This window comes from Podarcis tiliguerta (genome assembly GCF_965153285.1).
Source record: "Podarcis tiliguerta genome assembly, chromosome: 13".
Classification (NCBI taxonomy): Eukaryota; Metazoa; Chordata; class Lepidosauria; order Squamata; family Lacertidae; genus Podarcis; species Podarcis tiliguerta.
The window spans coordinates 2109235-2397592 of NC_139546.1; the positions used below are offsets into that span (position 1 = coordinate 2109235).

At 43.7% G+C, this 288358-nt stretch overlaps 2 protein-coding genes and 4 long non-coding RNA genes across 44 annotated transcripts in view; 4 read left to right on the top strand and 2 right to left on the bottom strand.

Moving 5' to 3' along the window:
* Nucleotides 1–7713: 7713 nt before the first annotated feature.
* Nucleotides 7714–140464, bottom strand: EPB41L4B (erythrocyte membrane protein band 4.1 like 4B). 6 transcript variants are annotated; one of them, XM_083407635.1, is made up of 26 exons: nucleotides 140070–140450; nucleotides 101396–101500; nucleotides 98640–98682; nucleotides 97054–97132; nucleotides 93342–93386; nucleotides 89308–89360; nucleotides 86650–86770; nucleotides 85717–85804; nucleotides 85458–85546; nucleotides 85188–85257; nucleotides 84862–85031; nucleotides 83769–83878; nucleotides 82527–82557; nucleotides 81728–81761; nucleotides 80483–80550; nucleotides 68372–68559; nucleotides 65673–65779; nucleotides 51056–51184; nucleotides 47647–47714; nucleotides 42445–42549; nucleotides 31980–32100; nucleotides 29846–29923; nucleotides 29030–29083; nucleotides 18825–18893; nucleotides 12744–12910; nucleotides 7714–9374 (listed from the first exon to the last, which is right to left on the bottom strand). In XM_083407635.1, the coding sequence occupies exons 1-26, from the start codon at nucleotides 140307–140309 to the stop codon at nucleotides 9305–9307; spliced, it is 2502 nt and encodes an 833-aa protein (XP_083263761.1). In that variant the 5' UTR covers nucleotides 140310–140450; the 3' UTR covers nucleotides 7714–9304. The 6 variants fall into 6 exon arrangements, with proteins under 6 accessions (XP_083263761.1, XP_083263762.1, XP_083263763.1 ...); XM_083407636.1 differs by lacking the exon at nucleotides 29030–29083; XM_083407637.1 differs by lacking the exon at nucleotides 18825–18893.
* Nucleotides 103542–111440, top strand: LOC310661679. Of its 2 annotated transcripts, XR_014504050.1 has the most exons (3): nucleotides 103565–103682; nucleotides 109439–109591; nucleotides 111082–111440. It is a non-coding gene; the product is annotated as an uncharacterized lncRNA (long non-coding RNA). The 2 variants fall into 2 exon arrangements; XR_014504049.1 differs by lacking the exon at nucleotides 109439–109591 and having other exon boundaries at nucleotides 103542–103682.
* LOC310661701 lies at nucleotides 124050–125841 on the top strand. Its single transcript, XR_014504080.1, has 2 exons — nucleotides 124050–124198; nucleotides 125248–125841. It is a non-coding gene; the product is annotated as an uncharacterized lncRNA (long non-coding RNA).
* A 39167-nt stretch (nucleotides 140465–179631) lies between the features above and the next one.
* LOC310661709 lies at nucleotides 179632–185527 on the top strand. The gene is made up of 3 exons (XR_014504089.1): nucleotides 179632–179720; nucleotides 180852–181597; nucleotides 184532–185527. It is a non-coding gene; the product is annotated as an uncharacterized lncRNA (long non-coding RNA).
* Nucleotides 185528–199801: 14274 nt separating this feature from the next.
* Nucleotides 199802–288358, bottom strand: part of PTPN3 (protein tyrosine phosphatase non-receptor type 3) — a 94995-nt gene continuing 6438 nt past the window's right edge. Inside the window, exons 1-27 of one of the 33 annotated variants that reach the window (XR_014503950.1) lie at nucleotides 263255–263420; nucleotides 248771–248925; nucleotides 243120–243227; nucleotides 242988–243030; nucleotides 240560–240638; nucleotides 239369–239413; nucleotides 238066–238118; nucleotides 233645–233765; nucleotides 232608–232695; nucleotides 231581–231669; nucleotides 229338–229401; nucleotides 223522–223691; nucleotides 221680–221814; nucleotides 220823–220999; nucleotides 218166–218189; nucleotides 217387–217561; nucleotides 216764–216841; nucleotides 212876–212932; nucleotides 212247–212403; nucleotides 211384–211547; nucleotides 210295–210385; nucleotides 208237–208298; nucleotides 207754–207900; nucleotides 207086–207283; nucleotides 204594–206664; nucleotides 202386–202521; nucleotides 199802–201742 (exon numbers count right to left, since the gene is read on the bottom strand). Coding sequence is in view for 32 of the 33 variants with exons in the window: in XM_083407550.1 (XP_083263676.1) it covers nucleotides 201665–201742; nucleotides 202386–202521; nucleotides 204594–204739; nucleotides 207155–207283; nucleotides 207754–207900; nucleotides 208237–208298; nucleotides 210295–210385; nucleotides 211384–211547; nucleotides 212247–212403; nucleotides 212876–212932; nucleotides 216764–216841; nucleotides 217387–217561; nucleotides 218166–218192; nucleotides 220823–220999; nucleotides 221680–221814; nucleotides 223522–223691; nucleotides 229338–229401; nucleotides 231581–231669; nucleotides 232608–232695; nucleotides 233645–233765; nucleotides 238066–238118; nucleotides 239369–239413; nucleotides 240560–240638; nucleotides 242988–243030; nucleotides 243120–243227; nucleotides 248771–248925 (2774 nt within the window). In the remaining variant the exon portion in view is untranslated. Of the gene's footprint in view, nucleotides 201743–202385; nucleotides 202522–204593; nucleotides 206665–207085; nucleotides 207284–207753; nucleotides 207901–208236; nucleotides 208299–210294; nucleotides 210386–211383; nucleotides 211548–212246; nucleotides 212404–212875; nucleotides 212933–216763; nucleotides 216842–217386; nucleotides 217562–218165; nucleotides 218193–220822; nucleotides 221000–221679; nucleotides 221815–223521; nucleotides 223692–229337; nucleotides 229402–231580; nucleotides 231670–232607; nucleotides 232696–233644; nucleotides 234874–236669; nucleotides 237935–238065; nucleotides 238119–239368; nucleotides 239414–240559; nucleotides 240639–242987; nucleotides 243031–243119; nucleotides 243228–244365; nucleotides 244447–248770; nucleotides 248926–263254; nucleotides 263584–269105; nucleotides 269224–288358 lie in introns of those variants that run through there. The other 32 variants (XM_083407578.1, XM_083407555.1, XM_083407580.1 and 29 more) reach the window with 32 other exon arrangements.
* Nucleotides 244546–284019, top strand: LOC310661678. Its single transcript, XR_014504048.1, has 6 exons — nucleotides 244546–244848; nucleotides 248255–248466; nucleotides 261461–261646; nucleotides 268489–268587; nucleotides 281329–283242; nucleotides 283432–284019. It is a non-coding gene; the product is annotated as an uncharacterized lncRNA (long non-coding RNA).

Sequence of the window (288358 nt, forward strand, 5' to 3'; positions counted from 1 at the left end):
GGTGCTGCCTAGAGAGGCATCTCAAACTGGCACATTGACTCCCCTGCCACCGCTGCCAGGCTGTATTGAGGACCATCCTGGCAACGGCCACCTCCCCAAGAAAGTAATAAGTTATGACTTCGGTGCCCAAATGTGCTTATATACCTGAAAGGAGTCAAGGCAAAGCAATCACAGATTCTCATCAGCGGAATGAATCTGAGCCTACAAAAGAAATTCCAATTTTCCTGTGCCAATCCTTGCTTAAACTGATAGTGCCAGATCAGTTTCCATCACATAATGATTTATCCTCCAGTTTTTGTCTTGATAGAAGAAAAAAAAAGCTATTCATTAGTGCATTTATTGTTTAGCTTAAATTGTTAGGAGAGTCAGATTCCAAAATCTATAGACGCTGCCTGGCTATATGGTGGTGTAGTGGTTAAGAGCGGTAGTCTCGTAATCTGGGGAACCAGGTTCGCATCTCCGCTCCTCCACCTGCAGCTGCTGGGTGACCTTGGGCCAGTCACACTTCTCTGAAGTCTCTCAGCCCCACTCACCTCACAGAGTGTTTGTTGTGGGGGAGGAAGGGAAAGGAGAATGTTAGCTGCTTTGGGACTCCTTCGGGTAGTGATAAAGCGGGATATCAAATCCAAACTCTTCTTCTTCTTCTTCTATATGAGGAGGTTGCATAAAGAGGTGTCCCTGGGTTCCATACCTGCAGGTCTTTCTGATTGTGCAGCACTGTGAAATGGCATATTAAGAAGTTCTTGAATTTGCCAGGAGAGGACCAGTATCTTATTTTATTTCCAAAAACCTAAAAAGCAGGCCAATTTGCTTTTGCTTACCACATCTCCTTAGGGCAGGGCTCAAAACCAACACACACACGAGCCCTGGGCATGCCTAAACCTCAGTTTCAAATCCTAGTTAATAGCAAATCTTGGAAAACCAAGATCCAGGGCTCATCTACACTTCTGCTTGTCCTTCTGCTTTCCCCCAGGGAAATGTCTCTTTATTGCAAATGTCTGTCGGTTTTATAAAGATTGATGTTTGCTCCAATTCACCAGTAAAGAGTGAGTTTCCCGGGGAAAGTGGCAGGGCAAACAGAGAACTCCTCAGACCTGTGGAAAACCTCTTGGCCCCCTGCTTTCAAGGCACAGAAGAAGTGAAGTGTGGTGAGCTCAAAGTTCAAGTGTTTTTTGCACTCTTCCCAATTCACCATTTTAAAAATAGGGATATGTGTTGTAAGTTCTTGAAAAAACAAAAACAAAATTGACTTCTGCTATGTGTTTCCCCAGTGTGATGCCGTGATGCCAAAATGTTTCTTTTTGGTAGCCCCTATAGAGGCAACTAAATATATACAATTGGCAGGCTTGGCCACTTCCGCCTTGACACTTTGGTCATACCCACTTTGACACGCAGCTTTCAGAAGATTTCCCACAGGTCAATGCAGCCCTCAGCCCGAGTCAAAAGGGTGTGCCATGTGTGGACTAGCTTTTGGCCTACTCAGAGATCAGGTCATAAATGCACTGTGTGCTTATACTATCTGGCTACTGCAGTGCACTTTGAATGAAAGCAGAGCATTGTAGGGAGGATATCTTAACGATGTTCTGTGATAACACTCCAGTTGTGCTGTGTCCTGCAGAGTTTAAAGACCCCTGCAAAACAAAACCCCCAAATCACCACCACCAGTGATTGCATTGGGCAAAGTGCATAGCAGGGGCTGCATTGGAGCAGAGACACTCTCTCTACACTGGCTTTGCTTCAGTTTGCCTGGGTGGCATAGCGGGGGGGGGGGGGGGGAGAGAGGGAGAGAGAGAGAGAGAGAGAGAGAGAGAGAGAGCAGTGGCAAAGCTGGGGTTGTGTAGGTCTACCAGTGGGAGTGTTACATTGGTTGCCACTGTCAAGAGGGTGCCTCCATAACCCCCGCCCAATGGTCTGCTGTAGAGTATTGCTTTCCTGTATTGCTAGAATGTTGCTTTCCTGTATTGCCTTCCTGTTGAATTCTTAGAGATCCTGCGTAGGTGGTATTTCTGCACATTCCCTTCCTAAGTTGGTACACATTGGTACACATTGCACATGGTGCACATTGTGTATTTCAGATTGTTTTATTGCCAGCCCCACCACATTCTTTTTTAAAAAGCAGTTCCCCTTCTCCTTGGAGCATTTTGTGTCAGAGTAACCCAGGAGACTCCATGTCCCTGCCCCTAAGTAGAGGGGGCTTTGGGGCCTGACCTGGATCCTAGTGTGGAGGGGGGTAGGTGGGCTTCCAATTTGAATCAGGCCCCCCAGCAATTTGCATAGGGTGAAAAAGCCATTTTCATAAATATGTCTTTAAATGTCACCTTTTGGATTTCATTATGCTGTTGTTAGATACCAAAACATGTTTCATGTTCTTAACTATATTTATAGTTTGATGTTCTCCCATCTTATTTCTCGCATTATCTTTGACAACAGCTGTCCTGGATCTCTGCTGACATGATATAATGAGATATTTTAAACCTCACAAGATTCATTACTGCTCTCTTATTCTAGTGAAATATCAAAGGAATTGAAGCTTTGACATTTGCTTCCATCTGATATGTGGCATCAACTAGACAAGTCACCTTTAATGCAATCTACAAGATTACTCATTTGGCTTTTGTTGCAAATGATAAGTTTTTGAAAAATTCCTATGACTAACACATTATGTGCACTTTCAAGGTCCATTGAGGAGGCTTAGCATCCACAGCTTTAACAAAGAATTTAAGGAACCTCTTTTAGAAGTTTAGAAATAGTTTATAGCTCATTCAGCCTAGTCTTCAAGGCACCCAATGAGCAGCAATTCTGGCAGAAGTTGTTTGAAAACTGAAGCAGTGTATTTTGAAGGGAAACTTATCAGATTGGACTTGCTTACCACCTGTTGCATTCCTTTCTCTGGAAGATCCAAGAAAGACGTTTAAGGGATTTAAGAAGAAGGAACTTGGTTAAGATAGATTTGGTAATACTGCTTGCTAACGTGACAAGATGAACATATAATAGAAATATCCTTGGAGCATCAAAGTGGAAAATTCAAACCTGACCCTGAACTCAAGTGTCTTGATGGATTGCAGAAATGTGTTGCTTAGGAAATGCTGATGTAGATTAAACTTCAGACAGTTCATTGTTTAAGAGTAACTTCAAGAGAAAAGAAAGGAATATTTCTGAACTTCAAACAGGTTAAGATTATAATCAGGGAAGAGACATGAAAATGAAGCAAATATTGATCTTAGGTTAATTCAGAACCTGAAACCTGAAGTTGTCCCCACCAGCTGTCTAGCTACAACATTTTGCACCAGCTGGAGCTTCCAGACTAAGCCCAAACGTAGCCCCACATAGAGCACATTATGATATTCAGGTCTTGAGGTTACCAGTGCCTGACTACTGTGGCCAGACTACCCCATCCAAGAACGGCCATAGCTGGCCTACCAGCTGTGGCTGGTAAGAGGTCTCCTGGTCACGGAGGCTGCCTCCAGCAACAAAGATGGACCCGGAAGCAACTATGAGCCTATTCTTTCAGAAGGGACTGCAAGCCCATCCAAAATATGCAACTGACCAATCTTCCAGAAGCTGTGAGGTTGAAATCCCTGACATGAAAACAAATCACTATGAGATTGTTCTTTAATTTTCAGTTCTTTTATTGCAGGCATGAATACAGGAACAGGTAAACAGTTCAGCCACAAAAAGCCTCCCTCAAGGCATGGTTCACTAACATATGCCATAGCGTGCTGCTTCTGTTCCAGGCTGCTGATCAGTTGGTCCCATGCTGGTGTAAGTTGCCTGGCTCTGCAGCGGAATCTCCCCGAGATGTCTCCCTTCTCAAAACATTCTGGGATTCATTAACAGCACTCAAAATTACAAAAACACACATTAGGGGCTGATCATGCATGCAAAACAACAGATCAGTCCCAATATACTTATTGCAAACTCCTTGAGCATCAGGACATTTTAAAAAAAGGAAACAGCAATATTCCACTGTATAAGTATAAACTCTCTGTTAACCAGGGGAAATAGCAAGAAATATATGAAAATGAGCCTCCAAAAACAAAAAAAATATATTTGGCTGGCACATTTAACTTTGTTTTGTTGGTCACATGTAGCTGGGAGGACAATTTCTCTTAACATAAAATTTAAAACAGAAATCTACTGCCAGAATAATAAGTTTAAAACTTACATGGAGCATATCCTGATGCTGATTTAGAACTTTGCACAAGGTTTACAAAGGCAGTGTCTGTTCATTTCATGAGATCCAATGCTAGAGGCACAAATACAAGATGGGTGACACCTGGCTTGAGAGCAGTACATGTGAAAAGGATCTAGGAGTCTTGGTTGACCATAAACTTGACATGAGCCAACAGTGTAACGCGGCAGCTAAAAAAGCCAATGCAATTCTGGGCTGCATCAATAGGAGTATAGCATCTAGATCAAGGGAAGTAATAGTGCCACTGTATTCTGCTCTGATCAGACCTCACCTGGAGTACTGTGTCCAGTTCTGGGCACCACAGTTCAAGAAGGACACTGACAAACTGGAACGTGTCCAGAGGAGGGCAACCAAAATGGTCAAAGGCCTGGAAACGATGCCTTATGAGGAACGGCTAAGGGAGCTGGGCATGTTTAGCCTGGAGAAGAGGAGGTTAAGGGGTGATATGATAGCCATGTTCAAATATATCAAAGGATGTCACATAGAGGAGGGAGAAAGGTTGTTTTCTGCTGCTCCAGAGAAGTGGACACGGAGCAATGGATCCAAACTACAAGAAAGAAGATTCCACCTAAACATTAGGAAGAACTTCCTGACAGTAAGAGCTGTTTGACAGTGGAATTTGCTGCCAAGGAGTGTGGTGGAGTCTCCTTCTTTGGAGGTCTTTAAGCAGAGGCTTGACAACCATATGTCAGGAGTGCTCTGATGGCGTTTCCTGCTTGGCAGGGGGTTGGTCTCGATGGCCCTTGTGGTCTCTTCCAACTCTATGATTCTATGATTCTAGACCATACAGGGAAAATTACAGTCCTTTGGCTCCCAGTGAAAATTGGAGAATCCTTTTTACATTGTTTCTCTTGTTGCAACTTTTTAAACAATTCAAGAAGGTTTACCCCAATTAAGCAAATTCATTAGGGTCTGCCAGTAAAATATTGGGAATATTTTATTTACATAAAAAACACCCCACACCACCACCTCAAAAACCCCTACCCTGGAATAATAGATTGATCTCATTGCCTGGGATAAGCAGTTATGAAAAAGCCCTTCTTGGTTGAATGAGCATCTTATGACTCATGGCTCATGCAAATATGGATCGGCGTTCAATTATCTATCATGGGTATAGGATGCTGTGATTTGCAGAACAGTGCACCCATTGCCTTGGGACTACTGCAAGTAGCTCTGAATAGTGGTAAGAATATTGGCAAACACCAGACAATAGAAAATCTGACTATGATATAATATGCTTCCTGTGGGAGGAAAAGAAGCAAACGGAGGTGCATTGTACTGTGATTCCCATCCCAGAAACCTGTGGATGTGCCTGAAACTCTCCAAGATATGAAAGATAAACAAGCTAACACAAGTCAGATTGTGGGAAGGGAAAATAAACATGACTTAACAGGAAAATACTGTCCACAATATTTCTAGACTCAAAAAGTCTCCCACAATGAAACAAGTGGAAATGCAATTCTTTAAAAAGAAACTGAACATGGATTTCCAAGTCCTGAGCGTACTTCCAAACAGGCTATATTCAGCCCTGATAAAACTGAACTTGGGCTGCTATAGAGGCCTCAGGGAGTGCAAATTTGCAATAGCTTCCACCAGAGCTGCTAACTGCAGTCCATTCCAAATGGGCAAGTCTCACCTGGCTCATCGGCACGACTCTTTTGCCAGCCCCAAAGCAAGTTCTCCTTGGTGATTCTCAAAGAACGAGCTTTATGACTTGTGATGTATGCAATCAGTCAGTGAGGCATCTGATATGACATTTGATCAATGGGAGCCTCTGTTAGTAACTCAAAACACTCTCAACTACATGCAGAATTAAGCCTGCTTGGGTGATAAGGAGTTTCTAGTCTCTAAAAGACTGGAAATGAAAATTTCCCAGTCACTTGTTCATCTCTTTCAGAGCATGTGTAAAAAGATGCGTAATGATAATGTTTTATCAAAACTTCCGTTCTGCAATTTCAGACAGAAAAGTGATTATATACAAGGAGCACAGTGCTTTGGCGGAAAGTCAAATATTTAGCATCTATCAGAAAGGTGTCACTATTGTAATGTTCATTCAGTCTTGGTATCTGCCAGGTAAATGTAGCTGTCATCCACTAGGCCTTTACCCCTGGGTCATTCCAGATCAAGGGAGCCAGCATTTTTACCTTATGTCATTCAATTTTCTGCATAATTTGTACACTTGTTGAATGATCAAAACTAAGTTTAAATCTGAAATTTTAGCTTTTTATCTCATCCTGTTTGTGATTTACGAGGGTTTGAAATTTCAAAAATTGACCATTTTGAACTACAGAAAAACCTTAAAAGCTCAGACCAGCATTGAGATACGACAAAACTAAAAACACCAATCACTTCAGAACCTCACAGGCTTTAGTATGATATATCACAAGATGGACTTTAAAATTTAAATTTAAGTTACAAAATTTTAAACAGTGATAAAAAAATTAATATGATTAACCATTTTAAAAAAGATTGCTTTCATTATTTAATATTTCTAAGATCTACCTGCAAAACTTCAACTTGGGATCTCAACAGGATCATATTGGAAAAAATGCTTTGTACATACATGTCTGCCTCATTGGGTTCTATATAGGATAAATGGGTCTTCATGCAGTAAAATATAACAGAAGAAACAAGACTTCAAACTATAATATCAGTTACTTCAGGCATTTCTTTAGAAAGTTATGCAATTAAAAGGTATCTGAAATGCTAGTCAGGCTTTTCTTTTGAAAATCTGTTCCAAAGTAGAGTGATAGAATTACTGCTTTGAAAGAATTATTGTTAGTACTTCATTTCATGAACATTAAAACAAAATTCATATAAAACAAAATTATGCCCCAATAAGGCAGACATGTATGTACAAAATATTTTTTCCAGTGTGATCCTATTGAGATCCCAATATGAAATTTCACAGGTAGATCTTAGAAATATTAAATAATCAATACAATCTTTTTGAATTTCTTAAATCATATTAATTTTTAATCACTTTTTAAAATTTAAAATTTCGTAATTTAAATTTTAAAGTAAGTCCATCTTGTGACAAATTATATTAAAGCCCGTGAGGTTCTAAAGAGATTGGTGTTTTTAGTTTTGACGTATCTCAATGCTGCTCTGAGCTTTTAAGGTTTTTGTGTAGGCCAAAATGGTCAATTTTTTGAAATTTCAAACCCTCATAACTCACAAATGGGATGAGATAAAAAAGCTAAAAAAAATAGATTTAAACTTATTTTTGATCATTCAACAAGTGCAAAAATTATTAAGAAAATTGGATGACATGAGGGGGAAAAGTTGGATCACTTGATATGGAATGACTCCCCCCCTCTCTATTGTGTGCTTTTGTGTAGGAGGAGTAATGCCTATTTAACAGAGTTCAGAAATACAGCAGTTTAATATCGTAAGTGGCAACACCTATTTAATACAGTTCAGGCATACAGGAGTTTAGGAGACGCTTTACATTATTGGTGCCTATTTTGAAATTTATTCAGGTGCCATAAATCACAGAAGCCCTCCCAACACTTACGCCATTTTATCACAAGTTCTTCATCAGTAGATTTTCAAAAGATATTCAGTTTTCACTCCTTACCCTAGTGTGAAAGACCTGAACCTGTTCTGCTTATCGGCTATCACCAAGGTTTGGGTAACCCGGTGCTTGTTGGACCGCCAGAATAATTGTTGATGTTAAGAGTACCAAGAAAAAGGGTTATATCTGTAACAGAAAAACAGAGTTACCAGACCATATAAAGCAAAAATTTCTCTAACTGATGACTAACGGTAGTTTCAGAATTGAACTACACTTTTAGGCACTGCTTAAAATTGGGAAGACAAAGTTTTCTAAGAAACTTGACCTTTAATAGTGTATGTTCTTTAAGGCCTTAATATTCACCAGCACTTACATACATGCTTAACTTATATGCATGTAAGAATTTCAAATGTGGTTTTCCATGGTATGTCATGTAATTTCAGAGGAAAGCCTTTCCTTGCCCTCTGCTGTACATTGTAAAGGCCTTTGGCTATGCACAATAAATTGATTGAAGTTGAAATTCGCATGCAGAAGTTTGCAGATTAGAATTTCACTTAAAAATCTAATTTTCGATTTTATTTGGTATGATAACATGGGGATCAATGGAAGCAAACTGGAATAACTGAAAATTGTATTATTTTAATATAAAATTGAATTAACAAGGTTTTTATTTCCTGAAAGCGTAGGTGGGTTTGTGCATTTCCTCCTTGTGTGATATTGAAGTTTGGAATTTTAAAAAAGCAGCTTTTATTTTTCTATGGAGACTAACAGTCCTAGGGTAAGATGGAATCACAACTCCTCCCCACCCTTCCCCTGCCACCATGTAGAAGAAGTATTCTATAACAAACAGCCATTATTTGTTTAAAAAACAAAGCAAATGAACAACAGTAGACTGCTGCAATTTTCAGATCTACAAAATGACCTTTTGTATACGCTATCAAAATATTCTGCATAATATTTATCCCTGTGCAGTTATTAACATATATACAGAATATTGTTTCTTAATAGAAAGCAATATACATATAGGAGAAATCTAGGAGAAAAAGAACACCGTGTGTGTGTGTGTGTGTGTGTGTGTATTCCTCAGTGTTCCTCTTCATTCCAGATTTACCAAAAATTCGCCTCAACTCGATTTTGTAGTTTTCAAAAATCGTAACATTCAGCAGAAATAAAAGACAGACAGAATCATAGGCTGGGCTCTGAAGAGAGGCTGAGGTTCAGGGAGGGGCTGGTCCCAGTCCGTTTGAGTTCCCTCTTACAAACCGCTCTTGAAACTACTCTCTGTTTGAAAAGCTGTTTGCCATGCGGAAGAGAGAGGGGCTGCTGTCTGAGGTAAAATACTGAATTCTAAACCCCTTTTTCACGGGGTGTAGAACCACTAGTTTCATGGTTCTTTGGATCCTCGCCAGAGTAAGAAATATACAAAGATAGTCCTTGAATTAACTCTTTTAGCCAACTGATTAATCCAGGATTGTAATATATCATATTGTAATGATACATTATGTTGCGCACACACACAAGCAAAGGAATGTAAACAGACAGAAGGCACGAAAAGGCCCCAATCCATTCTCTGAACGAGACAGAAGTGAGAAGTTTCATAATTCTGTCATCAGCAGTCTTTTCATCAACTTTTCTCGCTCAAGTTCCCGCCTTAGAGTCTCAGCACTGTGGAATGAATGAACACACAAAGCAGTTATGGGCAGAAGATGCTGCAGATTTCTGTTAAAATAATTAACATTCCAGTAACACCAACCATAGAGAAAGGTTGCTTTTTGATCAAGTAAAACATCTTGAAAATATTCCACTGCGTAAGAAGAAATGTGACTCACATTGTGAGTTTAGTAACAAATACACGCCCAATCAAATCTCTTTCAGCAGCTTCTTTCCCCTGAGGTCGCTAATGATCTACTGAGCTAGAGTAAGCCTAGAGCATAAACTAATAGGGTTGTATTCAGTGGGAACTTTGTGCATAGGTCTTCAAGTGCTGCTTACCCCATTTTGGATGGGTGACAACTGCAGCTTCTTGCAGTCCTACACCATCCCTGGGCAGCCAGATCATGCAGGGCCAGATGTTAATCCCCCCCACAGCTGGCTGCATTGCATTATGGGATTGCATGTCAAATCTCTTGGTTCAAATGACCCCTAGTAGGCAGAGCCTCCCTGGTGGGCCATGAGTTAGACGTTCTCACTTGGCTCCCTCAGTGACAATAAAAGCCGATCACGTCAGTGACCCTCAGCACGGTCAGCAGCACGGTCAGCAGAAGCCTAACCCACCCCCGGTTAGGCTACAGTGCTTTTGTTTAACCATCTTTTGCTTTCTAGGTCATTGTCAGTTGTATTAAGTCTAACCATATTTATTTTACAGGTAGGTTCTAACAATGTTTTCTTTCTTGTACTGCCTGACCTTGCTATGGTTACCAATGGTTGCCATATTTGGAGCTGAGAAGCCATTTTCCTGCAAACAGATAGACTCCGTTTGCAGGTTTTGCCTTCCCCATAGCAAAATGTCACATAGCAAAATGGGTGAACTGGTGCATCGCCCTGAGTGGAGCCTGCAACATACTTGGGGTGCCCCATTAAAGGGGTCTTGGTGGAAGTCTCTGCCCAGTAGCCAAGTGTGGGGCAGACAGGTCATAGAGCTTCCAGCGGCAGCCTGAGTGCTGCAAGCCTTTCCAATAATATACAGATTGATCTGGTTTCTGATCAATAGTATGCCCCACTTCCTTATGACTGTGCCTGTAGTGTGAAGGAAATCTATATGCAGGGGGACTTTCTAGTTCACTTTATGGCCTATTAGACTCTTGGAATTTAATTTTTGCTAGAGTTTGCATGTGGAAGGGTTGGTATGAACAGAGGAGAGCAAGAAGAGAGAGGCAGAGATGTGTTATCATTGAGGAGGAAATGGCAGTGGAGAAACCTATGAAACAGAGGTAAAAACAAGCTAAGGTGGGTCAGAGAAGCAAAGAAACAGAAAAGGGTTGAAGGACTCAACAAGGAAACAAGGTGGGTATGACAATATGAGGGAATTGAGAAAGAATTGTCCAGAAAAGGACTAGCTAGCTAGTCACTCCTCCGAGGAAGAAAGCAGACAAAGGCTTCTGGGGTCAATTACCTCACTGGCGGAACAAAGAATAGGAATGCAGTGGTACCTCGGGTTAAGTACTTAATTCGTTCTGGAGGTCCGTACTTAACCTGAAACTGTTCTTAACCTGAAGCACCACTTTAGCTAATGGGGCCTCCCACTGCTGCTGGAGCATGATTTCTGTTCTCATCCTGAAGCAAGGTTCTTAACCTGAAGCACTATTTCTAGGTTAGCGGAGTCTGTAACCTGAAGCGTATGTAACCTGAAGCGTATGTAACCTGAAGCGTATGTAGCCCGAGGTACCACTGTACATAGAAAGTGCAACAAAGGGTTTTCTATGATGAGATGGAGCCACTTGGGAAAGTGATGCTAAGATGGGGAATTAGCAGGGGCTCCTTGGGCACAGACTGGCACGCCCATCTCTTTCAGTCCTGGAAAGCATCAGCTGCTGAGGAAGAGAAATCTGGATCAGGAACGGCTTGACCATTTGCTACCACACCATTTTCTCTTCTCTGCAGCTGCTGTTTGGCCTTCCACAGAAATGTTTGTGTACCATTATGAAGACACAACTTTTCCTTAACAAGGCAAATAGTAGCTGTTGGGTTGGCAGCAACTTTCATTAGAAAAATTGGGTGGGAGTGGAAGGTTAAGCTACCCTCCCTGTTTGCCATAGGCCCAATCTAGAGCAGTCCTTCTGCAGATGCAATGCACCCATCGTCCTATCATCTTTTAAACATGAGGCCATTTTTGGATGCCAGTGTGCAGGCAAGTGTGAAAGGCTCACCACTAGCTATCCCTGGAGAAACCTTGGGGCTCTGAGGACCCCGAGACCCGCAATGAGGCAAGTCTCATAGCTATCTATTCACTTGGGGTCCCCCCCCATATAACCCCTGACAATCTACCTCTGCAACAGGGCCACCCTTGGCAGGAAAAGAACAAGATTCCTCCCCCCTGATGTTCACAATACTTCACAAATAATATAAGGCTACTTCTAGAAAATGACACAGAAGAAGGGATGACATATATCTAGCTAGTGCAGTTCCAAGTACTTGGCATAAGTTACCATACACTGTGGAGATAAGGATATTGTGCCAGGCGGGTCACAGAAAAGTAAATGAGGTGGCAAGAATTCTGGAAGGATAAGAGGCAGCGGGTGAGAAAAGGTGTAGTTTGAGGGGGAGAGAGACCTTCAGTGCCTCAGGTGATGGGAATTGGGCAAGCAAACATCTCAGGTAGGGATTATATCTGGATAGAAGAGATGGGGCATTTTAAAAGTTAGAATGAGAAATATCAGCAGGAGAGCACTGAGACAGATCAGAAATCCATATAAGGATTTAAGGAGGGTTAGAGGAGAAACAAGAAAGGTGTGGCACTAAATTGCAGGTAGAACTGAGTGGACCAAGGTGAGAAGATGGAAGAAAAGAGAGGCAAAGATTTCAATAGTTTGAGAGTCATTTAGAATGCAAATCAAAGAGGCTTCACCAAGACAGAGAAGAAGGGCTGTGCTTTTGTGTAATTTTGTAAAGGGATAAGTTAATATGGGAAAGTGTGGCAGGTGTGGGCATTTTGAAGGGTTACTGCTACAGTAAACACTGATTAATACCCATTTGTATGGAAGAAATCAAGATTTTCATTGACATGGAAACACTCCCCTGATTTAACATCTTCACACTATCCCTTATCAGGTTTCTCAGCCGACAGGTTGTCATAGCAACTTAAATATAATTAAGCATGAACATTCTGAAGAAGAGACAATGGCTGATGAGGGCTTGAGCATGTGGGAAGCCCAGGCAAAACAGCAGCGCCTTCCCTCTTCCTTCCCTGCCCCCAGGCTCTTGCTTTGCTTCCTCGACCCACATCTGAAAACTGGCCCCATGAGACACGCTTATTGACTGGTGAAAGACTTCAGAAAGAAAGCTACGTAATACTTCCGTGGAATGGTTGAACAGTACCTGTCTGCCAGAGAAATTGGTTTGTGAGATGAATAGATGGTCTGCACCGTTGGTGTCGGAAAGGTTCCCACCAGAGACTTTGTCACAGATGTTGGGGCAACTGGTGATAACATCTTTGGAGATGACTGTACTACACAGCATTGTTGCTTGTTGTCTATGTATTCTGCCTACAAATGAACATAAAAGAAAAAAGAGGTTTGTTGTATCTTTCCCTCTTCCCATTTCATCCACACATTTGATATCAGCAATGGTCTTTTAAAAATGGGCGCAGCTAGATGTCAAAAGGCCATTGAGCCAAAAAACTATGATCATAATGATTGTGATGAAGAGGACCATCCAGATTTTTAGGCAAAGGTTCCTTAGCATAGTGCACTTGTTGAGGATAAAATTCAAGTTCATTAGTTTTTACAAACCTCTACAGAGTTCTAAGTATAAAGTCTCTCCTAAATTCTGTAATAATTTCTGATACTTTTAACTGACAATTTGGTCAGGCTTAAAACTGATTTCCCCAAACCACCTGCTACAATGAACCTTAGGAGAAAGATGCTATGGGTGATAGTCAACTACCCTGTTTTACTCAGAGTAGACCCATTGAAATGACTGACATGAGCAAGAGAGGCCCATTGATTTCAATAGATCTACTCTGAGTGAAACATAGTTGACTACCACACCCTATATGAACATGTAGAATTTGAAATTTTAGACTAGTAATAAACAGTGTTATTTATGGTACGACGTTGGGAATGTATGGGGGCAGCATTGGGGGGCCTGGAACTCAGGGTGTGCATGACTGGGCATCTGCTGAGGGTCCATACAACGGTGGTGCGGAAAAAGAGCAGACGCTGCTGCTGCTGCTTCCTTGCTCATTGTCACTCTGCCTGGCAGTGGAGCAAGTGGAAACAGCAATGAGGAAGAGGAGCAGCAGCAACTGGCGATAATGGCAGTGGAGAGGGAGACTTGCCGAGAGAGAAGGGCCCTTGGCAGGTGCCTGACCCCAAAGCCTTCTAAACCCTGGATCCAGCAATGGTGCCACTTTTAAGAGCCAGCACCTTGGGGGTAGGGGGAGGGTGTTCAAAGGGGCGATGTGGAGGCGTTCTTGCAGATGGCACACCCAGGTGACAGCAGCTGAGCTGCAAGCCCAATGGCAGCTTTCCACACCCTTGACGTGCTCAAGGAGCTCCTGCTGTTTTATCTGAACAAGGCCAGGATATTCTCTCTGCTCTTCACACCTTATTCCAAAGTATATCAAATGCTGAAGTTGGCCAATGTCAAAGGAGAGGGAAATCTGAAATTGTGGGGCACATGCACAAAGACATATATGCATGCATGGCCAAGCAACCCTTTTGCTCCCAAGGGCACATTGGGTGGTGGGGACTCAGCACTCACAGATGTATGCAGTACAGACATATAAAAGCACACGCCTGCTCACCCTCGCAGACACACACACACAGAGAGAGAGGGAAACAAAGGCAGGTGTGCAATGGGCAGGGATACTTTGTGCCTTCCCTGACGACTGGTGCTGGGAAGAGTTGAGGAGTGTGCTGATCCTACCAGCAATCCCATCGCGTATCTCCCCTACTCCTCAGCTGATTGGTGCTGGCCATTGCACTTCTCTCAGCCTGTTTGGTGGGCTGAGGAGAGCATGGTTGCAATGAGAAGGAAGACACAAGGAGAGAGTCATTCCCATGTAACTTCCTAATCATGTAAATCACGTTCCCACAGTCAGCCCTGTAGGGTTCAGCTGCCTTGCTGTAATGAGAAGTGAGAAACTGATGATGCAGTTCTGGATACTTACTGATCTGACAGTGATTACAATAAATGTACAGTAATTGCAATTGATGAATGTTTCAGAAAAGCCAGCAACCAGTAACTGTTAAAAAAAACCCATCCCAGATTGTTTTGGTTTTTTTAGTGATCATCTGTGCAATCCCACATATGTGTGCTGTGCAAGGAAGATTGTTTGCAGATTTCTAGAGCTAGGTTAGCATTTTGACCGGAAACCCAGCTCCATGCATATGCTCAAGGGGGGTGGGGCATGGTTCCTGTCTTCCTGCTCAGTTCCTAACAGACTGTAGCCCTGGCTATATATGCAAACACAGAGCAAAAGCAGGACAACAACACCACCTGCAGCAGGAAAGGAGGGCTTCCAACCGGATGAGCATTACTTACCACAAGCCCACCCAGCTGGGCTACAGAGTTCCCAATCAGGCTCTCTTGATGATGTCTGTTGGACAGCAAGCAGGTGCAGTTTGGAGGGAACAGCCTCCTGGGCCAAACTGGGACGTATGCCAAGTCTAATTTGGCCCATTGGCCAGAAGCTCTCCATCCCCGGGTTTGAAGTTCTAGCCATGGAGTCTGAATTTATTTATTTATTACACAGTCACAGTCTAAATATGGAATGTAGGAGGGTAGCAGACTGTCAAAGCAGTCTTTACCAAGTGCCATGAAGGCTGCTCCTGGGATTGCCAGGGTGCAGAAATATACAATGTTTGATTCAACACTTCTGAAAACATAAGATATGCTGCCTTTATCTGTCCCCACCCTTAGGTGAAACACACAGGTTCCTTGGTAGGTGGGAAACAGATGCAAAGAGGAACTGTGCAGTTTTTATATTAATAAAGCTGGGCATTAATTTTAGGTGATGTGTTGGATTAAAAAAGGTCAGTGGAAGCCAAATTGGAAGCCAACCTAGATAGCTTTGCCTAGTGGCCGAAGGAAATGCTCCCTTGGATAATCAAGTTCCATCATAAGATAGAACAAGATACTCTTTCTCCATTTTGGGATCCTGCTGTTGAACAACTAAACTCAGTATCCAAGTCCCACCAAAAAACAAAGCTATACCTCTTACAGCATCATATAAAGAGACTCAGCAGAGGAAAATGTAAGTACCATGTTACAGACTGTAAAACAACTACATGGTGTTGTGGAAGAAATCAAGGGCAAACACACAATGGCATTCATACGCGATGTCTCAGACACATTACTCTCACATTACTGCTTACCAGTGTGCTCCCACTACTAGTTTCGGAAGCTGCATTGACACCATGTTAGCCACAGTCCATAGCGATCCTGTCGTTTCATGACAAATACTGTTGTGTGGTGCATTTCCCCCCAAAATCAGCCACAGTTCAGGTAGAAAACTCAAACCACATCCCTTTCATATTTAAGAATGGTGTGATCATTTGAGACAGCCATCATGCATGTGCAGATAAGTGCGCGCACACAGCCGGCAGCTTTGTGAATGGAAATTCAAGGTGGGCTGTTGCAGAGCCCCCCCTGCCCCCTCTACAACACTCTGGAAATGTGTCTTGAAATGCGGCAGTGGGAAACTATTTTGCTGTGTTTTAAGCTCCTAATGTGAACATGCCCTCCGTGTCCTATAGTGTTCTCATTATAATCCTTGAGGCCAGAGCTGATCTAGGCAGATTAAGAGATAAAGCAGGAGAAGAAACCAGGGTGTGTTTTTGCCACCAGAAAGCAGAAACACCTGAAAAAGAACTATTTAATTTGGAAAACTGAGCAGCAGAAACATCTAAACAGACAAAGAAGAAGTCAAGGTTATAACAGATGAGTCCACATATGAAGTATACTATAGGATGGAGGGGGGCATCTACAAGCTGCATAACATAACAAGCAGCCAGGTATTGACTTCAGCACAAAGGACAAGATTATTCTAGCAGATGGAAAATCATAATCACAGAGATTATGTTGCAACACACCATCAAAGCAGACAGATCAGATTTTCATGAAATATGTCTTATTTGTCCCAGGCTAAGAGGGAAACCCTCTGTGAGGGAAATGCCTTGTTAGCAACTGTCTCATAGTGTCCTCGCTCCAATATAACTGGACTCAAAGGTGTGCGTTACTTGTTGGATCAGTGCCTTAGCTTGCTTAGGCAGGCTGTTAAGACTCTTGATCCTTTTTGCCTATGTACCATCACGGGTGCAGCCAGGATTTATTGGGGGGGGCATTATCCTGGGGGGCAGAACTGAGTTATCTGTGATGGAATTGGTCAGTTAGTTAAGATGGGGGGGGGACAACTGCCCCCTGGCTACCATACTGATTTCAGCATTAAGTATTTTGGCGGGAACTATACTCTGAGTTCCTCACGCTCCAGTCAGAGTCAGGACAGCTGCCACCAATCTTTCAGTATAATCACTAAAAAAAATGCCCTCCCTAGTTAGGTGCTTTTGCCTCCATCATTATTAATTTTCAGGATGAACTTGTAAACAGCCTTGGCAGCTGAAGAAAAAGTGACCGAGATGCAGTGGAAAAGGTGATATAGAGAATAATCCATGTGAAATTGCAACGGTCAGTAATTAAAGATAAAAAGGTAAACTGATTGGGCTGGAGTTGCCTCCAATAGTCCACCATCCTAGAAGCAAGGGAGAAAGACCTAATCAACGCCTGCCTAGTTTGAGCTCTGAGAATGCAGCCACTGTGGGAGTGCAGGAACCACCTTGAGCATAGCTGAGCATAGCTTGGGCTTCCCACCAAAGTGTTAGCCTAGCTCTATGAAGTTCTGGTGGCATCATATGCAGCCACAGAGATAATATGTGAAACTGCTCAGAGGCCATGAAGAAGAACGAGAGGAAGAGCTGTTCCTCTCTTTATAAACCCAGTTCTTAAAGGAATATAAGATGAACATAGAAGAAAAAACTCATGCTGATTTTTTTTAAAAATTTGCTCTTTAAGAACAACAATGTTATAAAAGAAAAAGAAAAAACCACAACAGCTTTTTGTATAAGCCAAAAATGAGACACTTTAAATAAAGAAGCATTGAAAGGATATATACACATATTGGCAACCAAATGTGACTAAGCATAAGAGCAAAACATTCAGACTGAGAAGCTGAATTGCAGGATCTGTCCATCCTTTAAGTACAGTTATTTTTAGCAGGGGTTATAAAGTGCTGTTGAACATAGAACAATTTGGGTGTTAAGAAAACTGAAAGAGAAAGTCCCCAGTACTGGACTTCATGTATAATATATTATCAGATATGTATACATACCATCATACATAATGGTATATGTTTGCCATTCAAAGTTGCTTAAAATAAAGCTGGGTTGAAATAGAAGGTACAAAATCCCAACCTTCACCTGTGTGCAGTGATTTTTCACACCCCTTTGAAAAAGCAGGTGGAATCCAGCTGACATCCAGCCAGGCCTAACTGATTGGCTGGGGCCAAATGTAGATCACGTGCCCATTGAGATGTGCATCCAAATCATATTCATTCATTTGATTTGATTTTTATAATTTCTGTCCTGCCACATGAAACGTAATTAAAAACAGCACTATTACAGAAAAAGGAACCAAGATAAAACACAGAGCAGCAATATGAGCCAGGTTTAAGCTTTGCTTGAAAATACAACAGTGAGAAGCCTTGTGTGATTTAAACGGTCTTTCTCTAGTGCCAGAAAGACACCAGGAAGGCATTTCAAAACTGAGAAGCCACAACTGAAAAAGCCCTTTCACATGTTCACAACCATCTGATGTCTAGACTGAAGTCACATGTGTGTGTGTGTGTGTGTGTGTGTGTGTGTGTGTGTGTGTGAAATGAAGCTCAGAAAGGCCTGGGAAACAAGGTTTTTAGCCAGTGGGCTTATGTGGGAGATGTCAGTTCTTAAGGTAGTCTGGTTCCAAGCTGTTTAACGCATCTGAGGGCGCAGTGCAGATGAATCCCATACTCAGATCCAAATACAAATGCCATTTTGTGCTGCTAGTTGTGCCCCAACTAGCCATGCAAAACTGCATGAGGTTTGAGCTAGATAAGTGTGAAAGTCTTGCTAGGGGGGACAAAACCACCCCCTCACGGCATCGGCCCAGATGTTTCAGCACAGTACTGCCATAAACTGAAGAAAAGAACATGGTGCAGTTATTAGAAATGGCTAAAGTTGTGGAGATGTTGCCCCTTACATTGGATAAGATGGGATTGCACCTCTATGCTACAGAATCGCACGTGTGTATCTGTATCTTTCTTCATGGCTGCAGACTGTTGACGGAGCAGGAAGCTTCTCTGGCAACAACGGCCATAGTCATGTTAATGTTAAATGCAGTTTTTCAGTTGCATTTTCTACTTACAGAAAACTGTGGTAGTGTTGGAAAAGGGTCGAAAAAGGGTTTGGATGTAGCAGCAGGGAATGCCTTTATCTTTAAGGAAGATAAAGAGAAAGATGTTACTTTCAGAACACACAAACAAAATGAAGCGAAGCGCTGCAAGCTCCAGCATTATGTCCGACATACCAGAATGGTTTATAACAGCACACAAATTAACTCTCGCACCCTGACACACATGCAAAAGCTAATGGTGGGGATTCAAAGGTTCACAGAAAGAGAAGGTGGACTGCTTTTATTCATGCAACCTGTTTGAGAATCACTCCTTGAAGTACACATTATATACGCCACAATTGTAAACAGTTTTGATCTGCTCAAGAATAATAACAATGTTTTAACATACCAGGAAGGTCTGCAAATCCCGTCATGCTACAAACCTGTTTTCACTTATTTTAGTTAGGGGAAAAAGAGTGCAGAAGGCAGGTTCTCATAATGCTAGAACTCCTGGACATCCAATGAAGCTGATTCTTGGGAGGTTCGGGGTGGATAAAAGGAAAGCACTTATCCACACAGCACATAGTTAAACTATGGAACTCACTTCCACAACAGGCAGTGATGACCACCAACCTAGATGGCTATAAAAATGGATTAGATAAATTCATGGAGGAGGAGAGGGCTCTCGATGGCTCCCAGCCCCAGGGGCCAGACTCTGCCTCTGAATCCCAGCTGCTAGAAACCACACTAGGAGACAGTTGCTCTTGTGCTCGTGTTCTGCTTGCAGGTTTCCCACAGCTTCTGGTTGGTCATTGTGAGAACAGGATGCTGGACTAGGCCCTGCAGGTCGTCTTCTTCTATTCTTATGAGTCAGACCTGGAATGGTCCCTTCTCATAAGAGGAAAAGTGAGGGAAAGACTTACAATTGCACATATCTAGCATTTACCATTGTGGTGTTACAAATACAGTCCTGTTTTGTACTGTAACAAATGACTTCAACCTCAGCCAAACTATAAGATTTATATATCAAAGCTCCTTGACCAGAACATGCAGGATTGAGTCTAAGAGCCATAAATCCAGGAAAAGGATGCAGTTGGCAGATTTATACATGAACTCCACCCTCAGCTGAAAATACAGGTTAACACAAGAAAAAGTGACTCAACACTTTGCTTCAAAGATGGAGAACCTGAGCCCTCCAGATAGCATTGGACTCCAACTCCCACCAACCCCAGTTGCCATGGCCAATGGTCAGGGAAGATGAGAATTCTATTCGATCAAAATTTGGAGGGAAGCAGGTTTACATGGCAATTTTGTTTGCCATGAGAACACTGTTGCTATCCCAGTGTTTCCTCAAGTATATAATCTCTGTGCAAGTGCTTAAACAACTCTGATTGGAATGAGGTTCCTAGGTGTATACACAAAAAGACTTTATCAACATAAATGGTTATTCAGGCTTTGCATGTTTGCTGAAGGAAACAAGTGTGTCCCTGCCCACAGCAAACATAAAGATCTTGTGAAAGCAGTTTTTTGTTTTTTGTTTTTACATTAAGTTAAGTACTGTGAGAGGCCGTTCTTAATATTCAGCCTAACTTCAACTCAATGCCAACACTTCTTTGGGCACACAGAGATGCCCCTACATTGGTGCAGATCACCTATTGGGATTGAGAAGGATATTAAATAGGGGTGGGCATCAACCATTTCAATGCTTCAGGGGGGAAAGCAAGATTCAGCTCAAAGCACTTTGGAGGTTGTTCAATTCAGCTGATGTGGAAACAAACCTTTGTTTCTTCCCCATTAACTATTATGGGAAAATAAAAAAATGACTTATTGCCAGAACTGGATCAGATTTGCAAGCATATTAGTGCCTCCTGAGTGGATATCTACCAAATTACAAATAGGTCCATGGGGTTTTGGTGGGGTTTTTTTGCAGTGGGCACCTTTATATTTATGACTTAAAAGGAACTGTCCTATAACTTTTAATTGTTTAGCAAAATTGCATAGAATTTGCAGGTATCTGCCAAATGTCAAATGAACAGTAGTACTGCTTTCTTGGTAAGGGCAGCCTTTCTGTTTCGAAGTGGTTTAAAAAGGATTCACTTAATCCTTAGTCCTAGAAAGTTAATGGCAAGATTTGAATCAGGAACTCATTGGTTCATAGCTTTGGGGGGGGGTTCTTTGCCACTTTTTGATCTTTACACCACCTTTTTAATTGCACCCCATGTGAGTTAGCAGTAGTCGGAATCTCATGGAACAGAAGCTCTCTGACACTTTCACTGCTTTAGTAAAGGGATTTGAAAATCAGTGCCTGTAGTTTAACTAAACGTGGTCTTTGAAGAAATAAACATACTAAGTAGAAAGTGAATTCAATGAGTTCCTAATTCAAATCTTGCCATTAACTTGATTTTTGAATCTGCAGATAATCCACACATTTTCTTTGTCGTTCTTTTGAAAGGACAATTTAATTGCAATACATACAATACCTTATTTCTATTGTAACCACCATCTTTTAAGCTGATTTATGAGTGGAGGCATTCTGAGGGAGCAGACACTGGGAAGTGAGCACACACTCTGAACAAAAAGGGAAAAACAAGCACCCAATGAACCCTCCCTCCAACAGCCTCTTTACCAGCCCTACTCCACAAGAGGTAGCCCCACCTGAGATGCCACTCTTGCAAGGCATTCCTCCAACCTTTCCGCACAGTGGCCGTCTTTTCAGATCAGGTGAAATATTATTCAGATCAGAGTGAGCTAACCTCCCAGATGCTTGCCTCATCCAATCTGTTCCTTCTCCTCTAAGGATTCACCCTCCCCTGCTGAGATGGGCATCAGGTGCACTAGGCGAAGGGAAGCAGCTAAGCCGTTAATTCATGCAGAGACCACTCACTTTGATCAAGCGAACCACTGATGCGGACATGACATCAGTGATGGAAACCAGGGGAACTGTACTGCAATTATTTTTAACAGATCACATAGCCCAAGACACAGCAATAAATAGCAAAACCCAGCTGTACACATATACAGTCATCCCTCACAGCTGAAATTTCTATGAAGTCAGATGATTGAAGCTTAAATTGCTGGTTTTTGACTGACTTTAGAATAAGGATTGTGGAGGTGCAAGAATAACTTTAAAAAGTTAAGGTCTTGTGGGGGAAGGGGAAGTGGCTAAGAGTGTATTTATTAATGTGTCAGGTGTGAGGTTGTTACCACTCTGAACAATGCTTTGGAAAGCATTTCAATATCCACAGCCTGTTGCAAGTGACACCCAGGTTTCCTGAAAGATTGCAATCTCCCTTTATGAATCTTTCTAGGTGCCAAGATCTTCAGGTGAGAACCTTATCTCGGTCCCATCAGCGTCAGAGGCAGTGTTAATGGTGACACAGAGAGAGAGCCTTTTCTGGGGCTGCTCCCAGATTGTGGAATTGCCTCCCAAGAGAGATTACACTGGCTTTCTTAGGACTTTCCTATTCAGAAAGGCCTTTGAAAATCCACTGGGCTCCCATCACGGCAACTGCTGTTTTCATGCTGCTTCTAATGTGTTCTGTTATATTTTGACCTGTTGTTATTATAACTGTATTTTTAAAATGTTGTAAGCTGCCTTGAGTTCCAACTTTGGAGAAAGGTGGGATATAAGTACATTAATTAAGTAATTAATTAATTAATTAATTACTGTAGCTTTTGTGATTTCTCACTGTTCAGGAAAATGGGGAACATGTGCAACCATATGTATAACCCATTCTCAGGTTTTAATAGACTTATTGTTTCTGTTTTTTGTCTTGATGAAAATTATGTTTTATATTTATGATTTTTGTCCTACAAAATTGTAACAGTGAGAAAACAGGCAGCATATACTGGATGCACAGTCATTGTTTCTCCACCACAGTAGGAGCAAAAGTGCAGTTTGGCCTCTTATTCAAAACTTCTGCCTCCTAGAAAATTTTACTAGGAGTCAGAAATTCATCAGCATTTCTCGTGCCTTTTTTATCAATAAGAAATTAACTTCCACTAATATTTTTCATTGTTGGATGAATTAGTAATGCAGCAGCTGTGGTGCTGGTGCAAGGAGTCATTTCAGAGTCTAGGCAACAGGCTAGCATAACCCAACTACCATATTTTGTCTGAGAAATGCACATGCTGGAAAGAAAACCTATCATCATTTAGTGGACTCCTAAGTACAATGACCGACCGCTCCCCGCATAAAAACGGGGGGCGCCCTTTGCGTGGACGCGCGCAGCCCCTGGATCTGGAGCGGCTCCATCAGCATAGGCTTGACTTTGCCTTCCCTCAGGTGGGATACCTGGAGGTCTCCGCCTACCTCAGTCAGTTGTCCCCACCTGGGGGAAGCGTTGCCAAGGAGACCGGGCCAGGTAGGGGAGGGACTACCTGCCCACACAATAGAGGGAGGGAATCCTCACTTGGCTCCAGAGCTTCTCCCACCCTACCCACCCTCAGTTAATGTCTTCTTTTGCAGGTTAACTTTTCTTCACAGGCTTTGCAGGTTAACTTTTCTTCACAGGTATGCGGGTGCTGCTACGTTAAGGTCGCTGTTAAAGGGCCGGAAAGGAATTCCCCTGCATTGGCAGGTTTTGCCTTTCCCCTAGCAAAACGTCACAACTTTGGCAGTATCAGGCCTTGGGCGGAAACCTTTAGTCCATCTTCCTCTTTGCGGCGGCAATACCAGGGTTCCCCATTAAAGGGGTTTCTGAAGGGAGGCTTTGACCGTACGCCGAAAGGTCGTCATTGCTCTCCCCTGCGGCGGCGGCGTAACGGGGGTGGCTATCTCTGCTTGAACATATGTTCTCCAGAGCCGGCCCATCCCCCACACAAACACTGGATAACCCTGATGCTCCCTAGGTCCCCGGCTGGGGACTGGGGAGGGAGAACGCCCAATGCCTGAGCCAAGGTCTACCCACATTTGAAATTTAATAAAGTTGTGGCCAATTTAATCCCATAGCACGTTGTCTTGGGTCGTTATTCCACATGACGGGGGGGACCGCTCGGGATCTGGGGGACTCCGCCTGTCCACGCAATTATAACTACCGTAATTACAATCAGGAAATGAGAAATCATGGTTACCATGGGTGAGAAAAGAGGATTGCATCTATACTGTATATAAACAGAGCTGGATATTAGGTATTTAACACACATGTGAATGCATATTTAAAAGCACATTGGACTCCATATCCCATTTAGAGCAATACAGTGCAGACAGACTGTATCTTCTCTTGGATGTATACAGTGGTAACCTTGGTGTATGAACTTAATCCGTTCCTGAAGTCCGTTCTTAAACCAAACCCATTTTTAAACCAAAGTGCACCTTCTCTAATGAGGCCTCCCGCCACCGGTGCCCTTCCACCATTCGGCTTCCATTCATAGACCGAGGTAAAGTTCACAAACCGGAACACTACTTCCAGTTTTGCGGAGTTCATAAACCTAATAGTTCGTAAACAGGACTGTTTCTAAACCGAGGTGCCACTGTAGTTAGCGTTGCATAGAATCTGTATTATCTTTATATCCATGGCTTCCAACCCAACTAGTAATATGTTTCCATAACCTTGTTTACACAAGGAGTTCCTTAGCTGGATAACAACAATTATCTTTAATTTTTGCAATGTCAGTGAATGCAAATTAGCAGTGATTCATTTTGCTAGACTTACCATCATTTCCCAAATAATATGCATTTTTTCATTCTTCCATATTATACTTTTCACCACATCATACTGGTTTATCAAGAGAATGGAACTTGCTGTTCTCTGAAGAAAACATGACTGCATACTTTCGATAGGAGCATTATCTCATCCTATTTTCACACATGGGGGGAGCAGACACACACTTACATTTCTAGAGACAAAGCCACAATAAATGTTCATGGCAATCATTATATAAGTTAGTGCAGTGTGTGCTGTTTCCTGTGCGTTTCCTGATTCTTAAGGAGCTGAGGGGGTTTTCCATGTAATATGCAATGCCATATGCAATGGCACAGATATCCATCAGGTATAGAGCAACAAGCAGCTTTTATAAACTAGAAACCAGAGCTCTAAATCTACAATGGAAAAAAATCCACATTCTGAGACACTGATGTGCATTGATTGTTTTGCTATTAGCCATACAGAATCTAATTAAGAAGCTGCAATTTTAAAGAATGCTTCATCAGTGTGAGGCACTTCACAGAAACTCCATAGAAAAGATGAAGAAATCTGCCATGACACAAATGAAGCGAGTGAGAATGAGCCTCTATGTTCCAATAGTTTTGCTCCCTCCAGTATGATCCTTTATGATACAGTGGAAGCTTTTATTGAAAAGGGCTGGTAAGGTCAAATTGCCTATTATGCATGGATGATGGAATTAGTGTCTGCAGAAAGAGATGGAGAAACAAAGGAATGCATTAGACAAACTGTTTGCAAGGTCAAGAAAGCATTCCGTCCATATAATTATACAGTGATGGACCAATACGATGATGCTACAGTCAGCAGATGTCACTGAAGGGTTGCTTGCTTGCTTTTTTCTAATGAATTTTATGGGAATGAGGAACTTCAGAGTGGTTGATCTCCTTCCTTACCTTTAATCCCACAGATCATATGGCAGAAAAATGTTTGTTGCCAAGTACACTCTCAACAGGGAGCTGTAATCAGTCATTGCTGAGTGTACCTGTATGATGGACTTGTTTCAAAACGTGTTTCCCTCAGGAGCCGGCTGCATGTTACGCACCACTGGGCACAGAAAAGCTTCCTTTTGCTTTTGACTTTTTTAAAAAGGAAAAGCAGCTTCAGAGGGATCAGTTTAGCAGATGGGGAGGCAAACTAAGGCCTGGGGGCCAGATCCGGCCCAATCGCCTTCTCAATCGGCCTGTGGACGGTCCGGGAATCAGCGTGTTTTTACATGAGTAGAATGTGTGCTTTTATTTAAAATGCATCTCTAGGTTATTTGTGGGGCATAGGAATTTCTTCATTCCCCCCCCCCCAAAAAAAATTATAGTCCAGCTCCCCACAAGGTCTGATGGACACTGGACCGGCCCCCTGCTGAAAAGGTTTGCTGACCCCTGGTTTAGCATGAAGAAATGGTGAGGTAGCAATTGGCCCTTTCTGCATCCAAGTGTTTCTGTTCCCCAAACTGTATCCTCAAGCTTTTCTAGGAAAAGCTATGGTAACGGGGATTTAACTTGTGCATTTTGTACATGCATACAGGCGGTCCCAGGTTACTTTGGGAGGAAGGGTACGCTATAAATTGATGAATGAAGTGGATTGAATCTAAAAGGCCCTTGATTAAACAGCCTTGGCCCAGTATACTCTCCATTCCCATCACTCAGCCTAGACACTGGGGTCTTCCTCTGAGGGTCTTCTGCTAGTTCCCTCATTGCGAGAAGTCAAGTTACAGGGAACCAGGCAGAGGGCCTTCTTGGCAGTGGCACCCTCCCTGTGGAGCACCCTTGCATCAGATGTCAAGGAGATGAAGAATTACGTAACTTTTAGAAAACACCTGAAGGCAGCCCTGTATTGGGAGGTTTTTAATGCTTGATGCTTTTATTATGTTTTTAGATATGCTGTAAGCCACCCAGAGTGGCTGGGAAAACCAAGCCAGGCAGGTGGGGTATAAATAATAAAAAATATTATTATTATTATTATTATTATTATTATTATTATTATTATTAGGCTCCACATATAGAAGGGCTGCTTCTGACTTAGCAAAAGAGCACTATATGATAAAATGGACCAACTCTGACTTCCATTTCTGTTCTGCACCAGGAATGGACGACTCCCTCAACATTGCAGGGAAACACAGACGGAAATTAAGAGAATGATGGGGGTAAAAATATCATTTGGTATTTGAATAACTGTATTAATTGGGAATGAACTGGTATTGTTACAATTGGGCTATTATTGGATTAATGTTGGAAAACTAATAAAAATGTATTTGGCTCTAAAAAAAGAGGACCAACTCTAAAGTTGGAGTTAGATTTGTCCTAGTTCTTCTGTAAGAGTCTGCAAAATTAGCATGAATGCAATTTGTGCAATGCAATTGCATTTTGAAGTCTGGGGCTTTGCAAAGGCAGGGCTTGCAGCTCAGCTGTGGCTCTGGGGTTATTTGCACTCCCTCGCTTGCATCACTGAGGTAGTTTGTATTTATATACAGTGGTGCCTCGCAAGACGGAAAACCCGCTAGACGAAAGGGTTTTCCATTTTGGAGGTGCTTCGCAAAATGAATTTGCTATGGGCTTGCTTCGCAAGACGAAAATGTCTTGCGATTCCTGGGGGTTTTTTTCCGCTCCTCACCCCCTTTTTCTAAGGCACTAAGCTGCTAATAGCCTTTTAGCAGCTAATCCGCTAATCCCTTAAGCCTTTAATAGCCGCTAATAGCCGCTAAACCGCTAATAGCGCTAATCCGCTAATGGGCTTGCTTCGCAAGACGAAAAAACCGCTAGACGAAGAGACTCACGGAACGGATTCTTTTCGTCTTGCGAGGCACCACTGTATATATACTATATAATCAAGACAGGCAAAGGGAGATAATGATTTATTTATTTTTAAACCAACTGTTTTTAAAGCTGTTGTGGAAAAAATGTGTGTGTTTGTGTGGGGGTGAAACAAGTGGATTTCCTTTTCGGAGTTACCTCCTTCAGGCACCTCCCTGAACTCAGAAGCATTAAACAATTATCACCCAGTGGTGCTTGAAAGGCATGCTTGGAAAATACTAGTTATCTGCATCCATTTTAGTACAGCTTCAGGCCTGGTTATAGCATGAAAACTGTCTTGGTTGACCTGGCTGGTGACATTTGTTGGGAGAGACAAGGGAGGGACTGAACCCCTGCTCAGTCTTCTTGACTGCTAAGTGGTTTTCAGTACTGTTAACCAATGTAGATTTCAGGAGAAACTCAGAGAGGTGGGGATTAGGGGCACTGTACTTCGCTAGTTCTCCTCATAATTCCAGTGCCATTTCCAAGAAAGTAATATTGGTGGGCCACTGAACAGCATTCTGTCTTGTCCTCTATGCTCTTTAACATCTATCTGAAACTGCTATGAGTTGTCATCAGGAGATCTGGAACAAGATGCCATCAATATATGAATGCAATTCAGCTCTCTCTCTCTCTCTATTCCATCAGAATCAGGTGAAAGGTTCAGGTACTAGAATGCTTGGAGATGGTGATGGACTGGCTGGATGTGCAGCAATAAAGTGAAAATGAAACTTGGAAAGAGCATTACGTGTTCTTGTTCTCAAGTGTGGGAGCTATACCAGGTTCACCAGCTAGGGCCCTTCTCTGAGATGAATTGGCCACTGTAAGCCATACTGCAGTCACTTCCAGATCAGTCTGTTGCAATGCACTCGACATGGGACTGCCCTTGAAGGCAATTAATAAATTTCAAATGATCCGAAAGGGAGCAGCCAGATTACTGGCTGGGATTCCATTTATCATCCTTATTTTAAAACAGCTGCACCAGCTGCCAATTCCTTCCTTCCTTCCTTCCTTCCTTCCTTCCTTCCTTCCTTCCTTCCTTCTTTCCTTCCAGCATTGGTGGTCTGTTTCATGGATCAGCATGGGATGCATGGTTACTCCTCTTACAACACCAGCATCGTTTCCCAGCACCCATGTAGCCAAGGAGGCTCCTCCTGCTTTGGGCCCTACAGTCTGGTCTGCACACAATGGGGAAATTAAGAGAAAATTAACCCAAGTTAGCGAGTGTTGGGCCCCTTAGGCTTAAACTCAAGCACACTTACTGCTGGATAACCTTGGTTCTTGTGAAATTAGGTATACACTGCCTGTGATTGATATTACAAACCTCTTGAATGTAGAGAGATTTTTTTTTTAAAAAAGGCAGTTATCTGGTGAAAGCTTTAAAGAAAACTAAGAGAGGGTGGTGGTTAAAGTGGAGTTGTAATCATCGGGGCTCTCCCTGCCCCGCACACCAACTCCTCCAAGCGCCTACTCATGCTGCCTCCTCTTATCCCAATTTCCATCCTCCACAGCCTTGCAAATGCCATGCCATATCCCCTTATCTGTCCCTTTGTCTGCATTGCTTTGCTTGCATCCTTAGTGTAAGCGTGGATGGTACAAACTATGGGCGGGGGGGAAGGGTCAGGCAAATGTTGAGTGGAATGTACACGGCTCCTTTTATTATTTGCTCACGAAGTCAAAGTCACTGACTCTCAAAAATGAAACTTGCAGTATTTTGGAACAAGGAACAAGGAACACCGGTCCATGAAATTAATAGGCATTCCAAAAGAGCTGCTTGCAAATACAGACATACCAGAATTGCGTAGTGCAATGCACAGCCTGATGGTATCCCACAGAGGAAATGATTCTAAGTTTAAAAAAAAAGCAGACATTAACAAGGTGGCAATTACTACTTGGTCTGGTTGTGAACATGGAGATGGAGCCTGCAAAGATGAAGACATGGTCAAAAGTTGTAGTTTATGGCATTTGTTTTATGAACACTCACTCTTGGCAACATTCTTAATAGCCCAAGATTCTGTCACAGGCCTAAAATAAGACAATATATTTGCGTACCAATTAAATGTGTGACTCCTTCTTACTTGAAAAATAAATCAAAAAGCAATTGCCTTCAGGGTGTGCATGTGTGTGAGCAAAATCATGAATGCTGTCCACAAAATTATTTTTCCCTGTGGAGTGGTTTCAGTGGAAGCCCCAGCCCCTCCCCCTCCCCAGAAGCTATTTTCTCCAGGAGAGAATCTACCATTGGCAACAGGACTGTGGGCAAAGGCAAGTACAAACTTTAAAATTCAGAACAACTGTAGTGTCCTGTTACAAAAAAAATCAAGAAGTAAATGCATACAAAAATCATATCAGATCACTAGAACGATACAATTTCCTCCTGGCTTGACAGTATACAAGCATTTGTCAGCAGTTTCTTAAGCTGGTTTCAAATAAATAGATCAGGAATCTCTACAGATTTAGTCTAATTTATGAAAGCCAGAATCACAACAGAACTAAGATTGTGTTCTGAATTATTACAACATAAGCACTGTAGCTTTTTCTCGTGCAGATTTAAGAAATTCTCTGAGACATACGGTAACTTCCAGGGGTGCAAAATGAAATCATTTACCATCGGCGTGGCTTCAGTGAAATCCATGAGCAGGTCTCCAGGTGCCAAGGCAAAGCTCCCGCCAGGATCTGCAGGGCTCTGAAGCACAGTGAAAATTCAGGAAGTGTGAATGGAGTTGAAGTGTAAAAAATAATAATTTCATTTGAGAAGATGAACTGCAGGAAAGCTAAATTCTATATTCACTAGCAGTGTCAGAACCACAACAATAACTGTAAGAGACGCAGTGCATTTCTCAAGTCTTCTTTGGCCTCCCAATTCAGGCGCAAAATAAAGCCTAGCTCAGCCACCACAGTCCTCCTTATCCCTGACCCATGCAGTACAGTGGGGCTCTGGGGTCTTGTGTTAACCCCCATCCAAAGATTTCAGTGCTCTGCCTGCTCTTGCACATGTTGTGGAATAGCTTCCTTTTTAAATACTGTTTTAAAATATTTATTTTCATGGCACAGAAGATAAATTTCGAGAAAACAGTTGTTACAACAGTAAACAACAAATAACTTGTCCAGATGAAATTACAGACTTCTGTCTTGCCATGTGTTAAAGTTTCATTGGATTACTCTAAGAGATCATGCCACATTTCCCCATGAGTGCTGGGTGGATTCCTGCCACTGCCTGAAGAATTTATGTATTCAGTAAACATTTGCCATATAAGAGGAATATGGATCGTGTTTGCCCTTTGCTGCTCTCACCTGGCATGTTAGTTTCTCAGCCAGTGCTATTGACTGTACTCTTGTTATACCAACACCTGTTTTCCAACATCTGGCTGTCTCTGTATGAGCAGCAGTCATTACAAAGGCTAAGAGGTCATCTTTAGGATAATCAGGAGCAGGCAGGATCCTAAGCCCAAGTAGTGCTAGTGCAGGGGACATTTCCATGGTTTTCTTGTATATTCAGCTTATTTCTTTGAAGGGTTTGATGATGTCTCAACACCACCACATATGGAAATATGCACCTTTGACTGCGCATCCCCTCCAACAATTGGGACTGACTTCCTTGCATATTTGGGACAGCCTCACCAGTGTATAATGCCATTATGCAGTAGTTTTAATGAGGCTTCCCTTATTTTTGCAGAAACTATTTGCACATCTAGGTCCATTTCCCATGGCATTTTTGTGAACAATGTTGCCATATTCTATCCCAAGTTTCTGAGTACTTCCACTTCATCCATCAGTCCCTCCCTGTCAGTGAGGACCAGGTCCAAGATAGATGATCCCCTTGTTGCTTCTTTCAACTTCTAGAAAAATGAAATTGTTAGCGAGGCAATGGGGAATTTATCAGACGCTGCAGAGCTTCAGTTGCAACAAATATCGGGGAAATTGAAGTCTCCTATGACTGCTATATCTCTCTTTTTTGAATGTTTGGTAATCTGCATTAGGAAGGCATCATTCAAGTCTTCAGTCTATAGCAGAGCCCCACAGTAAGGTCACTCTTCTTTCTCTCTCCTACAATTTTTACCTATATTTTCTCAATCTGCTTTTCCATTTTCCAGGTCAAGGATTTCTTCACAAGTGTACACATCCTTTACATATAATGCTACCCCCCCTTCCTGTTTGGCCTATTCCTTTTGAACAGGTTATACCCCTCCCTCAATCCCTACATTTTAGTCATGGGTTCCATCCCACCAAGGTTCACTAATGCCTATCAGGTCATATTTGCCACCCTGAATTAAAAGCTCCAATTCATCTTGCTTGTTCCCCATACTCTATGCATTTGTGTAGAGACAACTAAAACCATGAGTTGTTCCCTCCAGCTGCTTCCTTCTTGTAGTTTCTTTACTTTAGTAGGTTTCTGGAGCACCACCTCAGCTTTTCGTGCATCAATGAAGCTATTATCCCCAGTACCAGGTATTTGTCTTTTGTCTGTAATGTTGTTTCTCTCCCTCTCAAAATCTAGTTTAAAGCTCTCCTGATCAGGCTTGTGAGACTCTTAGCTAGTCAAGTTGAACATGGGACAGAAAGTTGAACTTGCAGGGACTCCTTGGCATTTCAGGCTTGGATTAGCAGAGGGGAGATTTTCAATAACAGCAAGGAATGTGAACCAAATATGCTTCTCGAAGGCAACCATGAATTTATGAGTTGCACCCTTGCCTGCTGCTGAGCCCACATTTTAACCCACCCTTCCAGTTATCTGTATGTACCTTTGCACACGAAGAAAAATGTCCCTCCGAGTTTGTTCTCTGTGACACAGGAGATGCTGATGAGTGTGATGGCGATGCCCCAACCGCTGCTGCAAGCGCTGGAGGAAGGTCATCTTCATCACTGGGTTGTTAAAAGTACAAGAAACTTTGCTCACTACAATATTTTTAAGTACTCATTTTCATGGGGAGGATAACCTAGAAAGCATTTTCAAAATGTCTACCACTTGTTTCTGCTCGCCTCTTCAGTTCTGCTATATTTTCATTTGTGTTTTCTGAAAAGTGTGCCACATACACACACTAGTTGCTGGTACAGGAGTCTCCTAATGCACATACAAAGTTGTACATATAGGGAGGATGGATGCTGAGGGTGCTCCGACCAGGGCCAAACGAAGGCATCGTGACACCCAGGGCAGGGCGTTGCTACATAGGGCGCATGTGTGGTGTCGCTACATACGACACATGCGCCGTACGCAGCGATGCCGCACATGCGCTGTACATAGCAATTTGCCGGTGGCACCGCTCCAGTGGCTGTAGCAGTGACATGTGGCTGTAGCAGTGACAGAGGGATCCCACCACCGTCCATATGACGCTCAAGCTGCCCCGGCGGCAAACCGTGATGTGCAGTGCATGTGCAGCACCGTTACGTACAGCACACGTGTGTGACACTGCACATGCGCTGTACATACTGGTTAGCTGCCAGCGCCGGGATCCTCTGCTCGTGGCTGCAACCGTGAACAGAGGATCCTCCACATGCGGCTGCAGCGGCACAATGGCTGCTCGTGTCGCAGCAGCGGAGTGAACCTGTTAGGATTCTTGCTCCGTGTTTGCAGTCATGGGATTGTTGTCTATCACATGGCGGTGTATGTTTTCATTCCACAGTGCGGGAAGTGACGGAGACAGGATGTTTTGTACTACTGTGTTCTGGAATATGGGACTATTGTCCTTTGTTCATTCTCTCTTTGCTGTTTGATGAGAAAGAGGAAGGAGCTAAGGCAGAATGCTCCGAGTGTATTATATGTAAATAAATGTCGATTAGCCAAAATGCTGTGCTACTGAGTTCTGTTATGCAAACTGTGAATACTCTGCGGATCCCTAAGTGTGCTGATGCCTCTTGGTATCAGTTGCTGTGATGTTTGGGCTGAAGAAAGCTTTTGAAGGAGGGAGGGAACATGCCAGTTGGGCATATGTCTCTGCCAGAGTCCCACACAAGAGTAGGACAATCCTAACAGAGCCCCCGCAGGATGCCTTCTTGTCACACCCCCCACCCCAGACCTGGCACCCAGGGCGGACCACTCTGCCCCCCCCCCCTTGCGATGCCACTGGCTCCGAGTGCTGCATTAGAAAGCATCTACAAACCACAAAACCTTTGAAAAAGCATTTTGTTCAAGAGATTATATCAAATGACAATATAAAACAGTAAAGCTTCCATATTGGTTGGAATTTGTTTTGTATTTAAAGCTCCACTTACCATTAACATATCTGTAGATTACTGTATATATTTATGGGTGACAAAAATTGAGGTGCTTCCTTTCTGATTCTCACCAAATGCGTTAATTATACAGCTATAAAATCACTTCAAATGGTTTGGGGAAACCCCTCCCACTCCACCCTTCCTTGCCAAGATAAGCTCCCTGTCTCCCACCAACCCCCCCCCCCTTCGCACACACCTTGAATGCATTAATCTTGCCACATACAAAGCCACTCCTAGCTGTGTCTGGTGAGTCTCAGTCTCCAGTAAAAACCAGGTTTCAGGGGCACCAAGAGCTGCTGCTGCCAGGGGGAGTATTCTGTGGTTCACGTTGAAGAGGCTGGAGAATCGCTGGCTGCTCCTTCCTTTCAGGGCCAAGAGCAGCTACAAGCGCAGCTCCTGGCTGCCTTCCTTACCCCTCCTCGGAGCGCACAATAACCCATGACAACACCCTCTTTCCTAGCTTATTATAAAACAAAAAGACTATTTTCTGTGTTAATTAGATGCTATATTAATGCAAATGGACAGGTTTTAGTTCCTTGACCTTGTTAATCTTTATTTTGCACCAAGGCTGCTGACATTCTTTTAAACTTTCCCCTTCACGCGCAGCAGGAATAATTTGGCTTTCTCCCCGCTCTTGCTAGGTAAATTTGTTTCCTTGTCCTCATTTGTATGGAAGTGGAATTTTCTCATGTGGTTTTGCCAGTTGAGTAAATATTCTCAGTCACTTGAAAATAACAACTGCAGGTTGGAGCAGAAATTTAGTTTCACACATTCTGGCTGCAAGGCTGGAGCACCAGACATTTGCCCAATTAACTTCCTTTAAAAGAGAATCACCTGCATTTTAACTATTTAAAGGCTTTTTTAAAAAAAATGAGGGCATGACCACTGTTTCTTGTATAGAAAACTCTTGTCATGTTCAATAGGTGTGAACGAAGCTTCAAAAACGTGCATGTTAACACTTAGATCTGCATTCTGCCACTTGTTTTTGTCTAATTTTAACTTATATTGCAATATGTTCCTTTTCATACTCACTAGAGAAATGTGATTATAACAAATGGCTAGTGAAAATAGTTGTGATGAGCACAAGCAAAGTGATTGGCAATTCCAGAATCATTTTCATCGCAGTTTAAAACAAAGCCAACCTAGGAGCCCAACTCCTAGGGGCCGATGGGTCTTCATCTCCCAGTAAAACATTTGAGGGGGCTGGGGCCCCAAATTTGATGGGCATTGCCATTCAAATAGAGTTCATGCACTGCGTCATGCGATTATTATGTGGGGTGGGGCTCACCTGCCTCCCCCCCCCCAATATTTTATTCAAGCTGGCACCCCTGAAGCCATCATCAGTCTGGAGACTAGTTGCACAGTTTTCTGGATTCTTAATAATATATTGAGGCAAACAGTATTACAGTATTTTTGGCTCTATAAGACGCACCAGACCACAAGATGCACCTAATTTTTGGAGGAGGAAAACAAGAATAAAAAATACTCTGAATCTCAGAAGCCAGAACAGCAAGAGGGATTGCTGCGCAGTGAAAGAAGCAATCCCTCTTGCTGTTCTGGTTTCTGGGATAGCTGCGCAGCCTGCATTCGCTCCATAAGACGCGCACACATTTCCCCTTACTTTTTAGGAGGGAAAAGGTGAGTCTTATAGAGCAAAAAATATGGTACTTCCTTCCATTTTTCATTTTGTAATTTTTTTTAGCAACAAACCATAATAGAATTTCAATGCATTACAAACATTCAAATGCTCCATGTCAAGCCTTCATCCAAAATAAAACAGTACATACTGAAGTGTGTGTAAGTGGAGACATAACTTTAAACCAATAAACACATTGTGTCAATATAACTAGCTTGTGTTATCGTTACATTCAATCTGTTGATGTACCACAAATATATCCTTAACTAAAACCAAAAATGCTGAATGTGTTTCTGTTGCTACTACAATGAATTGTGTTGTTCTAAATGTAATGCATGTTCTCTTGGCATGCAATAAATACTCTAATTTTTAGAGATAAGTCAAAAGTCCAGCAACTGGAGGAACGTGTAGCTACGCTCCAAAGAATTAGAGAGCTGGAGCTCTTCTTGGAAGCAACAGAGCACACCGTCTCCACCAAGGAGGAGACAGGGGACTCCCCTGAGAAGGAGGCTAGTTCACCAACACAGGAGCCCGATATGTGGAGAAACGTGACTCAAAGAAGTAGGAGGCCCAGGGTTCGCTCTGATTGTCTAGAAATACACAATCGCTTTGAGGTCCTCTCCCCTAGCATGGAAGACGAAGAGCAGACTCCATTTGAGAATCTCTCCCTCATTACAGTCGATCACGTATATGAAGATGAGCAGCAAAGTCAGTCCTCAGGGAATGTGCAGGCGACCTTGGAACGGACCGCTCACGGAAGAACCCTGACCAAACCTAAGAGAAGGCGTGTAGTGGTGATAGGGGATTCCTTACTGAGGGGAACAGAAGCAGTGATCTGTGGGCCTGACAAGATGTCTCGGGAAGTGTGCTGTCTCCCCGGGGCTAAGATCCAAGATGTAACTGAACGACTGCAAGGAATCATAAAACCCACTGACAAATACCCCTTCCTCTTGGTTCATGTGGGAACCAATGACACTGCAAGCAATAGCCTCCAGAAGATCAAAAGAGACTACGAGGCTCTGGGCAGGAAATTGAAGCAATTAAATGCACAAATCGTCATCTCATCTGTCCTCCCAGTTGAACGACGTGGCCCAGGGAGAGAGAGGAAAATAGTGGAAGTAAACAGCTGGCTTCGCAAATGGTGTAAACAGGAACGGTTTGGATTCTTAGATCACGGACTGCAGTTTCTTGAGGATGGACTTCTGGCAAGCGATGGGCTGCACCTCACAACGGTTGGGAGGAATGTTTTTGCCAAAAAACTAAGAAACCTCATCAGGAGGGCTTTAAACTGACTAATGTGGGGGAGGGAGACAGTGCTCCTGAAGGTAGGAGTCTATTAATTGATGAAGATGATCATCCAAATGTCATAGACCAAATGGAGCAAGCAGCAAGCAGACCTAGTGGTGGGAGGAAAAAATCCTTAAATAAGAGACACGGGGGAATGACTAATGGACTTCAATGTCTGTACACTAATGCACAAAGCATGGGAAATAAACAAGATGAGCTTGAGCTCTTGGTACAGCAAACTAAATATGACATAATAGGCATCACTGAAACCTGGTGGGATAAGTCCCACGATTGGAATGTAAAAATGGAGGGATACAATCTATTTCAGAGAAACAGACCAGACAAGAAAGGAGGAGGAGTGGCGTTATATGTCAGGGATGTGTATACCTGTGAAGAGATCCAAGATTTAGAACCTCAAAGCCAAAGTGAGAGCATTTGGGTCAAAATTAAGGGAGAGAAGAATAATAGTGACCTCATTGTGGGAGTTTACTATAGATCCCCAAGCCAAACGGAGGACATAGATGATGCCTTCCTGGAACAGATGGCCAAGCATGCAAAAGGAAGGGAGATAGTAGTAATGGGGGACTTCAATTACCCAGATATTTGTTGGATGTCAAACTCAGCCAAGAGCATAAGGTCAAACAGATTCCTCACTGGCCTTGCAGACAACTTCATTGTCCAGAAAGTGGGAGAAGCAACAAGAGGAACAGCCATTTTAGATCTGGTCCTAACCAATGTCGATGACCTGGTTAATGGGGTAGAAGTGGAAGGATCATTAGGCGCAAGTGATCATGCTCTTCTGAAGTTTACTATACAACGGAAAGGAGCAGCCAAGCATACTAGGACTCAATTTCTTGACTTTAAGAAAGCCGACTTCATAAAACTTAGGGAAGTGCTGGGTGAGATCCCATGGACAGTAATACTAAAAGGAAAGGGAGTTCATGATGGCTGGGAGTTTGTTAAGAGGGAGATAGTAAAAGCACAACTTCAGGCAATACCAATGAGACGGAAACATGGAAGGTGCCTAAAGAAGCCAGGGTGGCTATCTAAAGAACTTTTAACTGAGTTAAGATTAAAAAAGGATGTGTACAAAAAATGGAAAAGGGGGGAAACCACCAAAGAGGAATTCAAACAAATAGCCAGCACGTGTAGACACAAAGTCAGAAAAGCTAAAGCACAGAATGAACTCAGGCTTGCTAGAGAGGTTAAAAGCAACAAAAAAGGCTTCTATGGGTATGTTCGTAGCAAAAGGAAGAACAAAGAAACAGTGGGGTCACTCAGAGGAGAAGATGGTGAAATGCAAACAGGGGACACAGAAAGGGCTGAACTCCTCAATGCCTTCTTTGCCTCAGTCTTCTCCGATAAAGAAAACAATGCCCGACCTGAAGAATTTGGAGCAAATGATTCATTAGAGGAAACACAGCCCAGAATAACTAAGGAGATAGTACAAGAATACTTGGCTAGTTTAGATGTATTCAAGTCTCCAGGGCCAGATGAACTGCATCCAAGAGTATTAAAAGAACTGGCAGATGTGATCTCAGAACCACTGGCAGTCATCTTTGAGAATTCCTGGAGAACAGGCGAAGTCCCGGCAGACTGGAGGAGGGCAAATGTTGTCCCTATTTTCAAAAAGGGGAAAAGAGAGGACCCAAATAATTACCGCCCAGTCAGTCTAACATCAATACCAGGGAAGATTCTGGAGCAGATCATTAAGCAAACAATCTGTGAGCACCTCGAAAGGAATGCTGTGATCACCAATAGTCAGCATGGATTTCTGAAAAATAAGTCATGTCAGACTAACCTGATCTCATTTTTTGACAGAATTACAAGCCTGGTAGATGAAGGGAACGCAGTGGATGTAGTCTACCTTGATTTCAGCAAGGCATTTGACAAGGTGCCCCATGATATTCTTGTAAAGAAGCTGGTAAAATGCGGTCTTGACTATGCTACCACTCAGTGGATTTGTAACTGGCTGACTGACCGGACCCAAAGGGTGCTCATCAATGGTTCCTCTTCATCCTGGAGAAGAGTGACTAGTGGGGTGCCACCGGGTTCTGTCTTGGGCCCGGTCTTATTCAACATCTTTATCAACGACTTGGATGATGGACTCAAGGGCATCCTGATCAAATTTGCAGATGACACCAAACTGGGAGGGGTGGCTAACACCCCAGAAGACAGGATCACACTTCAAAACGACCTTGACAGATTAGAGAACTGGGCCAAAACAAACAAGATGAATTTTAACAGGGAGAAATGTAAAGTATTGCACTTGGGCAAAAAAAATGAGAGGCACAAATACAAGATGGGTGACACCTGGCTTGAGAGCAGTACATGTGAAAAGGATCTAGGAGTCTTGGTTGACCACAAACTTAACATGAGCCAACAGTGTGACGCGGCAGCTAAAAAAGCCAATGCAATTCTGGGCTGCATCAATAGGAGTATAGCATCTAGATCAAGGGAAGTTATAGTGCCACTGTATTCTGCTCTGGTCAGACCTCACCTGGAGTACTGTGTCCAGTTCTGGGCACCACAGTTCAAGAAGGACACTGACAAACTAGAACGTGTACAGAGGAGGGCAACCAAAATGGTCAAAGGCCTGGAAACAATGCCTTATGAGGATCGGCTAAGGGAGCTGGGCATGTTTAGCCTGGAGAAGAGGAGGTTAAGGGGTGATATGATAGCCATGTTCAAATATATAAAAGGATGTCACATAGAGGAGGGAGAAAGGTTGTTTTCTGCTGCTCCAGAGAAGCGGACACGGAGCAATGGATACAAACTACAAGAAAGAAGATTCCACCTAAACATTAGGAAGAACTTCCTGACAGTAAGAGCTGTTCGACAGTGGAATTTGCTGCCAAGGAGTGTGGTGGAGTCTCCTTCTTTGGAGGTCTTTAAGCAGAGGCTTGACAACCATATGTCAGGAGTGCTCTGATGGTGTTTCCTGCTTGGCAGGGGGTTGGACTCGATGGCCCTTGTGGTCTCTTCCAACTCTATGATTCTATGATTCTATGATTCTATGAAATTCCTCAGAAGACATATTTTTTGAGATGTTTCTTTTCCTCCCTCCTCCTCCCTACTAAAAAGCCAATAAACATCTCCAAATATTCTCCACCATTCTCCCTCTCTGCCCCGCGATGCCCTGGCATGACACTAGTAGGCTGGAGCTACATTGATCTTATAAACCTTATTAAACATAACGTTCTATAACGTTTAATGGCAGTTTCCCTTTGCAGTGCCCTCTGGTGTCACATTTTAATAACACATTTTAAGTTATAAGCATTTTAAGTTATAAACTTAGATCTGATCTAGGTCTGAGGTATTATGGAGGATGCACAATGGAGGCCAGGTTGCCCAGCCAACAAAATAGACAGTTACACCAAAAAATAAAAATAAAATAAAATAGCCTTGGGGGGGGAGGGGGATGAAGCTGCACCCTGGTTGCTGCTCTTGGGGAGCCCCACTGGGAGAAACTGTTGCAGAATGTGGCTGAAATGTTCCCTCCCATTTTTTCAACGCACAAACGGAGCAGTGAATGTTGGAGGCCAGTTGTGCACAGCTGTAACATTAATTTCACTGGAATATTCGCAATGAAACTTAGTCTATTTAATCACCATTCACAGCACTCAATTTATTCAATGATTCTCAGCTCTCTACATTCTCTAGTCTTGCTCCTAGACCATAACTGCCAACATTTCCCCCTTTTTTTAAGGAAAATGCCCTTATTCTGAATAGGATAATAGGTAAAGGTAAAGGTAAAGGGACCTGTGACCATTAGGTCCAGTCGTGGCCGACTTTGGGGTTGTGGTGCTCATCTCGCTTTATTGGCCGAGGGAGCTGGCGTACAGCTTCTGGGTCATGTGGCCAGCATGACTAAGCCAATTCTGGCCAACCAGAGCAGCGCACGGAAACGCCGTTTACCTATTGATCTACTTGGACTTTGACGTGCTTTCGAACTGCTAGGTGGGCAGGAGCAGGGACCAAACAACGGGAGCTCACCCCATCGCGGGGATTCGAACCACCAATCTTCAGATCGGCAAGTCCTAGGCTCTGTGGTTTAGACCACAGCGCCACCCGCGTCCCCAACTGGCAGTAGTAATCAGGAATAATAATGAGCAGGGGGCTGTGGCAATGGCAATGGCAGGGCATCATGAGCCAAAAGTGCAAGCTAAGAGTTTGTTTGAATTTAGGGTTTTTGAAGCAGTTAGTAGATGTAATATGAGGGGTTACTCAGGTTGCAAAGCTAATTTGACAGTTTCGGTTGCATTCAGAAAACCTTGTCTACATACAGAACTGGGGGGGGGGGGGCTGCTTAAAAACCAGGAAGAGCCACAGAAAATTCACCCAGTCTGCATGTTATCATATATAATGGGGGCGAACATAATCCAGTGTGTGTGTGAGCTGCAGTTGTGCACTTCCTTTCCGCTAGAGGCCTGTCCTGATTTGTTTTGTTCACCTTATCTATTTGTGACTTGCTAAAGTTTGCCAAGATCTTTCAGTCTGCTTCTCTCACTTCTGCTGAAAGGGCCAAAAACAGATGTGACAAGTCACACACTGAACTGTTTCTGGTTACTTTATTAGTAGACTTTGATTCCACCTTTACTCCCCATGGAAAGTCCTCAAGGAAGCTTGCATGAGTCTTTCCCCATCATCTTCACAACAATGCTGAGGTGCAGAAGAGGTGGAGAGAAGGGCTTGGCCCAAGGCTATTCCGTAGGCTTCAGAGCTGAGCAGGGATTTGAAGGCTGGCTTCACTGTTCCACTCTTTTAAGTCTGCACTCTCTTTCAAACTGGACCACTTGTGAAACAACCTCAGTGCAAAAAGACTCCTCTAATTTTATCCACTTTTTTATTCCTCTTCCTCTTCCTCTTTGTTTTCTTCATGGTCTCACTTTTCTCCTCCCTCTTCAGTCACTTCTCCCCAGAGGCAAAGCAGCATCCCAATGCTCCTCACTGCTAGGTGTTTCCTGAGCTGGCCTGGCCTGTCACCTGAGGCAAAACAGGAATGGCCGCCTCCTTTCCTCTCTCCCTCCCCTGCTGCCCCCACTACCACTTCCACAATCATAGAATTATAGAGGTGGAAGTGAACCTGAGGACTATCCAGTCCAAGGACGTCCAGCTCCCAATACACGGTGATCTACTCACAGTATAAAAAAACTGGCAGTGATCTACCCCTAGTTGTTGAGCTTTTTTAGGAAGGAGATTGCTGAGGGGCCAGAAATCAGCCAGGATCTACTACCAGGAATCTACCAGGAACACCCTGCGATCTACCAGTGGATCACGATCTACCTGTTGGACATGCCAGATTCTAGTTCAACCCCCTGCAATGCTTTGAGGACTGTGAGTTTGGCAAGAGCCAGGGCATGGCAAGGGCAGAAGTAGGGGGGGGGCTGGGGGTGGCCCTGGCTCTTGCCAAACTCAGTGGGAGCTGGAGGAGCACTTCCTCAAAGCATTGCTGCCCGGCTTCTTCATCTGTGGAAAACGGGTTAGTTATGCCACCTGCCGGGACACCTCCTTTTCTGCTTCAGAAGTGGTTGGGTGGGCAGGGTGCCACCTCTTCACCCCGTCACAGGGGAGCTGGCTCTGTTTCTGAGGGAAAGGCCTGATGGGGGTGGGGTCTAAGGGTGGATGGATTGGGAGAAGAATGGGAGAGGTGGGGAGGCATGTCTCTGTGAAAGGAGAGAGAAAGAGGAAGAGGAGTGGCAGAGAGATGAGGGACAGCTCTCCACATTCACTCTCTGACCCCAAAATGACTTTCCACGCGTCAACCGTTGTCACTGCAACATCATCATTGTGTGTGTGATCAATATTGTGTGATCTCCATAATCAGGACCAGCAGGACATTGCTGACTTCGCATGGCAAGCCTGAAGTTGTCTGGGGGGTGGGGGAAGCAGCACTGACGAGACTCTAAATTTTGTATTATGCCACATCCCAAGGCTGCCATTTTGTGACTGGCACCCACAGCATTCAAAATGTGCCCACTGAACCGAAAGGTTGGCAACTCCTGAAATAGACCCATAGGGAAAACAAATCTGAAACAGTGTAGAGCAGCCATAATTGGAATTATACTCACAAGCTGTACTGCCTCATCAGTTTCCTCACCCGTGGCGCTTTAACTTCCTGCTTCTCAGGTACACTGCTTGTCTGCGTTGTCTCCGGCCATAAAGGGGCTAGATTTCTAAATGAAGAAGAAGAAAGAAATGAAAAAAATAAGAAAAGACAAAGTTAGGACTTCTGGGAGAAGATATCGTTGTTCGATATCTTAGGTAGGTAGGTAGGTAGATACATATCTCAAGTGTTTGTTTGTTTGTTTGTTTGTCTTTGTGTGTGTGTGTGTGTGTGTGTGTGTGCGTGTGTGCATACACACCCACACCCTACTATGATTTTATTTAATTGTATGAATTGTTTTCATGAATTTGTTGTTGTTTGCTTTATATGCTGTTGTGTTTGCTGTTATAGATTGCAATGTTTGCTGTTTTTTAATGCTATTGTGAATATTGTGAGCTGGTTTGAGCTCAACATCTGTTGCTGGAAAAATGGAATACAAATACAGTCATACCTCGGGATAAATACTCTTCAGGTTGAGCGCTTTCGGGTTGCGCTCCGCAGTGACCCGGAAGTAACGGAGCACATTACTTCTGGGTTTTGCCACTCGCGCATGCGCAGACAGTCAAAATGATGTCACGTGCATGCGTAGAAGCGGTGAAACGCGACCTGCACTCGCACAGGCGTGCTGTCGCGTTTTGCGTTCCGTTCAGGATGCGAACAGGGCTCCGGAACAGATCCCGTTTGCATCCCAAGGTACCACTGTATTAAATCAACTCAAATCAGCTACCAAAGATTATCTCTTTTTCTTTCTACACTCCACAGACCCCCCCCCCTCTCTTCCCAAGAGCAGCTTTTTCTCCTGCATCCTAGACCACAGGTGCTCTTCTACCTCTCTTTCTGCCCAAGCGCCTTCCAAAAGCCCACAGCTTGGGAAGCTAATCTCTCACTCCCAAAACTCAAAGAAAAACCCATGCAGACACACCCCATATTCAAGGAAGCTCCAGGGATTCCCATCACTACCACTTCCACTAGGCAGACCTATGGTCAGAGGAAAGCCATCTCCACCACTTCTCCTTCCTGTATAAAATACTTCATCTGGGCACTGAACTGCTTGCCTCTGCTCCTGCCATCTCCACCGTGCGGAGGGGCAGGTCTAGGCTTTGCTGCTGCTTCTCTGCCCCACCCAATACTGTAAACATATTAGTTAATATCCTAGAAGCCATTTCCTGGGAAATCAACCTGGAGCAAAGGAATTTAAGTTACAAGAGAGGAGATTTCAACTCAACGTGTAAAAGAAATTCCTGATCAAGTGAGCAACTAGAGGACCTTTGAGGTGCCTTCTAACACCAGTTTTTATGTAGTTTTAGTAACCAGTTATCAAAGCATTTCAAGTTTGTTTGTTTTTTTTAAATGTCATCTAGCTATTTAGTTTCATGTTCAGTATTACTCCTAGGGTTGCCATCTGTTCTGGATTATACAGGATTGTCCCATATTTCAATGTAAAATGCTACGTCCTGTATTTCATGTCTTCTCTCTGCCAAGTTCGGAATCCTCTCCAAATACATGTGTTTGAAAGAGTGTGTGAAAGGTCAGGTATTTAAGCTCTGGGTAGCCAAGCAAAGACAGATTTGGAAATTCATGTGTGTGTTGTGTATGACAAATTCTAGAGGGGCCGTCCTGTTAGGCTGCAATAGATTGTAACGGATTGCTATGAAGTCACTTCAGCACCAAATGAAAACAACCCCCCACCCCACCCCCACTGCCATGCCCTGTCCTGTATTTTGCCAGAACAAATGTGGCAGCCCTACCCCAACCCACAAAGGAACACACAAACTAAGACACAGAGTTATGGAGACATGTTATGGAGAAAAGCAAAATACAGATAAACATAACAGAGAAGTCTAATTTAATCTCGCTATGGTCCAATATATATTCCAAGCTAAATATGTCAGAAGTGCACCTTCTTCTAGATTCATTAAGTTGTTTTTCGAAGCTTTTGCAACAGAAATTTCTATTCTGCATGTGACGGACCTACTCTAATTACACATTAAATACACTAATTTCGTCAAGTTGCATTTTCTTCTAAATGTAAAAACAGCGGTAGAATATATTTAGATCATAGTTCCATTTATATTTCACAGACCATTAAAAATGTGTAAGATTCTGCACTGCTAATGAATTTCAAAAGCTCATCCCAGCATTTGGGGGAATTTTCCAGGTCTGTCTGACAGGGATAGCACATTCAAACAAGTTCATTTAAAGAGAACTCTGAGCTGTCTCTGCATCAGATGTTCAACATACTGGGGTAACTGAACAGGAATAATCATTATATTGTTGGGAGTAAAGCAGCAGTGCTTGTTGTATCTTACCTGATAATAGACAGAAAGGCAACCTATTCCTCCTCTACTGATTTCTTCTTCAGCGACTACTTGTTGATATGTAGATTGGTTTTTCTCATGGAAAATGCTAATGAAGCAGCACAAGCAAGACTTGACTTATTTATTTATTTATTTAATCGATTGAGTGATTGATTGATTGATTAATTGATTGATATACCACCCTTCATAATACAATCTTAGGGCAGTTCACAGACTAATAAGTAGTAGTAGTTTGAGGAAATGGCCTCATGGGCCAGTTTAGACCCCTTAGTGGACCAAGAATGGCCTGTTGTCCAGGGTTTCCCTACCTCTGGGTTAAAACATTTTTAATGAATAATGATAGATACCATCAGTGGATAAAAGCTGACTATGCTGAGCCAACAGTTTGTTTTAAAAAGAATATTGCAAGCACATGTTTAAACATTTGGCATTCCACACAGCCCAGATGGCTTTCGTGTGCGTTCCACGAAAGTAGTGGCTCAACAAATGTACCACATGACAAGTGATATTAAAAACAATGACAGTCAGGAAAATCAAAACAGGCTGATGGAAATGCGAAGCAGCAAATGTTTCCTTTCTTCAACTTCACAGGTTTTGGAGCACATTTCAATCCACACATACACACACTGGCAGAGGATTTTGTCGCACTCAACTGATACGGCAAGGCTCCAGCAGGCATTGGTCAATTATCATGATTTATGTATTTGTTCCATTTGAATTTCTGATTCTCCCAGGAGCCAAAAAAGTGGCATTGTAATTTTATGAATTCTCGTATATTCCACCCTTTCTCCAAGGGTTTTTGGGCAATATATATGGTTCTTCTTTTTATTCTCTGTGGTAGATTATGTTGGCAGGGAGTGACTGGCCTAAGACAATCCAGAAAGCTTTCTGGCAGAGGAGAGATCTGAATCCAGATCTCTACCACCTCAATCGTCACAATAACCCTGCAAAATAAATTAGTCTGACAGAGATTACGTCAGTAACTCAACAAAGTTAACAAAGGCTATTCAAAGGCTATTTTGCAACTCAGTGTGGATTTTAACCTGTTGCTATCCAAACCTAACATTCTACCAGCCAGTGTACCAAGAATCAAGTTGGCTGGTTGTAATGTTATGAATTTGTGGGTGACAGACCGTCCCATAAATTCCTGGGTCTAGTGTGTGTTGGAGTTTAATCAATGCTTGGAGTATTACAATAGGCTGCCAGATGCTGAATTTAGCAGTGTCAATTTACAGGCCAAACCAGTTTTTCTGTGTTCAGGAAATCACTTGGGAGAAAAGCCATCATCATGGAGAACAAAAGGAAGGTAATGAGTGATTAGCAAAGCAGATAGCAAAGAGGTGTGAGCACCTCCTTCAGAGAGATAGCGAGCAGAGAAAAGGGGTCTGTCTGTTAAATGCAAGGGGCTGTGCAGAGGGCTGAGGGTCAGGGCTGATTTCTGCTGCATCCAAGACTGTGGCCATGGGAGAAGCAATGCTAGAAGCCCCTCCACCACAGGCTCAGGTTATATAGGTGTGTGTAAATAAACCATATATCACAAAGGCAGTCTCCACTGTGCCTTACAAGCCCTGGAATCTCTTACCACTAAGAGACTGGGGAGGCATGGAAAAGTATATTACACTCCTCCCCCCAAAATGGTCCCACATGTATCTCAAATGGGGAGCAGGAAACTGGCGGTGGAAGTGAAGCCCTTAGAAGGACCCTCTTTGTACATTGTGAAGAAAGTGGTTTTAACTATATGTACTCTAAGAATTATTATGTTGGATATGGCCCCAACTATCACAAAAAAGCAACCATTTTCTCATTCCAGCATCAATCTGTTCTCTTTATGGCACCTAGTCTGTGCCAGATTTTAGCTCTGCCAGATTCTTGTTTTGCCAGAGCTTCATTTACAAGACTCAAATCTGTCTGGAAATCCTATTTCTCCATTTCTACTTCATCAGTCCAATATGAAATAAGGTGAAGTACAATGAAGATGGGGCAGTTTCTCCACATAAAGCCATTCTCTCCCCACCCCTCGACATAAATAGGAAGCATTCCAACTATGCATTAATTGACAGCTTCAGTTTCTGAAGCAGCTGTTTTTGATTAGGCACTGAAAACATTCCAGTTCTATTGTAGCTAATTCTAAAATAGTAATAAGCTAATTCCATAAAAGTGACAGTGACCTGAGGACACAAATTTAGATAAATTTGGTTTGGACCACTGATTCTTCCAAGCTAGACCTCTCTGCCCTGGGCAGTTACCGGTAATTAGGGATAGGGGACACACACACACACACACACACACACGAATTAGATTATATTTACAGGGAGGAGATACCAAACACTAACACTGGATAGCCTTGAAAACTGGCATGCAGACTGAAGGTGTAAATAGGTGAATAAACCATATTTCTTAAAGCCAGACAGTCTCCGCCGTGTCTTCTGTTCTCCAAAGGGACGCAGACCCCATGGACTCTTGCCACCACTTGGCAGAGAGAGGGGCAGGCTTGTAACAAGAGGGACTTTTGTAACAATATTCAAGGTTTACATATTGGACCCTAACAAGAGAGATTTCCACCATTTATTTATTTTTTCAAACTGTAGCCCTAAACAATAGGAATACCCCCCTTCTCTCTGTGTGTTTGAAAACTTGGGGACGATGGGAAATTAGTTTGCATACCCCTACAGTGGAAGATTCCTGCCCTTTGTGAAGAACTTGCTTTTGGGGGGAGAGGGAGCATCTAGGACATGAGTGGTTGCAACTATCAACTAGATTTGTATCCTTGACAAGCATGTACTGCATTCTTTGACGATTCCAATAACTTTCATTAATAATCTCAACCCTGCAAATAAGAATCCACAGACCTGACATTAGAGTCCTGCAGGCTGGAAGCATTAGGAGGATTTGTCAAAGAAGTTTCTTCTTTTCCAACCTGTTGAAAAAATAACTCTACTTTAGTACAGTGCATAGTAATTTGGTATAGTACATAGATTCAGCATACAAATACATTTGGCAGTGAGTGCTTACTTTTGAATCAAGGCTAACACTGTAAAGGTCTTCTCCTGTACTTTCCATTGAGAATATTTTGTAAATGAATCACCAGAAATCACAATTGTGTTGTTTAACAAGAACTGGGGGCTTCTCTGAACCAGGATCCTAGAGGTGGGATGCTGGAAGCAAACATGCCACAGCAAAACTCCGGCTCATGCAAGATCCATTGCATTCCATCCACCTTTATTTGCAGTGGGAGTTTTGCATTACATTTGAACACAGATATAATAAACTAGGATCAAACAATGATTTCGTAGAAAAACCCCAATCATGCAAATTCATTACAAAACTTTCAGATAGTTGCTGCTGTGCTTGTTTTAAATATCAGTCTTTAGCAAGGTGCTCTGCCTCCCCCCTCGCTTATCATGCAATAAGCAGATCCATCACAAATGACGGCAACCATAGATCTGCACTCATTTCATCTTGACCACTACGTTTTGGGGAGAAAACACGTCTGCATTCAAGGAGTCTACTGCATTAATTTTGTTTGCCAAGAATACAGGGTGACTTTGGGCAGGAGAAGCCTATAAATATGCACATAAATACATACATGGAGATTCTGTTTATTCATTCATTTATTTTGGACCACAGCTATTCAGAAGATCAAACTGGGGCCCTTTGCTGCTATCCTTAGAAATGCTTTCAAGTATAAATAACACAGGACTGTCACCTGGGGGGAAAACATTCTCATGAAAACTCATGAAGCAATTCGTATTTGTTTGTTTGTTTGTTTGTTTGGCTGTGGTACTTTAGAGAAGCCAGCTGACTTCTTCTGTTGACCCTAGAAGCTCCTCACTAACCTTGGCGGAGAGAGAGTCAATTCTGTAAGAAGAAATACTGATCCTGATATTCTAATGCCTTGGCGGAGCGAGGGGGGACTTCCCATCTAGAAGACTATCCCATTCTCCACCTAAAGTGCTCATATCCTTCTCTGTTCTGAGAGGGGAAATGTCTAACTCTCCCCACAATTATGGAGCAGAGAACTGACACAGTTCACCTCTAATAGGGTTCAAGAAAACCCTTTATAGTGTAGTTTTACAAGACCAGTTTCTGAAAAAGAGGGGGAACAGAAATAGCTCTTCCCAGTGCTTTTTTTCCTTAAAAAATGTTTAGGGGGACTCTTATTTTGACTCAAGAAAATCACCATTTTATAGTTCAAATTGGGAAAAATAAATACAGTAAATGGACAAAAGTACAAAGATTCACAAAATGTTTAGGGGTCTGTGTCCCCCTGCGTCTCTTCAGAAAAAAAAGCACTGGCTCTTCCTCTAGGCCTTCTATCAAGAAGACAAACTTCCCTATAATGTGGAAGCAACAGGCTTTTCAGCTGGGAGATTGAGATCTGGGACTATTGAGGCCTTTCGAGACAAGCATAGGTGTCAGGGGTTCAGGAGCAGAGTCACAGGAGAGGGAGGAAGTGGAGAGCGAGGGGGAGGAGTCGGAAGGAAATGTCAGCGAAGACAGCAGTCCGAGGTCTCTGAGTCTCTCCAGTGACTCGGAAGATTCACAGAAAGGGGCCCCCATAGTCAGGGCAAGGGGAGTGCCCAGGGGGGCACCTCGGGAAGAAGGGGCCAGAGGGGACTCAGAGAGTAGCAGCTGGAAATCCGGACCAGCGTCCCCCCCAGAGCGCAGTAGGGGGGAGGAGTCCCAGGCATCGGGATCAGGGGACGCGCGGGAAGCGGGAGAACAGGAGGCAGGAGTGACCACACCCCCGTCGGGGAGCGAGGAAACGGTCATCAGGAAAGTTAAACGCACGCGCGCGCCAAGTTCAAATGTACAGGAGGGCGGCAAGGTGGGCAGCCCGGGTAGGGAGCCAGGTCCTAAAGCCCGCCGAAGAGAGGGGGAGGAGTCAGAGGGGTCAACGTCTGCCTCAGAAGAGTCCAGGAGGGAGGAGACCCCGGGGGGTAGTAGGACCCAGAGGAAGAGAGAGAGAAGGAAGAGGTGGAGTAAGATTAGAGTCTTAAACTGGTGCGCAGGGGGCGGAGACTCAGACGGAGCTTCGCCGGTCTAGAGTCCAGATGTAGGGCTGGGGCGCTGAGGTTTTGAAATGGAATCTATTCTTCAATAAAGACTTTGATACTTTACTACCGGCTAGCGTTGGTCCTTGGTGAGCTGGGACCCGGAGCCAGCCCTGACAATAGGCAACACTGTGCCTGAGGAAAGTCAATAGAGACCATATCTTGGAGGCCACATTTTTCCTTCTTCGCTGAACACCATCAACCTCCAGCTGATCTCAAGCTGTGCACTCAGCTGCAAAAGCTGCCCCGATTCATATCTTGCAGTTGCAAACCCCCCCCCCCCCCAAATCAGTTAAAGGGCCTGGGTTGAGAAGAGAAGCAATATAAACTTCTACCTTGCAGAAAAGAGTGGCCCCTCAGAAGATGTAAATGGACTTTCCCTGATATAAGCTCTCTTGGTATTTTGGATAAATCTATCTTTGCCCCATAGGCGTCAGCCTTATTATAATTGGATTGGTTTTAATCCTATATTTTGCCAAAGTGATTTATCTTTCATCTGAAATCTGTGCCAAGGTGAAAGAGGGAGAATGAAATAAATCACAGACCAAATCTTTGAAGGCACACCTATTCTTTTCCTTGCTATTAAAGAAAAACAATGTAAATGTTGCTATTATTAGGCAACTGCAGTCATGAAAATTGCATCATCCCAAATTATTTGTAACTATGGTAGACTAAGTCCTTAGGCACAGTTGACTATTTCTAACAAATTGCTTCTTTTTGGTCTCGGCATCTGTGTCTGGGCAGGAATTGTTTGTGCTAGAAATTCAGGCAATGGGGACCAAGGTAAGAAAATAAATCCAGACACTAAATGACTTCAGAAAGTATAGGCTAACCACACGGGCTGGAAATGCCTCCAAAGAAACAATTTTACTTTACAGTAAAAGAACTCCCAACACAAAGTAAAAGGCAGTTTCTTCAGCCCACCTCCACCAGTGCTGGAGTTGGTAAGGTTGGAAATGCTGGTTTTGTGTATGCGCACCCACCCACCCCCCTTTGCACATGTGTGTGTGTGAGAGAAGGTATGTCTGAGTGCTTGACTACATGTAAACGTTTGCACATGCAGTGAGTGTGTATGCTATGTATGTGTGCTGAATGTGCAGTGAATGTGTGTGTGTGGCCTGTATGTGTAGTGCATGAGCATGGATACACACGTGCGTAAGCCACAAGAGAACATTTAAAGGGGAGGCAGACATGGCATACCCACCTGAGGACCCACACGAAAAGCCGCTTCCACCTGAGCCTTCAGGATGTTGCATTTAAAGTGGTCAGGTACTGCGGAAGGTGACACGGGAGGAGGATGAAGGCTCTTCTCTGAAGTTTTGCTATCTTCACCCTGTCATCCACACAAGAGGACACACGGCTGAGCAGGAAACATACTGATCTGAGAGAGATGTCTCTTCACCCTACAACCTCTGTTATGTGAAATAAACAGTGCTGTCCTAAACAAATTAGGAGGATACAGGAGACTCTCAACGTATGTAGGGGTTACATTCTAGGGATAGCATGTGAAACCAAAACTGTGTATAGTCAAATCACTTTGGGTTCAATGGTGGGTGGGATTGCCAAAGACTTTTTTCTCAGATGCCTGCCCCCCCCCACACTTTTTAAATTGTGAACTGTGTAAAGCTGAATATGCACAAGTTAAATGCACATCAGTTGTGAGTTACCTGTGTAGATTTATTAATAACTTCTTTATTAAAAAACCAGTGATCTACTAAAGATGGTATCAATTGAATAAATGAAACAAATATTGAAACTGTTTTTTGTTTAGAAAAAGTTTAAGTTTATGGTGGGCATGGGGAGGAAGGAGAGGCGTGCGTTTGTTCTAGTGATAACAGAAAGGAGGGGACACAGAGGAGGTAACTGGCCAGGCCAGTTAAGGGGAAGAGGATTGAGACTCTCAAGGCGTCCTCCTTCTTCCAGCTCTCTCCATTTCCCGCAGTAACCTGAGAAGTTCTGCCAGGTTGCCCTCAGGTCATGTGGTGAACCAGTGCTGTTGCTAAATACCAAGTCTGCCTGTAATAAAACTGCAATTATTCATGATTTCATCTTGGAAGAGGAAGCCAACCTGGATTGCGTCACTGAGATTGAATCAATTCCAGATGTTTCCAAATCAGATCTCAGGACAGCACCAGCGCAGGACATAGTGGGATTCTGTCTTCCTTACCCAACCACACATCAAATCAGCACCTGGATCCCAACACTTCTACATAGTTTATGGCTCTTGTGGATTACTGTAACATGTTCTACGTGGGGCTGCCTTTGAAAAGTGCTCGGAAACTTCAGCTGCCCCAAGGAGCTGCAGCCAGATTGTTGACTGGGGCTGGTTATAGGGAGCAGACAACTCCCTTGCTACAACAACTCCACTGGCTACTGGTCTGTTTCTGGGCACAATCCAAAGTGCTGGCTACGACCTATAAAGCCCTACACAGCTTAGGTCCTGCCATCCTCCCAGGCAACCTTGAAACTCCCTCCCTAGAGAAGCTAGACTGGCCCCCTCCTTGTTGCCAATCTGCTAGCAGGTGGAAACCTTCTTCCAACAGGCTTTTGGGTGCATTCAATGTGGGGGACTGTTAATTTTTTTATGATTTCTTTTATATGTTTTAGCTGTTTTCATTTTATCTGTAAGCCGCCTTGAGTCCCTGTCAGGGGAAAAGGGAGGTATAAATATATAATAATCGTGGTAATAATAATAGGGACAGGTGGAGAATTCTGTTGGTGTACCCCATAACTTACTGCCCAACAACCTCCCTTTCTGAGCTGACAGAGGTGGTTGAGCTCCATCCCTGTGAGTGATTAGCAATGGAGCATATTAGCACACTTGCTATTACACTTTTCAGTGTGTGCACTGGAGGATGCTGTGCAGAGAGAAATTACACTAAATGCTAAAAAACTGAGCACATACCTTAGTTTCTAATTGGTTTTGCTAGGTCCACCATCTATGTAAGGTAGATCATAATATTTAGTCAGTGGAGAAAATGTCAAGAGGAAGGCCTATCCTTTTAATTAGTCAATTTTTCCATTATCCTGCTCTTGCAAGCAAATTTTCTATCAGACATATTGATCTGCAAGCAGGATACTACTGCCCACTAAAATGTCTTAAGAAACTTAATCTGCTGACTTGGGTGAGGCTGAACAGCTGCCGCCATCTGTACAACGTTGTAGCCTTAGTGTCCATATGAACACCAATCTTTGCCTGAAGAAGGAAAGACCTGGCGAACAACACAGTTTTTTAGTGATAGATACAGCTTTACATGGGTATGATGTTAGGATACAATCCAGTACTCCTTTACCTGGGAGTAAACCCATTGAATTCAATGGATTTAATTTCCTAACAGATGCATATAGGATTGCATTATCAATCAGCTAACAACATGCCTTTTTCCAGTGTTGTGAATTGATAACTTTAAAAATGGCTTGTTAATATGAATGTTCTTGTGAGTGTGCACAAATGCAGTCAAAGAACTAGTTTATGCATCATGTACTTTGTTTGACTCTCAACTGTGTGAACTGCCTCTACTAATATATTTTGTCTGAGTTGACATTGGGCAATATGAAAGTTATAGCTATGATAATTAATCTGTGATGGCCCCAGAATTTAATTGTGTGCACCTTTAGCTCAAGGAAATATTTATCACAGAGGAGGAGCTGTTACTAATGTGAAGATGACTGAAAACTTGTTTATTTTTATAGCACCATCACGTAGCATGGAAATGTACAGTACCTGGGGAGGGGCAAGATGGCGGCTGTAACAACTTCTCCTTCATGAACCCTCTGGATTACAAACCTTTTATAGCCTTTTATAGCCGTCTTTTTAGCTGTTTTTTTTAGCTGTTTTTATTAGACTTTTAAATCATTTTACCTCTGTTAGAAGTTTTAATCGTTTTACTTCTATGGTTGGCCAATATACGTATCAACAAGGATATTCAAACCTTCTGCTGATTAGTAACGCCGCCTTGAAGATTGGGTTACGCTGAGCAGTGGAGGAGGAGTAGCAGAGGAGTTGCGGCCATAAAAGATAAGTTCTCTTTTGTCTCCGTTTACCTCTACTTTGAACCTCCGTAGTCAGTGAGACAGCGACAAATGGGTCATGGCAAGCGACCAAGATCTGCTGAGAAAGGTTGTTCACCTCCAAGAGCAAAGCAGTCAAAGCTTGAATCTCCCCCACCATCTACTAACAATAACAGCAAAACGGAGCAAGTAACTGTTTCTGCGGTTGAAACATACAACCGCTTCTGGCCTCTGTATGATCAAGGAGAGTTGGAAAAGCTAGCTGATTCAGCGGGGGATGGAAGCCATAGGGAAGCCCTCCCCCCTGACACCTTAATTACCCCTCCGTCACTGAAACGGGAAGCATTAGGGCAAACAGCCCATGATTTAGTACCTGATCAAATACAACTGGTAATCAGGACTTTAAGCTTCATTTTCAAGGAATTGGAGGGGATTTCTTTGTCATTGAACAAACTTTCACGGGCCCTTCTGGCTCATCTACCTTCCTCAACTGAGCTATCTAATTTGCATCAACCTCCTGTGCAGCTTGTAAGTGCCTTAAAGAGACAACTTGACCAGAAATCTCTCCTTAAGGACCTAAGAGGCAGGCTGCCACTGCTCCAAAGGAATAAGCAATCTTTGATTTTTCAACCTAACAAAATATGTTTATCCATTTTTTCCCGTGATGCCCCCAGTCTTAGGTGGAATAACCTGAGGATGGCTAAAGGGTACCTTCGTGATTTGTTAAATATTCCTTTTTTCCAGATAGATCTTATATCTGTAGCACCCCTAAACGCCACGCCCTGGCCAAGGAAATTTATGCTCTCCTTCCAGTCTGCAAGGATCCCACATCTTCTTGCAAGACAAAAAGATCGACTGGCACCCTGGGAGATTGTAACAACAAGAGTCTTTAAGGACATGAGTGTTAAACCTCTTTTTGCCAACATCTCAACTGGCAATGAGCGCTCATTCCCTTCTTCTGTTCCTATAATAACGGGAAAAACACCTAGCCGGGTATCCCCTGTTCCACCTGCGACCCCAAGTGCCCATCTAGTTACGTTGAGGAATGATCCAACTGCAAGCGGAGATTGGAATATCCCTGAAGAGAGAAATCTTATCTCCTCTTATGGAAAACTCCCTTCAGAAGAACAGCAGGCTATTCTCGATAGATTGGATCTACTCAAACAAAGACTTCTATCGCAAGGGGACCCCTCTATACCGATGAGAGAGGAGAGCAGGCGCTCCACGTCCCACATGGTGTCTCCATCAAATGCCCTGACAATTTCTCAACCTGTTACCTTGTTACCCCCTACTGATCTGAATCAGCAGTCACCTGTTGACCTACAACACCATTCTACCGTGGAGGAAGTCGATAAACTCAATACTCCCATCTCAGTCCTTATGCCCAATCAAAATATGGAAGTTGATGACTCCTTTGCCTCAATGCCTGAGCTAGAATCTACCCTGCCTGAAGATCACCAGGAAATGACTATACATGCACCATCCTCACGTTCATGTCCTTTAATACATCTGCGTGATAATTCCTCCCCATCTGCGCAGCAACTACAAGTGATGGCTGGAACACCTCTTAGCGCTACCCTGGTTAAGACTGATAATTCTGACGGATCTACTAGTGTAGCCCATCAAAGACTTGTTACTACTCACCTCAATGAACAGCATCCGACCTCACCAACTTTGCCTAATTCTTCCTTCCCGGCAAAGCCCTTCCTGCCCGTTAATGTTACCAAATCATCGATACAATTAACACGGAAGAAGACCTTATCCGCACAAACTAAAATTACCGATTTCCTTATGGGTCCTCGTTCTACCTCCAAGAACCCATTAAACAACTCAAAGTGACAATTACCGGGACAGCACAAGGACTCGACATTATCAATACTTAGCTGGAACATTGCTGGTTGGAGAACCAAAAAATCAGACCCCGAATTCAGGAAGTACATAAATTCATTTAAAATCATTCTATTCCAAGAAACATGGGATGAGGAAGAAATTACCATAGACGGCTTTGATCTTCTAACACTTCCGGCCTCCCCTTCTTTGAAAGGTGGTCGCCCCAAAGGGGGCCTTTTGATTGGGATTTCACTCCAACTTCGCGCCAAATTCACTCTGGTACGGGCTTCCCCGCCTTTTGCTCTATCTGGACTGATCACAGAAGGGAAGTCCTCATTACTAATTACTAATGTTTATCTCCCCCCCGAAGGCTCAGCGCCTGATCTTGATTGGAGATGGGAATCATTTGAAAATCACCTACTGTCATGTCATACTAAATGCCCTAACTCGTACTCCTTAATTGGGGGAGACTTTAATGCTCGTATTGCCACAAATTGGGACTTACTAACCAAGTCCAAATGGTGGACTCCCCCATGTTTGGACAATTTTGACTTGGAACATGCCAGAATTAGAACTTCAAAGGACAACAGAGTAAACAAAGCAGGAGTGACCCTTTACCAAATGGCCATTCGCCTGAATCTAGTATTTTTGAACGGCACCTTCCCCCCCGATATACCGGGGGAGTTCACTCACCTGGGACTAACATCTAACAGTGTTATCGATTACCTCTTGATCTCCGCAAATCTGGCCGTCAATGTACTTTCCTTCCAAGTTGAAAACCAACATTTCAGTGATCACCTCCCAATAGTGACCACTCTGTCATTGTTCCGGTGCCAGAATGACAATAAACACTCAGTCCTTCTGGAAACCTCATCATCGATCAAAATAAGAGGGATCAAATGGTCGGAGGCTGTGGCCCAAAAATATCAGGTTTTCTTCCATAGGGAAATCAACGCCTACTTACCTCAAATAACTACTGATTTACAAGATTCCAATTCGGTCTTGAAACTTTTTAACCTTCTTATAACAGACCTTACCACTTTTTTTACATCACCTCCTCAAAAGGTGAAAGTGGCGCATTGCAGTGCTGGGGCCCCCTGGTTTAACATCTCTTGCAAACAAGCAAGATCCCTTCTTCGTTCCATCTATAATGAATACAAAAACTCTAATGCTCAGGCTCTACCATCTTCCTATTTACAAGCCAAAAGAGCATACAAACAGACTTTAAAGCTGGCCAAACGCGAGTGGTATCAAAAACGTTGGCGAGCCTTGATTGCGGCCTCGAGATCCCGCAGACCACAGGAATTTTGGGCTCTGATAAACAAAAGAGGAAGGAAGTACCCACTGACGATTATCCCTGCGCCCACATGGGAACAATTCCTGAGTAAATATTTCTCCTTGGCAGAGGAATCCAACTCATCCACGGAACTACGAGCCGACCATCTACCTTTGTGGCCCTCCACTGACCCGGACCTGATAATGGACTTGATATTAGATCTGAAAACGGGCAAAGCCCCCGGGCCGGATTTAGTCCCTGCTGAGGTTATTGTTGCGCAACCAAGGTGGTGGGCTGAAATTCTGGCCAAAGTTTTTGATGCAATTAATTCTACGGGGCTTATCCCTAGGTCATGGAAGGAGGCCGTGATCGTGCCAGTCCATAAAAAGGGTCCCCCTGCTGACCCGGAGAACTATCGGAACATCAACCTTTTGTCTATCATCGGGAAAATTTATGCAAAATTTTTGCTGTCCAAGCTGTCCCATTGGGCAAACGACTCAAATTTGATTGGCCATGAGCAAGCGGGCTTTAGGAACAATTACTCGACCTCTGACCATATGGTAATCATGTATCATCTTGCCAGAAAATATTCTGCCCCGAGTCGGGGGCGCCTATGTGTCGCTTTTATAGACCTAAAGGCTGCCTTCGACAGTATCCCAAGAAATTGCCTATGGAAGAAATTAGAGAGATGGGGCATAGATAGAAGGCTGTTATGGCTTATAACCCAATTACACCATGGGTCGTCGGCTAGAGTGAGACTCACACCGGCGGGAAACCTATCCAACGAGGTCCCAATAAATAGAGGTGTGCGCCAAGGCTGCATTTTGGCCCCACTCCTCTTCAACCTGTTTATTAGCGATATGAAGCTCTCTCTGAACGAGTCTCAAGCCAACATTCATGCCCCCCGCCTAGCTGATTTTCGCTGCCCTTTGCTCCTATATGCCGACGATGCAGCGATCCTTTCCTACTCTAGAGTTGGTTTATGCAGAGCTCTAAAGATTTTTGCGGCTTATTGCAAACTTAACCATCTGACAATTAATCATGGGAAATCTAAAGTCCTGGTCTTTTCCAGGTCTCGGAAAACTTACAGCTGGAAGTTAGATGGAGTCCAATTAGAACAGGTTTTCAAATTTAAATACCTGGGAGTCTTTTTTCATTACAATCTAAGCTGGAAGCCACAGATACAGTATTTACTAAACAAAGGGAAAACAATACTTAATACTCTACTCCAATTTCTTGCGGCCGACGGAGCCTCTCACATCCCTTCTGCATTGAAGGTATACCACGCAAAAGTGGTTTCCACCCTCTGTTATGCTGCCCCGCTCTGGGCCCCAGGGTCCAATCTAACATCACTGGGGACATTGCAGAATCAGTTTCTCCGTCGCCTTCTGAAACTCCCCATGTGTGTGAGCAACGCAGCCATACGTCTGGAGTTAAGGATTGCATCATTGGAGACTGTCATCTGGAAGCGAGTCTTTGGCTATTGGCTGTCCAGCTGGCATAGGCTTCCCGACCATTACCTTTTTCAGTGCCTCTGGCGAGACGTCTTTGTCAATCCGTGGGTAGGAAAAATCCATACCAAACTTCTGAGCATCGGAATTTCCCCAGCGGACTCCTTAAAGATGAACTTACGCTCAGCCAAAAGCCTTATTGAGCAAAGATTAGCGGACATTGAAAATCAACACAACCTCGCCAGGGGTGGGGGTGTCTGCTCCCCCAGGTATCACGGAATAACCCCACCACTTGGCCTTCCATCATACATGTCATCTCTTTCATCAGTACCACACCGACGTGCATTTATTCGTGCAAGGTTCAATGTCTTTCCATCGAACCTGCTGAACCACAGATTTTCCAATGGTTTGGTGTCTCCGCTATGCGTGTGTGACGGGGAAACTGTTGAATCTCTTTCACATATAATGTTCAACTGTCCCCTACATAGCATAGCCAGGGCTAAATTCCTGGGTCCTGCTTTACTGCGCTTGGTTGGCAGGCCTGCTGAGTCACACGCCGCACTGCTTTTGCAGGATACAGATCCTTCTGTAACTCTGCAGGTGGCGAGATTTCTGAATGCGGTTATCTCACACTCAAAAACCACCAAACAACAACAACAACATCAAAACTAATTGGACTGTTATGATGAGAGTGCATGTCGGAGTTCGACTTCAGTTTTCCTTTTCTGTGATCCGTCCCTTGGAGCTCTCCTGGCCCTAAGCTGTCACTTGGCTCTGCTCAATGACCCATCCTTGCATCGTGGTGTTCACCTTCTGTGGTCGGATATATCTGTTTTTATGTCCCTGTGTTTTTATGTTTGTACATATTTTATGGGCTAATAGCCGTAAAATAAAACAAATAAAAATAAACACATCAAATCAGCACCTGGATCCCAACACTTCTACATAGTTTATGGCTCTTGTGGATTACTGTAACATGTTCTACGTGGGGCTGCCTTTGAAAAGTGCTCGGAAACTTCAGCTGCCCCAAGGAGCTGCAGCCAGATTGTTGACTGGGGCTGGTTATAGGGAGCAGACAACTCCCTTGCTACAACAACTCCACTGGCTACTGGTCTGTTTCTGGGCACAATCCAAAGTGCTGGCTACGACCTATAAAGCCCTACACAGCTTAGGTCCTGCCATCCTCCCAGGCAACCTTGAAACTCCCTCCCTAGAGAAGCTAGACTGGCCCCCTCCTTGTTGCCAATCTGCTAGCAGGTGGAAACCTTCTTCCAACAGGCTTTTGGGTGCATTCAATGTGGGGGACTGTTAATTTTTTTATGATTTCTTTTATATGTTTTAGCTGTTTTCATTTTATCTGTAAGCCGCCTTGAGTCCCTGTCAGGGGAAAAGGGAGGTATAAATATATAATAATCGTGGTAATAATAATAGGGACAGGTGGAGAATTCTGTTGGTGTACCCCATAACTTACTGCCCAACAACCTCCCTTTCTGAGCTGACAGAGGTGGTTGAGCTCCATCCCTGTGAGTGATTAGCAATGGAGCATATTAGCACACTTGCTATTACACTTTTCAGTGTGTGCACTGGAGGATGCTGTGCAGAGAGAAATTACACTAAATGCTAAAAAACTGAGCACATACCTTAGTTTCTAATTGGTTTTGCTAGGTCCACCATCTATGTAAGGTAGATCATAATATTTAGTCAGTGGAGAAAATGTCAAGAGGAAGGCCTATCCTTTTAATTAGTCAATTTTTCCATTATCCTGCTCTTGCAAGCAAATTTTCTATCAGACATATTGATCTGCAAGCAGGATACTACTGCCCACTAAAATGTCTTAAGAAACTTAATCTGCTGACTTGGGTGAGGCTGAACAGCTGCCGCCATCTGTACAACGTTGTAGCCTTAGTGTCCATATGAACACCAATCTTTGCCTGAAGAAGGAAAGACCTGGCGAACAACACAGTTTTTTAGTGATAGATACAGCTTTACATGGGTATGATGTTAGGATACAATCCAGTACTCCTTTACCTGGGAGTAAACCCATTGAATTCAATGGATTTAATTTCCTAACAGATGCATATAGGATTGCATTATCAATCAGCTAACAACATGCCTTTTTCCAGTGTTGTGAATTGATAACTTTAAAAATGGCTTGTTAATATGAATGTTCTTGTGAGTGTGCACAAATGCAGTCAAAGAACTAGTTTATGCATCATGTACTTTGTTTGACTCTCAACTGTGTGAACTGCCTCTACTAATATATTTTGTCTGAGTTGACATTGGGCAATATGAAAGTTATAGCTATGATAATTAATCTGTGATGGCCCCAGAATTTAATTGTGTGCACCTTTAGCTCAAGGAAATATTTATCACAGAGGAGGAGCTGTTACTAATGTGAAGATGACTGAAAACTTGTTTATTTTTATAGCACCATCACGTAGCATGGAAATGTACAGTAATGTAAGCAAAAAGAAAGAAAAGAAAATGAAGCTAGATTTCCCCCCAGTAATTTACCATCTACATTTTGTAAGGGAAAGGGAAACCACAGTGGAGGGGGGGGGGTAGCAAGAGCACCTGGCAGCACACGGGGAGGGCAAGGGTAAAAGGAGATCTTTGAAGAATATTTCAGTTAGTCCTGAGGGTCAATGTTGCATCCAGCCTTTAGAGAAAACCGGTTACCTTCAAATATCATAAAACATCCCACAGTAGCTCCATGTTCAATTAGGGATAAACCAATTTATGTAACCTCAAAATACTGAAGTAATGTGGGGGGAACAAATGTGCTGGACTCTTGCTTACAGGGACTCATCCAGGAATAAATATAATATTGCATTCACCATCTACACTGTGAATTCCCCAAACCACAGATAATATTTCACTCTGCTGTACTACTTAGCAACATACATTGTTGCTGTATCTTCTTTTTTCGATAACCTGACAAGTATGAGTTTTTCCAGAGTGGCATGATAATTTTTCTGAGTCAGGTACGATTATGTCCCGACTCCTCAAAGATGAATCTGATGACTCCGCTTCTTGGAGATGGTTCTGTCCCTGCTCTGTGGCAGTCCCCACCCCATCCCTAACCATTGGCCATGCTGGCTGGGGCTGATGGGAGTTGGAATCTAACAACATAGTGGGGCACATGTTCCTCTCTGTTGCTCAACACAGATTTTCTCCTCAACTGCTCTTTCTAACTATGACTGCACCAATACTCCACTCTGCCTCAGACCGTCTAACTGTCCCTATTCCAATGCTCTACCTACCGCCACAGTCCCTTCCTTAAGATAGAACAGCTGGCTCTTCCTTCCTGAATTTTGTCACATTGGTACTCCTTCCCCCAAAAGGGATCCAAAAGCAACAAGGCCATCACAGCTCCGTGTCTAACGTGGCACTGTCACCAGATATCAATAGATGAAATCATGTGAGTCAACACCGCCAACCAAATATCGCTTCATGAAGGATGATATCACTGAAGGCAGATGAGGGCAATTTGAATAAATAAGTGATAATTTTCACAAGAGGTGTTGAGAAATGCTGAAGGGGCAATGACTCCTTTTGGCACAGCCAAAACGTTCAAAGCAAGCCATGGGCTGTTTCGTCTAGCTTATTTGCATTATATGTCCCATCAAAGGCTTTGGTCCTTGTTTTTCATGGTGAAGGGAGATGCCCTTTGCTGTAGACCCATAGCATTGCTTCAGATTAGTCATGCTTCTAAGGCAGGCACAGGCAAACTCCAGCCCTCCAGATGTTTGGGGCTACAGTTGCCATCATCCCTGACCACTGGTCCTGTTAGCTAGGGATGATGGGAATTGTAGTTCCAAACATCTGGAGGGCTGGAGTCTGCCTATGCCTGTCCGAAGGCTACGAACTCAGTTTATATGGTTCTGACTAAGTCACCTCTTCACACCTTCTCTCTCATGATCATTAATGAAAACTATTTGATAGAGAAGAACCATCAGAATAATATTACTGTGCGTGTTTTTATTTTGGTTTATCTCATCTTGAAATCTAATTTATTATTATTAATGCAAAATAACCATGAGGTCAATGATTTGGATCCCAGTCATTATTCAGCAGTTGCTATAGCACCCTGAAAACAGGCCTCCACCACCTCTGTGCGTGCAGAGGTGCGTTTTGTCATCTTTATAAAGAGCAACAGGGTAGCAGATCTATTCCCCAAGAGAAATTTGTGTTCAGGAGGCTTGGGCACAGTCCTCACCCAGCATTTGCCACCTGAAGCAGCCAGTCACTCCTCCCTTTCTGTCTAAAGGCAGGGCTGGCACTGGATAGTTCAGTGGGTAGAACAGGGGACTCTTAATCTCAGGCTTGTGGGTTTGAGCCTCATGCTGGGCAAAAGATTCCTGCATGGCAAAGGGTTGGGCTAGATGACCCTGGTGGTCCCTTCCAACTCTATGATTCTATGAAATATATCTGTTTTAGACTGAGTCAAAGTCCCCCTTGACCTATTTTAAAGCCCCACACAGCATGAGTTCTGGATACATTCTAGAATGCCCAGTGCATTTTTCCTAAAAAAATGTTTAGGGGTACTCACATTTCCCTACTCATATTGAAATACTGCCCCTCAATGAGGCCAAACTCAGATTCACAAAATGTTTAGGGGTATGCGTACACCTGCGCCCCCCAGAAAAAGTACCGAGAATGCCTAGTGGAATTAGCCTTCCCCAATGCAACATTCTCCCACGTGGACTCCACCAGTTTCAGATCTTGCAGAAAGGCTTTTAGAAAAGGACCAGCACTATCTATGTCAAGATAGTCTTCTAAGAAAATTAAGCCTTTGGTGGTAGTACGTGTACTATATATATTCTTCTCTGTGGATGTTTGGGAACCTCTTAGGCTAGGAAAGTGGCATATCATCTTAAAAATAAAGACATAAACTAAGTCATTGCGGTTAAGAAGAGTTCAGCAACATCCTTGCAATTGGATGCTGTTAGAGCCAGAAAGGGGAAATGCAGGAATGATTAAATGGGGACTGGAGCCTGGACTATGTGGAATCTGGTACCAAGCTCTGCTGGAAGAGGGCTTTCTACACCTCTTCTCAGATTGCCACCAGCAATATTCATGCCTGAAGATAGAGGGGAAGAAGAACTAAGGGAAAAGATACTTGTATTCCTGTTTGGGATATTTCTCTTCACCTTGGAGATTAAATATTATCTCTGTGGTGTCAAGAAGAGTAACAGGCTTCTTTAATATCACTTGTGGTGCTTCATTTTCTCAGAGGCTGTCAACACCCCGATGTGAACTGCAGCCCAAGGGGGACAGTGGCATTTAATCAAGAGCCTTAAGATGGCTGTGCTTGACAGAGAGTTCTTCTGAATATTTCTTCATTCCCACAAGATGAGACCAGCTGTAGCAAGGAGAAATAACTTGAGCAGGACTGCTAGGTGTGGGGGGGGGGGACCTGTTACAGAAGCCAGCATTGTACTTTATTCTTAAAACATGCATTTAAGTCTATAAGCACATCAACTCATTTCAGGGGGATAGGTTTAAGGCTCCAAACAAGGGAGCTGCTATTTGATTTGAATTGAATTATAGAATCAAAAATGGTTTTAAAAGAGCAATTCTTAAAACTGGAAAGTGATTAATTATGTGAAATACAAAACAAATATTAACTTCAGTTCCAGAGTGTGGAGGATTACAAATCAGGGATGTGGGTTCACCTTGGAGCCCAAGGTGGCAGGATGGCTCTGAACTGGAGAGCAAAAAAGAGGACAGCCCAAGCCAGGGAAAGAGGCACACGGGCTGCTGCCACTGCGCCCACATCCCTCTTTCCTTGGCTCGGGCTGGCAGTGGCCAGGGCATGCAGAGCAGCCCCAACCCAAACCGTCTGAGCCCAAGCCATAAATAAATAAATACAAATTTAAAACCCCAAAACCTGGACATTTCCTTTAAGATGTAAAAATCCCCCCGGGTGGACATGTTGGCCCCCTAAAAGAGGACATGTCTAGAATTTCCCAGATGTATGGCAACCCTAGCTCTGAAGCATTGCAACCGAGGGAGTAGAGGGCTTCTAAGGTGTTTTTTCCTTACTGGGAAGCATTTCTGTAAGTTTCCCAAGCTCTCCATTAGCAGGAAATGCCACACAGAGACTTAGGGACAGACAGAGGAGCAGGGAAGCTAACTGTGTGCCTGACTGACAGCTCCTGCTGCCAATTGGGGAGTGAGGGCTCTCCTTTTACACCTCTATGGTGCCTTCAGTGCCCCCCCAGGGCTGGCTGGACTTCTAACAGATTCCCACTGGTGCCCCTCTAGCTAATCGATACAGATGGGAAATGCCTATCGCGTTCTTCCAAACATAGAGACCCCATAACAGCTTCCCAAGAGACTTCACCCCTCTTCAATTGTGTTTTTGATAATACTGTGTGTTGCCTCTTATATGCATATAATTAAAGCCAATTCCAATTATTATCTCTCTTTATCACAAGCAACACTATTTTTCTATAAAAAGAGGTGCCGGAGTTCACCACAAACATCTCCCTTACTTTCTTTGAATGGCAATGGCACCCCCCTGAGAGGGGCCAGAGCTGAGCTCCTGGTCACAAGAGAGATGGGCAGGCTCAGATCTCAAAGGTTCCCATTGAATTCCATAGGATAAAGCAAATGCCTTGAAATCTGGAATGCACCTGAGATTAAGCAAATCTGCCAGGGACCAGGGCTGTGTTCACACCACACATTTACTGTAAAATACATTTAACACACACAGATTCCTGGGAACCGTAGTTTGTTTGTTTTTCAATGATACAACCAATAAAGCATAAAATCAAAACAAAATGAACTTAGACTACAGATTGTAAATAAGATGAATTGAATATTAAGTTTGTTAAGGGTGCTGGAAATTGTAGCTCCGAGAGGAGTAAATAATTGCCAGGCTTCTTTGCGGAATACAATGTGTTCTAAATGTCTGGTGCGTATGCAGCTTACGTTCACTGGGGGGGGGGGAGGGGCTAGCTTCCTATTTGGATATTATTGAATAAACCTTTTTGCTTCCTCCCACATAAATTAATGGCTGCAATTTCTTCCCTGGGTTGGGGAATATAGTGCTAAACTTGAGAGTGACATTTCAGTGAGGGATAAAGGTGCCCAGGGTTATATGCAGTGCGCACATGCGCACAAGGAAGCTTCACAGATCCATTCCCTGGTCTCTACCTCTAGTCCATCCTTTGACACCCTGTGCATTCAAATCCCTGTCATTTTGCTAAGCAAAGAGTTCCCAGGCATATCTTCCTGAAATGTACCTTGTTCGTGCTGATGTGCAGAGCTGACCAAGGCCCTACTACTTTTGCAGCCTCCACCTCCATCTTCTTTAAACGGGGAGAAGCATCCTCATAATGCCGGGATACTCCTGGATGTCCAAAATGAGGAAAGAAAACAGCCTGAAAGCAAAGTACAAAAATCCTGCAAGGAAAACCACTATACAGATTTCCATGTCTTCTTTTGGTAGATGGTTTCTAAAGTTCAGCTCTTGTTCCCTTTCAGAGCTGCATCTGTTGCCAACCTAGCCAGGGGCGTTATTGCTGTTCCTGGGACTGGGGGATATAACCAGAGGATTCATCTCCTGGTCCTGGGGTCTGTGGCAGTCAGTGGTACCAGGACCCAGACAATGGTACTGTATCTAGGATCACCCTCTTTCTGGGCAAATCTACATTACAGAGTTGAATAAGTTTTACTGTTTAATTCTTAAAGCACAGTGGGCTAGTTCAGGTGTTTTGTACTAAACAATCCCCACCCTGCCCAGCACCACTTTGGAGCAATGGGCAAAACAGAAGGGCCCCTCCGCGACAGGCTCACTTCCTGGGGTTCTGCTACTGCAGAGGTTTCCAGAAAGATCTCATGGACCTTGCGCAAGCTCTCACCACTGCTACCACACAAACCCAGCAATAGGGATGGGTGGGACACACCACCCCATGGGATTCTGCCACCCAAGGCAGTTGCTTAACTCTGCCTCATGGCAGGCTGCCCTTAAAGTAAGCCTCTTGCGAGATATGATGTAATCCAAGGGTAGGCAAACTAAGGCCTGTGGGCCAGATGCGACCCAATTGCCTTCTCAATCCGGCCTGCGGACGCTCCGGGAATCAGCGGGTATCTACATGAGTAGAATGTGTGCTTTTATTTAAAATGCATCTCTGGGTTATTTGTGGGGCATAGAAATTCTTTCATTCCCCCCCCCCCCCAAAAAAATAAAGTCCGGCCCACCACATGGTCTGAGGGACGGTGGACCGGCCTACGGCTGAAAAAGGTTGCCACCCCTGACGTAATCCCTATAAACAGCACCATGGAAGTTTCAGTTTGTCCCCCATTCTCCCCTCCCCCCTGTTGTTAATTCAACACCCAGGTCCAACGCTGGAGTAGACTAGACAACGAATGCTGCCTCCCTGAAACACTTTTGTGCAGTCACATTGAAATTGCAACCATTCCGACTTCTTTAATTTTTAGAAAACTTGTATTAACAATAGATGAAAAATAAAATGCAGAGAACTCATGAACCCTATAAAAACTCTATCCATATAGTAAATCCTTTAAAGCAGCCAAATAAGCATCTAAGCATACAAAGAACAACTTCATATCCATATGAAAACATTGCACTTTAATTTTTGCGTTCAAGGATTTAACTGCAATTCAGTAATAGCCTGAAAATGAAGAAAACAAAAATAAACATATTCCCCCCCCACACCTCATGGCTTGCCCCCATTTTTCAAGTTTTTGTGGAATATCCAGGTTTTCCATATTTCTAGATTTTAAAAAATCTGAATAAGCATACTGTAGGCCACATGCCTATCCAATATAAAAAAAATCCTTTCAGTAGCACCTTAGAGACCAACTAAGTTGGTTATTGGTATGAGCTTTCGTGTGCATGTATGTGATGCACACGAAAGCTCATACCAATAACCAACTTAGTTAGTCTCTAAGGTGCTACTGGAATGATTTTTTTTATTTTGTTTCGACTATGGCAGACCAACACAGCTACCTACCTGTAACTATGCCTATCCAATGTATTTTGAAAATGGCAATGTCCATTAAGAATATATTAATTTTGAGGAGGTATTCAGAAAGAGATTGGAAGTAAAGTGCAAATAAAAGGGGAAGTATCACAATGCCTTTAATCTATGTTGAGGTTGCACAAGAACTTCTGAAGAGCCTTGATGGACCAGGGCAAAGGCCAATCTAGTCCAGTCCTCTGTTCTCACAATTTGTGAGCAGAACCCCAAGCATTTGGAACTCTGTGTACAGTTCCAGTCTGCATTGCTACCAATAATGAGGTGCTGGCCTGGGCTATTATGACAGGCTAATGTGATGGGTACTAACGTTTTTACAACAGAACACCGTAAAGCCAGGATCTTGAGCCAGTAAATATGAATCGAGCTCTTGAACCTCCCATTAGCCCACCCCTTTGACTGATTCAGTCAATCAAATCAATCTGGAGTGACAGTTCCCACATTTCAAAAACCTGTTTCCAGATCCATTAAGAAGAAAACGTGCACTGAAAATTTCCAAGGGGTACCACTGAGTCATTTACGAGTGTTAATTGGCTCTTGGAGAAGCTTTTATACACTTCTTCATGGGGGGTGGGGCTACGCGCTAAGAGCAGCAGCCAGATTTTACTGCAACCCACATTTTCATAAGCTCTACTTTCTTTAAAGGCAAGGCCCTGTGCAAAGCTTCAGTGAAATCCAAACTAGTTAATGTATAGCTTCCCTCACAAATGTATTTCCAGTACAGTTAAATTTGCTATATAAAAATATACAAAATGGTATTAGCAGTCTGAGTAGAACAAAATGATCTTCCTATGGTGTCTGTGACCAAAGGCACAAGCCCCACCAGCTTTTGGGGCTTATTGTCCCTTCCTGCTTGTCTCACTGCAATCTCAGGTTAGACAGTTCAGCCTTCCATTGCACCCCGTCATAATGCCGAGACGGAGTTAGTTGAACAGACTTACTGTTTGGGCTTTGCCTGCCAGCCACGCTGTCCTTGTTGTCAGGAGGAGCCAGTGCCCCATAGTTGGAGTGGTGGTGGTGGTGGAGGTGGTGGTGGTGGTGGGGTCTTCCAGGCATTTTTGTAGTCAATGGTGTTCCACCATTTTCCTCGATATTAAATGGGTGAAGCTCTGCGCTGTTCAAAGCATAGCTGTGAAACACAAGTGTGGGTCCAATGAGAGAATTAAAAAGTGATAACTATATTTGAGATGAAAAAACCAGCCTGCATATGTACTGCATTCATATCTTGCACTTTCTCTGAGTTCACTTTCTCCAGAACAGCACACTGAGCACTGAAATGTGGCATCACATCCCCAAATGGATGTATATAGACCTCTATAATAATAAAAAAACACCCTGGGAGATGTGCACCTTACTGGCTCTAAATCTCACTTACTTCCAGACATGTCCAGCAGATCCGGTAGATCACTGGACATCTGTGGTAGATCACTGGCTCCCCCCAAAGAAGCTCAACAACTTTGGCCCCCCTAAAAAAGCTAAACATCTTTGCCCTGCAGCCCCCCAAAACAGGGCTTTCCTCCTCCCTAAAAAAGCTCAACAACTTTTACCTGAACCCTTGAAAAGGGGGTAGATCACTGCCAGTTTTTAACTCTGTGAGTAGATTGCAGTCTCTTGGGAGCTGGCCTCCCTAGTAGCTTCAAGCCTTGTCCTTAAAGAGATGATGGACATTTGCGTAGTCTGCCCCCCTTCAGAGCACAAATGGTGGTCCAATGACTTAATGTACCTCCATGCAAAAAATAAAACAAATCCCTGCAAGCTAGTATTCTCAAAAGACAGGATCTAGCATGGTAATTTTCTATGTGTGGGAATCTCAGTAGACTGCAGTTGTTTGTTCTGGTGAAGCCCCAGTGCAAGATTTTGGATTCATGGGTTTATTTGATATTAGTCCTCTTGAGTACATATCTTTAGTTACTGTGGGCTGATTACTCCCCTAACATTTTATATTAAACTGTGTGAGACCCACTTAGGTTTTAAACTGAACAGGATAGTTTAAAAGCTCAATATTTTTTTGGGGGGGGGGAGCAAGGGTTGGAGGCCCAGCACCACTGACGCTACCCCTGACTCATTCTTACCCACAGAGGCTTTGGTTATGCCAGTCACACAATCTCCTGTTAAGGTGGCTCAGTCAAAATCACTGGCAAAAACGAGGGACAAAGGAACTGTTGTGACTCGCCTGGAGCTGTCTACAGTTACAGCTGTTCTGTGGGATGCACTGAAGGAAAAGCTGTTCCCAACCCAGAACTCAAAACGAACCACCATAAAATAGGAAGGAGCAGTCAGTGGGGTAGCGTGGGTAGCCAGCACCTAGGCAAGGAAAGCATGGCGCCCTCTAAGCAGCGCTGGCTTGTGGCATTGCCACCGACGCCAGACGTAGCTGCTGAGCAGCAGTGAGACATATGTGCACACCTCCTCATCTGGAGCACCTCCACCGCTGCAAGTCTCACCGCCCGCCTGCCTCTCCTGCCAGCTGGGGACGCTGTGCAGCCAAGGGATGCCAGGGCCTGTCCGCTCCCAACTACTGCTCAGTGTGCCACTCTGGTGAGGCAGGCGGGCAGGGTGTGGAGTACCTCGGCTCAGGGCCGCAGCTGCAGAGGCGGACCCCTAAAAATTTTGTGCTCAGGGCAATTGGCCCAGGAACCCACCCCCCATGCTACACCTCTGAGCAGAGTACATATTTATTTAAGCTCATTTCGGTCTGATTTCAGACCTAGCTTTGCCTTAAAGGTAAAGGACCCCTGACAGTTAAGTCCAATTGCGAACGACTCTGGGGTTGCAGCGCTCATCTCGCTTTACTGGCCAAGGAAGCTGACGTTTGTCCGCAGTTTTTCCGGTTCACATGTCCAGCATCACTAAGCCGCTTCTGGCGAAACCAGAGCAGCGCACAGAAACGCCGTTTACCTTCCCGCTGCAGTGGTACCTATTTATCTACTTGCACTGGTATGCTTTCTAACTGCTAGGTTGGCAGGAGCAGGGACCGAGCAACGGGAGCTCACCCTGTTGCAGGGATTTGAACCGCCAACCTTCCGATCGGCAAGCCCAAGAGGCTCAGTGGTTTAGACCACAGTATCACCCACGTCACTTTCGCTTTGCCTTAGTTGTGGGCAATGACTTTGCTCCGGAGAGAGCAAGGGAGGGATGTACATCGTCTTGAATATTACTCTGGCATCTGATACCAGCAGCCACTGTACCCTTCTGAAGTGCCTTGTGGGAGACATTCTATCAACAGCAGTCACTCTTTTCAGGTCGGTGTCAAGAGGTGGCGCCAGTTCTTTCCCATGGGATGCTGCAAGCTTCCCATTCTGTCTCCCATGTCTTTTGACGTGAAGCCCCTGAGAGTCGAGATGAGCTTTTTTGCAAGGTGTTTTCCTGAGCAAATAGATGATTTTTTTCACCCCCACCACTAGGAAAAGGAAGCCACGCCCCCCAAATTTCCTAGAAATATCTGCGACTTTGTGGGGGTTGCAAAATGGGAGCCAAGATGCGGCCATTACAGTTGCTGTTCTTCTTGTAGAGACAGGGAAATTTTAAGGGGAGAAGCTGTGCTGCTTTGCCTCTAATGGTGAATCCCACCGAGGAGAAACTGCTGGAGAACCTCTCTTCCCGCTGAAGAAATTAACTCATCCTCTGAATGGAGGAGCAATTTACGCACTGCTCTGTTTATGAGAGCTTTTTGTTTTTTTAATGGGCAGGAGGGCAGTATCACCAATTTATAGATGATACACACTTGTTTCTCTGCCCTTTCCCACTTTCCACTTGTAACCAGAGAAATAACTCCAACAGTTCTTTGTTTTTGTTTCTCTCTTCACGCCCATGGATAAGGGCCACACGACATAGACATATCCCTTTGTCTTCTCATTTTATTCATTCACAAAATAATTGACCAACCAGCAGCTATTCATTCTGACAGCTACCTGGTTCCTCACCCAATCAGAGGCACAGTAGTAGAAAGGTTATGAAACAGCGCCCCCAACAAGGACTACGCAGGTACTGCAGCTGTCAAGGCCAGCTCAGTTGAGGTTTGCAGAGGAACTTGGAGCGCCAGGGAAAGTGTGAACTATTCTGTATCTAAGTTTTAGTCTCTTTTTAGTAGGAATCTTTAGGAATTCATATAAAATCCCTCCTGTGGTGGATTTTCATCATTCCAACGTTGTTTTACTAAGGGGAAAGATGGCTATCAGAGGAGGGGCTGAAGATGAGGCCTAGGTCAGCCATAATCCCTGAAGTGTGTGGTCACATACTCAACAACCACACTGCATAGGCGAGAAGTCTCAGCATCCTGTCTCCGGAGAGCCAGACTCAAAACCTTTCAGAAACAATGTCCACTCGGCCTCAGTGTATTGGAGTACTGGTCAAGACACAGGGGGTTATTTGACTCGACATGGGGAGTAGGAGATCGTGAATATTTTCCTTTGCCTTAACAAGTACAGTGGCACCTCAGGTTACAAACGCTTTGGGTTACAAACACTTCGGGTTACAAACTCCACCAACCCAGAAGTAGGACCTCGGGTTGAGAACTTTTCCCCAGGGTGAGAATGGAACTTGCGTGGCAACAGCGCACTGGCAGCGGGAGGCCCCATTAGCTAAAGTGGTACCTCAGGTTAAGAACAGTTTCGGGTTAAGAAGGGACCTCCAGACCGAATCAAGTTCGTAACCCGAGGTACCACTGTAACAGGAATGTTGAGTATTTCTGATTGACATGGCATCAGTTTTCAGCCTGGATGCCACTCCTATTTTATGACATGCTTATGACATATATATGACTTTTCTAACAAGTTGTTATGGGTAATCTAGGGAAACTTTTAAAAAAGAGGAGCACCCATTGTTCGGGGCTTCTCTCTGCTTCTTCCATGTTGTAGTTTGAAGTCTTGTTGCAACAATAAAGATCAGGCCTCCTGGCCATTGTTTTGCTTCTATTTCTTGACCATCCAACCTAAGCCTGCAGAACTCGCTGCTGCACACTAAGGAGATGGAGGCTCTGAATAATGACTTGGGAGGATATTAAAACAGCTGTTTTTAATTATGTTGTTTAAATTTCTGTTCAACCTTTTTAAAACTAATATTCAAGGTAAAAGGGTTATTCTTCCAACCACTAAGGAAAAAAGAGGATGTGAGTACTTTTGAGTGGTATTTAGCAGTTTGAGTGTTTTGCTTAAAACTTGCAGGTGAACAGCAAATGTGGGTTGGTAAACCTTTTATGCTGTTCCAGACTTTCTATAACCATTTTTCATTGCTCATTTCAAGAAGCTCTGCATAAAGGTTTTTCTCCAGATTCTCAAAGTAGGTAGCTAACTTTTACTATTAAATGTTCAATTGTGTATTGAATACGGTTGAGTAGGTTTTCACTGTGCCATAAGTTCCAAGGAGGGGCTGTTTGGATCAGGCTGAAGGTTCGGGGCTCAAAGAGCTAGAGGCCAACAATCCCAGGGGTTGGGAGACTGGTTTCATCCAGACCCCACTAGCTAGACGTTCTATGGGGGAGATGTTGCGGTGGGAGAACCACATCCCAAAGGAGGAGTCACGGGGCTGTCATCTAGCCAGCCCAAACCAGCTTCCTCGGAACTGGCTTCTGCACTGCTGGAGTAGCCACTCCCTTCCATTCCTACTGGCCAGCCTTGCCTACAGGAGGCACCAGGTGCCAAGCCTGACGCCAAGCCAGAGCTGTCTCCTCCTGTCAGAGAGATGCCAGCGCTGCTGTGAACACAAGGCTCAGGTCCAGCCCACCTGAAGGTGTTCCCCCGTCCAAAGACATGCCCCGCTTACCATGCTAAAGCCATGCCCACCCCTGTCCTTAACAGCAGGCATCCTAGGTGTGCCAACCATTGAAGGAACATCTTAGCCTGCTGCGTTAACCTCTTGCCTTGCTTATGTACCATACTGATTTGAGTGTTCAAGTTTTGGGCAGGAACTGTAATCTGAATATGAGTTCTTCATCCAGAAGAGGGCAAGACAGTTTGGATAGAATTGGGTGCCGTTTTGAATCAAGATGGTGAACTGAACCTTTCAAAACTGCACTGATTTTTGCTTTCTTAGAATCCTGAGTGGTTCCAGGTACAAGGCTGCTAGTAAATTATGTAAGGAAGGTTTATACAATATAATAATTTTATAGCTGAGGTCTATTACATTTACAGATTCTGCTCCATTACTATTTGTAAATTTCTTCATAAACGGTTCTCAGCTTTTGCATTCTTTTCTGTGGTAACTAAAGTGATAACACATTATGATTGGAATGGTCATTAGGTATAATAGATATCCAGTTGGAAACTTTGATCTCTTACACAAGGAAGTGTGATAGCAGTGAATAAATCAGTATTAGAAAGTATGGAAGATTGAAAGAACAATTGTTGTACATGCATTACTTTTGCAAATGGCTCAATTCATGGTTTTAAAAACAAAGTCTGAAAAGAAATAGCTGAAAAACAATAGCTAAAAATCATTTCAGTCCCTCTACTTAGGCATTTTTTAATCAACTACCTTAAACACGAACAGGATCTACCAAGTTATGGGAACAAAATTAAAGTGCAGTCCATCCAATGTGCATCTTTGCCACATTCATCTGCAAACTGATAAAGAAATTCTAACACAATGTTACCTACTTTTTGCTGCCATGCAAGGCTACGCATCCTCAGTCTTTATATGAAGGCATGAAAACCTCAAATGTATGTTGTGATAGAGAAGTATAGTATTGGCTTGTTTCACGCCTGTTATGAAACCCAAATGTTCTAAATTCATGATGCTTTGCTGCCCTTTCAATACTACGCTTCCAAATGAGGTTGTGCAGAATGGTAGCTTCTTGTGCTATCCCTGCGCAGTACGTGCTTTCAGGACATCCATTCTTCACATGAGCAACCACACAGGTGGACTCCACTCACTTTGAAGGGAAACGGGGGCTTTACAAGGAGATGCCAGAAACTTAACTGTGATACATCTCAGGTATTATACATGCAAAATCAATTTGTGCTGGAAGCTGTGTTTCTGGCATTGTGTGCCCTTAAAAATCTTAAAATGTTAACATGAACAAGGTGCGCGATGAAGCATTACACACCTTATCTGCCATGTTGGCCATGGAGCAAGAGGGAAAATGATTCTATGATTCCCCAGTACATTCAAGTTTCTAGTTCCCTCTGTGCCCACCCAGCCTTAGCAATAAAAAAAACACTCTGTAAAAGGACGGCTGGCATCCTGCAGGGGGAAAGACAACCCCGATTCCAGAGTGGCTGGGGAAACGCAGCCATATGGACGGAGTGTAAAAAATAAAATTATTCTTCTTGTTATTATGTGGCTCGGATTGTTGACAGGAACTGTGTTCATAGAATCATAGAATCATAGAATCATAGAGTTGGAAGAGACCACAAGGGCCATCGAGTCCAACCCCCTGCCAAGCAGGAAACACCATCAGAGCACTCCTGACATATGGTTGTCAAGCCTCTGCTTAAAGACCTCCAAAGAAGGAGACTCCACCACACTCCTTGGCAGCAAATTCCACTGTCGAACAGCTCTTACTGTCAGGAAGTTCTTCCTAATGTTTAGGTGGAATCTTCTTTCTTGTAGTTTGGATCCATTGCTCCGTGTCCGCTTCTCTGGAGCAGCAGAAAACAACCTTTCTCCCTCCTCCATGTGACATCCCTTCATATATTTGAACATGGCTATCATATCACCCCTTAACCTCCTCTTCTCCAGGCTAAACATGCCCAGCTCCCTTAGACGTTCCTCATAAGGCATCGTTTCCAGGCCTTTGACCATTTTGGTTGCCCTCCTCTGGACACGTTCCAGCTTGTCAGTGTCCTTCTTGAACTGTGGTGCCCAGAACTGGACACAGTACTCCAGGTGAGGTCTGACCAGAGCAGAATACAGTGGCACTATTACTTCCCTTGATCTAGATGCTATACTCCTATTGATGCAGCCCAGAATTGCATTGGCTTTTTTAGCTGCCGCGTCACACTGTTGGCTCATGTCAAGTTTGTGGTCAACCAAGACTCCTAGATCCTTTTCACATGTACTGCTCTCAAGCCAGGTGTCACCCATCTTGTATTTGTGCCTCTCATTTTTTTTTGCCCAAGTGCAATACTTTACATTTCTGCCTGTGTTGGGAGTCTCTCTCCCTCTCCATGGGGCTCTGGACTCTCTGCAACACAAAGCAGGCACGTCTGCTAAAGAAGTGAAGCAGGGGCTCAATAGGGACCCACTGAAGGGCAAAGTAGCAAACAGAAATCTGAATAATTTAAAAAGCTCTTGTCTATTATAGCTTCAAGAAGGTCTTATAAAACATGATTCCTATTGGTGGTGTGTGTGGGAGAGAGAGAATGAATCTACCAGTTGGCAAAAGAGTTGCAGAGCCAGGGCTGGTTCTTCTCACGGAGGTGGAAACAAGGCGCCTTGATGGCAGTACCCCTTGGACTGCAGCTGAACGCTCGTGGGATTGAATACTCCTTTGTACACATTGAAAACGGGCAAATGAAGCCGGGCTGAAACCCTTTCCCCTGGGATGCACGTGTAGGAGTTTTCCTCCGCTTGTACAGAGCCCTCTGACTGCAGTCTAATGTGGTAAAGCTCAGATACTGTTTACAATCTGAGAACTAGACCAGAGTTCTAGCCCAGGAGAACCACTCTTACCCCACTCTGGCGGAATGACAGCAGGCATGGCATTTGCTAGCAACACTGGACTGCAGGAAATGCACACTTCCCTGAGTGAAGCCTTTTGCATGCCATTTTCACAAAGACAGTTCCTATGCAATCCTTGAAAAAATCTTAAATTGAACACTCCCAATTGTGTGTGTTTTCTTTAGAAGACTGGACCTGTGTTTCCTGTTTGCTGAATGTATCTCCCAACCTATTTCCAAGCCACTTTGTGTGCATGTAGTAACCATAAGAACAATAACCCTGTTTTTTCTAAAAACTAAAATGTATAACAAATGCACTGTGGATGTATGCAGTCTTCCTAGTCTGAAGACTAAAAACATGTCCAGAATATAAAAAATGCGAAGACAACAGAAAATATTCATATTTATTTTTTTGTACTCAGCACATACAAAGATCAAAACAAATGTTATAGCATTTGTAAACGTACTTTAAATTAAAAAAATTAAACTATCATGTATTTGCTCTGAAGGAGAAGTAGACTTACCCTCATTTATAAAGTTAGATTCTGTAAAATCATATGAACAACACTAGCACTTTAAAATAACCCCCAAATAGCAAGATATTCCTTATTTCAATCAATTTCAAAAGATCACAGCTTGAAGACCAAATCAACAAGTGAACCAAAGCTGGCACTGTTATCTCCATATTCAAGAAAACCAAAACTATCACAAGTTTAGCCTGTCTTGTTTAAGGAACCTGAGTGTGTAGCTAAAGAATGTATATCCAGCTGTAGAAGCTGAACTTGTTTATCCATATCTCATGTCAAAACACATCGGTCTAAACTATCTTTTAGAACCAAAATCTTGGGATGCATTCAGACAGCTAATGTCCTTGCATGATGAGCTCAGGATTGGGTCTTAGGTGCTCATATAAACCCTCTCTCTGCTCCTCACATAACCCAAGGCAAAAATGAATGACTACAGACAGGAACTGTGGTTGGAATGGAATGTGTGAGCCTGGCATTCCTGAACACGTAGGCCAAATAAATTTGGGACAGAGAAGAAGTAGCACCAGAAGCATCACCAGGCTAAGGTGGTTTTTCTTTCATCTAAGAACACAAGTCTACTGAAAGACAGCACCACCAGTTATTAAGGCACCATCTTAACACCCGTTCATTACTTTATAAGCTGATCAATAAAATCCAAAGAGTCAGATGCGCTATATAAATATATATATATAAACTCTAGTGATTTTTGTATAATTGTTATCCTGGTGCAAAAACCTATTTGTTTCAGGGATAAACAGAATTTTTAAAAGCATTTCATTATTAGTCATCTGGATCCCTTTATCACTGGCCATTAAGTCATATTTAATAACTACAATTATATTGACTCCTGATTTCAGTATAACTCAAAAGAAAAAAAGCGAAAGACTATCATTGCTGGATTTTATTCATAAATGAAACCACAGAACAGCTGCAACTGTGTGTAAATGAAACAAAACAAAAATGCAAAGGCTACAGTAGTCAAAAAATAATGACAGTTTTATAAACTACCTGCAACATTCCAGAATTTTGGGCATATTTCTTAGCTTTTTCCAAAGTAATGGAACTACAGCTTGCAAGTCTTTGTCTACTACACCTTATGCTCTACGGATTATGACACAATTTTAAAAACTTATTTGGAATGCAATGAGTATGTGAGATGATGCATAAAGCGGTGAGAGATGGTTCTTTCTCAAAGGGTTGTCATGAGCTTATCCTGATACAACAGGCTCTGGATCCCAACTAAGTTCTTCTGGTTCTGGTCCTGAATATACCACAAATTGCTGTCCTCTCCATTTGGGGATTGTTTCCAACAGAGCCTGTCATCCTGATAGGGTGGCCTGAAGCATATGCAGAGTGATGGTGAATGAGAAGCAAAAAGGAAAAAGACAGTTATGAATGGCAAAATAAATGAGCTGATCACATACATGGAAAATGAGACAACAATGGGGGACTATATGGATGGAAAATATTAGCAGGGGGGAAACCCAAGTGGGGAATGAAGAACTGAAACCACAGATGGAGTACAATCCTCTAGAAGGTTCACCAAGTCCCACTTCAATGAATGGGAGAAACACACTGTCCATCTGTGCAATGCAGGCTGTGTAGAACTTTCCCCCTGGAGGATTATGTGCCGTGCTTTCCCCTGCATGTGTATGCATGGAATTGCAGACACAGACACTTGCAAAGTGGCATACGAGTGTTTATTCTGCCTCAAGTAGACCACTTAGAAGCTGTTCGCCAGGTTTATCTCAGAGATGTGCTCCATGAAGAAAAATGATGAAACAGCCCTAAGGAATTTCCAACACTTGAGAGCTGTTTTTGCACATTAATGTAAAAACAGGTTAGTTGTACACTGAAAATGTACTGAAATCATGTGCACTGCTCTATGTGGGCATTATGGGTAATGTGGAAATGCTACCTGAATGTGGGACTCCTTTTGGTTTTTATTACTTAATTCTATAAAAACATTAAGACATAACCCCCCCCCCATTTAGACAAAACACTAAAACATACAAAATCTAATTCACTACACAATACATTTCCACCAACACTTTTAGATCGGTAAAAGCTGAGAAGAATAGAGAAAAACAGAGGGCAGGGCACCCCCCCTTTTTTCCAGGGTTCATTTTTTATGAAACTTCCATTGTTTCCATTTCATACACCAGCTCCCCCCATTTCAGGTAGGACACCCTTACTTTCCACCAATGTGCCTCCTTTTTTGCCTCCACTGATGTTGGAGGTCTGATGGTGCTAAGACAAGGTTTCCACAATGGCCGGGGTGGGGGGCTCCCAAACTCAGACCTGCCTCCCTATTGTGTGACCTCTCCCTCCCCCCACGGAGAGAATGATCCAAAACATCCAATGGCCTGTGGGGTACCCTCCCAGAAACAGGAGAACTCTGCAGCCAAAATCCCATTTCATTTACACCAAGTTCATTTTGTATTTTTTGATGAACTCTAAAAGGCTGTAAGCGTACTCCAAGGCTGAAAATGTAGCTCTCTCAAATTGACCCATTTAAAGAAAAAAAATCAGTACTAGATTTTTTAAAAAAAAATCTGTCTTCCATAATTTATTTATATATACCATTGGTTCTTGTTTGTCCAGCCAATGGTAGTTTTAATGATATTCAATAAGACTAAGGAAGTTTCAGGCTCTCATTTTAATTGAAAAAATCTCATTAACCATCTTCTGAATTATTTGTGCCATCATTTCCCTTCTCCGATCCTAACTAGATAATAGATTGTCCATGCTGTTTAATTTTATGATAGTTTTCTCTATCAATAACTGTCTCAGAAAATCAGGATTCTTTTTAAATAAAAATGTCCCATTCTTTGATGGGCATAAAAATCTTTACTAGATCCAGCTTCAATTTTTATTTTATTTTTTAAAAAAACTTGTTTGTTTTTAAAATGATTATATGATTTTGACAGCAACTTTCTCTCCGCAATGTCGCTTCTCAAATTCTGATTTCTCACAAGCCATATTGCATTTTTTAAAATTTCTGGTTCTTCAAAAAGAGAGTTGATTCTGCTTTGAGGCCTCCCTTCCCCATTAATGCAGAGTTGGGGGGGGCTATTTCAGCCGGGGGGCAAAATTCCCTTCTGAGGGTCAAGTGCCAATGTTGGGTGGGGCCAGAGAAGCAAATTTTATATTTGCACAGTAAGCTGTTTACTGCACATACACTCACACAGCAGTCATTCCTCCAGTCAGGTAAATGAGGCATAGGCAGTGCTCAAGGATATTTTCCAGTGAGGCAAAAATGCTTGCAGTGTGAAGCCTCATCTGCCCCCCTGGGCCTGAGCAGCCACCCCCCCCCCCCGGCATTAATGTGTAGCAACCCATGCTATGTCCTCACGTTATGGACTTCTCCGCTCTTGGCATCCAAATAAGAAGGGTGATGAGAGGGTTGTGTTATGCACCATTCCCATATCACAGATTTCATAAAGTCCACCGATTTCTCTTTTTTTATTTTAGCTATCTGTAATTCTACAGGCTTGGGTAACCCCAAATATAGAGCCAAGTTTTGTTTCTGTGTTGCCATCTCCAAAATCACAGGTGCCTCTGTGAAAAATTCCTTCACATCCCCTCTTTCTCAAATAGCATTTCTTCCCCAGTATTCAAACTATATACATTATCTCTGCAATCCTTACCTTCAAGACAGGCTAGAATTACCAAGGTGCTGGTACTACAGATGATGGCTGAAAATGAGAACAGTGGTTTGCCTGTTCTCATACAGGGAGATCATAGATGAGCTGAGGATTTCCTGGCACTCTGCTCACATGCTTAGCCCCCAGGTGACACCAGATTAGGAGCAACATGTTGCACACACACAAACATACACATGGTCCTGTTTCCCAACTAGTGAGATCATTCCCCCCCCCCCCCGACTGAATAACTTTTACAACATCTGCACAGAGCAATCACTTACCTTAGATTTACAGGAGGATGTGAGTGCCAGTGTGATTGGCCGGGGTGCAGATTGGGGTGATACGGAGGCTGGAAATAAAATATGAACCTAGGTTACTGAAGAATTTGTAATCTCACTTCCACAGCAGCCTTTTAGGAAGGAAGGAAGGAAAGAAGGAAGGAACAAACGTACTGAAACTGCTTACACACTGGCAGAGAACTTTATAATTGCCTATAAGGCAAATATTGATTCCAATTCTGAGCAAAAACACATTCGAAAGTTTACTTTGACTTTTGAGGTTCCCCTTCACATGCAGCCTTTGCAACTTCAGAAGCGACCCAGGTGTGCCCTTGACTAGGAGTAAAGTAGGGAGTCCCGAGATCTGAGAATGAACTGTATCACTTCAGGCTCTGGGTGATCATGTTCTGAATGCAAAATAAATAAATAAAAGGCTTCCCTACAACTGGATATGGTAGTAGGGGAATTAGGCAAGACTATTTCTTTCTTCTGTGCTAGTTTTATATTTGCAGTGGTGGACAGGCATTTTTAACAAAGCGATTCCCTCTCCTGTAGTCTGAAATAGGACAGACATTCCGCCTCCTGACAGTTCCCTTATGCTGTATGTATCAATCCAGTCTGAAATAAACCTAATTCTTTGCTGAAAGTGACACCACTCTTATACCACACATTTCTGGGTCTAGAAGCATACTTCTGAATTGTTGCAATACTCTAAATGAGACACTGATACTACTTTTGTGGCTGGTCGGCCATCTATCTCACTAGGCTGCTGTGACCGTTTCTCACTTCTCTTTCTTCTGAGTACTTGAGTTTATGTACATCTGTTATGTATCGCCACTGCGTCCAAAATGGAACCACACAACTGGTACACTGACAGCATCCTCCAAGTGATTTTGATTTGTTTAAGCGTTTTCACACATTTCATAGGTGAAATCTTATAATCTCAGTTACTCATTGCTCTCTAATAAGTGTATGTGTACAATGCATAGATTTGAAACATAAATTTAATCTGAATCAAACTTTCTAATTTTATTTTTTAAAGAAATCCCCTTGAATGCCAGCTTTCAGATACAGCTTCACTTTTAGCCAACATACTTCACAAACATACAAATATATGAAAGGCACATGACATTAGCACATCGAAAATATTCACAAATGGTACGGCAAGCAAGCAAGTCACTTTGAACATGACACTGTTGGTGCTATAACTAAGGTAACAGAAAAATAAGAATTCAGTATTCCTCTTACCTGATAGTTATGGACTTCTTGGTTATTTTTAGTGCTAAAACAAAAATGGTATTGTTATTTTTTGCATAGTTCTCATAAAGTATAACACAGAAGCTTATCTTATTAATGAACAAGGCAAGCTAACGCAAGGGGGGGAAATGCCTTTAAGATCTTAGCAAGCAGGTTTGAATTATGTTTTAAGTAGTGTAGCTATTGGAATGGCAGCTCAAGAGACTGCAACTTGCGGAGGTGCTTTTGCAAAACATTGCCTGCATCTCCCCTCTTCAACCCCTCTCACGCAGCTGACCAACATGATGATGTGCTCCATTCTCCTTCCAACAGCATATTGCCGCCTGTGCCTCAATCTTGTGAAGTGAAACTTCTGAGGCAGATGGACCATCCGCAAACATTCCAGGTTTGCCTCAGCCAGTGGCTTTGGAAGACTGATTTATTACATTTATACCCCTCCAAGTATCCAAGGACAGTTTACAGCATAAACAATTCCCAACTGAATTCAGTTGCAATGGTTCAAATCAGTTTTGAATGTTGGGGAGGGAGGATTCAAACACTGGAGAAGAACGTGATCCTGCTGCCTGCTTCTGAACCACAAATCAAGTGCTCAGGAACATCATGCCTGTATTCTGAGTTCAGAGATGAGGAGCGTCACTGCTTGTAAAATGTTTTCTGTACCTATTCGGATCCCTTAATGGGACATATTAGGAGTTCCAGCACTAGAAGGTTTGCAGTACATTTATCTAGGGGCAGCTTGGATAGCAGATGCCAAACCAAATAATTCATGTGAAAGATGGATCACACTTACCAAATCTGGGGTGCTTTGAGAGTGTTGCTTGCTAAGAGAGGGCACAGAAAAGCAAGGGTAAACATCACTATTTTTGAAAAAAACCAAGCCTCTGTTTTTTATACAGGATAACATTCCAGCATTACATAAGGGGCAGCAAGCGACAGAAGGGGGAAGACGTGGGTCTGTCTGCCCTAAGTTTTCATGTACAGCCCCCATGGTCTCCTCTCCATCCAACTCCCACTCAAGAAAACAGGGTGGAGATGAATGAGGCACCTGCAACTGAACTCTCCTCTCTGTACTTCCCAACCTAGGCACATAAAGGAAGTTTAATGTACAGCCCACTTCTGTGGGTGAAAAGGAGATTCTGTGACTGAAGATTGTGCCAAAAAGCTAATGCAGCTATGCTTAGGGTCCACCTTCAAAAGACGCTGATGGTGTCCAGATGTCATGTTATGCCATAGGTTAGCACGACAAGAAAAAGCTGCAGAGAGCCTCTGACTTGTGTTCTGCCCTTCACTTGTATCCTCTGGTGAGACCACAAGAAGTTCAGAAGCTTTCACTTCCAACTTAGATTAATCACAACTTGTTGTGTCACTCAATCCAGACACAGCATGAATCTTAACTATGGTTCGTTTGAAACAAACGTCAAACCAGGGGTTATGAAGTTGACTTGTTTAAACAAGCCATAGCTAACATTACCCACAATTTAGGGTTCCAGTGTCATACTGAACTGTAGTTAATGGAAATTAGAACTGAAATCATCTGAGCTCTTCCTCGCAGGTGTGCGAGAAGAGGGGAGGAGAACAAGGCTTGCCGTGCCTTGCTCTCATCATGCTAAACTATGGTCTGTCTCAGGAGTGCTGCTTCTTCATAACTGTAGGTGTTGTCGACTTCTTTAAGGCCTCTGTTGTATTTGATGAACAACATACAGAGAAGTACCTTGCCTGAACTTGGGGCTTTTCAAGTGCTTCTGAGAAGCAATAAACCAGAAAAATAATGAGTGCGGGAAAGGAAACTGACAGAAACAAAACAAAATGAACAAAATGTAATTGGGAGGGGAGATTTAAGAACAAACTAGCAAACAGAAGCACTACAAAGTGGAAGGGGAACTTTGTTTTAGGACATCCCCTTGCATTCCTTCATGGTGTGATGAAACAAAGCTCTTATGGTATGTGAGATGCCATGGAGAAAATAAGCTCTAATTTTAGTTAAGCAATTTGCTTAATGAATATGGCACACAAGTTCGCTGCAAATTCTAACCTTTGAAAGTTGAATGCCTTCGGGATGGGTATCGCTTGCTGGGCCTCCTTTCAAAGGTACTGGCTCTGCGTAGTCTGGACCCGCGTGTTGCCTGGTATTCTGTTCGACCACTTAAAAAAATAAGAAGTAACAAAGACTTACAGCGCATTTCTATATAATCTACTTGGAAGCAAGTCCCAGCAAGTTCAACAATGTTTTCCTCCAGGTAAGAGGGCTTAAGTTTTCAGCCTTAGTTTACTTCACTAACAGCTCCCATCCTCAAAACACAAAACCTACACAGTCATATAAATGCTGTATGCAAAACCAAGACTTTAGCTTAGTACAGCTGTATTTTACATTTATTTGTGGCTTCAAAAATCATCTCTTTCCCCAAGAAAATTAAAGAAAACAAGGGCACTTCATAGCAATCAATATAGCTACAAGTCTGGCTATCACCCAGTTTCAGAAATCTTAAGTGGATAAATCACTGGAGTCTCAACTGACCAATTAATTCTGCATAAGCCTGCATATCATACTGTGAGTGACACCTGTCAAGGATACAGGTGCTGCTACACTAAAGGAACAACCTCATGAATGCAGAATGGACATCATGTGTCACTTGTAAAAGTACAAGTTCCACAGATAAAATGATTTGAATGGGCTCATATGGGGAAAGGCAACCTTAAGAAAACTGGACCCAAAACTGGCCATAACAATAGCAATAGCATGAACTTGGCCCAGTAACAAATTAGCACCCAGTGCAGATTTTTGAGTATAGGTGTATATATTGGGGGGGGGGTGCCTGTCCTGCAACCCTAAATTACCAGATTACAAAAACCTCATCCTCAAAAGAGTCCTCAGAATATGTGCAAAGAGCTGCCTTGCAAAGCAGAAGCGAAGCCAAGACCTCCAGGACCTCCGGAGGGTTTCCCTACTCGTGCTCACCCTCTCCAATTGCTAGAAGGAACCAGACACCATTCCTACTTATCCAAGACTGCCAATGTGTCTGGCAGGACAGAGACTCCTATTCAAACAAGCAAACAAACAAGCCAAATTTTTGTGACTTAGCAGCTTCTGTGGCCTTATTTGCAAGGGTGCATATGCAACTAGGTACCTGAATCGGAAGCGGGATCCCAGCCTGATAAAATCTGACCGGCTAGATTTACTGTTTGCAGGTGTGCGCAACCGAAAGAAGGCATGGTGCTCCACTGCACATTTCCAGAGATGCTTGCACGTTTTAGCATTGTCTAATCTGAAAACAAATGTGTGCTCTTGCTCTCTACCCTGAAAGACAAAAAATGGAAGCCTTGTAAGTTTTCATGCAATCAGCTTGCCAACCAATGTCACAGAAAGAAAGCTTGGACTGTCAATGTGCTGAATCTCTCAGGGTCAACTGCTGAACTCCTGGGACTCTGGATATTGCTAGGTTGGGTTCATTACCTGATCATCATCTTCGACCACCACAAGGGTCAGCTTGCTCTTTTTGAAGTCCATTTTTGTGATTTTAGGCCTGATCACATAGAAGACAGATGATGTAAACGGTTAATTCTCAAGAGAAACAAAACATTATGTAACATATTTATATATAAATGCTGTTTTATTATTATCATGCTAATCTGAAAGCTGGGGGGGTGTCAATCTCTCCGTTTTTTTAGGCGATGGAGAGAGATTAGTATTGAATAACAGTAAGTGTAAGTAGGAATTACTCACCAAAAAAACAAACCTATTTTGTTTGCCCCTTCAAAGATCAAGATCCCTGTTGGTGTCAACCCAAGAGCATAGTCACAACCATCTCTTCCCTACAAGCAAACAAATGATGTTCTATCAAACGCAAAAAATCATCTGCAAGACGTACATTCAGAAAGTGAAGCAGGTGAGAGAAGCTGCTTTTAAGCACAATGTCTTAGAGCCACACGGTGAACCTCTTTCCCACCCTCTGCATAAATAAATTGCAGGGAGAAGCTCTTACCTTAACTACATGCATATCCACCCCATACATTTCTAGCCATTTGGCTTTGTTCAAGTAGCACATTTCCGCCTGTGCAGGGCTCTTTCCCCTAGGAAAATGGAAGGGAGAAAAACAGTTCTTAATCAGAAGTATTGCTTCTTTCCTTCCACCAAGCCTTAGGGATTCAGTTTTGGGTTTATTCACACTTCCTCTGGTCCCAATGCTTTCCTTTGGGAGAAACTGCTCTTTAGCCCTCAGTCAGAGCAAATGGCAATTCTAGTATTTTTCCAGATTGACATTTGCTCTGATTTAGAGCTAAAGAGCAGGTTTTCCCTGGGAAAGGAGAGCAGCAAGGGGAGAAAGGCTTGGACTCGGGCCTAGAAAGTATGGGTCAAGCAGAAAACCATGGGTCAAGCAGACCCACGCTTTCTAGGCATGGGACAAGCGGAGGTGTGGACAAGCCCTTTGTATGTCTTACTACAGAGACCAGAAGCTGTGTATCTAGTGGGATGGAGCTGTGGCAATATCTTCCCATTTGCTGGGTGGGAGGTGGACGAAGCGGTGGGGAGATGAGTATGGGAACACTAGCACCAAATTGGCTTTGCCAGTGTGCCCGCACCACACTGACCTCCCCACCACCTTGTCCCTCTCCCTCGTGGCAGGGATGGCCCATCCCGTTTCACCACCTGAGGCAAAATGGGAAGGTGCCATCTTCACCAATGCCCCTCCGCCACAGCCTTGCTTATTGGGGTTGCACAGTTGAAGGCACTGGCGTGAACTTGCTGGAAGCAGAAACTGCAGCCGCTTCTGGTTTCTCCAGTGATAGTGGTGGGGCCAGTTCTGACAGAGAGCTCAATTCACTTCTTTGCTGGTCTCTCTCTTTCTCTTTCTCTTTCTCTCTCTCTCTCATCACATGCTAAATTGCAGATAAAATCAGGTATCTTCCCACCATACCTGAATTCTTTCCACTTCTGAAAGATTTCAAATTCCATTGCTTCAGTTTGATTAGGAGTAAATAGGAATTCTGAAACAAGTTCTGGAGTGTGTTCAGGGAGCTCACATTCGCCAAGCTCAGCTGTCAAAAGTTGGAAATTCCAAATAAGATATCACATCAAAGTAGATTATAAACACTACTATCTTTTCCAAGCTATGACGTTATTAGAAAACACCTCCGTTTAAGTTTTCCAGCTTAAACAAATTCAGAGCAAGAGAGCAATAAGCAACAGAGAAAGTTAGCATGTAGATATTCTGGTCTGTGGGAAAAGGTATTACTCAGATTCATAACACAAATTCACTGGGTACTCCTGGATTTATTATGAGTATTAAGAGCATATGTAAAATAAATAATTTCACTGGAAAAAAGCCATTAGATTAAGCGGAACAACCTCTTGCCCTAAGGGAACAACCTCTTGCCTCAAATGCTAAGGGAGGGAGCAGCTTTGCTCTCAGTCACCAGGCTCCCTGCTGCTCGTGCCCAGGAGCCAAGTCACACCAGCTGAGCATTCAACCTTGCACACACGAGTTGATTTGGATCCCACCCCCTTGTACGAAAGAGCTGTGTACCAAATGCACAGGTGCCAAGGGGCGCCCCTGCTGGGTGCTGTGCTGGGCGTGTCTGGGTGGCCTACTTTACGCATTTTTTGAATGCACGGATCTCTTTTCAAGAGGCGGGGAGAGAATGTAAAAGAGCAACTATGTGAAGAACATCACATTTTTCTCTTATTTGAACAACTGCATTTTATGAACAGATCATTTCTTAATTTCCTTGGTAGCAAGATTTATTCTTTATCCCAACAGTTATTGGCATTGTACAGTGAGGGGGGAAAGTATTTGATCCTTGCTATAAATTTGCCCATTTGCCCTCTGACGAAGAAATGACCAGTCCATAATTTTAAAGGTAGGTTTATTGTAGTTGTGAGAGACAGAATAACAACAGGAAAACCCCCAGAAACCCAGAAGACAAAAGTTAGAGATTGATGTGCAGTATAATGAGTGAAATAAGTATTTGATCCCTTTGCAAAAGATGACTTAGTACTTGGTGGCAAAACCCCTGTTGGCAATGACAGAGGTCAGGCGTTTCTTGCAGGTGGCCACCAGGTTTGCACACATCCCAGGAGGTATTTTGTCCCACTCCTCTTTGCAGATCCTCTCCAAGTCAGTAAGATTTCGAGGCTGATGTGTAGCTACTCGAACCTTCAGCTCCCTCCACAGATTTTGGATGGGATTAAGGTTTGGAGACTGGCTAGGCCACTCCAGGACCTTAATGTGCTTCTTCTTGAGCCACTCCTTTGTTGCCTTGGCCGTGTGTTTTGGGTCATTGTCATGCTGGAATACCCATCCTCGACCCATTTTCAATGCCCTGGCTGAGGGAAGGAGGTGCTCACCCAAGATTTGACGATACATGGTCCCGTCCTTCGTCCCTTCGATGCGGTGAAGGTGTCCCCTTAGCAGAAAAACACCCCCAAGCATAATATGTCCCCCTCCATGTTTGATGGTGGGGATGGTGTTCTTGGGGTTGTAGGCAGCATTCCTCCTCCTCCAAACATGGCGAGTTGAGTTGATGCCAAAGAGCTCAATTTTGGTCTCATCTGACCACAACACTTTCACCCAGTTCTCCTCTGGGTCATTCAGATGTGCATTGGCAAACTGCAGACGGGCCTGTACATGTGCTGTCTTGAGCAAGGGGACCTTGCGGGCTCTGCAAGATCTCAGTCTTTCACGGCGTAGTGTGTTACCAACTGTTTTCATGGTGACTATGGTCCCAGCTGCCCTGAGATCATCGACAAGTTCCCCCATGAAGTTCTGGACTGCTTCATCACCGTTCTCCTGATCATTGCAACTCCACAAGATGGGGTTTTCCTGTTGTTACTCTGTCTCTCACAGCTACAATAAACCTACCATTAAAGTTTCCCTATATTCTAAACAAAATGCTTGTTTAACCTGGAGGTAGGCTGTATGAATTGTGTATTGCTTTGTAATGATTTGTTGGGTCTCTGGACCGTAATAAAGATTAATGATGATGATGACCATTAAAGTTATGGACTGGTCATTTCTTCATCAGAGGGCAAATGGGCAAATTTAGCAGGGGATCAAATACTTTCCCCCCTCACTGTATATATATATATATTCTCCTCTCTTGTTTCCACTTAGCCAATTCAGATTATTTCAAATGAACAAATTTAAGTATTACAACCAAGCCATTTACTATTTCTGTGAAAGCATTATTTCATAGAAACATGGTTAGCGATTTGGGACAGGAACTGAAGCCTAACATACATACATACATACCTACATACATACATACATGAGTTTTAGCTGTCAGTCCCCTGTCAGCAATTAACGTGCAACTATGGGAGAGTTTTCACAGGCTGCAGAAGAGTTTCCATCAGACTTTCTGACAGGCAAAGGCTACTGGGAAAGAGAAAGACTGCCTTCTCTTGGAAGAACTATGGAGCCTATTACTCCCCCCCCCCCTTAAAGTTCAGTTCAAGTAAAGTTCAAACAGGCAGTATGTAGGTCTACTCTGTCTGTAGCAGTTCCAGGCACCACCATAGCTCTGACATGTGGCCTTTGGCGGCCATATGTGAATGAGCAACCAACACTGGGACATACCTTGGAGACACAAAGCAGCGAGTTCTACAGCTGTTTCATAAGGGCATTTCAATCTGTAAAGAAAGATACAAATATTTCAGTAAACAACAATAATCCCTCACAAAGAAGCCTTCCATCAATTGAACTCAACATTATTATTTATTAATTAAAATATTTCGTATTATTTCTCTTAAATGACATTCAAAGTGGCCAACTGCAAACGATTTGATACACAATCCAATTACAGTAGTTACAAGTGAAACCATTTTAAAAAACCTTTTATGAATTCTCCTGCAATGTTAAAACGCCATATCCATGAACTTCATATCCATGGAGTATGGAAATGCTTAAATAAATAATTTTTGGCTGGCCTTGGCTGTGGCTGCCAGAGCAAGCAACACCCCTGTCCCTTCCACTACCTTGTGAGGAGCTAACTCTATGCTTGGGTATTGCTACGTTGTGCACACAGAAAACTAGTATTCAAGGGGGCAAGTTTTTGGCCTTGCCATCTCCATAAGCTCATTTTCTATGCGCAGGAAACTGCTCTGTGTCAAGAATCATTTGGCCATATGAGCTCCCACTGACAGGATGAAGGGGTACAACTCAGAGATGGATTTACCACCCTTGTAGAGCCAAGCTTGGTTAAACAGCAGGCACAAGCCTTGCCATTTCCCCATTCTGCACGTGCCAGATCAGGCGTGAGGGTGACTTGCCAAGCCCACTTAATGGTCCCTGATTCATGTTTCCCTCTTATGGAAACAGAGCAAACTCCTATTACACCAGTTATTCAGACCTCCCCTGCCCCCACACCAAATAATTACATGCATAACAGTGCAACCACTGCCAAGCCTAATCTTAGCATGTAAGAGCTTCTCATGCCCTTTCAAAACGAAAGGTGAAATACTTACTATTAGCTGCAAATATAACATGTTATTTTATTTCCATGAGGAAGAAGGAAGTCGCTCAAAGGATTTTACGCACTCCATGTAACAATTAACCAATCAAAAAGGGTCCCTTTCAAAAGCTCGTGACGAAAGATAAACTTTCCCGCAAGGACTCTACAGAGAAAGGCTCTCTGTTGTTGACCAAGTCTGCAGTCCTTCGCACCTAGGGCTCATCCACACTTTCTAGTCACAGGTCCAAGCTTTCCACTGGCAAAACTGCATTTTGCCACTAAAACGGCAGAAAACCCAATTGCCATTTGCTCCAATTAAGTGGTAAAACGTGGGTTTTCCTGGGGAAAGCACTGGGACCAAAAAACAACAAAACCCCTCGGACACAGACCTGGAAAGCCTGGCCCTGTGCCTAGACACATGGAGCAAAGGAAAGTATGAATGAGCTCCTACAAGGGAGAAAGGTGCCTTGCAATCCTAAACATACTTCCCTAGGAGTAATTCCCACTGAATTCAGCAGGACTTGCTTCTGAATAGACTTGCTTAGGATTGCATGCAGGGCAGAATAGGAATAAATACACTCAGGATTGCTCTGCAAAACTCTCCACTTTTATCAGATACAGGTGGAAACCAGTTCCAACTTCCACCGGCTTTTTTTAAAGGTATCACTTCCTTTTCAAAAATACATTTTGGAGCAGAGACTTGTAGTAAAGGCTCCATTTGGGATGACATCTGCTATTCATGTTGAAGGTAACCCAGAGAGACAAAGTTTCACTTGCACTCTACAACTGCTTTCTCCTCCCTTGAACTGGTCTGTCAACTCAGATCTTCATCTGAGGCTCTTGCCAAGCTGCTACCTGCTTCCAACAGTTGGCAGGGGCACGGATTCCAGAAAGCATACCTTTCCTCTGGCAATGTCAAGGTTTGGGGAATCTTGTCCCTTCCCCGGTGGCAGCCAAAAAGCAGATAAACACGAAGAGTCCTTACCACGTGATTTATTCCGTATTCACACAGAGAAAGGAATGTAGTCCTTATTCTATAATGGCCTTGCTCCGAGTAAAGCCCAACCCCCTCCGTCTCTCTGTGTCATTCCTGTGCTGGCTAAGCTGAGCTTTCTGCCCTTGAGCTTTCTGCTCTACTACCCTCGATGCACGCCTGGTCCTGGGAGAGGGGGGCTCAGGAATGCTCTCCAAAGACACAGAGTCGGTCAGCTGTCTCTGCCCCAGTGTTTCTTCTTTCTGTTGTTCCTCTCCCAATATTTCCCACCTTCCCCCCTCTGCAGTCTCTGAACTATGTCCTTCTGCAAACCACAGTTCTAAATCTATACTGTCCTCCTGTTCTCGAGAGGGTTCAGGAGGAGGGGGTGGCCCCCCTGAGTCCAGCCCCTGACAGGCAATAGCCCTTCCCCAAGCAAACCAACAGCACCTTTTAGAGGCCAGAATAATTTGGTCCTGTTTGCTTAAGCATGTAATAGCAATTAATACTTACTGGCCATGACTGTTCTTTCCTTGCATTTCTTTTTTTGTATTTTGTTATGGTTTTCAAATTTATCTTAGTTATTGTTTGCATTTTTATATTTTATTAACTGTGTTTGCAAGCTGGCTTTTTTAGTGGAAAAATGAAAGTAAAAACATATTTCTATTATTATTAGATAGCCTTCATGATATAGTCTTTGTTATTGAAATAAAGCTCTCTCATCCATGCATCCAAACACAGACTCTGACCAAGAGGCTGATCCAGAAAGCCACAGTGGCCCTGGGGTGGACAAGCCACGTTCTGGTGGAAACGCATCAGTGGAAACCCAGAAGAAAGAATATGGAACTCAGCAAAGAGGACAGGCTTTTCCCTTGTAGAAGACGAAGCCTTAGTGTTACATCTGCTCAATAACCAAAGCTAATTCCCCCCTTCCACTCTTATTTCAAAGCTATTTTTGTCTTTGTATCAGAAAGGCACTCAGCCAATTTGGCTGCCAATAAATATTGCTGCAGACATTTCTGAGATCATGGTCTTTCCAACAAGAGGCCCTTGTCCAGGTTTGTTCATTGCCATACTTTTAAATGTTGTGAGGATCCTATGTCCTTTCAAAATGTGGGTTTTGGGGGTGGAGTTATTGGGTTGTTGTTTTCATTTTGATTATGTATTTTGTGGGTTTATATTTTGATTTTATTCTGTGAACCGCCCTGAGACCTCCAGGTATAGGGCAGTATATAAATTAAATTAATAACAATAACAAGTCCCAATATAAAGGTAAAAAAGATAAAGGACCCTTGGACAGTTAAGTCCAGTCAAAAGTGACTATGGGCTTGAGACTCTCATCTCGCTTTCAGGCCGAGGGGGCCGGCATTTGTCCACAGACAGCTTTCCAGATCATGTGGCCAGCAGGACTAAACTGCTTCTGGTGCAATGGGGCATCATGATGAAAACCAGATCACACCGAAATGCTGTTTACCTTCCTGCCGCAGCGGTTCCTATTTATCTACTTGTGCCAGCGTGCTTTCGAACTGCTAGGTTGGCAGGAGCTGGGACAGAGCAACGGGAGCTCACCCTGTCGTGGGGATTCGAACCGCCGACCTTCCGATCGGCAAGCCCAAGAAGCTCAGTGGTTTAGACCACAGCACCACCTGCTCCCCAATATGCAGAGCAGTGATGTGCAAACCTTCCTTTCATCTTAGCTCAGATCAGATTAGTGTCATCTGAGTGTGGGAAGGTACTTAACATAGACACATACAGACACACCAGAAGAGGAAGATGGAACACTTTTGTCTTCCGTTCCCATCACTCCAGGTCATTGGCCATGCTGGTTGAGAATGACAGAGTACAACAGCAGGTTTCTCACTCTTGTCAAGTGACTTGAAGTGTTTTTGCATAGGTGGGCAAACTCAGGGCTCCCAGATGTTGCTGGACTCAGACAGCCCATCTGTATGGACATCAGGGGTGATGGGCATTGGAGTGCAGCAACATCTGGAGGAACAAAGATTAGCCACTCTTATTTTATTACTTAATGAAAGGTTATGTCAGGTGATGATAGTGCTTTGAGTGATTAAGAATTTGAGTTCCCTCTTATTAGGTTTAAGCTTTCAATTGATACACTTTATTTGAGCATCTCCTCCTGAAAAACGGGACTCGGGTTCAAGAAATACGAAAAGAAAAATAGCAACGTACTTTCCCGAAAGAACATCTTGCCGCAGCTGTAAGACAAACAGGTACCTGGCAAAGACACAAGAAAAAGGAAAAAGATCAGTCATGTTTCCCAAGAGTTCCCCACCCTGTGAAACAATAAAACCCTTTTGGATCACAACTTTTTAAAAAGGTCCTAGCAACAGTTCTCATACCCACACCAAAAGCACTTCAAATAAAGCCAAATGTATTATTTCAGAGTAGTGTGTGAACTGCCTGCATTCCATGACTTCTGGAAGATCTGTATGTTCCATACAAGAACCAGAACCAGAACTTATTCCACTCATGGATGTTTCTTACTGACCTTGTTAGGTATGAATTAGTTTTAGGCCAAAAGAAAGCACCCCTTTCCTATTACTCCAGCAGATGTTGAGGAGATTCAGCAGCCTCCAGTATCCCCAAAGCTGTGAAGTCCAACTATAGAACCCCAGTTCACCATAATAGCACACAATTTATTTTATCATTTGACTAGTGAAAAGCCAGCCACTGTGACAGGTTATCTGCATGCAGAGAAAGTGACTCTGTACCGTATTTCAAGGGCCCAGGCTTTACACCCACCTTTCAGGTGTGTCCCAGATAGCAGTTTATTTACTTTGCTCCACAGAATTCAATGGCAGTCATTGGTGACAGAGACCACTCTTATTGGCAAAGCTCAAGGATGGAGAAGCTGTGGCTGTTAAGATATCATGGGTCTCCAACTCCCACCAGTCCCAGCCAGCATAGTCAATGGTTAAGGATGGTAGAAGTTGGAGTCTAACAACATCTGGAAGTTCCTCACCTCTCACTCCTCTGCTTTTTTTGGTCGTGCTACAGTGTGACAGAACGTTAGGAACTTGCATATACCTAAAGCTAAATGTTCATCAAATTTGACATAGCACTGCAGCTCTTTCCTCATTCCCACTCTGCCCTACTCATCCAACAATGAAGTTACTGGCTTGGTCAAAGGAAGAGTAAGGAAAGGCCTGCTATGCCAAATCTGGCCCTCCCTTCTCTTCCAGAAACCAAACATAGCCAGGCTCTGAGGAAGAAGTAAGAAATATTTACCCACACTCCTGAAAAAGAAGGTGCACATCAGGCGAAGGTGGGGAAAGAGGAGATTGCGTCCACCCACCTGCTGCACTGCCTGCTCACTTGCTGGGTCTCTGGGCGAGTGAATAGGGAGAGGTGGGTTTCTGTTTGGGCCACTTAGACTCTAGCTAGCTGGGCCTCAGAGAAGAGTGAACAACCAAGCCATGCCAGCTGCTGCTGCTACCCTTTCACAGGAGATGAGCCAGGGGCTTCACATTCCAGGTGAATCAAGAGGACAACTCTCAAACCCTGACAGCTTTTGCAGGAATAGGGGATGCTGGGTAAGGCAAGAGGTATCCAAGTTTTCTTATAAGGAACCAGAACCTAGGAGACATCTCAGTGTACTATAATGGAACTAGTGAGGAAAAAGGCAAGGCACAAGGAAACTAGGTAGGGAGAATGCTACTGTATCACCTTTTCCAACATGACCTGACCTGAAAATGCCACTCCTAGATGCTTCTCTCATGGTTTGGACTCCAGACCAGGGTGGGGTGGATTACCTGTCTTTGGAGAAGACAGACAGAAAACCCATCAGTCAGGTTATTTTCCTCTCTCGGGGAGATGAGAGCGAGTGTGTGATATGTACTAAAGCACCATCTGTTTAGAGAGGGACCCTTCCTATCTGACAAGCGTGATCCTTGCTCCCTGCCATGAGGCAACAGCACCATCCCATCCAAACCAACCTCTGACAAAATTAAGCCTCCAGTTTTAGAATTACAGAATGCAGGAAGGACAAGACATCACCTTGCATGTGTTTTCCAGAGACTATATAGGAAAGAATAAGTCAAAATCTTATAAGAAACTGGATACCAGCTGCTTTATAAGACTCTCTTGATACAGACAGTGACCCAGCATCCTTTAGCCGTGTGAAAGATAAGGAGATCTGAGAGCTGCCCTCCTTAGCTCTTGGCAGTGGCTAGTTATTCCCAGTGCCTACGTTTAATGAACATGGAGTCTAGTGTCACAGATAAACCAGGGAGAAAGAAGGTACTAGAATGAAGCTTAACCACAGTTGATATTCTGAAGATACAGTCACTTAAGCACAGATTTTTTTTAACCATTGCTAAATTCTGTCAATTTTCCATGAACATGGTCCCTACAGACACCAAACTCAATAAGAAGGCAAAAGATCCCGTACTTGGTGGCAGCTCGCTTAACACACATTTAGGCAAAAGCTGCACATAATGCTATTAAAAAGAACATTGTTAATAACAGGGTGGATTTGATTTAAATCATATTGATTTAAATCACAATTTAAATAATGATTTAAATCTCTAGTCAGTAAGACTTTATTTAAATCATTTTTTCCCAGAAAGATTCATTCTTGCTGGTATAATCTTAATATTTACAACCAGATGAAGGTTTCATTTTTGGAATAATAAATTTTCTAAGTAGTTTTTACAGTTATATCAAAAATTACTGATTTGGTTATACAATTAGAAATACATAATTATGAAATTAATGTGAGGTTTCATAACTTAACTGTTTATATTTGGACAACTTTTCTCCTGCACTTTATTGGAAGGAGAAAAATAATCATTTTCTTAATAACTATTTAAACAATTTATTTAACTAAAACAATAATATTACAGCATATGTATCCATGTTTGTTAACTGATGTGGTGAGAGGCTTTATTGTTTGGAGAATGTCAGGCCAGCCCTGGGAAGAAGGGCCTGGAACCAGTGAACTCTTCTTCATTGACCTGCAAGCACTTCAAGGACTTACAGATCCCAGTTCTTATTTCCACCCCTTTGGATTTGCTTCTGCATTCAGGTGCCCATTCTGTACAGTTGGGTGTGAGTGCAGTTGTTGGGACCCCGTGGGATTGGGAAGAGGCTGCCAGCCCTGAAGAGCCTTCAGCACTTGCCTCAAGTCTGAGGTGCACAGATATGCAACTGACTTGCACAATTATTACACAAAGATCCACAGACTTGTGGAATATTCTGCTCACAAGGCTGCACTTTCATTTCCACTGCTTCACACTCAGCTAATTCCACTCCAAACAATCCATTCACTGAACCTCTTGGAACTTAGCCTTTCAGAGGCAAGGGCTTGGTTCTGTGTATATAAATTTGCAAAGGAACAATGGGATTAAGGTTTTCTCCTCAACTCTGTATGTTTATTTTATAACATTTTTCCTGTGAAGAAAAGGCATGTTATCTCTGCAGACACAAATTCACACTTTTGAGAGCTGCAAAAACAACCATCTGTGATAATATCTTCTTGTTAGAAAAGCTGCCCCAAATAATCTTACAGAAACCTCTGGAAGAGCAAGACATTGTCAATGGATTAATGGAATTTGTTTACCCAAAAAACCACTACATATTAAACCTCATGCTACGTAATTAAAAACAAATCCTTATTTCCTGATGAATAGCCTTTGGACTATAATGTAACTTAAATAGAAAACTATCTTTAGAAATATTTTTCCTCCAAAAGCATTTTATTTTTAAAAATCCAATTTAAATTTTTAAAAATTCATTTTTTTCATCTTTTTTTAAAAAAAAAAACAACCAACAACAAACCATTGATTTTTATCCACCTGGTTCAGAAAACCAACCCCAAATTTATCTTCAACTCTACCTTCCTTTCCAGATGTTTGGGTTGCAACTCAAAATCACTTCCTACCTTGTGAATTCCTCATGGAGGTTGTTTGGCTCCGATGAATAGTATTTGATTCGAAAGTGCAACGTATATGGTGGCCCAACTAGATGAAGAAAGGTTTTTAAATGTTAAAAGCCAGAAGCCGTGCAGTAACTCATACAACACTCTATCACAACGAACGAAGGTATTTTGTGAAAGTGCTGAAGCCTTTGGCGTGAGCAGGGCTGATGTCACAAAGGCCCAGCAGTGATGCTGCCACAGACAGACTAGGCAGGAGAGGGGGGTCCAGGCAGCACCAGAGAAAAAGCAGAGCTCAACCAGATGTAATGGGGGCAGCTGTCTTTGGCTCATCGCAGATTTGCTGGGGGAGCCAAAAAGCTGCCTTAGTAGCGTTGGGAAGCAGCCCCTCTGATTCAGATCCACTCTGCCATTCCATTCACTAGTCATCCCAATCTGATCCATTAAATCTGAAGCTCCCTCTCTCTCCCTTCCTTGACTATAAATCGAAAAATTGCCTCTTCAAACGGAGTGGATTAAGCCTGGCAAATTTCAGGCCAATCCATTCAGTGGGGGTTTCTGCAGGAAAACTTTTATTTTAAAAAGTGGATTAAAATTGGAGATATGGTGAAATTTCAGGCGGCAGTACAGCACTTCTGCAAAAGTGGACTGCAAGTAAGTTGGGTTGCTACTATTACATCTTGTTTTATCTTAGGAAAAGGATAGGTGGAGTGGAGGAGGCAACAGCTTGAAGCAGGAAGGCCGAGGGCTGCTTATGAAAGGGCAACACTGAAGGCAGAATGGGCAGAGAAAGCAGGAAACGAACAATTGCGGACAGAATGGGCCCTGGGTGTAAGAGCTAAAGGAGAAGAAATATAGATCATGAACATCACTGGTTGAAATACACTTCAACTGGGAGACTTAGGTAGGTACTCTATCGTAAATGCTTTTATGGAAAATTTATGTCTGGTAATGTGCTCTAAAAAGCAGTGTAATTTTTTTTATTTAAGGGGCTCATCTAAGTGCACATTTACATTGCATATAAATTACTCTTCCGGTGTATATTCACTCCACTTCCACATTCAACTAACTATCAACAGAGCACAGAGACACAGGACATATCAAATGCTCAGTAAATAGGGAGTAAGAAGAGCAGAGGTGGACTAAAGGATGACTGCACTACAGAACTACCAGTCAATTGCTAGTCCAGGCACTTCTTATGATTTAAATTGAGAGTGCACACTCTAGGTGCTCAGATCAGCGAAGCCAATCAGAAGTTTGCATTCTTGCTTATCAGAAAGTGGTCTGAAAGCCCTTATCAAACTTAATTAAGAGCTCCTGGTGGACGGTGATCAAGTTCATACCTGCTTAGTTTCATCAGCTCTGCATTGTGGTCCCAGGTGGGGAACTACCAAATAGCATATCATTAATCTGATCAAGAGAAAACTACTGAAAGAGGCAGTAACGGGGGGGCAGGGGGGAGTGCTTAGGGATCTCACACAAACACCTTTCAACTAGTGAGCAACATGGCAAATAGTGGGCAACGTGAATCTGTAATTTGAAAAATATGAAATATTTAGCAATGACTCAAGATTTAGGTTCACCATACTTACTTTTGATTTGCTTCTTAATGGGTTTTGAATGGTCTAGCCAGTGCTAGGAAAAGAAAATTGTTGTTTTTTTAAAAAAAGGAAGGACTCTGCTCGTTTTTAATAGTTCAGAAAGAAACATACAAAGAATACCATGTTCAATAAGCATTTGCACCATTTCCATGTGCTGCTTCCACACCAAGCATTTGTGTGGAATAACTGCACTTTTTAAATGTGGCATATCCCCTGGATTTCTGACTTTTTACACCACAGAAAAATCTAATGTTTTTTTTGAAAGTCCAGAAAAATAGCACCATCTCCACAGTCCTTAGCAGTGCTTGTCTGTTTTTCTTGAGAGATGTGACTTTGGCTTTGGCTTCAGTCTGGAGCTGAACCTTATATGCCACAACTGTTAAGAGATGGAGGAGGCTCAATTTCCTCTTTTGAAAAGAAAAATAACCTTACGACACATGTGGATATGATAAGTGAGAGGTACTGGACTGCTTAGGTGGGGAAAGGATTTACAGGTTTCTCGGTGCAACTACTGATCACCCTCACGTCCCACTCTAAACCAGGGTGGGGAAGCCTATGGCCCTCTCCATGCTCTTGGACTGGAACTTCCACAAAGCCTGGCCACTGGCTACCTTGGCTGGGACTTATGTGAGCTGCAGCCCAGCTGCACTCTGGAGGGCTTAGAGCTGGAAGAGGGGGTGTTCAGAAGTTGTATTGAGAAACATGTAAAGCCTTCCCCTCAAAAACAGGAGAACTGAAAGGGAAATCTACCTTGGAAAAACTTCAAAAATGGGGAGACCGTTCACTGTTTGCATACTTGGCTGCAGTCCAGAGCTGCTTTGGTGCTGAGTGCCTGCCCCAGCTTCCCTTCCCTATACTAGCCCAATCCCCTGTGCCTCCCCAACCTCTGGACCAAGCAGAGTGAGGTTGCCTGATGGAGAAAAGCTCCATCCACATTGGAGAGGAAGAGCCCAAATGTTTTTGGTTGGTTTTGTGTGTTTTTTAATCCCCATTCTCATTGTGCAACGAGCTCCTCTTCAAATCTTAACAGATAATCTCACCAAAAAAGGGAAAATAAATATAAATACTGTAAAACCAAAAAAATGAAATATAGGTGTGTTTGCATTTATTTATTTTAAAAACTGAACACACAGAACACAGCACTAAAATAGCATAACAACAGGGAAACAATGAATTGAAGCAGCCACTTCAAATGTGGGGGGGGGGGACGCAATGTCCACTTTTAACACACACGGCTCCTTTAGAGGTGGAGGCGCTTTACAAGATCTCCTTTAAGATAATGCATACATTAATTCACCCAGGGGCCGAGGAGCACAACTATTTGCCGTTATTCTTTCAAAGAACACTGTCACTTCGGTTACCAAAAAATAAGCCATGGATAATTCAGGCAACTTCTGGCTTTAGCAAATCTCTATTGTGCCATCTCTACCAGATGATACAAATTGAATCCCAAGTGTTTTGGTTTCTTCCTCTGTAGAGTTGAAGCCTGATAATTAAAAATGTTATTGCATCTCAAGTAAATGACTTCTCTATTCAGAAAGAAGCTAGTATGGTATTTTGGAAGTGACAGTTTCAGATATTCTCAGATTACCCTCTAAGCACCAATTCTTCTAAACTGCCAGGACAATTTCCATTTGATACCGAGGGCAATTCAGTCTGCTAAAGAAACAGAGCTATTCTGTACTCAAAGCTAGTTTGTATGTGGGTGCAATTTCTCAGCCTTGAAGCCACAAAGACCCCAAAAGAGACAGGCCAGGGAAGCTTTAGGGTCTGCCAAAGCCATTACACTGCAAGGATTTCAGTTCACCCCTCCTATTTTGCCACACCTTTCCTTGACACAAAAGTGGTTCAACGTGCAAGAAGTTTGTGACACAAACAAGTGTTCCAAGTGTTCCTACTCGGAAATGGTTCTGTGATGAAGAGAGCTGTACTTTGTTTATCTACTGAAGATGTAGATTTACCCCAAGTCACATACGACTTCCTGGCAGACTTTGAAAGTGACAGATTCAAGCAGATTTTGAAGTGCCTCTGGTTGTGAGTGAAAAACCATCCCACATAACATAGCTCAGATTAGTCCTCAACCTCATTTCTATACCTTTTCCTTTGTAACATGCCTACCAAAAATCTCAGATGAAAGGGGAGCACACATTGGTGGAAAGATCCCTGGAAACCACCACACCAAACCAATCATCATACAGTTAAAGGGAGAAAGAGAGTGAGCCTCAGAGCACGAATCAGTCTTGCATATCTGCAGGAAAACATGCAAGCTCTGCTCAGGTGGGAAGAGGTGCTAGCAGCATTCATCACTTCCCCCACTAGGTGGAGGGTCCTGGAGAGCAAATCTGCAATGACACACTTTCTTTCTCATTTGAATCCCAACTCTTGGGCTTCATTCTTGTACTACATATTTGGCTTCTTACATCCCACTGGAGGCAATATGCAAAACACAGCCAATAAAGAATACCTTTCTATAGCATCCCACACCCTCTCTCAGTAGAATGCAGCCAGGATGTAAAAATGCTTCTCATACCTCTAAATGCAAGATGGCCTAAGAGCCAGAGCCAAGGACTGAAGACACACTAGCTTCCACAGAGCAATTCTGAAACTTGTGCCAGTTTTCTGACCTAGTCGGGAAACAATGGTCCACCTGGCACACAACATTATATAAACAAGGTCTTCCTTATCAGAGCTTTTAGTATATGCTTCTAGACACCATAATTACCATAAAACAAAGCTCATTTACATACCAAAATCTGGGATGTATCCATGAACTGAAGCCCAAAGTAATCCGTTTCCACAAGATCCAAATGGTACACAATCTGGTCAAATAAATCCTGCCCTTTTGCGTGTTTCTACAAGAAAGGATTACATAAAAAGGAGGAAATATAGTTACATGCATGTTTCATACAAACAATATTTATTTACTGACATCTGACAACTTCAACACAATATTGCGCTTTCAGCTAACAGAAAGGTAGTAAAGAAAAAGTAGAACAGCATGACAAACTCAAGCTAATACAGAAAATTAAAGCAAGTGGAAGCAGCAACTGCCTGTTCAAATAGGCAGTAAAAGCAAACTGCTCTGAGTTAAAGATGCTTACAGTAGCAGTTCTTAAATGCCGGGGGTGGGGTGGGGGGGTTGCCTAAATGGTGGCAACAAGGTCTGGGCTTCCTTGAAGTAGGTATTCCAAAGGCAAGGAGCCACCAAAGAAAATGGCATCCTCTCTGCTCGCTCCTCACTATATCTCAGAAGGCAAGGGCACCCCTCAAAAAGTGCCAGGCGATACTTTCAGGAAGTGGACAGATCAAAAGAGCAGAAGGCAGCCCAAGAAATATTTGGGTCCTAAGCCATGAACGTTAAGGCCAACACAGGCAAAGTAAGATTTCTTTGTCCAGTCCCTGTTTGTGACCTAGCTGGAGTGTTCTGGACTAACTGCAATTTCTGGACTCTCTTCAAAGGCAGCCCCACATAAAGTGCATTATTGCAGCAATCCAGTCTCAAGGTTACTGGCCCTCCTGATAGGAGTGGAAAATCACAAAAAAATGGTGTCTCCAGTCCCCAGCCCAAGAACTTATCCTGAAGCATACCAGGTATAAAAGCTACTGAGGGATCCAGTATAATCCACAATATGTCTTCCTCCTGGTATAGATGATCCACCAGAGCAATTGAAATGGTTTCAACAGGCATCTCCATCACAAGTCAAGTCAGGCTCTGCCACTTACTTGAATGAAACCACTTTCCGGTCTGTCCCTGAACCATGTTTTTTAAACATTCAAAATAAATGTTACAGTGCATTAGATCCTCTTACTGAATTGGGATTTCTCCCCAGAAAGCAGTAAGTGAACAGGTCAAAACTCTCACGGGTCTTTTGCTGCCTTACTTGCCACCTGCAAACCCCTGCAAAGGCTTTCTTGCTTAACTTACTGGTGTGAAAAATATCCAAGTCTTCTCCAGGAAGGGATGTTAGAAAACCAGCATATCAAGAGCATGCTTTGTTGACATCTGGTTTCCTGCATCAAGCAATTTAAATTTTATTTATTTTAAATATGAAGGAATATTCAAACACTTGAGCCCTCTAACTGTGTTCTAAAGCAGTACAGCCCACATAAAGATTCTCCCTCTCTCTCTCTTGCACACTCACCATACACTCATACAAAAGCCAGGGCATCTGAACAGGATGGCACAAATGGCAATTATGAAAAAGAATATGAAGAACACATTTTTAAGGTTAATAAAAGGACCAATTAAGTCACCATGTTTCAAGCTAGTCCCTATAAACAGGTCAGCTATCAAAGAACACCAAGTTCAAAGAAAAAATATTCACCAGCACATTCCCAGGAACAAAGGGAGAGGTTCTTCATTTTCAATAAATTCTAAATATATATAATTAGTAAAAGGTAAAGGGACCGCTGACCATTAGGTCCAGTCGTGGCCGACTCTGGGGTAGCGGCACTCATCTCGCTTTACTTACAGCTTCTGGGTCATGTGGCCATCTTGACCAAGCCACTTCTGGCGATCCAGAGCAGTGCACGGAAACACCGTTTACCTTTCTGCCAGAGCGGAACCTATTTATCTACCATATTTTTCGTTCTACAGGACGCACCCAACCATAGGGCGCAGAGTGGACTGGGAGAGTGGATCTGAATCAGAGGGGCTGCTTCCCAACGCTACTAAGGCAGATTTTTGGCTCCCCCAGCAAATCTGTGATGAGCCAAACACAGCTGCCCCCATTACACCTGGTTCAGCTCTCCTGTTTCTCTGGTGCTGCCTGGACCCCCCTCTCCTGCCTAGTCTGTCTGTGGCAGCATCACTGCTGGGCCTTTGTGACATCAGCCCTGCTCACGCCAAAGGCTTCAGCACTTTCACAAAATACCTTCGTTCGTTGTAATAGAGTATTGTATGAGTTACTGCCCGGCTTCTGGCTTTTAACTTTTAAAAACCTTTCTTCATCTAGTTGGGCCACCATATACATTGCACTTTCGAATCAAATACTATTCATCGGAGCCAAACAACCTCCATGAGGAATTCACAAGGTAGGAAGTGATTTTGAGTTGCAACCCAAACATCTGGAAAGGAGGGTAGAGTTGAAGATAAATTTGGGGTTGGTTTTCTGAACCAGGGTGGATAAAAATTAATGATAGGACCCTCATACATACGGGGCTGTCTCTCCTGGTATGCCCCACAGAGGACCTTAAGGTCCATAAATAACAACACTTTGGAGGCCCCGGGTTGCAAGGTGGTTAGATTGGTCTCAACTAGGGCCAGGGCTTTTTTGGCCGTGGCCCCGACTTGGTGGAACGCTCTGTCCCAAGAGACCAGGGGCCCTGCGGGACTTGACATCTTTCTGCAGGGCCTGCAAGATGGAGCTGTTCCGCCTGGCCTTTGCTTTGGACTCAGTCTGACCCTTATGTTTCCCTCCCGTTATGGTTGATTTATGGGCTACTATTAAAATGAGGCTGCATTTTAAATTGTGTTTTAACCCGTATTTTTATAAACTGGTTTGTTTGTTTCCCCCCCCCCATTATGTTTTATTGTAATTTTATTGGTTTTAGCCGCCCTGATGAGGGTGGGGTATAAATATATTATTATTATTATTATTATTATTATTATTATTATTATTATTTTGTAATCTGATTTTTAAAAAATTTAAATCAGATTTTTTAAAATAAAATGCTTTGGGAGGAAAAATCTTTCTAAAGATAGTTTTCTATTTACTGTAAATTTCGGCATATAAGGCGAGTTTTTAACCCCGAAAAAAGAGGTTAAAAAGTCGGGGGTCGCCTTTTACGCCGGATATCCGCCCCCGCCCCCCCTGCTGCAGCTGCGGCAGCTCCAAAGCAGCCGCAGCAGCGGCGGGCTCCACTCCGCACCGGGAGAGAGCAGCCTTTGGAAGCAGCAACAGGGGCTGCGGGCTGCGCTTCGCTCCGGGCAGCCTTCTCCCGGCGCGGAGCAGCCCAGTGTATTAGGCAACTGGGCTTATAAGACGAAACCCCAAACTGCAGCTGCCAATTTGGGGGGGGGGGTCATCTAATACACTGGAATCTACGGTAAGTTACATTATAGTCCAAAGGCTACTCATCAGGAAATAAGGATTTGATTTTAATTACGTAGCATGAGGTTTAATATGCAGTGGTTTTTTTGATAAATGAATTCCATTAATCCATTCACAATGTCATCCTCTTCCAGAGGCTTCTGTTTTTCTAACAAGATATTATCACAGATGGTTGTTTTTGCAGCTCTCAAAAGTGTGAATTTGTGTCTGCAAAGATAACATGCCTTTTCTTCACAGGAAAAATGTTATAAAATAAACATACAGAGTTGAGGAGAAAACCTTAATCCCATTGTTCCTTTGCAAATTTATATACACAGAACCAAGCCCTTGCCTCTGAAAGGCTAAGTTCCAAGAGGTTCAGTGAATAGATTGTTTGGAGGAATTGATCTGCCCAAGTAGCTAAGTGTGAAGCAGTGAAAATGAAAGTGCAGCCTTGTGAGCAGAATTTTCCACAAGTCTGTGGATCTTTCTGCAATAATTGTGCAAGTCACTTGCATATCTGTGCACCTCAGACCTGAGGCAAGTGCTGAAGGCTCTTCAGGGCTGGCAGCCTCTTCCCAATCCCACGGGGTCCCAACAACTGCACTCACACCCAACTGTACAGAATAGGCCCCTGAATGCAGAAGCAAATCCAAAGGGGCGGGGGGGGGCGGGGTGTGGAAATAAGAACTGGGATCTGTAAGTCCTTGAAGTGCTTGCAGGTCAACGAAGAAGAGTTCACTGCTCCCAGGCCCTTCTTCCCAGGGCTGGCCTGACATCCTCCAAACAAGAAAGCCTCTACCGGGAACTTCAGTCCTGCAGCAGGAATCCCCGAAGTTCTCCGCTCCAGTCCTTGGTTCCCCTTTTCCAGCTTTCCACCAGCCTGTTTCTCCTCGGCCTCCTCTTTCTGCAAGCCTCTTCCAGACTAGGCCTCCCAACTTTATCTTTCCTCCCCCCCCCCCTTCCAAAAGTACATCAGAAAAGTTGTCCTAATATAAACAGTTAACTTATGAAACCTCACAATCATTTCATAATTATTTGTCTATGTATTTCTTTTCCCCCAAATATTTATTGAATTTTATAACAATTAATGATACCAATCTCATTCATCATGTAATTTTCAATTATTCTCCCTCCCCTCCTCTGGACTTCCCTCAACTCCCCCTCTGCTGAGTTATTTAGTTTTATATATCGTATCCTGCTTTTCCTACACAAAAATAAAATCCCTTATCATTTCTTTAAAATATCTGTTACTCAAATGAACTTGTGAAAGTTTATTCAAATCCTGGCAGTGAATCCAGTCCTTTCTGCAAATAAACTGTAAATGGTTTCCAGACTCTTTTGAAGTCTTTTGTCCTTCCCTCGTAGCTGTTAGCTTAGCCAATTCTACATAGTTCATTAGCTTTTCTTGCCATTGTTCCTTTGATGGTATTTCTTCCATCTTCCAATATTGTGCAATCAAGATTCTGCTGTTGTAGAATACATAAATAATGTCCATTTTTCTTTTGATAGCGCTTGATTTGAGATACCTAACAAAAAGGCTTCAGGGTGTTTGACAAAATTCATTTTAAACGGGTTTTTTTCCAATTCATTGTATATCATTTCCCAATATTTTTAATCTATTTGCATAATAATAATAATTTATTATTTATACCCTGCCTATCTGGCTGAGTTTCCCCAGCCACTCTGGTTGGCATTCCCACCACATGTGATAAAATGTTCCTTCCTTTTCCTTACATCTCCAACATCTGTTATTTTCTTTCCTAAACATCTTTGCCATTTTCACTGGTATGATATACCATCTATACATCATTTTCATGTAATTCTCTCTTAATAGTATGCAATCTGTGAATTTTATATCAACTTTCCATAATTTTTCCCAACTTTCAAATTGGATGTTGTGTCCCACATCCTGAACCCATTTAATCATAACTGATTTTACCTCTTCATCTTTGGTTTCGCACTGTAATAAAATACTATATGCTTTTTTAAACAATTTAACATTCTCTTCCACTATTTCTTAATTGTGGAGATTGTATAACTAAACCCCTTTTTATTGTCTTCCTTTAAAAAATTCATTTAATTGCCTATGGTGTAACCAACTTTGTAGACAGTCTTTCAGCTCATCATACTCTTTTAGTTTGAGTTTACCTTCTTCTACTGTTAACAACTCTCTATATGTCAACCAGCTTACTTTTTTGGTTGACTTAAGTGAAAATGCTTCAGTGGGTGACAGCCTCCATGCTGTTTTCCGCTCTAACAGATCTTTATATTTTTCCCACACTCTTATTAATGGCTTTCTTATTATATGGTTTGAAAAGCCTTTATGTATTTCCCCTTTCCCATACCATAAATATGAGTATCTAAACTACTCTGAAAATTTATTATTTAAAAAATGAAACCTTATACCAGCAAGAATGAGTCTTTTTGTAGAAAATAATAATAAGTGATTAAAATCAAGTCTTACTGACTAGTTATTTAAATCAAATACACCCTGTTTCCACTGGCAGGGTAGTTCTTCCAACATTTGCAAATCGAAGCACTGGCATAGCCCCACCCACCTGTGCCTGGGGGGCTGGAGGTGCGCTTGCATGTGCTGTGCCATGGGGTAGAAGTGGGCAGGGTGTGCCGCCACCTCAGTGAATGGGAAGGGAGAATGCCCTTGTCTGGTCCTCTCACCGTTGGGCTAGGCAGGGCTGCCCAAGGTAAGTCTGAGGTCTAGTTTTGGACCAGGCAGTTTGCTCTGGGGAGCCGGGTTGGGGGGGGTGGCTGTGCACAGAGGGCGCCTGGAGGGGCCGCACAAAGTTTTCCCAAAAGCAACATGATCAGGAAGGTTCTCTGACGCGTTACATTTCCATGGGAAATTGTTCGTTGAATGTGTTTGTCTAGTAACAGTGAGGAAGAGTGAGTGACCTGCAGACTGAGTCCCTGAGGGCATCTGTCTCCTGGGCTCTGCCTGCCTTCTCTCCCCTCTTTTCCTGAGGCTCTTTGTGGCAAGAAGGCAGGGGCACTGGGGTAGCACCCCCTGCTTGTGCCATGGAGGCAGGGGGTCCCAAGTGGGCAAGGGACACCCGGCAGGGATGCAGCAGTTTGGGCACCCTGCAGCCCCAGTGCTGTCCTGGGTGCCCCCCTCCCCACCCTCCCTCCCTATGCTACTAAATCAAAGAAAAAATAAAATTACCACCACCACATGAAATAAAACCAGAGATAGAAGGATCATGAATTCATATGTTTGCCGCTTGCTGCCTTTTGATTTATTTATTTTACTTAAAAGGGGTGTATGGGGTGGGGGGAAGGGTAGTACCGATGGTGGGGGACATTTTGTGCTCTTTCTGGAGTAGTCTGTCCACCTTTGGGCTCTACTCTGCACTCAGTTCTCACGTGTGATTCCTAGAAGCTGTCAGCATATGACAGCGGCCACATCGCAGGAAATGACTTTGACTTGTCGGCTGACCAGGTGAGGGTAGCTGATGGGTCTCAAACCCTCTCCTGCATGCAGAGACAGGTTCTGGTGGATTGAGCAGCAGTGCCTTACAATCCCACCAACATAAGGAGGAAGTAGACCTCAGCTAGTTGGACTGGAGTTTAAAAACCAGCAGTGGACCACCTTCAAAGAACTATCCCTAATGTTAGCAGACACAGACCTAAAGAGGACCAGATCTTAAGCCATTGAGAATCTTTCAGTTCACCCACAGAGTCCTTCTTCCACACTGATTTCCAAGTAGCAAGTGGTCAGGAGTGGGGAATGTATCACATTGCAGTGGGTTGGAATAGATGACCCTTTTGGTCTCTTTCCAATTTTCTGATTCAAAGTTAATCCTATTTATATATGAACATATATATAAACAGAGAGGCATGAAAATTCATATTCATATTTTCAAATACCTCCCCCCCCCCCAAAAAAAAACCAATGTCAGTTGCTTCATTTAGAGTTATGAAATCTTTTTCGATTTGCATGTTTAATGAGTAACCACAACCTGGACTAGAGAACCCTGTTGAGCCTGTTATTCCACATAAAGCACAGATGACTGTAATGAATTTGCAATTTTAAAAGTGTAAGATTACTGCCTGATAAAGTTCAGAGTATGACTCACACTGTTGACTGACTTGGAGGACAAAAGGCATGTTTTCCAACATTATGTTGAGGGTTAACTTGGTTTTACAAAGCCTTGAGACGTTACAGAACTTGAACACCAGTAGCTTTGTGCATCTAACTCTTACTAAGTTATGTAAGAGAATGATTTTCTTAGATGAGTAATAAATTCTGAAGTATCTAAAAATCAGCTGGAGAGGAACTCACGCTTCTAGATTTCCCCTAAAACTAAGTGCATGATGGTGGGAAGAAAATATACCCCTTGTGCTTCTTGTAACTCTGCAAGAATTTTGTGGCTGTCGAGCCGTGCCCTCTGGGCCCTTCTCATTACTTACATGGTATTTGCTAATTTCTGTGGCATGCACAGATTTTCTCAAGTTTAATTAAAGTGTGCAGAGTAACGTGAACATATAATTCCAGATGTGGCTCCCAAGGACAACACATCCTACTGAACAAAATGCAATTTGGCATATTCAAAATACGTTGAAGCCCCCATGCATACTTTTAATTCCACAGGAGAATGAACACATAACTTCAGTTTTCAGCATGGCATTTCAACACCCCAAACCAAGAAGGTTTGTAATGAATATTCCACGCTTGTTACTGTTAACTAGGTACTTCTTGTTGTACAAGTTATAACTGGTACAAGGCTGCTTTTTTTCTAGGACGCTGAACTCTGCAGAGCTTGTGTTTCCTGTAAACAAGAGGAGTGAATCTCAATACCTGAGCCAGGCTGCCTTGCACTCAGGGAGTCCGCTTTCCCTCTGTTCTGCAGTCAGCCATGCAACCAGATCCAGCCACTTTACACATTCGGAAAGGTGATATAATTGTTGCATTTAGGATTGGTTTACAGGACTTACACTGGGCCTTTTCTGTCCATTTACTAACTAACTTTTTGGCCGCCTGCATTACATTGGCAGCAGTCATAGGAAGGAAACTTTTATTGGTAATTGGGGGGGGGGCTTTTCTGGGGGCCACTCTATTCTCTTCACAGCATTCTGTTGGCTCAAAGTTAACTGTGCTGAGGAGAGCCCAGGAACATGCCTTCATCCTATACAACCCCCACCCCCAAGAAATAAATGTTATATGCAAAGAAAGAATAGCATTTCACTTCAGAGCAGATAATTCAACTGTCAGTCTGTGAGTATTTAGAAAAGGATGCTGTGATCAACCCCCAGCATGGGTTTCTAAAAAAGAAGTAATGCCAGCAATATCATTTCTTTTTTTGATGGAATTACAAACTTGTTGGATCAGGGGATTGCTGTGGACATAGTGTATCTTGATTTCAGCAAGGCTTCTGACAAAGTCCCCCATGATATTCTCGCGAGGAAGCTGGTAAAATGTGGGTTGAATGAGGCAACAGGTGGATTTGTAGCAGGTTGACTGGAAAAAAGTGACCAGTGGGCTGCCTCAGGGCTCTGTCCTGGGCCCGTTGTCTTTATAAATGACTTGGATGAAGGAATTGAGGGGATGCTCATCCAATTTGCAGGTGACACCAAACTGGGAGGGGGAGCTAATTCAGTAGAAGACAGAATCAGAATTCAAAATGACCTTAGCAGATTGGAGAACTGGGCGCAAGCTAACAAAGTGAATTTCAATAGGGACAAATGCCAGGTTCTGCACTTAGGCAGGAAGAACCAGGTGCACAAATGGAGGATGGGGAACACCTGGCTTACTAGCAGTACATGTGGAAAGGATCCGGGGGTCTTGGTGCACCACAAGCTTAACATGAAAGTGTCCTTCCACCCAAGAAGGGGAACCTTCAGCCTCAACTTAATCTTTATTATTATGGACTTGAGGAGGTGGGTGATGAATTGGCAACTTATCACTGGCACTGGGGTGCTTCAGAAAAAGCCTTCATTAGAGGGTGTAAAGATATCAGAACTATTCACATGTGGTGGGAATGTTATAAAACGCAACCATTCTGGAAGACTGTTGTTAGTGACATAAGCTTGATTACAAACCACAACATTACTTACACCCCAACCTTGGTTCTGCTAACAGTGTTTAAGGTGATAGTGTTAATTTGACATACAAAGCACTAAGCACCTTCCTTTACATCGCCACTAGAATAGCTCAAAATAGGAAGTCCCCGGGGAGAGTCAGCTGGCACCTTCATTATCCACCTTTAGGAGCCAGGCCAAAACATTCCTCTTTAGGCCTTTGGCTGATTAACATCCTAGACTCTTTCAAATGTGTTAGTGTTAGTACATGCTATTAGGAAATGTGCATGTTTGGAATAAGAAATTGTAGCGTATATCAAAAGTTTAAGTTTGCTTTCTGCTAATTTACTTTATCTTTATTAAAGCCAATCAACTCTGCTACACAAACTTGTCGCAACAACAACAGAATTGACAAAAGTTAAAAATAGGTCTCAGGAAGGATGGATAAATGGATTCTGAATGGACAGCTGAATACCTGCAGTATATACCATCTGTTTCCTAGGCCAACTTGGAAGAGGACTGATGCCTGAGAATGAGGTACAAGGGACAGCTGCTTCACACAGCATGCAAAGTCATGTGTGCTTTGCCCCCGCATGTCTACATATAGCAAGGAGCCACAGCTTATCCCAGTCCTCTGTTCATTGCGCCTGTAAGGCGCACATAGCAAAACATGTTTGTTGCAAACTGCCTTTGGAGACAATAGTAAAAACACTACCAGTCTAAATTATAGCATCATGGTACACTGTAATCAGAACTTAAGAATCCCTTAGCTGGGTCAGAAACAAAGTCTATTTTGTCCAGGATTCTGTGTCTAACACTGGCCCCTGGAAGATCGCGAGCAGGGCATTGTTCTGGCTCCCACTTGAAGACACAGTACTCTTGGCTCCCTTTTCGCCAAATGCAATGGCTAAACAAAGATCAGGTTACAAGGTGTGCAAGTCAGCAGTTATATCAGTCCTAATGTTCATGGTTGGCATAACTAAGACATTGTCCCAACGCTTCGATTGCCCTGCAGCTCCCCTTTTGAAGAGCCCACTGGGGCAAGCAAACAGGCTTTCTGGAGAGTAGGCTGGAACGGCTTGTGCTGGCACAGCTAGCACCACATCCTTGGATATGGAGACAGAGTCTCACAGTTAATTCACTGTCTGTTCCGGCCTCAGCTGCCAATCCGGAGGCAATGGGAAACAGGGCTGAAGTCAAACCAGGGGGCTCCTCCTCAGCTCTTGGGATGTCCAATTGTACTGGGGATGAGACCTCCATTTGACAACCAACCTGGTCCCTCCCCAGTGTCAAGATCAGCACCTCCCAAGCCAATGGGCCCCTTCCCAGGATCCAATTCCACAGTCCTGTCCTGTTCCTTCTCCTCTTCTGACCAGCTCTGCCAAGAAGTCTCCATGTGGCTCATGAGACTGAACCTGGGACCTTTTACATGCACACGGTGTGCTTCTCTACTGAGTCGGAGCCTCAATGTACGCTGCAGTAACAGCAAGCCCTGCACTCCACCCATGACTAGGGCTGGATGGCATCTGGCCTTCAACATCACACTATAACACCCGCTAAACATTGCAGTAAACCAATATATCACGACGTCTGAAATATGGATGGAGCTGCCTCCCCGCTGGGCCCACCTCCTCCGTTGCAACACGCTTACGTTGTCAGGCGGGGCCAGCTCTGGGAGGAATTGGGCTTGGCTCTCTCTACCCCTTGGTCCCCCATGGCGGTGCCTCGTCCCCGCTCACCAGAGCCTGCCATGACCCAAACTCTTCACGTGTGGCTGAAGAGAGACAGTGGTCAGTATTGACCTGGCATATACCATCCACTGCCTTGACAGTCCAAGCTGTAAGGTGAAGTTCATGACTGAAAAGCTGTTTCTCAGAGGGTTGCCATGAGTGCTGTATCCCAGAGCATGCTGCCGCTGGGCCAAGGTGCTCCCTTGAGCCCCAAAGAAAGAGACACGCTCACTGGGGAAATGGTGAGGTTCATTCCGTGGTGGCGCTCTGCCCAGCATTGGTAGAGGGCGAGGGCAAACTCTGTGCCCAGGTTCTGTGGTTCATGGTTGTGCTCGCAGCCTCTGATGTTTGAGGAACCAAGCGACAGAAGGAGGGCAGTTCTGGAAAATGGCAGCATGACACAGGTTGGGGGGGGGACTGCCGACTTCCTGTTTTACCGCGGATCAAAGCGGGTGCGCACCTGAGCTACTCGGAGACGGAGCAGTCACTGAAGGTGGTCTTTTTGGGGCTACGCAAGGGCTACGCAACCCCGGGAAAGCTCAAGAGGGGATCTTGAGCCTCGAGAAACAGCAGTGGCATCAGAAAAAGAAATCTCTATCCCCTTTCGTATTTTACTATGAAAGGGTGGGGGTTCCTTAGACGCAAAAGAACCACCACTTCCCCCCAGTGAAAAGCCTCAGACCCGGAGTGATCTCAACAGCAGTAAAATTTCCTCAGGGAGGCTTCCCTGGTGCCTTCACTACATATCTTTAGGTGCTGGGCTAAAACTTTAACTATATGTGGCCTTTTGAAAGGGGGCAGAATGTTTTTAATGTACCTCCCCCCTCTTTATTTTAATGTATCTATCTGGCAGAATCCATCTGTCTGGTTGGTTGTGAGTCACTCTAGGTTACCCTTGGCAAAATAAAATGACTAACAAATTAAAATAATAATAATAATCTGGCCAATGGATGATATGGAAACTAGAAACGACATCCAAAGGCAGCCCTATTTAGGGAAGCTTTTAATGTTTGATGCATTACTGTATTTTAATGTCTTGGAAGCCGCCCAGAGTGGCTGGGGAAACCCAACTAGATGGGCAGGGTATAAATAAATTATTGTTGTTGTTGTTGTTGAAAAATACTCACCATAAATGTCAATGGTCTCAACTCACCAGTGAAACAACAAAGAGTCGAACTACTGCTCAAATGGGAAAACCTAAAATAATACGCCTACAGGAAACGCACTGTAAGAAGCAAATGGATAGAATTCATTGTCTCAAAGGCTTTGATGTCCAAATCTCATCTCCTAGCACATCAAAAGCAAGAGGTGTAGCGGTGCTGATTTCCAGCAGTCTGATTTTTACCCTCAAGGGAACTTTGACGGACAAGAGAGGCCACTCTGTCAAAGGCCCAAGGAAAGGCATCACACCAGCTATAGCCTCACTTTGCTCTCCGAACAAAGGACAGTTACAATTTCTCTGACTCAGTCTGCAAGAACTATCTGGATTCCAGGAAGGAATGGAGCTATTAGGAGGGGAATTAAATCTTGTATGAGATTCCCAACTGGACAGAACCGGTCCCACTGTAACCAAGTCACGTAAAACACCCTCAGCATTGGAAGACATGGAGAAAGCTCCAGCCAACTACTAAAGACTTTTCATTTTTTCAAGTTGTTACTCATCATACTCCTATTTTAATTTTGTCATGATTTCAACATCAGACTTTCAAATAATTGTTGAATCAAAGATTGGTTGTCGCACTGTTTCTGACCACGCTCCAGTGGGGGCCACCTTACATCTCCAAGAAAAACCCAAGTCATCATCTTGCTGGAGATTTCCTGCAATTCTCCTACCGAATAAGCTGGCAACAGACCACCTCTTTTCAGAAATAAATAACTACTTGGATACTAACACCACAGAGAGAATGCCTCTTGCAACAGTCTGGGAAGCTATGAAGGCATCATCAGGGAACCTGCATTAGTGAAGCGACAGCAATCAAAAGAAAGGCTGCCAAAGAATCAGATCACCTCCTGCTGGAAATAAGGCAGCTTGAACTAAAGCACATAAGAGGTGGCAGGAAGAAGACTTTAAGGATCTTGAATGCTAGGAGAGCAGAAGTCAGCCTTGGAAACATAAAAAAATCTCTACAAATTTGCTTTTCCTCAACCAAAAATATTATGAACATGGTGATAAGAAGTCTAAGATGCTTGCTAACCGTATTCAGAAAAGAATGAACATTAAGAGAGTAAACCAGCTAAGGGATAAGGCAGGTACCCTTAAATATGATGATAACAGTAAGTATATTATGTTTAGAGATTTTTATGCTTCCCTTTATGCTGATCCTATCACCTCCTTCCCAACAGTTACAGAATACAGTAGTACCTTGGTTCTCAAACTTAATCCGTTCCAGAAGTCCATTCCAAAACCAAAGCATTCTAAAACCAAGGCGTGCTTTCCCATAGAAAGTAATGCAAAATGGATTAATCCGTTCCAGACTTTAAAAACAACCCCTAAAACAGCAATTTAACATGAATTTTACTATCTAACGAGACCATTGATCCATAAAATGAAAGCAATAAACAATGTACTGCAGTCAAACAATCAATCAGCAACTGAACTGGGTTCCACACAGTCACAAAAACAAAACAAAAAAGGCACAAAAAGAAAAACGCAAAATAAATAGCAAAAATAGACGGACCTCAGCGTAACACTCAAAACAGAACTGTGGCACTCAAATCGGAAGCGTGGCACTCAAATCGGAAGTGTAACACTTAAAACGGAGCACATTCGGCTTCCAAAAAAAGGTTTGCAAACCGGAACACTTCTGGGTTTGCAGTGTTTGGGTTCTAAGTTGTTTGAGTACAAAGCCGTTTGAGAACCGAGGTACCACTGTATTTGGAAAGAATTGCATTACCTAAAGTAAATGACACCCACGGGGACTATTTAAACCAGCCTATAGATGAGGGAGCCACAGTAATAAAAAAACTGAAGGGGTATAAAGTTAAGACAGTTACACTGCAAACTTCTATAAGTGGTTCAGTGAGATTCTGATCCCAAGATTAACCTCTCTGTTTAATGATATTCTTTCAGGTGGTCAAGTACCAACCTCCTGGAAACACTCTAAAATAATAGTTATATAGGGTTGCCATATTTCGTATTTTTGGCAAAGTTTTGGGGCATTATTTATTTATTTATTTATTTATTTATTTATTTTGCCAAAGTTGTTGAGTTTTTTCCTCCCTGGACGTTTCAGCGTTTTCCACCCGGATGCTGCTTCCAGGGGCCAAATCCTGGCTATGTCCAGGAAATTCAGGACATATGCCAGCCCTAGATTATACCTAAGCCAGGGAAAAATCAAGATGCTAAAATCTTTACTGCAGGCCTCAACACGTTTATTTCTTCTTAGATCACGCTGGGTCCATACCCCAGAGACAGATCTGTGACCCAATTTTCCGTCTACGAAATGTTATCCATCCAAGCAAAAGCAAAAATTTACCACTAGCAGTCATATCAATAGATGCATATAAATCCTCTGATTGAGTCAACTGGCAATTCCTAGAAGGGTTGTTGCCAAAAATGAATATGGGGCTATATTTTATGAATTCTGTCATGAGACTATACAAAAACTCATACGCTCAGGTTAGGGTAACTGGTATAGACTCTGAAGCCTTCTCCACTGCAAGAGGGGTGGGGCAGGGATGCCCTCTGTCACCCCTCTTGTTTGCCCTCTCAGTTGAACCACTGGACCTCTCCATTAGAAACAATTTGGAGATAAAAGGAGTAGAAATTAAAAAATAAGTGCATAAAATAAGGCTTTTTGCAGATGATATAGCAAAAATAATGTTTTCTAACCCAAAAGATGCAATGCCTGTATTAATGAAAGAACTGGGCAATTATGGCGAAGTGGCTGGATTAAAAATCAACAAATCCAAATCAGAACTAATGTATATAGGCATTCCTTCACCATTCAAAATCAGACAGGTTTTAAAACCTGCCACAAGGTAATAAAATATTTGGGAGTGCAGATAACTAAAAATCAGCTCTAAGGAAAGCAAACTTCACATCAGTATTCCTACAGGTACGAGAAAGTCTTGAATATTGGAAAGATCTACGTTTATCATGGTTGGGAAGCACAGCTGCAGTAAAGATGGCTATCCTGCTGAAAAATTCATTTTTCTTTCAAGTGCTGCCGATTATGATTATACCTAAACAATTTAAAATTTGGCAGTGCTCAATAAACAAGTTTATTCAAGATGGGGGGGAAAGCACGACTAGGCTCCAGACTTATATATGGAAGGGTCCAAAATGGTGGGCTCAGAATCCCACATCTTCAAACTTATTACAACGCCTTCCAACCAAAGCATTTTATGTCACTGAACCACGGGCAAAAACGTAAACAATGTATAAATATAGACATTTCAGATCCAGTATATAGAGCCTATCCCTTTCTACCCTCCTCACTCACTAAAACCCATACGGTTGCGTACCCTGTCCTCTGCACCACATGTGTGGAAAGCAACATTTAAAAAACTGGCTCCCCCACTATCTCCCCTTATCCCTCTTTGCTTTCACCCATCTTTTAAAGAAGCAGGGCAATACTTAGATTGGAATGGTTGGGAACAGGTGGGCCTTTACAGATTAAAAGATTTTTATGCAAACAGTATCCCACTATGAAAGGAACAATTCATAGCTGCCATACGAAACCTTAAATGGTCATGGTACCATTTCAACCGGCTGTGAAGATTCCTGTTAAACCCAGACATTTCCACTCAAGCAAACAGGAAACTAACAGCAATGGAGCACATCTTTTTTAACTTCTCTCCACTTATAGCTTCCTCAATTTGTTGTTGTTGTTGTTTAGTCGTTCAGTCGTGTCCGACTCTTCGTGACCCCATGGACCAGAGCACGCCAGGCACTCCTGTCTTCCACTGCCACCCGCAGTTTGGTCAGATTAACTAACAGATTAAATAACACTGGAATTTGGCAATATTGTTCACAAAAATGCCATGAGAAATGGACCTAGATGTGCAAAAAATGGTCTAGTTTCTGCAAAAATAAGGGAAGCCTCATTAAAAAATTCTGCATAGTGGCATTATACACCGGTGAGGCTGTCCCAAATTTGTAAGGAAGTCAATCCCAATTGTTGGAGGGGATGCGCAGTCAAAGGTACATATTTCCGTATGTGGTGGTATTGTGACATCATCATCAAACCCTTCAGGAATGCTGTCTTCAAAGAAATAAGCTGAATATACAAGAAAACAACGGAAATGTCCCCTGCACTAGCACTACTTGGGCTTAGGATCCTGCCTGCTCCTGATTATCCTAAAGATGACCTCTTAGCCTTTCTATTGTCAGCTGCTCATATGGAGACAGCCAGATGTTGAAAAACTGGTGTTGTTATAACAAGAGTACAGTCAATAGCACTAGCTGAGAAACTAACATGCCAGGTGAGAGCAGCAAAGGGCAAACACAATCCATATTCCTCTTATATGGCAAATGTTTACTGAATCCACCCAGCACTCATGGGAAAATGTGGCATGATCTCTTAGAGTAATCAAATGAAACTTTAACACATGGCATAACAGAAGTCTGTAATTTCCTCAGGACAAGTTATTTGTTGTTTACTGTTGTAACAACTGTTTTCTCGAACTTTATCTTCTGTACCATGAAAATAAATAAAAACTGTATTTTTAGCAGCAGCAGCAGCAACAGGAGCAATAGTCTCCCACTGAGGAGAGCAGGGATCCGCACATGCAGTCCTCTCCATCACCTGGAGTCTTCCCACTTCGGAGTTTCGCTCTACTTACTTGTCCCAAAGTTTTGTTAGCTTATAATACAGAAAGGCTACAAGAGTTCAGGTAATTAGAACAGGCCCATGCGTTGGGGTGGGGGCCATAACCTGCCATTTATGCCGGATTGACTCTCTTTTACAAAAATAGGCACAGCAGTACAAAGAATTTAGTGAATTGCCTCTTTTGTACGCAACTGTCATCAGCTGCATTTCCAACATCAACGTAATCCTTTCATGTGTTAATGCTTAACATTCCATCTGGTTAAAACCAAATATCACTAAGGTAATATCAGTTTAGCCCAGTCTTTGACTACTGTTTTTGTGCCAAGATTACATGGTTTAACCTCTCAGCCAGCAGGCCCCAAATTGAACACTTTGTTCACATGGTTATAAAGGAGCCCTGAGTATTATTATGCAATTTCTTAACACTTGTTAAACCTTTTTCTTGTAGCAGCAATGAAAAGCAAATATTTTGTGTGACAACGAAGTAGGTTTTGAAGGAAATGAGCTTATTAAAAATACACCTTGCCTTAAATTCATGTAGTCATTCTGACATGGAGAAATGCTGATATGAACAGACTTTAGTACTGTAAATAAATAAAGAGGTTGTGCAATTGCTAATCTAGCTTGCAACAGCCCAAACATGCTAAAATGCAGCCGGCTGGGCCACAAGCTGGATGCATAGCTAAGCAACCATGTCATCTATTCACCACACGCCAAACTGCGCTGTGGGGGCTCACCAAACAGCTTGGAACCCGAGAACGAATCACAAGCAAGGCAATTTTGGGAGACAGGCTCTGCATCCAACTGGGCGGCTGTGTGATGCTTCTGGCATTCATGAGCAGGTCAAGAACTGAATCGGATCTAAGGGCCAGCTAGGAATGCAGCAGAAATATTCTGATGCAGATCACCTCCGGCTTCTTTGGGGAGATGATGATCCGCGTCTTCTGAAGCCAAACTGTCAGTCCACAGAGGCAGGTTGCTGAAGCCAAAACAAGAGTTTGCCTCTTCCTAAAATAAGTTTTGATGTGTTTGTTACATGGATTTCTGGGAATGATATTGCTAATGCAGGGATTAAATTATTTGGGCTGCAAGCAGCAACTCAAAGCAAGGAGTCTCCAGCACTGACAGCGGAAGCTTGGATGCGACATCATTCATCTCCAAGGCTGCCCAAGAACCATTCTGCCAGGTGTGGGCAGGGCCCCTTCTGTCACAACCGCCTTATCAAAGAAGTCAGGAAGTTGAACTAATTACATTAAGAGATATAAAATTGATGAAAGGCAGAGTTTTAGCTATCTTCAAAATAAGGGCTTACTAAAGGCTCTTTTTTTGCAAGTGCTGTGTGGAAGTATCAGAATTTACTTCTTGAGCTAAATGCTTTCACAAAAACATTTACAGCTTTCATATCACTGCATGTTAGCCTGGAGAACAAATCCCACATTTAAATCTGCCACCTGAAGTGATCTCCATAACACTTTCCCAACTGTCAAGCTGTTATTAGCCAACAGCATATATCCTGTTCTTCCAATTCCCGAACCTGTTTCTCTTACCCATCCTTGCATGGGAACATTTTGTTCCTCCACTGAAACTAGCTTATACATCAATGCAAACAAAGATGTGATAAATTCACAAACCAACTGTGTGAGCTCCCAAAAATGCAAAATGGCAGATTTCACAGCAAGCAAGCAGGTATCTCACACTGCTTTCAGTCAAATCACTGAATTGACTTGTCCCAGCTTGGAAAACTCACATTGGACTAATCTGGAATACCTTCTACTACATGTGTGAAGAAGATTGCAAAGAAGAAAAGAAAAGAAAAGAAAAGAAAAGAAAAGAAAAGAAAAGAAAAGAAAAGAAAAGGCCATTATAATTCTAAATAAACTTTTGGTTGGTTTTGTTCTCAACCAAAGGGTGTATATATCCTTACAACATACCAACATGCCCCCCACTCCCCATATAATGCAGATTCTGGTTCCACTTGCTTCCAGTCCGGATAATGGCCTTTATATCTCCTATTTATATTTATGAGTCAACGGTCCTGACAAAACACCTCAATCCTGTTGTACTCCTATTTTTTGTTGAAATGCCTGAACTCTCTGATCAGTTCTGAGTATTTTCCCCAGTAACTCCCTTTATTTGCCTCTGGGAAGTACTGGACACTTGTTACGACCCAAAATTGTGCATTTTTACTCCGCAGTTCCACTCTGTTCAGTGGACTTGTTTTCAAATCAGGCTGCGATCCTACACCTCATGGGTGGCTAACGTTTTATGGTCCGAGGGCTGCAGTCGCCCTTATTAGCTGCTGCATGCCAGTAGTGGCTGTGGGCGAAAGTGGCAGTGACCACCTCACACTCTCTCATGCACACACACACACACACACACAGTCCCCTCTCCTCAGCCAACCTCTGCAGATCAGAACAGGGGCGCATTGCCCCATCTCCACTCTTCAAATGATCCAAGTGAGGGGTGAGGAAGGGGCAATTGGCATCCCAATCAGGGCTCTGAGCTTTATCGCCCCAGGGCTGCGGTGTGTGAACTTTATTTTTGTTTCTGCCACTGCCACCAAAATTGGGGTGGGGGTGTCTGGAAGGCCAGAAAAAAATGCTGGCATGTGTGGATCAGGACCCCAAACTGGAGGCTCGCCACTCCTGCTATACCTACCTAAGTGGGCAAGATCACTCCCTGAAATCTTAGTATAACTGCAGGTATAGATGCCTTGTCGCTAAGCAGACTTACATAATTCTACTGTATAAATAGGAATGTGGACAAGGTCCACATTCATAAGAAAAGGAACACTTAAAAACAATAGGTGACATGTCCCTCACAAACAAATGCAGCATTTTTAAATGATGCCAAAATCAAAATGAGGAATTTGGAAGGTATGTGGTAATCTTCAGGCAGTTGTTCTAGTTATTTTTTAAGAGAAACCCTTTTAATATTTGCTTCAAGGCAGATGTATCTTGTTACAACAACTTAAAGGTCTTGGCTGCAACATCTCACAACCAGATGGTCCTCCTCTGATCACTGAAGATTAGAAGATTTAGGAGAGAAGTAAGTATGTCACCCTTTATACAACTAATTCAGAAAAAGAATTTGTCTGAAAATAACTTCAGAAAGCATTTTTAAGTCAAAATAAATCTTCCTAATCTTTATGAGAGAAATCAAGACAGCCTGTACAGACTCAGACATAGGAGATAAGGATTCAAATTAAGTTCAGGCATCAACTCTAGCAAATCATTGTATTACAGCCGCCGTTTCTTATCATTAAAACTATGCTGCCATTTAAAAAGTTTGCAAGGACGAGTAAGGAAAAGCCACTGTGCAGTCTGGACAGCAACTTCTGGACAGGGTGAGCTATAAATTGAAACGTATTCCAATTATATTTACAAATGCACATATTCAGAAGGAATGACATTGGTGCAACAACAACCACCTAAAGCAAGTTCTTTGGCCCTCAAGCAGAATGCAGAGTTGAAGGTCTAGATTCCAGTTCTAAGAGTGCCCAAAAAACATGCAGCTAAATGCACCAGAAAGAAAAAGTCAGTCCTGACATATATATATTGACATATATATATTGGCTTCCTTATTTTTCCCCCTGAAGATCTCTGAATGCCTAAACGATGGTCAACAATTGGCCACAAACCATGTTTTGACCTTCCTAGTCATGACTTCTAGTGTTATGTCGTGACCTTATATAGGTGGATAAAAATAAATGATTTTTAAAATATATATATATATTTCAAAAATCTTTTTTTATTATTGAAATCAGATTTTTTTAAAAATAAAATGCTTTTGGAGGAAAAATCTTTCTAAAGATAGTTTTCCATTTCGGTTACATTATAGTCCAAAGGCTATTCATCACGAAATAAGGATTTGTTTCTAATTACGTAGCATGAGGCTTTACATGCGGTGTTTAAATTTTTTGGTAAACGAATTCCATTAATCCATTCACAATGTCTTGCTCTTCCAGAGGCTTCTGTAAGATTATTTGGGGCAGTTTTTCTAATGAGAAGATATTATTACAGATGCTTGTTTTTGCAGCTCTCAAAAGTGTGAATTTGTCTCTGCAGAGATAACATGCCTTTTCTTCACAGGAAAAATATTATAAAACATACAGTATGGGTTTTTTGGGGGGGGAGGGTTGGTAGGGAAAATACTCATGTACTTAAAAAACCCCCACAAAATTCATTGCTGTTAAATATTTTGGTTACATTCAAAGCTACTATCTCCACTTCACTGCTCAACATACAAATCAGTGTTATATCATAATAACCTCTGACAGCAAAATGCAGAGTATAGAATGAAAGAATCTTTATTTATCTTGGCACAAACACAGAACATAAGCGCAAGGACTGGATAAACAGATAGCCAAGGTTATGTACGGTATATGCCACAAGTCATTTTTCAAGTGACATAATGGTGAAGAAACCCAATCAATTATTTTTTGGGGGGGGCAGTGTATTTCATTATTTTATTTTAATTATTTCTATGTGAATTTATATCTATGGCTGCAGGCAGAAATGCTTCTCAATCCCAGTTTCTGGAAATGCAGGAGAACAGAGCATTCTTGCACTTGGGTTTTGCGCACTGGCTTCCAACAGGCACCCAACTGGCGAGTGTCATGGCAAGATGCTCGACTAGATGGGCTACCGGCCTGATCCTTATGCTCTTATGTGATTCTAAGCTGTCATAAGCTGCCTTGAGTGATGCACAGCCACTAAAAGGGTATGACAGAAATGTATATATAAATAAGTAAAAAACAAACAAACACTGCATATGACTGGAGGAGTTGGAGAAAGCTGGTAACAGTATTTGCAATCTGCAGCTCAGAGCCCAGTGGCCACACACCCTTTCTTGCTGCAATGCCTCAAAATTAGGCAAAAGACATATCACCGCCAGCAGCATCACCTATGTGGTAACTGCTTGCCTCCCAAACACCAGCAATTGTGCCAGCGAGGGGTGGCAAACTCAGGGATCAAAAACATCGCAATAAGCAGAGTGGACCACAAATAATTTGCTCAAGTTCACAGGACTAAAAAGTAGAAACTTTATACAGTGGTACCTCGGGTTAAGAACTTAATTCGTTCCAGAGGTCCACTCTTAACCTGAAATTCTTCTTAACCTGAAACACCACTTTAGCTAATGGGGCCTCCTCCTGCCGCCGCGACGCCGGAGCACAATTTCTGTTCTCATCCTGAAGCAAAGTTCTTAACCTGAAGCACTATTTTTGGGTTAGTGGAGTCTGTAACCTGAAGCCTCTGTAACCTGAAGTGTATGTAACCCGAGATACCACTGTATAGCCTGCCACAAAAATACAAAGATGTGGAATGATGCTAAACTGGGCCAGGGCAATATATTTCCCAGAATCAGTATGGGGGGAGACTGCGATGGCAGCTTCACTCAGCGGTATATCTCTGGTGAAACCGTCCCTGCTTGAGTCCCTCTGTCTCCAGCTCCCAGCACACCGAAGGACAAACAAACTAGCCAGGAGCTGGAGGCAGAGGGACTCAAGCAGGGACGGTTTCACCAGCGGTATATCACACTCTGCCCTGGCTGTGTCAGGCTGCTGTCAGCAGCTCCCGGCTGGTTGCCCAGGAAAGTAGAAAGACAAGGCAATGTTTCTTACAGTCCTTTTTTATTTCAATCTTTACAAAGAGAGGCTATAGAACCCAGCCTCTTGGACAGTGGCGTTGTCCCGAATGAATCTCCACCCGCTTCTCTCCCACTTCCTCATTCGTCACCATCATCTCCTCTTCTACGGGTGCTGCTACGTGTCCTCTGTCTTTGAGCTATTTGCTCCCCTACTTTCAAGACTCACCAGGTTCTGGAGATGGAGGGTCTGGTATGCTTTCTAGTGACAACGTGTCAGCCAGCTGCTGCTCTGACTCTGCCTGCTCCTCCTCTCCCATTACAGTGGTACCTTGGTCCTCAAACAGCTTAGTCGTCAAACAACTTGGAACCCAAACGCCGCAAACCCGGAGGTAAGTGTTCCAGTTTGCAAACTTTTTTGGGAAGCCAAACGTGCTCCAATTTGAGCGCCACTTGCAGGCGGTTGTAACTGTCAGGGCAAGAGTAAAACAGCCCCACTCACCCACCCTGCTCACGCTGCCTGAGAAGTCAAGGCTTCCCCTCGTCGCCCTTTCGGGCGCCTCTGCCCTGCTTGCCGCGTCCTGCCAGGGCAAGGGAAGGATGCCTGGCGGTGCCTTGTCCCAGGCCAGCACCAGTGCTGAGTGTAATCTAAACTGTCTTCCTCTTCCTCCTCCTGGGGAGGCAGTCTCCAACATTCCTCCTCTGCCCAGTTCCTGACAGGCAGAGGGAGAAAAAAGCAGTTTTTCAGAGCCCCAACCCTCTACCGGCTCACATAAGCCAGCGGCTTCATTAAGCTGGTCCCCCTTCCCAGCTGAGAGAGCCCCAAACCTGCTCCTGCTTGCACATGAGTAGGAGTGGGATTGGAGTTGCAGCCTTGCTTGGAGCCCACCCCCTCGGTGGAAGGCAGCCAGGTGGTGTAGGGGCTCTTGGATGCTGCTGGGGGGGGTGTCTAGCACTCACTAGCAGCCTCCAGCAGCCCCTCTCCACAAGGCGCCTTCGCCCAGGAGGTTGGGCTGCGTCTTTCCTCCTGAGGTGAATGAACCCCCCTCCCCAGGAAAGAGGCAGCACACCAACACAGGCGAAGGCGAAGGCAGTCAAATGCACAGAGCCTGTCAGGCTCTGTGTGCTTGGCTACTGCCACCTGGTCCGTCATCGGGGAGTGGGAGGCGAGTGGACAAGGTAGCTCGCCCACCCCCCACATCAGCGAACGCGGAGGGAGTGTGGCCAAGGAGCCCCAAGGTCCTTGCTGCTCAAGCGCAAGCAGCAGGGAAATCAGGGCTGGCTCCGTTGGGGACAGGAGCTCTCCCGCCCCTAGTGGAGCCTGGCCAAAGAGCCCTGAGTCTCCTTCTGGTCATCCACAAGCCCTAAGGCCGACTGAGGCACCTGCCTTGGGCAGTGGCATCCAAGGGGCACCTCTGAGGGCATGCACCCCTCTCACCAGATCCTGCTGGAACCCAGAAGGGATGATGGCCGGTTCCCCCTAGAAAGCCTTCTCCAACCCCCGATTGTTCCTATTGCTGGACAACAGAAGCTCTTCAAGAGTCTTGGCAGCACTGACAGAGAGAACATTAATTTGGCAGAAGCTGAAGGTCCCTAGAAAAGATGGAAAAGAAGCATAACAATGACCTACGTCTTAAGTGGTAGAGTGACTGTTCTATTCTTTCTAAGAAAACAATGATATGCCATGGGTTAGTAACTACATCATCTGCAAGGGATTACTAGTCTATTGATTCAAAATATTATTTCATCAGTGCACAGGGCTGGAGAATGTCATCCTCTAACCTTGGGCAAGGTTCCATACAGAAAGGAGTTGAAGTCAAAGTATAGTTTCCATATTACATTCCAAAACATACACAGTAAAAGCCTTCAGTGTGAATATACAATTATTTAGATCACCTTGTTGCATGAGTCATGTACAGCAAAGCCATTAAAAATAAGATATACACTGTCAAAATCTTGCCAAAAAAATAGTAAACCGAGTCCGTATGCTACATGAAAATACACCATCAAAATATTAATAAAACTGATACAGGAATGCTGTCACGTGCATGTATGAATTAGGTAACAATTAAAGCTAAGCCAAATGGCGGCTTAGTCGATGCAAATGAATGGGTTTCCAGAGAGGAAATTTCCTCCTCTCTGGCTCTCTTGCTGCAGCACTGCACTGAACTCAGCTGCTGTTTAGGGTTAGGGTTAGGGTCATCTGAGCCCAGCCTTGTGGTGTGCTGTCCCCCAAACAAACCACAGGACAAACCTTGGTGACACCTTGTGGTTTGTCTGGAAGAAAGCTAAACCATGAGCCTGAGCTTAGACGATATGCTAAGCCAAACTGTGGCCCCGCACAGCAGCAGCAGCAGCAGGACCAGGAAGAAGCAAAGAGCCCACAGCCTTCCTTCTGGTAGCCTACAGCATATGTGCTCCTTGTGGATTGACTTAACATTACACGACTTCCAGTAAGAAACAGAAAAAGGAAAAAATGTTAACTTTCCCCTTGGAAGTTGTTCATTTATATGTTGCTTTCTTACCTGCCTGGATCTGATAGCATTAAAACTGACCAGTTAAAAAACAAGCAAACAAGCCAACCCCATTATAACAAGCATTATCCCTTAAGAATATTGATCAGAGAATGAGATACCTTGTTTTTACTTAATTTTATACCAAGTGGCTTTGTTACAAATAACAAAACTTTGTCTGATTCTCACCCAAGGATTTGAGAACTACAGATATTGTACAGATATTAATAATTATATGAAAGCAAAATAGTTAACAGCGGTCATTGGTAACAAGGCAACGCTGCGAATTAACCCAAAACATCCTGGCACTGGTTGGCTAATCAACACATGCAATAAAAATCTGTAATCTCATTTCAAACCAAAGGGGCCAACACTGAATTTCACCCGGGACTCTCTCTAGGCGGCTCCTGTTGCGCTGCCTTCTTGTTAAGGGTTCCACGGAGAAGTATCCTTATAAGGCCGCCATACACCCCCTTAAAAGGGAAGGGAGTCCAGCGTCAGAATTTTGTTTCTTGCCACAACTATAAGCTTAAGATACAAGGTTAGTAAGGGAGAGACACTTTGGCACCTGAGGCAAGCCACAAAATGGCACCAACACCCGCCAGGGAAGAAGCGGGGAATGGAGATCTACATCGGGAACAAGGCAGGAATGAAACCAACCTAACCTGATGGTTGAAATGGGGATCAAAGGCCATCGGGCAGGAGGAAGGATCCGCTCTCCATCACGCTGGGGGGGTGGGGTTGCAGAGCCCAGCAGACCCCAAAGAGCAGCCCCCGCACTTGCTTCCTAGGGGCGGGAGGAGACCAGCAGCACCTCCTATTCACCTAGAACAGGAGCAGCATTGGCAGGGCGGCAGAGGCCCCATCCTCCAGGGACCGTGGCCCAGGCCCATTTTTATCACGGCACTGGCAGCAGCAACAGCCAATACATTCCTTGGGAGCTGGATCTGCTGCTCCTGTGGATCCTGCCACCCGAGGCAGTTTCTTCACCTTGCAGGCCCTGAGGTTAGTCAGCCAATAATGTTCCTGCAAGTAACAGCACACTTTTGGGGGAGAAACACCCCTTTTGCTTCACTCTGACTGGCAAAGCAAGCAACCACCCCAATGCAGTTGGCGCCTCAGTGAAAACACTCAGCCAAAGTCAGCTAATTATAATATATATATATATATATATATATATATATATATATATATATATATATATATCTTATAATATATATATATATAAAACCAAATATATAAAAACTAAGAAAGTTGTCCATATGAAAATACCATGATCCATAGTTGACAAACTATGTATTAGAATCAACCAAAGTAATTGCAAAATAGTTAGCAAGCTTTCAGGTCCCAAACTGTGTTTCAGTGGCAGGGTACTGACATCCCAGGCTTGTATTCAGTAAACTGCATCATATATTTAGCAAATTCTAAAAGACTCACTTCACACATAAAAAATTAGGGCAGCAAAAAACTAGGAAACACCTGTCACCATATTTAAAAGGTACAAAATAAGATCCTGCTTACAAAGCACCTCCTAAGGATTTTAACATACTCAGCAGAAGCCTTTTAGGATGAAAACAGAGGAAGGAACAAGTATGGCAAAAATAAGGATAAAAGTTTGTTAAAAATTCAGCCAAATTTGCCAACTTTCACACACCTCAAATAGCCCTCTTACAAAGGCCGCCTTTCAACACCCTGAGGGAGAGAAAATGAAAGTAACTTGCTTTCTATTTGCACACCTAAGTCCTGGATGCTGAAGGGCAACTTCCTGAATCATGCAAACATTCCACACACTGCAAATAGCAACAAAAACCATGACAGATGAGCAGGTTTCTGCAGCCTGACGGTGCCTCCTGAGTTTCGCTGACTCCCGGAAAGCTGTCTTGCCTCATTTTAGCATATCTTTTTTTAATTTTAAGAGGAAGCAATTGCAACGTTTATTCATATCTGAAATGCAAAAGGTTCACTGAACTCTGAGGGCAAAGTTCATGGTTTGTAAACATGTTACAGAAAATACTTCCAACATGTTGAACCCACTCATACATATGTAGCACTGGAAATTGTAATGAATGGATTTTTAAAGAACTAAAGCTGCAAAATAACTAATTTGGTTGGGAGGCAAAATTTTAATTAGTAGGGCTGCAGTAAAATGCATTTTTTATTTTTTAAGCTACTTTGGTGCTGATGCTACTGTAATAGGGAATTAAAAAAGAAAGCATTCTACATCATTTATTGCAAATGGTGAGATTTAACATTACTGTTAGCTTCGCACTTCCTCCAAAATCTAAGAACCAGGTCTATACAGTAGTGAGGTATGAATATGCATATGTAAATTTAAACGAACTAACTGATTAAATGGTAAAATGACCAACCTAAATGTCTTTAACTGATGGTACAGCCTTGATTTTAACTCTTTGAAAATGTTGATTCAAGGTTCCCACATGAACAATGTTTCATTATGATGTCATCTTCCCATTACAACATAAAACTATCCAGAGTCTACTCTAGTGAAATGCCATTATGATTTAAAAAAGCAGTCGTTCTCTGAAATGCACTTTGCTGTTGTGAGACGAGAGAAGCATTATCATGAAATCTGAACAATAAAAGGGTCCTTTACTTATTTAAACCTGACAGTGTGCTCTAGAAGGTCCATGAAGCTAGTCTAATGCTAACCTAATGTTGCAATTTTCAGGCTATTGGTATGCTTATAAGCAGGCAGGCAGCGTCAGGACTGCAGCCAAAGAGCAACAGAATTTAAATTAAATTCTCTGGTGCTATAAGGAGTAGCCAAGATCCAAGCAGGGCAAATGAGTTTAAAATAAACTACTACCCTGGACTGAAAAGTTCAGCATCTACATGAAACAGTGGTTCCGCTCCTTCCTCCTGGGCCGTGTTCAGAAAGTGGTGTTGGGGGCTGAGTGTTCAGACCCCTGGGCTCTCACTTATGGGGTGCCTCAGGGTCCCGTCCTCTCCCCCATGCTTTTCAACATTTACATGCAGCCGCTGGGAGAGATCATCAGGAGGTTTGGGCTGGGTGTTCATCAGTATGCGGATGATACCCAGCTCTACCTCTCTTTTAAATCAGAACCAGTGAAGGCGGTGAATGTCTTGCATGAGTGTCTGGAGGCAGTTGGAGGATGGATGGCGGCTAACAGGTTGAGTTTGAATCCTGACAAGACAGAAGTATTGTTTTGGGGGGACAGGGGGCAGGCTGGTGTGAGGACTCCCTGGTCCTGAATGCAGTAACTGTGCCCCTGAAGGACCAAGTGCACAGCCTGAGAGTCATTTTGGACTCATAGCTGTCCATGGAGGTGCAGGTCAATTCTGTGTCCAGGGCAGTTGTTTACCAGCTCCATCTGCTACTTAGGTTGAGAGCCCACCTGCCTGCGGACTGTCTCACCAGAGTGGTGCATGCTCTAGTTATCTCCCGCTTGGACTACTACAATGCACTCTACGTGGGGCTACCTTTGAAGGTGACCCGGAAACTACAACTAATCCAGAATGCAGCAGCTAGACTGGTGACTGGGAGAAGCCATCAGGACCTTATAATACCAGTCCTAAAGGATCTTCACTGGCTCCCAGCACATTTCTGAGCACAATTCAATGTGTTGGTACTGACCTTTAAAGCCCTCAATGGCCTTGGCCCTGTATATACCCCCATCACTCAGCCCAGACACTGAGGTCCAGCTCTGAGGGTCTTCTGGCGGTTCCCTCACTGTGAGAAGTGAAGTTACAGGGAACCAAGCAGAGGGCCTTCTCGGCAGTGGCACCCTTCTTTGCAATGCCCTCCCATAAGATGTCGAGGAATAAAGAACTACACAACTTTTAGAAGACATTTGAAGGCAGCCCTGTATCGGGAAGTTATTAATGTGCAACGTTTTACTATGTTTTTATATGCACTGCAAGCCCCCCATAGCGTTGGGAAAACCCAGCCAGATAGGCAGGGTGACAAAACAACAACAGCAGCAACTGCAACAACAACAACGCAAAGTACAGGTGTTGGGGGGAACTTCTATCTGAGAGCCTGAAGAGGAATTCAGTCAGAGTTTACATCACTCGGCAAGATGGACAAACAGTCTGATCTGGTAAAGGCAGCTTCCCAGGCCTGAAAGGAGAAAAGCATTTTCACCAAAGCAGCAAATGGAACCAGTGGGTTACTAGCCTTAATGAAGAACCACTTTGCTGCTCTCTTCATGCAATCCAAACATCATAGGAATAAGCATATATTCTAAGTAACATATTTGCCTAATTGACCGCAACTGTGAAAAATTGTGAAGCATTATTTTTTGTAGATTTGGTGGATAACGTTGTTTGAGGAGGGGAAAGCCCCAGCCTTATTTTTAAAATTAGCTTTAGGGTGGATTAGCACAGCTTGTGACCTACATGTCAAATGCAGCCCTCAAGACACGCACGGTGGGCTGCCAGGAGCTTCTCCCGCCAGGCCTTTCAAACTATTCAGTTCCAGCTCAGTAATGAGGCTGAAAGGCAACACACACATTCAAAACTTTCCCTTTGGCAGCTCAGGTACTCAAGGAGATGAAGCATTTAATTCTACTGTCAGACACAATCCAATTTTGTTCATGCGAGAGTTTCCACTAGACCAAATTGATTTGGTATACTCAAAAGTTTGATAAGGGACACAGAGCTCTAAAGAAAAGAAGTATTATGTGGTAATGGGCATTTCAGAGCCACTGAAAGAAAAGCTTGCTACCCTCAACACTACAGCTGCTCCAATAAAGAGTATCCTGAGAACCTGGTTCAAGTTTCACCTCGTCTTTGAACTCACTAAGTAACTTGAAGCAAACCCTCTTCGAAGCCCTCAAGCCACACATAACCCTGTAATCAGTGTTAGAAACTCAGATATATAAGCTCAGTGAAAATGGCTCCTTAAACCAGGGTTACAGTCGCCAAAACAGAATGCCTAGTTGCCATTTTGGGGCCAGATGGCTCAAAAGTCGTATATTTCAATACGACTTTTTGGTGCTGTGATTCATTCTGATTGTGCAGATAAAATATCACAGATAGAATTCTATAGGGTGTGTTGCTAGTGTTTGAAAATAGTCAAGATCCAAGAACCCCAGGCAGGCACCTCCAGATGGCAGAGACGTCAGGTGCCATCCTATTGCCCAGGCATCTTCACTCTGTCACAAGGGCCAAGAGTCAGGTGAAAAAATGCACCTAGCAAATTTCAAATCCTAATTCTTACCTAATGAGATGGAAGCTGATTCATTGGGACAACCAGGGCTCACCTTACCAAGTGAAATGCCCAGAATTTTTTTTAAGTCCTCAAATCTCAAAGCCACACTCTTTCCTGTCCCACACCTCATCCAATAATTGATTTCAATGCAGAGTGTGCCCTGGCTACTTTTCTGTCAATCTCCCGTTCTATGGCTAATGAGCTCTCTGCACCACTCAGTTAATCTCAGTCCAAAACTATTCCCAGACCAGGGGGTCATGATCTGCCCATCTGTCTCTAAGCACCAAACCCAATTTTTATCTTACCAGAAGTACTAGCTATTTGTCCTGGATGTGTAATTTCCCCTCCTCACTGTTGTCACTATTTCAATCCAGATAATGCATCTAACAAGAACTAGTCTACTTTTCGGGTAGACCCACGGACTGGTCTGAGCATGCTCAGAGCTGTTTCTACATCTGCAAACAGCTCAAACTGCTAAGTATAAAATGCCAATGTTCAAATGTCCACTGTTTCTTTGCAAAGAGGAGGACAGGGAGAGTGCCAAAACAGGTGGAAAAGAAGACAACTTTTCTCCCAGCAGAGATGCTTTGTGTGCACCTCAGACTTGAGGCAATTGCTGAAGGCTCTTCAGGGCTGGCAGCCTCTTCCCAATCCCACGGGGTCCCAACAACTGCACTCACACCCAACTGTACAGAATAGGCACCTGAATGCAGAAGCAAATCCAAAGGGGTGGAAATAATAACTGGGATCTGTAAGTCCTTGAAGTGCTTGCAGGTCAACGAAGAAGAGTTCACTGCTTCCAGGCCCTTCTTCCCAGGGCTGGCCTGACATTCTCCAAACAAGAAAGCCTCTGCCGGGAACTTCAGTCCTGCAGCAGGAATCCCTGAAGTTCTCCTCTCCAGTCCTCGCTTCCCCTTTTCCAGCTTTCCACCAGCCTGTTTCTCCTCCGCCTCCTCTTTCTGCAAGCCTCTTCCAGACTAGGCCTACCAACTTTATCTTTCCTCCTCCCCTCTCTCCCCTCTAGAAAAAGAAGGATCAGCCTCTCCAAAGCCAGGGCTGCTGGGAAATATGGCCCCTATAAACAGCTAACTTATTAAACCTCACAATAATTTCATAATTATCTGTCTATGTATTTCTAATAGTATAACCAAATCAGTAATTTTTTATATACAGTAACTGTAAAAACTACTCTGAAAATTTGTTGTTCCAAAAAATGAAACCTTCATCTAGTTGTAAATATTAAGATTATACCAGCAAGAATGAGTTTTCTGTAAAAAAAAAAAATGATTTAAATCAAGTCTTACTGACTAGCGATTTAAATTGTGATTTAAATCAATTTGATTTAAATCAAATCCACCCTGGTGCTATTTGTAAAGCAGCAATGCTTAAGTGTCCACTTAAGTATCTATGCAAGAGAGAAAGATAGGGAGAAAACCAAAAGTTGGCCACCAGCCCACCATGAAGCTCTCAGTAGACCCACCAGGTTCCAGGGGACACTGACTGACCACTTCTTATAGAGTTAGTGCAAGGACTACAGGACGGTGTACTGAAGTTCTAGGCATTATTACCATGTTTCCCAGGTCTAGAATAGAGAAGCAGTATGAAGATGAGAGCCAACATTTTCATTCATGAGCTACACTCAAGTATTAACGGCCAGCGATGAGCCATTCCTAACACTTGTTTAAAATGAAATTATTTCAGACTTACACTAATTATTCTAAAAAAAGAAAGAAGACATTGTCAGATGGGTTTTAAAAAGAATTAAAGGAAGCTCATGGAAAAGGAGTGCATCAATAGCTATTAACTATGACACCTAAATGAAATCTCTGTATTTGGAGGCAGTACACCTCTGAATGGTGCAAGCTCAGGGCTGGCCACAATTATGAGTTAGACTCATAGAACTGTAGCGTTGGAAGGGACCCCAAGGATCATCTCGTCCAATCCTCTGCAATGCAGGAATCTCAACTAAAGCACCCACAACAGGGGACCATCCAGCCTCTGCTTACAAACCTCCAGTGAAGAAAAGTCCACAACCTCGAGGGAGACTGTTCCACCGTCTAACAGCTCTTTCAGTAGCAAAATAGCAAGATGGTGTTTGGATGTATTTCAAAATCATACTATATAATTAAGCCTGGATAGCTCAGTTGGTTAGACCATGGTGCTGCTAACACTCAAGGTTGCAGGTTCAATCCCTGTATGGACCAGCTGCATATTCTTGCATTGCAGGGGGGTGGACTAGATGATCCTCAGGGTCCCTTCCAACTCTACAGTTCTATGATTCTATGATTCTATGAATTCATTAACAGAAATGTGGGTTTTAAGAATATGTGGACATATCTTTATAAAGAAATCATAACAATGAAGTAGAGAAGCAAGCTTGTGTAGTATCAGTCTATATGACTTTTTAAAAATAGGATTTCTTTGTGGTTAGCTGCTCTTCATCAAAAGACTCACGTGAAGCTCCTCAAATGCTGTGAGGATGCAGTGCATTGGGGACGACATCCGAGGCGCAGCTGCCATTGATCCACCTTTATTCTGTCCCTCAAAGATTCCTGGTTCCCGCAATGCTGGGGGTTGGACCCCTCCCAACTCTACAATTCTGAATCCTGCCTTTATCGTCGGTTGCCTTCTCACACCCCACATTTCACTTCCTTATTACTTTCTGTTGCATTCAGCTTTAGTCCAGTGCAGTGGCTACATTAGACTTTTTTTGCGCTGGGGGGGGAGGAATCCCTTCACAGAATTAACAGGCAGACACCAAAAACTCCTCCCTCCTCCTGCTTCTGCTGTGTTAGTTGCTAGGTATGAACATTTCTCTTGAGCTGAAGGTGGGAAGTGTTGTCATGACTGCTGATGTCACAAAGGCTTTCCTCCTGAAACTACGGGAAACAATTGTGGGTTTGGGAGTAAGATGATTCAACAAGTTCCCTGAATATTTTTTCAGACTTGGAGTGCAATACTCATCGGAGTTTGCGGGTCTCTCTCATAGCTAGAGCAAGGGGCAGATTTGCAATTTTAATTTTTTGAGATAGAGAGCGGAAAGCTTTTAGCTGGCCCAGACACTGAGGCAGAGAGAAGGGTTGTGCTCCAAGTGCTCCTCTCACTTCTCACTACTCTCTAAAACAGTGAATCACATGGGATCAGGTCAACGGGAACTAATGGCTACATTTACACCCTCCTCGCCATAGGCAATCGCTCCACAGCAACAGATGAACGGACATTCGTGTCAGAATCTGTGTCGTTCGGCGTGGAACACCCTGAGGAGTTCTAGCTTCAAGAGGCTAGAGAGTGCATCACTCCATTTGGAAAGAAGAGAGAGCACTTTTGAAAAAGTGCACTGTAAAGACGTAAAAGCATAGGAAGAGAGCATGAAAGCATTGTGAGATCAAGGCTTGAAAAGCCTGATGAGGAAACTGCCTTTACATTAAAAGGCAAGCACAATTTCTAGTAGCCTTTTGAGGTTATGCACTTCAGAGAAGAGGGAAATAATAGGTTTTTTTATTTTTAAAAAATAGCTGCACAGTAAAATGAAATGCAAGAAAGTGGGCAAAAATAAAATCAATGGATATTTTGAGCAATTCATCTAAAAACAAAGGCCTGAAGCCAAGGATGCCTGCTTATTTCAAAGATCAGTCAATGAACTTCAACCTCGCCAACCTCTGAAGTTCCGGGTTCGTGCGCAATGGCTTGGCTGCCCTTTCTCGCTCTCTGGCCTTCCCCTCATGCCCTTAAACTCAATTCTTCCAGGGCCCTCATCTCTCATGTCTCTCGGACAGCCAGGGAACCCCTGCACCCTCCCCCCTTTCCCTAAGCTCCATCCATGGCAGGGAAAGGGGTCCTTTCCTGCCCCCCCCCTTCTTGCATTGGCTCTAGAGTGGATTACGCCTGCCAAACTGCAGACAGATAGGTCTGGGTGGGGCTGCAGCAGAAGTAAGTGGGGTTCACTTTCCTCCATGATCTGGAGTCGGGGCATGGACTTGTCACTGACTCTTTCTTACTCAAAAATAATAAAGAGGCAGCTGAGGAGTATTTTCTTGCCTGCACATTTTTAAAAAACACTTTGCGGCATCCCACTGGCTTTCCTTCCTAGCACTTGATTGTGTCCTCCAACAGGTCTCACAGGCCTTGCAGCATTACATGCTTGTGGTGTTGCCTGTGGAGTTCTGAAGAGTTCTGAGTTTTGTGTTGGTTAAAAAGAGCAACAATGAAATAGAGCTTGAACTTTTTTTTAAAAAAGGCTCAGTTCTTACAATGTCCGTGGATGTAGAGAAACAGTGATATGTATGAAAGCTTAGATTACAGAAAATAACAAAATTAACTGTGGCAGAGCAATATGAGGCTTTGTGGGAGCCCAGATGTTTGGGGGGGGTATAGACATTGTGCTTCAACCTGGAAGTGGGGGGGATTCCAAAATCACCCTGATTCTAGTGTTGCCATATGTCCAGAACTTCCTAGACAGTGAAAATAGTGTCCGGGGAAATTTGCAAAATGTCTAGGATTTTGAAGTTGATTGCTTAAAAAAAGCTCAGTAACTCTGAGATTCCTAAAAAAAAATCACAACTTTTTGTTTTCTGAATCTACTTCTTGAAATATGGTAACCCTATCTTGATTCATTTGGCCCAACCAAAGCTCAATACCTAACCCTACCTGATAAGAACACCACTATCAACCCTGGCACACATCCTGAACACTCAACACAATAACAGTTAAACACACATCGGACACACACAAATGCACATCCCCCCCACAAAGACAAAATTCACACAGTCACACTCAAATACAATCACACACAGCATCCTGTGATGGGACTAAAAACCTTCCACTCCACTGGATGTGAGCAGATAATGTGAGATTGCAGAGTAAAATTCTTCCTGATCCTTGTGTACATGGTTCAAACCTTCCTTCCTAGTACACCAAAAAGGGGAAGAAACTCCTCCCCTCCAGCTGATTAGAGCAAAGGATATTAGTAGTGGTGGGCCATTATTATTATTATTATTATTATTATTATTATTATTATTTCTTGATTAAATTTATATATTGCCCTTCATCCGAGGATCACAGGGTGGTATAGAGTATAAAACCACAAAAAATACATATTGTAATAACCAAACAATAACTTCTCACAAACTCACTTTAAAAGGCCATGGAATGCACAATCAGCCAAAGAAAAACAGAGAAACGGTTTTGCCTAGTGCCTAAAGGTGTATAATGAAGGTACCAGGTGAGCCTCCCTGGAAAGAGCATCCCACAAGCAGGGAGCCACTGCAGAAAAGGCCCCGTTCTCATGTTGCCACCCTCTGGACCTCGCATGGAGGAGACAGGCAAAAAAGGGCCTCAGATTCATATGGGGAGGGGTGGTTTATGGCATGCAGAAACCTGAGAAGTGGGGAGGGTGTGATCTGCAACCAGTGCATGTTGGTCACAGGGAGCGGGTGGGAGGGAGAAGAGCCTGGGAAGAGGAGGAGGAGGAGGATCAGGCCCACAGGACAAAGATTCCTCAGCATCGCTTTATGGCTTTTTGTATTCCTTTACCCATATTACTGTAGTTTTTGTTTGAAAATGATCTGATAGTTTTAATTTTGTTAACTGCCTTTGAAACCTTTATGGTGAGGGGTAGAACTTTTTAAAACAAACCAATGCAAGTTCCAAATCCTATAACCACAGACCCTCCAAGTGTCCCTATTTTCCAGCAACAATCTAGGTTTTACAGAAGCCGCCCCAGTTTCTGATTTGATCCCAGAATGGCCCTCCTTTCCTTAGGACATCCCTATTTCCATCAGAGAAATGTTGGAAGGTATGGAGTTATCTCCAAGCTAAGGAGATAAGTTGCCGAAAGTGGATGGGGGATTGGGGACTTGGCGAAGCCCACCTAACAATGTTTAGAAAAAATAAGGATAAGAATTTGTTTGTATTGTTTGTTTTTTCTGTTTGTGTTGTTTAGTTGTGTTATAAACTGAATAAAAAAATGGGGGGGACAAAGTAGGGGGGGGACAAAGTAGATAGGGGAAATTTTTATTATGGAATAATCTTTCATCAGGGACGCGGGTGGCACTGTGGGTAAAACCTCAGCACCTAGGACCTGCCGATCGAAAGGTCGGCGGTTCGAATCCCCGCGGCGGGGTGCGCTCCCGTCGTTCAGTCCCAGCGCCTGCCAACCTAGCAGTTCGAAAGCACCTCCGGGTGCAAGTAGATAAATAGGGACCGCTTACCAGCGGGAAGGTAAACGGCGTTTCCATGTGCTGCGCTGGCTCGCCAGAGCAGCTTTGTCACGCTGGCCACGTGACCCGGAAGTGTCTGCAGACAGCGCTGGCCCCCGGCCTATAGAGTAAGATGAGCGCACAACCCTAGAGTCTGTCAAGACTGGCCCGTACGGGCAGGGGTACCTTTACCTTTACCTTACTTTCATCAGAGAAACATTGGAGGGCGTGTAACCATACATCTGTTTTGCATTCCCTCTAGTAAATTATTTCTGGGCCCTCTGCCCCATAATCACTCCTTTGGGACCATTTGCCCTGCTTTAGAAGAACATATTGCCTCCTGAGTATCAGAACTAATCATGGCAGACCTATTTAAAATAACCAGCCTAGGAATCTAAGCACAAATACTATGATCAGAGCAGAAATACTATATGCAGCAGAACTAGCATCGTATGTGCTTTCAAGGTACTGATATTTAACACAGAAGTCTCACAATTTCTGGATATACAGACGCATCAGAAATCATATGAGAGATCTTTGTGTTAAAATCTCCATCAAACAGGTCACCTGCTTGTTCTGATATACAAATAAGTGACCTGCTGTATGGAGATTAAACACACAGATCTCTCACATGATTTCTGGAGTGTATTTTCATGCAAGACTAATGCCTATTACACTGGTAATCTGGTGTATTTGAGCACTGTCCAAACCACCTTAAACACACACACATATATTTACTCCAAGGTCATTATTAGTAAAATGCACAATCAGACTCTACACAAATTCATATGGAATTCTGATGATTTGGGGGTTTAAAAGAAGTTTCACCTTGCTTACATTCCATATTGCTTTAAAATCATATCATATCTGATTTGCATTTTATTTTATTTTTACTGAGAGCAAACAGTAGCTTATCCGGCCAATTCCATACTTTCAAAGCTACAGTTGCTCACATGTTTCTTTAAAAACAATATCCAGCACTTTAGAAATTCAACACATTGTAAAGGCAATTTCACAAGGAACCCAAGAAGCATAAAAACAGGGAGTGTGGGGAGCAACACCTGCAGGAAGCAGAAGCAACAATTTTGGACAGGGGGAGGGGAGGGGGCTTGTCTGACCCCCACCTGACACTCATCCCCGGAAAGGATTCTTCCTATAGGGAAGGCAGTGTGGTGCCTTGAAGCGAAGCAGCTGCAGAGAGGGCAATCCTCTGCTTAGAGCCAGGCCAATCACAGGTAACCAGGGACAGGCAGAACTGGTATTGTGAAAGCTCAAAAGGCTCTTGATCCAAGGGTCAGAAAACTCTCTTCCCTGGGGACAGGGGAGTAGCCAAGGGAGGACGGGGGGGGGGGCAGCTTTCCCCCCATTAAATCAAGTAAATCAATAAAAATACTTAACTGAGGTTCTGCCCCTCCCCACATATAAAGTCTGGCTATGCCCCTGCCAGGGGAAGAGGGTCATGACCACAACTTGTAGCAGAATTTCACCAGTGCCAGGAATTCATTAGTGCCAAGTGGGCAACGAAATGCGCCTGTCAAGTCAAAGATGAAAATGAAAGGAGGCCGGTCTCTCAGGTCCCACCTGCCTCAGGCAAGGCAAGGAGAAAACAAACAGGCACCCGCTCCCAGGGGCGCAGCCAGGGGGTTTCTCAGGAGGGGCAGGGAGGGCAGAACCTCAGTTTGCTATGTATTTTTGTTTTTTTAAATTGATTGGGGGGCAGCTACCCCCCCCCCGCCTCCCTTAGCCACGCCCAGGCAGCGCCACAGGTTTGTTCTCCCCCCCCCCCCGCCAGCCATAGGTGGCTCTGAGCCTCTCCTTGGGTGGGAGGAGGAAGTTTGCAAAATGCAGCTGCGGGCGGCTGTTCACACGAGTGGACCCGGGGAGGGAGCCCGCGCCGTCGGCTAAGGGGCCTGGAAACGGGGCTGGGCAAGTGGAAACACGCCGCGCGGTGGGAGCAACAGGTATCCCTCCGGGGATAAGGAGTCGGAGGGCGAGGGGAGGAGCCGTCGGTCCCCGGCGCGCCCCCCTCGTGTTTGCCAGCCTCGCCCGGGGAGGGAGGCGGGAGGAGGCCGCTGGCAGCCAGCGGGACCAAGGCGCTCGGCGAGCGAACGCTTTTCCGGCGCGCAAATTTTACGGAAAGGCGCCAGCCGCACGTCTGAATGCATACACGGGGGTACAAAAAAAAGCAAAGGAAGGCAACCGGTGCCATGTTTTAAAGACACTGCAATTTCACGTGGCGGAAGAAAGGCAAGCCCGGGGAGGGATGGTGACACGGGAGGGGGGGATCCTAGCGTGGGAGAGCTGACCGGGTCCCCCGAGGTCCCGCAGCCCCGGCCCGCCTTCCCCCGGCCCCACTCACCGGCAGCTCCACGCTGACCTCGGTGCCGTCGAGCAGCTGCACCCGACACTGCAGCGCCGCTCGGCCGCCCGTCGTCGCGGCCGCCTGGATGTGCGGAGGCGGCGGGGCTCCGGGCGCGGCCAGCGGGGCTCCGGCCGAGGCCGCCCGGGGCGCCCCGTCGCGCTCGTCTCCTTCGCCGGCCGCTCGCCCGTAGCGCTGCATCGACCGCCGGCCGAAGGTCCTGCGCAGGAACCGCAGCATGGCGCGCCTTCGCTCCGGGGGACGCGAGCGGCACTCCGGCTCCGAGCGGCCCGGCGCTACTGCGCGGACGGAGCTCCGCCGCCGCCGCCGCCCGCCGGGGAGCCAGGCAGGCAGGCAGGCAGGCAGCGGTGGGCTCGCCGCCGCCGCTGGGCGGGGTCCCCGTCTGCCGCCGCCTCCCTTCCTGCCGCAGACGGCGGCGGCTGCACAAAGGCGGCGGCAGCGGCGACCTGTGGCGGCGGCGCCGCCGTCGCTCTGGCTCGGCCAAAGGGGGCCGCGTCCCTCGCCCGAAGGCGCCCCCTCTGCGCCGCCGCCGCCGCCTCCTTCTCCGGGGCCGCCTTCCCTCCGGGGACGCCTCGCGGAAAGGGCGCCTGTGGCTCTACCTGCGCCGGGCGGGCCACCTGCTCCACCTGGCCTTACCTGGGCGGAGGAAGAGGGGTCGGAACAGCGGCCGAGATGCCTCGCTCCTCCCCGGAAAGCCGGCGAAGCCCTTCGGCGAGTCGGGGGCGCCCTCTCTGGCCCGCGCCGAGGCAGGCGAACGGCGGAGCAGCCTGCGGACGTTGGACACTTACTTCCGAGTAAGTTCTGGGCAAGGCCAAGCCAACGGGAAGGGGCCTGGCAACGCACGCTTGGATCTCGGCCTGAGCAACTGCTAGGATGGGAATGGTTGGTTGGTTTTCCAGTCTGTGCTCTTGTTTTCTTTGTCACAGGATTGCAGAGGTGGGAAGGGGTCCCCAAGGGTCATCCAGTCCAGCCCCTTGCAATGCAGAAATCTCAGCTATTGAGGAGAGCCCACAATTTCCCAAAGGAGCCCCTTTCACTGTTGAACATCAATGTATTTTGTGCTTTTATTTTGTAGGAACCGCCATTCCATCCATGATCTAGTGGAGATTCCTGCATTGCGGAGGGTTGGACTAGATGACCCTTGGGGTCCCTTCCAACTCTACCATTCTAGGATTACTATCACAAGAGCCCTGCTGGATCAAGCCAACTAGCAATCTCTTCTCCCAGGAGTCAACCAGATGCCAATGCGAAGCACACCGGCAGATACTGAACACCCGGCAGGCCCGCCCCCCCCCCCCCCCCCGCACAGAGCCCAGGGTGAGGCCAGTGGAAGGGAGTGCGAAACGAGGGTTTCTGTAAAGCACAGAACACACTGAGGCTGCACCCTTCATTGTTTCGTTTTCATTTCATTTTTAATTTGCATACCGCCTTTTCTATCTTGCTATATACAAAGCAGTTTACAAGCCGAAGAAACAATAATATACAGCAAAGGTCATACATCTTATAATAATCCAATCCAAATATCACAATAAATATATGACTTAAAATAAACAACATTATCAAATAAAGTAATATCTAATAACCCATTAGAATATAATTGTATACAAGAAAAAATGTCAACCTATCAGCAAATATTAGACAAAATTCACTCTCAACAATTGCAGTAACCGTTACTTAAATTATAAAATAAAGCAACAGCAAAATACATAAAATACCACAATACATAAAAAGCCATAATGATACTGTTGTCAATTAATGGTGCCCTTTCTTTAGGTGTTGGTGTCCTAGAGCAAAGCCAAACCCAGATGGAGGGCCTTCTTGCAGGACCAGGCATGCTGAGATGCATGTGTGAACAAAAAAGCTTTGCCCTGTCCAAGAAAGAAAGCAGTCTATGGCTCAAGTGTTGAGCTCTTCAGCACAGAAGGCATCCCTCTTAAGACAGTGTCTTCTATGGTATGCCATGCATCAAAGCAGCAAAGCACAACACAGATAAGGGCCAGTTGTAGGAGTCCAAGTGACTAGCACAAGCCGCAAGGAGCAGTTTAACTCAGACTCCAGTCATGTCCATGAATTTCAGCCCTTCCAGAGAAATGAAAGGTTGCCATCACTCCAATGGGGAAAAGTCAAGTTCTGCACTCTTATAGAATCATAGAATCATAGAATCATAGAGTTGGAAGAGACCACAAGGGCCATCGAGTCCAACCCCCTGCCAAGCAGGAAACACCATCAGAGCACTCCTGACATATGGTTGTCAAGCCTCTGCTTAAAGACCTCCAAAGAAGGAGACTCCACCACACTCCTTGGCAGCAAATTCCACTGTCGAACAGCTCTTACTGTCAGGAAGTTCTTCCTAATGTTTAGGTGGAATCTTCTTTCTTGTAGTTTGGATCCATTGCTCCGTGTCCGCTTCTCTGGAGCAGCAGAAAACAACCTTTCTCCCTCCTCTATGTGACATCCTTTTATATATTTGAACATGGCTATCATATCACCCCTTAACCTCCTCTTCTCCAGGCTAAACATGCCCAGCTCCCTTAGCCGTTCCTCATAAGGCATCGTTTCCAGGCCTTTGACCATTTTGGTTGCCCTCCTCTGGACACGTTCTAGTTTGTCAGTGTCCTTCTTGAACTGTGGTGCCCAGAACTGGACACAGTACTCCAGGTGAGGTCTGACCAGAGCAGAATACAGTGGCACTATAACTTCCCTTGATCTAGATGCTATACTCCTATTGATGATGAGAGCAGACCTTGCTCTCTGCCCAGTGAGAAGGCACCTTTCCACAATCCACCTCTATATGTTCCCATCACCCACCGGAGATCATTGCAATGTCTGCCCTCCACATACAACCTGCCTTTCAGGATGGTGTGCATTTTGCAACTCTGAAAAAAACTGGACGTATGAACTAGGTACAGAAAGTGTTAAAGGGTTGAGCAATTCATAGGGAAGGGGAAGGCTGGTGGCAGAATAGTTCTGTAAAAAACAAAACAAAAACCTAATCCTCAAAAGGTTCTCATTTATGATCGCCCACGCCACCTTGGGAAGAATATACAGTGGTACCTCGGGTTACAGACACTTCAGGTTACAGACTCCGCTAACCCAGAAATAGTATTTCGGGTTAAGAACTTTGCTTCAGGATGAGAACAGAAATCGCATGGCGGCAGCAGCGGGAGGCCCCATTAGCTAAAGTGGTACCTCAGGTTAAGACAGTTTCAGGTTAAGAACGGACCTCCAAAACGAATTAAGTTCTTAACCCAAGGTACTACTGTACCTGGAATGGCAGCCTAGATATATTTTAAATAAAGAAAATATTACAGCCCTTCTGTGTTCTTTGCCTCTCTTCCTTTGCAACAACCAGGCTGGGAATATATGATTTTGCAATAGCTGCAGGCTCCTTTTTGCCTTCTGGAAGCCTAACAAGCACACCCAACCTCAGTATTTAAACAAAACAAAATATTAAAAGAATGCTGTATAAGAAAAGAAAGAGAAATTAATTGGGAAATGCAGCATTGTTCAAAATTAGGGCAAGAAAGGAAAATTACCAGATTAGAACAAGGCTGCAATGCCTGTTGGAAGAATTGGGTTAGGTCAAGGTATACAAGAGGAGATTTCATGAAGTCAGTTTGCTAAAAATTCACCCTACTAGAGGGAGTCTACTGATCTCTCAAATAATTTGCAATACCAAATTATACCTCTATATTTAAATGAGTTATTTTCTTTAAAATGTATTCCAAGATGCTCTTCAGCCTATTCCTATGGAAATCTACTTGGCTAAATTCTGTGAGATTATCACCTAGTAAGTACCATATTTTTCCGTGTATAAGACTAGGTTTTCCCCCTAAAAAGTAATGTCCAAAATTAGGACGCGTCTCTCCCCATTTTCTTAAATCGGAGTCCTCCCAAATAGGGAGGACTCTTATACATGGGGGCGTCTTATAGATGGAAAAATACAGTACATGACTTAATAGGAGCTTGATAATATTTATACTTTGTTCTCCTTTAAAAATACAGTGTTTCCCTTTCAGTGCCAACTATAGTTTTGGATAAGCAAACAGTCTTACACATTCACCCTCCCAACCAGAACTGAAACAGATCTAGAGCAGGCAAGGCCAACCTTTTTGGACCAGTAGGGCCATTTCACTTTTAAAGGAAGTATTGTGGGTGCCAGTCAGAGTGTAGCATCACAAAATTAGTTAGCCTGGAAACGAGGAGACAGAGAGGAGACAGGAGAGCCATCTTCAAATATCTCAGTATTGAAGATGGAGCAAGTTTGTTCTCTCCTGCTCCAGAGCGTAGAACTCAAACCAAGTGACAAAAAGGGAGATGCTGACTAAACTTCTGACAGTCAAAGGGGCTCCCTCAGAAGGTGAAGGGTTTTATAGGAGGTTTTTAAGCAGAGGTTGGATGGACACCTGTAATGATGCTTGAGTTGAGATTCCGGCACTGCAGGGGGTTGGACTAGATGATCCTCAGGGGCCCTTCCAAATCTACAATTCTAGGATTCTATAATTCACTTTGCTCTTCTGTTATGCAAGTTCTATTAAGCAAGATGTAATCTGCCTTTCTTCCAACCAGAAGGAAATAGAGTTCTAATATAAATCTAACCACATTCGTTCAAAAATACAAAACTAAACTTTTGCTCTTAGTGAGCAATTAAAAAAAAGTGGTTGTCCTTTTTACAAGGGGATAGGTATTAATGCAGACTACATGGCAGCATTCCAGATTCATTAATTATACCATGCCCGCCACCATGTACCTATCTTCTCTTTCATTTCAAATGAATGTGCCCAGAGGCAGAATTGTACTTCTGTGTGCTGTTAACTGTCTGCTGTGATCTGACCTTAAAGTTAGTTGTGCCACTCACTTGTGGGGGCAGCGTCCCTTTTACCTGCTCAACGATGGCAAAAAATGCAGTTAGCATATTTTTGCGTTGAGCTGACTTGCAGAGCTACGGGAACATACCTTAAATCAAGATACCCTACGGTTTGCTCATCCTCCAGGTAAGCAGTTTAAAATTCATGCAAGTCAGTGAAGCACGGCTGGCTTGTGTAAGACTACTTCCTGAATGTCATTTACTGGTGTCTGCCCAAATTCAACTTGACCCAAAAATGATACCTGTTGCCAAGATGGGACTTAGTTAAATCTATACACAACCCCACTTGCCTCCTTGCTGAACCTTGGTTCACAAATGAAGATTTTGTGAGAATTTCTGCAATTTTCATGGCATTCCCATGAAAACCAAAAAACTTTTCGGTGGAAAGAATACCTGCTTATTTAATAGGCAAGTGAGTGACCTTCCCATTTCCTTCTATTTTTATTAACGTTAAACAGAGCCAAGCCACTCTCCTCAGCAGCTGGCTGCTAGTCAGTTTAAAAATCTATTTGAAAACAGCACTGGGAATATTGCTACAGGATTGCATTGTATCGGGAGTTGACTACCTTCATTCTCAAGAGGTTTTCGAACCAAATAGCAGCCATCTGCTGGGTGCAGCAGCATGCCTTTAACATATTTGGGCAAAGTCTACCCAGTCTACCCAGTCACCTCACCAAATACTACTCATCCTACCAACTTGAACTTGCTACCCTCACCCTCCCTGAACATCTCATCTTTAGATGAGGCCAGATTCATCTTTAGATGAGTTTTTGCTCTTCATATGATCTGACTGAATGCTGAAAAATTCAACTGAAACAAACATTTGGATGAGCCTTAAGCTAAATAGGGCTATGTTCCACAAAGTCCTGTGGTGAATAAACTCTTAAATTCATTAGTTTCAAAGTTACTTATGTCCATTAACTTTAAAGTGTCTATTCTGAGTAGGACTGACATTGACTACCACCCCTAATCTTAGCTAAATCATGTCCCCTATAGTCTCTGACCAGCAGTACACTAATTAAGGAGGCTGCCTCAAAGGTAAATGAGCTGGGATCCCTCTTGTCCACTTGTAATTTGAGCCCCCCAGATCACTAATGTGTCCTGTGAAATCACAGAATAGTAGAATTCTAGAGACTGAAGGGCTCACGAAGGACCCCTCATCCAACTCCCTGCAGGTCTTTGCCCAAAGTGGGGCTTGAACTCCTGGCACTGAGATTAAAAGGCTTGTGCTCTACCAGCTGAGCTATCAGAAGTGTACAGTTTGAAGATTTTCCCTATTCCACTTCTTTTGGACAAGAGGTTGACTTGACTTGAGGAAAGACTGCCCTCCTTTTATGCAAGAACAATTTGTCCAGAGAATGCTGTGAAGTTACGACACTTTTATTATGAAATTAGACATATCTGGCCATCTAAGATGTCTGGATGAGAGACTGCCTCAGCACAAATGTAACTGGGCCAGCCCTATTCTGACTAAAATCAGGAAGACCTTTCAACGGATTCCCTAAGAAGATGGTGGGCTCTTTTCCTCGGAGGTTCTTAAGCAGAGTTTGGACTGCCATCTGTCAGGGATGCTTCAGTTGAGATTGCTGCACTGCAGAGAGTTGGACTAGATGACCCTCAGGGTCGATTCCAAGTTCATGATTCTATTCTATAACTAGCCAGAGTGAGGCAACCAGGCAGCGGCAGTAGCCCTGAGCCTTTGTGGCCACTTCAAGGCCTGCCCTCCACCCCCTCCCTTAAACTAGCTTACTTCGCTCAGGAGGGGTGGAAGACACTGTCCCACGGCCAAGCCTTCTGCATGTGGGATGGAATGGGTTGTCTTCACCTTAGGCAGCACAATGTCCTGAACCAGTCCTGATATGGAAGGCAAGCTGTCTCCCCAGCTGGTTTGGGGGTCACCCCTGGTTCTGGTGTGGGTCAAGTGAATGCAGCCTCGCCTCCCTTGTTCTCTTAGATTCAGGCGGATGAGCCAGGGCAGCTCAGAAGGGCCCTCACCCAAACACCTGGCTGGAAGGCTTAAAGCTTGCCACTGCCACATGGGAGATGGATTGAAGAAAAGGAAATAGGAATTGGCTCCACCCTGTAGCCTGACCAATCACGGCTAGGAGTCAGGTGGAGCCATAGGTCTTTAAAAAGTGTGGGGGGTGTCAGAATTGCGCTCCGGCTGGAAAAAAGCACCGCCATGAAGTGACCTGGACACCTGAACCTCAGGGCCAGATGTATGCTGGATTTCCCACCCCCGTGTGAGAGACATGACATCACAAAGCCACTCCCGATATGGAGAGGGGGTGGGGTTGCGGGCACGCGCCCACGGCGACATTCTCGCGGGGCTTGTCAGCCCCGCGGGATTCCCTGGGATTCCCCTCATTACCTTAGGTTTCCCCCGGCCAGCCAATCGGCTGGCTCTGGGGGCGGTCCTTAGGATAATATAAGGTCGGGGCAGCCCACGGCTCGCCCCTTTTCTCTACACAGCAGCAGCTAGTTTCCCACCCACCCTCCCTTTAGGCTTGCCCTGGACTTTGCTATGGGCTTCGGCTGGTCGCCGCAAGGGGCCTGGTAGGAGTTTTTCCATTTGGCTAATTGGCTATGTTGAAGCCTCTTGGTTTTTTCGCCTACCTCGTAGCAAAACGTCACAACTTCCTGGTTTTGGCGGTTAGGCATTGGCAGGGGTATTGTCATGCAAAGTTGGACGGGGGGGAGGAGCGCCATCACCTCCCCCATATCATGAAGGGTAGTTCGTTAAAGGACTCCGAGGGGCGTCGCCTCGTCCGAAACCTACGGAGGCTAGGGCCTAAAGCACGCCCCCGAGCGGTAACCCCTGGGGGGGCGCCTACGGATGTACATCTCGGGGGGCTCCCCCTGTTGGTGTTTAACCCTTCCCGGTCAGACCAGATAGCTGGTTAGGGCCAATGCCTAAATGCCAATACCTTCCTTACCTGTAATCAATAAAGTTGTGGCCATTTATGCCCATTAACCTTAATTCTGGTGTCCGTGTCTTTATTTCTACTCATGTGGGAGGGGGCGGGAATTGCCACGCAACAGAATTTCCTTTGTTACCCACATACCCACCCTTCCTCAGACAACTCTTGACAAGGGCACTTAACTGCATGATGATATCACCTCAGTTGAAACCGTGTGTTTTTAAATCCTGGAATGCAACTGTACCTGAAAAACCAACTGAAGAGATTGCCACCCCAAGTTTCACCGTTGCAAAGGTGAAACATGCCCCCAGTGCTGTATTGCTCCATTGAGTTTTGTGTCAGCTGAGGAACAATAACTGGCTCTCTGTGCTGCCTGCATACAGACAGGTCCCTCTTCGGGCAAGCTGTCATCCTCATGGCAAGAAACAGGCACTTGGATCTCTTGGATCAGAACTCCTGCTCTGAAATTCCTGGTGCTTCACACTGGGCATTCAGAGAAGATGCTTGATGCCACATGTATTCAGTGATGCTACACAATGTTGTATCTACAAACATTTCACAATATTATGCAATAACTTCCAGAATACTGTGCTATGTTGCTAAATACCAGATGTGTCAGTGAATCAGTGTGAAGAAAGAAAAACACTTTCCATATGTTTCTTCTTTTTGCCTAAATTTATTCTTTTAAACTAGACTTGAAGGTGAAGTGTGTCACAACATTAACAAACAAATTGTGATGATTTTTAGTTGTTATAATACAGGGTGAGTCTTTTAACATGTGTACTCTGTATCCACAGGGCCTCTTTTAAAGGACTCACCTTGTATTTATAGAATATGAGCCTTCATTTTTATTTTTAAAAGGCTCCTATCCAATTTGTCAGGGACTCTGGGGTGTAAATGAGGAACTAACTCACTTTTTGAGCTTGGGACCCAGTGGTTCTTGCTTCTATATGCTTAGCTAAGAGCTGCCATATTGGTCCTTGCAAGAACCTGCACAAATGTTCACCTAGAAAGATTGCTGCAATAGCACAAAGTATCGGGGGGGGGGGATGCCAACTGTTTACCCAGAAAGGTTTACTGATGTCAAGGCTGAAGAGAAGCTTTTAAAAAACAAACATGTCAGAGCTCCCCAACAAGCACAGACCAATGATATCCAAAATATCATGAATTACACAAAAAAGGAAAATCAAGTACTAGGAAAATTAGAAGAGACCCTTATGGGGGGGGGGAGAAAGGAACCAAGGGTCCAAATGATAGCCATCAGTCCAATGGAGAAAGGTGACAACCAGCCAATTCAGTAATCAGAAGACCAGGAGTGGTTTTTAAATTAAGTGCTTGTTTGCACATATAGATGAAAAAATGTTGCATGTTTCCTTTTCACCTTACATAGTCTCAGTTACAAGAATAGCTGCCACACTACCTTAGAGCCCTCTTCAAACACAGAAGGGAATAGGAATATGTAACACCACCCCCTGAAATTGACAGGAAATATAAATGACAAAATGGGAGGGAATCTTCTTTGTCTTCTGCCCTGGCCCTCAGCCTGGTCAACAAAGGAGTGCACATGAGATAGAGAACACATGTTCAAGGTCTTGACTGGAGAGCAACTGTCCATGGACTTGGCCAGATCTTAAAACCATAATTTACTTTAAAAGGAAGTAAGGACGGCTTATGTAAACATGTCTAAGGGTTATATTGGAAACATATTAACCCAAAAAATAATGCAAGCATAAAATCATAATGTAATACACAAATTTTTGACATTGTCAGCGAGAATTAGAATAGTAGATGTTATCTACAAAATAAAGAAAATGTAAAGCACAGGAGAATGTTCAGTAATTTACAAATCCAGAAACATTAAATCACATCACTGATTAGACTTCCTTTTCCTGTTCACTTCTCTCTCTCTCTCTCTCTTTATTATATTAATAGTCAAACTTCCCACACAGTCCTAGCAATCAAGACTTTAATTCATTTGGAAGAGAACCATTGTTTTTTATATGCAAACTGCATTTAACAGGTAACAGTTATAAGAATCACTAATTTATGTTTTCTAAAACTCAACTGAAGAAAGGAGAGAATCATAAAATTTATTGGAAAACAGCAGGTCAGTAATATAAGAATAATCATAAATGACTGTAAAACCAAGACAGGACAATGTTCCAGTACAGAACATTCTTATTCTTACACAGTTGGTGGTCATTTAACTAAGTTGATGCAATTTTACAGTTCTTTATGGCAATTTAGTTTATTAGCAGGGGCTAACAACATGCTCTCTGGAGACCTTTGAAAAAAATTCAGTTAATTATAGTAAGACTTCCATGAAGCCTTGTCTACGATATCCTTCAAGGGTGGATGAAGGGGGCAGGCTGTTCTGGGGACACTTTAGGATTCTAACCAAGAGGGTCACAGACTGAGCAAACGTCATGCGTACAGAAGCTCCTAGATTCACTTCCCAATAACTCAGGCCCAAAAGATTCTTAAGTAGCTTCCCATCGCCTGAGACTTTGGGGTGCTGCTGTCATTCAAAATAGACACTGGTGGGATAGTTGTTGTTGTTGTTTAGCCATTTAGTCGTGTCCGACTCTTTGTGACCCCCTGGACCAGAGCACGCCAGGCGCTCCTGTCTTCCACTGCCTCCCGCAGTTTGGTCAAACTCATGCTGGTAGCTTCGAGAACACTCTCCCACCATCTCGTCCTCTGTCGTCCCCTTCTCCTTGTGCCCTCCATCTTTCCCAACATCGAGTTCTTTTCCAGGGAGTCTTCTCTTCTCATGAGGTGGCCAAAGTCTTGGAGCCTCAGCTTCACGATCTGTCCTTCTAGTGAGTGCTCAGGGCTGATTTCCTTAAGAATGGATAGGTTTGATCTTGCAGTCCATGGGACTCTCAAGAGTCTCCTCCAGCACCATAATTCAAAAGCGTCAATTCTTTGGCGATCAGCCTTCTTTATGGTCCAGCTCTCACTTCCATACATCACTACTGGGAAAACCATAGCTTTAACTATACGGACCTTTGTCGGCAAGGTGATGCTAGTGGGATATATGCCCTTTAAAAAGCAGCTTCACATTATTGTGGGTTTGGTAGGGGGAAATAATGTTAAAGTATCTTAATGCCTGAACGATCCCCCCCCCATGACTATGTGCCAGGATCTCTGCAAAAGAAAGTATGAAATGAGTCCACAGAGGACAGTGAGGAGCTGCAGACAACTCTGTCAACACTTCCATCAAAGCAGCTTCCATCTCCCATGGAAACAGGCCAAGAAATATCTTGTGTGCTTCTCAAAGCACAAATACTCAGAGTGTGGTTTCATCAGGAATATCACATTGCAATCATAGCTGATCGTATAGTCTTCTATAGCACAATGAAGAGGAAGCCAGCGCAATAATTATTCTTCATTCCACTGCGCCAGAAAAATTATTCTTCATGATAGTTGGACCTATGTTTGCCTGACACTGGTATCCTCTTGTTGTTGGCGCATTTCTGTTTTCAAAAACGTATAGAGACGCTAGACCTATTTAACCTCTTTAAACTAACAAGAAATCAGTAGTTTACTTTTAACATTTCATGTGCACAAAGTTACAGCACTGGCTCCCCTATTACAAGAGGCATTCCTTTCTACATGGAGAAGGAAGACATATTATGCTAAGTCTTGGTTTATAATGCATAATTTCATTAACCAGAGTTAATTTTTATGGTCCAAACCTGGTCCTGCAGCTTACCTATACAGTTAAAGAATGCAGATTAACCAAGGTTTGTAGTTGGTTTATAAATCTTGGTTAATGCTAACTATGACTTAGCATTATGGGTAAATGCAAATTTCCTCTTTAGCTATGGTTAGAATCATAGAATCATAGAGTTGGAAGAGACCACAAGGGCCATGGAGTCCAACCCCCTGCCAAGCAGGAAACACCATCAGAGCACTCCTGACATATGGTTGTCAAGCCTCTGCTTAAAGACCTTCCAAAGAACCAGAGCCATCAAAAAGCCTCAGAGCCATGAGTATGTAACCATTGAAATATCAAGCCACATTCTAGGCTCAACAGGTAAAAAGTAAAGGTAAAGGACCCCTGGATGTCAATGGTGACTGTGGGGTTGTGGCGCTCATCTCACTTCAGGCCGAGGGAGCCGTATTTGTCCACAGACAGCTTTCTGGGTTATGTGGCCAGCATGACTAAACCTCTTCTGGTGCAACAGAAACCAGAGCACATGGAAACGCCGTTTACGTTCCTGCCACAGTGGTACCTATTTATCTACTTGCACTGGTGTGCTTTTAACTGCTAGATTCAGCAACCCTCTCTGGTGCCTGTTACTCTGCCTGCCAACAACTGATCTCTCCACCTGTTTTCTTGCTCCATACATCATCTATTAGAAGCATTTTCTACATTTGCCTCATTGTCACAGAAAGGCAAAGCAAATTTAAAGAGAAAACTGTAGCCTGCTCTTAGCTACTGATCATGAAATAATGTTTAAGCACCTTTATTGCACAGTTAAAGCACGAGATTTCAAGGAGTTTTGATACAACCTAGCAAAATATATGCTGAAGCAGAAAGATGGTTCAAGAGCAGGACTTTTTTCCAGCTGGAGCTCATTGGAACTGAGTTCTAGCCCCTCTTTGTTGTGTTCCAGCAGTTCTGTAGTTCTGTCCCCCTGCGTGGCGCTTGGGGCTGCGTGGCAGAGGTGGCAGGTGGCATGGTGCTTGAGGCTGTGCTGCAGAGGCGCTGTCTGGCTCAACAACATTGGGTGGGTGCTCCCCTAAAAAAGGTCAGCATGTTCCGGAACTTTTTCTTTTTTCCATTTTTTATTTTCCAAATATAAAACAGAAAAAGGAAAAAGAAAAGAAAGAATAACATCAACAATAGCACCAATAATACATATTCATAATCGGACATAGAAAAAAGCAAAAAGGAAAAAGCAATAAATTGAAAAAGGAAAAAGAAAACTTGACTTCCCCCCCAGTCCCTTCCCTGGTTCCATTGTTTATTATCATACCGCATGTCCATTTTAATTTAAAAAATCATTAAAATTACTTATTGTCCATTCATATTTCCTTACAAATATTTCTAGAATCCTGCTAATGTATTAACCTGTGTACAGTGCTTCTGTATATATACAATAAAGTCCTTCCAGTCTTCTTTAAACTCGTCGTCTCTTCCTCTTAGTTTCAATGTCAATTTTGCCATTTTAGCATATTACATTAATTTAACTTGCCAATCTTCTTTGGGACACTTCTTCTTTCCTGTGCTGTGCTAGCAGTATTCGTGTAGCTGTAGTTGTATACTTAATTAAGTCTTTTTGTGGTCCTGGTATGTCCACTCCTGTTATACCTAATAGAAAAGCTTCTGGTTTCTTAACAAAAGTTATTTTAAACATCATCTTCATTTCATTATAAATCATTTCCTAATATTTCTTAACAATTTTGCAATCCCACCACATATAAAAAAAATGTCTCCTGCTAATTTACATTTCCAACACTTTCTTTATTTTTGTACATTTTTTCTAATTTTACTGGAGTTAGATACCATCTATACATCATTTTCATAGTTTTCTTTAATCGCCACACTTGCAGTAAATTTTATCTCAGTCCTCCATAGTTTTTCCCAATCCTCCATCTTCTGCCCACATCTTGTGCCCATGTAATCATAACTGATTTAACCTCTTCATCTTTCATTTCCCATTCTAGCAACAGATTATACATTTTCGATAATAGTTTCCTATCATTTTCTATTATTTCTCTCTGAAATGTTGAGAACCTGAACCTCTTTGTTTAGCCCTGCCCAAGAGTCTTGGTTTTCTCTGGTTGGTGAGAATGACTGTGCCCCCTTAACTGGAGGAAAATAGGAGGAAGGGGAAGAAATCAGGATTGCTGTGAGAGTTGTCCACCCCACGTGTCAGTCCAACCACCCAACAGCAAATGGGCAACTGAGGCCACCGAATGCCATGGGAGTTATACAGACTTGCAAAGGGTAAGCAGATTTCCCACCCAGGGTGAGTTGTGGTAAGTCATGCTAATAAAAATCAGAAGCGAGTTCCTGAGTGATAAAGTTTTGCTATGCATTATTTTTGTCCAAACCTTGCAACATGTCTTTTCTCCCCAGGATTAAAGCAGCTCCAACTAGTGTAAGTCAAGTAGATCAACATAGCCTGTTTCCTGTCTAGCAGACAAGATGGAAATGGGCCTGTTCATTCATCTCCTATTTGTTTTCTATGAAGTGAATCAATAAGCTATCAGCGAACAGAATTGCATGCCAACATCCATGTAGTTTTCCCCTAGATCTAAGCTGTAAAAGTGACATGCTATTAACACTCCTCAAGTTCTTTCCAAGAAAACCTGGTTCTTTCCACCCCTTCATTACTACCTGGGCTGCCAAGGGGTGGGGGGAGTGGAATATTGTATGTGCATTGAGCTCTCCCTTACACACTCAAAAGAAGGAGAATTATTTAACCCCTACCCACACTTACTGTATAGTTACTGTATAGTACTTACTGTATAGTAGAATTTGCAGAAAGTAACTCACAGAATGTAAGCACAGGGTTTCCATGGAGTGCAAAAGGAGACAGAAGCTGGAAAGAAAGTGCAGAGAAGGATTCCTGTCTCCTGGCATCCAAACAATCTGCTGATCAATCACAGCCTTGGCTTCACTCACTGTCTAAAAATGCTGAAATGTGGGAGCAGCTACAGTAACTATCTCACAGAAATCATTCAGAAAATTAAGGTTTGCCTGTAACTTTCGCTTTGTCACTTTATTTATAGGACACCAACTTCTTTTATTTTTTAAACGAAATCTCAAAGTCTTCCCTCATGCCTTCCCCACGAAATGACGTCAGCATCCCTCATACTATAGGGTTTCCATATGTCTAGTTTTTCCTGGACACATCTTCTTTTTCAGGGGTAAAGTGACTGTCCAGGCAGATTTTTTAAATTTGCCAAAATGTCCACTTTTTTTTGTTGGGAACCCTAGCTCCCACCTAAGGTATGCCTCTATTGGGCTCACCTCCCGTCATTCAACAGTGCCACAGCACACATTGGGTTGAGATGCTCCCTTACCTACCTATGTCCTGCCCTCTGCCGCCATTGGATCTGGTGTCTCCTGCCTGCCAACTTGATTCACTTTGGGACCAGCTTTTCTCCCTTATCCTCTCTCAAATGCACCCCCTAAGATACCTCTCTGCTAATGTCTATCTATTGAGTCTCTGCATTTAACCCTCTCCTCTTTTTTCTCTCTCACATCTTTCTAACAGATGTTTCTCCGTGTGTGTGTGTGTGTGTGTGTGGTCTTTTGTTTCAGTGCTTTCGGGCACATGCCTTTCCACACTGTGGTGGGCTGATTTATATTGGGTAGCTAGCAAAATATATTGTGACTCAGTGTAGTTTTATTCTCTACATTACACAGTAATTTGAGTACCCATATTTTGGCACATCTTTGTATGCCCAAATGATGTAGTTATGTAATCGTAGACTCTGAAGTCAGTGGCCTTTTAGGATGGCAACGTGTGTTACTTGAAAGTGTGGTGAGGCAGGCCTGCTGCATCTTCTGCTGATTGGGGACCAGGACTTCAGCCCCAACATCCTACTCTAAGGGCATCATTGTGGATGCCTGTTTTTTCTTTTGTGTGCTTGCTGGTTTTAATTTGATAAAAATATCCCTTTGCTTTGTGCATTTTACTGTAGTTTTGTGGCTTGGTAGTTCTACATTCATGCAAATATATCTCAAGGTTCGAGTTGCATAAAGCAGCAGCCTCTTGACATCCAAAACTGCTTGAGCTCCATGTGTGGCAAGCTGCTTGAGTGTGGCGACTGGGCTTGGACATCGTGGCACAGCAGACTGTTTTCTTTGGAAGCTTGTGCTGTGGTAGAATCATTTGCATTGCTTGGCCACACAAAACAGCCTCAGCATGATTTTGATTTCTGTTTGCCCACCACATTGCAGCTCATTTGTTTGAATGAGGCTTACAAATTACTCTTATCGTTGTCTTCCTGGTAGCATATGCAATCTTGATTTGCCGCTGGCTAAGTATATTTAGACTCTTGAGAGTCCCATGGACTGCAAGAAGATCAAACCTGTCCATTCTGAAGGAAACCAGCCCTGCGTGCTCACTGGAAGGACAGATCCTGAAGCTGAGGCTCCAATACTTTGGCCACCTCATGAGAAGAGAAGACTCCCTGGAAAAGACCCTAATGTTGGGAAAGATGGAGGGCGCAAGGAGAAGGGGACGACAGAGGACGAGATGGTGGGACAGTGTTCTCGAAGCTACCAGCATGAGTTTGACTAAACTGCGGGAGGCAGTGGAAGACAGGAGGGCCTGGTGTGCTCTGGTCCAGGGGGTCACAAAGAGTCGGACATGACTAAACGACTCAACAACAACAAGTATATTTGGCACCTCTCCTTTTTTGCATTAAAAATTCTGGTTAGGACTGATGCCTTGTTCAAATGTAACAGTGATTTTAAAAGCCACAGGCTATGTATTCACTATACCTTGCAAGCACATTCTTTCTCTCAGAGAATTCTGGACATTGTAGCCTATGCCTCTCAGCAGTGCAATTCCCAACATTCCTTAACAAACTACAGTGCCCAGAATTATTTGAAAGTTTGAATGTGCTTTGAATGTGCTTTAAAGGTGTACATGGGCACAGTGTATGCAGTTCAGGAATGAGTAGTTGGTGGCCTTCCAGATATCAGCATGACCAAGGGTCAGGAAGGATGGTAGTTGTTGTTCAACAACATCAGGAGAGTCACAGGTTCCATATTCCTAGTGAAGACTCACCTTCACCCCTTTTCTAGAGAAGTATGAAAGTGAATGGATACTTAATTCCCATCTATTGTGAACACAGCACATGGGAGCTAACTGAGAAATCCAAGCTTCCAACCTGCCATATGAGAGGTGGTTTGAGTGGGGCATTGCCCTTCTGGCTTCTGCCAGTGAGGGGGGACGGGACTCTACTGCTGGCAGGAAAGCCAAAGGGCTAGCAGGCAGAACCAGTGGAATCTCTGCCTGCGGAAACCCTCAAAACAGGTGATGGCAACTGACTGAGTCTCTTTGCTCCACCAGCCTCAAAGGCATCCCTGCCAAGACCATGAGGTACTCATTTACATTTGATACAGGAGTTTCATTGTCAGGATGCCTCTAGCGGCTCCCGGCTGGTTGCCCAGGAAAATATAAAGACAAGGCAAAGTTTCTTACAGTCCTTTTTTATTTCAGTCTTCACACAGAGAGGCTATAGAACCCAGCCTCTTGGATAAGGGCCTTGTCCCGTGTGAAGCTCCACCCCCTTCTCTCCCACTTCCTCATTCGTCATCATCATCCTCTCCTCTATAGGTGTAGCTAAGTACCCTCTGTCTTTGAGCTCTTTGCTCTCCTACTTTCAAGGCTCGCTGGGTTCTGGGAGTTGGAGGGTCTGGAATGCTTTCCAACAACAATGCATCAGCCGGTTGCTTCTCCGGCTCTGCCTGCTCCTCCTCTCCCATGATTTCCCAACTTTTCCTCTCATCTGCCTCTGAGTTGTGGCTTCCCGTAAACCACTGCTGTAAATCTATACTGTCTTTCTCTTCCTCCTCTGCCCAGTCCCTGATATTCATATAGCCTACCAATGTATATAGCCTACACATGTTCTATTTTTTTGTAATTAGAGCACCTTTACTTTTACAATTAGTTACTTATTCGATTAAAGCCAATTCAATTGTTTGTATTATTATTATTTTGTTGTCGAAAGTTAATAACACTGCTAGTAGCAATATATCACAGCTCCTATAGCCTACATATACTATTTAGAATGAGAGACATCATAGTGATCTGTAGTTAGAAGTAGATGTTGGCAAATGTCTCCTCTTTTTTGCTCTTCAGAATATGGCAGCCCTGCCATACTACCTCTTGGCAGCCCCACTTCCAATTCTTTCCTTTGAAGCTGGCTCAACTGCTGTCATGATGATGCCAGGTGATTGACAAGTGAGGTGCACCATCTGCCTAGCCTGTCATACTGGCTCACAAGGTGTGGGGAAGTTCAGGATCTGTCCCATCAGCAAGATCCTGTTCCCCACCCCTAGAATGCCTTTGCCTAGAAGAGGCTTATTGGTATGAGAAATGGCCTGACCAATGAATCAGGCACAGCATAAACCAATGCTTTGGAGCCCTCGTGACGCACAGATTTGCAATTAGTGTTTAAAAAAATCAACTTACGTTGTCCTTCCTGAAGGTGTGTTTACATAATATGGCAAACAATGCATCTCCCAAGGAGTTGGTCATTGCTTACTTGTTATGCAAACACCACATCAATAAGGGCTACATTGGGATGCATTTGGGTAAAGAATGAGCCAACTGGCCTGAAAATGAACCGAGAAGTGTCCTCCAGTATCTAAACCCCCTGAGCGGAAAGTTTGAAGTTTGATGGGTCTGTTTGAGGAGGCTCAAGCAACCTGATCAACCCCTTCCTCCACCCTTCTGTCAAGCCCTTCTTCCCCGCCCCTGGTGCAAAGACTTGCCTTGGGGTCCTGTGATGGGTGAGAGCACCAGTAGTGTGGCTGCTCCTTGGATGGAAGAGGCACATCCAGCCGTCCTTCACACTTAGCCTGAAATGAGAAGGAGACACCTCTAGCATCTCAACATTCCCCTCGTTCTTGGTCTCTGGTACTTCCTTTCGGGGACAGGCCTTGCAGTGCAGCCCTCAGGACACTTGCACGAGATTACCCATCCCCAGTAGCACTGCTTCTGTTTTCACTTTTGAAAGCAGCATCAGGGGAGGCATCAGCATTGGGGAAGAGAAGGACCGTCTATATGTATATACATCTTTGTCTTCCAGCTGAGAGAGATGCCTCAGAGCTTCGGAAGAAAAACCAGAAGGCTTCCATCACTGCCCTGTGGCATCTGTTGCTGGAGGTGATGGATTCACTTTGCCTAATTTATTTATTCTATTTTATGCCTGTCGGCTGCACTGGCTTCCAGTCCATTTATAGGCCCTATTTCAAATGCTGCTTTTAGCCATAACTAAAAGACCACCTACCTGAAAGGCCACCTTCTCCCATGTGTACCCACCAGAACATGAAGTTCTTTTCTGAAAGAGCTGCTCCAAGTGGGGAACCACACAAGGCGTTGTTTCTGCTGGCAGTGACACCCCGGCTATGGGGCAGCCTTTCCAGAAGAAGGGCCTGGAAGCATCTCTGTGAAGGCTTTTGATGTCAAGTGGAAAGCTTTCTGTTCACCTAGACGTTTTAAATAACTTGTGTAGCTTGGGCATCTCAGTTTTCACTTTTGGGGTTGAGAACGGTTTGGTTTTATTGTAATACTTGTGCTACATATGCTTCCTATGGGGCTTTTTGTACTTGGAGTGTTTTTATATGTACTTATTTTAAGCTGCCCAAAAGACTTTCTGTCATCAGCCAGTGTACAAATGTCATAAATAAATAAAATAACCAAGATGGCCCAACACCCGATATATTTGCAGTAAATCCATTAAAATGGGATTTCAACGGATAGGCAGCAAAGCCTGACAGATTTGCACCACTCATATCACATATGACACCCCTGCAGCTATATTGGAACAAACCATTCTTTGTATCATTGCAGCTATGCACATCTATAGGACTGAGTGCTAATCTAATACACTGCATTTTAAAGCATAATACAGTTCATCGACCAGGCTTACTGAACATCTGCTGTGGAGCTGGGAATATATACTGAAAATTCATTTCTTGCAAGGCAGTAGAGTAGAGTTAAAGCATCATCCATATTTGGGTTTCAGTCATTAGCCTAAGCACCAGCAAGCAGTGTAGTGCCTTGCTAGGCATGTAAAAAATAGTTCAAACAGAATACAGAAATGTTCTCTTAAAATCCAAAGACAGGACACAATCCTGCCAAGGTTTTTGAAGCACTTCTATATTCGGTGGATGTCAGTGGGAGGCATTTAACCACGTTTACAGTCCCCATTTAAGTCAGTGTCCTGGTTCACATGTCACACTTAGGGTCATAGATCATAAAACAGAACTGTAGAGTTGGAAAGGACACCAAGGCTCATTTAGTCCAACCCCTGTGTAGGAATGATCGCTGGGTTCTGGAGCACACTCCCGCCCACGGGCAGCCTCAGCTGTCTGCACACATGACCTTGGGGTGCGGAGCACACTCCCCCTCACAGATAAATCCACAGCTGTCTGAACATCTTCCCCTCTGTCTAACCTCTTGCGGTCTTAGTATTCTGCCATGCTTTGTCTGTGACCTTTGTCTCCTTTGTCATACATTGTGCAAGGGGAAAATGACGTGGTGGAAACAGGTGCCAAAATAACTTTGTACCACCCCACGATCTTGGGAATGGAAGATGTGTAAAGATCACAGCCCAAAATGTATCTGCCTGGATTTGTATATTGTGGCAATAAAAGGAGCCTCTACAGAGCTAGCTGGCAGCTTGCTTGTGCCCAGCTCACCCACATTACCAACTCCTGCCTCATGTCCTTCACTTCACCCCTGCAATGCAGGAATCTCAGCTAAGCATCTATGAAAGATGGTCACCCAACCTCTGCTTGAAAACCTCCCAGGATGGAGAGCCCACAACGTCCTGAAGAAAACAGTTCCAATGCTGAACAGCTCTTACTGTCAGAAAGTTCTTCTTGATGTTTAGTCAGAATCTCCTTTCTTGTAACTTGAAGCCATGGGTTTGAGTCCTACCCTCCAGAGCAAGAGAAAACAAGCTTGCTCCATCTTCCATGTGGCAGCCGTTCAGATATTTGAAGATGACTCTCATATCTCCTCTCATTCTTTTCTTTTCCAAACTAAGCATGCCCAGTCTTTCAACCATTCTTCATAAGGCTTGGTTTCCAGACCCTTACGATCTTCTTGGTTGCCCTCTTCTGTACACGTTCCAGCTCGTCAACATCTTTCTTAAATTGTGGTGCCCAGAATTGGGCACAGTATTCCAGGTGTGGTCTGACCAAGGCAGAATAGAGTCATACTATTACTTCCTTTGTTCAGGGTACTATGCTTCTGTTGATGCAGGCTCATGTTAAGCTTGTAATCTACTAAGATCTCTAGATCCTTTCCACTTAACTACAGTTTAAAAGTGAATGTGTAGCATGGCGGTGCATGGGGTGAAACTCTTAGCTGCTTCACTGCTCCTGCTTGTGCTGCTGAGAGCGAAACCATTGTTTAGCTTAGCATCGCATCCAATCTCAGGCTGTCTCCAAAACCACGGGTGCCAACTTGAATAAAATATGGGGGGCAGGTAAGCCCTGCCCCGCATAATCAATCAAGAGACACAGCACATGCACCATTTGAATGGCAATGCCCATCAACTTTGTGGGGGCCCAGCCCCCTCAAATATTTTATTGCGAGGGCTGAAGGAACCTTGGCCCCCAGGAGTTGGTACCTATACCCCAGCACCATGACGGGACCTGTTCATATAGGGAGAGGGTGGCTCCCATGCTCCAAACATACCATGAGCTGTAACCAAAGTATGTTCTTGTGGTTTGTTTGGGAGAAACAAACCCTGAGTCCAGGTTCAGACACAGCAGTGAACCAAACCATGGCTCAAATTAAGGGGGAAAGTAGGAACTATTTCAATTTGAAATTAAGTTGTTGAGAAATCACTACTCCTTCATAGTTCCGTGCATGCCACAGAAAGAAAAGAAATGTGATGGGCATGTTTTTCTACTGTTCCGGGGTGAGAAGGATGTCCAAGCTCTATAGTTCAAATGATTGCAACTAAATACAACTCTATTTACCAGGTCAGTCTCAGTGTAACTGTCTCTAATTTATTCCTGATTTTCTTTGAGGATAGATTTTGAGGATGCTTTTTAAAAATAATTGTGTAGACATCTTTATACTGCATTCACCATTGTTTAGGTCTTAGGTCTAAGTGGGAAGATGAGGTGAGGGTGGAGAGACATCCTGACTCTAAGTGCATATATGTGAATACAAAGACACCCTGTAGTAATTATTTTGCAACACAAACACAGAACATTGTGCCCCTGCTGAGTCTCTATTTGAAACACACTGGGACTAATAAACCACTTTTTTCTGTGCAGCTTGGAAGCTTCCTTCTTTCTTATTTTTGTGAAAGGGAAGCTATAGCCACCAGACACTGGTCCATTTGTGAGATTTATACTTTGGTTCTTGCTGCAAGGTGCTATTTTTTGTGTGTGTGTCTGACTTTGATTAGCTTCCCGCCCTCAAACACATGTTTTGAATAATTGTCCCCTGATCGGAGAAATTGTAATCCATCTACAGCAGAGAAACCCATGATTCAGCACCATGGAAAGCTCCAAATGAACAATGTGCTCCAACAAAGGATGGAAGTGAAGTCTTAAGAGTCCCTCCTTCCAGTTTAGTCCAACCAACCTCCATCCTTTGGCCTGAAAGGACCAACCCACTGGCCTGAAGGTGAGTGCTTCACCTCCTTTCTGTGGCCTGCCTTCTGGTGACCCCCCTGTGCCACGGTGAAGTATAGGAGGCTCTTGATTCCTCAGGTGACTAGGGCTAGGAGGAAGGCGTCTGCAAGGGACCTGGCTCATGTTGCACAGGTGCCCCTGACCACTAACCTCCAGAACCCATTCCTGTTCCTCAGCAGGCAGTACACCATTCCTGACATGGTCAGCTCATCCTTCTCTGATTTTGAGCTTGAGGCCAGGGTTGTGTCAGGATCTCAGGCAGACACAAGCAAGCTCCAATAAGAATTAATGAGCCTCTGGCAGGATTGTGGTACGTTTATTTACAATTAACACAGAGAGAGCAGCACTGAGCCATCTGCCCTTGGTTACGGGTTGCTCACTCTGAGTCTCTGCCCCTTCCGCAGCAGGAAGCGCACCAATGTCCCATCCTCCCTCCCTCCTGTTGCATTTTAACCCTTTCAGCCCTCCTGGAGCAGGGGGAGGGTGGATGGACTACTCCACTCTCAGATGAAGAGTCTTCTAAATGCTGCCTCCCTTCAAGGCCATCTGTTTCTCCCCCCCCCCCCCGACTGCTGTGAGCCTTCTGAGTCTACTTCTCTATCTGCCGCTGGAAACGCTGGAGGAAGTGGGACCCAAACTAACCAATTCTTACTCTGACTGTGACTGTAATTCCTCATCTCCCGAGTCTGACTCTTCCCATGTCTCTGACAGGTTGTGACATCCCATGGGGCTGGCAGTTTTACCCATTGAAATGACAAAACATGGCTAAGGTCTATTAATTTCAGTAGGACTACTCTGAATGAAACTTAGTTGAGTTTCCTCTTGTACACCCAGGTGATGTACAAATCTGCACATATATGCCAAGAAGCCTAAACCATAAGCAGATGTCCTAAGATTGAGGAGGGGAAATGTGGAGAATTGTTGAAGTAGGAGCTGTATCTGTGGAAGCAACATGACAGGTACAACATTAGCGTCATCTTGAAGTCCCTCTGCTTCTCTGCCTGACACCAGGTCTCATCGAGCCCCATCTTCCACAGCCACTGCCCACCATGAACCTCCTTTGTTATGTCTTATTTTGAAATCATTAAGATAGTATTTTAGTTTTCTGTTAGTTATGTCGCTTTGAATATATACTTTATATTTGATTTTCTTCTGCAATGCTTTATTTTGGGTTGTTTTATTTGATGTTTTCATGCAAACCGTTTGGAGGTTCTTTTCTTAAAAATATAAATATAGAAATGAAATGGAAAATGGTAATAATAATGATTTTGCCCATCCTGAATTTCACATCTAGAATTGCCACCAAACAATTGCATCATGGTGTGCAGCCAGAGAAAAAAATAGTTACATGGCTCATCCATGCTTAGACGCAGTGTGAGTACCATGGGTGGGGGGGGGGCAAGCAAGAGAGGAAAGGCACCATTTTTATGCTCTGCTTCTGAACTTCCCAGGGGAACATGCTGTTGAAAGATGAATGCTGGGTTCAGTGGAGCTTAGTCTGATATAGCAAAAAGCACTTCTTATGTTCTGCTAATGGCCCTTTGTCATCTTTCTCTTTTAAGTGGCTTATTCAACATTTTATAACTCTACAAAGATGCAGACTGAGTGTATTTTAAAACATGAACACCATGAAAGAAAGAGGAGGGGGGGAATAACACCAAACAACTGAGAGAAGGGAAAGAGAGGGGAGAAGAAATTGTGTGGATAAGGATTTTGGGGGATCATATTCCACAGAAAAGAAGGAAGGAATCCAAGAGTTTTTCCAAGTGAAGTCCAGATTTGTAACAAATACACATATCATGTGCTTTTGGTTTGCTAAAGTTGCCATCCATTTATCCATGTCACGTACAAAAACCAGAAGAGCAAGTAATTTCTTCTACTGTACATAAAAGGTCCTCAGACCACCAAACCAGATCATCCATTGGGCAACTGTTGGTGAATGTATAGCTTTCTCGTTTAGCACTGATCTTCTAATCCAAAATCCTTCCTCTGACTCTGAAATCTACTCAGGTGGAACAGACAATGCAGATTCCAGGTGGAGAGTTTGTATGTCTGCACATAAAAAACAATGTGGCAGACAAAAGGCTAAGCACAGAACCATTCTAATAGCCTAGCTTTGAATGGGCAGGGTGGGTAGGTGTGTATCTATCTACAGATACATTCAAACAAATACGTATTCCCACACCTTCAGTCTGAAATGCAACCACCCAGCAAAAGCTGCACCACATGATTCTTCTGATTGTGGGCTTTATTTGTTATCTTCCTTTCCCTCCTCCCCATCACTTTTTGTGAATTTAAAATATTGGATACTGGGACCTGTAATGAGCAACAGGGGATGAATTCCCTGATGGCTCACACACTCTAGGAAATTCATAGTTGGTGGTGGGACATTCTAGAGGCTAAGGATGAAGATCTGCCTGCTTCCTGGCAGGACCTCAAGGGACACCATCAGGACTACGCCTGGAATGGAGCTGCAACAACAACTAGGCTTTTGCCTGCCTGCAAACAACATTGTGCTTCAGGTAGCTTTTTAGGTAGGTTGGCTACAGTTTGGTTTGGGTGTTAAATTGTTTGGGTTTGGGGTTTTTTTAAAAAAAATATGTGTTCACAATCTCATTTTTTATTTAATTTAGCCTCTTTTATGCCAGAAAAAAACACGTTTTCTTAATCTGTGAACCCCCTGGAGACAGCTCTATTAACATTTAGAAAAACAGCTTGTAAGCCTCTCTTGAGCCTATGGGATGATGTGGGATATAATCACATTAATTCCCAGGTATTCCTGTAGATTTATGTTACTGTAATAGAAACGTAAAAGTAAGCATGCAGTAACAGAAACAAGCTTTTTAACATGCCTGCTTCCCACTCACATAAATAGCCCATGAAGTGGTCAAAACTGCTCAGACTGCAGATGGGTTAAATAATTTATCATGTACAATAACTCCTTGCATATATACAAGACTAGGATGTCAGTGTGCATTCGGGTGGCTTAATAATTTTGACTATGTTTTCAGGCCTTAAGAAAATAATGTGAATGATTCTCATTTCTTTGGTATGGTCCCCTAAATGGGTAATTCCCCGACCATTCAGGGTCTGAAGAATCGCTGCTCAGCAGGGTCTTGCCTCAAGGGGACGTGGCCTGTAGAGGAGTCTGTGAACCACCCACGAGGTGGTACATGAATGCCAGAAATAAAATAGAAAAACTAAGATGGTGGTTTGATTTTGCCTAATAAGCAACCATGGGGCAGAACCAGTCAAGGATTTGGCCTCATCCTGTTCTTCTGGCTGCTCTTCTGGCACACAGCCTTATAGCTTTTCTGCTTCCCTGCCCTTCTTCATCCACAGCTGTGCAGGTGCTGAAGAAATCTATCAGTGGCTCCTACATCCAGGCTGCAGCTGTTGCTTGTTTTGCTTTCTCAATCATGAACTGTATCATCACCAGCTTCACATCCTGAAAAGCTCTTCATCCATTATTGAGGATTTTCTTCCAGTTCTTGGCTCTTGGTGTTGCTGTAAGCCTCCTGGACAGGCAAAACCTATTCCTTCTCCGCTACTGTAGGTTTTCTAAAAGGATGCTGGAAATGGTAGCTCTGTGAGGCGGAAGCTGCAGTTTCCAGGATTCTTTAGGGAAAGTCATCCGCTTTAAATGCACATGGATGGTGCTTCGAATGTATCAAGCGGATCTATTTGCCTTTCTGAATTGTTTATTTTTAGAGCAGGGCACCCAAAACCTACACAGCCTGATCTGCTTTGGCTTGCCATCCAACTCTGCAGATAATGGGCCTTTTCCGCAATGGCTCCCCGTTTGTGGAATGCACTCTCCAGGGAGGTTCAGCTTGCACAGTTTATGCGCCAGACAAAAACGTTCCTCTTTAACCAGGCCTTTGACTGATTGACATTCAGTGCCCTTTTAATATGTGTGTGGGGGGGTATCAGGTCATTATTGTTTTTATTATGTATTTTGTGCTTTTATATTGTGATTTTATGTTATAACTGCCCTGAGACCTGTGGCTGTAGGACAGCATACAAATAAATACAATACAAAACTCTGTTCTACTAAAGTCAAATACTTTTTCATCAAAGGAAATGGCAACATACAACCTCATATCTGCTCTCCTTGGTAAGAAATCAGAGCAAGATTAGGCAGGTATGCAATTACCTTTGCCCTCCTCTCAGTCATAAAAGCCACTGAGGTTTGGAACTAGGACATCTTGAGAAGCTCCTTTCCCTGTAAGAGTCTGCCTGCCTGTTAATAACTCCGACAGAAGCGCTCTTGTGTCCCAGCAGCCCCTGAATCTCAACCGAGGAGATAGCTGTGTCCAGTTGAATGGCCTTGTAAAGACCTTCTTCTGTTGGCAGCCGGGTTGTATGAATCCCAACTACATTCTGCTTGGAACACTCAGAGGACTTCTAATATTGGATGCAGCTATTTTTCTACTTTTAAATTTTTTTGGGGGGGGTGCCTTTTGATGACTGCTTTAACATCTGGAACTTTTTAATTCTTACAGGTTTTCTTTTTTGTTCTTATTTGATTGTTTTACTTGATTCTTGTCAGCTGCTTTGAAATCATTTCAGAGAAAAGCGGGGTGAAAATGGTTTTTTGTTAATCAATACATCAATATTAAGATTTACAAAAAGGAGAGAAAAAGCTGCTGTTTGGGGAATTAAGACTCTGGCTACTGCATTGTGCCAACTGTGACAATGGCTCAGGACTGCAATATCTCCAGGGCTGCCTCTCCCCATATGCACCAACCTGACCCTGTGGTGGTTGGCGGAGGCCCTTCTGTATGTGCCTGGAGGGTGGCCACATGAGAACGGGCCTTTTTAGTGGTGGCTCCCTGCTGGTGGAATGCTCTCCCCAGGGAGGCTCACTTGCTGCCTTCACTATATATCTTTAGGGCTGCAATATGTCCAGTTTTTCCTGGACACGTACTCTCTTTTATGATCAAAATCAGTCCATTTTTCTGGGGGAATGCAGGGGTACTTATACCTCTAAACATTTTGTGAATCTATATTTGGCCTCATTGAGGGGCAGTATTTCAATATGAGTAGGGAAATGTGAGTACCCCTAAACATTTTTTAAGAAAAAAAGGACTGGGCAAAATGTCTATCCAGGTGGATTTTTCAAATTTAGCCAAATGTCCGGGGTTTTGTGCTCCTCTCCTGCCCCGCCTTGGTGCTCCTTCCTTCCTCCCAGCCCAGCTCCGGCTCAGCCAGGGGAACTCTGCACCAGGAAGGCCAGCTCCGGGTTCGCGCGCAGCTCCAGCCCCGCCGGCTCCTTCTGCAGCGGACGCGGCGCGACGGGCAGGAGGGGCGGCTCCAGGTGGCGGGTGCTCCTCCCCGGGCCCGAGGGTCCGGGTGGGGCGCGGCGCCCAGGCCGGCGGTGGGTCCTGCTTCGGCGTGCCCAGGCTGCGGCGCCCCTTTGCCCACCCCCTCCTGCTCCTGCCGGGAGGAAGGGGCTGCCGCCCCCCGGTCTGCCTCCCTGGGCCTGCGGGGCGGGGTCTCCCTTGCTGCCCGATGGAGAGTCCTCCTCGCCAGGTGGCTGGAAGAGGGAAGAGCCTTTGGAAACGCCTGTCTGGGGCTTTTTGCCAGCGGGGTGTATTGGATCCGAATAATCAGATATATAAACCTATTTCCCACCCCTCTTGCGCAGCTCCTTCCTTCTTCCCTGCCTTGGTTCTGTGGGCCAGCGGGGCCTTAAGAGACCTGTCCTGTCTTTCTCTCTTGGGCAGCCTCTTTTTTTGCTCTTCAGAATATGGCCAGGCAAAACCATTCCTCTCCAGCCAGGCCTTGGGGCCTGAATTCTCTTTGGCCTTTAGAAGCGGGTGGGATGTTTTTAATGCATTTCTCTCCAGGCCACTCTGCTCCCAAGTACCGTATCTATGTGGGGTTTTGGTTGGTTGGTTGTAAGTCACTTTGGGGTGCCTTGGGGCAGATAAAGTGACTAACATTTTAAAAAAAATAACGAAGAATGATCCTTCTAACCTAGATAGGGCTACGTTTCAGAGTGCTCTGAAGAGCAGTTCGCCTGTTACGTAGCCAAGCCATAAGTGGCTCAACTGCTCAGAAAGCAGCATGCAAAACTGCCTCTTCAGCCTTGCTCCTTGATGATGGGGGTGAATAAACCGAATGCATTGCAGCAAGGCAATTGTCTTTATTATTTACACGTTGATAAAGCCGAGAGAAGCTGGGCTTTGCCGTTCTCAGCTGTGCTGCCACCTGAGTGCTGCCCGGCCGGTTTGGCCTCCTGAGACTTCCCATCTGCTGTGTAGGCAGCTTCCCTGGCAACCGGGCTCCAGCTGCCTCCCTGAAATTGACTGAGATTTGAAATGGCTCCGCTGGGTTCAACTTGCTAGAACTTAGAAAAGAAGCCTCTTTTTAGAAAGCAGAGCATCTAGCTTCTGTAGTTGTATAAATGGGCTCAAAAACTGACACATTTTTTTTAAAATTGAAGACCTAAAAGGGCTTGTGGCTCATACATTTTCTCCAAAGGGACAAATAGCAAGTCCAGGAGATGATTCAACCTTTCCATGGCCCCGATCCAAATTACCCTACCCCCACAGCTGCTTTTAGAAGAAACTTGCTCCAGGTACCATGTTGCTTGGCCCATATACTCTTGTGGTCACTTGTTCTCACCCATTTAGTACCAGTGTGAACATAAAAGTTGGCTGTTCTTCCCAAGCTGCACCTGCCCTGAGGATGTCTTGAGCATATACCTTCCTTAAATATTATTATTGCATGAGGTCTGCTGGATCTGACCCATCCCAGCAGGCACAATGCAGGCACCCCATAGAGACGAGAATACATTGTATGAAGATCCACAAAGGGGGGAGGGAAGTCAAGGGGGATTTTACATTTATTTATTTTTAACTTCTGTTTGTATATTGTAAAATTGAAAATGCAAAAATAATTTCTTTAAAGAAGACTGATCCTCGTATGCACACTGCCTGGTTCTGCTTACAAAGCAAGTCTTTGTTATACAGAGAACAGGCAGGTCCATAGAGATAGGGAAAAGTAAAGAGTGATACTTGCACACACTTTTCTGATTCTGTTTGCAAAAACCCAGACATTTGGGAGGTTTTTTAAAAACAATTCCACCCGGATAGTGATTTCGCCCTTGGAATCCCGGACATGTCTGGGGAAAACTGGACAGATGGTAACCCTAACAGAGGTACAGAGAAGGTCGGTTTATATTAGAATTCACAAAGATGTAATTTGTCAAGCATCCTTTCCCCTGCCATCCCCCGCTCTGCATTAGTGTTCTCATGGAGTCATGGATACCTAGTTGCCCTGTAACACTACGTTGTACCTTTAGAGTTCTCTATATCTTCATTAATCCTTACTTCCTGCTTTCAGCATCATGCACTACAATTTTATGTTAATTTCAGCCTGCAGTCAACTTTGCCATTTCATTCTTTCCCCATCTCCGTTAGTCAATGAAATGTTAGTAAATGAAGCCTGCATTCTGCAAGCATAAATAATATTTTCTTGGGCACTCTGAAAGTGCCTTGTGCCCACAAATCCCACACTGAAAAGACACAAATTCCCCACCAGGTGATGTACCCGGCTTGTTCTGTTCTAAAACGTTAGCCTATTCCAAATGCCCCACATTTAGATCATTAGATGCAAAAGTTCCACATCCAAGCTTCAACATGAACAATAAAACTGAGGTTGCACTCATGTACCAGGTATAAAAAGCCAAAATCATCACCTATCAGCTGCCCGGGAGGGAAGGAAATATGGTGGGCCTCATCCTGCTTCTCTTGGAAACCCCAGTTTCTTCTTCTCCTGGGTGAGTTTGCAGAGTACCTAGTGCTCTTTCTATGCTGTGCCAGTTTTCTCCTCTGGAAAAGGAAGAACAAGTGTGCTTCCTTGGTTTACAAGGAAAGCTTTGAAAACAAGCAATTAAATCCACAATCCACAACTGTTTCCTACACTACTTTGATAAAGAAAGGTGATTATATATGTAGATGTTGTACAGCTCCAGTTTCATTACCAAATTTTTAACATATTTTGAGTCAATGGGAATTGGGATGGAAAACGTTTTTAAATGTTACTAATGCCCTTCTTTTTTACATTTTGGATTAACAGAAGCTCTGTGCACTTTTTTCATTACTCAATCTCATTTCCTGCGAGATCTGACTGACATATTACAGGAGGATTTAAACATAATCCACAGACAAAGCTCTTTGTCTTTACTGACACAAGAATGTATTTAGGAAACAATTCAGCAAGAATATAACTCCCATAAATTCAGCACAGTTTCTTAAGGTCAAGATTAAGCTTTCAACAAGAATGGCACAGGTAGTAAGGAATTCTTTACCATGAGCTGTAGTGTTAGAAAACATATTAGACTTCTCTAATGCTTTGGGACCTATGTAAAATTATAACTGTGATAGAAACAATGAAATTTTGTGCTCCTGCAGCAGCCTCATTGAAATCAAGGTGTCACTGGCAGCTGAGGTTCAGGGCCAGCTCCAGAGCTGGTGGGAGAGTGGGCTCCTCTACCTGATGGTAGATGGCAGTAGAAGCAGCAGCAGGAGCAGTAACACAGTCTATGCTAGATGGTTGTGAGCCACCCACACTCTAAATTACCCACAATGCCCATGACAGAGCATCACTCTAGTGCACTGGCATTGTGGGTAATTATAATTGTTGTTTAGTCGTTGAGTCGTGTTCGACTCTTCGTGACCCCCTGGACCAGAGCACACCATGCACTCCTGTCTTCCACTGCCTCCCGCAGCTTGGTCAAACTTGCTAGTGCACTGGCATTGTAGGTAATTATAATAGTGGGCCGCTATTTGATCCAGATGTCTAGCACAAAGATCCCAAGAACAGCAGCAGTGGCACATCCACTTTTCTCCCTGGCAGCTGCCCAGAGATGCCTGGTTCTGATGCTGACTCTGCTTGCTGTGCCATATCTGAACAGCAGCAGGGTCTGCTGGCACAGAGTGATGTCTTCACTTGTATCTCCCCATCTGATGCTATTTCTGATTCTCTGTTCACTTTACTAGAAACAAAATGGCACCAAGGCAAGATTGTGCATGCAACAAAGGACTAAAGTGGCACTTTTTAGTTTTTACTCTTGTAACTTTCACAGCAGCTTGACATAGGTGGAGCTCTTACTATCACTTATGCCGGTGGAATTATTATTGTCACACTCCCCGCTCCATCTCTGAGTTCCAGGTGAACCTAAGTGGAGACTTTGGTGTTTTGTGATATATGGTTTATTTACACATACAGTGGTACCTCGGGTTACATACACTTCAGGTTACAGACTCCGCTAACCCAGAAATTGTACCTTGGGTTAAGAACTTTGCTTCAGGATGAGAACAGAAATCGGGCTCTGGTGGCGCGGCAGCAGCAGGAGGCCCAATTAGCTAAAGTGGTGCTTCAGGTTAAGAACTGAACTACAGAACAAATTAAGTTCTTAACCCGAGGTACTACTGTACAGGGGTGTCTTGCCCATAGAGGCAAGTGGCGCAGGGCGCCAGGGTACCATTCTGGAGGGCGCCATGGAAGAGGCAGAGGCTGGGCATGGCGCCTCCCGGCATCAGCTCGCTGCTCTCACCCGCCTCACTGAAGCAGTGCCGCGCCCGGAGCCTCCGCCTCTTCCCCACTGGAGGAGCTGCCCTCTAGCTGCTGCCTGCCTCCTTCAGCCCCGCAAAGCTGCTGGCAGCGCTGTAAAAAGGAAATTGGGGGGGCCTCGCCAGAGGGATCTTTGCATCACGGCACCGGATATACTTAAGACGGCCCTGCCACTGTATATACATCCTAAACCTCCACTGCCTTGTGGCTACACACATTCATAAGAAAAGCTACAGGAGTAAACCCTGAGGAAAAATCTATACCCGCTGCCTTGTGGGACATCTTTGGGAGAAGAAAAGGCTCAGGAGTAAAGTGACACAAATCTGGAGTGGAGTTGTTAAGACGGTTGGGTAGCCTCTTGTAGGCCTCCTTCCGGCGACTCCTGCAGCCCAGCTGGTGCCAAATGTATTGCTCTGTTTCCCTTTGGATCCCATCAGCAAGGCCAAGGGGGCGTCTTGTGGTTTGGGCAGCCCCGGCTTGCACCCTGGGGAATGTCAATTCAGTGCTGCTAACACAGCAAAAACAACGCAGGAGGCAGCAGTTTCAATGCAACCTGAGCCTAAGATGGAGGAGCTCACAGCCTTAAGACCGCAAAAGGTCTTGCTTTTTCCATAGTCACAGCCTTGTATTCTAGCAGGTAATCAAGCAAATCTCTCAGCTTCTGCCTGCTGCTAGCCCAGCTCTCACACAACTGGCCTCGCTTTTGTCTTCGAACTGCCAGCCAGGTGAGGGGCAAAGGCCTCTGGCACAGAGCCATTCTCTGACAAAGAAACTGGCCTGACTAGTTCAACAATGGAATCCTCCATTAGATTTCAACCCTTGCTGGATCCAGGACCCTGGAAGTAAAAGGGACTCAGGTATCATGCCAGCTAACACTCCCCCACCCCACTCACAACGTGGTTATCTCTTGGAGAATGTTCCCCTGGTAACATTTTTGTGTGCCATTCCCCAGGGCAGAGAAATGGGCCCAGTGAAGAGGTGGCAGCCCTGCACACTTTGCAAACAGGTTCTTCCCTGGAAAGGGCCGTTGCTAAGTGGAAGAGCATCTGATTTACACACAGAAGGTCCCTGGTTCAATCCCCAATGGCACCTCCAGGTCAGACTGGGGATTTCCCCTGCCCGAAACCCTGCCAGTCAGTGTGGACAATGCTGAGCTAGATGGCGCAAGGGTCGAGCCCCAGTATAAGGAAGCTTCCTATGTTCCCTCCATCTCATTTCCCTCCACAGGAAATTAGATGCTGGGTGGGGAAATTTCCACTACTGCTGCTGCTGCTGCTGCTGGTGCTAATTTTATTCAGGTCTTACTCCTGTAACTCTAAGATCAGCCTGACTTGCAGGAAATGAGCAGCATAGCGATGTGGTGAAAAAGAGACTCCTCAGCCAATTTTCTGATTGTTATTAAAGGCAAAGGATCAGGGCCAGCAGAAAAGACAACAACCCCACCAATTCTTTTGCAGATCAGGATTTGCTGGTCTTTCATCTATTTCCCTGGGCCACCACCTCCCAGTTCTGCTCCCGCTCAGCTTCTTCACATGCATCAGATTGAACCTCAGCTTTTCTCTTTTCTCCATGTCAGCTTGACAGGCTTTATATAATAAGGCAGTCTGAGGCTGGGACCTTCCCTCTTATGAGACATGGTCTCTGCTGAGACAAAACCTGGTTTCACAGCAGTGGATTTCTTCAGCTACTGTGCAGTATTGTATGCTTACATTCAGTCAGATGTCTGGTGTCACTCTGGGTTTCCCCCCGTGCTGTCACCATTCTGGCCTCTTCCTTTCCATGAAGAGTTGGGTACTTCTTTTCCTGACGCAGGAGCTTCTTGTTCCCATAGTTGCATTTACATTGGTACCTCAGTTTAAGAACAGTCCAGTTTAAGAACAATTCAGTTTACAAACTCCACAAAACCAGAAATAGTGTCCTGGTTTGAGAACTTTACCTCAGTCTAAGAACGGAATCCGAATGGTGGAAGGGCACCGACAGTGGGAGGCTTCATTAGGGAAAGTGCACCTTGGTTTAAGAACGGTTTTGGTTTAAGAACAGACCTCTGGAACGGATTAAGTTCGTAAACCGAGGTTCCATTGTACAGTGGTACCTCGGGTTAAGAACTTAATTCATTCTGGAGGTCTGTTCTTAACCTGAAACTGTTCTTAACCTGAAGCACCACTTTAGCTAATGGGGCCTCCCGCTGCTGCTGTGCTGCCGCTCCCGCACGATTTCTGTTCTCATGCTGAAGCAAAGTTCTTAACCCGAGGTACTATTTCTGGGTTAGCGGAATCTGTAACCTGAAGCGTATGTAACCCAAGGTTCCACTGTACTGTTATTTTCTCCACATCCATCTCTCGGCAGAGCGAGCCATTCCCTGACTGCAGTTACCATACGCTTTCAGGTGGCTACTGCAGAACGGAAGGTAATGAGATGAACAATGAATTTGGGGGCTGATCATTAATTCTGTTTAAAAGTTAATGCTCACAACAAAATAATGAAGGCCTAAATAATCAATCCAAAGCAAGCCTTAGACATCTCCCTTATTTGAGAAACGGCTGCTTAGCTTTAGCTTTTATTTACAGGCCTTAACTATAGGAAAGTCATTTTCAGCCACTGTATCTAAGAAACACTAGGCTGAAAGCCAAGGTCATCTTGTTACTGTACTAGTTACTTAAACACAAAAGGATTAAATTGCACAAGAAATGTCTAGCACCCAATGTTTCTTGTTTATGCCTGTGGACATGCAGCCGGGTTGCCAGGTTCAGGCAACGTTTACAAAATGGGTAGCCAGCACAGTGTACTCCAGATGTTCTTGGAGTACAACCCCACAATCCCTGACCGCTGGCTAAACTGGCTGAGGCTGATGGCAGCTTGGAGTCCAACTCTTGGCAGCCACTGCCCCCAAAGAATGCTCTCCAGGGGATCAAAGCCCCATGTACCTATAGTGCTCCCACTTGATTCTGAGATGAATGACAAAGAAATCCAGAGTGGAAAGGAAGCTGACACTCTTCCAATTAGAAAACTCTTAAGTACTTGAGGAAGAGCAGGAGACATCAGGACTTACTCCCTCTCCTGCTTGTGGAACCTTTCTTCAGAGTTTCTTCCCCTCATCCTGTTTGTACTGGACCTCTTGCCCGTTGTTGTTGTTGTTGTTTTGCTCCTCTTAACAAATTGCTTCTGACTGGCATACTCTTTTGGATTTGACCACTGGACAGCCCGAGCATCTTTCTTAGTCTTGACCATATGAATGCATCCAAACCAGTCTCATATAGATTCAGACCACGAGTCCCCTGAGCCCAACTCCAATTCTGCACCTTGCCAAAAATTCTTTAGCGGACAACTACCCAATGAGGGCAGGCTGCAGCATTTGAGGATTTTGGGTTAGGAAAAAATGTGATAAAGAGGTGACATGATAGTTTATGAGATGATGCATGGCATGGAGGCAGTGGAGAGAGACAAGTTTTTCTCCCTCTGTCACAACACTAGAACTTCTGGATATGCAATGAAGCTGAATATTGGAAGATTCAGGATTAATAAAAGAAAGCACTTCATCACGCAGCACATAGTTTAAATTATGGCATTCGCTCTCACAGGAGGCAGTGATGGCTACCAGCTGGAATGGCAGCGTGGTTGGAATGTTGGACTAAGATCTGGGAGACCAAGGTTCAAATCCTCACTTGGTCATGAAGCTCATTGGGTGACTCTGGGCCAGTCACGGCCTCTCAGCCGAAACTACCTCACACGGTTGTTGTGGCGACTGCGTTGTTACAGGAATTTATGTAAAGGTGGGGGGGGGGTTGCCCCTCCAGCAGACATCATACACACACACACCAACTACCAAACTCAACACAATCACTCCTGCAAATGTCCCCACAAAACACTTCATCACAGTTTTTTCCTATCTCTATTAAAAGGGCATGTGCTACACATTACCAAATGCAACAATTCACTGATATGTGCAGTGGTACCTCACGTTAAGTACTTAATTGTTTCCGGAAGTGTGTTCTGAACCTGAAGCGCACTTTCCCATTGAAAGTAATAGAAAAGTGGATTGATCCGTTCCAGAAAATCAAAAACACCCCCTAAAACAGCAATTTAACATGAATTTTAATGTCTAATGAGACCATTGATCCATAAAACGAAGGCAATAATCAATGTACTGTACTATAAAATAAATAAGATAGCATTGTAGATGAAAAAATTAACTTTATTGTTTTTCTTACATGCACTGATGATTGTTTGGATGGGGGGCTTTTATCCATTTCTGCAGTCACACAGTCAACCAGCAGCTGAACCCACACTATCCCCCAAACAATGGCAGAAGGCAGAGTCCCCCAGAAGTCCCCCAGACGAAGGAGCAAAGCAGAGACAAAGGCACAGGGCAGGCTCACATAAACAAATCCCAAAATCCCGCGCAGAATCCCAACATTTTACACTTCCCCCCCTCCCACAGGGTAGGTTGGCTTACTTGGCTAGGTGCCACCCATCTTGCAAGGGTTGGTAAAGGGCTTGTCGGCCCAGGCTCACCTTTGTTTTCTTAACAGCTTCACTGCTCTTGGTCTTCATTAGGTAAGTGTTCCTTACCTAACTTTGGGGCTGGGATGCGACCTGCTGGGCACCCTGCGGATGTCGGGGCCTGGCTCCAGGCAGTTGTGAAGGTCTCGGACTGGAGGCCGATCACGGAACCTCCATATGCCCCTCAGATGTCCGGCTTGGCTCCAGGCAGCGGTGAGGCCTCCAAGGGCTCGGGCAACTTACTTCCTGGTTAAAATCGTCCATAACCCGAAAAAACGTAACTTGAAGCGTTGGTAACCCGAGGTACCACTGTACTGGCTCACTGGGAAAACTTTAGAAAGTCATATAAAATCGCTCCAGTATGGATTTCCACCAACTTTGTTTTGTTCAAGAAAGGAATGGCTATGGGGGCGGGGGGAGTCTGGGATGTGGGCAGCCATAATCCATGAAACCTGGGATCACGTACACAGCAGCCTCTTGCACAAGAGATAATCACTGGCATCCTGGCAGATGGGTGCCAGACAGGCAGTCATCCCATGGACAATGGCAAACCAACCAGGAATGGATTGGGTCCTCAGTCAGGACAAAGGAGTGTGATTACCTGACTGGGAAAACCAGGGAAATGTAAATATTCCTGTTGTATCACTTGATGGGTGTGTGGTGGTGGGCAAGGGAGGTTGGGGGGCAAACCTGACAAACTGGTTTCTACCAGAAAACTCCTCCCTGTTTGTGACATATGTGTGATGTTTCTGTGATGTCTGCATGATGCTTCACCTGAGGTGTTCATGGGAAAAGGGGGAAACTTATAAAAGAGTTTGTTCTGAGCTTCTTCCTGCTTCTCCTGCTTCTCCCTTGTGATGGGTGGAAGTTCTGTTGCAACTGTCTTTTGAATAAAGATCAGGCCTACTGGCTGCCCGTTTGCTCCTATTTTCTTGGCTGGTGTCTTTGTTTGGCAATCCAAGTGAGCTTGATTTGAACTATAAAATGGCTATTTTCTTGAGTCAAAATGAGAGTACCCCTAAACATTTTTAAGGGAAAAAAGCACTGCCTTCAAGTAAACACTGTGCCTGCTAGATTGGTAAAGAAAATGTGTTTTATATGCATTGTATATGCATTATAACACTGTGGCACCAGAAGGCGCTGTGGAGTTCCATTTTTGCAAACCCGATTTCTCATGCAAAGTTTACAACGCTTATTTGATGTGTTTGGATCCAGCCACTGTTGCCAGCCTGGTACCTGAGAAACCTTTGGTTTGTCTGAGCATAATTTTAAATCCAGCTCTGAGCATAATTTTAAATAATTCCTTTACAACATTCAAATCCCAGATGCCCAGTCCCTCAGAGGGAGATTTCTTGTGAATTCTAATCTGACAGAACTCACTGAATAGGAAATAAATGGCAAGAGTGAGGCAGCAGCACATCCAAACACAGGGTAATTTATCTTATCCTTAGCATAATCCTACAAGCATATGCTGCCTTTCCTTGTCAGTCGGCTATGGCTCTATATATGTAAAGATGCACTTAAATATGGATGATGTTCAGAATCCAGGGGTTTTAGTGTGTTCAGATGTTGCTGGTCCTTAATTAAGCAGCAGAAGGTGCATTATCCTAGTGTTTTAATCAGCTTGGTATCTCTCAGCTTTATCTGCCACAAAAAAGTCTCCATGGCAACCAGAGCATTAGCTAACTCTTGACACAGACTGGTGTCTTAACTGGCATGGGATTTGGGGGGTCGGGGTCACAGTGGATGCCTCTGGACTTCCACCAGTGATTCCCTTATTGAACATAATGTAGGACAAGTCTAAGCATGTTTACTCAGAAGCTAGTCCCACTGACCTCCCTTGGAAATGTAGCAGGATTACAGCCTTAAATAATCTCTCAGGGCAAAAGGGGGGCTTTTAAAAGTGCAAAATGCTCCTTGGAAACTTAGTGTTTCCCATGTCTGCTCCAGCCCTAGTGTTCCATCACTCACGGCTCCTATTCTGGGACTATCCTATATTTTGCCTTGTTGTGGGATCCTAGTCAGTATAGCGACATGATGTTGTGTCATTACATCAGACTGGCTACAAGTAACCTAAACAAGTAGTGTATTCCAACACACCAGTACAATGTAACCCCACCACAACTACAACCCTCCAAGTGTAAGTTGGATAGGGTGTGTGTATGTGTTTAATTTGCTCTTAGTTAGAAAGCTCTAATGAGATTTGGTGTGGGACTTAAAGACTCAGTTGTGGCTGCACATACATGCATGCAGTTGGGGTTAAAACAAGAAGGAATTTTAGGATGCAGTTGCTTTTCTCACCTTGTGTCAGGATGCTGTCAGCGACTCCCGGCTGGTTGCCCAGGAAATTATAAAGACAAGGAAAAGTTTCTTACAGTCCTTTTTCATTTCAATCTTTGCACAGAGAGGCTATAGAACCCAGCCTCTTGGATAATGGCGTTGCCCTGAGTGAAGCTCCACCCCCTTCTCTCCCACTTCTTCATTTGTCATCATCATCTCCTCTGTCTTTGTGCTCTTTGCTCTCCTACTTTTAAGGCTCACCGGGTTCTGGGAGATGGAGGGTCTGGAATGCTTTCTAATGACAACGTGTCAGCCAGGTGTTGCTCTGGCTTTCCCATATTTCCCAACTTTCCCCCTCTTCTGCCTCTGAGCTGTGACCTCCCTCAAACCCCTGTTGTAGATCTATACTGTCTTCCTCTTCCTTCTCCCTGGAAGGGTCAGGATGGGGAGGTGGTCTCCACCATTCCTCCTTCTCTGCCCAGGCCCCGACAACTTGGTATGACAAGCTTCATCTGTCATAAATTGATGCTGTTTCTGGATACGAAGAGTAATCAATAGGATGTGAAATATTTGGAAGGATAGATGTGTGCTTGTTGCAAACACATAGGTTGAATGCAGATGAAGGTGCACAACATGAACATTCCAACAGACAAACAAATTCCACTGACTGTGTCTTCCTGGGAAAAGGTCAGGATGAGTGCCTATAGATGCGGGGTGCAGGCTTTCCCACCCAACCTCTCCTTCCTGCCCAGCCTTGCCTTCTTCCCACTCAACACCTTGCCCCCTGAAGCAGTACCCCTCAGGATCAGAACCTCCATGCAACAGCTGGTCAGCCGAGGAGTCAGTCCTGTGGAGTGCTGGGCAATGCTCTGCGGTGAAGGCATCTGGTTTTTGAATGTATATTGCCTTGGTCATAAAGGTAATTTCTAGCTGTCATGGTCATAGCTATGTGGTCACAGCTAGTAGTTATTGCCTCATCTGAGATGTGCATTGTGTGACGCAGTCTCAAAACACTTGTGCTTTCAGTGCTTGAAGTTTGTGTTAGCAGGGCAGGCTAGTTTGGGATCTATGCACTCTGGCCTAGCTGGTTTGGAGTCTGGACTGTTTACATGGTGAGTTGGGGCTAGGCTTGGGATAGAGCTGGGAATGTTGAGATGCATCCAGCTTAGAACAGAAGCTGAAGTGTATCTCTTGTACGCTAAGAGAGCCGCAGGGAAACTGGAGTTTGGAAATCAAGGTGAAAAGGAGTTGAGAAAATAAATAGTCCACATATGCTGCTGATGACGAGGGTTCAGGAATTGGGTTGCTCTGCTGGGGTTTTGGAAGGCTAGCCCTTCTAATCTCACCCTATATTTAGAACAAAATTATCCCATGATTATAATAGATGAGGCCCAGCTTCTCTTGTGTTCTTCAGAGACACATTTCTTAATTAGATGAAAAATGAGTCTGCAAAGTAATTTGCTGACTGACTGAACTCAGGTTTTTTGCCCTAGGATGCAATCAGTATTTGCACCATGAGTTTAGGACTGAGCTGAGCTTGCAGCCTGAAGCAAAGTCCAAATCCATTGTCCTGCCTGCCTGCCCACTCCACCCCTGCCCACAGCCAACTGTGTAGCACATAATGCTACGCCCAAGGAGTCCATACGGCCCAAATGTCCCAATTTCCCAAATTTAAATAAGTCACCCAAGCTTCTGATTAGACCCTGGGACATGTGTCCTTCCTCTCTTGGGCAGCCACCACACAGAAGTGTGACTTTCCCCTTTTCTCGGTGTCTTAATAACTTAGGAAGGAAAGAAGGTGGCTGCCGTGGCTGTTGGGAGAATCATGTGGCGAGGAGCAGAAAAAGACAGGTGTGATGGGCTGGCAGTGGAGCAACGGCGGCCAAGTGAGGAAGCAAGGAGGCCTGCCTGTGCGGTGCCAGCTGAGGGAGGAGGCCAAGAAGGGCTGGTTGCGTCAGGCTGGCCAAGGAGGAGGAGCTGGCAGGGGGAGAGTAAGATAAGGGGGAGGCAGGGGGATATGGGGGGCATGTTGGTGGGGGGTGTGTCCAAAATTGGGATTATAATGAGTTGGAGGGCATGAGAGACCAATTCCTGCCTGGCCCCCATCATCCCTGTCCTTCACGCCGAGCCTAATGGGCCGTGGGTAAGATACAACTCCTAATAAGAGGCTATAAAGAGGTCACTTATTCCCAACTTAGTTATCACAAGAACCAGTTTTATTACCTGCCTTTCTCTTCGTTTAGACCAAGATGCAGAGGTGAGAGGTGCAAAGCTCTCAAACATGGGGTTTAAATGTGCAACAGGTACATTTTCAAGTCACACTTATTTCAATTCTCACCACTTGTCATTATGAAGTCTAGCTTGTTAATGGCACTGCACTGTTGTTGGGTGATTGATCAGAAGGATGAGGGAAGTTTTTGCCCCCACTCTCCAACAGCCCCCCCCCCCCAAAGCCAGACCCTGCACTTTCCAACTCTCAAGGGTGGGAAACTCTCAGAGTTTCCACGAAAAAGAAGCAGAGAGAATTACTTCACAGACAATTTATTTGGTCATCTCACTTGGTCACAATGAATGGTCATGGGTCTTACTTACATATCGTTTGGATTACTGTAGCGTGCTCTATGTGGGGCTGTTTAGAAACTCTGACCGTCTCAAAGGGCTGCAGCCAGAATGTTGACCAAGGCTGGTTAAAGGGAGCAGACGACTCCCTTGCTAGAACTGCCCCACTTGCTACTGGTCTGTTTCTGGGCACAATTCAAAGTGCTGGTCCTATACAGCTTAGGTCCAAGCTATCTGAAAAACCACATTCCCTCATGCAAACCTGCCCAGGTTATGAGATCTTCTGGCGAGACCCTTCTCTCAGTCATGCCATCCTCACAGGCAGGAACGGTGGGGACGTGGGAGAGAGGGCCTTCTGGGTGGCTTTCTCCAGACTCTGGCACTCCATGGAGAAGTTAGACGGGCTCTTTCCTTGTCCTTCTGCCAGCAGGTGAATACTTTCTTTTTCCAACAGGCTTTTGGGAATGACTGCTTTTAATGAAAGGATTGGTTCCGTGCAGTTTTACTGTAATTGGTTTTAATAGAGTATATATAATCATTCATATATATGTTTGTGTGTTTAATTGTTTTTAATTATTGTTTTTTCTACATTTTTAACAGTTTTTGTTTTTAAGGCGCCTTGAGCCCTGTCAGTGCAAATGGTGGGGTTTAAAGAAATATATAACGACAGCAACAACAATAATAATCAGAGTGGACCTTCAAGGGGACCTTTCTGACTCCTGGAGCTGCTCTGCGGAGCAAAATGAAAGCTGAGTCCCCAACACAGGAAATCTTAACTCTAGTCAGTTTAGTACCCTACACATTTTGATTTGTAACTTTCCTTCCAAGGTGGCTAAATACTTACTTTCCTTTTGCTCCAGCTCTTTGGCCCCGTGAGTCATGGGCCCTGATGCAGTTGCTCCAATTGCACCCTGGATAATCTTGGCCTTGGTTAAAAACACACACACCACAAAATAGAATAGTGTGCCACATCCAGATTGCCAAAATAGCATTGCTGGTGAAGGTGGGACTCAAGCAGAAATTTGATTCCCTTTGTTTTTGACAGCAAACCTACCGAATCTGCACTTTCCAAGATAATGTGCAAACCAAAAAATAGCCATCCTTTCAAGTTTGCATGTCTCTTACTTTTGCATTGTGGTTCTCTAACCAAGCAACGTTTACACAAATATTGGGAGACTGTATAAAAATGAATATATTGGTGAAAAGAACATGAAAAAATAACATACAAAAATGTGTTTATTCAGAGAAATTTTCACTAAAATCCTGATGAATTTTCATGAGTTTTCTTTAATGCAAATTACTGCAGAAATGTGTAGAACTGAATTTAAAATTTGAAAAATGATAAACTGAGGCAGATGAAATGCAAAGCTCTGTCCATCCCTTGTATTGGTTTCAACAGCTGCAGTTCCCCAGTATTCTGGAGTATCAGGGAAGATGGGCACACGTGAAACCCAAAGTGCAATGTTAATTTAGTTTCATATAAAGAAACTGTTTCCCCCCCCACACACATTTTTTTTTTTGTTTTGGTATGTGGGCAGACCTTATTTGTTGACGAGGGAACCCATTGTAAGACTTTAACACAAAATATGTAACATACTAGTTTTAAACAGCACCTATCTTTCCCCCCTACATCACACTTTCTAATCAGGCAAGTGGGAGCATCATTTGGTCTCCTATCAAGCCAAGAGAGGAAATGTATACTCCTGTCATTCAGAGGCTATTGAATTCCAAATCATGTTTTAACTCCTGGTTTATGAGGCTGAATCAGGCTTTAGGAGGCAAAGAAATCACGCAGTGTTATTTGTATTGTTAATAAAGCCTGAAATTAATTCCTTTATTCAAAGAACAACACACACTGCTTTCTGCTCTAGAGAGATTTCTTTTGTAAGAATGGAAGCGTTTAAAATAGCAACTCTTTCCATTCTGCATTTATTACAGCAGTCACATTTATCAAAAATCTGATAAGGTTTTAAACATAGCTCTTAATTGTCATGGATCTTTAATTAAACCTCTTGTGCTTTGCTCTGATCCTGGTCCCTTTGTAAAAACATGAGGATTTGGGAAACACATTGTGAAACAAATATTATGGATTGGATCCAGAGAAAGGCAGTCACACGTGGGTCCCAGTCATTTTCACTTTTCACATATCTTTCAGTGCAATCTAATTGAGAATGAGTCTGGGTCTAAGCCTCTGTTTTTGAAAGGAATTTATACTAGCCAGAGACTCTTTTCCCCTCTGATCCCAGAATATCCACTACGTATCTTCAAGAGGGTCACAAGCCCCATGCTTGGCACCAGCAGTTGGCATCACTGGGCACATGCTGGGGTCCATGTAAGACCTTGGATAACAGAGGGCAAAGCCCTTGGTTATTTGGACTTCCACTCTTCCTCCCTGTCACTTTCCTGTTGAGTGGCAGCGGCTATAACCACACATACACCCAGAGGTGGAGCAATGTGGGGGCGGTGCGTCCTGGATGTCATCCCTGAGGGGGGTGACAAATTCCCAGCCAGGCCTGATCGCGGCTGCAAAAGATCGCACCCCCCGGCCTGGCCTCTGCACCGGAGCACGCCTGGGTTGGGAGTTGCAGGCGGGCAGTGCGCTGTTACCCCGTTCTCCTGGATGGAGGAGGCAGGCAGGCAAGGGAGAGGACAGGAAGGAGGCAGGTGAGCAAACAACGGAGGGGGGTGGTAATGGACACCGGGCGCCCCGTCCTGTCCCTATGGGTGCTGTGCACCCTGCCTTGTCCCTCCCTATGGGTGGTTCAACCCACCCCTGGGCGCACCACCCCAGGTGCCTGAGAGGCTTCCTCTGCCACTGCATAAGGTGGAGGCTTCTGTTTCTTCTTGCTTCCCTTCACCCTTCCCAGGGTGGAGGTGGAGCTTGTAGGGTCTCAGCCTCATATAATGTTAGCATATTTGAATCTATTTAGTCCAGGGATCGGCAAGCTTACTGAACAATGGTCAATGTTCCGTCTGCTGGGGGATGGGCCGGAGCGTGTGCGCATGCGTGCTTTTCCAGGTCAGAGGAGAGGCCGTGCAAGTGTGCACACACTATTTCCAGTGCTCCTCCGACCCAGATGTGTGCCGGAAATAGTGTGTGCGCATGCACACAGGCGCTTCTCCGTCCTGCACGCATGTGTACACACTATTTTCGGTGCACATCCGGGTTGGAGGAGTGCCCTGCACTGCACCACGCTGCACCGCACCAGTAAGGGCGGAGGGCAGTGAGGGCGGCAGGGGTCACCATGGGCCGGATAGACGAGCCACATGAGCCAAATACAAAGGAGATGGTGATGGACTTTCAGAGGAAGAGAGGAGAACTAGCCCTGCTGTGTGGACAGAGTCTCTTCCTTTAAATTCCTAGGAGTTTATCTCAGTGAATACCTTACTTAGAAAATCAATACAACCCAGGTGGTTAAGAAAGCCCAGCAGAGACTCCATCTCCTCAGAGTATTGTGAAAGAACGATGTCAATCAACATTTGATGATCTCCTTCTACCAGTCAACAATAGAAAGTGTCCTGGAATAGAAAGCGTATCATGGTGTGGTACGCTGGTTTGACATCAACTGATAGGAAGTGCCTACAGAGGGTGGTGAATACAGCATAAGATATTATGGGCTGTCCCATGAATCCGCTGGATGACATCGAGGAAGAACATTGCCTCAGGAGAGTGAGGAAAATTCTCAGGGATGATTCACACCCTGGTCGGCACTTTCTTGATCTCCTGCCCTCAGGCAGAAGATATAGAAGCACCAACAGGGTAAAGAACAGCTTCTGTCCGTGGGCTGTTAGGCTGCTGAATGAAAAGTTAACAACAGGGCAACTGACTTTCGGGTTTGGTGGGTGTCCGTCAGTAAACGAGGGGAATTAAGACTAAGAGAGCTGAGTGGGGGGTGCTCGTGTAATCTCACTGTATACAAGTTGTACAAGTGACAATAAAGTATTTCAATTTCAATAAGCCTTAGGTTGCCGACCCCTGATTTAGTCAATGAAGAGGTTAAAACCATAGAGTAAGCTGTTCTATGCCATTATTCCCCACCTTGTGAGGTAATGGGTCACCAGCTTTTGTTATATATCTCTCTCCATGTGGATTTCAGTATGTAAGGCAGTGTGAGCTGGTCTCTCCAGATACATGGCTTTAACTAGCCTCTTTTGTTTCAGAACAGAACTGAGTCTGCAACTAGTCCCCCCCCCCCCAATACCAGTAGTTTAGAAACTTTTACAATTTGTCACTGAGCAACATTTGGACTGCTTGTTCATTTTTTCTGAATGCTGTATGGAAAAGCACATGAATCTGACCTTTTAAGAGTTTTGTAAGTAAACCATATTATGACTTACCAAGCATGTGGTCTATCTTTGTGCTAGGGAAGTGGGATAGTTTGGAAAGAATTTTTAAAAGAGGACATTTGGGTACTCACTGGAAGGTCACATGTTAAAGGTTTTACAGCCTATATTTCAATACTTTCCTTTGCTGTGTGTTTTGCAACGTTACCAAAGTGTGCTTGGCTCAAACTTGGGGCTTTGCTTCCAGGATTCCAACAGAGCAAACATATGGTGGGAAGAGCACTAATAAGTCCTAGCAAATGCATATTAATACCAACTTCCAGGGGTGAAACTAGGCTTTATTTCACCCAGGTCAAAGACCCAGTTTGGCACCCCAATGTGCATTTGCGTACATACACACAAGCTGGGAGCCTCAATGGCGCCCCTCTAGAGGCTTCACCCAGGCAAAAAGTCCAACTGCCCCTCCCCCACATAGCTACAGTTCTGCCGACTTCTCTTACATCACAAGAGGCATGCTTCCCTCAACATCCCTCCTCTACCCTGCATCCCAGAACTCTCTCTCTAAGTTGGTCTTTAACAACTCTCCATTTTTCCTTTTCTTGTCCAAGAAGTTTCAAGTCTCTACTCAATTCAACTTAATTTGCTTTAAGACTTGCATTGTGTGAGCCTTCCTTCTCACTGTGCTTCAAGCCTTCTTGAACCTAGTCTACCATTTCTTAGGGCATCACTACTCCACAACTTTAGACTGGTTTGAGACCAGATTTAGTTCCTAGTGTTTACCCCCAAATAAGGGACGCGGGTGGCATTGTGGTTTAAACCAGAGCCTTGGGCTTGCCGATCAAAAGGTTGGCGGTTCGAATCCCCACGATGGGGTGAGCTCCCGTTGCTCTGTCCCAGCTCCTGCCAACCTAACAGTTCAAAAGCACGTCAAAGTGCAAGTAGATTGATAGGTACCGCTCCAGCAGGAAGGTAAACAGTGTTTCCGTGCGCTGCTCTGGTGTCAATGTTCCGTCGCCCCAGAAGGGGCTTAGTCATGCTGGCCACGTGACCTGGAAAAACTCTGTGGAGCAGACAAACACCGGCTCCCTTGGCCTGTCAAGCAAGATGAGCACCACAACCCCAGAGTTGTTTGCAACTGGACTTAACTGTCAGGGGTCCCTTTACTTTTACCTACCCCCAAATAAATGTCCAAAGTGTAACTTAGTGAAGGTACTGAGGATTCATTGTCATGGGGGCACAGTTTTTATATTACAAACAAATTTAAAGACTAATATATATTTGTCAACCATGGTTTAACAGGATAAACATGTTTACACCTGTATAAGAGGCATGCTTTCATCATGTCACCCCAAATCAAGTCATGGAAAATATAGATTGTGAAGATATTGAATTTACACTGTTATAGATTTCCAACCCCAGCACAGAACTATAGTTTGGTGGAAGAAATGATCGATGATGTAAAGCAGGGCACAAGATGCAGCTGAGTTAAATTTCAACCACAAACCTTTACAAATGAACGGCTTTCTCCAGGTTCTGAAATTTGGTGCTTGTGACCTTTTGCATCATTTCAAATTTACAATGCATTTATCAGTGGGTTGCTTGTGTATTCATGATTCAGTATTCAGGTTATGTAACCTATTTATATAACATGGTAGGATTTGCTAGGTGAATGGAATTTTAACTGAAGCTGTGGTGTGAATTAAGTATATGTAAGGTACTAAAATTAAATCCAAGATCCCAATTCAGATACTTGCTTGGGCCGATAGGAAAAGATAAAGACAATAATTTGGCCATGCTTGGAACATGGCATCTCTTAAAAAAACCCACACACACAATAACATCGACAACAAAGGAACACACTCATATTAATCAGGTACATGAACGTGTACAGAAAAGTTAGGGAAACTTGGACTCTTAAAAGACTTCTATGATACTGTTTGTTTGAGTGATGCACCTGGATCTATAGACGATGTTCAGGGTAAACCAAGACAAGTGAAGCAGAATCAAATTTCATAAAATTCACTGAAAACGTTCCACTATTTACCAACCATCTGGCCATCTGGGTATGTTTTTTAGAACTCTCCCAAAAGGTCTGTAGGGGGAGAGAACTCCACATTATGAGCCCGCGAGCCCCACCTTTCCACCCTCGCTGCTGGAATCTGGCATACAGACGTCAGCAGGAAAACATTGCAGTCCCCGGCGACACTGAGCTGCTGAACTCAAAGTCAACGGACGACGAAGGGACATCACAAGAAGACGCCGTCATGAAACTGGTGGACAGTTTAAGCAAAACTGATTCTATTCACTTCAATCTAAAAGGGGGCTGTAGGCTTCTCTCCTATTGTAGGTGAGAAATTAGTGTAGTTAGAAAAATAGTACTCACCTATAGGTTTGGACATACTATTCTTATTAGGAATATGCTTGGTTAATCAAATTGCAAGTGTTTAACCGACGGCAAGGCTGCCCCTGTTTAACTGGACAGCTCTGCTTTTCAAAACCATCAGTAAAATACAAATGTGTTGATTCAGAGTGCCTCTAGACAGTCACTATTTTGCAGGTGTTCATGTTCACACTGTAAATTTAGGTTGTGGAATTTTTAAAAGTTGACTGTTGCCCTACTACAACAAATCTTACTTTAAAAAAGAATCAGTCTTTTTGCTGATTTAGAAAGTGATGAGGAAATGCATTGAAAAATAGGGTATGAATGAATGATAAATGGGAAGACACAAACACCCCGTAAACAAATTAGGATTGAAGCACAACTGTTGAAGGTGTCTGCCAAAGGGCCCTACATATAAGATTGTGCTCCATAGTCAGTTTAGAAGTATGCCGTCTTATTTTCTGGTTGCTGTTGTTTGATATTGTTTAGTTTTCTTTGTTGAACAGGGCTGAAACTAACTTTCAAACAAACGAGCACCTAGAAAGGAATGCTGTGATCACCAATAGTCAGCATGGATTTCTGAAAAATAAGTCATGTCAGACTAACCTGATCTCGTTTTTTGACAGAATTACAAGCCTGGTAGATGAAGGGAACGCAGTGGATGTAGCCTACCTTGATTTCAGCAAGGCATTTGACAAGGTGCCCCATGATATTCTTGTAAAGAAGCTGGTAAAATGCGGTCTTGACTATGCTACCACTCAGTGGATTTGTAACTGGCTGACTGACCAGACCCAAAGGGTGCTCATCAATGGTTCCTCTTCATCCTGGAGAAGAGTGACTAGTGGGGTGCCACAGGGTTCTGTCTTGGGCCCGGTCTTATTCAACATCTTTATCAACGACTTGGATGATGGACTCAAGGGCATCCTGATCAAATTTGCAGATGACACCAAACTGGGAGGGGTGGCTAACACCCCAGAGGACAGGATCACACTTCAAAACGACCTTGACAGATTAGAGAACTGGGCCAAAACAAACAAGATGAATTTTAACAGGGAGAAATGTAAAGTATTGCACTTGGGCAAAAAAAATGAGAGGCACAAATACAAGATGGGTGACACCTGGCTTGAGAGCAGTACATGTGAAAAGGATCTAGGAGTCTTGGTTGACCACAAACTTGACATGAGCCAACAGTGTGACGCGGCAGCTAAAAAAGCCAATGCAATTCTGGGCTGCATCAATAGGAGTATAGCATCTAGATCAAGGGAAGTTATAGTGCCACTGTATTCTGCTCTGGTCAGACCTCACCTGGAGTACTGTGTCCAGTTCTGGGCACCACAGTTCAAGAAGGACACTGACAAACTGGAACGTGTCCAGAGGAGGGCAACCAAAATGGTCAAAGGCCTGGAAACGATGCCTTATGAGGAACGGCTAAGGGAGCTGGGCATGTTTAGCCTGGAGAAGAGGAGGTTAAGGGGGGATATGATAGCCATGTTCAAATATATAAAAGGATGTCACATAGAGGAGGGAGAAAGGTTGTTTTCTGCTGCTCCAGAGAAGCGGACACGGAGCAATGGATCCAAACTACAAGAAAGAAGATTCCACCTAAACGTTAGGAAGAACTTCCTGACAGTAAGAGCTGTTCGACAGTGGAATTTGCTGCCAAGGAGTGTGGTGGAGTCTCCTTCTTTGGAGGTCTTTAAGCAGAGGCTTGACAACCATATGTCAGGAGTGCTCTGATGGTGTTTCCTGCTTGGCAGGGGGTTGGACTCGATGGCCCTTGTGGTCTCTTCCAACTCTATGATACTATGATTCTATGATTCTATGATTCTACAAAAAAAGATGCATTGCAGAGCAGGAAACTTATTCAGACATGCTTATACTTAGGTCCTTAGAACAGTGTGTTTTTCTTCCTTGGTGTTGACTTCAATGCTCATGTCTGCCAATCCATACTCCATAAGAACTCCACATTGACTGCAGATGTGTGTCTGTACTATTTCCCCTGCTTTCAGAGATACATTGGATAGGTGACTGTACAGTTTCATAAAATAGATTATAGCCTTACCTTTTCAAGGAAGATACATTATGTTGGCTCATTGAAAGGAGTGGGCTTTTTCTACCCACCAGCTAGTTAAGGGGCTACAATAGCAGAGGCTGGGATTTAAGGGTCATCAATCTCAGTCAGGCTTCTCAGGGCTTGTCTACACTTTGCCTTTCCCGCACCTAAAAAGCCTGGTTCTGAGTGGCCTTCTGCTTCTCCTGTGCTTTCTAGGCAGGGGCCTGAGCAGTTTTCCATTTGCACCCCCACTTTCCCCAGAAAACCCACTCTTTACAACTGAATCAGAACGGAAAACCTTGGACTCAGCTACATTAGTCAAAAAACCAGTGTTTTAATGCATTATAAACATGCAACAGGGACGCGGGTGGCGCTGTGGGTAAAAGCCTCAGCGCCTAGGGCTTGCCGATCGAAAGGTCGGCGGTTCGAATCCCCGCGGCGGGGTGCGCTCCCATTGTTCAGTCCCAGTGCCTGCCAACCTAGCAGTTCGAAAGCACCCCTGGGTGCAAGTAGATAAATAGGGACTGCTTACTAGCGGGAAGGTAAACGGCGTTTCCGTGTGCGGCTCTGGCTCGCCAGAGCAGCGATGTCACGCTGGCCACGTGACCCGGACGTGTTTCCGGACAGCGCTGGCCCTTGGCCTCTTGAGTGAGATGGGCGCACAACCCTAGAGTCTGTCAAGACTGGCCCGTCCGGGCAGGGGTACCTTTACCTTTACTAAACATGCAACATATAGCGCTGTAGAGCACAAAACTTTTCTATGTGATTTTAAATAGTTTTTTTTATTTTGTTAAAACAATTTCATGACTTATAGTGTTTTTCCCCTGTGTGTAGATCCACCCTGCTTGAGGTTTGCTCCAATTCAGCAGCAAGCAGCAGACTGGCAATCAGAAGTGTGGACAAGCACTTACAACCAATCAGGGGCTAACTCTGCCCATCACTGGCTCTTGCTCTCCCTGCTAGTGGCCTCCTTGCCTTCCACCCCACCAAGCCCAAAGGACATCCCCCCCGGCCTACAGTCTATTTTTACCCCAATGCATTTCCACAGAGACTGAGATCTCTTCCAGGCAACCTGCTTTATTGAACATCCCTCCGGAGCTGGCAGGAAGGTTATACAGCCTCAGTTGTCCATTGAGCATTCATTTTTAGACAAGGAGGTTATACAATGTTGTATCATACAATTGTTACCCCACATGCAAGCATTTGCACATCACTTTCCTTACTGTAAAAAGCCTAATGGGGGTGGAGATAGGTAGGTTTGTTGTGCAAGAATGGCAAATCCACTGTCATTTCACAACCTGGATTTTCCAGTATGCTATGCAAAATAGCTGCAAAACAGAAGTACAGTGGTACCTCTGGTTGCAAACGGGATCCGTTCTGCGCATGCGTGAGCGGCAAAACCCGGAAGTAACCCTTTCCGGTACTTCTGGGTTGCCACGGGACGCAACCTGCAAAGACGTAAGCCCCAGCATTCGCAACATGAGGTATGACTGTAGCCTGGAAGCAGCCACCATCTTCTCCAAGTTTTCTGGTTTTCCTGCCCGCTCTGTGCCTTCATATCACTATTTCTGTGGACTTTTGGCAACATGGTTGCCAAAAGAGATACAGCCGCCTGCCTACAAAGAGTGAGGTTCATGTGCAAAGCTAAATATTAAAGTTGGCAGTGGGGTGGGAGTGGGGGAGAAACCTTAAAAGGGGGTTATTCAGGATTACTTCAGCTTTCATTTAATTCATATTTATTAATTCTGAAATAAATATGAATGGGGCCCTTTCATTTTCATTTTATATGTTCCAAATACACATCCTAATTAGCATTCATTCTAAAATAAGTCAACCTAAATAAAGGATGAGTACTATATTAGCAACAGCAAATTGAATGCTTCCAATATTTCTATCCATTCTAGAAATACCTGCTGAAACCATTTTGTATTCAGTGAATTTTCTTTCCAGGTGTGACCATTTAAGGAGGATGAATAAGTACACTTCAGAATTAATGTTTTCTTGGGACTAATGTGCTCCAAGTACTTAATAGGGTAGATTGATTTTAAAATTTGGTTTTTAATTCCTAAAAATAGGACGGATAGAAACCAAACTTTCCATTTTGTAAATCACATGTTCCTTTTTCTTTAAATGTCTATTCTAATTTAGTTGCTGGAGGAACTTAGAAATAATGAGTTCGAAGTTTAATCCACGACTGAGTCTTGCCACCCACAGCTGAGCTGTGCATAGAGCCCCTGGTATGAATTTCACCTCTGCCGTAAATTCACTAGGTCTTAAGTCAACACGCCGCCCCCCCTCCCCCGCCCAGCCTCAGTTCCCATATATGCAATATTGGGGATAGTCACATTGGCTTATTTACCTTACGGGGTTTTGTAAGGTTTAAAGGACACTGAAGCAGTTTGGACACTTGAATGCACTATACAACTATACAAGAAGTAGGTAAAACCTAGCAACATGTTCCACCCATAGCTTTGCCAAGACCCATCTGCATAACTACAGCTTGGTGGTGGTGGACTTCTGACTTGCAGGCCTAGTTAGGTCCGTCACACCTCTCTGGTGCATGAGGCCATTTTGGGCAACCCACACCCACCTGCAGTCACCTGATGCCATATGATGTGCGGCATGGAAAAACCAAACACCCTTTTTGCAGAAGAGGAAAGGGCGATTGCTTCCTCTGGTAGACACCTGCTGGCAGGGGCTGTCCTGTTTCACTGCCTGAAGCTAAATGGGAACTTGCCCCTTTTGTCACCGCCCCACCTGCCTACCCAACCTTCAGTCACTGGGGTTGTGTGTCTGTGGTGGCTGCAGTTTCCAGAAAGCTCTCACTGGAAGCTGCTGAACAACCCCAGTGGCAGCAGGGACTAGTGGGATTCTGCCACCAGAGGCATCTGCTTCAGTCTGCCTCATGGGCAGGTCAGCCCTGTGCACTGGCAGATCAACACACCACACACCAGAGAGCAGAGCTCAGCCAGGTCACAGCCACCTTCCCCTTTTTCTTCTCTCACCACTGAAGTGGGCTGTTTTGCAGAAGCAGTCCACCCTGAGCTCCCATGACTGTAGTAGTCTGTGTACATGAGATGTTACTGTTTCCCATACCATCCTTGACTCAGGGTGCATCATGACTCTCTTGGTGGAAGAGCTCCAAGCACCACTGGTGAATACAAAGTTGAAGGGGAGGCACTGGCCAGGGCTCAGTATGCAACTACCTCCGCAACTGAGCAACCACAGGGCTCTGGATGTTGTCCTGTGCACATTTAGAATGGGTGCACGGATATCCTTTTAAAAGCAATGCATACAGGATTCACACCCATCATTTTCTCAGATGCATCCATCTTCTACATAGGAATAATAATAATAATAATAATAATAATAATAATAATAATAATAATAATTTTTTATACCCCACCCATCTGCCTGGGTTTCCCCAGCCACTCTGGGAGGTTTCCAACACAATTATTAAAATACAATAGTCCTTCAGATATTAAAAGCTTCCCTAAATAGGGCTGCCTTCAGATGTCTTCTAAAAGTCTGGTAGTTGTTTTTTCCTTTGAGATCTGGTAGGAGGGTGTTCCACAGGGCAGGCGCCACTACCGAGAAGGCCCTCTGCCTGGTTCCCTGTAACTTCGCTTCTTGCAGGGAGGGAACCGCCAGAAGGCCCTCGGTGCTGGACCTCAGTGTCCGAGCAGAACAATGGGGGTGGAGATGCTCCTTCAGCTATAGTGGACCAAGGCCGTTTAGGGCTTTAAAGGTCAGCACCAACACTTTGAATTGTGCTCGGAAACGTACTGGGAGCCAATGTAGGTCTTTCAAGACCAGTGTAATATGGTCTCGGCGGCCACTCCCAGTCACCAGTCTAGCTGCTGCATTCTGGATTAGTTGTAGTTTCTGGGTCACCTTCAAAGGTAGCCCCACGTAGAGTGCATTGCAGTAGTCCAAGCAGGAGATAACTAGAGCAAGCACCACTCTGGCGAGACAGTCTGCAGGAAGATAGGGTCTCAGCCTACGTACCAGATGGAGCTGATAAACAGCTGCCCTGGACACAGAATTGACCTGTGGCTCCATGGACAGCTATGAGTCCAAAATGACTCCCAGGCTGCACACCTGGTTCTTCAGGGGCAGTTATCCCATTCAGGACCAGGGAGTCCTCCACACCTGCCCACATCCTGTCCCCCCAAAACAGTACTTCTGTCTTGTCAGGATTCAACCTCAATCTGTTAGCTGCCATCTATCCTCCAACCGCCTCCAGACATTCACAAAGGACCTTTACCGCCTTCACTGGTTCCGATCTGGAGAGGTAGAGCTGGGTATCATCTGCCTACTGATGAACACCCAGCCCAAACCCGCTGACAATCTCTCCCAGCGGATTCATGTAGATGTTAAAAAGCATGGGGGAGAGGATGGAACCCTGAGGCACCCCACAAGTGAGAGCCCAGGGGTCCGAACACTCATCCCCCAACACCACTTTCTGAACACAGCCCAGGAGGAAGGAGAGGAACCACTGTATAACAGTGCCCCCAGCTCCTCTACAGTCCAGAAGGATGTTATGGTTGATGGTGTCAAAAGCCGCTGAGAGATCCAGCAGAACTAGGAAACAGCTCTCACCTTTGTCCCTAGCCCGCCGCAGATCATCGACCAGTGCAACCAAAGCAGTTTCAGTTCCATGATGAGGCCTGAATTACGATTGGAAGGGATCCAAATGGTCCGCATCCTCCAGGCATGCCTGGAGTTGTTCAGCAACCACCTGCTCAATCACCTTGACCAAGAATGAAAGATTGGAGACTGGGCGATAGTTGGCCGGATCTGAAGATGTTTTTTTAAGAAGCGGTTTAATAACTGCCTCTTTCAGCGGGTCTGGGAAGGCTCCCTCACAGAGAAGCATTCACCACCCCACAGAGCCCATCGCCCAGCCCTTCCCGGCTAGCTTTTATAAACCAGGATGGGCAAGGATCAAGGAGAAAGGTGGCTGGTTTCATTCGTCCAAGCAGCCTGTCCACATCCTCGGAGGTAACAGATTGGAATTGACTTGTTGCAATTCAGGACTCAGGATCCTATTGCACATGTGTGAACAATGCATTTTTAAAAAAGGTGCCACCACCCATTTCACCTAAAAGCAAAAACAGAGGCAGGGGTTTGTCAGAGAGAAAAGCCATTTTAATGTATTCTACTGGAGGGAATTCTTATGCTTTTTCTTTTTTTCTTTTGGCCCTGCCCATCAATGGAATGTGGCCCTCCAGAAGTTTACCATATCTGAATCTGTTCCTGGGGCCAAAAAAAGTTCCCCAGGAACTAGTTACAAACAAGCAAACCTGTTTCTTTCCATCTAAATCTTTCTCTGCACATCCAAGGATACTACGCAAGAATGCTTACTTGCAGACAAAGGCTATATCTGAAAACAGAATAGATGAGCAGGAGTGTGGACTGAGTGATCGGAAGTTTCCAGAAGCAGGGGCTGATCCTGGGCAAAATAATGTTTCTCTCCATGAAACAGAAAGCAAAGCTCTATGCTGCTTGATTGAAGGTGATAAATGCTGACGATATATGCCGTGCTCAAGTTTGATATTAGAAATTAGTTATTCCCCTAGGCTGCTGGTGGTAGTGGTAATACACTTATACTGCAACTGAAAACGTAAAAAGGTTTATTTTATTTTAAATAATGGATTTTTATCTATACCACTGCTACTTAGCATTTTCAAGCCTCATTTCACAATGCAGTTGAGAGTGCATTGTGTGATGGATCCCTTTTCATTAGAGATGCTAATTATCAAGTTTCTATGTTGACACTTCTGACATATTGGAGATAAGCACTCAGCATATTTGTTATGCAAGGAGATTTTGTACTATATCTATGCCTCTCATCACCACATGGCAATGCAAGCATTTAATTATGTCTCTGAAATGCAGAGAAAGGGAGGGGGAGAGGGTTTGGTCATTGGGGATGTTTCCTGCAGGTTGATGGTAGCAAAATTATTTCCAAAGTGGACGGCAGGTTGAATATTGGAACCTGAGGTCCTCCTTTGAGGACTGCAGTTTCATAACATGTTCTGAAGCACATTTAGCAATACAGATTTTAATTATTTTAGGGACTCCAGGCATTAAAATTAGTCCTGTCATACTGTTTCAAAAATGTTTAGTTGAACAATCACCCATGCTTTAATCAATTGATGAAAATGAAAAGCTTGAGAAAGATGTCATTTGAGCTACTGAGGGAAGCATACAAACAATTTAAAAACAAACGCTATTGCTCCTTTCAGAAGGAAACTCTGTCAGCAATATTTTCATTCTCTGTTCCCCATGGAATAGGCACACTGGCTCAGAAAGTAAACAAGCGCCCCTCTTACTAGCAGCCCCATCAATTAAAACTTTCCCTTTGTCATCATGATCCCTAAAACTTGAACCCAACACTGCCCAAAGGAAGACTCAGATGAGGAACAGGTTTCTCCTCTCAGGAGATGCCTTCAGCACCTCCTCCCAGGCTGTAGCCAAAAGCAGGGAAGTGGACTGGTAGAGTGTGAATCAAGCATGGCGATCCAGCAATCTTGAGCAAATTTCCACTGATTTCTAATAAATCTGAGTAACCAGCAAACGTCACACTGATCAGGCTGTTGAACCTTTGCTAGAACAAAAGTTGCAACAGTTGTTCTATCTGTACTCAGATTAGAGACCAAAAGCAGTATTTTGATGGTGCTACCTGAAAATTATCAAATATGGTAACACCCATCTTTTATCCTAGGTAAAGGTACCCCTGCTCGTACGGGCCAGTCTTGACAGACTCTAGGGTTGTGCGCCCATCTCACTCAAGAGGCCAAGGGCCAGCGCTGTCCGGAGACACTTCCGGGTCACGTGGCCAGCGTGACAAAGCTGCATCTGGCGAGCCAGCGTAGCACACGGAAACGCCGTTTACCTTCCCGCCGGTAAGCGGTCCCTATTTATCTACTTGCACCCGGGGGTGCTTTCGAACTGCTAGGTTGGCAGGCGCTGGGACCGAACGACGGGAGCGCACCCTGCCATGGGGATTCGAATTGCCGACCTTGCTAGGTTGGCAGGCGCTGGGACCGAACGACGGGAGCGCACCCCGCCACAGGGATTCGAATTGCCGACCTTGCTAGGTTGGCAGGCGCTGGGACCGAACGACGGGAGCGCACCCCGCCATGGGGATTCGAATTGCCGACCTTTCGATCGGCAAGCCCTAGGCGCTGAGGCTTTTACCCACAGCGCCACCCGCGTCCCCTATCTTTTATCCTAGGATTCATTAAATGCTTGATTTAGGATTTATAAAAGAAAATACTTTTATCCTAGGATAAAAATGGGTATTGGCTAGGGTTATACGGTTAGGGTTGGAGTTGGAGTTGGTTAGGGATTGGGTTAGGGTTAGGGTGAGGTTTAGGATTAGGGGTTAGGGCTGGGGTTAAGATTAGGTATACGGTAAATGTTTGGGTAATAGGATTAGGGTTATGGTTATGGCGAGGGTGAGGTTTAGGATTAGGGTAAAGGTTAGGGTTATGTTAGGGATTATAAGAGTGCACTTAACATTCTTCTAGTCTGTGGTAATAAACAAGGGAAGTTTATAGTTAGATTACAGGGTCATGACATCAGCCTAGCTTGGGATCTTTCCGTACCAGGGTACCATACCAGGGTCGAACAGAGAAGGCACAAAGTGAGTGTTCGCCTACGCAGCGTCTCTGAGATATGCAGAAAGAGAACACACAAAGGGACAGGACAGGACGAATCCCTCTAGTCATACACAGGGATCCAGAAAACCCACTCTACAGGGCTGGGGTTCAGATTATGTTTAGGTTTAGAGTTGGATGAGGGTTAGGGCTAAGGTTGGGTTAGGGCTAGTGTTGCAGTTGGAGTTGGGGTTAGGGATGCAGTTAAGGTTAGGGTTAAAGTTGGGGTCAATGTTAGTGTTAGGGCTGAGGTTAAGTTTAGGGTTAGGGTTATAAGATCAGGGTTTAGGGTTTGGGTTAATGTTAGGGTTAGGGTTAGGGTTGGAGTTAGGGTTAGGGTTAGAGCTGGAGTTAGGGTGAGGGTTAAGGTTAAGGTGAGGGTTAGGGTTAGGATACAGCTAAGGTTAGGGTTAAGGGTTAGGTTTATGTCAGGGTTAGGGCTGGAGTTAAGATTAGGGTTAGGGCTAGGGTTGGAGTTAGGGATAGGGTTATGGTCAATGTTAGCACAGGAAGCAAAGATTTCCAATAAAGAAGTGCAAACACATGTAATAATAAGTAATACACTGCTGTAATCCAGTTTTCCATAAGTTCGCCATAGAGATAAATAGCCAAACATGTGTAATGCTGTGTGAGCTTTTGCAAATATGTAGAAGGAGGAAGGTTGCTTGCATTCATTCTGACCTGGATCTCACATTAAATACAGGGTCGCTTCTGGTTGATGCCACAGCTCATCTTGGCAAGTTTTTGACGTATAGTTTTCAGTTTGAACAGCCTGAGGACAGAGTATCCTTGGGGATATAAACAAGTGTGCTTGACCCATACTTACACTAGCTGATTAAAGCTGATTTTTAACTTGGCCTTGTAAGTCCTCATAGTTTCTTAGATTGGGTTTTCTTTAAATAAAAACTAACAAAAGAACCTGCCTTGTAGCTTCACTGGGTAGAAAATGTAATTAGTTTCTTGTTGCTGGAAGGTTTAATTCTGTCTGTATTGCAGGTGATTGTGACAAGGTCCCTGTTAAAGAAACCCCCCTTAGATGCTGCCAATTTCACCAATTAGTAAGTAGTTTTAACATACAAATCTTGGATAAACTATTGCAACATATGGTGACCTTGCAAGTCCACAGTTGTTGGTTGGCTCCCAGTTTATTTCCAGGCTCTGTGCAAGTTGCTGGTTCTTCAATTTAAAGCCCTAAATGGACTGGGACCTGTGTATCTAAATAGCTGTCTGCTTTCCACAGGCACAGGATTGGGCCTACTCATTAAAGGTAAAGGGACCCCTGACCATTAGGTCCAGTCGTGACTGACTCTGGAGTGCGGCGTTCATCTCGCTTTATTGGCCGAGGGAGCCGGCGTACAGCTTCCGGATCATGTGGCCAGCATGACTAAGCTGCTTCTGGCGAACCAGAGCAGCGCACGGAAACGCCGTTTACCTTCCCACCGGAGTGGTACCTATTTATCTACTTGCACTTTGACATGCTTTCAAACTGCTAGGTTGGCAGGAGCAGGGACCGAGCAACGGGAGCTCACCCCGTCGCAGAGATTCAAACCACCGACCTTCTGATCGGCAAGTCCTAGGCTCTGTGGTTTAACCAACAGCGCCACCCGTGTCCCTTGAGCCTACTCATTAGGAGTGTCCAAATTATGGCATTTGCTGACCTGGGAGATTTGTCTAGCTACCTCTTTGAGCGTGCTCAGAGGGCAGATGGTCATTTGCTCTGGATTCCAATTGTTGTGATTTGCTGTTTAATTTTCATGCTGTTGTCTCACAATTGCTTTTCAATACGGCTTTATGACACTTGGCTATAAACTGCTCTGAGGACCTAATTCAAGTGCAAGACACACAACAGAAATATTTTTATGAATGAGCAAGCAGGGGGTTTGCAGTACCCTAAGGTATAATTCACCAATAAAAAAATGTACCTTGAGAACAAGGAATACTCCAGATGGAGAAGTCAAAGCTTTCTGGCTTCTAGAATATTTGTATGATTTTCTATGCTATTAACTGATCATTCATATTCAACTTGAAATGACCATGTGAGATAATCAGAATGAATTTAAACTTGTTAGTCAACTCATTTTGGGTATGAATCTGCATGTATGATGAAGATTATCACCTCAGAAGCTGAGAACCCAATGAGGGTCACCGTATCACATTCATTGTGAAACCTTTTGAAAAAAGGAGAGAAGAAAAAGAACCTCTTGGGAAAACTACAACAATACATTTGTAATTCAATTCTGCACTGCTACATTTGTAATTAAAGAGAAAAAATAGGTTTTAATATAAACATATACACAATGTTTCTCAAATTTCTAGATGATTTTTCTCAGAACCAGCCTTTATATACATAATTTTAGTCCATGATGATATATTCCATATGTTCTTTTAATTTAATTTATACACTTATTGACAAAGACAAATTCTTAAATACCATACAGTGATGGTTTATTCCAATTCTCTCCCTTGAAATGAAACTGAGACCAGTGTACCTTAAAGCAAATTACCAAAATACAACTCATTCATACTTTACATACATTGTGATACATCCAGGTTTTTTTCAACATTTCACTCACATCACATAACAAAATCAATTCATATAATACCTTTGTAGAGCAATTGCTGCTCCTAAGCCACTCACACCACTGCTGATTCTCATGCTGTCATCATACAAATGTTCGTATCCACACACAGAAACCTCAAATGCTATATGTGTAATAAATTAATTAAGGCTGCAGCCCTAAACACACTCACTAGGGAGTAAGTGCCTTTGAAGACAGCGGAACTTCTGAGCTAGCATGCACAGGGTTGCATTATAAGCTTCTTACACTTTTCAAGCCATGGCTCTTCTTTGTGGACAAGTCTATAGATTTTTCAGCATTCTAGATAAATAGATTTTGTTTGTTTGTTTTTTGTAGTATTCTTGCTGCTGCATGACAGCCTGTTTTTCCTTGTATATCCACATGTAGGCCAAATTTCATAGATACTTCAAAATGCAAGCAGAAGGCATCCCGCAACCGAGGAGGGGTACTTATAGATCCATCCACAAGATCTGACCAAGCCATACGATATATGCATCCATGTGTTACTTGAGAGCTGAACACAATGGGATGGCTTAGCAATAGCAATGATGTTGCTAAAGCAATGGAAGACTTGGCCCATGATTAGGGTAGAACAAGTTTTATCTGATAGACAATGAACTGTTTTAGCATCTGAACATCTATGCCCTTTACATTTTAGCAGCAACAGTATATTTATGTCAGCAGTAGACAGTCTTCCAGCACCTGATTAAAATGTTTACACGAACAGTAAAAGATACTTTGCTATCTGTATCTGAAGAACAACAGATTTTGAAACAGAGGAGCAGATCACACAAACTGAATTTAAAAGCACCCCCCATTTCAGAACAAACATGTGGAAGAAATAACAAGATAAAGAGCAATACAGACACAAGGAGCACATAAAAATAACCAGTGGAAGACAGATTGTATCCTCTTTCACATACAGTTGCCCCACTGCCTTTTCTGCATATCACATGATCTCTGCCTGCTTTAAATATGCTTATCAGTAATGCAGATAGATTTACAGAGGTTACAGTGCCATTGCTCCAGCCCTTGGTATTTCATTTCATAAATATGCCTGAGCAAAGTAATATTGCCAACGTCAACTGGTATTGGGATGATTCAGTCCAATTTTGTGGGAGTTGTGGAATACTCAACTCTTTAGGCGATGAAGGCACTTGGCTCTTCAAATAATTGGGTTGCTTTTCCATTGATATTGCTGGTTGGTCTTTTTCAGTTCACAATGGAGAGCACTGGAATCTTCTAATGAAAAATGTTTTAAGGCAATAAAAGGTGCATACAGCGAGTACATCAAGATTTTCTTTTCTTGTTTTCTGTGTGCGTACATTCCACATCACATGCCTTTACAAACTTACCTGATTCATATGTAGATTACACGGTTCAGTAATTTCCTACAGAATTTTAAAGTGCCACGGTACAAACTTGCTTTCTCTTCCCCAAAGCCTTGGCGAGCTCTGCCATAATCTATCACCACAAACCACTTGGGCTTGACATGTGTCTTTAGAAAGATGAACTCCATTTCTTCACATTTTTGCTAACTGGAATCCAGCGGGTGTACTAGTCCTTCTTTATAAACATGAAGAATAGCTTCACAGACAAATTTGTACTGACTCTGCATAACACACACACACAAAAAGGGAAAAGGTTAAAAATAACCTGTTATCTTTCATTTATATAATATCAGTACAATGTTCAGCTACAATGCCATCATTTTCATACACTGAAGTTAACCCCAGCATTGCCTTTAAGACCCAGATGGATAGCATGCACAGCTGTCATAGTTCTGCAGGGGGCAGGGAGAGATCAGCATTAGGTTCTTCAGGTGATTTAAATCCATCTTTGAAGAGCTGAGATAGGCAGCAGAGGCAGGAAACAGAGATAAACCAGCAGAATAGAGAAGGAGCCACAAATCAAAATGTGTTTATCTAGGCCAAATGAAATGTACAGTGCACAGGAAACCACTGTTTCAATTCAGGCCTCAGTGAATAAAACAGGATTTCTTGAATAGTTCTAATTCATGCTGGAATCTCCCTCTGAAAGTATTTTGTTGAAGCATGGCAACTTTAGAGGCAATTAAGTGTTAAGAGACAGAATCACTATGTACAAGGGATGTTGCAGCAATGAACTTCCTGCATCAGCTTGCGGGCAGGACTAGATGACCACTGAGGACCCTTCGAACATTACAATTATATGATTTCAATATATTGAAATTGGGTCAAACACATTGAAAATAGGCTCCTGTACTTTTTACTTACTGATGTTTGCACCATCATAGCACGATGGTCTCGCATCTTTCGTACAATATCCAGTGGATAAACAGGTTGGCTTTTTTCAATTAAGCACAGAGCTGTTTCCATAGCAACCAATACTCCAGTCCGGCCTATTCCAGCACTGCAAGAGGGAAGCAACAAGACTGCATTTTTTAAAGCAACAACAACCAAAGCATATGTTTTGTCCTGAATTCATATTAAAATTATGGCTTTTTAATAAATACTGAAAATCTCTTGAAAACATTAGGAATGCTGAATACAACAGAACACTTAAAAATCACTTCAGCAACATGTTCTTTGCAAATCTGTAAGAAAAACATTTCACAGAAAAATGGAGAAAACAAGTAAGTTTTAGTAATCAATGGTTAAATATGTAATTTAATTTAATTCAAGCTAGGAGTTTTGCTCCCCCCTCCCCAAAGTAACAGGATATTACAAAGAAAAATTCAATGGTCATAGCTGCCCTATTGGGGGGGGGGGGGGCAAAAGGAGTTATCACAGTTAAGAGACTGAGAGCAGGCCAGAAGATGATATGCTCCTCCCTTAGCCAAGGCAAACTTCCTCCACCCACCATAACAGTGGTTAAAGGATACAAAATCAATGATAGTTAAAAATAATCAGGGTCACTGCTTAACCAGAAATTCCAGCCAGCTTCAAATCCTGGTTTCAAATAATTATAAACAGCAAACTTAGACAACCATGATTAAAATCATATTGGCCTATGTATTTAAGCATGGTTTAGAAAAGCAAGAATGTGCTCTATGCAACCATAGAAGAGATTGTGCATCGTGCAAATGAGATGTCTGTGAGTGCACAATAAGGAATTGTGTGCTGCCACACAGAAGAGCAGCCCTGCTGGATCAGAGCAAGGGTCTGTTTCTCACAGAGGCCCACCAGATACCTCTGAGAAGCCCACATGAGGGACATCAAGGCAATAACGCACTTGGTATTTAGTGGCCTCTGAAACTGGAGGTTCCATAGAATCAGAGTTGCCTGGAACCATGGAGGTAATCTAGTCCAGCCTCCTAAAATGGAGGATATCAGATGGCAGTCCAACCTCTGCTAAAACATCTCCAAGCAAAGCAAAGGCCACCTATTAGGCAAGCAGACTGTTCCACTGTTAGATAGCTCTTATAGTTAGTAAGTTTCTCCTAACATTCAGCCAAATATGCTTCCCAGCACTTTCCATTCATAGGTTCTAGGCCTGTCTTCTGGAACAGTTTGTTCCATCTTCTGCATAACAACCCCTCAGATATCATGTCCCTCCTCCATCTTCTCTTATCCAGGCTAAACATATCCAGCTCTTTCAACTATTAATTATAGGACTTAGTTTTCAGACTTCTTGCCATCTCCGTCACCTTCCTCCAGACACATTATTGTTTGTTGATGCCCATCTTAAAATGTGGTGCCCCAAATTGATCACAGTACTCCAGATGTGGTCTAAACAGCACAGAATAGAGTGGAACTGTCACTTTTCCTTCTGTGTTCCCACCACTTTTAACTTCATAATATAGCTATATTATTGGTACATATCTTCTTTGAATTTTTCTACTCTACTCTTAAAGCTAGTTAAGCTAGTGGCCATCACCACATCTTATGGCACAGAATTCTATGAATCAACTAATTGCCAGGTGAAGAAGTACCTCCTTTTGTCTGTCCTGAATATTCTGCCAATCTGTTTCATTGCATGACCCCAAGTTGTAATATGAGAGAGGAATAAATTAATAAGTCTTTGAATGACTACTAGACCTGGTGATTACATGGAACCTTCAGGTTGAGAGATAATATGCCACTGAGTGCCAGCTACTGAGTTGCGTCTTCATGCCTTGTTTGTGGGCCACCACGAGGAAACATGCTGAACTAGAAGGACCTTTTATCTGATCCAGTGGGATTCCTATGAGTTCTATTTTTAAAAAAGAAAACAATAACAACAAACCCCACCCCACATAAAATCACGCAACCAAGCTGCATTTACAACCAGTCACATTTAAGCTATGTTTTCTGTCTTTTGGGAAAGTCCACTGAAAGGAATAAGCACTTCAAATACATTTGAACAGTCCCTAAGCAGCCTGAAGCAGCAAGAGCAGTTTTGATTCACTATCAGCTATAACACATTCAATATTCATAAAGCAGACTCAAGACCTATCACAAACTATTATGCCAAATGGTTATATGCACAATTATTTACTGCACCTGCAGTGAACAAGAACTGGTGCATTTCCCACTCTCTTTGATCTCATGTAGGTCACAAATTCCAAAAAGTCTGTGGAATCGTCAGGGACACCATGATCAGGCCAAGCCACATACTGGAGATGAGTGACTGTGTGTTCTTCCTCGGTCTGAAATAAATTAACATTTTCACTATAAAGGACTACAGACATTACTGTAAAAACAGCCTTAACTGAAAATTATGTAATGGGAAAATATCAAACGAACCATTTGTCAGTTCAGAGTCTTGCATTTAGATAGCTCAACAATAAATATTGTTGATTTGTGGTCAAAAGCAGTACATCATTTATTTATTTATTAGCTAAATCTCTTTCCCCACCCCCCATCTCCAGAATAGTATTTTCTGTTGTCTCTCTCAGTAGACCCTGACAATGTACAGTAAACCTACTAGAAATCTAGTTACATTCTCATCTGAATGTTTTCTGTGCTCCATAGACCAATCAAATATGTGAAACTGTGCTATAGCTATTTCTCATAAAAGCTCAATTATACATTCAACATAGCAAACTGTTTATATTTCCATTTTTATGAAGGCAAAATACTGTCACATACAGAGAATCCTAACTCAAAGCCACCTGTAACACACTGGGTTCCCTGGGGACTCCCTCTCAAGGCACTTTGTCTCTTTATGGCTGGGACTGCCACCTGGTGGGAAGAAAGCTGCTTCAGCTAGATAACAGCTTAGATGTTGGGAAGAGCTTGGAGGTCAGCAGTTTGAAGCCGACTGCAGCAGAAGGGAACATTAAACCCACCTCTCTACGCACCTGACCTCTCTGCAGCCATTTTTAAAAAACAAGTGAGTTCAACACAGTAACACATATAATGTAATCTATAGTTTGGTCCAAAGCGGGTTGCTTCCATTTTGCAAAAAACTCTGCCAACTCTGTCACAGTATAGCAGACACAAATGGTAGGCAGGGTCTGTTTAATGAACAAAAGATGCAAAAACAAGCAATCAGCTCCAAACCAAATTTGCCATATACCAGTTATGCTGCCATAGCCAAGTCTACACGTGGCTATATTTTGCCAAAGTCTGCATGAATACTCAAAGCTCATTAGAAGTCAGTGGCCCTAGCCAAACTGAAACAAACAACAGCTGGATAGGTAAAGCTGCATCAAACAATATGGACAGGGACAAGAAAGGGTCCCAGTGGTTTCCATGCAGCTTCCTACGCTTTGTTCTTCTGCATTTACTGTTCATTCATCACAGGATGCTGTATTTGAAGTGTAATAAGAAGAGCCCAGCTGGATCAGGCCAAGAACCCATCTACTCCAACATGCTGTTCTCACAACTGTCATCCAGATACAGTATTCCAAATATGGTTGCGCCATAGATTTGCATAGTAATATTCTATTAGCAGTTTTTTGTTATTTTCCAAATTACCCCTAAAACAGAATTGATGTTTTTCACAGCCTCTTCACACTTGGGTCATTTGAGCTATCCACCACAACTGCAAGGCTTCATTCCTTCTCAGTCATCACTAGGATCTGTTTGTGATAGTTGTGAAACTAGGATTTTTAGTCCAATGCTTATCACTTTGCAATTGTTTACATTACATTGCATTACCATTCAGGTGTGTAGGATTCTCTCTCCTCATTCTGTGCAGCAAAATAAGGAATTGAGTGCTGTAGCACTATTCTGCACATAGATTTAGTATTCATTTAGCAATCACTTATTCATATAGAAATGGGAGTTCTAAGTTTTGGCATGTACATGCAAACTTGTATATGTATTCTCACGCATGTAAGCATGCACATGCATTGGTGACGAAGAAAGCATCCAAGCTCTATATTGAATCTCATACCACATACAGCTAAGAGCTGTTTGAATGGGCCCTTACTAATGAATAAAGACAGAATAAGTAACAGCACAAGCACTTATACTCGAGTTGCTTCTTAATAATAATAATAATAATAATAATAATAATAATAATCAACCAGAAGGTTAGCTTTGAAGATACATATTCCAGTAAGGCTGACCAATGGACCAAGCGCAGCAGCATTTAGATCAGACGAAAAGCACAACATGTACATAACTGTCAGGGAACTGCCATCGGAGCCAGAAGGAGAGGGAGGGCTCCAGAGGGATTCCGGAGAGCGTCCCGGGAGGGAGAGAAGCAGCACATCTTCTGGGGAAGGAAATCAGTGTAGCACCAGTGGAAGAGAGGGGCAGATGGGGGAATCGGCGAGGTGGCTCCAGGGACCAGCGGGGAGAGCACGGGTCCTCCGATGCCCACACCCTCCCTGCGCAGAAGGCTTCCGTGCAGGGAGAGTAGGTGGTGACTAGGCGCCAAAGAACTTTTATGCTGGAAGAAGTTCAAGAAACTCCCACTGACGGATTCTGCCAGCGATTGAGACAGCCACGGGCGAGTGGCTGTCCAGACAGAAAGGGTTCACTCAGGCAACCCACCCTGGTGTGGCGCCGATTTACGCACGAGCAACCCCTAGAACCATTACAATAACCATGTGTGAAGTTTTAATATGTATTTTTTCTTGTAGCAAACTAAAAAAGTAAAAATCACTTACTTCAATATTTGTAATAACCATTTCTCTAAACACGTAAGCAATGGTACAATCTTCAGATCGACACTTGACACGAAAGTTGCCGTAATCAAGAACGTCTGGGGGATCAGGCCAATAAGGATGACATTTGGTCTAACACAAAAGAAAAACTCATCCTGTCACATTTATATCGTCTATGGAAACACATCTTAGAGGGTTGCTCAAGCAATGCTAATAATCAACATAAGAACATACCATGTACTAATTGACATGACAAAAGACCCAGGGGTCCAGGCCAAAGAGTTAGCAGAAGCAATCCCCAAAATATCTCCAGCTGCCGCCACAGCAGCTGGAGTTAGCTTATGTTCTAGCAGGCCAGAGTATATAAAGCTTTCATCTTTAGCCTTTCAGTTGCTGGAAACAAAATAGCTCCTTGGTTCCTGAACCTTGATATGCTAAAAAATTTCACAAGCCACAACTTATTGTCCACCTGCTAAGTTACACTGAAGAAAAAGGAAAGAGCCTAGTTCCAATGTGCCAAGCAGACCACCAAACCACATCTCAATTCACATACAAACCTCCACCCCCAGGAATGGCTTGATAATCAGGAAAACTTTACCTACCCGCCCTCGTTCTGTAAGGGTTGTCAGCATGATAATCAGTGATAATCTGTGATCCCAAACTGCTTGCCAGAAATGAACACAGGTGTGTGGAAGAGGCCCTTGAGTGGCTATGTATTTGTTCACAATGCCTGCAGGAGGAATTTCCAGCTACGAGAAGAAAGAAAGCTGCAAATAAGGTTGATTCTTACTAGTAATTTTACTGAAGTATTAGCAAAGGCAAGTGGATAATAAATAACAACAACAACAACTATTAGTATTTCTAGTTATCCTCAAATACAACATCAACCCACACGATTAGGTCACTAAATCAAAACTGAACAAGAAATTGTACAAGAAATTGATAATTCTGATAATTTTGATACTTTTAGTTCTGTAGACCCATTGAAATTAATGGACCTAAGTTAGTCCTGTCCATTAATTTTAATAGGTCCACTAGTATGGAAACAACTCGTAATTATTTCAAGACCTGTCTGTGTTACTTACGTTAACATAATTTGCATTTATGTAATCATCATTTCCTTGTAATATTACTCGAGTGATATCATCTAGCAAGAGAAAAAAATAGTAATTAGGTTATATAAATTAGTATCACTTTTCACAGAGATGAGGAATCATTTAGCTGCACAATATGGTCTGCAAACACAATATTTTGAAAACTTAAGTAAATGAACAATGACCAAATAGGACAGGAAAGAATGGAATGTGCTGGATTCAAATGAATCCTGAATCTTGAGCAGAAGTGGTTGCTTCAGAAAGATCTGGGGCTTTCAAAACCAAAGTGGGGTCACTCCAAAGGTTCCCAGATAAAGACAGGAATCTCTGAAGTGAGAAAACAGTGCAGGCAGTGGGTCTGCCAAAAGTGAAAAATTATCCTCAATTTAATGCCATATAAGCAAATGTCAGAATGGGGAGGGGGGAACCTCTTTTTTTGTTGTTGAGTGTTTTATAGCTTCTAATCAGAGGGAATGATTTTATCAGGAATCTCGAATCACAGTGTTCTGAAGCAGTGATGCTAAAGTAATATGTCACCTTCTGCTCTGTTCTGTGCTAGTTCTGCTGCTGCTGCTTACTTGAAACAGTCCTGTCAAGTCAGTTTACACTTCATTTCTGTGACTTTTAGTGCTAACTCAGCAGAGCCAAGTCTGAAGGTGAGTCCCCCACCCCTTCATCTTAACGCCTTTGCTCCTGCAGCTATACTTCTGACAGGTTTCTTAGGAGCACTTCTATGATTTTTACAATGTTCATAAAATTGATGGCAACCGAATACGGGAGATTAACCCCACCAAAACTGCAAACGTTTGGCAGTGTTCATCCCCTCAAACATACAAATTTCATTCAATTCAGTCAAAAATTTAAAAAACTTATATGCTGTTAAAAATAATAATCAAAGTTTAATGTGCCCAGCACAACCCCTCCTGAACCTATCCTACTGGAATTTAGGAGAATAAAGGAAGGTCTGCCCGAGGCCCTATTATGCCTCCAAATTCCATCTAGTTCTGTCAAAAATGGGGAGAAAGAATTATAGCCAGAGTGAATGGGAAGACATGAAGTTTCGTTCCCCCAAAATTAGGCAGCCTCTAAATTTGTCTGAGCCAAATCAGGTTGTTTTCTGAAGCAATACTACAAAACACAGCACTGTCTAGGGGAGGCTTTCTCAACATCAAGCTCCTAGATGTTGTTGAGACAACCACTCCCTGATCCTTGACTGCTGTCCCTCCTGGCAAATGATGAGAGTTGTAGCCTAACAACATCTGGTCCAGGTCAAAGGGGAACAGGGAGGAAACAACACTTTCCTCCTTTTGAAACCCTTCTGATTTCCAACCCCTGCTGTGCTATATGGTTCTAAAAAGCCCTGGTTCAAGATAGGCTTACCACACAAACATTCTTTATTATGGTCCAAAGACCCGCAAAAACAAAGTACAGCAGACATATGGAAAAGACATTACTAGACAGTCACTGTGTTTTATCCAAGACATGTTGATTTCTAATTCTACCTCAGAGAAATTTTGCCATGACTAAAATTCCTTATCTTCAAAGAGATACTTGAGATAAAAGATATCAGAGTTTCCAGGTAAATTTACCAATAAGGGCTTAATTAATTGGTTCTTGGCTTGCTTATACAGCCCACATATAGTAAGATACGTTTCATGCAACCAACAGCCTGAGAACATAAACAGAGTATTCTGGTAAGTTATAGCGGTTAGCTTAGGACTTCAGATGACTCAAACTACAGTACTCTCTTGTTAAACTTTGAGTGGAGCACAGGAGCAGTTTGAAGCAGATGGGATATGGTCAACAAGCACTCAGGTGACATCAATCTCTCTTTACTCCACATACCTATAGCACAGATTCAGGGAATATTATGGTACTGTGCATGAACTGATTATTAAAATGTACTTTTGCTTACCCTGAGTATGTAGAAATCACCTGATTTCGGGGCAGTCCTGATTCACTTTTAGGCTGATAGGCATGGAATTACTGTTAAATATTACAAGTTAAATATTAAAGGAAATAAAAGGCAAAATATAATTTAATACTCACATGGCAGAACATCTTTGTACCGATTTTTGTCCATGTTTTGAGGTAGCTTTGCACAAGTAATAGCTAATCCTGGCTTTTTTCTATAAAGTTGCTGCAAGAAAATAAAAGCTCTTCACTGAATAATTAAATAAGGATCAAGTTGAATCTAGGCAGTCCAGGACCTCCATACACACTGCCCAGACTTGCTTGAATTATAACAAATATAAAATAATTCCCCACAAATGAACAACAGGCAGTTCCCAATCCCTGTGGAAGGCAGCTTGACTGGCACTGGAATTTGCGGCGGTCTTGTAATTGCTCCATATCTCTGGTCAGATCATATGACAAGTGAGTTGGGGGCTTATTTTATTTTGAGGCCTTGTTGCAAAGTGTTAACAAGTTAATGACAATGCAGGATTAGGCATTTACAGAAGAGAGTTACAGGGCAGGAAGGCGTTCTTAATCCTTGGCTTGCCTATCAAGTCAGAGGAAAGCTGACTAAATACCCCTCAAAATTTGATGCCAGTTCTTAACAGGATTACCGATTAACAAAAATTGTAAGAAGATAAACTTACTATTTTGACAGCTGCGTGTCATTTAAATACACTGTTAAATAAAATCTAATTAGGGCATTATGATATCTACTTTGCACTTCTAAAACTGCCAATTAAAAGACTGCATTTAGTTTTTAATTTTGTGGTGAAACACAAGGGTTTTGTAGGCCTATCTAAGCAGCAATTATTAACAAATCATTGCATTTTTCTGCTTTTATGTTTTTAGAAACTTGCACTTCAGTATAGTTAAAACATGGTCATTGTGAGAATAGAATGCTGGACTAAGTGGGCCCTTGGCCTGATCCAGCCGGGCTCTTTTATGTTTTTAAAGTCATGACTTACAATGCTGCTTTGGCCAGCACCTGAATGAACTCTTAGCTTCTGGAACACCAAGTGCTCCATTTCTGGGCCAATGCTGTCAACAAATATAGCACACGATCACGGAGAAGAGAAAGTTAGAAGGAGGAGAGTAGCCAAGAGAATAGTGGCTTTATTTGCATCTGTTTAGGGAGGGACACATTCAAACCAAGGGTCTGACACTGTGATGGTTGCTTACTTCAAACTGAATTAGGACAGTTCCACTTTCCAGTCCTTTCTTTAGTTGTTCCATTGATTCTTCTAAAGTCTCACCATACTCAGAACAGTTGGGAATAATTGTTTCCAGAAAACTGGATCCATCAGCTTCATCTTCCAACTTGTTCTCAACAAATGGTCTAAGAACTAAAAATACACAGGCAAATCCAGATCTTTAACATTCTTCAAACAGTAATGTCTAGGTATTTTAAAGAAAATGTACATGAAAAAGGACAGATTGCAGGGAGGGAGATGCAGTCAATTTCTTTCTGTGTCTCAGCAACTATTTTTTTCTTTGGCAAAATTGCTGAAATATTGCTCTCATGAGGGGGAAAACAATTTTAACTCCAGCGACTTATCTCAAAACCTTGATCTGCAACCATGCTGAGATCAGTTTGCAAAGATTGGATCTACAGGCAAGGCCAATTTGGATATCACAACAAACCATGATTACAGAAAAATCTTGATATAATGGCATGATGGGGGGGGGGGTATCTCTGGTGCCTGGATCCAGACCAGTAGAGTTCTGAAATTCAAAGATGGAAGGGAGGGATCAAAACACTTCCTTCCCTTCCATGCCAGAAGGAGTGTCGAGCTCAAACTACTAATTGCCCTAGGAGTGGAGAGCTGAAGGAAGGCTATACCCTTCCCCTCCCCCCAGAAGACCAGCTTTAGTTAACTGTGAGATTCCAATGTTTCAAGTGATTCCTTGTAGAAATTTTAAAATAACCTCGAAATAAAATAGCTTCTAGTGTACAGACAATAATCCTGATCAGTTATGCTCCAAGCAGCATGATCCCACCACAATCCCACTCTTCAATAACAATACATCACATAAATACTGACCTTTCCGCCTGATCAGAAGTACAAGCTCACGTGTATGTGACTCTCTGCTGGCTTTTATAAACATCACTACTTGGTCATGTGTGTGCTCAGAGATGTCCCGGCCATTGATTAATACTATCTGATCACCTTCAAGCAATTTTGGAATGCATTTATCAGACTGCCATAAGACAAAAGAAAACGAAGTCACCATTTTCAAACCTTTCAGTCTAAGAAACAAATTGGATATTAACTTCAATGTGAAGGATTTGACTGAATCTCTAATTAGCAGTGCTATTCTTTATCTTGATGAAGTATTATCTGCATTAGGAAACCATGAAAATATTTATTTGTTTAATATATTTGGAACAATTTTCCATCAGCAATGTCTGACACTATTCAGTTCAGATTGAGAATGAAGCTGTTCAAATAATCCAGGGGCCCACATCCTGATTTTATGCATTTCTATTGAGATAATGTCCAAGTTTTCTTCCCACTCTCTTATTCTACTAACAATTAGCAGCAGCAGCAGCAGTTATAGTCAGAGTAGTAGTAGATTTCTATACTCTGCCTTTTTCCCTGATAGGGACTCAAGGAGACTTATAGATAAAATACAATGCAAAAATGAAGGAAGTTCAAAAGTTTATACTTACAGGGGAACCTGGAATGATTCTGGACACAACCAGAGGTATCTTCTGATCAATGCCCCCCTAAAACATGGTGCCAAAGTATTATTTATTATATTTTTAATTATAATATTTATATCCAGCTACTCCTCTCAAAGCACCCCAGGATGGCAAGCAACAGTGACAAAACAATACAATCTTGAAAACATTTAAAATGCATCTGAATAGTTAAAGTATTAATACACTTAGGCTGAAATCCTATGCTCTGGGGAAAACTTCTATTAAACGCAATGGGGTTTTCTCTTGATTAGACATGTAATAAGCCGGCATTGTAACTGTGCAATACATGATTTATCCAGAAGTTTATGTGTCAGATAAGTTTATGTGTCAGATAAGCTTAACTTAAAACAAAGCTTGTCCAAAATCTTTCCCCTATGCCAAAGATATGATCTAGCACATCTTCCTAATTGTGGATCATGAAATCCAACCAGCTTCACCAGAATTCCAAGCAAGCAGCAAGTATCCTATACAACAGAAGTCTGCAATCTTTCTATCACCAGAGCTTAGTTGAGAAAGCTGAAAATTACAGATATCCATCAGTCAGCAAAATGGTAGCAGATGGAGGAAGAGTTTGGTAGACAATTACTATCATTTTCTCTTGTATTATTTCTCCCCCCATCCCCACATGTATTTTCTCATCTCATTTCCTTTCGTCTTCTCCTTCCAACACTCGACTTGTACCCTATTTCCTTCCTGCAATTTTCTTCATTCCTCCTCCCTGCTCCTTTTACATTGTGTGACATAATGATTAGAGTGTTGGACTAGGACCTGGGAATCCAGGGTTCAAATCTCCACATGGTCATAAGGCTCATCTTAGCCTAAGCTATCTTACAGGGTTGTTGTAGGAATTCATTGAAGAGGGGAAGAACCATGTACACCACCTTGAGCTCCCTTGGAAAGGGGGTGGGATGTAAATGGAATAAAATAAATACAAACAAATAAGTGCCCTACTGTCAATCTTATCAGTATGAAAAAAGAACTATTTTATTCTACAATGAAATGAAAGAGTACCGTATTTTTCGCACCATAGGACGCACTGGACAATAGGACGCACTTTGTTTTAGAGGGGGGAGAACAAGAAAAAAAATTTCTCCCCCTCTCTGCCCAGCACCCCTTCAGCGAAGCGGCAGGAGGCGCTGCGCAGAGAGGGGGAGAACTTTCCCCCTCTTGTTTTCCCGCTCTAAAACAAGGTGCCGTTTAAGGTGCGTTCAGGCGGCTACCTTGGAAGCCTGGAGAGCGAAAGGGGTTGGTGTGCACTGACCCCTCTCGCTCTCCAGGCTTCAGGTTCCTTTCGACCTGCTCTTTGGGGCTGGCGGGGGGAAGCCCACCAACAGCCCCAAAGAGCAGGTCAGGGAGCAGCGGAAAGGCGCAGCGGAGAGGCTCCTGCCATTGCCGCGCGTCACCTCTCCAGCCGGGAGAGGGTCACGGGGCTATGGCGTCTTCACTCCATAGGACGCACACACATTTCCCCTTCATTTTTGAAGGGGAAAGTGCGTCCTATAGAGCGAAAAATACGGTATATAATTTCTACACAGAGCCATGTGTAGGAAAATGAGCCATGTGTAGGAAAATAGCTTATTTTTACACTACATTTCACTAAAGGTTATTGGGAAAAGACATATAGCAAGAGCCAATAATTTTCATAATTTCTGTGCAGCCTTTTCAAAACCTAGAGCTGCAGAAGCAAGAGAAGGAGGCAAGACCTGATGAGAAGGAAGGAGGTGGCAGCAGCAGCAGCAGAGGAAAAAGCTCCCGGGCATCTTGGGACAGGGCACAGCCAGCAGCAGTAGCATTGTAGCTGAAAGAAGCTGCTTGGGATGTCTGCTGAGGAGGCGGCTCTGAGGGTCACTTGGTCCAGGAAGCCTCGTCTTCTCCAAGTGGGAAGACTCTCTCCCCAATCTCTCTCCTTAATAGAGGGCTGCTCCCAACTCTCCTCCTATCTCTTGTAAGTGGCTACTAAACAGAGGTAGGGAAAAGTGGATGGCTGCCACAGGATGATCTATGTGCTTCGCTCCCCTCTCCAGCAGGAAAGTGGTGCATACCTCACTGCATTCTTTAGGCATGAGGAGTCCCATGCAAGCACAGTAACAGCCCACCGTGGAAGGGGGCGGGGGGCCAGGGGCGCTGTGGCGGGCAGTACTGGAACCTTTTTTTCTAGAAAAAAGCACTGGCAAGAGTTATATATAGCTAGCTAGATATATACTAACAGTTCCTGTACTAAGAGGTAGTCTCTAGACTAGGGCTGGGTGATATCTGATTTTCAACATTGTGATATATCACCAGCTAAACAATGCAATATCGCAATATATTATGATATCTGAAACACAGAACTATATAGGGTGGGCATGAAGGTCTGGCATGTGGATGGCCAAAGGAGCAGCCATGGAGATCTGCAGGGGGGGGGGGGGGGGTTGGAGATGGGGCTTGGGAGAGAAGGAGCAGGCAGTCTTGGATGTTGTGCAGGTGGGGGGGGGGGGAGATGGGGCATACAGAAGAAGCAGCAGGCAGCCTTGGATGTTGCATCAGCCGACAGAGAAAGGGAACTCCGCAGCTATCACAAGATGCTGAGATCAAAACTGTTCTGTCTTCAGCTGAGACAAACCACTGTGAAGCAGCCAGAGCAGGGAGAGGAAAGACCGCTGTTATCACAAGGCTGGACACAGTTATTGCAAGGTGCTGGGGCTGAATCTGTTCTGCCCTCAGCTGAGACTTATTGCAAGGTGCCGAGGCTGAAACTGTTCTGCCTTTGGCTGAGACAAACCACCCACAGGGACAGGACTGCTCAAATTGTGAGCAATTATACTGCCCTCTGGTGTTTTGAATGATATATTGTCAGGTCAAATTTAATGAACCAGTTATGGTGATGCATTGAACGATATAGCGATAAATTGCACATAGCTGTAAGATTTAATCTTTAAAACAGCATTCTGGGTGGGTTGGGGGTTTCAGCGTGGTTACCTGTTAAAAACACATAATGAAAATCCTCTAATAGGTTTACTAGAAAATGCTTAGTAATGAACTAGGTCTCATGACCAAATGTTTACATTTGATCTAATTTCTTTACAATCTGTGCAAAAATAGTTTTACTCCAGGAAATTTACTAGCATAGCTTGGGCAGATGACAAATGATATGAACATAACATTATTCCAAATCACTGTGTAGGGGCAAATGTACTGTTAAAACAATGCAAAATCTTTGATTAAAAGAGAATTAATATCTTAATCAGGGTCAATAATGACTTACACTCAAAGCAAAACTTGAGGCAAATTTCAGAGTTTCTGTTCTAAACAAAACATGCATAGAATTTTACCCAAAAGGTGAGAATAGCAAGATTTGTCGGGATTTGCTCACCCCCAATATCCACTTGTAATTTGAAGACCCTTGCATTCCCATTTATATCTAGTGCACAAAGCTCTTTCATAATTAGCATCCACATGACAACACTAATAACTAGCTGAGGGCAATAAAATTTGGTTTATTCAGGGAGAAGATAGGAAGGAAGAACTATCAATACTCCATTGTTTAGGGAAGCTTTTAATGTTTGATGTATTACAATATTTTAATATTTTTTGGAAGCCCCCCAGAGTGGCTGGGGAGGCCCAGCCAGATGGGCGGGGTATAAATAATAATAATAATAATAATAATAATAATAATAATAATAATAATAATAATATGTTGTTGTTGTTGTTGTTAAACCAATCAGTGTTTTGACAGCACAGCAGCATAATACTTTATCACATACTGGGGAAAGCATATTTAAAAAGATACAAGCAACATTTCCCAATGGTTCCCCTGCAATGCTCACTCCCAAGTTATATTTAATTATCAATATTGCTTTACTAGTGCCTTTTTACCTTCAGGTTAAATCCAAATTTTCCATCTTCATCTGGCAAAATGCGTATCAAAAGCAAGTCTCCATCAATAACTTCATTCTGGAAGACAAGGAAAAGAAGCTTTTTATCTGTGAAACATGTTAAGTACTACCTCAGTTGGATGACTTGGATAATCTTCAATTTACCTATCATGAGAAATTTTTGCAAACTGGGCATCCCCGCCACATAGATTTGTCCATTTCAAAGGAGCTATCTAGCCAAAGGCTGAAACTCTATGATAAGGCTAATTTTGCCCCTCTCTCTTAAAAAGATAATAATCCACAAGCAAACAAGGCAATTGACAAGTCAACACAAATGTACAAACCATCAGTATAAATACAACCATCAGCGAAATGGAACATACAGTTCACATCCAGACACCCTCCAACTTCTCAATACATATTTACAAAGTATTTTTAAAAGCTTACTGTACAGAGACACACCTCTTCTACAGAATGACCAGGATGGGCGCTGGGTTCCTTAGGATTGGAATTGATGTATGAAAGAAATGGCTGTTTGTCAACTGAAAAGGTATCCTGTTCTGTCTCACCTACACTGCTGTTTAAGCTTATCAGGAAGTGCCAGTTTCATCTTGTTTATCATACCTTATCAAAGTAGTACTGATTGGAGTCATCCATTAAAAGTCCTTTTGAAACATTTTCATTTGTTTCTAAAGACTGTTTATCTTTTCCATTCAAAGGATGAGACCCTGAAAGGTTGCCAACTCCATTGAGAGTCTGAGACAAAACGTTCTGTGTTGAATTATTTTCCAATATGTTCCTTCGTTAAAAAAACAAAACAAGTTAAACATTATTAGCCAGACCACACTATTTAGTGTAAGCCAACAATTTTTATGCAAAATGATTTCTTCTTCTGAATATAAGGATTTCTTTTTGACAAGCCAGTTGTGGGATTTTTTTTCAGGATTTCAAATTTTTCATTTACTTTAGCTCACTATATTCCAGCCCCACACTTTAAGATACAAGAAGAACATAATAAATATTCACATTTTCACTAGCAATATCAGCTCAAGACTCGGAACGTTTTTCTGGTGCAGCAAAAATTAATATGTTAATAAAATATTTTATACACACACATGCTCACATGTAACACTAAGTCAGACTTAAACTATGGTTTACCAGGGACCAGCTGAAATTGCACCCACCCCCTCCTCCCTTTCCTGTCTTGGAGGTGTGAGCATCAAACAGACCACAATAGCAAGCCAAAAATAAACCAGGGCTTATTTCGAGAGAAACAAATCAGCAACACTAGTTTATGAATGAATAAATAATATATGTTATTATTTTTTCTGGGATTTAACTTGATTAGAATATCTTAAAATTTCAGCTACAAGAGGAATTTGTGACACTGTTGGAAAACTCACTTTGGTGATTCCTGTTCTGATGATCTGCTGAAGAAAACACACACAAGCAAAGGATAATTAAACAAAATGTTTTATAACAAAGATTTTAAGCAGTAGAGAAATGGTGTATTCAAAAACTAAGTATCGAAAGCTCATCAGTTTGATTTTATGCAGAAAGCAAAACTTGACAAGACTCTTTCTTCTATGAGACTAAAAATTATTCAGGCATATACAGTGGTACCTCGGTTTAAGTACTTAATTCGTTCTGGAGGTCTGTACTTAACCTGAAACTGTTCTTAACCTGAAGCACCACTTTAGCTAATGGGGCCTCCTGCTGCTGCCGCGCCGCTGGAGAGCCCGATTTCTGTTCTTATCCTGAAGCAAAGTTCTTAACCTGAAGCACTATTTCTGGATTAGCGAAGTCTGTAACCTGAAGCGTATGTAACCTGAAGCGTATGTAACCCGAGGTACCACTGTAGAACAAACTTGCATTGGTACTCTACAAAATCATTTAAGCAATGCTCGTTTGTCTCTCTAGAGTCACTGTTTCAAAATCTAGGCGAATTACATGTTCCATTTTAAAAACTGTAACTGTTGCAGAAAACATATACAGTACATTCTTAAAAGGATGCAAGGAAAATAACTAGTTTATCAAAATTCACTCATACACTGTTCTTATGCCCTTGAAGAAACGAAGAAAATATTTTGTTCACTCACACTGCCATCTGGGTTTATTAGTTTCATGAACCCTAAAGGCTGATTTGGAAGTGAACAACAGATAGAAAAGGCAGAAATGGGAATGACATATGCCTTCTGTTTCCCCTGCTTGTTTATATAATAGGGGTATGAACTGGGCCCAAGATTTCCATCATTCCCTGAGTTCCAACCCCACCCCAAATGTTATGAATCATTTGATGAGTGTTCCATGCAATATTTGGGTCCTATGAATCCTCAAGTATCTTTATACAAAAAATTATTTTCAGTATAAGATTTAACTTTCTATGGTACAGATTTTGCATTTTTAAACTAAGAACATGCAGCTTATATGCTGCTTAAGTCATTGAGCATTTCACTGCATGCATAGCATATATGTGAATGCAAAAAAGTAAAGAAACCAACAGTACAGTAGGGTGGAACTGCTTTGTGGTGTTTCCGGTACTATTTAGATGGTAATTTCCAGAGCGTGATGCTTGGGGAGTGCTCTTTGGTCCCAGGGAATCTTCAGTGGCGTTTCCTCAGAGTTCGATTTTAACCCCTGTGCTGTTTAACATCTACAGTGGTAACTCTGGATACACACACCTCTGGTTGCGTATCCTTCAGGATGCGAACGCGGCAAACCCAGAAGTATTTTTGCAGGTTTCACCGAGCGTGCATGTGCAAAAGTGCTCTACTCCGCCACGCGCAAGCACAGACGAGGCACCTCCAGTTGTGAATTCCTCAGGATCCGACTGGAGCTCTGGAACGGATCCCGTGCGCAACTGGAGGTACCACTGTACATGAAATCGCTGAGTGGGGTTATCCGGAGGTTTGGAGTACATTGTCACACGGATGACACATAGCTCTAAGTCTCCTTTACATCTGCAGGTGAGGCAGTGGATGTGCTGGACCACTGTCTTGCTTGGATGAGTAAGGGACTTGAGTGGGAGCCAACAAACTGTAGCTCACTCTACGTAAGACTAAGGCACTGTTAGTGGATGGTTCCCGAGAGCAGATGAATGGGAGGCTGCTTGCTCTTGAAGGAGCTACACTCCCTCTGAAGGCGCAGGTACTTCTTGGGGCTACTTCTGGATCTTCCGCTGTCACTTGAGGCTCAGTTGGCCTCAGTGCCTTCCATCAACTTTGGCTGGTGGCCCAGCTGCACCCTTATCTGGACAAGAATAGCCTAACTTCTGTTTATGCTGTGATATCCTCCAGGTTTGATTACTGCAAAGTGTTACACACGAGGAAGCCAATGGAGATGGTTCAGAAACTTCAGCTGGTGCAGAAATCAGAGACCAGGTTGCTCACTGTGGCAAGGTGGTTTGAGCATCTTACTCCAATTCTGGACTGACTGCACTGATTGCCAATCAGTTTCCGTGCCCAATTCAAAGCACTAGGTTTGACCTATAAAGCCTTAAATGGCTCAGGACAACAATATCTCAAGGACCGCCTCTCTCCATATGAATCAACCCAGACCCTGTTATCATCATCCGAGGCCCTTTCTTTGAGTGCCTCCTTGATGAGATGTCTGGCAACATGAAAACAGGCCTTTTCTGTGGTGGCTCCATCTGTGGAAGGCTCTCTGTAGGGAGGCTTGCCTGGCGTTCCCCTTCAACCAGGCCTTCGGCTGATTGACATCCTATCCTTTTAAATGTGTTTGTGAGGATATTGGTTTATTTTGTGCCTGTTCTTGTTTTTTTGTGTATTTTTTTTATCTTTTATTTTTATGCTGTGAACCAGCCTGAGTCCTTCAGATGAAGGGCAGTATACAGATTTAATAAAAAAAATGCATTAGTGATGTCTCTAATTAGGAATTTGGTACTTCTGACTAAACACTCAGGGTTATGGTATCAGTCTTCGTTACTAGCATTATTCTTTTACTACTGAAATATTTAATATGAAATATCTTCTTAATTTTGTTGTTTACCAATTATCAGTGCAGAGTAGCACTGAAATCACTGTTTGTAGAGGTTATTTACCTTCTCCAAGGGCTGCGACTCTGGGACAACTCGGAATCACTATCCTTGGAAGCTGGGGAAACTTTGTAGGTGTAAAACACATCTTCTGTTTCAGTTATATAGGAAATCTCATTTGCAAGGTTATCTACAGATGAGTGTCGTGGTTTACGAATCTCATGACGTAATCTAGGACTTCGCCTTAAAAGAGGAAGGATTCAGAAGTTAGTTGTGATAGTATCTTTCTTAAACTTTTTTAAAATATGAGAAGCTTAATATATTATAACACACACTCAGATGCTACAATTATTTCATCACTTGTTTAATAATATTTTAAAATTCAAAGCCCATTTATTCCAAGTAGACATGAGCTATAACATGCAGAACGGACCACAAACAAAACCTATACAGAAGAAATGTGTTTACTCATTAATAAATGCTATTGTGTTCAACGAGGCTTACACTCAGATTAGCATACACAGAATTGCAATCTAAACACAATTTTCTACTTTTAAGTAGAAAAGCAGAATGTGAAATTCTGTTTAACTTCAAGCAAGTATCACAACTACTTAGGATAGGCTCCTCCTTCTAGAGTCAGGAAGTCAGTCTTTATATTTTAGAATTGTGGGAGAAAGAACCCCTCCACTACCTCCTTGCATATTGAAGCTGTTGAATCAAAAGCCATATCCAACAACCAAGAACTGACTATTGGAAATAATTGCAGTAACATTTTGAAATATACCGGTAGCTATTTTGAATCTTTATTATTCACCTTTAAGAAAGATCTTAATCACATCAAAATTAAATTTTGACACAAATAAAACTTTGCCTTGTGCTCATGTCCCCTCCCATTTTATGGAAGATAAAAAGATAATTCTTACCAGTTTGGGGTAACTGGAGGAGACCGAGAAGGAAGACTTTTGGTCTCCAGGTGTTCAGCTGACAAAGATCTCCTCATAGCTGCATTCCAAATCATACCACCTATTACTTTTTTGCAGTAATGATTGTTGGAAGATCTGAAATAAAACAACATACTTTAGACAAAGTACTTTGTGCATAATAATTCTTTGTTATAGGTGCAGAAAGAGGAAATTCTTACTGGAAATTCATGTTCTCTAAACTCCCAGAGGACATTTTAATTCTTCAGGAAGCTCTCTGCCCTTAGCTCATTGAGCAGAGCCAATGACTTGTACTGCCTCCTCACAGAGAAGGATGCCTCTGCCCTCCCAGATCAGACTAGAAAAACAGAAAGATCCCTTCCACTTAAAACTATATCTCTATAAAAAATTATTGAAATCATTAGAAATCAGCACTGCCACAGAAACATCCAGCAGCAGAACTTTGATGATGCTTTGTGGAAGCAAGCAGAGCTGTATTTAACCAAGCAATTAAGCAGATTGCCTCTAGCTCAGGGGTCGGCAGCCTAAGGCCCATGGGCCAGAAGCGGCCCACAGAGGCCGTTTAACCGGCCCACAAGCTGCCCCCGAACCAAGCCGCCTGCTCGGCGAGTCCCCATGCACTGCGCTAAACTGGCACAGCGTGATGCAGCAACTCTCTTCTGTGGCTCAGAAAATCGCTTCTGTGCATGCCCAGATGCCGGAAATCGCGTCTGCACATGTCTGCTTCTGTGCAGGTGCGATTTTCGGCCCACGGACATGCGCAGACGCGATTTTTGGCGTTGCACTGCGCCGGTCCGGCCCACAGAGGATCTCCGCAGGAGTGATCTGGCCCATGCCCGGTAAGCCTTGCTGATGTCCCAACTGGCCTTTCAAATCCTGATGAAGGACTCAGGAAAATGTACTTTGTTAAGAGGTGCCCTGCACATTCTTTTGGATGTTGACAGACTTTGTACTTTTCCTTCCAGCTTGTTCTCCATGAGCAGCAGCATGCAACATGTCTTGGATAGAATGACTGGAAACAGCCTGGATGGAAAGTAACCTGTCAATGTCTGCCAACTCTCCTTTCAAAAGCTAATCCTCCTCTCTGTGATCAGACTCCAGAGAAGTTTGTGACCTGGCTTGTGGTAGCTGGGAAACAATATTATTTATACTAAAGAGAAATCTCACCAGCACCAGAACTAGGAATCACTACTGTATTGGCCAAACTGAGGTTTATAACAAGGAAAACTACGAACTCCACAGCTTCTGGGAAACTGAGTAAAGAGAGAAAAGAAGAAGAATCTAGTTCACACTCTGAAGAGCAAGGCATTAAACAGAAGTTCTTTAGAATGCTGCTGCTGTGGAAGTCAAAAAGTTGCCAGAGAGAAAGTGGGAGCTACATCCCTTTACTGCATGCACTCAGAAGGGGGACAGGCTTCCCTTCAAAATGCCCATCTTTCTGTCAAAGGTTCTGATTGCGGCTCTACAAGAGAACAGAATCTGTAATGCGGAACTGCACACAGAACATGAAGAACATCAAGTTTCATTAAACTAGTTGTTGGACACATGCCAAATATAGTCCAGGCTAGCCCTTGCTGTGTTCCACACTGGTAGTTATTTTAAAGTTCATTTCTTTGTTTCCTTAGAATTGACCCATTCCAATTTTAACAGACTCCCCTGGCTTCCCTGTGGGACAATTTCCAGGCTTCTAGTGATGTGCTGGGAAGTCAACCTGAAATTTACAAAATCAGTCTTAAATTATTCACAAAACTGTTAAAGTATTATATATGTAAACGGGTTTCAGAATTACATTCAGAAGTATTCTGTTTAAGAGCTCATACTCACTTGGTTGGTGTTCTAGAACTCGTGGTCCAATAATGGGAAAGTAACTTCTCATGAGGTAGCATCTTCTTTGCCTGGAAAAATGTGTGAAGCTCCACACAAGATTTCCACAGGTTTTTGCATGCTCGGTAGTTTAGCATATTGAAGGCAACTATGTGTTCCCTGGATTCATTCTGTAACAATAAAATGTGTATCAGAATTATTCTAATCAATAATTAGAATATGTATAAAGTATAGCTGTAAGCGGTTACCACAGTAGAGATTACCACAGGACAGACAACAGAAGTTAGGCTATCCCTGTCCAGATAGGGGCACAGCTGGGCCACCAGCTGAAGCTGATAGAAGTCACCCGTGCCACTGAGGCCACCTGAGCTTCAGAAATACCCCCAAGCTACATACCTACTCCTTCAAAGGGAGTATACCTCCATCAAGAGCAGACACCCTCCCATCCACTCAGTCTAGAGAAGCAAATACTATCTTATCTGGAGTGAGCTTCAGTTTGTTGGCTCTCATCCCTTGGCCTTGTGAGCTTACTGGAGCAGCTGGTTAGCCTCTGATGAAGTTACATAAAGTTTGGGCGTTCCTGGGGACTACTGTCTTATAAGAATTTTATATACAAGGCAAGACCAATTTGTAAATGTTAACACTGAAACGGAAATATATGATGTATTTTCAGCTTTGACTTAAAATAGAATTTACAGATGCAAATACAGATGTATGGTTACATGTTCCCAGTGCTTAGCAGTACTGGGTAATAGCTGCTTTCCACATGTACAGACTGTGGGGGTAAATAAGCTGTACTACAAATGTTGCAATTCTACCTTTTGCTGCAAGATGGCCTCATTATACTGTTTGTTTGCAACAGAAAAACAATTCTGCCAACATATATCTGTGGTAACAGTGTCAATATTGTCAGATTTGTACAAGCTTTTGTATATACATATACAAAATGTATATATTTCAATGGGTTCCAAATATTCTCCCAGCTCTCCCCTTCCTCTTTCCATGGATTGCCCTGAGCGCTTTACAATGATTTGAGGTAGAGGGCCTGAAAAAATGGACAGAGGAAAATGGTAGCAAACTCTTCTCAACAATTATAGCTTGGTCTGCCAAAGGAAGTACTGAAATAAAATGAACGTGGACAGATTGAATAAAACTGCAGAAATTATAAGTTTATTTTTTTGTAAGGAGCAAAGGAAGAGTTATTGAACCCATCAGTCAATGAGACAGCAAACAATGCTTAAGGTTAACATTCTTCACTATGAAGAAATCTGATCCACCTGCCACTTTGCGGGACATGCCATATTGGCTTTAATTTAAAGCTGCTTTTGTAACGCTTTTCTACAAAGCAGAAATCTGCAGCATGATTACCAGTAGACACCAGACACTTACTTGTAAAAGAAAATATGTATTTGGCTACAAATCTCTAGGGACATCAGCAGAGAATTTGTATGGATCAGATTTAGAAATAACCCGCATGAAAAATTTCTAAAGTGTTTACTGCTATATTCCACATGCTTTCACTCTAAGGGCTTCTCCAGATATTCTTTTCATTGCACATCCTTAATGATGTGTGCTCTTGATGCTATGGGGGCAGCTATACGTAATTCCACTTTATATAAATATGTGTTGGAGGCGGTGTTTCATACTGCTTCATTTCCAATCAATGCATATCCTGCCGTAGCCTGCTGAAATTGCATAACTTTTCATGCCACAAATATATGGGAGAGTGAGGGATACTGGCCGGCTTTTGTTATGCTATAGGCCCCTATAGCCCTTCAGCACAGCAATACTGCAGTAACATTAGGGAAGCATTGGACAACCACCATTAAAGCAGAATAAATCAGCTGTCAATGAACTATTATTATGTCAATAATGTTAACGCTGTCTGACCACCAAGCTTAGGGAGTCAGGAAACTTATTTGGCCTAAGTCGGTACAAAAATCAAACCAGAGCCTTCCAACCAAATTCTGCAAGTCCACTCTGCCCTCTAGGCTTCAGGCAGTTACACTATACAGAAGCAGTTAACCAAGAAGTCCAAAACACTGCAATTAGGGACCCAGGATTTCCAGAAAAGAGCACACCAAATTTAAGTGAGGTATTTTATTTACAGTGCATAAAAATACAAGTCAGAATAAAACAACAAACCTAGCTGATCTAGCCTGCAAGGTACATGGCGCCACACAACAGGAACAAACAGCACAGTGTGAAGCATAGAATAAAGGAATAACCCAAGAAACTGGCCCAGCAATTGACCCAGAGATTCCCAGATAATTAGAAGCTCTGATAGCTAGAACCTTGAATTCATGTGTTCCCACAGAGGCACAGTTGCTGTTAATTACCGTATTTTTCGCCCTATAAGACGCACTTTTTCCCCTCCAAAAATGAAGGGGAAATGTGTGTGCGTCCTATGGGGCGAATGCAGGCTTTCGCTGAAGCCTGGAGAGCGAGAGGCGTCGGTGCGCACCGACCCCTCTCGCTCTCCAGGCTTCAGGAAGACATCTGCAAGCCTCGCATGCCCGGCGGGAGGTCCCGCCAGGCGCGCGAGGCTTGGGGCGGCAGCCTGCAGCCCGAAGCAGGGGGTGAGCTGCGGAGCCCGCCCCCTGCTTCAGGCAGATGTCCGCAAGCCTCGGACGCCCGGCAGAAGGTCCCGCCAGGCGCGCGAGGCTTGGGGCGGCAGCCTGCAGCCTGAAGCAGGGGGTGAGCTGCGGAGCCCGCCCCCTGCTTCAGGCAGATGTCCACAAGCCTCGCGCGCCCGGCAGAAGGTCCCGCCAGGCGCGCGAGGCTTGGGGCGGCAGCCTGCAGCCTGAAGCAGGGGGTGAGCTGCGGAGCCCGCCCCCTGCTTCAGGCAGATGTCCACAAGCCTCGCGCGCCCGGCAGAAGGTCCCGCCAGGCGCGCGAGGCTTGGGGCGGCAGCCTGCAGCCTGAAGCAGGGGGTGAGCTGCGGAGCCCGCCCCCTGCTTCAGGCAGATGTCCACAAGCCTCGCGCGCCCGGCAGAAGGTCCCGCCAGGCGCGCGAGGCTTGGGGCGGCAGCCTGCAGCCCGAAGCAGGGGGTGAGCTGCGGAGCCCGCCCCCTGCTTCAGGCAGATGTCCTTAAGCCTCGCATGCCCGGCGGGAGGTCCCGCCAGGCGCGCGAGGCTTGGGGCGGCAGCCTGCAGCCTGAAGCAGGGGGTGAGCTGCGGAGCCCGCCCCCTGCTTCAGGCAGATGTCCGCAAGCCTCGCGCGCCTGGAGGTGCATCCTGACGGGCGCGCGGGGCTTGGGGCGGCAGCCTGAAGCAGGGGGTGAGCTGCGGAGCCCGCCCCCTGCTTCAGGCAGATGTCCACAAGCCTCGCGCGCCCGGCAGAAGGTCCCGCCAGGCGCGCGAGGCTTGGGGCGGCAGCCTGCAGCCTGAAGCAGGGGGTGAGCTGCGGAGCCCGCCCCCTGCTTCAGGCAGATGTCCGCAAGCCTCGCGCGCCCGGCAGAAGGTCCCGCCAGGCGCGCGAGGCTTGGGGCGGCAGCCTGCAGCCCGAAGCAGGGGGTGAGCTGCGGAGCCCGCCCCCTGCTTCAGGCAGATGTCCTTAAGCCTCGCATGCCCGGCGGGAGGTCCCGCCAGGCGCGCGAGGCTTGGGGCGGCAGCCTGCAGCCTGAAGCAGGGGGTGAGCTGCGGAGCCCGCCCCCTGCTTCAGGCAGATGTCCGCAAGCCTCGCGCGCCTGGAGGTGCATCCTGCCGGGCGCGCGAGGCTTGGGGCGGCAGCCTGAAGCAGGGGGTGAGCTGCGGAGCCCGCCCCCTGCTTCAGGCAGATGTCCACAAGCCTCGCGCGCCCGGCAGAAGGTCCCGCCAGGCGCGCGAGGCTTGGGGCGGCAGCCTGCAGCCCGAAGCAGGGGGTGAGCTGCGGAGCCCGCCCCCTGCTTCAGGCAGATGTCCACAAGCCTCGCGCGCCCGGCAGAAGGTCCCGCCAGGCGCGCGAGGCTTGGGGCGGCAGCCTGCAGCCCGAAGCAGGGGGTGAGCTGCGGAGCCCGCCCCCTGCTTCAGGCAGATGTCCTTAAGCCTCGCATGCCCGGCGGGAGGTCCCGCCAGGCGCGCGAGGCTTGGGGCGGCAGCCTGCAGCCTGAAGCAGGGGGTGAGCTGCGGAGCCCGCCCCCTGCTTCAGGCAGATGTCCGCAAGCCTCGCGCGCGCGGCAGAAGGTCCCGCCAGGCGCGCGAGGCTTGGGGCGGCAGCCTGCAGCCTGAAGCAGGGGGTGAGCTGCGGAGCCCGCCCCCTGCTTCAGGCAGATGTCCGCAAGCCTCGCGCGCCCGGCAGAAGGTCCCGCCAGGCGCGCGAGGCTTGGGGCGGCAGCCTGCAGCCCGAAGCAGGGGGTGAGCTGCGGAGCCCGCCCCCTGCTTCAGGCAGATGTCCTTAAGCCTCGCATGCCCGGCGGGAGGTCCCGCCAGGCGCGCGAGGCTTGGGGCGGCAGCCTGCAGCCTGAAGCAGGGGGTGAGCTGCGGAGCCCGCCCCCTGCTTCAGGCAGATGTCCGCAAGCCTCGCGCGCCTGGAGGTGCATCCTGCCGGGCGCGCGAGGCTTGGGGCGGCAGCCTGAAGCAGGGGGTGAGCTGCGGAGCCCGCCCCCTGCTTCAGGCAGATGTCCGCAAGCCTCGCGCGCCTGGAGGTGCATCCTGCCGGGCGCGCGAGGCTTGGGGCGGCAGCCTGAAGCAGGGGGTGAGCTGCGGAGCCCGCCCCCTGCTTCAGGCAGATGTCCGCAAGCCTCGCGCGCCCGGCAGAAGGTCCCGCCAGGCGCGCGAGGCTTGGGGCGGCAGCCTGCAGCCCGAAGCAGGGGGTGAGCTGCGGAGCCCGCCCCCTGCTTCAGGCAGATGTCCTTAAGCCTCGCATGCCCGGCGGGAGGTCCCGCCAGGCGCGCGAGGCTTGGGGCGGCAGCCTGCAGCCTGAAGCAGGGGGTGAGCTGCGGAGCCCGCCCCCTGCTTCAGGCAGATGTCCGCAAGCCTCGCGCGCCTGGAGGTGCATCCTGCCGGGCGCGCGAGGCTTGGGGCGGCAGCCTGAAGCAGGGGGTGAGCTGCGGAGCCCGCCCCCTGCTTCAGGCAGATGTCCACAAGCCTCGCGCGCCCGGCAGAAGGTCCCGCCAGGCGCGCGAGGCTTGGGGCGGCAGCCTGCAGCCTGAAGCAGGGGGTGAGCTGCGGAGCCCGCCCCCTGCTTCAGGCAGATGTCCGCAAGCCTCGGACGCCCGGCAGAAGGTCCCGCCAGGCGCGCGAGGCTTGGGGCGGCAGCCTGCAGCCTGAAGCAGGGGGTGAGCTGCGGAGCCCGCCCCCTGCATCAGGCAGATGTCCGCAAGCCTCGGACGCCCGGCAGAAGGTCCCGCCGGGCCCGCAAGACTTGGGGCGGCAGCCTGTTCTGGGGGCTGGGGTCTTGGGAAGCTCAGGCTTCCCCCGCGCCAGCCCCCGCGCCTGGGGGGGAAATAAAAATTTTTTCCTTTATTTCCCCCCCAAAAAACTAGGTGCGTCCTATGGGGCGGAGCGTCCTATGGGGCGAAAAATACGGTAAGCAGACCACCATTCTGACTTGATCAAATTAATGATCAGATCTCATTACATCTTTTCTTTGAATTAAAAAGCAGGTGCAGGGCACAGGGTAGGAAGAAAATCTCTGATCAAGTATTCCGTCCAAACATCAATCGCCTCTACAGCAATTAGCTTCACATATCATCAATGTATTATGAAATATACACTATAAGAAGGATCTCTGTACACCTTGTTTTCCAACTCATAGACATGGCCTGAATTAAAGATTGGAGGTTAATTGTAAAAGTCTAGGGGTGGGGTGACTGGGGGAAACAAACTATACTCACATGTTTCTGTCGCTGCTGGATAAAGAACTTCTTTCGTTTAAACGAAATTTTTATTATGTTCACCCTAAAAAGGAACAAGTTATACCATATCATACTCTAAAAACATAACACAATCAAAACAAACATTGATAGAAAATACGGGTACAATAATGCACATCAGACTCAATGCTTGGATTGTAAAGTAAGTTAACTTAGAAGGTTCACATAAGGGAAGTTTCCCTTCTCCCCTTCCCTCTCACGCCTTTCTGGAGAATCGAGAGGCCCTCCTGAACCATGTGGGATGTTGCTGGGGAAGGGGAAATTACCTCCACCCCGGTCAGCAGCCCCACACCTTGGCACACTATTCAGAAGGGCTCCATTATATCTGAAACAGAAACTAAAATCTAAGTAACTAGCTATAATTAACTAAAACATTCTCTTTTCTCAGAAAATCATTATCACTACCATAAGCCTGAAGCAAAATTTGAAATGAAAGGGAGAGGCTACATTCAAAAGTGCTTTCCTGTGCAATCCACTCAACCAATATACTTACAATTTGTAGGTAAGCAATAAAAATGTTAGTTACTTTCAAATTTTGCATGGAAATAAAATAGAGGTAATTACACACTGAAGGTTTTGGGTGCAGCCCACAATTTCACAACACAAACAATTGTTTCTAGGAAACAGGATTGGATCGGATTGCACAATTCCTGACAAGACTCCTACGCTCTGCTCTAACAAGCCGCATCCATCAAAACCAGCTGACAATACTGTCAAGCAAGCTTGGACTACATGCCCATCAAAAGACAGACCTGAGTCTAGGAACACCCATTCTTTGCATTCCTCAATCTAAAAGGTTGCTGTGCACATCCATGGGTTACAGGTGTGGCACATTCCATTATTATGGGCTGTCCACAGAAGTACTAACAAGCTTCCTATTGCAATCAATATGAATGCCTGAGGAATTTGGTATTTGTGAATTCCAGTGCAAACTGACCTGATCTGCACGCTGTAGATGACATGCAGATTAAAATTATACTTTGGATTTTGCACTTCTCTGAATTTTGTGGCACAATTTTATTTTGTGATAATTATTTTTTTTTAATCACAGATTAATGGGAAAGAATTGGTTTATGAATGAACACAGAGAAAAGTGACATGGAACCCCCGAGTCGTCCGCGATTAGACAGGGTCCCTTTACCCTTTATGTACCCCAGCAATCATGATTTTTTCTGTTCTTGCAACTGGTAAGGCTTTTTATTTTATTTCAAAATTAATAATGTCAGTCCCGATTGAACATTTCCCCCTCAACTTTTGTCAAGGGCAGATATTTAAGCATTTTATTTACAGCTGATTTGATGTTTTGTTTTTTAATGTCCCTTAATCTGGTTTGAATATTGTGATATATATAAAGCTCACTTGAATTATACAAGAGTTTTAAGTCAATAACATTAGATCTAACACAAGAACTATTTGCTCCAGACGTATCAAAGTGGATGTATCTTCTCCAAATTGATTTGGGGTTTTGCAGAACACCTTCAAGGTTTAATGTGAGTCAGCAATTACTTGGGGTCTGGTTCATAAATTAGCTCCCTTCCTGCTGTCAAAATAAATGTATCTGGGGGAAAACGAAAGCAAGCCGTAAGTTCTAACACTGATTTTGTTTCTCAGAGTCACCAAGTTTCAATGTTCAAACAATACTGGATTCCCAGTTCAGTTAGTCACTGCTGTCTGTGGGGACAAGAACGATGGAGAAGCACCTGAGATCAAAAACCCAACTCCTGATTTCTCTCTAGGTATAATAGGGGAAAATATATAACCTGAACAAAAGTATTAAGTAATAATGATATTAAAGAGAATGCCTGAGCATGTGCAGAGCAGCTCAGCTCAGAAACAAACAATAGGAAGGGGGGTAGCTCAGTGGTAAACAACAACCTTTGCATGCACAAGATCCTAAACACAGACAGTAGCATATCCAACTAAAAATGATTTCAGATAGTGAGGCTGATAAAGATGTCACAGTAGAAAATAAATGAGACTAGATAGACCAGTGATGTGACTCAGTAAGAAGCAACTTCACATGTAACCATGGCTCAGTTCCACACACCAAGCATTAGAGGGCTGGATTTCTAAATAGACTTCAATCTCAACACCCTCCATCTTCAGTAGTGGTCTTTATGGGAATTATTTAAAAATGAGAGATTTGTTATTTTCATGTTCAGTCTTAAAACTTTATACACCCACCCATACCCCAAGTATCTTACCAAGGATAGAAGCTTGTGCAAATGAGTTTCCTATATACAGCAATACCTCCTGAAGCAATTCCAATCATAAGGTCAAGATTATGAAGATCCTAAAAATAAGAACCACAGAAAAAACTGGTAAATTAAAGCACTAAGAATCCTATTCTACAAATGGATACATTGAAGTGTGACTCTGAATTTCTCTCTGTGTGATGGGGGATAAAGAACTGGATGTCTCACATAAAAAGGAGCTGACCAATTTCTGTATTTGGGAGAAACAACCCAGACATGCTTAATTAAAACACACAAATACCAGATATGCCAGAGTTTTTGCATGCCGTCATTACTGTGAGTGCATGCATTGTAGCTTAGTTTGTCAGTGGGTGCTGGTTACGATGCCATTTACTGGAGTTGAAATCCAAAGAAATGGATGACTATGTCTGCATATGGAAGGAAAGTTAAAGTTGGTGTTTCCTCAAACAGGAATTCTTCACCACACAGCAACCCCAAATTTAAAACTGAAAGGACTTTCAAAAACAGTTGGCAATATGGTGAGGACTTGGGAGGGTGTGTTTCCCCAGAAACATGCATGCATACACACACACGTCACAAAAATCCTGTTGAGCACCCAATTCCAAGGCAGCCCATACTAATCAAGTAAACATTTCAGTCTAAAACTGTAGCTTAACTGAAGCTTTCTATAGAAGCAACTGACTTATGCCACCAAGAATGCTTCTTGCAATGTCAATTATAAATAAAAAAGGCAGAAGAATATATTAAAATCTCAGCTGAGAATTGGCAATATTGCAAGTTTTTCTCAAATCCATATTTTAACATGGTTAAAAGTAAAGGACAACAAGTCCTGCTTAAGAAACTAAGTTATAAAGGTGTATAAGAAATAGAAGTTTTTTATGCTTAGCTGCTTTAGGTGCAAAAAAGAGCGTTTTCCTCTAACTTAGCTATTTTAATATTAAGGTATGTATGATTTTTTAAAAAAATAAGTTTAAGTACAAGTTGCTCTAAATATAAAAAAGAACTGTAAACATACTCTACCACTGTGTAATTCTACTCCATAGAATTCAAGTGTTCTTGCTATATTAATGTAGCAGGACTCTGCTTCTGACTGACTGAGGCCCCTAGGGGAAAAAACCAATAAGGTATTAAAGGCAATAAAATCCTAATTGGAAAGTAATTTATCTATAACAGAAACTTTAAGTACCATTATGAAAATAAATTCAAGGTACACATTCAAAGAAAAATATGAACTCTTTTTCCACCTTTCAATCATCGGGTAATCTCATGATGGATTCACCTACAGTCATTATGTAGAAATACATCTACAGTTTAAGTTTCTATTACTGGGGGCAGATAGACCTCCAAAAATCAAAGGACTTGTTTCCCATATAATGAAACTGAGTGTTAGTATTGTCATACAATGAGATGCACTCCTATTTTGAAGCAGAAATAGAGTAGTAAATTAGCAGCCAAAACTTTTAGGAAAACTCCAAATTTTCAGAATTTTTGGTACCTATTCTCTCCGGTGTGTAAGTAGAACCAATGTCACTTAATAGTCATCAGTTCACCCAGCACATCTGGGTATCTCATGCATACAGGTTTGGGGCTGCCAAATTTCAAAAAAATATAAAAATCCCCACATTTGGAACCATTTTTATTAATGTGTCTTATAGTCCAAGAACTAACATATCTTTGCCAATTACTGGGAGCCTACAGTATGAAGTCTGAATATACAATATGTTGTGAATTAATAATTTGAATCACATTTAAATTCTATACTTCATGCAAATTATCCATTTATGTATATATCACAATACAGTGGTACCTCGGGTTAAGAACTTAATTTGTTCTGGAGGTCTGTTCTTAACCTGAAACTGTTCTTAATCTGAAGCACCACTTTAACTAATGGGGCCTGCTGCTGCTGCTGCGCTGCCGCTGCATGATTTCTGTTCTCATCCTGAAGCAAAGTTCTTAACCCGAGATAATATTTCTGGGTTAGTGGAGTCTGTAACCTGAAGCGTATGTAACCCAAGGTACCACTGTATATATTACTATTTCAGAAAACAATACCTGTGCTGTTCATGCAGCGATTCAACTTTGGTTGTGAAATCTTGATTTTGCTCTGGAATAAAGCAATACTCTGAAAGGTATCCTGGAAGATGGGTGGAACCATTGTGGTCTCCAAGCTGAGCTTTTTTGGGGTAGGTGGGTGGGTGGCGGGATGAGAAATAAAAGAACACACATGATAATTCTTTTCTTAATGCAAATGCAAAGGTGCTTAACAAAATCTTACTCTACACAAATGGCACAATGAATAATGTCACGTAACTCCTACAGAAGTTCCTAATATTGCTCCACTTTCTTCCATTGAGATATGTGAGAAAATACAGATAGGAATAGCATGCCAACGCAATACTTGGTTCAAGATGAATAAGGGTCAGAGACAGGAAGTATACCTAAAATCAAAGGTAATGAACAGTCCTAAATGTAAACAAAGAGCAGTGATTTTATAGATTGGCAGACACCCATTTCTAAGTAAGAGTCATAGATTTAACAGTTTAGGCCGTCTATTATGTTACCTAGTTTAATAAAATGTTAATTTTCACTATTTCATAAAATCAGCCTTTTCAATGTATATTTTATATAAAAATGCTTGATACCTTTGATGATAAAGCAGCATACAAATTATGTTAAACTGAATTTAAATTAACTGAATTTAAAAGTTGCTTTTAAAATTGAACTCAAAAGAGCCCTATCATTAGGAATTAAAAACCTAGTTCAATCTGCTGCTGGTCCTAGATTTCCACAGAATATCCAGTTGTTTATAGTAATCCTCTATGTCACAGATCTGTAAAGTTCCCACCATGAAACGATCAAACCAGTTGAGATCCCACTCATATTTAGGATTGGAGGTTCCTTCTGGCTTTAAAACCAGTTGAGAATTATTCTGCTTTGATTGTCAAATACAGGAAGTATCATGTTTTAAGACAACTGGAACAAGCAGGGAGAAAATTATGGAGCCAAAACATGTGAAACTGAGAAGACGACATTCTGTATTCCCCCTGCGCTTTGAAAAAGAAGGTACAGTAAACCCACAACATATTTGGGGGATATGTTCCAGGGATGATGCCTGAAGCCATAATCACATACAGTGGTACCTCGGGTTACATACGCTTCAGGTTACATACGCTTCAGGTTACAGACTCCGCTAACCCAGAAATAGTGCTTCAGGTTGAGAACTTTGCTTCAGGATGAGAACAGAAATCGTGCTCCGGCGGCGCGGCGGCAGCGGGAGGCCCCATTAGCTAAAGTGGTGCTTCAGGTTAAGAACAGTTTCAGGTTAAGCATGGACCTCCGGAAGGAATTAAATACTTAACCCGAGGTACCACTGTATAGTTAAAACACATTGGCTGCAAAGTCTTTTTTCCTGGACTTAGCTGCTCCCTTTTTAATTTTTTAAAAACTTTTCTCAAGCGCATAAAGTTAAATACACACAAGTTAAATGTGTGTAAGTTGAGGGCTTACTGTACTGTATTTCAAACTTATATTTAAATATTACATATTATTTAAATAATAATGTCTTAATGTACTCTTATATTTAAATATTCTCATATGAACTGAACTATGCTCTGAACTGGTTAGTGAACCTTTAGAGGCCTCAACTGGAACCAAACTGGAATAACCTCAGTTGCAACTGAAACTAAACTGAACTATTTTCTGTTTTCCATCCTGTCAGTCATATTCCATCTTTCTGCACTCCCATCTCCACCCTGCAGAAGTTCTTAGAGGCAGCACAACACTGACAGAGGTGGCAACTACAGTGGTGCCTCGCAAGACGAAAAGAATCCGTTCCGCGGGTCTTTTCGTCTTGCGGTTTTTTCGTCTTGCGAAGCAAGCCCATTGACAGAGTAGCGCTATTAGCGCTATTGGCGATTTAAGGGCTAAAAACGGCTTTTTAAGGGGTGGGGGATTAGCGGTTTTGCTGCTAAAATGCTTTTAGCAGCTTAGCGATTCAAAATAAGGGGTTTTGGAGCAAAAAAAAAATAATTAAAAAATTTTTCGTCATTTTTCGTCTTGCGAAGCAAGTCCATAGGGAAATTCGTCCTGCGAAGCGCCTCTGCAAACGGAAAACCCTTTCGTCTTGCGGGTTTTCCGTCTTGCGAGGCATTCGTCTTGCGGGGCACCACTGTACTATGATTTGTCAATCCAGACAACACAGAAATTGTCCTGAGCAGCAACTCCAACTGTTCCAAACAACTAAAGGTCCACAACATTATGTGAACAGGCATTCATAATCTCTCTGAAATAGGAACTGTTAACTCTTGATAAAGTCTCTACATAGCTAGCTTTCTGAATCAATGGCAACTCCAAAGTCTCCTTCTTTGGAGGTCTTTAAGCAGAGGCTTGACAACCATATGTCAGGAGTGCTCTGATGGTGTTTCCTGCTTGGCAGGGGGTTGGACTCGATGACCCTTGTGGTCTCTTCCAACTCTATGATTCTATGATTCTAATGTAACTTTAAAAACAGAACCAAGGCTGTACAGTATAAACATTTACTTGGCTAATAATGTTCCTTGTATATGCTGTTAGTGCAGAGACTGCTGAAATTTGATAGCAGGTCAAATGGATCATGCTAACAAGTTTAGACACAACGTTGAATAGTTAAACATTAACTTGAATAAAGTTTGCTTAACATTAACACTTTCCAAGCAAGGTAAATGGAAAATATCTCACATACCATTTTTTAATTTTGGAGTCAACACTGGCACCAGCTGGTTAGCTCAGCTGGTTAGAGTGTGGTGCTGCAACACAAAGGTTGCAGGTTCGATCCCCATATGGGGCAGTTTCATATTCCTGCAATGCAGGGTCCCTTCCAGCCCTACAATTCTATGAATCTTGTGCAGAGGACTGCACTCTAGGTGACCTTAAGAAAAACCACTCTCTCTCTCTCTCAGCCTCTATGCTAAAACCATCAAACTTTTATTACTGATAAGCAAATTTGAATGACATTGGCTATGCAGGTGATGGGGCCTAATTAAACCCACCAGGCCTCTGAGATGGGACAGACAAGCCTTTTTGGACTAAGCATGCTCACCTTTCCCATTACTGACATTGTATATGACAACGGTTGCAGGAAAGTGTGCTCCCTATTCTTCCTTCACAGCCCAAAAATTGTGGTGGCGGCATTTTTTTGGGATATCTTATTAATAACACCTTTTTCTGTCACCCTGCACAATAAGTGAAGCAAGTGTTAGAAACAATGAACCAAGGAACTTCCTTGGGTGAGCTACAAGGGACCTCATGCAGGCTGTATATTTTATCTATCTTATAACAAGATGTTGGTGAAGAAATGATACAAGAGAGGTTGCATTGCAAATCAGGCATAACTTTGTTTCCATAATTTTAAAGTTATATTACCAACATATAACCAGAGATGATAGGCACCAGGCATTTCCTGAATACAACAGGACCTGAAATCTACTATAGCCCATGTCCATTAAAGTTTCATGATATCTTTCTTCACAAGACACATGTTTAAAATCCTTCAAATGTGTTATATTAAGCTAAATACTGCTCAAAGAGCAGTCTTATGGCACCTCAGAGATGGAAAGAATTATTGTTGTGAAAACTCATGGACCAGAGACCCACTTCATGTGAATGTGAAAATCTAAAAACTGCAAACAATGAACCAAATAGGAATGAAATGTAAGATGTGCAGTTTCTGACAATTCTATGTAAGTTTAAAGATATACAAGATAAGCAGAATGACCATTCACAACAGTAGTAATAGGTGGTAACACAATTTCCCTATTTATGTAGAGGAAACCACTGGATTATATCCAACTACAACTTTGACTTACAAAAAGAAAGCCTATTTCCACAAAACAGGGCACCTGAGTATTACTGATCCCCCACTCCCAGTGCAAATTCCAATATCCTTCAAAAATCTGCTCCTGAGAGTTAAAGGACCCTAGAAAGCTGCATGGACATGGCAGAAGGCTGTAGTACAAGGAAAGACAAAAATTGGGTGTCCCACATTGCATAAACTGATCATTTTCCACTAATGCAAAGCTGCCATCACTGGATGCATCCCACTGTCTTGAATAAATAATTTTAATTTTAATTATTGAAGAACTATAACTTTCAGATCAGCAGTAACATCTCCAAGGAAGCTGTATTTTTCCTTCACTTCCCCCTCTTCTTTTTTTGTTAGATATTTTCTCACTATCATTTGTATAAACACAATCTTACTTAGATAGCAGAAATGCTTTACCACCAAACCTGATCTGTTCAGGGAGAACTCCATTCTCGACAAGCTTTGTAATATTTTCCAAGAATAAGAGCTAAAGATTCCAAAACAGTGATGAGCCTTTACTCAAGAACAAGTTAGGAAACTAGCCTATATATATCTGTCTGGAGTACAGACCAATAGGGACCAAAGAAATAGTGAAATAGGACCAAATATTTTACTAATATACATCACAACTTACACTGAACTGCATATGATGCAAGTACCACAACTGAATTAACAGGGCATAACAACCTGAAAGGAAAAATTGAAATATGTTGATAACATTCTGTCTGAACTATAGGTAAATGTCACAGCTCAAACATTATATGCCAATATATTTAGAATGCACTTACACATCCACCAAACATCACAAAATATCCATGGCAATTATTGTAATTTGTTATTAAAACTATGGTTTCTAACTTTAAAACTATTACGCCTTCATCAGATCAAGGTGTTTTCATATACAAAAGCAATTTTATTCATTTTGTTTTTCTCCCATATTTCCTGCCTAAAGCACCTTTCAGGCAGCTGAGAGAGACAATACTGTGTGAATGCATCCACAATCTTTACAGCATACCTACCTGGAACACCAGCACATTGTAGTGACACATTTCACAACAACAACCTTAAAAATAGGTAATTATGTTTCACATTTGTTTTGGAAATCAAGAACAAATTTACACTTCTTAAAAACTGGGTAAAGCTATCCAACATATTGAAAATGAAAATTATGAACAGTCAGATGTACCAGTGAAACAGATCTGCTATTGTTTTACTGTCAACATACTAGAAATATTGAATAAAAGTTAACTTATGTTGTAGCTTCATAGGTCCACAAAAGACAACTCTCCCACACGCTGTGCCTATCACGCAAGGTTATTTTACATGAGTAACAGTGCCCTTTGAAGAATGCTTACTTAGGAGAAAATTTGCAATGGGTTAATGAACTTTATATAGTGCCCCCTTTAGCAACTCAGTTATAAGTCTTGTATTGTGAGGAGAATCAGAACTTACAGGGTTAAACAGTTCTGTGTGTCGTCCCTACCTACTGAGGTGTGTCTTATTCACATATGGGGAATGTTTTTTGTTCTTCTATGTGAGTTACTTTCCTTTTCCGCTGACAAACTGGGAGGATGTCTGCTCGATCTCCCGGATGATTTATTTTTGCTATGCTGTACATAAATTACAGCTTCTTTAGATTAGGAAGAAGCTGGCGTGTGGACTGTTACTTATTGCACCTACACAAGGCACACACCGCTGCTGCAAAACTCTGCTTGGAGCCAGGGAGAAGTCCAAAGGCTCAGTGGCACAGGGAAGTGTGCTGGACACAAATCTAACTCAATATGTATACCTTATGAAACTCAATTCCTACAGAAGCTTAAAGGCACTAATTTTTTTGACATTCTTCCTCTTAACACTATGGAGAAGTTTTCTTTTTCTTTTAACCTGGAGTGTTTCAACAGCTAACCAGTCAAACTACTTTAATAAAGATTTCTTACCTTCCTTCCAAAATGTCAGCCTTCAATTGCAGAAAGAATAAATGTCTAAAAAACAAATTGAAAATATTTCTTACATCTGACTAATCAAGCCTCTTGTGAATCTGGGTAATCTAAACATATATTTACTAATTTACTTTGTGACTCTATAAATATAGAGACAATTAAGATGATTATACACATAAATTAGAAGTTCAACATCTGAGCGTGTCCGTGAACTGTGACAATGCCTCCTGGTGGCATGGATTGCGGGTGGAAAGATAAGTGTATGTAGATACCTTGCTTTTTATGTCTAGAATGTAGTCTACAGTACAAAAAACAGGAGTCAAATCTGTTGTTCGCCCACTTTTGCCTCTGGCACTTCCCATCCTGGGCATATGGCCCTGGGAAGGTTGTCCATGACGAAATGTGGCCCTGAAACTAAAAAAAAGTTCCCTGATCTTAAAACACTAAAAATAACTAAGCTTATACTTCACAAATCCATAATTCTGTGTGGATCTATTTACCTCCAACAAATATTAATGCTCCACTAGAGCACATTCTCCTGAAGACAGGAGTGCCTGGCGTGCTCTGGTCCATGGGGTCACGAAGAGTTGGACACGACTAAACGACTAAACAACAACAACAAAGAGCACATTCTATCATGCTAGAATGCTTACAATTTATATCCCCTATTGATAATAATAAACAATATATTCTTATACATTTTTGGAGCACTCTGCACTTCATGGTGCCATTTCAGTTAGATGGATATTGCTAAGGGGGCGTATTATTCCGGCATTCCTGAACCATTTAATCTTACAGGTTCTGCTAAAACCATTTTGTGGTTGGAGCAGAAGCAGCATTTCCCTACATTTGTGAGAAGGATTAATTATTACCTAAACTGGAAACCTAACTCCTGCAACATTTAAAACTAAGAAAAGGCATGCTGAATATAAACAGATCTTGTCTAAATTGACACCGGATGACCAATACACACAGCATTTTGCTATTGTAGTATTTATCTACCTGTGCATATTCTGAGCTTCTTTAACAACCAACTTTAAATTTACAATTATATCATATAGGTGTTTATGTGCCAACCATAGATAAAAGACTGTAAACCTGGTGTTTTACTGCAAATACTAGGATGTGTGAGATGTCAGCAGTTCTTAAAACATAACCACAGAACTTTAGTAAAGAAATGAAATTTACCTGGTTTGCTCCTGCTGCAGTGTGTTCGGATCAGGTATAAAAAACCTTACTCGAAAATGCAGGCTACAAGGGAAACCACCTAGAATATTTTACAAAATTAAAATCAGTGTACATGATTTCTTTATCTATATTTATTTAGATTAATAAAAATATCATATACAATGACAAATGAAATTACCTTCTAAAACAAACTTAAACAAAAAGTCAATATGTCATTTATGTAAAACCTCAATTCACAGAAACACTTCAATAAAATTGTTAATGTAATTTGATTTTTAAACCCCCCCGAAGGATTAGCTCCAGATTTAGTCATACTTAAGAGCAGACTCACTGAAATCAATGGGATCTAAGATAGTCATAAGTGCCAATAGCTTCAATCTGCATACTCTAACTACAAAAATAGTACATTTTCTGGATTAACTCAAATAATTGTTCTTTATAGAATAGAGTATAAATTGATTTTGAAGTTTAAAGGTCAAGAAATAATAATATGGAATGTAATTAAGTGCAAGATGTAATTACAAAAGTAAATTTGATATAAAAATGATGAGAATTTAAGTATATTGAGGTATAAGATCATAAAAATAAAACAAAATTTAAGCAGAAGTAATAAATATTTAAAGAACCGGAAAGGGAAGCTGAGGGAAGTCATGGCGAGGTTTTTTATTTTTTGTTTATATGACAAATGTTACATTGTGTTATTTGATTGAATAGTAAATTGTAAAATCCAATTAATTTTACAGCAAGGGCTCTGAGACATATTTTGTTTGTATTAAATAACCAATAAAACTTATTTTTTTTAAAATATATCAGATGACATTGTAACATAAGAGGGTAGAATTTTAACTATTCTCACGAATGTGTGAGTTATTTCCGGCTCTAAGAGACCTTAACTCTGTACAATTATTATTATTTTGTAAAAAAAATTACTTCAAAATCAATTTATTTTATAACCACAAAAACACGCTCCTTATTTTTAAAACATAACAAGTACATGGTTAGTCCATTCTACAACAAACTTATGATACCCCTGTTAGTTGTGGTTTGCACACAATGGCTTATCAAACCTACAGGGAATAAAATGACAAAAATTCACTTTGAATGGTCAGTGACCCTGTTCTGTGGCACATAATACAATTTTTATAACTTATTTTGAAAGAGACTACATTAGCTTTATTTTGATACAAAAATAAGCCCAATCAGTTGAAAAATAAGCGAAACAGGAGGTTTTTTCTAAACTGAGGCAGAAATTGCATCAGCTTAAATCAGGTGAAAACTGAAATTTTAAAAAAATTCTGCGCCCAATTTTGGACCAACAAATCTAAAAAAAATAATTTGAGGTTATCTCATAGGTATCTACACATATTTATATATATATTTTTAAGAAAATCTGAGACGTGAGAGCACGGTCGAACATTTAAATCAGGTGCTTTGGCATGGAATGACCCATGAGTCAACAGTCTGAAGCAACAACAAAAATAGCTGCAGCAACAGAAGTATAGTATCTAGATCAAGGGAAGCAATGTTATTGTTGTTTAGTCGTTTAGTTGTGTCCAACTCTTCCGTGACCCAATGGACCAGAGCATGCCAGGCACTCCTTGTCTTCCACTGCCTCCCGCAGCAATAGTACCACTCTATTCTGCCTTAGACAGACCACACGCGGTATACAGTTCTGGGCACCACAATTTAAGAAGGATATTGACAAGCTGGAGCTTGTCAACCAACTCTTTTGGTTGACCAAAAGAGGTCAACCAAAATGATCAAGGGTCTGGAGGCCAAGCCTTAAGAGAAATGTTTGAGGGAGTTGGGTGTGTTTAGCCTGGAAAAGAGGAGACTGAGAGAAGAAATAATAGTCATCTTCTAATATCACATGGAACTGTCACATGGAACAAGCAGGCTTGTTTTCTCCTACTCCAGAAGTTGGGACACAAACCAATGGATTCAAGTTACAAGGAAAGAGATTCTGACTAAACATCAGGAATATCTTTCTGACAGTAAGAGCTGTTAGACAGTGGAACGGACTCCCTTGTGAGGATATGGGACTGCCTTCATTGGAGGTTTTTAAGCAAAGGTTCGGTATCCACCTGTCATGGATGCTTTAGCATTGCAAGGGGTTGAACTAGGTTCCTTCCAACTCTACAATTCTATATTTCTATTAACACTTTGAATAATGTGTACAGTTCTGGCCACCACACCTCAGCAAGCATAATATAGAACTGAAGTTCAGAAATAATAGACCAGAATTATTATGGGTCTGAAGCAACTACCCTATGGAGGAAAGGGGCTTTATTTTAGAGAAGAGGCAAAGTGGGGCATGAATTATGCAGCAAGTGGAAAAAGTGGACAGAGAGAATTTTTTCTCCCTCTCTCATTATACTAGAATCCCAAGTCATATGAGATTTTGAAGCAAGAAATTTTAAAGCATTACCTTTTAGCTGTTTCCGAACAAGTTTACCAGATTCAAGCCATCTCTGCAAATATTTTTTAAAAAAACAAAGTTAGGAAGCTTTCTGACTGCATTTTTTTAAAAAAAATCTTGAATATGAATATGTTTCCTTACTGTTGAATCTGCTGAGTCTTCACAGTGCTGCAAACCAAAATATTCCTTCTCTGTCACACCCAAGTGATTAAAGGCCAAATCCAACAACACCTGACCAGTATCTTGTTTCTGAAAAGTAAAAGTAAAAGCATTTAGAATGCTAATCTTTGCCACACAGAGTGCTTTAAAAATGTAATTTCACTAACATTTACATATAAAAGGGAAATTACTACTAGGAATAAATGGAAGAACTGCTATAATTATTAAATTGAATGTCAAGCTCTCTTCATAAACAGTTTATAACTCAGCCACAAGCCAGAGCCTGCTCACTTTCTTCCACCAGATTAACTAATTCTCAAACAATTTTTCTTTACCTCTCCAGCAGCGTGCTTATGAACACTCCATTCACAGGATAATATTTTTTGCAGGACTGCCTGTATAGCTGAGCCTTCAAAATCCTGTTACATGAAAGGTTCTGGGCACCTGGGATGCCATATTTACTATGACAAGCTATATAAATTTCCTTAGGACATCCCTAATTTCATTGGAGAAATCCTTTTAATATCCAGAATTTGAGAACTTCTTAAAACTTTAAAAGATTAATGTAAGCACCATCCACCCTCTCTCCCTTGATGGGTGCCATGTCCTCTCAAGAGTGTTTTCTTGTGTAAATACAGATAATGGGACTCCAATATTGGAGATTAATCAGAATAAAACAACAAGGAGATGTCAGATTTACCGTATGTTTATGTTTCTGGCATAAACAAAACAACTATTTGTAGGCTACAGCTGCCTTCATGAGGTGCATTCAGCAGACTGACAAAGTGTGCTTAAATGTGCAGTCTTAAAAATGCCATAATATTCCTCCTAATATTCCATAACATTTCTCCTAAATAACGTGGTTTCGGGGAAGAGGGGAGGTCACAAACCTCTCCAAAGGAGCCTTCCAGCACCTGATTATGTGAACAAGAAACCTGCATAGAGCTAGACACAGTTCAAAAATGAATATGTACCTGTATTACATATAAACAGAATTGTGTTTTTTTTGGGGGGGGGATGCTGTATACAAACACACCTCCTGTAAGCAGACCTATACTAGCTCATTAGTTAGCAACCATCTCCTACATGAATACTATGTCTAAAGAATGTGTTTCTTTAAAAAAATTAAAAATCAACAGGTCAGCATTCAAATAGCCTGAGAGCATATCCAGACATCTTTTTAAATTTCAAGAAGGGAAAGGAAATAATGCTCCAACCAAGTACCAACCAAATATTTTATATCGAAAGAAATAACTTTCCACACTGCTCTGCCTCCGTTTCTGAAGCATTCTGGCACTCAACAACTCATCTGATGTCCTAACAGTTCCACAGTAAGTGCTATCATGGGTCCCATTGTGACTCAGGTCCTGTTGCTAAGGATATGCTGCCAACTGCATCAGCACAACAGTACTGGTCCTCCAGCAGGAGTGCACTTGCAAGCACAATCTTCTCACTTGAGTCAAGTTTCTGTCCCACTCTTCAACAGTTGAACAGGAAGGGCACGTCAAGTGTTGGGACATCTCAGCTACTGATTTGGCTATTAATTTTAGAGTTCTGCTTATAGAATTAAGAACTGTGTACTAATGCTGAGACCATGCACTGACTTTTTGAACAAAGCTTGCAGGCTTCCTTGAGCTGAGAGTCCGAGTTTCGTGAATGAGGCTTGGAGCTACGACAAGCGCTTTAACTATGCATTGACTTCAAAGTGATGGTAAGGGCAGGGTTAACTCCATATCTAAGTACGAAAGCAGTACCTGGAAGTTGGGTTTGAGCACCCATCCTTATCAAGGAGTCCGGATAGCTTAGTTGGCTGGGGCGTGGTGCTGATAACACCAAGATTGCAGGTTTGATCCCCATATAGGACAACTGCATTTTCCTGCATTGCAGGGGGCTGGGCTCAGTGATCCTCAGGGTCCCTTCCAACTCTACAATTCTATGATTCTAAGGATATATTGGTTTCACATTCTGAGCTTTCTCTCTGATTAGCATATGAACCAGAAGAGACTTCTAAGGAACAGAATATGCCACGACAGGATGATGAGCTCCTTACTATCCAACAATTTTCTCAATTTTAAACAAATCTGCACATTGCATTATAAAGTTGTCACTTGGCAGGTATCTTGGTCCACATTCAATACTGAGTGTGTTCAAAGTACTGTCTCAGCAGCAATAACCCCAGAAAAGTACCGTAACAGCAGCAATAACCCCAAGATTCTTAGCACATGGAAATATAATTGTCCCAATGAATTTCAGACATGATTTGCTTTCAGGCTACATGAGACACGTTAATGACAACAAAGGCTGGGAAGTGGACCTTCTAATTTTGAGGAAATAACAGGCGGGGAGGGGACCTTCCATGCATCTCAAACAGTTCCTTTCCACAGAAGTGTCCATGGGAAAGAAATATCAGAACTGAACTATCAGACTAGTTGATATTCCTGGCCTACATACCATTTTCCAACCCAGTTTTGGCACAAATAAGACAGAAGCTTCATTTCAAGGACCTGTCCAGGTTGTCCAGTATAATGCAATACTCTCAATGGTAAAAGCTATAGACATTGCATGATTCCTCAAGAGCCAATTACACATGATGTGCTGAATGCACATAAAGAAAAAACTGCAGACATTTGTCGCTGATAAACTGTCAACCTACATGCACCAAATCAAAAAAAAAGTTCTCAAAATATTTCTTCCATATATGCAGTGCAGTAAAGGTAAAGGTACCCCTGCCCGTATGGGCCAGTCTTGACAGTCTTGACAGTCTTGAAAAAAGGATGTGTACAAAAAATGGAAAAGGGGGGAAACCACCAAAGAGGAATTCAAACAAATAGCCAGCACGTGTAGACACAAAGTCAGAAAAGCTAAAGCACAGAATGAACTCAGGCTTGCTAGAGAGGTTAAAAGCAACAAAAAAGGCTTCTATGGGTATGTTCGTAGCAAAAGGAAGTACAAAGAAACAGTGGGGTCACTCAGAGGAGAAGATGGTGAAATGCAAACAGGGGACACAGAAAGGGCTGAACTCCTCAATGCCTTCTTTGCCTCAGTCTTCTCCGATAAAGAAAACAATGCCCGACCTGAAGAATTTGGAGGAAATGATTCAGCAGAGGAAACACAGCCCAGAATAACTAAGGAGATAGTACAAGAATACTTGGCTAGTTTAGATGTATTCAAGTCTCCAGGGCCAGATGAACTGCATCCAAGAGTATTAAAAGAACTGGCAGATGTGATCTCAGAACCAATGGCAGTCATCTTTGAGAATTCCTGGAGAACAGGCGAAGTCCCGGCAGACTGGAGGAGGGCAAATGTTGTCCCTATTTTCAAAAAGGGGAAAAGAGAGGACCCAAATAATTACCGCCCAGTCAGTCTGACATCAATACCAGGGAAGATTCTGGAGCAGATCATTAAGGAAACAATCTGTGAGCACCTAGAAAGGAATGCTGTGATCACCAATAGTCAGCATGGATTTCTGAAAAATAAGTCATGTCAGACGAACCTGATCTCATTTTTTGACAGAATTACAAGCCTGGTAGATGAAGGGAACGCAGTGGATGTAGTCTACCTTGATTTCAGCAAGGCATTTGACAAGGTGCCCCATGATATTCTTGTAAAGAAGCTGGTAAAATGCGGTCTTGACTATGCTACCACTCAGTGGATTTGTAACTGGCTGACTGACCGGACCCAAAGGGTGCTCATCAATGGTTCCTCTTCATCCTGGAGAAGAGTGACTAGTGGGGTGCCACAGGGTTCTGTCTTGGGCCCGGTCTTATTCAACATCTTTATCAACGACTTGGATGATGGACTCAAGGGCATCCTGATCAAATTTGCAGATGACACCAAACTGGGAGGGGTGGCTAACACCCCAGAAGACAGGATCACACTTCAAAACGACCTTGACAGATTAGAGAACTGGGCCAAAACAAACAAGATGAATTTTAACAGGGAGAAATGTAAAGTATTGCACTTGGGCAAAAAAAATGAGAGGCACAAATACAAGATGGGTGACACCTGGCTTGAGAGCAGTACATGTGAAAAGGATCTAGGAGTCTTGGTTGACCACAAACTTAACATGAGCCAACAGTGTGACGCGGCAGCTAAAAAAGCCAATGCAATTCTGGGCTGCATCAATAGGAGTATAGCATCTAGATCAAGGGAAGTTATAGTGCCACTGTATTCTGCTCTGGTCAGACCTCACCTGGAGTACTGTGTCCAGTTCTGGGCACCACAGTTCAAGAAGGACACTGACAAACTAGAACGTGTACAGAGGAGGGCAACCAAAATGGTCAAAGGCCTGGAAACAATGCCTTATGAGGATCGGCTAAGGGAGCTGGGCATGTTTAGCCTGGAGAAGAGGAGGTTAAGGGGTGATATGATAGCCATGTTCAAATATATAAAAGGATGTCACATAGAGGAGGGAGAAAGGTTGTTTTCTGCTGCTCCAGAGAAGCGGACACGGAGCAATGGATCCAAACTACAAGAAAGAAGATTCCACCTAAACATTAGGAAGAACTTCCTGACAGTAAGAGCTGTTAGACAGTGGAATTTGCTGCCAAGGAGTGTGGTGGAGTCTCCTTCTTTGGAGGTCTTTAAGCAGAGGCTTGACAACCATATGTCAGGAGTGCTCTGATGGTGTTTCCTGCTTGGCAGGGGGTTGGACTCGATGACCCTTGTGGTCTCTTCCAACTCTATGATTCTATGATTCTATGATTCTATGACAGACTCTAGGGTTGTGCGCCCATCTCACTCAAAGAGGCCAAGGGCCAGCGCTGTCCGAAGACACTTCCGGGTCACGTGGCCAGCGTGACGAAGCTGCTCTGGCGAGCCGGCACCAGCACAGCACACGGAAACGCCGTTTACCTTCCCGCTAGTAAGCGGTCCCTATTTATCTACTTGCACCCAGGGGTGCTTTCAAACTGCTAGGTTGGCAGGCGCTGGGACCGAACAGCGGGAGCGCACCCCGCCGCGGGGATTCGAACCGCCGACCTTTCGATCGGTAAGCCCTAGGCACTGAGGCTTTAACCCACAGCGCCACCCGCGTCCCATATGCAGTGCAGTTAGCATTAAAAAACAACAACAACATACCTCAGCTATCTGAACTGATTGTGACCTTTCATCCATAGATGCTGGCAGGTCTATTGATGTCATTAACCTCTTGAAACAAGAGATGTGGACTATGCCACTATCACTGGCTACAAGAAGAGAATATTTCACAGCTAAGTTTGAAAGAAACCTGGATTCTAACATGTTCTGTAATGGATGGTATGGCAGTAATTCAGACCATGGGAAACCCAAGGATGTAGTGACCTTTGAAGACTAAGCAGACTTGTTTAAAGTGAGTACGGTATCTTGTCCAGTTTCAATGAATGTTACACCACAACAGATGTTGTATTTGACTGCTTCAAGAAACCTTCCATTAAGGATGTTACCATGCCAAAATTGGAAAAGGAAGGAAAACAAAGAGTTTTAGCAGCAGTTTTTCAGAACCAATTTGCTTTTGTGAAGTTGATGTTGTGCAGTGAAGGATCAAATATCTGATATGCAACAGTTTCTCAAGTTTCCAAATTGGACCAGAAACCCCAAAACACAGGGGCCCCATGCTTTACAGATATCACACATTTCAAAATCCCAAGACTTACACTAACTTTGAAGCTTTGCATTGAGCCATCCAAAAAGCGGACACTGCAAATGATCTCAGATCGGGTCCGTTCCTTTGGTAGTTCTGATGCTCGAATGTTATTTATTCTCCCACCTAGTGCTCGTAACCGAGAGTTCATAACTGTTGCTGAACAACCTGCAAAGAAAGATGCCAAAGTATATTTTTACGTGAAACAGACATATGCTTTTGGTTATATACAAGCTTTCCTTTAAACTGCTTTGAAGTTTTACAGTATATAAATATACAGTATATAAATTCTGTGCATGTAAGTAAGTAAATAAAACTCTTCCTCTAAATTCACCACACATGCCACATCAAGATGTACAATAGTGGGACAATAGTGTTGCAGTTAAAGAAACGCAAAAAGAACATCATAATATTGTTGGAGTTTCCAAACTGCTTAGGAAAACAAGAACACACACAGTGTAAGATGATTTTTTTATGTACAGTGGTATGTCGGGTTAAGAACTTAATTCATTCTGGAGGTCCGTTCTTAACCTCAAACTGTTCTTAACCTGAGGTACCACTTTAGCTAATGGGGACTCCGGCTGCCGCTGCATGATTTCTGTTCTCACCCTGATGCAAAGTTCTTAACCCGAGGTACTATTTCTGGGTTAGCAGACTTTGTAACCTGAAGCATCTGTAACCTGAAGCATCTGTAACCCAAGGTACCACTGTACTGATTTGATCATTTAGATGGCTACTACATTTTTATAACTTAATTTAAGTTACCCAAATACTGTTTTGTTTTTGTAAATTTTTTGTAAAGCATTTGTAAAGTCATAGGGGGCATTTTCAAAATACAAGAGCCCTTAATAAATACAACAATTATTGTTCACTAACTTAGCACGCTAACAGTCATTATAACTATAGGGACGGTGTTCCGGGGGCCATAGATTTTTTTTCTTAACAGCAAATAACAATCATCCACTTATAAGTAGAAACAAAAGGGTTCACTTTCGCTGCATGACCAGGAAAGGAACCAAACATGCTCCTTTCCCACTAACACTCCACATATGGCCAGCCCTTGCAATTCTGACCTGGAAATAATAATATTTTTTCAGATATCAATAGAGAATATTGTAGGTCCTGATCATTTGCAGATGGTGATTTGCATAAAAAGTCAGGTTTATCAACACAAGTGAGGTGTATCATTTTAGATTCTATAGTGTCATTACGTAATGCAAATTTTGTTTGAGGGCTGCCATTTTTCTGAGTGCATTAGAGCCAGCAGCATGACTGCTGATAACACTATGGCTAAGATGGGGACTTGTGTAGTGGAAGACTCTGTAGAGTGGTCCCCCGGCATCATCCAGTTCTCCAGTTGTTGTGAACCAAATCTTGTTCTCTGGATCACCCCTCCAGGAATCATTTCCTCTTCCACTTCATGTGCATGTGGCAGCATTTCACTCCTGTCAAAGTGGGGGGGTTTCCATTGTGGGGGAGTTTTCCTCACCCTCCAGCAGTCAGTTAGCATTCTATACCCAGTGAGAGTACATAGTCCTAACATACCTGGAATTAGGCAAATGTATGTCCATCTGCCCCACCCAAATTTAAAAATAAATAAATAATGGAAGGGAGAGCCCAAAATAGAAAAAGGAAAAAAACAGGGCGCATATTCAGAGGGCACAAAATAGGACAAAAACGGGAAATGGGGAGGGAGAAAAAATGGAGTGGCTGGCAACCTGAACAGAACTGCCACATTTTGCTATAGGCCATGCTTGTCACATTGCACTTTCATACAATGACTGCCAATTCACTCATTTCCTTAACTGAAGCCTTGAGGAATTCTATTGCTTCCTTGAGAGAGTGTTGTCACTTGAATAGCAAAGCCATAGTATAAATAAATAAAATAATAAGACATGTTCATATAATAGGACTGCAACATCTCTATTGCCAAGGTGGAGCTTGTGTATAACTTCCACTATTTTTCATTAAAGCAATGATGCACCTCAGTACAGTCATTGTTACATGCAGTTTGCCTAATAGAACAAGAAGATGGTCCAGGTTCCTGCAACACATATTATGCTGCTTGCCTGAGATGTACAGACTTAACTAAGTATATATATTTTCTCCCAGGCACCGCTACAGCCTGATTAATGCTCTCTACCTATAGTTAAACTTTAAACAGTGTTGACCATGCTGTGTTGACTATGCTGTTTATAGTTCATGTGTGAGTGGTGCTTTACACTCTGGTGTAAAGAAGGGCTTCATTTATTCATGAATTATATGCATGCAATGTAGGATTTTTCAAACTTGTGAAACACTCTCTGCAGTACTATTTTCTTGATTGTCTGTAACTTCTACAGTTTCCACAGTTCTTGCAAAAGTCTCTGCTATGAGCCACATCTTAATATTAGCGCCCATTTTAGAAGAGGTAAAGGTAAAGAAGCCATGGACGGTTAAGTCCAGTCAAAGGCGACTTCATCTTGCTTCAGGCCAAGGAAGCAGACATTGGTCCAGAGACAGCTTTCTGGGTCATGTGGGCAGCATGACTAAACTGCTTTGGCACAGGGGAACATCATGACAGACACCACAGCGCACAGGAACGTCATTTATTTTCCCACTGTAGTGATACCTATTTATCAACTTGCACTGGTATGCTTTTGAAGTGCTAGGTTGGCAGAAGCTGGGAAAGAGCCACGGGAGCTCACCCTGTCACAGAGATTCGAACTGCCAACCTTCTGATCAGCAAGCCCAAGAGGCTCAGTGGTTTAGATCACAGTGTCACCTGCGTCTCTTTACCATTTATCTTTACCATTTTAGTACTTTCTGCTTTCAAGGAGATGCTGACTCTTAACAATAGAGCTCCATCTTGGAATTCTGAGTGCTTTAGACTTTGAGATGGCATCTTGCCACATGAAATCTCATATTTATAGCATGGTTTTTGTGCAGATCACACTTCTGCCTGTCTGTCCAAATCAATGTTCCATTACCACCAAATAAAAGGGTTCAGAGTACAGAACTTAAAACATGGGGAAGTGAGGGACAGATTGTTTCCTTCTGAACTGTTATCTAAAGAACTGGGAACAAAAATCTGTTATCCCCAATAATATTGTTCTAGTATCTTTAGAGAATACTAAAGGAAATAATTTTAAGAACAAATGGAGAAGGAAGAAAAGACATTCAATTCCAAAGTCTTTTGGACATCCCCCCCCTCCCCAGAACTAGTTAAAGAGTGTAACTATCAGATTATACTCCCTTGATTCACATGTCACAGTAAGGCAAACTATAACTTACCAGGATTGCATAAATGTAAAGGCTCCCAAAGAGGAGAGTGCAGCTGCTGTGTCCCTCCCCAGTCTTTATTCCTGTACTGTGCTGTACTAAGCCAAGGTTTGGCTTAGAATATCAGCCAAAGCTAGGCTTGTGGTTAAAGCTCTCTCCTCAAAGATCACAAACTGTAGCCAACCTTCATTGCAACCAATTTTGAATCCACTTTCCTCCATAGCCAATTTAAACACCCAAAAGTTCTTAAAGCTGCATTTCTGTCTCTCTCACACCCAATGGAAAGAGACTAAGAAATGCTTTAAGTGGAACATTTTGAATCAGTCTTAAGGATCAACCTATTAAAAGCAGGTGCTAAAGATACATACTACGTGAAAAGTTACATTAATAAATCTGTGTCCAAAACCCTACTATTATAATCCACCAATGAGTTCACTTCTTTGCTACAGGGGCTCCAGGCAAAGCTCACTTATGCACCTCTCTTTACATAGATGGTGGTGGCTTGGATATATAAGCATCCATAGTCAGAAAACTGAACATGTTACACTTAAATGTTCCATTGTGAATTAATTACCTTATAGCATGTTTTCACTATCATTCATTTTTATTTGCTTCAAAATAAAGTCTATGTGAAGCTTTTAACCTGGACACTAAGGGGAATGATTAGAGACAGTCAAAAGCAATCAACTCTCAGTATTTTATTGTTTTTCTTATTGCAACGTGTGTGTGTTTTTACAGGCAACTAAAATATTTACTTCTCCATAATTAATTTTTGCATGCTGAAGTGATTCCTGAAGAATGTGGGCTCCGTGCCAAGTTGACAAGCTGTGTAAATTAATCTCACACAATGGCAAGGCACATGGATTATTCCTCATGGTCCAAGTGTTATGTTTCAAGAGGCAACTCTGCTGCACTGAACATTTAGTAGAACTACTTGCTCATGGGAGGAGGCGGAAGGGAAGGTAAATTAGGAACAATATAATTTTCTGCACCTTCCATTATAGAGAGCAAAACTACCGATACTCATTTTACAGCTACCACTATTAACTTTGACTTCTTTAATCTCACTGAACTGGTAAACACTGATATCTTCTTCAAGAAGGATAGGTACTTCAGTGTGAAAATGCTACCTAGGATAGCAATGGGAAGTTTTTTTGTTTGGTTCACATCTAAATAAAAATCTAGGTAATATACACTTCCTGAAACAATATGTGAACCAAAACCTAGGTATCCTTCAAAACGGAAATCCTTTGAAGTCCCCCAACCCAAATGAATGTGTACAAAGTATGTATATTAGGGAAACAAGGCATAAAAATGACAGCCAGTGAGTGCAGTGGTTAGGGTGTGAGACTAAATCCCCACTCATGAAGCTCGCTGAGTAACCTTGGGCCAAACACTGCTTCTCATTCTAACCTACCTCACAGGGTTGCTGTGCTAATTAATGAGGAGGGAGAGAACTACGCATACCACCTCTGGAAAAAGAGCAACCAGTCTCAGCAGTGGAGGCACATCACATAATCTGAATCTGTCAGGCAGCGATGTTCTGCTTTGCTTTTTGATTGATGTGGTTACTTATGGATGTTCTTGAGCAGGCACAGTGAGTGGCTGTGGCAGTAGTAGCAGTGCAGGCCGCCACAACAGTCCTAACACTTTGGGGGCTGATAAGGGCAGCCCACACAGATCTGCAGCCAGCAGGAATTCACATGCCATTGCCTATTTTGTTCTCTTGGGCTCCAATGGTAGTAGAAGGTTCATTGAAGGTGTCATCGGCACCCTGGAGTATGGGAGGTTCTGTTACCTGGACAGAAAGTAACAGTGGTGCGTTATCTGCAAGCAACTCTGAGGGCCTTGCTCTGTCTTCTCTCTAGTATTTTCACCAGGTATGCTACTTGAGAGTTTTTAGAGCTGGTATGGGGTGAAGCACAACATTCTGGACAGATCTGGACAGATCACGGTTCCTTTGCAGGTAGAAGGATAGGCCTGGGTTCTGGGGACACTGAGGGTTAAAGGTCCTCCTAGTTTGCTTCAAGTGACCAAATCAGAGGGAATAAGTAGATGAATTCACTCTTACATATAGGGTGCTTACCACTAAACTGAGGAATGCTAAGCCGTGCAAGATTCATGGCAAGGAGGAACTAGGATAATTGTTATGTTATGTTATTATTTGGGAGGGTGCAGACACAGTTGTGGAGTGGGCCCCTTTGGTACAGTATTTAGATGCTATTCACAGAGCTTACTGTTCACATTAGCTTGACAAGGGGGCAGCATCCCATTTGCAGATCTTTGCTGAGGTCTGTAGGGATAGCCTTGACTGAATGATCATCAAGAAGTATCTGGAGGAGAGTCCTTTATTAAGCACTCTGTGCGGTTTCCTCTTGAACAGTTTGAATTCACTGGAGTTTTCTGCAGTATAGTGTCTGCACTGGGCTACTTCTTGGGAGCTTTGCCTCTTATTCTTTCTAAATTGGGGTTGCTGCTATGGCTGCAAAGAGGATGCAATGCCAGCTGGCATTCTGGGGCATATCAGATGTGCATGCACCCTGGTGACTCGACTAGCACTAAGGGCAACTCTAAGGGCCAAACGGAACTGTCCTTTTCCTGTAACTGGTAGACCATTGGTGAAGGAGCAGCCAGGTTATAATCCAATGGGTGATGTTATTTGGCACTAGGTAAGGGGGAGTTTGAATAGTTGCCTCACCTGACCTGACTGCATGGTCCAGGAGGCAGCAAGAGGCTGGCACTCCCTCCTCAACAGCTCAGTACCAAGTCCAAGGTAGTTTGGGGACTCTCCTTCATCACCCTTTCTGGGTTGTGCAATTGCTAGTACCATTGTATTGGATTTGAACAGTGGATTTGAGAGAAATTCAGAAATTGCTGAATTCCAAAAAAGTGGTGCCTGATGAGAAATGAAAAATATATCTGTGGCACACTTTCTCAGAAATCTCAAGAACGATAGGCCTCAATAAACACAGCACAGCACACCATTGCGCACCCGCATGGCCCCACAATATGCCAACATCTTCATGGCAGATTTAGAACAACGTTTCCTAAACTCCTACCCACTCAAACCTCTCTTGTACCTGTGACATATTGATGATATTTTTATTATCTGGAACATGGTCAACAGACCCTGGACACCTTCCACCAGGCATTCAATGACTTTCACCCCACCATCAACCTAACAATGAACCAATCTATGCAAGAAATACATTTTTGGACAATACTATAAAAATACAGGATGAGTGTATAGACACCACCTTATACCATGAACCAACTGACTGACAAACATATCTACACGCTTCTAGCTACCATCCCAAACATACGAAACAATCCATTGTACATAGCCAGGCCCTACATTACAGCCGCATCTGTTCCAACTCTACAGACAGAGACTCTCACCTAAGAGATCTACGGCAAACCTTTTTAGAACTAAAATATCTGCCTGATGAAGTTAGACAACAGATCAACAGAGCCAGACTGATACCCAGAGAGAACTTGCTGCAAGACAGACCCAAAAAAGAAAGTAACAGAATACCGCTATTAATCACATACAGCTCCCATTTTAAAACAGTTCAATGCATCATCAGAGATCTACAACCTCTCCTAAGCAATGAGAGTTCTGTTTCTCAAGCTCTGGGAGGAAGACCTTCCATTGCTTACAGACAGACACCCAATCTTAAACAACTCCTCACCCACAATAATACAACAACCAGACTTAACATGGACACTGGTACCAGAGCCTGCAATAAACCCAGATGCCAACTCTGCTGCCACATACACCCAGACAACACCGTTACTGGCCCCAACAACATCAAACATACCATCTCAGGGCTATTTAATTGCTCATCTTCTAACATTGTGTATGCCATCAAATGCCAACAGTGCCCTTCAGCCCTCTATATTGGACAAACAGGCCAAACACTACGCCAAAGGATAAACGGACATAAATCTGATATCAGGAATCACAAGACAGAGAAACCAGTAGGAGAACACTTCAATCTCCCAGGACATTCTATACAAGATCTCAAAGTAGCTGTCTTATTACAAAAGAATTTCAGAAATAGACTGGAAAGAAAAGTTGCTGAATTGCAACTTATTACCAAACGTAAAACCATGGAGAGACCTGGTCTGAATAGAGTCATTGGATTCTTATCTCATTATACATGATAAAGCTATTTTTAGCCATCTCACCCCTTGCTTTTTCCTGTAAGACCAACTGCAGTCGTTAACAGTTGTCAACAGGTTTACCACACCTATCACCTATCACCATTCCCACCACCCTTCTGAGTCTGGTGACTTCTGTTTCAGTGTATCTGAAGAAGTGTGCATGCACACGAAAGCTCATACCAATAACAAACTCAGTTGGACTCTAAGGTGCTACTGGAAGGATTTTGTTTGTTTGTTTGTTAAGACATTTTCTGATAGCTAACTTCTGGTTTCGAAATGGCAGCCCCAGCAGGTGGTGAATGTTTACATATTTTACAAATAGATACTACAGTCTTCGCTTTTAACTTTCCAGATGAGAAGAAATGAAAAGTTGAGCAAATAGGAACAGATAATTTTGCAGGTATTAACAATACATGATAATTCATGTAATTCTGAAAGTACATATCTGTACCTCCGGTTACAAACCGTCCTCCTTATGCATGCTTCAGGTAACGAGCTCCACTAACCCAGAAGTAGATGCCTCTAGTTGCGACCACTGCCCCGGGATGCGAGCGGAAGTCACACGCCGGCGGCACGGCAACAGAGGGAGACCCATTAGCAAAAGTGTACCTCATGTTAAGAACAGACCTCCAGAACGAATTAAGTTCATAACTGGAGGTACCACTGTACTCAGAAATAGATAAATAAAAGAATGTGGTACAAAACTTGATTTCAAGTAGTGAACAAAGCCTAAATAAAATATTCAGACAATATCATTATGCCAGCACTGTTAGAATGACTATAGATTCAGTAGCAAGGCAGGCTCTCTTGAGGGCAGGCCCATGAGAGGGGTTACCCTTTTGTTAAAAACACTTGTAAACATAGCACTCTGGAACAAGCATTACTTCAACTAGGATATATGAGAATCAAAAAGCTAAGTGGCTAGACCTTCTTCATGCAGGCTGTTATTATCTGCTGTCAAGGTATACACTGGCTTTGATCATCCTACAGCTGTTTTACGGTTGAACCAGTAATTCACATTTCACTCCTTCAAAATTCAATCCACCCACCCTTGTCTGGTAAACAGAAAGTCAATATAAAAACCACTGCATTCTAATGAACAAAGTGAATTGACTGTGCTTATTTTTAATTATATCATACAAAGGTAAGTTTACCTCAGTCTTGCCAACACACCCACAAAAATTACATGATGCTATGAGATGGCTCTACCCTTCTTGCCCATTGCATTTCAGTGCTGGGCACTGAGGATGGTGCTTCCTTCCTCTCATGGCCCATTTGGTTACTATTTTGTGCACAGAAGAGGGATGGAGCATCACTTACTGCAACCAGGCAAGTGCTTAAATATGACGTTTATTTATCTGTTTGCTCAAAAACTGTTGATAATTTACACAAGATAATACCACCAAGGCAACCATCTGTAAACAAACACTAAACGTTCATAAAAATGGCAAAAGTAGTTTCTTTCCCAAATAGGTTTTATCTTAAACAATAGCAAACACAGTAAATAAAGAGTTCACTTGTAATATATCAGCGGTTCAGTAACCAAATGGGTTATTACAAGGTGGCTTAAATCAGACTGACTACCTGGAGTACATCAACACACCATCTAAGATTAGAAGAGAATGATAAAAAAAGAACTGTTGCAGCCCTGGAATCCATTTGGATCCAACGCTGCCTGAGAAACAGATGTTCAGATCTTCAGCAAGAGGCTTTGCCGCCATCAGAAGTGCAACATGAGACAAGGTCTTTGCAGTCGCAGTGCCCAAACCAATGGTGGCCAGACTGCAGCCTATGGGCCTAATGTGGCCCACCAGTTCTCCTCATTTGGCCTGATCACCAATCTAATCCTTAAATGTATGTGAAAAATATCACAGGAATGGAAGCAAAACATTATAGGAATATATCACCTGCTTATGGCCCCTAGCACCACAGCAGACTTGCCTACGTGTTATACATATACCTCATTATGCCTTTGCGCCATATTCAGTAAATGACACTAGCCACAGCTTACATGCACCCTTCTTGCCTCTGTCTCTCTCACCTCCTATTTTATTGTTCTCTCACCCCACCCATGATCTAAATTTAGACTGTATGGGCACAAACCTGTATTTTTGCTTACATGGGTGTTATGCCCCTAAAGGTATTGTATGAAAATTACAATCCGTAACACCCAGTTTCTGACTTTCTGTCACATATGAGTGTGTTCAAACAGAAGCAGAATTCATTGTCAACTGGTGCAATCACCAGGGGCAGATTTAGCACCACTCCAAACAGCTTGTGCCCACACACTTTTTGCATATAAAAGTTAATGCTTATAGAAAGGAGAATAAAGGACTGAATTTGAAGACAATGAGTGTCCCAGCCCTCAGTAAAATAAAACCTGGAGTGGTTATATGTTCAAACCAAGCACTCAATTGCACGCAGAAGTCTTGTGCGCTGTTGACTTGCTGCACTTTTAAATGTTCAAAAACTTTAAAAAATGATAATGAAGTAAAATATACACACACACCGAACCACAGGCTTGAGGAATATATGAATCAGGGCTACACTGCAACATTTTGTTATCGGGCTTGTTTATACAAACTCCTCTACAGGAAGAGGCGTGTAGCCAAAACAGCACCACCCTTGCACATGAAGGAGTTATCAGCTACGGTACTTTGAAGGAATCCCAAGGTTTACAGAAGTACAGAAAATATTTAAGAAAAAGCCCTAAAGAGGATGAACCCAGAGTGGATAAAAATTAATGCTTTTTTTTTATAAAAAAAAAAAGTTTGTTATTTAAATAGGATTATTTATTTTTTTAAATCATAATTTTAAAATAAAATGCTTTTGGAGGAAAAACCTTTCTAAAGATAGTTTTCTATTTAAGTTACATTATAGTCCAAAGGCTATTCATCAGGAAATAAGGATTTGTTTTATGTTTTTCACGTGTGCTAAAACTCAAAGTTGTGTTTTTTTTAAAGTCTAACCACACCCGTTAACAAACATGGATACATATGCTATAATGTTATTGCTTTACTTAAATTGTTTAAATTGTTATTAAGGAAATTATTATTTTTCTCCTTCCAATAAAGTACAGCAGAAAAGTTGTCCAAATATAAACAGTTAACTTATTAAACCTCACAATAATTTCATAATGATCTATGTATTTTTAATAGTATTACCAAATCAGTAATTTTTGATATACAGTAACTGTAAAAACTACTCTGAAAATTTATTATTCCAAAAATGAAACCTTCATCTGGTTGTAAATACATATTAAGATTATACTAGCAAGAATGAGTCTTTCTGTTAAAAAAAGTGATTTAAATCGTGATTTAAACTGATTTGATTTAAATCAAATCCACCCTGGCTGACCAAGAATGGCTATGCCCAGTGGTCATAGATCAGAGAGAGAAAAGCCAGAAGCCAGATGGGAAGGTGAACAGAATGGAGTATCATGGAGAATGACATTTTTAACTAACTGGAACAGTAAACAGAAGAACTCCACATAGCAACATTCTTTTGCAGGTTCTACTTATTGTTGTTGTCAAATGTATGCTAGTCTAGTCAATGCAGCTGTGTCTACACATGTGGCAGAATGAAGTGACTGAATGGATAACACCATCCAGTCTGTAGGGAGCAGGTGGCGCTGTGGTCTAAACCACTGAGCGTCTTTGGCTTGCTGATCAGAAGGTCAGCGGTTCGAATCTGCGTGACGGGTATGAGCTCTCGTTCTGTCCCAGCTTCTGCCAACCTAACAGTTCAAAAGCACACCAGTGCAAGTAGATAAATAGGTATGGCAGCTGCGAGAATGTAAACAGTGTTTCTGTGTGCTCTGGCTTCCGTCATGGTGTCCCGTTGCACCAGAAGCAATTTAGTCATGACCCAGAAAGCTGTCTGTGGACAAACACCTGCTCTCTTGGCCTGAAGCGAGATGAGCGCCACACCCTATAGTTGCCTTTGACTGGACATAACCGTACATGGAGGGACGCGGGTGGCACTGTGGGTTAAACCACAGAGCCTAGGACTTGCCGATCAGAAGGTCGGCGGTTCGAATCCCCGTGACGGGTGAGCTCCCGTTGTTCGATCCCTGCTCCTGCCAACCTAGCAGTTCAAAAGCATGTCAAAGTGCAAGTAGATAAATAGGTACTGCTCTGGCGGGAAGGTAAACAGCATTTCTGTGCGCTGCTCTGGTTCGCCAGAAGCAGCTTAGTCATGCTGGCCACATGATCCGAAAGCTGTACGCCGGCTCCCTCTACCAATAAAGCGAGATGAGCGCCGCAACCCCAGAGTCAGTCACGACAGGACCTAATGGTCAGGGGTCCCTTTACCTTTACCCGTACATTGGTCCTTTACCTTTTTTACCTTACCATCCAGTCTGCAGGGTAAGAGGGGACCGCCCTTACTCAAAATACTCCATAGAAGAAACCTAACCAAACCTAGTGAGTCAGTTGGCCTTGGATCTTTATCTCTGATGTTCTAGGTTTGCTTACTTGTAGTGGTTTTCTAACATGATAATTATTCAAAATGGCTTTCCCCACCTGCAGGATACATCTCAAAACTACTACCAACACAGAGCATGGCAGAGACACAAGCATTCCTCCCCTTCCAAGATTGGGTGAGTACACCCCGCATTAACTCACTCAGGCAGTACAGTGGTACCTCGGGTTACATACGCTTCAAGTTACAAACTCCGCTAACCCAGAAATAGTGCTTCAGGTTAAGAACTTTGCTTCAGGATGAGAACAGAAATCGTGCTCCGGCAATGTGACAGCAGCAGGAGGCCCCATTAGCTAAAGTGGTGCTTCAGATTAAGAACAGTTTCAGGTTAAGAATGGACCTCCAGAACGAATTAAGTACTTAACCCAAGGTACCACTGTACTACTGCCAGAGGTCTGAACTGGCAGGTAGCTGTTGAGGGTCAGCAACTCAAGGGGTACACAAGCACAAACCACAAGCAGTGGCCACTGAGGGCACAGTAACCACCACTACCAACAGAAGAGTTGCTGGGAGTTGTTGTTGTTTCCACCCCACTCCTTCTGTGACATAATGTTATGTCACCTGTGCAGGCAGCAGCACTCCTCACCACCACCACATAAAGGCAGAGGAGTGGTGGTTAGAAGGAGCCCTGCCCTGGGTGGCAGGCTGAACTGACTGCTTCTCTGCTGGGTGATCAAGCGGCAAAGAGAAGCCACCAGAGAAGTGGGCTGTTCTCCTTGCAGTGTCTATTGCTGCTGCTGCTCAGGAGACAAGACTACTAAGGGAATTCATAGCCGTTTTCTCTCTCTCCTAGTGCAACAGGTAGGCCTGATCCCAAGCACCTCACTGCCCAGAGAGAGAGCAGACGTTAACACCACCATTCCATCTTCATCCATTCCAAACCAGGACAAAAGCATATGAATCCCCACACTCCGTAAGACTCAAGGGGTGAGTGAATGTTGTGGTCCCCCAAGTCCACTCTTCAAACAGAAGTTCACAGGTAAGTACCCATTTCCAGGGGTTTTTTTTGTCAGTGTGGACTGGAGGACACAAGTTGATAGAATGCAGCAAAGCAGTAGAGGACAGGGTGGGATCCCTCTATATCAAAACCCAAATGACCCTCTCTTAGCACCTTCCTACCAAAAAAATCCAAACAGTGTCAGCTCAGGAGAAAAACAACAACCCTGCTTTATAGTGCTTCACACAAAAGTATGCAGAAACAAGGCCCGGCAGATATGTCAACAAGTGGAGGAACTAAGTCCCTGGTCGGGGAGCAGGGTTATAAATATATTATTGCCTACCCAGATGTTTGGAAAGTTTGTAGATTTAATTCTGTTATGTTTTAAATTATGGAGGTAAGAAAACATTTTAGTGATGATTTTATCATTTTTAAACTGATTAGTGTTTCTTCCCTACAATAAAGAGGTATATTAATTTTATTAATTAACTGAGTTTTAATTTGTTTTAGTCGGTCTGTTCTATAGTGGTTTTAACCTGTGTATATTAAATCATGGAGATAATGTTTTCTTTAGCGATCCTTGTACAGTCATACCTCGGGTTACAGACACTTCAGGTTGCGCGTTTTTGGGTTGCACACTGCGCCAAACCAGGAAGTACTGGAATGGGTTACTTCTGGGTTTTGGCGCTCACGCAGAAGTGCCAAATCACGCTTTGCGCATGAGCAGAAGCACCAAATCGCAACCTGTGCGTGTGCAGACACAGCGCTGCAGGTTGCGAACGTGCCTCCCACACGGATGACATTCACAACCCGAGTGTCCACTGTATTGCTTTATCTTTTAGTTGTGAACTGCTTTGAGGGTGTTGTTTTTTCTACAACCAAGTGGTACATGAATTTCATAAAATAAAAAATAAAATAAAATTGTCATTAAAAAATAGCAGCAGCTTCCTTCCAGCCTCCTCCACCTACACACACACATGCTGCTTGGCCGCAGCAGAGGTCAACTGAATCCCTGACAGCGAATAAGACAGAGTACAAATAAGTGTGTAATGTAATAATAATTAATTGCTCTAAAAAAAGGTGCTCTTTTCCAGGCATCTCCGACCACACACATCCCACTTGGGCAGGTCGGGAGGACATGTGGTCAGGGGGAAAAGGCAGTGTATAAATTAATGAAATAAAAACAACTACAATAAAGTTTAAAAGCAGCTGCTTGGACGTGGCGGGTAAGCGGTCAGCTGAGTCCTTGTCAGGGGGAAAAGGCGGAGAATAAATAAACCGACATTCCTTTTAAAGCAGCGCTGCTGCTGCCGCCTTCCAGCCCCCTCACGGAGCCCGCGGGGAAGCCGCCGCCGCCGCCTCCTCCGCTGACATGGCGGGGCGCGGCAGCCCCGGTTCGCGGAGGGCGGCGGCGTCCCCGCCCCTGAAGGTGGCCCGCGGCGCGGCGGCCCAACAAGGAAGCGATCCCCTCGGCGGCGGCGGCGGCGCCACCTTTCCCACACACGTCCAGCTCGGCTGCCGCCCCCCCCCCCCCCCGCTTCTCCTGAGGGAAACAACTCGCCCCTCACACGCGCGGGGGCCGCCGCCGCGGCTGCTTCTCCTCCTCAGGGCAGCGCTCCCTCACGCCCGCCTTCCCCGCGCGGCGCCTACCTGCCGGCTCCGCTCTCGGCCCCGACCGAACCTTGTCGGCAGGTGCCGGTGCCGCCGCCGCCGGCGGGTGTGGGGGCCTCGCTCCGGGGGCCGCCCGCCAACACCAGGAAGCGCTCCTACCTGCCCCAGGAGGCGGAGGCCGCTGGACCGCCCCTCTCCCAGCGCCGCCCACCGCCGCTGGGGCGCCGGCCCCCGAGCGGAGCCGAGGCAGCTGCGCTTCGTCGGGGAAACCTCCGGAGCCGCTCGGCTCTCATCGGAAGCTCTCGGCTCCTTCCGGGGGCTGAGATGGCAGCGAGCGACGTCCGCGGACTGGGAGCTGTTTTGCGCCTGCGCAGTGGAGCTGCCGGGTTCCCGCCCCCCGCAGGACTAGGCCCCGCCCAGGCCAGCAGCCTGTTCTCCCAGTGGCCAACTAGGTGCCTGTCAGAAACCTGCAAGCAGAACCTGAGCACAAGAGCAGCTCTCTCTTCCTGTGAGCCCTCTCCTCCTCCATCACTGCCTCCTGCGGGAGGGAGTTCCATAGTTTATTTATGCACTGCGAAAAGCCCTTTTATAATACAGCGGTACCTCTGGATGCGAACGGGATCCGTTCTGGAGCCCCGTTCGCATCCTGAGCAGAACACAACCATGTGCGCGGGTCGTGATTCACCACTTCTGCGCATGCGCATGCCGTCATTTTGAGCACATGTGCGAGCGGCAAAACCCAGAAGTAAGCTGTTCCATTGCTTCTAGGTCGCCACGGGACGCAACCTGAAAAGATTTAACCCGAAGCTCCTTTAACCCAAGGTAGGACTGTAATAATAATAATAATAATAATAATAAATTTTATTTATACCCCACCCTCCCCAGCCAAGACCAGGCTCAGGGCGGCTAACACCGGATATAAAACAATTAAGATACAACTTAAAAACAAGATTAAAATGCAACATTAAAATGCAGCCTCATTTCAATAGGAACTCAAATCAGAATCTTTTTGGGGATGAAAACGTCAAATCTTCACCAAGGCCAGCTGTCCAGACTGGTCCTGCGTGGGCCAGAAAAAGCCAGGGAAATCCCCAAATAGGAGTTCCATCACAGAAGGAAAAAGGGGGAGGGGATCAATTAATTCCAAGCCAAAGGCCAGGTGGAACAACTCCCAAATCTTATCACATTCTGCTTCATCGGATGCCCACGAGGTCTAATGTTATTGAAAGATTATTGAAGGGGGGGGGGGGACCTTTGTCTATCCACTTTCTCCGGGCCATGCATAATTATATAAACTTCAATCATGTTTCCTCTTCCTTGCCTGTTCTCCAACTAAAAAACCCCCAAACACTGCAACTTTTCTTCATCGGAGAGTCACTCTATCACCTTTTCTGAACTTTTTCCAAATCCATAATATCCTTTTTGAGGGGAGGTAAAGCGTACCACTGTGCAGTAACCTAAGCTTTGGAAGCTCCTATAAGGGCATGTGTGGCTTGACATCTGGTTCATCTCTGGCTATTCACCCGCCTTCCATGTTACAGTATAACCCCAATTCTAATGCCTGTTTACTCTGAGAGCCAGTGTGGTAGAATGATCAGAGTATTGGATTAGCACCTGGGAGACTAGGGTTCGAATCCCTGCTCAGCCATGAAGCCGTGGGCCAGTCACAATCTCTCAGCCCTAACCTACTTAATTAAGCATAGAATTGTAGAGTTCGAAGGGACCTTGAGAGTTTTCTAGTCCAACCCCCTGCAATGCAGGAATCTCAACTAAAGTATCAAGGACAGGTGGCTATCCAACCTCTGCTTAAGAACCCCCAGTGAAGGAGGGTCCTCCACATTCTGAGGGAGACCCTTCCACTGTCTAATGGCTCTTGCTGTCAGAAAGATTTTTAGCCAGTTGGTGGTGGTGTAAAGATAAAAGGGGAGGGGGAACAATTTACACCACCTTGAGCTCCTTGGAGGGAAAAGGTGGGATTAATGTAATAAATAATAAAACTAAATCCCACTTAGTTCAAAGAAGTTTACTCCATTATGTGGTCATACTACCTAGCCTATGGAATGGGCTCCATCAGGAGGTTGTGGACTCTGCTTCCTTGGAGGTGTTTAAGCAGAGGATGCTTTGTCATGGATGCTTTCGCTGAGATTTCTGCATTGCAGGGGGTTGGACTAGATGGCCCTCAAAGTTCCTTCCAACTCTGCAGTTCGATGATTCTGTTATTCCAATGCACTATTTGCTCAGGAACAAGCTCCATTGATTATAATAGGGCTTTCTTGAGAATTTAGGAACAGCCCTGCTAGATCAGCCCACAGGCCCTGCTGTCACAGCAGCAGACTAAATGCCTTTGGGAAGACCACAAACAAGACTTGAGTTTACTTATTGGTAAACTAGCATGGGATAAGGCTGTAGATATCACAGAAGGCAACTCAGCTAAAAGTCGGTTGACAGAACAGCTGTCAAGCTTCACATGTCACAGGAAAGAGAGGTGCCACCTTGTTATGTACTGAGTTGAATAGGATCCAAACTGCAGCAGTCTGATTGGTCCTAGAACAATAGGATCCAAAAGGCAGCAGTCTGATTGGTCCTAGAACAATAGGATTCAGAATGCAGCAGTCTGATTGGTCCTAGAACAATGCAGCAGTATGATTGGTTGGCAGGAACCACCCAATCATGCTCCAGATAGAAGTGAATCCACAACCTGATTGGCTTACAGTAGAATTCCGGAATTAGCCAATCATGTGCAGCCCATTGTGTAAATAATGTATATAAGGCAGATACTTTGAGGGGACTTTCATTCATTCCTCCTCACCACTATGAGCTGAATAAAGAGCATGAAATCACTTTGCAACTCTGAGTATATTTCACACCTTAGATCCAAAAAAGCTTTAAGTCCTGATATGCCTCATCTGGACAGGCATAACCTGGCCACCACAACCCATGCATTGGCAACCTTGCAGCTGGACTACTGCGATGTGCTTTCCATGTGGGGCTGCCCCTGGGCCCAGACCCTCCAAGTGTCCCTATTTTCCCTGGTTTAGAGAAGCCGTTCTGGTTTCTGATTTGATCCTGGAACGTTCCACTTTTCCTTAGGATGCCCCTATTTCCATTGGAGAAATGTTGGAGGGTGTGGAGTTATCCGACCCTCCAAGCTGTCTGAAGGCAAACCTGTCTAGGGAAGTTTTTTTAATGTTAAATGTTTTACTATGTTTTTATATACTGTATTTTTTGCTCTATAAGACTCACTTTTTCCCTCCTAAAAAGTAAGGGGAAATGTGTGTGCGTCTTATGGAGCGAATGCAGGCTGCGCAGCTATCCCAGAAGCCAGAACAGCAAGAGGGATCGCTGCTTTCACTGCGCAGCGATCCCTCTTGTTGTTCTGGCTTCTGAGATTCAGAATATTTTGTTTCTTGTTTTCCTCCTCCAAAAACTAGGTGCGTCTTATAGTCTGGTGCATCTTATAGAGCAAAAAATACGGTATGTTGGAAGCCACCCAGAGTTGCTGGGGCAACCCAGTAAGTTGTGTGGAGTATAAATAGTAAAATTATCGTTTCTCCCTATTTTCATCGGAGAAATATTGGAGGATATGTGTGGTGCAGAATGCCGACAGCATGTTAACACCTTTGCTACAATATCTGCACAGGGTTAGATTCAAGGCCTTTGTGTTCCTATATAAAGATCTGAACAACCTGAGTCCAGACACCTTAGGGATGGCCTGAGCTTTAATCTCTCAGTTTGATCACACTGAGATCACCTACAAGAATATTGCTAGCTGTCCTTCATGTTACAGGCCTGACTGGCGTCCACCAAAAGTCAGACATTTAGTGCTGCCCATGGAAAACCCTTCCAGCGGAATGTCAGCAAGAACCTTTTTATTTTCAGGCATCTCTTAAAAGACCCTTTTTATGTACATAGGCACATGTAACTGTTAAAAATGGAGCAGCCACTCATTTTAAGGATCATTTTTTACTGTTTTTATGGTCTTTTATATTTTATTGTATACAGTGTTGTATGCCACTGGGTTATATTGTATGAACTGGGAATATATAAAAATAAAAGAAGTGTGCAAGGCAACTTCCAAGAGATTAAATCAATGCAAGAAAAATATGCAAAGCAATTAAGAACAACTGAAATCAGTGGAGCAGCATCTAGATTATAAGCAGCATTATGATATTCCATGAAGACCTTGAGCAGCAAAGCAACTTGTACCTAAGGTGTATTAAAAGAAGTGGTTTCCAGGTAAACGTGTTTGAGGAGGGTGTTCCAAAGTCAGGGCATGATGACAGAAAAGACTTTTCCCTGGTAGCCACCCAACCAACCTGGGATACCCAAAGTAAGGCCTCAGCTGACCATCTTAGTACCTTCGGCAGGCTTGTGTGACCTACATGTAATAAGCCTGACATAAGGTAATAATGTTTTCCCCTAATATTGTTTAGCTCATAGAACAAAGTCCTCTTGGCTTCTATATGCCAGACCCTCTACTGCAAAGCAAATGAACGTAGCACACAGGAGATGAAGTGCCTTTGGCAAGTGTTCAAGGGGGAGAGAAGGAGCAGCACTCAAGCAGCGATGTTTTGTGTGAGAAAAGGGATGTTACAAGAATGCTTTTATCTGCAAAATGTTGGAAAGCTATATATGCAGGGGTGAAAACAGTGGACCCCACCAGTTGTGCAATCTGTGCACTGCACTCAAAGCAAGCAATTTGTCATCATGCTTTTTAAAAGCGGGGGGTGAACAGAGCCATTTTAATTTGAAGGTCACAATTAATGTAAAGAATAAAATCTGTGCTCCGTTCATTTAAGTGGCTCTTCCTGGAATAGCCTAGCCTTATGGTGTGTTCTCATTTAGTGTACAGCAGTTATGCCCTAGTGGCATCTCTCCAGTTATAAAATATCTACAGAGGAAGATAAATAAATAATTAGATCAGGAGTCGTGATCAGAAAAGCAGCAACTGAATTAGACTAACTGATTTTCAGATTGACGTGTTTCCAAAATGTGTACCAAGGCACAAGAATGTATTTCTATATTTGAGTCTTAGAATAAGATTTGCCATGTATATTGCTACCCTGTTCCATCTCACGCTGCTAAGATTGACAGGTGCCACAACAGCTTAATGGGTAAAATTAGAAGGGTCTTTTGGAAGCTGCCACACCTTTCTGACCTAGAAGCCCTGCTCCCCAATTTCACATGTGCAAGAACTGCCGGTGGTTATGCAATGGTGCAGGAAAGCTACTTTGTGCATGCTCAGACTATTTCCCATCTACCTTGCATTTCAGAAAACCAATAGTGAATCCTTGGTACAAGAAATGTCTCTGAAGCTGAAGAATGGCAACTGCTGTGGGGAAGCATGGAACAGGACAGCTCTCACACAGAAGGTAACAGGGGAGGAAGGGGAGTGAGCCTGTGGAACAAGATTCCTCACTATAACCCAGCAGTGGTGGTCTTCTAGTTGTTGCCACCATCCTGGACCATTGACCATGTTGGCTGGAAATGATGGGAGTTGGGGTTCAGTTCAAAAATATCTGGAGGGTCACAGGTTCTCCACTCCTGCTATAACCAGAGGGCCCTAAACATTTTGAGGCCTGTGGTCCCCTCTTTCCTTCCCAACCCTACACTGCATAGAACACCAATGTCTCACAACAAATGTAACCGAAGAACCTGAAGAAAGAGACAATGCATGTGCTTTTCAAAACGAGGGGAAATTATTTTAAAGAAGAAAAGGCGTGTGCGGCAGCCCCCAGTATTTAAAGAGCCCCCACCCCATTACATCATTAGAACCAGAACATAAACCTGTGAAACTAGAAAAGAGCAAAAACTATCAATGTTTGGTCCTGACACCCTCACTAAAGGAGTCTGGATGATTCACTAAATGATTGTAGGTTGACGTGTGTACCTGAGCTTATGGCCTCAAATTCTCTTTATCTTATATGCTGCTTTATTACGATGACTAGACTACTGATCCTAAACTGAATAGTTAGTTGCCCAACCACCCCTCCAGAACCCACTGCTCTCAACTGATTCTCAACTGCCTCGTATTCTAACTCCCTTTCAAATCCTCATCCCATCATCACTCACCACCAGAATTCCACAATCTCTCTTTCCCCCTCCCTCCCTCCTTAACATTCCCATAATAATTCTGATACAATTACCTTAATACAGTGGTACCTCTGGATGCGAACAGGATCCGTTCCAGAGCCCCATTCGCATCCTGAAGTGAACACAACCAGCGCCTGTGCGTGCGCGGGTCGCAATTCGCCACTTCTGCACATGCGTGTGACATCATTTTGAGTGTGTGCGCAAGCAGCGAAACCCAGAAGTAATGCATTCCATTACTTCCGGGTCGCCGCGGAGTGCAACCCAAAAACGCTCACCCTGAAGCAACTTCAACCCAAGGTATGACTGTAACCCCATTACACTCAATATTTTATACATGCTGCTCCCTATAACCATACTGTTAGAAGCACTTGAGCTTCCCATTCTTGGCTCCTAGCAAATGGGGGTGAGCAAACTGCAGGTTCTCCATCCCTTTTCTAAAAAACAGATGTCTTCCCCCAAATGATCCTTGGAATTGAAGTGTTAGGGGTTCTGGGGATTGTAGGTCTGTGAGAGGGAAGCCACAATGGCACGAATCATTTTGGGGGAAGTCATGTGTTGGAAGGGACCCTGAGGGTCATCTAGTCCAACCCCCTGCAATGAAGGAATCTCAACTAGATGACTCATGGCCAACGGCCATCCAAGCGCTGCTCAAAAACCTCCAAGGAAGGAGAGTCACTGCTTCGGCCCTAAGGGCTTGCTCCATCCTCCAGGTGACAGCCCTTTAGACTTTAGTTATTGAAAGGGCTGCATGGTGTGGATCTCACATCAGTGTTATGAGAGTGTCAGCAGCACATTTCTCTCTCCCCTTTTCCCACACCATGCAGAATTGCAATGGTAACCAGAAGGCTGGAGTTTGGCGCCCAGCCAGTGCTGGCTGTGGGCAGGATCCTTGCATTGCCGGGAGTTTGATTAGCTGACCCTGGGGATCCCTTCCATGGTATGATTATATCAAGCAGCTAAAGGAACAAAAAGATGCTTCTGAAATATTTGGGAATCATAGAAACACTCTTCCCCACCAGTGGCTTCCAGCAAGAGCTTGCATCTTCCTTAGGAGATGGGCAGGCCAAAAAAGGGGGGAAAGGCTCAGAGTTCAGGTAGGTGGAAATGCCAACTGAGTGCCCTATACTATAGGAATGCTTCCTTCCCGTGTCCCGACCCTCATGCGCCAGACTGGTGCTAGCATGGCTGAGAGCCAGCTGCTTGCTGCTTGCTCTGTTTTCTTTGCAAGGAGGGATCCTTTCCCCAGCATATACTTTGTTCTGGCCAAATCCCTGGAGAGACGTGACAACCCTCAGGTACTGGGGCAGAGGGAGGGAAGGGGTCCTTGTGAAACACGTTTGGGGAGTCTGTGGCTTCCAGCAAGTGCTTTTCAGAAGCATTGCTCCCTCCAAGAGGAGAGGCTGAGTTGCCTTTGGTAGGCCTCTCCTCCATACAATTGTTTCGCCCTCTTTGAAAACCATGTGTCATCTGCATATCTGAGGTTGTTGATATTTCTTCCAGCAATCTTAATTCCGGCTAGGGATTCATCCAGCCCAGCCTTTCACATGATGAATTCTGCATATAAGTTAAATAAGCAGGGAGACAAAATACAGCCTTGTCGTACTCCTTTCCCAATTTTGAACCAATCAGTTGTTCCATATCCAGTTCTAACTGTAGCTTCTTGTCCCACATAGAGATTTCTCAGGAGACAGATGAGGTGATCAGGCACTCCCATTTCTTTAAGAACTTGCCATAGTTTGCTGTAATCGACACAGTCAAAGGCTTTTGCATAGTCAATGAAGCAGAAGTAGATGTCTTTCTGGAACTCTCTAGCTTTCTCCATAATCCAGCGCATGTTTGCAATTTGGTCTCTGGTTCCTCTGCCTCTTCTAAATCCAGCTTGCACTTCTGGGAGTTCTCGGTCCACATACTGCTTGAGCCTGCCTTGTAGAATTTTAAGCATAAAAATTGTCCAGAGTGGCAGCAGCAAAGGAGCATCCCTTTGTCTTTCCATAGCCTCTACATGGCCGCTGCTGCCAGCCTCCTCCCTTGCGCAGCTGGTAGGGGCTGCTGGAGAGTGGGTGAGGAAGAGAGGCTGCAGCCGCTGGTTCTGAGGGGCTGGCAAAGGACAGGGCTCTGTATCACCTGAGCAATACCTGTATGTGCTGTCTCCTGATCTTGAAGTAATTGTGGCTTTAAATCCTTGTATATCTAGCTGTATAATGAGAACGTGGGACCAGCTTCGGTATATATATCTAACTTGGCACCAGCCAGTGGTCTAGCCAGCTGGCCTGATAAGAAAGGAAGTTGACTGGAAAAGAACAGGGTGGCCAGCAAGGGAACTGTACTTGGCTCAGCCTGAAGGACAGATGACATCATGAACTCTCTCTCAACCTTCCTCTGTGCCAACCACAGACCCACTCCCAGACCACATCAAAGGATGGAATGGAATTATATCATGAGAACACCTGCTGATCTAGGCATTGGCTACAGCCTTAAAAGAGTATAAAATGACTGTGTTTGGTGCGGACCAATGGGATCTCCTATTGGAACCATAACAAAGAAGGTGCCAGTACTCTGGACCAGATTAGGAAACCATCTCGTAGGATTGCTGGCTTGCCACTTCAGAGATCCCCAGCAGCAGCGGGATGTGTCAATCCTTATCAGGGAGCTGAGTCAGCCAGCTGTTCATTAGAAGCCGAAGGGGCAAACTACTGAGTTTCGTACCGCAAATTCTAACTACCGGTACTTTGCTTATCTTAACAGTTATTCTGCTGATTACATGTTACTTAGTGTTAAGTCTTCACTTATTGTAGGTCTTTGCTTATTGTAGAGCTTTATATTTCATACTAGGGATTAGATCCTATTTTGTAGTATTATTCTGCCTTATTGCTAACATTTGTCCATCGATAAACTACTTTCTTCTTCACCTCACAGTCTGCTAAGTCCCCCATCCACTGGGATCCAAAAGAACCTCTTTCCTGCTCCGTACTCTAACCATTAGGTGGGATATCATTGCAGCAGAGCCGCTCCGGGCAGGAAGGAAGGGGGAGCAGGGCAGAGTGGAATGCAAGGAATATTGACTTTTTTAAAAAATGCTTTGTGCTTTCATGTCTAATCTAGCCCCTTTCTAAAATTTACTTATTACTTTGTGATTTTATTTCTGTAAATGTACCAAAGGGAGAAAAAAAGTGATTAAAGAGTTTTCTCAGGAGTGTGGAGGATGTGTGTGTTTGCTGTGTCCCATTGCTGAAGTGGTGATGGCATTCACAATTCTATTAATAGGAAATGTTTGGGGGGGGTGTAAAAAATGGGGGGGGGAATCAAGGAGGGTCAGTTGGGGAGAGTGAGAAATGTCTCTATTTTCACCTGAGGAATGTTGGAGGGTATGGAAACGCGGCACAAAAGGAAGTGTGGGTGATCGAGGTGTCTCCCCTGCCAGGTAAGTAAGGAAAAGAAATACGTGACTTTAGAACTTATTTGATACCTACCAAAGGAGTGGGGGGAAGTCCGAGGCTCGGTTGAGCCTAAAATAATTGTGTAATATATATATGACTAGTGGAATGGGTATGATATATGTAACTTATATAATCTATACGGAATATGTTTATATGTATGTATAATGAAAAACCAATAAAAATTTATCTGCAAAAAAAAGAAAAAGAAAAAAGGAAGTGTGGGTGAGCCCTCGGCTTTCACTCAGCGCACCATTTAAAGAAAAGTGCAAGTGTAGGCCTTATTCCTGGTTGAAAATTCACTGTTTAGTTCAATTTAAAGCTACTGTAGTTAAAAGCTACCACAAATTTCAAAACTAGAGTGCACATTCAGGCAGATATTATAGGGAACCCTTGCTTTCCCAGAGGGCTGCAGCTGCCCCCATCCTTAACCCTTCATCCCACTCTCCTCTCTGACAAAATTTACCATTCCCAGGGGACTCAATTTACCTAAATTGCCCTGTAAAATTTCTACTGACTGGAATCTGGTAGATCCCAGCAAGCTGGGTCATATTGAAACAGGACAAATCCGCTATTCTCACTTGTACCATTAACTACTCGTGAGTAAGGTTGAAGAAAGGGTACAAAAGTTTATTTACTGCAATAAAGTGTTTCAGCAGAATTGCTCCACAAAGGCTGAACCCCTTCCAAGTGCGTTCTTTATAGGTTTCTCACACAAAGCATTACAATTTCCTCCAATCACATTCACAGAAACCCTTCCGATACTTCATTCAAAGAAGCAAAACAAGTTGTTGCTGGCTGGAGTTCACTTAGATACATTTCATTTTAGTGTGCCTGCGCTTCTAGCATAAGCAAACTTGCATACAGATCGGTTGTATTGCTGACATAGCTTTAATTCTGATACAGCCAACATCCACTGTCCCAGCACGGCCTTCGCATAGATACTGTATATTTTGCTCTATAAGACTCACTTTTTCCCTCATAAAAAGTAAGGAGAAATGTGTGTGCGTCTTATGAAGCGAATGCAGGCTGCACAGCTATCCCAGGAGCCAGAACAGCAAGAGGGATTGCTGCTTTCACTGCACAGAGATCCCTCTTGCTGTTCTGGCTTCTGAGATTCAGAATATTTTTTTCTTGTTTTCCTCCCCCCAAAACTAGGTGCGTCTTGTGGTCTGGTGCGTCTTATAGAGCGAAAAATACGGTACATTTTGTTGCAAGAGCTATTGAGCTTTGTACTGAGTGGTGCTGTGAACCTGAGTGTACAGCTGCTTGTGTTCTTGCGATAAGAGTTTTAGCTTCTCTCTGCCCCATGAGGGGCGGCTGCTTACAAAGGAAAAGGCACTCTCAGCAGTTTCTTAAAGTGATAGGCTACTATAAGTTCCTTTTTAACAGTCACACTCAGGACCACATTATCACATTTTGGGGGCCCTTGCGGTCCCCCCACAATATACCGTTGAGGTTTTTTAAATGAGCCCCCCCCCAACTGGTAGCAGCTGGGGGAAGCTAGACAAGGAAAATTGAACCAATTTGAAAGAGAAACCACAATGCTATCAAATTCAACTTCCGAACCAAGGAAGTTCAACACATTGAACTACAAAAGATAAAGCATCTCCAAAATGTTGAGATTAGTAAAAAGGAAGCTGAAATTTAAAGTAACGAGGGTAAAATTTCTCCAAAGATACTGAAGGGAGTGGGACGTGTATCTTATTGAAGGGAGTGGGACGTGTATCTCTTAAGCTGGTTAAACAAGTTTGGCTGGAGAGCTCTAGCGATGATATTATCTTCTGATAGTATCTTAGGTAAGTCAAACAGTATCTTAGGCAAGTCAAACCTGTTAGGTTAGAATGGCCCCTAGTAAGAATGGCCACGTATATATAGAGAGAGAATGGACACGTATATGGAGAGCGTATATGGAGAGAATAGGACACGTAGTAATTCACTAAACTGAGCATGCGTAGGAATGTAAGGTTGCCTTTCTCCCCCCATGCTCCAAGAAGGTGGGGTGCATAGGTGGATGCATATGATTGGCGTAAGGAGAGGAACAGCATAGGTGGATGCATATGATTGGGTGTAAAGGGGGGGCAGGAGGAGAACTGAGGGGGATAAAAGCTGAATGCTCCTTTGTTTCAATGCGCCAGTCTTGGGAAACTATTCCACTGGTGCCATTCTGCGCAGACGAAAATAAAAACCTTTCTCTCTGAAGAAACTGGTCCCTGGTGCCTTTGTCTCCTCCGAGGTAGGGAGTGCGTGCTAAATGGGCTCAGGCCCTGGATCCCCGTGGTAAATAAGGCTTCAATACAAATAATAAGAAGCTCACTAGATCTGGAACAGGGTCATAAGGTCCAAGAGGATTCCAATGTGGTTTAACACGCAGAATTGAGATGGCTCTTAAAGAAGACTTCCTTTAGAAAATGGAAGCCTTGTCCAAATGAAGAGAATGACAAACTGTGGCAAAAAAAAAAGGAAGCAGACAATAAAGGATGCAACCCCCCTCCCCCAATCTATGAGGAGCATGTGTACTAAAACTTTTATGTGCAACAATAAAAAATAATTTAAAGGTATTAGTAGCAGCAGGAGACCATCTTGGGAAGCAGTTGAACCTTAGCATGGCAAAACGGTCAGGGGTGTTATGAAGGGTGGGAAAGGGGACTGCAGAGATGCTGTATGAATTCTTAGCCTCTGACTCTATGCCTGAACTTGTTTTCTCAGGAAGAGAGTCTAAAGAACAGAGGCATTTAACAGACCCTCCAAGTGCCCCTATTTTCCAGGGACAGTCCTGGTTTTACAGAAGCCATCCTGGTTTCTGATTTGATTCCAGAATGTCCTGAGAAAAGTTGGAGGGTCTAGAGCTATGTGACCCCCAAGCCAAGGAGAGAAGTGGAGACCTCTCCCCCCTTCCGAGTTTGTTTTTCTTTTTTTCTGTCTGTTGTTGTGGCTGGTTGGGAGTGCTATGTAGTTCTCTTTGCCAAGATTTCTAGAGGGTTGGACGTGGGTTAGAACTGTTTTTGAAAGTTGGAATCACTTTGTGATATAGAATACTCAGTATAATCAGAATATCCCTGCTGAAATAATTAATAACTAGAACACAAAAAAGGGAGGTGTGAGGTCGAGGAAATAAGTTAAGGAAAGATAATGATAAATATTGGATGTGTTTTTAATTGTTTTTGTTTTTGTTTGTGTTTTGACGTATTGTGTTTTTTGTTTTCTTTTTATGTATTGTAATGTATTGATTTGTATTGTTTATTCCTTTTTCCTTTTCTCATTTTTTTCTGTAATCTTAAATTTTTAAATAAATATTATTTTAAATAAGAATATCCCTGTTGAAATACTGGCTTTTTGACCAAACGTATGGGATTTATATGGCCAGCAATTAATGGGCAATTGGTGCTGTTCTAATATCATACTACAGTAATGCTAGCTAATGATAATTTGAAATGTAGTAAAGCAGTGCATTGTGATAACGGTAAAGGTAAAGGGACCCCTGCCCATTAGGTCCAGTCATGACCAACTCTGGGGTTATGGCGCTCATTTCACTTTATTGGCCAAGGGAGCCGGCGTACAGCTTCCAGGTCATGTGGCCAGCATGACTAAGCTGCTTCTGGCAAACCAGAGCAGCGCACGGAAACGCCACTTACCTTCCTGCCGGAGCGATACCTATTTATCTACTTGACTTTGACATGCTTTCGAACTGCTAGGTTGGCAGGAGCAGGGACTGAGCAACGGGAGCTCACCCCGTCACGGGGATTCGAACCGCCAACCTTCTGATCGGCAAGTCCTAGGTCTGATCGGCAAGTCCTCTGTGGTTTAACCCACAGCATCATGCATTATGAATCATGCATTATGATAGGGATTCAAAAATAAAATGGATAATATTTGGGGGGGGGGGTCTTCAAAAGCCAGATGAATGTGTTTCCTGGGTCAAATTCAGTTGCCAAAGGGCCATTGCAGATTTAGATTTGTTGTCTGCAGGATTCAGGGTTGCCTACTGACAAGTCATTGCTATTTATAAAGTCTGAGTAAAAGCCACTACCAGCAGTTGTGTTTCGCGCACAGTACACTGCAGAGCCTGCATAAGCATTCGCTGTGACCTCAGCTCTCCATTTCTGAAATATACTCAGAGTCGCAAAGTGATTTCATGCTCTTTATTCAGCTCATAGTGGTGAGGAGGAATGAATGAATGTCCCCTCAAAGTATCTGCTTTATATACATTATTTACACAATGGGCTGCACATGATTGGCTAATTCTGGAATTCTACTGTAAGCCAATCAGGTTGTGGATTCACTTATCTCTGGAGCATGATTGGGTGTTTCCTGCCAACCAATCAGACTGCTGCATTGTTCTAGGACCAATCAGACTGATGCATTCTGAATCCTATTGTTCTAGGACCAATCAGACTGCTGCGATTTGGATCCTATTGTTCTAGGACCAATCAGACTGCTGCAGTTTGGATCCTATTCAACTCAGTACATAACACCCCTCCCCTCTAAGTTCCAGTCCTGCCCGGGAGGTCACATTCATAGTCCTCGAGGTACGCCGGCGGCCTACGTGTGCGTTGCGGCCTGTGGTGTTCCCTGGTCCGGGGTTCAGGTTCTGGCTCGTGTTCCAAGGATGCTGGCTGTGATGGGCCTGTTTGGTCTGGCGCAACCGGCTCGCTCAGTCGTGGTTCTGGTTCCGGTAGTGGTAGCCTGCTGAGGGCGTCCGCATGGCCCATCGCCTTCCCAGGTCGGTGAATCAGTGCGTACTGGTAGCTGGCAAGGAAAATTGACCACCTGAGGACGCGAGGAGACAGCACTTGGGGGGTCTGCTTTTCGGGGGCAAACAAGCCAAGCAACGGCTTGTGGTCAGTCACCACGGTGAAGGGCCGCCCGTACAAGAAATCATGGAATTTTTTTACTCCCTTCACAATTGCCAGCCCCTCCTTGTCTATTTGTGAGTAGTTCCGTTCGGTTGCGCTGAGTGTCTGGGAAAAGTATGCTACTGGTACCTCTCTTCCATCCGGGAGTTGGTGTCCCAGGACAGCGCCAATGCCATAGGGTGAGGCGTCGCATGCTAGCACCACCGGCAGCCTCTCGTCGAAGTGTGCCAAGACCGAGTTTGAGACAAGCAAGTCCTTGACTGCCTGGAATGCAGCCTCCTGGCGCTGGCCCCACACCCAAGGGGCCCGCTTGTCCAGAAGTCTGTGAAGGGGCTCTGCTACCGCCGCTTTGTGGGGAAGGAAGGAATGGTAAAAGTTCAATAGTCCCAAGAAGGCCTGAAGTTCAGTCTTGTTCTTGGGCGCTGGGGCATCACAAATGGCCCGTACCTTGTCCCCAGTCGGGTGTACCCCTTCTGCGTCCACCATAAATCCCAGAAAGTCCACCTGAGGCACTCCTAGTAGACATTTTTCCCGCTTCACCTTGAGACCCGCTGTCTGGAAACGGTGCAGAACGGTGCGGAGGCGGTCCTCAAACTCCTCTGGTGTGGGCCCGGCAATCAACACATCATCGAAGAAGGGGGTGACGCCAGGAATTCCTTTAAGGAGAGAGTCCATTAGGTTCTGGAATATGCCTGGTGCCACGCTGACGCCGAATTGCAGCCGCTTTACCCTGAACGCTCCTCTGTGCGTCACAATTGTCTGTGCCTCTGCTGTGGCCTCATCTACTGGTAGCTGTTGATATGCTTGGGCCAAGTCCAGCTTGCCAAAAATTTTCGACCCAGCCAGGGTGGCAAGGACATGGCTGACCCCTGGCACTGGGTATGCATGGGCCGTGAGGGCCTTGTTTATGGTACATTTGTAGTCTGCGCAGATGCGGACCGAACCATTAGGCTTGACGGGTGTGACGATTGGGGTTTCCCAGGGGGCATTAGGCACCGGCTCCAGCACTCCTTGCTCCACGAGCCGGTCCAATTCCTCGTCTATACGGGGTTTCAGGGCGAACGGGACCCGGCGGGCCTTGAGCCTGACTGGTCGTACTGCGGGGTCAAGCTGTAGAGCAATGGGGGGGCCCGTATACTGTCCCAATTTCCCATCAAAAACCCCCGGAAATTCCTTGCATATGGCGTCCACGTCCACTTGTAAGCTAGTGTTGTTCACCCCGGTGACGGCTAGCCCCAGTGGTCCAAACCATGCCAATCCCAGTAAGCTAATGTAGGGGCCCTTGACCACAAGCAAGTCCAGTTGCCGCGTCCGCCCTCGGTATTGCACCCTGAAGGTCCCCACCCCCATTGTGGGGACCTTACGTTTCTGGAAGTCCCGGAGGGTGAATGGGGCCGGCCTGAGTTTGGGACCCCCAGTAGGACACAGTTTCCTTAACGTCCTTGCCGAGATTATGGATAGATTTGAACCCGTGTCAAGCTCCATGCGGCATGGGGCCCCCTCTATCTGTACCTCTACATAAATTTTCTCTACGTTGGGGTGGGGCAACTGGTATACCTGGAAGTCCGTGAGCTCCGTTGAGTTGCCTTGGTGCGTTGGGCCCCGGGACCTGGGGCTCTTGGATTGGTCATCTGATGCCTGGCATCGGGTGGGCCGAGCCCGACACACCCGGGCGATGTGCCCCGATTTTCTGCCCTGCCTGCACTCTGCGTTGCGGAAACGGCAGGTCCTCCTCTCGTGACTTTCTCCACAGCTAGCGCAGTTCCCTCCTTCTCGTCGAGGCAGCTGTGGTATGTGGGCTGCTTGAGTGCGCTGTTGTACTCGGTGCACCTCCTCCCTGTTGGATCCTGAGTCGTCGGTGAGGTCTTCGTGGTGGACCCTCGGTTGGGATGGCTGGCTCGGCCGTGCCTCTTGCGTCGACTTCTCCGCAGCTTCCGTTGCCAGGGCCTCCTCCAGAGCGACCTGGAACGTTAGGTTCTTCTTAGCGTAGAGGCGTCGTTGCAGCTTCTCATCCCTCAGGCCACCGACGAGGCGGTCACGAAGCATGTTCTCCAGCTCTGAGAAGTTGCAGAACCGGGCGGCTTGGCGGAGAGAGGTCACAAACCCAGTTATGGTTTCCCCAGGGGCTTGCCGCTTTGCGTAGAAGGCATTTCGACAAGCCACCACTGAGGGCTGTGGCGAAAAGTGCCCCTTCAGCTGCTCCATTATTGTTTTGTATGGAACTGTAGCGACGTCTTCAGGCGCAAGGAGAGCCCGGGCGATTTCAAACGTCTCCTCTCCGCAGACGCTGAAGAATATTGCCCTCTTCTTGGCGTCTTCTTCATCGGTGACCCCTTTGGCTTCTAGGAGGAAGGTGAAACGAGAGGCGTACGCTTCCCAGTCTCCAGATGCTGGGTTGAACGGCGAGAAGCTGCTGTTGGTTGCCATTCTGAGTTCCTTGTGTCCCGGAGCTGAAGCCTGGATACACGGTGCGAGGCAGCGGTGCGGCAGGTGGCGGTGCTGCGGTGCGGTGTGTGGCAGTCAGCTCAGCGGGATCCCACCTTCGTCGCCAGTGAAATATACTCAGAGTCGCAAAGTGATTTCATGCTCTTTATTCAGCTCATAGTGGTGAGGAGGAATGAATGAATGTCCCCTCAAAGTATCTGCTTTATATACATTATTTACACAATGGGCTGCACATGATTGGCTAATTCTGGAATTCTACTGTAAGCCAATCAGGTTGTGGATTCACTTATCTCTGGAGCATGATTGGGTGTTTCCTGCCAACCAATCAGACTGCTGCATTGTTCTAGGACCAATCAGACTGATGCATTCTGAATCCTATTGTTCTAGGACCAATCAGACTGCTGCGATTTGGATCCTATTGTTCTAGGACCAATCAGACTGCTGCAGTTTGGATCCTATTCAACTCAGTACATAACAATTTCACATCTTGCTGTAGTTCAGACCACATAAGGTCTTCACGCCAATCAAGCCACAGAGGATGCAGAATTGGCATTTATTCCTTTCTCAACTTTCTCTCTCCTAACATGCCCTTCTGGCTCACACTCTTCCTAAAGACTTGAGGAATGAGGTTATCACCCCTCTTTTATTGTCCATTCTGGGTCGCCCAGCCCCTGCCACACTGCCCTTTCTCTTGGCAGATCAAGATGAGCAGGAGACAGCAAAGGTTGCAAGGTTTTTAGCTGGGGCAATTAGAATAAGATCCACTATTTGACTATTGATTCAAAACCCTAAAATGTATTTTATATAATTGACTTTTTATTTCTATTCTTTGCATATTGTATTGTTGTTTTATTGCTATGGCTGATGGCTGACGCAAATAAAGATTCATTCTCTGCTAACAGGAAGCCACCTTGTACAGAGGGACTCCATTGGTCCTTCTAGCTCCATACTGCCTACTCAGATTGGTAGTGGCTCTCTAGAGTTTCAGACAGGGGCATAGCTGTCAATGTTTCCCTTTTTTTAAATTCCCTTATTCCGAATAGGATTCCTCTCAAGAAAAGGGAAAGGTTGACAGCTATGGACAGAGGTCTTCCCAGTCCTGTAAAAACAGGCGGCACAGCTCTGTGTGTAGACTCTGCACCAGGCAGCAAGGCATTTGAAGACAAACAGTCACTGCAGAAGTTCAAGCAAGTTATATGCTGCAGCTGCCCCTATTTCCTGGTACCTATCTCTAGTAAATAACTGTCCTTCTTTTTACCTTTGGGTGTGCCTTATTAAAATTTAGCTAACAAAGTTTGCAAGAGTTATCTTCAGCGTTCAGCTTCCTGCCTGGGTTCTCTAAAAGATGATTGTGCAAGCATATACATGTCTACTCAGAGCAGAGGTAAGTCCCATTAAGTTCTGTAGATTTCCTCCCATTTAAGTGTGTACGTATAGTGTTGTGGTCGCAGTCTGAATGGCAGCTGAGTGTGTTGTGGCACATAAATGCATGTGTGTGGACTCTTGAAGCAGCATGGCACAGCCTGCCACTTCACACGTTGTGGCTGGTGAAGTATTTGCATACTGTCTATTGTTTACTGCATACTGCATACCTATTGTGTTTTTCTACTATATCTTTAGCAACAGTTGCCATTGTATTTTGCTTTTAAAACAGCAAATAACAGGCTATTGCAGTATAAATAAATTAAGCACACAATAGGCAAAGTAGAGCCTTCTGCAACATGTCATTGTGGGAAGAGGGCAGCAATCCTGCGTATAAGTTTGCCCCTATTTTCATGGGTCAGATGTGGAGAGTCCTTTGCGCTGCTTTATTTCCCATGTAGTCTAGGGCTCAGTCTGTGATAGCAAATGATAATCATGTCCATACCCTCCTGCTTGCCTTCTCTAACTGGGAAATTGCCCAAAGTCAATTCTGTAGTTAACAATTTGCCAAAATGCCACACCCCCTATCCTGCAAACACAGGTTTCATTTTCTGCTGGACTCTTTACCAAAGATTTACTTCCTTGCAAACACAGGGCTCTGTAGCTCAGCATGGAAATTGATAACACCACTCACCAAGAGGTTGTATTAGCTGAAAATGCCTCCATTTAAAAGGAAAACACTGCCAACTCCAGTAATCTGTCAAGTCAGCAACTTCACAGCTTCAGAAGAGAGGCCTAAATCATCTTAATTGCAGCTATGGCCCATGTATAGCTCCAGCATTAACTACCCTCCACATCCAATAATCAAGTGTGCCATTTCAGAACTGAGTGCGCATAAAATTTAGCAAGGTGCCCTGGTTCACTCTTACAACCCATTCAGTTTAAATTGCAAGAATGTGGTGTATTTGAAGAGCATTTGTTGGGATTCTTTAATACCAAAAGGGCTATAGCAAGCAGGCACCACCCGGGTGCCCCGTGCTCTGCCCCCTAAGCTAGGGTTCTCACAGTACTCCTGCCAAGGTATCAGAATTCTTTATTAAAATAAATAGAAACCTTCCAAGTAGCGTACTTGGATGGTCAATGAGTTTCAGGTTCCAGCCCCCAAGTCCCTTTAAGGAGTGGAGAAACGTCATTCATGCGATGCCAGCATGAGAAACTCTTTCCCACTTAATTTCCTTAAGAGCTTCCTGTATTTCCCCTTTAAGATGGGCTGGGCCTGCAAAGAACACGGCTGCTGGGTCCACTTGAGATGCGTTGCATCATCAGCATTTCATCATTTCCAGTAAGGGTAAAGAGTCTGAAAACATAGCTAGCCAATTTAAGTGCTACCATCAACCATCATATGTTATGTGCAGAGAAATACTTTCTATTCCACCAGCACTTGATGTCCAGCATCTAACTGATTCATTTCTAATAGCAAAGTGGCCACATCTACCACGGCTACAAACAGCAAGGAGTGAATCCATTTCTGCCTGCGCTGATTTACAAGCCTGACTGAAGCAAGAAAGAGGCATTTCCTTCCCATCAAGTGCCTCTGGGACTCTGGCGATTTGCAACAGACAGTTTTAGGCAGTCGCCTGAGTTCTACAATCCATAGTCTACATAAATGGATTTTATATGCCTGTCTAAAGATCAGCAGTGTTCATACTCCCCCCCCCCCCCGCAGACTGGTTAGACTGGAGCAAAAACATATGTTCCAGTCTAGGTATACAAGTGTGTCAAAAGGAATAGCCACGCCATCAGCTTTTCAAGGAATATGTACCCCAACAAATGACAAGTAGCTAGTGAAATGTGCACCTTATCCCAAGTCCTAGCTAAATTAGGGGTAGCAAACATGTTCTTTATTTATTATTGCTGATTATATACAACATATTTCACACAAGTGCTCAAACACTGTGTGCAGTAAAATGTCTGCAAAACAACAAGTCTGCTATATGATTGCTGTGAAGAAGTTCATGGACCAAAGCTATGCAGAGGCAGTAATGCTTCTGAGTATCTATTGCTGGAGCTGGAAACCACAGGAAAGAGACTGCTCTCTCTTGTGCTCAGGCTTTCAGGCTTCCCTTAGAAATCTGGTTGGCTACTGACCCCGAAGGACCAGACAAAACTATTTATGTATGTGACCACAGCTGTGCTTAGCCCAGAAATGGAAAGATGGTACAACTCCGACCAAAGAAGAGTGGCAGACAAAATTGATGAACTATGCCAAAATGGCAAAACTTACAGGAAGAATTACAAAGCAGGAAGAGGAGGTCTTTAATAAAGAATGGGGAAAGTTTATAATTTATTTGAAAAGCTATTGTAAACAACTACATACATTGGTAGGATTGACAGAAAACTTGAACTTGAACTAACTTGAAAAAATTTGAACTATGGATTGACAAAGGATTTATAAAAATAGAGTTATGATAGAGAGGCCGAGGGGGAAATCATTACAGTACATGAAGATCTACGGTGGTGGGGAGGGAAGTCAGAAGGGATTATACGTTTATGTTTATTCATTTGTTTATGTAAAATAGAAAATGCAAAAATATATATTTATTTTTAAAAGAAATTGGTTGGCTACTGTGAGAATAGGATGCTGGCCTAGATAGCTGGTGTGAAGCTGCTAATGTTTAAATCAACTGCAGATTCAGAAATTACACATAGATTGGTTGGTTGGCATTCACCTGTCTCGGGAGACAATGGAGGAGTGTGCCTTTGTGGGTGAAGTTCAACGGCTGGAAGATTGCCTGCTGTGGAGATCTTTGGAGATCTCTCCAAAGTGGCCCATTTCACTTTGAGTAAACACCAGTCCGTCTCCAGTCTAATCAAACCCCACTGCACTTCTATTTGTGGGCTTTGGAGAAACCCCCAGAGAAGTAAAGAGCGCTGCACAAGAAAGCAGAGTAAAACCCACTGTTAGAACAACACCACAAATGAATCAGCATCCATTCAGATTAGGAAATCACACCCCAAAGGTACACATGGATCCCTTTTGCAACCTTCCACAGCCTTTTATAACCACCACCACTCATGTCAGGATATGAAAAATCCTACTGGAACTGCAGATGCCCTTCCTTTGTTAGTGAAGCCGTTCCTTGAAAGACCAAGCCTTTAAGAATAATCCCAACTAGATTTGGTTGGGAAGAATCAAAGAGATTAACTGTGCCTCCATTTCTCCATCCCTGCCTTTCTCCTGGATGTCCCTAGGTAATAAACGGCTATGGCTATGATGTCCTAGCCATCACAAATCATAGTGAACAGCACCCTGTGAGCCCAGTGCACTGGTGCAAAAATTGGTCTCCTGGTTCATAGTAGAGTAGACCCCCTGAAGAAGACTCCCTACCTACCCACCTGGAAGAAGTAACATTCACCCTTCACGCTCTAATTCTGTTTCCTTCCTGGCCACTCTAATTCTCCAATACTTTTGATGTGTTGCCTACAAACAAGATTTTCTCACCTTTTCACTAATCTTATATGTCTTCCTATCTTCTAATATGCGCCTATCTCTTTATTTGAGTCATTAGTCACCCCCTTGCTTCTGCCTTCTCATATCACACCTATCTCCATCTTGCTTGCTCTTCCCCATCTCTCTCCCCTCTAAAGATATAACCGAATAATAGTTAATTCAATCTGGGTGCTGCGCGCTCTGTTTTTGTTTTCAAAAAACACAAAACCCTGCATATACAAGTGCTTTGAACTCTGTCTTGTCTTGTTGCTCATTCCCTTTTCTGGAAATACCAGTTTTGTGCATGCTGACTCTAGGTTAAAAATTCCCTCATGCGTTCCATCAGTGTATGCATGTAATTATATATATATATATATATATATATATATATATATATATATATATGGCTATATGGTAACATGTAAGCAGTAAATAGTAGCCACCAGCCAACATGGCTGTAGTTTAGTCTGTGAAAGTAAACAAAAAGCTATGGTTCAGTTAAAGGCAAAAGATTTATATGATCTGAAGAGAAACCAGAGTTAGATCAAAAAGCAACTGATTGGTTACAATATCATCAACTTAACAGAACTTTAAAAATGGATAAAAGGAATGATTTATGATTTCTCAAATCAAATCTCGCAGTTTGAAAGAGACCTACTAGAAAATACCGTTAAAGTATTTCCCCACATGTATAAATTGTTATAAGAATGGGAGAAAGAAGAAGAACAGGTAAAATCTGTGATGATACACTGGGCAAGAGATTTAGGATATAACTTACTATGCAAAGAACTGTGAGAATGCAAAAAAAAAAAAAGTAAATTATTTACTTGCTGCCTCCTCCCAAATGCGGGGTGTGGACCTTATGGGCCTAATTTGGCCCCAACCACACACCTGCTTCACATCTGATGCCATATGTGTGAGCTCCCAGCTGCTCCCTTTCAAGCGGGACTCACTGATGCCATCTGCAGAGGGCAAATGCGCATTTGCAGGTGTGGTTTGAATCTAAACAGGACTTTATAGCACAACCAAGATGAAAGAAAATGCCTTTATATAGTTACTATCTCAAGCAAAACACACAGTGGTACCTCGGGTTAAGAGCTGAATTCATTCTTAACCTGAAACTGTTCTTAACCTGAAGCACCACTTTAGCTAATGGGACCTCCCGCTGCTGCCGCACCACCAGAGCATGATTTCTGTTCTCATCCTGAAGCAAAATTCTTAACCCGAGGTACTATTTCTGGGTTAGCGGAGTCTGTAACCTGAAGCGTCTGTAACCTGAGGTACCACTGTAGTAGAAAATGATTATTTTAACACAGGCTTTTAAACCCATTTGAACCATTTTGGATTCATAGAATCATAGAACTGTAGAGTTGGAAGGGACCCCGAGGTCATCCAGTCCAACCCGCTGCCATGCAGGAACCTCAACTAAAGCATCCATGCTAGATGGCCATCCAACCTCCAAGGAAGGAGCGTCTGCAGCCTCTCAAGGGAGTCTGTTCCATTGTCAAAGGGCTCTTACTCACAGTCCAAAAGTTCTTCCTGATGTTTAGTCAGAATCTCCTTTCTTATAACCTGAAGCCATTGCTCTGGTTTTGCCCTCTGAAGCAGGAGAAATCAAGGTTGCTCTGTCTTCCATTTGACAGCCCTTGAGATATTTGAATTTATCAGCTCAGTCATATTTGTCAACAAGAGCTTTTTCCCATTCAGAGACCAAAATGTCATACTTCAGGATATGCATGTGCATTTCATCAAAGTGATATGAATAAATATGAATAAAACGTCTTGCTAATAAAAAGAAGCAATGAAATTAATAGTCTGAAAGAGCCATTTGACTATCTGTGGCTGTAATACAACACATTGATTTTAAGAATATTTCTCTATAGCAAAAATATTCTACAGCAAAATATGTAGAAAATGTTGCTATCACAACGAAGCTTATGCCCAGTGTTTCTAAATCCTGTCCAGACCCTACAGTATTGAAGGAACAAACCTATGTGTGCCTTGGCTTAATGTTAATTGCAAAATGCATTTAACAGATCGGCAGCCAGAACAGCCCATTGGAGGACTCAACTGGTGGCCTGGCTGAAATTCCAGTTTGCTCTTGGGATGAGCTGGGAGGTTAAAATAATAGCAGGATCCTAACCATGTGTACTCAGAAGGAAGTCCTATTGAATTCAATGGGGCTTACTTCAAGGTAAGTGTGGATTGGATTACAGCCTAAATCATTCTCTGATAGATTGTAGATGGTTGTAGAATTATATCTGATTGCAAGAAGTCTGGGGTCAGATCAAAAGAGGGTTAAGGGACCGTCTTAAAAGTCAGGCATGCCAATCAACAGTTGTTGTTAGGAGAATTACAGGTAAGTGAGCCAAAATGGCTAAAAAAAAACACCCCAAACAGCTGGAGACACCTGTGGAGGCATTTTGGTGGAAATGACTCATCTCTCCACCAGCTGGAGGTGGGTGCATATGAGTAAATAATAGAATTGGGGTTTTTTTGGAAGAGGCAGACCAAGAATGAGGGTGAGTGCTAGGTTTGAGACCTGGAAAACAATGTGAAGGCTCTGGCCTGCCTCTCTGATGCAGAACAGTGGATTTGCTCAAGCTGCTTTCCTCTGCACTTGCTCAGCTTGCACATTTGCAAATTTTTTAAAATGTCATTCCATCAGGCTGCAGCCAAAGGAGAGAAAGAAAGTTGGTTCCGCAGAGATACCAGATGCTTCATCTCTCTCTTCCTCAGCAGCAGTCATCTCATCAGAAGCTCACCTGACGGTCACTCATCTTTTAGGTGCCAAGGTGGTGATGGATCTGGAAACCAAATCCTCTGAGGATTGAAAGAGCTGGGTGTGCTTAGTCTGAAGAGACAGGTGTGCATTCTTCTTCCAATATCTGACGGGCTGTCAGGATGAAGATAGAGCCAACTTGCTCTCTGTTGTTCCAGAAGGCAGGACTTTAACTAGAGGGTGGAAACTTCAAAGAAGCAAAGTCTAGCTAAACATTAGAATAAACCTTCAAAGGTATCAAATAAATGGTTTGGGGAGGTTGTGGGCTCTCTGTTTAAGCAGAAGCTAATTCCACTACAGTGCATGCATTTATTTCTAAATTCATACAGATGCTGAAAAAGCAATTTAAGACCACATGAATGAGAAAACAAGACTTAACAGCATTGGATCTGACCCAAGTCCACCTAGTCCAGCATTTTGCCCAGGAGTGTGTTGCCATCCCTGTCCCACTCACGTTCCCAGCCCTTTTTGTCTGCTCCTCTGGCATATCTTCACAGCAGGGCTGGCCCACCCAGAGGCAAACTAAGACAGCTGCCTCAGGCGGCCGAATCCCGCAGGGTTGCTGTGCAGCACATGCCCTGCTCCCTCTGCTGCTGGCGCTGGAGAAGTGGCTGTGGCTTCCAGTGAGATCTCGCAAGAGTGCCATGAGATCTCGCTGGACGCCGCAGGAGCATGACCCCA

What these genes read in the sequence shown, in the direction of transcription:
- EPB41L4B (XM_083407635.1), bottom strand. Translation starts at nt 140,309, where the DNA reads ATGCTGCGGTTCCTGCGCAGGACCTTCGGCCGGCGGTCGATGCAGCGC. An exon ending in CTCAAAGCACCCCAGATTTG is followed by an intron (nt 81,762 to 82,526) that starts GTAAGTGTGATC and finishes TTTTTGTTTTAG; the next exon opens with CACTAAAAATAACCAAGAAG. An exon ending in AAGAAGTCCATAACTATCAG is followed by an intron (nt 80,551 to 81,727) that starts GTAAGAGGAATA and finishes TTTTATTTCCAG; the next exon opens with CCTCCGTATCACCCCAATCT.